General features: G+C 43.9%; 5 protein-coding genes and 1 pseudogene across 7 annotated transcripts; 2 read left to right on the top strand and 4 right to left on the bottom strand.

The window, feature by feature from the left end:
- Positions 1–34,847: 34,847 nt before the first annotated feature.
- On the top strand, positions 34,848–38,255 carry ITPRIP (inositol 1,4,5-trisphosphate receptor interacting protein). Its single transcript, XM_056120687.1, has one exon. It carries the CDS (start codon positions 34,856–34,858, stop codon positions 36,497–36,499), a length of 1,644 nt encoding a protein of 547 aa, XP_055976662.1. The 5' UTR covers positions 34,848–34,855; the 3' UTR covers positions 36,500–38,255.
- Positions 38,256–47,083: 8,828 nt separating this feature from the next.
- On the bottom strand, positions 47,084–77,882 carry LOC130029849 (glutathione S-transferase omega-2-like). Of its 2 annotated transcripts, XM_056120922.1 has the most exons (6): positions 77,769–77,882; positions 77,466–77,574; positions 75,757–75,979; positions 74,573–74,674; positions 47,601–47,707; positions 47,084–47,240 (listed from the first exon to the last, which is right to left on the bottom strand). In XM_056120922.1, exons 1-6 carry the CDS (start codon positions 77,794–77,796, stop codon positions 47,084–47,086), a joined length of 726 nt encoding a protein of 241 aa, XP_055976897.1. In that variant the 5' UTR covers positions 77,797–77,882. The 2 variants fall into 2 exon arrangements, with proteins under 2 accessions (XP_055976897.1, XP_055976898.1); XM_056120923.1 differs by lacking the exon at positions 74,573–74,674.
- A 7,917-nt stretch (positions 77,883–85,799) lies between these two features.
- GSTO1 (glutathione S-transferase omega 1) lies at positions 85,800–95,175 on the bottom strand. The gene is made up of 6 exons (XM_056120644.1): positions 95,078–95,175; positions 94,809–94,917; positions 89,864–90,086; positions 89,265–89,363; positions 87,406–87,512; positions 85,800–86,318 (listed from the first exon to the last, which is right to left on the bottom strand). Exons 1-6 carry the CDS (start codon positions 95,109–95,111, stop codon positions 86,165–86,167), a joined length of 726 nt encoding a protein of 241 aa, XP_055976619.1. The 5' UTR covers positions 95,112–95,175; the 3' UTR covers positions 85,800–86,164.
- Positions 95,176–95,555: 380 nt separating this feature from the next.
- On the bottom strand, positions 95,556–96,248 carry LOC130029891 (39S ribosomal protein L42, mitochondrial-like; annotated as a pseudogene).
- Positions 96,249–108,554: 12,306 nt separating this feature from the next.
- CFAP43 (cilia and flagella associated protein 43) lies at positions 108,555–214,418 on the top strand. The gene is made up of 38 exons (XM_056120838.1): positions 108,555–108,619; positions 110,468–110,721; positions 114,942–115,038; positions 119,040–119,207; positions 121,524–121,674; positions 128,548–128,693; positions 129,485–129,566; positions 131,903–132,034; positions 134,948–135,061; positions 142,372–142,452; positions 146,639–146,787; positions 153,603–153,706; positions 156,715–156,852; positions 157,620–157,792; positions 159,883–160,032; positions 160,855–160,985; positions 169,340–169,498; positions 171,405–171,486; positions 171,667–171,744; positions 174,115–174,240; positions 181,499–181,603; positions 182,596–182,712; positions 184,540–184,767; positions 188,679–188,885; positions 190,203–190,292; positions 190,568–190,648; positions 191,277–191,402; positions 196,696–196,815; positions 199,312–199,419; positions 201,154–201,240; positions 203,160–203,248; positions 205,248–205,461; positions 206,687–206,799; positions 207,780–207,939; positions 209,642–209,806; positions 212,497–212,577; positions 213,848–214,001; positions 214,183–214,418. Exons 1-38 carry the CDS (start codon positions 108,555–108,557, stop codon positions 214,347–214,349), a joined length of 4,992 nt encoding a protein of 1,663 aa, XP_055976813.1. The 3' UTR covers positions 214,350–214,418.
- Positions 214,419–221,231: 6,813 nt separating this feature from the next.
- SFR1 (SWI5 dependent homologous recombination repair protein 1) lies at positions 221,232–224,911 on the bottom strand. Of its 2 annotated transcripts, none has more exons than XM_056120970.1 (4): positions 224,702–224,911; positions 224,127–224,218; positions 223,224–223,631; positions 221,232–221,487 (listed from the first exon to the last, which is right to left on the bottom strand). In XM_056120970.1, exons 2-4 carry the CDS (start codon positions 224,190–224,192, stop codon positions 221,296–221,298), a joined length of 666 nt encoding a protein of 221 aa, XP_055976945.1. In that variant the 5' UTR covers positions 224,193–224,218; positions 224,702–224,911; the 3' UTR covers positions 221,232–221,295. The 2 variants fall into 2 exon arrangements, with proteins under 2 accessions (XP_055976945.1, XP_055976942.1); XM_056120967.1 differs by having other exon boundaries at positions 224,792–224,895.
- Between the last annotated feature and the right edge of the window lie 26,614 nt (positions 224,912–251,525).

The raw sequence follows: 251,525 nt of genomic DNA, 5'->3' as shown, positions 1-251,525 counted from the left end.
GGGTCGAGACGCTCGCCACCCATGAAGGAAGACTCCAAGAGACTTTCTCATGCAACACGCACAGGGTTTATTGTCCAAGCATGCTGGGGCTCACTACATGTCCCGAAAACAGGACAGAGGCAGAGAGCCCCGAGCCAAAGTACAGTGGGTTTTTATAACCAAGAATAAACAAAGAAATCTTACAGTACAGCAATCTGCAGCTTTACCAAGAACAGCACGACACTTGCACAAGATTAACTTCTTCGGAACATCTGAGCACAAGTCCCCATATCTGGCCCAACCACAAGGTCATAGCAGGGTGTAGGTGGGAGCTACATTATAACTCTTTCAAGCCAGTTTTCGCAACTCTAGCTTTCACAGCTTTTACAGTTTTCTGGTTAACTCTTTCCTACCACTTAACTCTTTCATGACTATTACCCCGGGCGGCCCTTACATTTCTATCTCCTGCCTTACAATATTGCCCTATTTTTAACTTCTTAGAAAAATTTCATTCTGTTTTCCAGAATGGTTGCGCCAATTTCCATCCCCATATATCAGTACGATTTAGGGAATCCTTCTCAATCCCAAGGTCAGAAAAATATTATATCTCTTCCTTTAGCTTTTAGTTTGGTGGGGTTTTTTTGGGAGGGGGGTGTTATTTTTGTCTTTTTGTTTTTGTTTTTTTTTTTACATTTTTTACATTTACATTTTTACATTTACGTACACTAAGCCATCTAGAGTTCAATTCTATACATGATGCAAGATAAAGATCTGATTTTCTTTTTCTTTATGGAAGGAGCCAGTTTCTCAATATCTTTTATTGACCCATTCTTTCCAAAATAGTTTGAGGTTTCCAAATCTACTTGGGTCTGCTCTGAACATTCTGGTCTGGTCTTGGGTTTATACCACAAGGTTTTATTACTATGGTTTGGTAGCCAGTCATCATGGTTGAAGGGCAAGTACCTCAGCCCTGCTTGTCTGTCAAATTTGCACTATTTATTTGTCATTCTGTAGAATTGTCAATGTTTCAAATTGCCTATTAGAATTTTCTATTAGAACACCAGCCATCACCTTAGGAGTTCATTTGGGGGAAATTAACATTTCTACAATGATATCTCAGTCATGAACCAAACTAACATGGTGGATAAAGAAGACAAAATATGAGTGAGGCATAATATGCATGCAGAGTGCAAGAGGTGGCAGCTGAAGCTGAAGAAGCAGGTGGCACCAATTTAAATGGTGTCGTAGATATGGAGAGAGGATGGAGCAGGTTACATGACTTAAGCTGCTTGTTTATACACATTGGGAATATCTATACTAGGACAACCATGCTGCTAACGAGTCTCATTAGCCTTCCTGAATAAACACAGCCTAGAAGGCTCTGGTCCCCCATATTTGTACTAGCGGCAGCTATGAGCTATTGACCATTTCCCAAGAATCTCCTAAAGGTCACTTCAATCCCCAAAACTGCTTTTTCAAAGAATTTTCTTTTTTAACAACAGGCAGGTGCCACATTGGCCAGAGGAACCAAGAGGTGACTAAATGTCTTCACAGTCTGACATCGGGGGGAAAACAGAGATAAAAATACACAATTCTTGGGGCTAGAGCGATAGCACAGAGGGTAGAGCATTTGCCTTGCATGCGGCCAACCCAGGTTTGATTCCCAGCATCCCATATGGTCTGTTGAGCACCGCCAGGGGTAATTCCTGAGTGCAGAGCCAGGAGCAACCCCTGTGCATCGCCAGGTGTGACCCAAAAAGCAAAAAAAAAAAAAATACACAATTCTGACTTAATTTGATGTCAACAGGGCAGAAGATGCCTGTAGACAGAGAGCACTGTGGAGACTCAGAAATCTAAATGTCTGAGAGCATTTCTTAGGTGAGAACAGAAAAACGTGGACACGAAAACCCAGGAAGCCACAAGAAATGGGATGAAAACCCAGGAAGCCACAAGGGATGGAACATGTTCAACTCACAGGAAAGAGGGGCGGGTGGACATCAACATGAATGGTTGAACACCTGAGAGGATGGGTGGTGGATCAAGTTGACTTATGCACTCAAGGAAATGCTTCCTTTCTAATCTTCCAGTTTACAAAGACAATGAACTCACCAACTCCCCCTTAGTTGTTGTAATAAAATAGAGCACTAGGTGGCATCATGCTACCAAAAGTCCTTCCCTCTTCAGCGGTATTAGAAGAAAAACTCAAGACTGGGTCAACCCTTAAGTTAAGGAAGCAAGAGTGCTTCTATCAACCTCATTTCTCATCACATTCACTTAGTTTATTTCTTAAGCACCTGCTGTATACACTGTCTTATGCTGTTCCTTGTGGTGACTATACAGGAATCAAAGAAAGGATCATTTCCTTAAAGGAGCATAAGGAGAAGTAAAACATGCATGCCACCCTTCTCACACATCGTACATTTCAAAACAGACCAAGGCAGAATGTACTAAACATTGAAATGAAGATGCCAGTACACAATACCCTGTGTGATATGACCCCTTTGACTTTCTGGTATCTTCTATTTATACAGGAGCGTCAGCTGTGTGGCCCGGTAGGAAGGAGTGAATGTACGAATGGTTTCTTTTCACTACTTGTCTGGGCTGGAGCGATAGCACAGCGGTAGGGCATTTGCCTTGCACGCAGCCAACGTGGCCGACCCAAGTTCGATTCCTCCGCCCCTCTCGGAGAGCCCGGCAAGCTACCAAGAGTATCTTGCAAGCTACCCGTGGCATATCCGATATGCCAAACACAGTAACAACAAAAGTCTCCAATGGAGACAGTACTGGGCCCGTTCTGGGCCCGCTCGAGCAAATCGATGAACAACAGGACAGACTTGTCTGTACTGAGTTCTTTACCACTACTGGGAATTTACAAATCGTTACTGCTGTCTGTCGTACTCAAGCCTTCCTCTTATCTAGCTGTCTCTATCCGTCATTTTTTCAGATATCTTTCTGGGGGGACACCTTTCTTGACCATCCCCTCCAACCTCCAGGCTACCCTTTCAAGTCAGATGCATTCTGCTTCTTGAGCCGACACAGTGATGGTTAATTATGCATTCACTCAATAGGTCGTTTAATATCTGTCTTCCTTACCAGGCTGACACAAGAAGACATGGATCATATTTGTCTTCTTCAACCCTGTCTCCATCAGTGTTATGAGCTGAATAATCTCCCCCTAAAATTCAAATGTTAAAACCTTAACCCACCCATCACAGCCCCTCAGAAGAGACGATATTTGGAGACAGAGCCTTTAAAGATGTGACTAAGTGAAAAAAATGAGACCATTCAGGTGGGCTTTCACCCAATCTGTCCTTATAAGAAGAGGAAATTTCCATATTCAAACACTCACTGGGGAAGCCTACACACAGTGCAGAACAGAGACAAGAAGATTGTCCTCGAGCCAACAGAGGTCATGGGAGAAACCAAACCTGCTGACACATACTTGACTTCTAGCTTCCAGAACTGTAAGTAAATACATTTATGTTGCTTAAGTTCATTGTATGTTATGATGGCGGTCCCAGCAGATGAATATAAATGCCCATCACTCTTCTCAGAATAAAACTGTGAAGCAAATGACTAGTGAATGAGCTCTAAAATAAGGAAGAGCGATGAAAGCATATTAGGGAAAGCATGACAGACATAGCTCTTGAACTTGACCTTAAATGATACACATGAGATATAAGCATGGAGGGTTACAGTATGGAAAATGGCATTGGGCAGAAACCAAGACAAGACTGGAATAGGGAGGGTGGGCCAGTGGGCACTAACGTTGACAGGAGGGTGTGGGTGAATGATGGAGCCTTGGAAGAAGAGCAGAGAAGTGGCTGCAATTTCAAAGAACAGGGACAGTCAAGGACATAACTCATCAGCTCTGCCAGAGAACTCAGCTGTGTGAGTTCCTTATGAACTAAAATATCCCTACAAATTTCCTTGCCTACACCTCGCTCTAAGAGCCTCCTACCACACACACCTAGTTACCCTAAACTGTCCCATGGCTCTCCTAAGGGTCCATCCCTGCAACAAGCATCCCCTGAGGATATCAAGAAAAAATCCAGAGAAGCAGAAAGACACACAAACAAGCAGTCCCACATGTAAATTCTCAGTGTGTGAAGCAATAAGAGCCCACATGAAATCTGCCCCTCTATTGAAACAGAAGGCACTGAGAAGGAATTCCAGGGCCGTCTTTGAGATTAATAACTCCTACCCAGAAGAATGTTCCTCCGCAAAGCCAAAATGTTCATAATGGTCCTACCAAACTCCCCGAGGTCACTCGTGAAAGACCCAGGGGTGGCACAAGAAATTGCTTTCATTCTTCTTCCTGGGGATTTATGGGACTGAGCTGGAAGCTACTTATTGCTGGGTTCTGGAACTGAGTAGGTGAGTTCTAGGAGAGGCCAATAAAGAAAGGCTGTACAGATTGAAGAATAAGGCAAATGAGAAGGGGGATGTCAGGAGGATGGGGGAGCAAGGCCTTCCCTGAGTCTCCCGGCCTCCTGAGGTCACGGGCCCTGGTTATCAAGTGCGGGGAGAGAAGGTCCCGCAGCCTCTGCTCTCTGGCTTCTGCTAGATTCTCTTCCTCCACCTATCAAAATCACTTTATTTGTTGAAGCTAGATAAAGTGATTTTCATTCTTCTTCCACCACCATCCAGTAAAAAAAAAAAATCCTAGATAACAAATCCCGTTTGCGTTGCTGCATTTAATATGGGTAAAATCTAAACTCTGCATTTGGGGCTGTAAATGACAGTAAGACGTGCTCTGGTCTTGTGTCCAGTGTGTTTCCCCAGACTGTTGGGAAGATTAAAAGCCCACATGTTGCAGAAAATTGTTACCATTTATCAGTCGACCCTAGGCTCACCTTCCATGACAGAGCGGGGTCCCAGCTGGCTGGTGCTCTCCCAAACTGCTCGGGCCATCTTTTATTCCTTTAATCTGCCCCTTTCCCAGCCAGCTGCAAACCAAACTAAACAGAGCATTTGTTGAACATCTCACATCAGCTCCCAGAAGGGCTCCATGCAAACTCCCCTCTTGATACCAGAGCAGGCAGCCAGGCTCTGGCAGATTTATTAGCAAGATTAAAGGGTCGAGATGAGGTGGAAGAAGGGGCTGACCCATCACTGCAGGGGATCATTTTTACCCAGGAAATGAAATGACAGGTCTCCTCCCTGCCTTGAATTTCATTGGCTCAGCAGCAACTGCACACACCTCTCAGGCAACTGATTTAGGGGCGTGATTGGTTTGACTCCCAGGCTTGGCTGGTGATTCTTCCCCAGGAGGCTAAGACTGCAATTTGGTATTCAACGCAGAACCAGTCTGAATTTAGACACACCAGCCAGCTTACCAGGTCGGTTAAAGCTTGAGTCACTCTACCTGTTCCTAGTATTCATAATTAGAGTCAACAAAATGCATAAGTAAATAAATACAATTTTTGAAAATCAAAGCAGGAAACTTTCCAAGGCTGGGTTAAGGCTTTTATGTCTAGTATCGCCATAAGAAAACATTTTTTCAAGCATTCTCAACTTTTCATATACACGTCCCTTATCTAGAATATCCTAAGACCAGTGCTTTGTTTGATTGACTTTATTCAGTGTCATCTCCTCCAGGAAGGCTTCTGGTTAGGCAATCTTTCTCTTTACTCCTAGGAATCCTGATTGCCCATCTGTCTGTTGTACAATTCTGTGTTTATTTCTGTTTCTCATATACCACATTAGAAGGACCCAGTTTTTCTTTTATATATATGTACATCTGTGGTGTTGACACATGAGAAATGGTCAAAATACAAATGGGACAGAAGGAAGGAAGGAAGGAAGGAAGGAAGGAAGGAAAGAAGGAAGGGAGGGAGGCAGGGAGGGAGGAGGGAGGATGGAAATGAGATATGGAAGGAGAAAAATAATTAGCTTATGCATTCAGGCACACAGCAATTGCTCTTGAGAGTGATTCGTGATGGAGGGAAGCAAACAACTATTGGAACACAGATATTTAAGAATCTAAGGTAGTTAAATGAAAGCATTTCCAACCACAGCAGTTCTGTCATACACAAGAGAAGGAATAGCATAATGTCTCTCCTTTCTCTTCCCATGCTTGATCCAAGTGCCAAAGAAACATGTGCTTTTTACACCCCTCGGGCAGGTGCACAGCAGGTACTCAATGTAAGTTGACGACTGGTTTTTCATAGCAGCCAATATAGGCATCTATAAAGAAAAACTCTTTGCTGTTATAAGGGAATAACTCTCTTTTGCACCCTATAGGTAGTTGCTTTCTTCCCAATATCTGCTGCCAATTCTACCGAATAATTTCAGCTGCAAAAAAATGCCTGCTGAGGATCTTGAGTGAACAGGTGTTCTCGAAGGTAATGCAAGGGAGGCCACTTGCCTTGAGCACATTCCCCCTCTGGCAAGCATCTTAGAAACCAGTTGAGAATAAGCAGGATAATGTAAGCCTCCAGAATGGCAGATCCCAGACTGAATTACCTCTGTATTCTAGAATCTTACACCAGAGCTACAAAGCTTTCTTTCTTTCTTTCTTTCTTTCTTTCTTTCTTTCTTTCTTTCTTAATAATTTGAGGACCAGCAATCAGCAGTTGAGGTTTTGTGGATTTGTCCTGTATAGCCTCGGTCCCTGGGATTTCCAAAAAAGAGGAAAAAATTCCAAAGAAACTAGTTAGCATCCAGGTTACATGGCCTCTATAGCAGCTACTCAACTGTGTAGCACAAAAGCAGCCATAGATAATACACAAATGAATGAGCAGGGCTGCCGTCCAGTGAAACCTTATTTACTCAAGCAGATGGTGCTTGGCAGTTGGCTGTTGTTTGCCATATCCTGGTTTACTATAAAAGGAGTAGGTGCTCAAATATTTATTGAAGAAATGAATGGATGGAGAAATGAATGAAGGGGTTAATAAAAGCTCTCCTGCTCTTATGGCCTGGTGGCTTACTTTCAAGCCCCATTGCACCATCTTTATAACTGTCTTTCCCACTCCAAAGGGGAAGCAGATGTAAATTTAACATATAAACCATAACATCTTTCGTGACAGAGAGGTATGCTAGAAAGAGTAGGGGTTTTTTGTTGTTATTGTTCCTGCTTTGGTGGGGGGGGGGGGGGCGGCACTCAATAGTGCTCAAGACTTACTTCTGGCTCTGAGTTCAGGAATCATTCCTAGTGGTGCTTGGGTGACCAAATGAGGTGCTGGGTGCCGGGTTGCCACACACTAGGCAAGCATCCTACCTGCTTGGTGGTGCCAAACTACAGTTAGTGATTCATAAGTAAGTTGCAGCCATTTAAAAAAATAAAAAAAAAACAAAGGGTGAGAGATAGGAAGAGAACGAAATGGAAAAGGAAAATGCTGGGGAATGACTTGGTAACAAAATTACTTGCATTACAAGCCCAAGGCCACAAGTTTGATCCCTGGAGGTCCCCACATGCACCGAATGTGGTCCTGGCAGCTCCACAGCATAACAGAGAGGGAGATCTGGACAGGCAGTGGGAAAGGGACGTGACCCCTGGCGGGTAGAGATGTGACCCCTGGTGAGCATGACTGTCAGCACTGCAGTGATGAGCACTGCAACTAAAAGCATGAGATCCCCAGCCACCCCACCCCCAGCCCAGCACCCCCTTCCCTGCTATTGCCACAACAAAAGGAAGGAAGGATTCAAGAAAATAAAGAGGAAAATGCTGGAGCATATCACATATGGTGCGCATAAGGACCGCTTCCAGGGAAGCTCTTTTACTATAATGCACTGGTATGCATGTGTATGTTAGTTCCAAAAACATTTTTTTAAAGTTTTAAAATACTCAACTATTAGAATCTCAATCTTGGGGGGAATTCAGTGTGGTTATACGTTTGAAAGGGATTTACTTTGAATGAAAAAGGGAGGGTGCTTGCTTTGCACGTGGCAGACCTCGATTGGATCCTCAGTACCCCATATGGTTCCCAGAGCCCCGCTAGGAGTAATCCCTGAGTGCAGAGCCAGGTGTATGCCCTAAGTATAGCCAGGTGTGCACCCCTCTTCCGCCTTGAAAAAAAGAAAGAAAAGAAATCTGAACAGTTACAGGAAAGACTCCAAAGCCAATGTTTTTCCTTCAAACTATGGTTTAACTACTTATTAGCTACTTAACCCCAAGTCAGTTGCTTAGTCTTTCTGGTTTCCATTTCTTCTTCTGTTAAATGGGTATGTTTGTAACCCCTACACACACATTTGGCCTCTAAAAGAGAATCTCTGTCTCCCTATATCTTTTTTGTTTTCCTTTTTTTAAAAAAAATATGTAGTTTTTAAATGACTTGTAGTGAGATACACGGTTACAAAGATACACAGATACAAAGATACACAGTTACAAAGTTGTTCATGATTGGGCTTCAGTCATATAATGTTCCAACACACATCCCTTCATCAGCATGCATTTCCCACCATCAGTGTCCCCAGTTTCCCTCACCCCCCACCCCCATTATGAGAACTAAATGAGTCATCATATGGAAAGTGCTCAGAGCAATGTCTAGGATGTATTGCTGCACTGTCACTAACCAAGTAGATGCACTTGGCTGTGTGACTGAGCTTCCTGGACTTCCTTTTGTTGGTAAATAATCTGCACAGAACCTACCGCCCCCACTATTCCTGGAAGAGGGGGTTTCCGAAAACAGACCTTGAAGAAAGAAATAGCCAAAAGTCAGTGAACCGATACCATTGCAGTGAATTCAGCAAAGCAGTTTGTCCCTCTGAAATGCCTGCAGGTCAACAAAATATTCTCTCCTGAAACTGCACCCAAGGGCGACATCAGGAGGGTGACAAATTGAGAAAAATGCTCCTCTCCCCCACATCTCTCAGACCCTTCATGACTAGCATTGACTTCCTGTCTTTCCCATTGTATTGTATTTAATTCCAGATACTGGGATAACCACAGTGGGGCGTGGGGGCGGAAATCTGTGCCTATATTCGCTTGTTGTTGATTTCCAGTCTTCCTGATAGTGCAGCCCACTGTGAGTCACAAGGCCCCTGTCACTGTAGAACTGATGCTATACCTCACACCATAGTCATAGTCATTTTTTTAAAAAAAAAATCCCATTTACACACACACACACACACACACAGACAGAACAAATCAACAGAGAATAAAGGTGAAGTTGTTGAGGTTCACACTCTATATATAATAAGTAAAATGGATTGGTAATGTTGCTCCCACTAGGTTTCCCTCCTAATTTAAGTGCAGGACACTGAGGTGCCAAAAAGGATGTAGGGACACAGCCATTAGGAAAACTGAAGTCATGAAATTTGCTTATAAATGGATGGACATGCTGAGTGAGATGAGTCAGAAGGAGAGGACCAAATGTAATATGAGACTAGTATCCAAGGCCAGGGAAAACAGGGGTCAGGAGGATTGGTGGATGGTTAGAAGATTGCCACAAGTGTGGAGGAGAGAAGGGCACTTAGGATAGAGAAGGAACTAGTGTTGATGTAGGCAGGTAGACAGGGAAGGCCCCCTCCCGAAACAATGACAAAAGCCAGCCCTGCAGAAAATAGGAAAACAGGAACTAAGGCTTAATAAGACCCTCACCTGGCTCCAGCATCAGACCCAAAGAAGCTCCTGCAGGAACAAAAGACCAGGAAAGGAATTTCAAAGAAGACCATCACCACTCCCATCCTCCCTGGTAACCTCCTTAGCAAGGCACTTTTACCTGGGAAGAAGCCCCACGTGGGGGCAGGTTGGAGAAACCCTATAAAGGCCACCTTGAACAAAGGAAGCCCGAGCTTATGCTGCCTGAGCCCTTGTGCTGCTTGCGCCCACGTGGCCGAGCACACGTGGGCTGAGCACATGTGTCGCCCGCATCTCCCCTCTTGAGATGTGTACTTTCATGCTTTCGTGTCTAATGCTAGGATGTGTGTAGGGGCTCTCTCTGCCCTTGGAGAAGCCCGTGTTCTCTCTTGAGTACGTTACTCTCTCGTTCTCTTCCTCTCCAAAACCCCCAAATAAAATCTATTTACTTCACTGCTTGTCTACTCCTGAAATTCCTTTCTGTGAGGTGAGACAAGAACCCAGTAACCCTGGTCCCAGGTGGCAGAGGCGGGTGTGGAGAAAGTGACCGTCATTCTCCTCCCCACTTCACATAAGTCACCCGTGGGGCCCACTGACATCAGTATGACAATAATAGTTGGAAATGATCTCTTTGGACAGGACCTGAATGTTGGAAGTACGTAAAGGGATACACTTTATAACCTTTAGTATCTGTATTGCAAACCCTAGTGCCCAAAATGAGAGAGAGAGAGAGAGAGAGAAAGGGAGGGAAAGAGAGAGAGTGAGAGGGAGGGAGGGAGGGAGGGAAAGATAGAGAGGGAGAGAGAGAGAGTAAGAGAGAGGGGTGCCTGCTATGGTGGGTAGGGGAAGCTGAGGACATTGGTGATGGGAAATGTACACTGGTGAAGGGATGGGTGTTGAAACTGAAAGAATCCATATTAGGGCAACCAATTTTTGTGTGCTTCAGCTAACATTGCTTTCTGTAAAACTGCTTGGCTGCTTTGCACCTGGGGGAGAGGGGACTTGGAAAGTGAACAGGGCATAACTTCTTTCTAAACCAAGTGTGACAGGATTCAGGTGTATTTACTGTTCCTAAAATGTATTGTCTCAGTAAAGCACCCTGCAGATTTGGGTAAAGGATAACTCAGGATGCGGGTGGTTGGGGGAAATTTCCCTTTCCTGGAATGTATTGTCTCACTAAAGCACCCTGCAGACTTGGGTAACTCAAAACGAGAATGGTCAAGGGAGATTACCTAAGGCTTAATGATTCCGGCTATAACCTTGCTTGTGCTGACAATCGATGTATGTAAATGCTGATCTTTGAATCTATAGGCTAAGGAGTGAGGTAATTTTAAATGGATTGGTTAAGAAAGTATATGTTGTTACAAATCTATTGGCTATGAAATGCGCGGGCTTTGCTGTAACGGCCAGTGAAGGCCTATATAAGATCCCCTTTGAAGAAGTTCGGGGCTCTCAGCCACTGCCCGTTTTTGGGGTATGCTGCGGAGCCCCAGCATGCTGGTCTAAATAAACCCCGTTTTCACTCCTGCAGGAATTGTGTCTATCTGGTCTCTCCGCGCCTCCCAGGGCTAGGGAACTCCCGATCCCAACAAAACATATGACTGAAACCCAATCATGAACAACTTTGTAACTGTGTACCTCACTGTGATTCAATTAAAAAACAAATTTTTAAAAAGGAAAATAAAGATGTAAGGAGACAAAGATTCTCATTCTTTCTTGGTGAGAGGCTAAACGGGGGGAATACTCGGAGAGCCCAGCAAGCTACCGAGAGTATTCCATATGCCAGACACAGTAACAACAAAGTCTCCAATGGAGACGTTACTGGGCCCGCTCGAGCAAATCGACGATCAACGGGAGGGCCTTTACCTTTACCTTTTACTTCGGAGTACAGTTTTGCTGTACTCAAAACTTCCCCTTTGGCCAGTCCCCAAACTACCAAAGCATTTAACCAAAACAGCTGCCTACATTCAGACCTCTGGTTTGTCTATATAAAAAATTGACCTTGATTTGTTTAGTCCTCAGGGAATCTTAACCACATGGAAATTATAGTCTGGTGTTCTATAACTGACAACCACACACCTTCCTGGTTGACAGTTCTCAATAAACAAGAGATGAAAGAAGACATCTTCATCTCATACTGACTTTAGCATAACGGTTTCTGATCTCTCCCCATTTCCAGTGATACTGGCTTTGGGACTAAATTTTGCTTCATTTTCTTCATGTTATAGAGTGTTTATTTTTACTTGAGTGTTGAGTTCTGTCTTAGTATTTCAGAAACCGGGTTATAAATGTGATTAGCATGTTGCTTTTCTTCATCTTTTTCTTTCCAGTGAGGATTATTTTGTTTGTTTGCTGCTGTTAAGTTTTTGACTGATATTTTCCAGAAAAGAATTCCAATGAGGGGCTTATTTTTCTCATGTAAATTATTACATTTCTTTCCCTTTTTCTTCTTCTTCAATTTTTAAAATTTTCTTTTCTTTTTTTTTGGGGGGGGCACACGTGGTGATGCATGGGGGTTACTTTACTCCTGGCTCTCAGGAATGACTCCTGGAGGAACCATATGGGAAGCTGGGGATCAAACTTAAATTGGCTGCACACAAGACAAGCATCTTACCAGCTGTACTATCGCTCTGGCCCCTGATGACATTTATTTTTACCTGTTGCATTTGTAAAATTTTCATATTAAGCTGTTTTTTCCATAGTGACATGTCTTATCATTTTCTCTGTAATTACTTTGAACATAATTAAATAGTATCTTGCAAATTGCTCTATTGTCTCAAGTTGTTAAGGGATGGATACACCTGTTTACTGCATCTACCAATCCAGTCCCTCAGGTTATTTCCTAGTTGGGCTTATAACTTTTCATCATAAGCTAATCTTCGGTGATGGGAGGGAATCAGGCTGAAGAGTGGGTTTTGCATTCGTTTCTGATGGGACCACAGACATTGTTCACTTTGAAACCAGCGTTATTTATGGCCTCGATTTCAGAAAACCCCAGCACACTGGTGGGTGAGTTGTGCTGTCACATATGTGCAGGTCCATGCAGGCTGGGGGTGTGAATTTCAGCAGCAGATATATATTTTATTCACCACAACTTCTTTGCTGTGGCCATGGCCCAGGATGAGAATGTTCCTCCTCCATCCATCTCCAGAGCATTTCCAGGGGACCAGCTTCAGATACGAGTCTTAAGCCCAGACCTCTGCCTTTCCAGAACCCAAGGCCTGAGTGGGTCCTAGACCACAGGTCTGAGCCACTGGGGCTTATGTTCACCCCAAATACCAGAAGGACCGTTTGGGTGCCTCTCCCTGTCACACAAAAAAAGACCCCTTCTTTCTTTCTTTCTTTCTTTCTTTCTTTCTTTCTCTTTCTTTCTTTCTTTCTTTCTTTTTTCTTTCCTTTCTTCTACCTTCTTTCCCTCTTTCTTTGTTCCTCTTTCTTTCTTTCTTTTCCTTCCTTCCTTCCTTCCTTTCTTTCTTTCTTTCTTTCTTTCTTTTCCTTCCTTCCTTCCTTTCTTTCTTTCTTTCTTTCTTTCTTTCTTTCTTTCTTTCTTCCTTTCTTCCTATTGTTGGTGTTTTCCGATCATTTCCATGTTTAATGACAAACTTCCTGATTGCTTGGCTTCTCCTGTTCTCGGAAGTTGAAGCCATTAGATTTGCCTGTCTTGTTTTGTTTGGGGGCTACCCCTGCATTGCTCAAGGGTTACTCCTGGCTCTGCTGTCAGGAATTAATCCCAGCAGTGCTTCAGTGCTCCGGGGATGGGGCCCTGTGGGGTACTTGGAATTAAACTCTTGGAATTAAGCCACACATAAGATAAGTGCCCTATCCACTATACTATCTCTCCAGCCCCTATGCTCGTGTCTTTCACTTTAACTGCAGACATTACTATCTGTACTATGGTAACCATGCCACCTTGAATACAGTAAGCAAACTTAAGGAAATAAAAACCTTTTCTAGAGTAAGCACAAGAAGCTGTGGAAAGTCCACGGGGGAGGGTGGTTGGGGTGTCTAAACCCCCAATATGGGGGTTCATAGGAGAGAAAACACCTATTCTGGGGCCTAAACACTGATAAGCACAGATTATACAGGCAAAAAAGATATGTGTGTTTGGAGCAATAGCACAGCAGGTAGTGCATTTGCCTTGCACATGGCTGACCCGAGTTCAATTCCCAGCATCCCGTATAGTCCCCTGAGCACACCAGGAGTAATTTCTGAGTGCAGAGCCAGGAATAATCCCTGTGCATAGCCGGGTGTGACCCAAAAAGAAAAAAAAGATATGTGTGTGCATTGGGTATGACAAGTTGGAGAAATTGTTGGGGTGATGAGGGGGGACAGGACACATTCAGAGAAGCCCAAGTTCCAAGAGCTGTGGGGGATTGGTGAGGAGAAAGATATGAGGCTGGTGAGATAAGAGGCAGGGCCACAGCAGGCCTGGGTGCCAGGTTAGACCGTGCTAAGGCTCAGGGCATGCCAATGAAGGCGACCAGCAGGCCAGAGTCAAATGACCAGGTTTGAAAGAAAAGCAAATCCCATCAATGGCCAGCAGGTACAGCACAGAACCAGGGAGGACAATCCAAACAGGTTGGAGCACTGCCCTTGGCAGCCAGCAGACCTGACTGGAATCTTCCCCAGGGAATACAAGGTCGGGCTTTAGTGATTTGTCCCTGTCGCTGTCCCAGCCTTCCAGGAATCCCGGGAGTTGCTTAGGGAAGGAGGGTGAATACGGTCCCTCCACCCCATCAGTCCTGCAGACGTTTTAGAGACTCCAAGATCTTTCATAGCAATTTCTCCAAATCACATTTCCCACCTCCACTCCCAGCCAGACCCCCAAACCGCTGCCATAACTGTTCTGACTGCAAAGGAAAGATCTGTGAGCAGCAGCAGAGGCCAGAAAAGGAAAATGGCCAAGGCGGGGGTGTGTGTGTGTGTGTGTGTGTGTGTGTGTGTGTGTGTGTGTGTGTGTGTGTAAGGAGTTGGGGGTTGGGGGGTGGGGTTGTTGAGGGGAGTGGTGGTGACTATTTTTAGAACTTTTTCTGTTGCCTGTTTATCTTTCCGACTCTGCTTCATGTCTGCCAAGAGAGTGTTAAAGCGATTTGGCTCCGTCCACGAGGATAGACAGAGGACTGAGCTGAAACCCCAACAACAGCAGAAATGGTAACAGTCATTTTGGACTGTGTTCCCCTAACTTGCCCCCACAAGTGCCCTCGCCAGCTCCCCCCGAATTGTGTGGGGTTTATCCAAATCCTCCTCGGCCGCCTCCACTGGTTGTGGAATTTAGGCAGGTCCTGGGGACGAAGAGAGGAGGTGATGGACTTCATCACCCACCGAGCCTGGGCAGGGTCCTGTCCGGGCTTGCAGGGTCTGTCCCAAAAGGAGGTGAAACTTCACCAAAGAAAACAGGCTTTGGGGACGAAAGCGCCCCCTGGAGAAGGGAGCGCTCGGCCACCTCGGTCCTTTGTGCCCAGCAGCCGAGGGTTTCTTTACCCCGCCACCGGCTGGCCTGCGTCCACGCCTGCGAGCCGCGAAGCAGAGAGAGGGGCCGAGCCGTCGGGTCTGGATTTATATTTCCCTCCAGTGGGACAGTCCGGGACGCTCGGAAACCCCGCCGCGCGCCCAGCGCCGGGAAGGCGCGGCCGTCCAGCCGCTTCCAGACGGCGGGCCTGGACCGCTTTTAAGGGCGCGCTCTCCCATTCCGGTGCGTTTCCTCCAGCCGCGTCCCAGGAGCCAGAACCCGCCTCGCCAGGCCCCCCCTGCCGTTGTGCTGCTCCCCTCGAAGGGTTCGGGGGGCGGCTCAGAGGGCAGACCTGGGCGGCTGAGTCCCGGCCGCCTGCCGCTAACTCTCCCGGGCCTCCTTAACGGGCTTCCGCGGCCGAGCGGAGAGGCGGGTGTTTTGTTCTTATTTGGAGGAAAAAGTTTCTGTGACATGCAGGAAATGAGTAACTGCGCCGCGCGCTAGAGCCCCGCCGAGGGGTGCCAGGAGGCGGGAGCGCGCCCGACTCTCGCCGCTCGCTGCTCCTTGATCGTCCCGCCGGACGTTCCCCTGGGGGACCCGCGTGCGGAGCCCGGGTTCGAGCGACTCTTCCCGCCCCCTCCCCACCTCCCCGGAGCGGGGACCCCCCCACCCCCGGAGCAAACGTGAGTCTGCTGCGCGGCGCTGATCCTCCCCGAGCCCCTTAGATGCTGGAAGAAAAAAGCGCGCGATGGGGGTCGTCGGAGTGGTGGGCTTAGTGAGTGGGGGGGGGGGGGAGCAGGGGGGCGCTGTGCCCGATCGGGACAGCTCGGGCTCCCCAGGACCCGAGGACTTTGGAGACCCCTCGACTCCCCGCATCCGTGCCAGGCGGAGAGGAGCATTGTCTCCGGTGGACCCCCGCGTCGCTTAGCTGCAGCCCGGCGCGGCCCGCAGCTCCCCTTCTGGGCGCACTTGGGTCGAGGCTGGCGAGCCTGGGCAACGGCGATGGGACGACTTTGTGCCCGGTGTCCCCCACGCTCCGTTACTTTGGACCGTCTGAGCAGAGGACCAGGGCCTGGGGACTGGCCGGCTGGCCCCGCACGCCCCGCTCTTTGGCCAGCTCTCTTCCCGCCTTCCTTTGGCTCCCGAAGGAGGAGGAACGGGGCTCGTTCCCCGCCCCCCCTTCCCCCCATTGTAAGGTAGTGATGCTTGGGGGCAAGGCACCCCCAGCTTCCTCTTTGGGGGACTTTCTCTTGGGACTGCAGCTGTCTCGGCCAGCTGACCTTGGTGCCCGTTCCTAATAACCCTGGGTGTCCACTTTCTGAGTGCCTAGTCAACAGCTCCTCAAAGCTCCTGCCTGGCTTCTCATCCCAGTTGCTCCTTAAGAGCAAACATGCTGCCCACCTCGAGGAAGGAAATTATTTTACTGAGCCAACCAGCAGGACTCCACTTTGCCTTTTGCTCTCTCTGTGTGGTGTGAGAAGTAAGAACACCGTCTCCCCCCTCCCCTACCCCGCAATACAACAACAACAAACCCAGGCAGAGCACCAGATCCTCCACCCTGGGCTTGCGGCATTTCCCTCAGCTTCAGAGTCCTGTTCTAGTTTTTGTTCCGCTTTTGGGCCCTTCCTTTTTCCAGACCAGTTCTACCTCCCCGGAGGCTGCCAGATAAAGCCGTTCTCTGTGGGTTGCTGTGAACTGGGCCTGACAAAAGAACAGGGAGAACCTGGGCCACCTCCTTGCTGCCCCGCCTGGTTTGCTGGTACCCTGAGCCGCTGGTCTTCATAGTTTCCACTTGTGCATAACCATGAAGCGGTTGTACTGGGTGGATGGGAAGAAGCCTTTGTGTTCACGGACTGTCCTGCAGCACATTCACGTTCAAAGGTGCTGCCGTTTCAAAGCTCTGGATTTCAGAGACAAGCGTCTGAACTTTCAGCCCGATGCTCTCATCCCCAAAGTTGTCATCATACCAGGGATAGATCCCCAATTCAGCAGAACCCTTGGGGGTTGCAAGGGTGACAGCATATGTGGGTGAACTGTTTCTCCAAAGGCGAGAGTAAGGAGGAATTTCTGTGTAGACTGCTGAGGTTTCTGATCTTATTTGACCTACTGCCCCCTTTCTTGGGAGAAAAAAAATTACTCAGTGGCCTTCCTAGAAATCTACCATCTTTAAGTGAAAATGGCACCTGAGGCTCTGACTGCTCCCTGGATGGGTCCAGCATGGGGCGGGGGGAGGGGGAGTGGGGGGGGTGGGGGGTGGGGGGAGAGGGGGGCTGTGTGCAGGTTTTGTGCATCACTCCCTTTAGTGATGCTCTGGGGGCGCAGAGCAATAGTACAGCAGGGAGGGCGCTTGCCTTGTGCAAGGCCAACCTGAGTTCGATCCCTGGCATCCCATATCATCCTCCATGTACCACCAAGGAGTGACCCCTGAGTGCAGAGCCAGGAGTAACCCCCAAGCATCGTCAGTGTGGTCCAAAAACCAAAAAGTATTTTAAAAATTTTTTTAAAACACCTGTGAAAGTATTGTCAGGGAGGCAACTGGGTTTGTAGTTTGCCAATCTTGGACACCCCTGAGTTCAACAAAGAAAGAATTGGCTGGGGGGGCCACATCACTGCGCCTGGTCAGCTTCAGGAGCCTGCAGCACTGTCACTGCCAGATGGCTCCTGTGACCTTCGGCCTCCCTGGTGGAAAAGAAGGGAAACACATCCAGTTTGACCAAGTAAGAGGAGTCCCTGGTGGGAGCCTGCTGCCCTTCCCTGACAGAGAAAGTTCCTTTGGAGACCCAGACTCTGGGACTCCTTGTGGTAGGGCCTGTGGGCCTTGGGAGAGGGCCAGGCTGATGGAGTTATGTCCTGAGGGCAAATGCTTCTGTATGCTGGAAACTGAGGGGGATGAAATACTTGAGGCAATAATTAAGGCTAGGCTGCACACAGGCTTGGTGTGCGGGAGACCCAGTTTCGAACCCTGGTACCGTATGTCCCCAGACCATTGCTCAGAGCAACCCCAGAGGAGAGAGTTGAAAGTAGCCCTTGAAGTGGTCCCCACTTCAAAAAATCAGTCGGTCACTGAGATGAGGCTGGGAAAGTTCTCGCTGGGAGGAGAATATAGCCCTGAGAGTGTGTGAACAACTAATAAACACTGACAGGGGTGCTGAGAGCCTGTTCATCCATTGCATGAATTAGGATAAGGTGTCGAATTAAGAGGAGCTTTTGCATCCCAACAATAGTGTGGCAACTTGGTGCCCTTTAGAAAAAGAAGTCTTAGTCTTATCCGGGTGCACTTTGCCCAGGCCCATACCTGAGTAAGCGGCACATAGACCAACTCACCCCCACTACCTCCCAGCTGAGTGTCTTTGAACAGTGCCCCACTAGCACAACCGTCCACAGCAGCCCAGATCACCAGCAGTTATTGAAGGCTTCACATTTGCCAGGCATTTCCAAAACAAAACAAAACTATGCTGGCAGCACTCTTTTGATCTCACCAATAACCCGTGAGGTTATTTTCCACATCGTGAGGACACATGGATGCAGAGAAGCGTTATATTCAGGAGCCTCGAGACTGAGTCCCAATCATTGATCTTCAGAGAGGCAGAAAGCAGGTTCACCCTCGAAGCTTCATTGGTGGGGGGGTCATTGTATGAACGAGGCAAGAGCAGATGCCTTTATCTTCTGTCAAAGGAAATAGTGGCAGTTCTCTGCTTAGACAGACTGAAGCGTTGGGAAACCTCACATGACAGTGGAGAGGCTGGGAGGGTAAGAAGCAAGGCAGCCAGGAGAGTGGATGGTGAGCCTGGCCTGAGCAGTGAATGGCTTTCCTTCTTGCACACAGAAGGGGCCAGGCATTTGTGAGGTAGCAAATCCAGTTTGAGGCCTGGCAAGGGGTTGATGAGTAAGTGCCACCTGGGTGTGGTGCAGAAGGAAGAGGCCTGTGCTCCATGAGAACACCCCCGGGACTGGAAACAGGTGGGGAGTGTCCGAACAGGCTGTCCCCAGCCCTGTGCAGGTCCTGTCCACCTGCCAAGCTGCCATTCCTGAGCTCCCGCAGGAAGCCCGGCTGCGTATCTCTGATGGGTTCTTTTCCACACTAGACATTCAACACGTCATCAGGCAGGGTGGAAAATCTCACCACCTCCTGCTGATGGCAGTGTTTTAAACACCAGGGGCTTCTGGGCCACAGAGTCAGACTGGCTCTCTCCAGGTGCCACCTGTCCCACGGTTTGGCTCTCAGCTGCGCCCACTCAGAAACACTCTTGTCACTATTTTTAGAGTGTCCTGGACTTGGTCTACTGGGTGACCACAGTAAATCTCCCAGAAGAGGGACTCCAAATCAGAAGGCCGGTTTAGGAGTTTGCCAGGAGTCTTTGCGGCTATCGCAGACTTGATGATGTCTGTTTCCTGGGTCCTGGACATGCTGTATGGGAAAACAGATCAGGTGACTTGTGCTTGGCACAGATGGAGTCGGAGCAGGGCAGCAAGTGATGTTCCAGTCACGTGGGACCCTCCCAGTCATGCCGCCGCGCCCTCCAGGTCGACCAGAACCCCGCTGCACTGGGCCCTCTGCATTTTTTCTCTTGGTCTGTCTAAGCAGAGAGAGAGCTGCTACTGGACCCCTGGAACAGTGTGAACTTGGTGGAGTTGCTCCCTTTCCTTTTGTCAAATGCTTCAGCAGTTCTTAAATTTGATTTAATTGTTGTGCTTCATGTTTTTCTTTAGCATTAGCTCCCAGCTTCAGAGAAGTACATTTGCATAAGTTAAATAACTTCTGTAAATTACGGGTTTGGAGGTCCCAGCCACGGGGGCAAATGCTGTATTCAAATCAGGAGGATGGCCAGGCAGCCCAGCTGGGTCAACAGAAAGCCAAGCACCGAGCAAGCAAAGAGCTGTGGGCCCTCGTCAGCAGGAATGCCTGGAAAGTGGCAGGACAGGCCTGGCTTCCGGAGGAGCCCGCGTGGGCCTCTGGTGCTTCCCAGGCTGCCTCGGGCCACCTGGCCTGCCCAGCTCACCTTTTTTCGTTTTAAAGGGGCCCTCTCTAGTCTTTGCACACTCCCCCTCGCAGGGCCCAGGGTGCCTCAGAGCTGAGCAGGTGTCTGCAGACTTGAGGTGCTGCTGGGTAGCGGGATGCCCTCTGTATGTAGATACGGGCCTTGACTTCCCAGGCTGAGTTTCATCTTGGGTTATCCCCTGCTAGGGCACCCCCAGAAAACCCTGGGTGTGGGGCCTGGCACTGACCTGCAGGCTGACCAGTCTGAGATCTAGCAGGGGCCATGCCAAGTTCTCCTCTCTGTGCCACATTGGGCCCCACTGTCCCACAGTGCCTCTCTCCTGGGCAGAGGGCCGGGCCTCCGGACCCTCCACACCACCCAGCCCTGCTACTGGCCCAGATGGTGGAGCCCACGCTGAGCCTGGGCTCTTGGGAGTCTTGTTCAGAGACGAGGACAAGGTTGAAGGTCCAACATGGAGAGGGAATCCTCAGTCTGAGACCTGCTCTGGTGCACACGTCCTGAAGGGAGGGAAGGAGAGAAGGCTTTCCAGGAGAAAAGATGACTCTCTGGGGGTGCCCCTGAGGTTTACGGGGTCCTCCTCAGCCATCTGGGGCCAGGGATGTTTCCCACGAGAAGCAGATCCCCCTCCCTCCACATGGCCCACCCCGTGACCTCAGCAGAATGGAAGCCCCCGGAGGGTGACATCACCGTCGCCCCAGGCAACACCTCCACCTCCAGGGGCACAGGGAGGACCGAAAACCTCCTCAACTGTAAGACACATGTTGGAGGGGGGCAGCACAGGTGTCTCTGCCCAGGTGTGGACCTTAGGGGTGGGGTTTGGGAAGAGCTGCAAGCCGGAGTCCAGGGGCTGTCGGGTGGGGGGTTTGGCTAGTGGGAAGAGAGCACTGTCTGGCTTAGTTCTCAGGTTGGTGGCCAGAAGCAGAGAGCCTGACTCCTTCCAGGCTTCTGGCAGCTTCCATATCTCCCCTCAGCCTGAATCTAGGGGACAGGAGGGTATGGACGGCGACAGGACAGGAAAAACCAGGTACCCAGCTCTTCTCCTCAGGCATTGGGGAGGAAGAGAGCGTCTTCATTCGAGGGGCATCTTCATTCGAGAGCATGTGGGGCATCCCCTGAAGCAGGGTGTGGAGCTCAGTGACACAGAGGCACAGTGTCCGAATGCACGACCCGAGGGTGGGGTCTGCTCGAAGGCGGTCCTCCCCTTTGACCGCTCTCGCCCTTTCCCCAGGGGTCCCCTCTCACCCACCAGGTTCCCTAGGAGCTTGGAGGTGTTGGAGATGTACCTGAGGTCTGGGGGGTGGTGACTGAGACGAGTGTCAGCTCAGCATGTCCTTAGTATCCAGTGAAACTCCCAGGGCATCAATTTTCTTGGGGTCCTACTGGTTGGGCCGTTGTGATGTGACTTCACGGCTTTGGCTCCAACCCCTAAGGCAGTGTCAGCTCTTCCCCTGGTGGTACTTCCTGAGAGAGGAGCCCAGGAAAGGACGCACTCCCTGCCTAAGGAAAGGGGGTGACCAGGCAGCTGGCTGCAGGACAGCTAGAAAGCTGTGGCGTAATCTCAGGTGTGCAGGGAGCAGGTGTGCTGTTACCCACCTTTTCGCAGAGTGGAACTGAAAATCGAGGGAATTCTGAGCAGAGAAAGTGGTTCAGAGTGTGCTTCTCTTTACCAATCTGACTTTCGAAGCAATATCATCACCTTTTGTTCATAAAAGTAGTAAAGGCTTAAAAAGTTCATTGTAGGGGCTGGAGTACAGTGAGTTAGGCAGTGTCTTGCACCCAGCCAACAAGGGTTCAATCCCCAGCACCCCATATGGCCCCCGAGCACCCCCAGGAGTGATCCCTAAAATGCAGAGCCAAGAGTAATTCCTCCTCTGGGTAAAACCCTGACATAGGGTCTTTGCACATATTCATTTCTGTTCCTCATGACAGCCCTTCACAGTGGGTATTTGTCCAGTTTCCCAGGTGGGAGAATGGTGAGAATGGTGGTAAATGCTGGTGGGCCATTGTGATGTGACCCCACGGCTTTGGCGTCACCCCGCAGAACACCCCCAAATAGTCTGAGAGGCCAAGCAACTTGTCCAGCCACAGAACTAGAAACAGTGGAGGTGGGGTTCACAGCCAGGTCTTTGCCTTGCTGAGCCCCAGACTCTCTGTGCCACCCCAAGTCTCTGCTGGACACCCCGTGAATAAGAAGGTGGCATGCCCTGCAAGAGCTAGTGTCAGACGTAGAGTACGTGAGGCAGACCCCCAGCTCAAGCCCCCTTCCTGGGGCTGATTCTCTCTGTGACATGGGCCAACAGGGTTCAGTGTCCTTGTCTAATCGGAACCATAAGAGCCAGCACTCAACAGTCTCAGGAGCACTTTGCAGCCCTCCAATGGAAGCCCTTAGCACAATTCGAGACCCCGTTGGTCAGGCAACTCTTCTGGTTTACTAGGTGGTGGGACGCGGCCTCTCGTTGGGCGTGCTTGGCTTTGAATCTCTCCTACCCTGCTCCTCCTCTCTCCTGGGCCATCCCTTTAGCGGATGCCAGCGAGTCTCCTGCCATCCCGCCTCTACCCAAAAGGGAGGGCGTTGTCTGCATTCTACTCCTGCTTGTTGGTGCAAAACCAGGCGCTCATGACAAACGGTTCTCATGGGAGCCTGTTTCAATAGCCTTCTAAGAGCAGACAGGGGACCCGCCTGAAGCTCATGAAAAGGTCCTTTGTTTGTGGAGACTTTGTGTCGGAATGTCTGAGGAGGCAGCGTGCCTGGGCTGGAGGGGAAGGGACAGGCTGAAGCACTGCCCCTGGGTGCTGCCCAGAATACCCCCAGTATCTAGGGGTGTCGCCTTGATAGCTCGCCCCACAAACACACTTCCCCAAGTGGCAGAAGACCCAGCTTGCCCAGAGAAGACAGCCCCTTCCTTTTGCCTGAAAAGTGTCTCTCAAAACCTGGATCATCCTCCATATCTGGGTGGCAAGAGTCCCCTAAGCTCTTGAAGGCTGACTCTTGACTTCGTGCCTCAGTTTCACCTGAATGACCCACCTGTCTTTCCCAATACAGTACAGGGATCTGGGCAGAGAGCACAGTGAGAAACATGTCAGTTCGAAGCGCAGAGTCCGAGGTTCCCAACCTGGTTCCAGGGTTCAGCGGCCTCTTTGCTCTGTGCCTTTGTTTCCACAGCTGTAAAATGGGGATGGTGCCCACCTTGGGTTCCTTATGAAGTGGAAACTTGGAAAACGTGTTTCACAATGCTTCGGCCTCCAAAAAAGCCATGCCCTGCTTGCTGTTTTCCAACCCTACCCACGGACTGTGGCGCCATGCCGTTTCTTGTCTGGCATTCTCTTGAAAGGGAAAAGGTGTTTTCATTCTGCCAAGGTTCCTTCTTTGCTCTCTCTTACCTAATCTGCATTGAGCCCCAGAACCTTCTGTTTCTCAGGCAAGGAGGCAGGGGCCAAGCTAGGAGGAGCCAAAGGGCCAGGCGGTTAGAGAGGAGAGACCGGAGACCACATGTTGGGCCTCCTGCTGGGATCATTTTCTCGGTAAATGCTGGTGGTGAGTCAGCCCGCAGAGCAGTGAGAGCTGAGCCACGAGCCACCACGGACGCAAACTGCGGTCTGTCTCCAGGGCTACGTCGGGGAGGGCTTTGCTCACATTTCCCAGGCACTTACCTCCACTAGCTCTTGCCTCTTGGACGGCTGAGTGCCTCCCAGGCAGAAAAGCTCAGAAGTTACTTTATCCAGGACTCAGACTCCGATCCTACTTCAGATCTCTGCTTCCAGGAGGGAAAACAGGGAATACCTTTCCGGTACTTACCTATCCATTCATACATCCATCCTTCCATCCACCCATTCATTCATCCATCCACCTACTTATCTACCCATCCATCCACCCACTCACTCACCCATTCATTTATCCATCCACTCTTCACCCATCCATCTACCCATTCACCCTGCTATCTACACACCCATCCACCCTGCCCCCTATTGGCCTATATATCCACCCATCTACCCACCCCTCCATTTACTCATCCACCCATTTATCTACCCATCCATTTATTTTTTTTCAGCATTCCTTGCACACCAATCTTTCATTCTATGCATCAGAGACCAACCTTGGCTTCTCCTAGGTGCTCAGAAGGAGTGAAAGTGTATCACTCCGCCCCTTTCCCCCAGAGATAGGGGTCACTCCTTTTGTCTCAGATGTCCCTAAGATGCACCGAAGAGGATTCAACGGGTTGTAAGTAATCCTGGGGATGGAGAAATAGTATAGGGGGTAGGGCCATCTTGAACTTGGCTACCCCAGTTCAATCCCCAACACTGCATGGTTCCTGAGCACCACTAGGAACAATCCCTGAGCATAGAGTCAGAACTAAGCCCTGAGCATCATCGAATGTACTCCCACTCAACGGGAGCCATGACCTGTCACCAGTACCACCAGTGCCGTAACTGTCCTTTACAGGAGCTACCATCCACGAGCAGGGACTCCTGTTGTAGCAGGTGGTGGAGCCAGGACACAGTCCCAGACCTCCTACTTCCTGTTTTGGCCCCAGCACTGCTGCCCTCTGTCTCTATAAGTGTGTTGCACTCTATTGAGCCCAAGTGCTTCGGAATGTTTCTGGGGAGGGGCTGGGGACTGGGCAGAAGCCTGCCCATGGACTTGACACTATTGGTGGCCTCTTACTGTCTGATCGGACCTGTGTACCTGTCGTTCATTCCGGGATGCTGCTGTGCCAAGCTCCGCTTTGGGTAGAGGCGGGCATGACTCACTGTCACTCCATCCCTGTGTCTGCATAGTGACACAGACAGCCTATGAGTCTGAGTGTTTCACTTTGTGTAACTGAGAAATGTAGTGTCCTGATTGCTATTCACCAGGTGGTGGCCATGCCACCAATCTCAGGAGTTGAGTGGTTCAGTGGTGGCCATGCCACCAATCTCAGGAATTGTAGTAATTTCCCTAACTGCTCCTCTCCTTCCGGTCTAGGCCCTCTGCCTGTCTGGTGGAGGGACCTCGTTGCCTCTGATGAACCCCTCTAGCCCCACCCACCTTCAGTGTGGGGACACTGAGACCAACTCCAGGTTGCTGAGCAGCCCTGATCTCTGCCGCATGCAGAGCACAAGCCAACAGGCCAACCACAAGCTCTTAACTTTTTTTTTACAGCTGGCTGGGCCTCCTCTCGCCTTTGTGTCTCTTACTGTTCCTCTTTGTGAAGATGAAAGGATTTTTAGATCTTTACAGGCCCAGAGCCTGAGGGCTCGCTCACATATGGTGTGTGTGTGTGTGTGTGTGTGTGTGTGTGTGTGTGTGTGTTTGAGAGAGAGAGAGAGAGGAGAGGAAAAAGAGAATGTGTGTGTCTGTGCTTGATGATGTAAGAGAGTGAGAGTGAGTATGTGGCTGTGTGAGTGTGTGAGAGTGTGTGTATGTCTATCTGGTGTAGGAGAGAGTGTGTGAGTGTTTGAGAGTATATGTGTGTGAGTGTGTGAATATGTGTATGTGAACATGTGTGTGAATGTGTGTGGGTGTATGTGTGAATATGTTTGAGTATGCATGTATGTGAGTGTGTGAATGTGTGCATGAGTGTGTGTGAGAGAGAGTATATGTGAATGTGTGTGAATGTGTCAATGTGCATATGAATGTACGTGTGAACGTGTGTGAGTGTATGTGTGAATGTGTGTGTTAATGTGTGTTGGTGTATGTGTGAGTGTATGTGGATATATGTGTGAATGTGTATGAGTGTGTGTGGGTGTATGTGTTTATGTGTGTGTGAGTGTGGGGGGTATATGTGTGGATGTGTGTGAGTGTATGTGTGTATGTGTGTGAGTGTGTGTGAGTGTGTGGAGGATGTATGTGTGAATGTGTGTATGAGTGTATTTGTGAATGTGTGAGTGTGGGTGTATGTATGTGTGAGTGTGTGGGGTGTGTGTGAATGTGTATGAGTGAATGTGTGTATGAGTGTGTGTGAATGTGTGAGTGTGAGTGGGTGAGAGACAGTACGTGCAGAATTCCCAAGGTCCCTTCTTTTCCACCCCCACTCACCTCCCCGGCACTGTGTTGTGCCCGTAGCCCCAGCCAGCTGCAGGGACCCAGGGTGGGAGATCAACAGAGCTCCTCAGTGTGGGGGCAGTGGGTGCGGGGGGCCATGCTGGGGCTGGGACAGCAGCTGGCCTGCATGTCACCAAGGCAGACTGCGGGCGCCCGCATCCCCGGCGCCACAGAGGCCGGGTTGAGCGCCCCTGCCACCATCCACGCTCCACGGAGCGCACGCAAGCTGCGCCCTGGGAGATTCCATCCACCCCTTCCCCTCCTGGAGCCCCTTTGTTGTGATTTATGCGGACTCCACTTCCTCTGCCAGGTCCTGCCCAGTGAGCTGGGGGCTGCTGTGTGCAGCCCTTCCTACCCCCACAGAGACCCCTTGCCCCCTTGTGATCTGAGGGATGAGAATAATAGGGTAGAGAAAGGTGCTCTGAGGGGGATTGTGTTTCCCCTGCAGGCAGAAGGGCCCTCAGGCTGCTGGGGGGAAACCTGAGAAGTCTCCAGCTGAGGCTGCAACCCAGGGGGTTTTCTCTTGTTCACAGGGCCTGTGGCTTGGAGGTCTGGCCTGGTACCCAGCCCTGCGTCCCCCAAGGCGCATCCCTCTGAGGAATGGGGGCTGGTGGAGGGGGTTGGGAGGTTTTTGTAAAAGTTCTTTTCCGTGGGGTGCCCGTTTTGACCACACGGGTGGGTGTCCCTCAGCAGGGAGCAGGCAGCGCTGGACTTGGAGTTCCGGGAAATGGGAGGATGCACAGGAACCCCCACCCACCCGCCCACCCCGGCCAGCAGAGTAATGAGCTGGAGAACGTGGCTTCACCAGGAGGCTGGGGGGACCCAGGCTGGCCCTGCCTGTGCGCTGGGCAGAGAGGCACGAAGTCCCTGCCCTGGGTGGTCCCCGTCGCCTGCCCGTTCCTGGGCTGGGGTGGGCGAGGGAGGGCCATGGAAGTGGGGTCGGAGACGGGTGCAGTGAGCTCCCCTGGGCAGGAGCGAAGTGGGGAGGAGCAGGGTGGAGGGGTGTGGTGGCAGAGGAGCTCTGCATTGTCTGAAGTGGGCAGGAAGGGAACCCAGGGCTCCCTCGAGGCCGGGTGGGGCAGACTGTGCCCATGGAGATAGGAGCTCTCTGACGTGGGCAGGGAGGCCCCATGCCGGCCTCTCCTCCCTGTGTCTCTGCCCAGCCCTGTGCCCTGGAAGGACGCTGGCTCTTCCGAGCCACCTGAATGATTCCGGATGAGATTTTCTAGAGCCCAGACTGAGTGACTAGCAGAAATGCAGCTTCTGAGGGAAGTTCACAACGGGCCGTACATGACAGGACCAGTGGGATTCCCGGGGCCCTGGGGTTGCAGAAGGGGCTGTGGAGCCCTGGTTGGGGGGGGGCAGCTAGGGGCGGCCCTGGCCCTGTCTCTTTCATCAGCAGGCATCTCCAGGCTGGTCCCCTTAGCCCCTCCCTTCCACAGTCCACCCCCGCTGCCCGGAGGTCCCCAGACTGTGCTTTTCCATGACGTCCTGCGGGTCAGGGCCTCTGTCATTGGGAAGCAGGCGCGGGCCAGGCGGAAGGACGCCTTGTCCTTCCTGGGAGATTGATGGCTTCCCTGCTCACCCCCGAGGACCAGGCCCAGCTGTGGTGACCGGTGACTGACCGAGAACAGGAAGGTGATGGGCTCCCCTCAGAGGCTGCTGTTGCTCTGCCGGGCAGGCTGCATGAGCCCACTGCAGAGAGCAGCTGGCATCCTGATGGCCTGCTGGAAGCCCCTCGCCCTCCAGAGTGGACCTTGAGGACACTCAGTGCCCTGCGGGTGGGAGGGTCTGTAGCAGGTCACCTTTGTTCTGGGCTCTCTCCTCTGCCCTCTCCCCACTGCTCCCAAACCCTGACCCCATCTGAGCGCCGGCCCTGCTCACAGTCTGGGGTCCCCTGGGACGAGGGGATGCTCCGGCTCTCCAATCCCATCTTCCTGGCCCCTCTCTTTGCTTGCAAAAGAAATTCCCCTTTGTGGCAGCCCTCCTGCCGTGCCCTGCACACCCTCAGCCCCTTTAAGTGCCGGGTGGGGGGAGGGCATGGAGGGGGGCGGGTAATTGTAACTGTTCCACAATGATCCTGTAGGACTGTTGCCTTGCACACCGCTGACCCACGTTCGATAACCTGGCATCCCATGTGGTCCCCCAAGCATGGCCAGGAGTGATTTTTGAGTGCAGATCCAGGCGTAAGCTGACTGAGCATCACCAGGTGTGACCCCAAAACAAATAAATAAAAGGTGTTGGATTGGGCATCGGGAGTGTTGCCACAAGTCGACCTGAGACGGGGTACAGGCATTGCTGAGAGGGAAGGGTGGGAAGGCCTTAGGGAGCAAGCGGTAGGGATGGCAGGAAGAGAGGAGGGGTGTGTGTGGGGGGTGTGGGGGGAGTTATAACAAGCAGGTACCCAGGTTCTGAAGTGGCCCACTGACATTTTATTTGACTCTCGTGTTTTGAAACAGCAGTTGGTATTATAACACTGGAGGTGGGAAGGGAGTGATTAAAAAAAAAAAATTTCTGACCTCTCTTGGGACAAAAGAAAATGGTGCACAGGTGGTGGTAAGCCCCTCTGGGGGACAGCCTGTGTGAACCCATCCCCACCATTCATGAATCTCCCCAGGCCCAGCAGCAAGCTCAGGGGGCCACTCCCTCCCCCCAGATGGCCAGCCCCCACCTTAGGAACGTGACATGACGCAAGATGGGATAAGGTGGTGGGGGCGCCCAGAGGCCAGCCAATGGCCCAGTCCCCTGGGAGCGGAAGAGGGAGGGGAGGCGTGGAGGAGGGGACACCTGGGGCCCAGAACCTGCCCTTCCCACCCACTTCCTCAATTTCTCCTTCCTTCCTCTTTCCTCACTTCCTCTCTTGCCGCTCTGCCCTCTCCCGGGGGCCTGCCAGGCCCCTGCTCCCATCAGTTCCCCCAGCCTCTTCCCCCCTCCCCCATATGGGGTGCAGGTGAAGAGAGCCCCCGAGGGAGGTGTCGCCTGGCAGCTCCATATCCAGTCCTGGGGGCGGGGAGTGCCCACCTGCTCTGTGGGGGGTGCAGTCACATCACGGTGGCCACCGGGAGGCTGGTCCAGGTCGAGCAGGGGTCGAGGCCGGCTGGAGCAGGGCCTAGGCCCAGGGAGGTGACTCAGGCGGGGCTGTCACAGCTGTGACTCTTAACGACTTCCGGTGACTGCTCACTGCCTGGACTCCAGACGAGTCTGGGGCGCTCCATATTCCACCCACCCTTCCAGCAGTCCTGCATGGGAACCGACCGAGGTGGTTTGTGGGAGGCCTCGGCCAGGGGAGGTAGCCTGCTCAGTTTCCAATCAGCCCCTGGGAGGGTGAAGAAGAGCAGGGATGACCCAGGGCATGGAGCCCCCATGTCCCGGGCGCCTCTCTGAGCACCGGATGCTGCAGCTGCCCCACTGGTGCACTGGAAATGGCAGGATGGTACATGTGAAGGGTGACACCATTGTGACACCTTCCACTGTTGCCAATGGAGCCTGGTCCTCTCCATCCATCTCGGCCTGGGATCCTGATGAGGGTCCGCAGCTGCTGTCCCCCCAACCTTCCTAGTCAATGGTGTCTCTGCTGTGGGCCTCAGTTTTCTCACCTGCCAAATGGTTGGAGGGTAGGACAAATCTGAATTTGTGGCTTTATTTCTCCCAAATGACTGTGTATGGCTCATTGGCAGGCACAAAGGAGGCATTCGGCCCAAACCTTTGAACTGTTTGGATCTCCATTGGTCACTTCTTCAGAGGGCCCAGAAGCTAAGCCATGGGGAAGGGACCCGTGGAAGCCAGGGGCCAGAACTAGGTAGGGGCTCCCTGCCATCACCGGCTCCTTTATCTTGTTCCACCCTGAGTGTATCAGCCACTCCCTTTGGCTCTGAAGGTGACACCGGGGCTGGGGCTGCATTTGCTGCTGTAATTAGCAGAGCTAATTGCCTCTGACAGGCTGGGCGTGGGCTAAACTCCAGGCGGGCGAACTCCTGGTTGGCGGCAGAAAACCCACCCTCCTCCCTGCCAAGTGCTGCCTGCACTGAGACAGACAAGCTCACCATCTCAGACCCAAGTGGACATTAGAACCCTCTGGAAGTTTTGCAGAAACACAGGGCCTGCCCCCCCCCCCCCCCGGAATCTCTGGTCAGCTGGGTGGTGGGGACTGCATGTGAGCTGGGCGTTTGGGTGCCCCCAGGATCTTTGGGGACATGGTGACCACGAGCCTCTAAGAGGGGGTCTCCCATGCCCCTCAGACTCAGTCAGCCAACCCTGGGCAGGGACGGGAGAAGATGAGCAGAAAGCGTGTTGAGGGTCTTGAGCTGCGTCCAGCCCCCACTGTGTCTGCCCCAGCACCTCGGTCACCCTGCAAGTCTCTGTGGAAGGACAGTGTGCAGGGGGAGGCTGGCCGAGCGGGCCTGAGTCGCTGCTTGTGTGTCCGGCGCTGTGGCTTAGGAGCAGCCTGCCCTGCTCGAGGCCAGAGAGGTGTGGAGCCGGCGGGCAGCTCCGAAGGTTCAGGACACAGTGACCCGAGCCGAGGGGAGGAAGGAGAAACCTTCACAGGGAGTCTGCGCCTACTCTCAGGGCACACAGGGCCGCCTTGTGCCCCCAGTTCCTGCTGCCCGGTGAGCCTGGCCTTCTGCCAGGCTAAATTTAGCCACAACCTGCGTGGCCACCACACGAGGTGGGTGGGTGGAGGAGAGGAACTCAGCAGGTTTCCTGCCGACTTCCTGGCATGCAGACAGACGAAAGCCCTTCGTGTGACCCAGCTCCGTTTCCTTTGGGTGTGTGTTTTGGGGAGAGGGCTCCAGGTGCCTGATGATTCCACACTCAGGCATGGTGATGTGGTTCTAGAGGGCCCCTGAGAGATCAGGGGTCGAACTCAGGGCCTCCTGGCTGCCAGACAGGTGCTCCAGCCCATTGAGCCATCTCCCCAGCCCACTCAAAGCCGGAGCCACCCGCTAGAGAGCTCAGACCACATGCAGGCGGGCAGTCACCTGGGAAAGCGTCAGGCAGGGCTGCAGTCGAGGCCCTGGGCTTCCCCCTGGGGAGGGGTGCATGCGAGAGGTACATGTGAGGGGTGCATGAGAGTGAGTGTCTGATCGCTGTCACCCTCCCTTCATCCTTATATCTGTACCTGGGGCGGGGAGCGTGGCCTGTGATTGGAGAAAAAGCAGAGACTTTGAACTGGGTCCCACTGAATGGGAGTCGAGCCCCCAAGCCCTTGGGTTAGCCCAGTCTGTGCCGAGGGTGACGGCAGCACAGTGACAGTTTGGAGCTCAGCTGAGGGAGGTGCAGCATGACTCCAGGGAGCCCTGGCACCCCAGGGCTGTGCCAGGTGTGGTCAGTGATGGCAACCGTCGGAACTCAGGAGCGTTTTGTGCTTACCCGGCACTTTGCAGCCTGCGCTTTCTCCTACTGCCCAGGGCCCTGGGCGGGCTGCCATGCTGGGCAGGGGAGGAAACAGGTCCTTGGAGATACAGGAAGGACCTGGTACCACGGGGTACCAGGTGCTGGACGTTGCTAGCCCCGCCGTCTCCCCGGGAAAGCCCTGGAACTCTCAAGAGGCCACGGGCTGCCTTTGCCCTCAGCAAGACACCGATTCCAGGCACACACCAGCCGGTCACTGTCTGCTTCCTCGAGTTCCTCCCCTGTTCATGTGTAACACCCTGTGGGTACTGCTGGGATGCCCACCTCTCGCCAGCACCTTGGAGGGGCATCTGCCCCCTACCACCACCACCACCGTTTAGACACAGGAGCAGGCTCTGCAGACTTCGGCAGAAACCTCGCTCAGGGAACATGCAGTTCGCCAAGGATGTTTGAGGTATCACCAGCTTCTGGCTTGACCAACGTAGACACAGCTCTGCCCATTTTGCAAATAGAGACACTGAGGTTCAGAGAGACTGTGGTAGCTCCATGGTCGTATCTCTGTAGAAGCACACGCTGGTCCATCAGCTCCACATCCTTAGAGGCGACCGCTCCAAGGTTGGGAGACTGGGACTGTCCCTGTGCTGGACAGGGCAGCCTTCTGGCCCTGGCCCCTCCGCAGACCCGAGGTTGCTGGGGAGGGGGAAGAGGACTTCCAGGCTTTACAGCTTAGGGGCTGACATCACCCCCACCAGGGCAAATCCTATCCCGGTTGGCCTAGAAACCCACCTCTGGGCTGGGAGTTGCCAAGGATTATTACTGACTTGTCGGGGCCTGCCCGAAGGTGGCTGCCTGCCGAACAAGAGCCCGAAAGACTTCAGAAGCCCAAATACTCTTCAAACCGGGTGCTCCAGCCGAGTTAATACAGCGCCTTTATCTTTAACGCCCAGCCAGCCAGAGTCACCTGGGCCATCGGGGCCAAATTTTCTATGGATGTTTTTCTAATGTAGAAACCAGGGCTCACCTGTTTCTGCCATTAGCCACTAGCTGCTCCCAGACATTTGCCTCCCCCGCTGACTCCAGCCAAGCCCAACTTCCTCCACTTTCTCCTGTCCTCCGTTTCCCCCTCGGGTGAAAGTGCTCAGAGCTCACCTCGCTGGCCTGAACATTCCGCCCCAGCACACCCAATCCTGCTGCTGGCTCCCTGAGGACAGCGCCCTTCAGGTGAAGGGAACTTCCTGCTGGTTGGCTGGCTGTCCCCGCAGAGGAGCCCTTGCCCGGTGACAGACAGTTCTTGGCCTTGGCGCTGCTGTAAGAACCAGAACAGGTGGTTTTCAGGATGCAAATCCAGGTCAGCACTTCGGGTGCAGACCCACCCCAGAAGCTCCCATGGGGGCGTGGCCCGCCCTGCAAGTCTTGTTTGTCCGGCTGAGTGTCCTGCTGGCCGGAAGGAGACAGACAGGGGCCCAATGAGTGATCATTCCCAAGGCTCCTGGCAGGGCACGGGGTGGAGGAAGGTCACATTGCCTCTCTCTCCAGAGCCTCCCTGATTCCCATCTGGGGGTCACTGCAGTACAGATTGGGGGTGATGAGTAAGGGCTAAGCCAAGACACTGCATTTCCTTGGGAGAGTCTGTACAGTTTGAAGAGCAAGAGTTGTATGTTAGACTCGCCTTTTAAATTTTTTTTTTTTGCATTTGAAGTCACATCCAGTGATGCTTAGGGGTTACTTCTGGCTCTGCACCCAGGAATTACTCCTGGTGGTGTTTAGGGGACCATAGGGGATGCCGGGAATTGAACCCTGGTCAGCCCCATGCAAGGCAAACGCCCTCCCCACTGTACTATTGCTCCAGCCCCAACCTTTTCCTTGAAGTCACTGATGGCCTGAACATTCATTCATCATGGAGGAACCCCACATCACCTTTTCCAGCAAAGAGGTTGGCTTTGGAGTCCAGAGGCTTGGCCGGGAGAGGGCCTAGCAGGCCGGAGTCCTCGCTTTGCTTGCGGGATCTGTTCTCTCACACCGCATGGATACGATCCCCCCAGCACTGAGCTGGGAGTGCCCCAAGCACTTACAGATGTGACCTCTAAAATCCAAAAACAAATAAATGAATGAAGGAATAAAGAAAATTCAGATGCCTGGAGAGGTAAAGCACTCACAGTCAAGCTGATTGTCCACAGGAGTGTCTGGGGCCCAGGAAAGAGGAGATGGAAAGAGATCGGAGTTAAGGTTTAGGGTGGGGTTTTCTAGATCAGGAGAGGTTTACAGGAGCGCAAAACTTCACAAAGGGGTGTGCTACATGATTTCTTACTTGGCACACAGTGTCGTGCTGTGACATTTCTCTGTGTGGGTAGGAAGTAGGAGCTCAGGACTCAGAGAGATGAGCTAACAGGCCCATGGTCACACAGCTGCTCTAGACAGATGTGGCTTTGGAGCTCAGCCCTCATATCCTTAACCATTAGCTTTTGCTGCATTGAGGAAAGATACATTCACCAGAAAACATCTGTGCCTGCTGGGGCTGGGGGTTAACAGGGTGATAGGTATGTGGGGAGATGGGAAGGGGACCAAGGGATGTCTTATTCAGAACTGTTCTGACTTCAGAGATTTAAAAAAAAGGGTGAGAGAGAGAGAGAGAGAGAGAGATTACAATGGTTAGGATGTTTGCCTTGCACGTGGCCAACCTGGGTTCGATCCTGAGCACTACTAGAAGTGATTCCTGAGCACAGAGCTGGGAGTAACCCCTGAACACCAGCGGGTATAGCCCAAAAAAACAAAAAGAAAAGAAAAACAGTTCAAATTGACCTCATTTGTATGACTGAATCAGAGGTAACGGCTTCAAGCATGACTGGATCCAGAGGACCTGCTTTCTTCCATGGTGGCCGCTCCCACCACCCCCCCTCGCCCCCAGACTCCACCCTGCAGTCTTTGAGGTAGCAAGACAGCCACCTGTGCAGGTGTAATCCTGTTCCCAAGGCGACCTAATGTCCCAGTGTGTATCACATCCTTATTGGCCAGATTAATCCCTCCTCTCTTTCTCTCTGATTGGCCCTACTGGAGTTATGGGCTCATCTGTGAGCCAGTCACTATGCAGAACATCGCCTTGGCTGATTGTCTTGGGCGAGGACTTTAGGCACAATCCTGGAGCTGGGGTGTGATCCTCACCGAGACCACCAGGACAGAGAGTCAAGAAGGGTGTGAGCCTGGGGAAAGTGAGGTGCTACTTTGGGAAGGAAGGATTCTGACAGACGGAATCCAGGGTCTGCCACATGGTTATGTGGCCAGGATCGTGGCACTTGGTCTTGCAAGGCCAGACTGAAGCCTGGGATGAGATTTGCAGGGTGTGTGTGTGTGTGTGTGTGTGTGTGTGTGTGTGTGTGTGTGTGTGTTGTGGGAAGAGGGAAACTACCAGACATTTACCTATATGGCAGCACTGAGGTGTGGGGGCGGGATGAGGGTCCAGGGAAAGGGTGATGCAGAAGGAAATTTGGTGACCACCTCCCCCCTCTCTCTCCAGCCCCAGGAACACTCCAACCATGGCCCTGGGACTGTTCCGGGTGTGTCTGGTGGTGGTGACAGCCGTCATCAACCACCCTCTGCTGTTCCCGCGGGAGAACACCACGGTGCCAGAGAACGAGGAGGAGATCATCCGCAAGATGCAGGCGCACCAGGAGAGGCTGCAGCTGGAGCGGCTGCGCCTGGAGGAGGAGGTGGCGCAGCTGGCGGCGGAGGAGGCCCCCGAGCAGCGGGGCGCGGAGGAGAGCCAGCAGCAGCAACACGACACCCGCACGGCCTGGGACCTCTGGAGCACCCTGTGCATGATCCTCTTCCTGATGATCGAGGTGTGGCGGCAGGACCACCACCAGGACGAGCCGTCCCCGGAGTGCCTGGCTGCGGACGAAGACGAGCTGCCCGGCCAGGAGGGGGCGCCCCTGCCCGGCCTCACGCTGCCCAGCAAAAGCACCCTGGGCCACTTCTACGAGCGCTGCATCCGGGGCGCCACGGCCGACGCCGCCCGTACCCGGGAGTTCGTGGAAGGCTTCGTGGACGACTTGCTGGAAGCGCTGAGGAGCCTGTGCAACCGGGACGCGGACATGGAGGTGGAGGACTTCATCGGCGTGGACAGCATGTATGAGAACTGGCAGGTGGACAAGCCGCTGCTGTGCCAGCTCCTCGTGCCCTTCACGCCCCCGGAGCCTTACCACTTCCACCCCGAGCTCTGGTGCTCCCGCCGCTCGCAGCCCCTGGACCGCCAGGGCTACGGCCGCATCCAGGTGGCGCGGGCCGACGAGGATGCGCTGGGCTGTGTGTGCGGCAAGACCAAGCTGGGCGAGGACATGCTGTGTCTCCTGCACAGCAAGCCCCGCGGGGAGGCGGCGGGCGAGCTGCTGTGCGCCCCGGACTCGCCCTACCTGGACGCGCTGCTGGTCATGAAGTGGTTCCAGACGGCCCTCACCAGGGCCTGGCACCGCATCGCCCACAAATACGACTTCGACCTGGCCTTTGGCCAGCTGGACACCCCCGGCTCCCTGAAGATCAAGTTCCGCTCCGGCAAGTGCATGCCCTTTAACCTGATCCCCGCCGTCCAGTGCGAGGACTCAGACCTGTACTTTGTCTCCCACCTGGCCAGGGAGCCGCCGTTGGCGTCCGGCACTGACTGGCTCCTGTCCTTCGCCGTGTACGAGCGCCGGTTCCTCCGGATGACGTCCAAGGCGCTGCCCGAGGGGGCCTGCCACCTCAGCTGCCTGCAGATCGCCTCCTTCCTTCTGTCCAAGCAGAGCCGCCTGACGGGCCCCAGCGCGCTGGGCAGCTTCCACCTGAAGACGGCCCTGCTGCACCTGCTGCTGGCTCGCAGGCCGGCCGACTGGAAGGCAGCGCAACTGGACGTACGTCTGCACGAGCTGCTCCGCTTCCTGGAAAAAAGCCTGCTGGAGAAGAAGCTCCATCACTTCTTCATGGGCAACCGCAAGGTGCCGGCCTCCCTGGGGCTGCCCGAGGCCGTGCGCCAGGCCGAGCCCCTCAACCTCTTCCGGCCCTTCGTGCTGCAGCGCAGCCTCTACCGGAAAACCCTGGACTCCTTCTACGAGATGCTCAAGAATGCCCCGGCTCTCATCAGCGAGTACTCCCTCCACGGCTCTGCAGACCCTGCCGGCCCGCCCCACAAAGCCGGCGTCTTGTGAGCATCCAGTACTCAGGCCAGCACACCTCACCCGGGCCCATGCCCGGAGGACCCTGCAGCGGGCTATGAGCACCACCCAGGGAGCCAGGCCCGGGAGCAGGGAGAGGCGGAATTCCAAGATGGGAGCGGTTCACTTTCCTGCCGTTGGGCCCCGCTGGTGAGGGTGTAGGTCCTTGGTGGCTTCTTCCCATGGAAGGCCAAGATGAGGTTGGAGGGTGCCATGGACACTGAGTTCCAGACCGCCCGAGCACTGGGGAGTGAGTGCTGCTACCCAGGGCAGCCTTCAACTCAACATCAGCAAGGCTGGCGGGAAAGGTCACAGGCACCATGTCCCTCTCTCGGTGACCTCTGCCCTGGGCGTGAATCCCCAAAGCACTGAAAGGGACAGATAGATGTGGGACATGGCCCGTCCCCCAACGCCTGCATGCCAGGGGCCCCACTGTGGAGGAAACGCCACAGTGGAGGCTCGAGGCCCGGGGTGGGGGTGGAGGTAGTGGCCGCCACACACTGAGGGTGCCCATGGCAGGGAGGCGTCAGAGTGGCCACAGTTTTCCTCACTGTTCGCTCAGGGTACGCCCCTTCTCTTGGCCCTTCCCATGCACTGACCAAGTCCAAGCTGGGTACCAGCCCAGGGGCCCCTGCCCTGCTTCCGTCCTGCCACAACTGGTCTCGCTGACCAGAGGAGGGCAGGTGCACACCTGGGAAACAGATCCAGGGGGGTCTGAGACAAAGGACAGAGCCTGGCACCCCGGGGTCCGGGGTAGGCTCTCAGTCTGGCTTCTAAACCCCAATTTTGAGTTGTCGAGTGAAAAGCAGCCCTAGTTCTCTCTCCCTCTGGGGATCCCCCACCCCAGAGCGGGGCTGCCTGAAAAATAGCAGCTGCAGGGAGTCTTGGGCACAGCACAGAGCCCCCATTTCAGCCGGCCACACAGGTGACCCAGAGCCCAAGAGCCTGACGAAGCAGGCATAGCCCCCGGCCCTCCAAGGGGACACCTCGCCTCCGTCTCCAGGCTCGATGGTTGGCCGGGAAGCTGCTCATCCAGTGACATCCTCGTCGGCCCTTGTAGGACTCCTCTAGGCCTTGCCTCGGGACCCCCTTGAAGAGGGCAACAGTTGCCAGGACCCCCTTGCAGAGAGCAACAGTTGCGGCTGGCTGTAACGACCCAGCAGATACTTCCACAGGGCATCAGGCTTCCTGGACACCCAAGGAGGAGCGTGTGTCTCCCCCAGGAGCGCCCTCTCCTGACGGGAGAATCCTGAGAGCACAGAAGGGTTTCCTCACAGAGTTCCCAGCACATCTCTGGGCTGTGAAGAGCCTGGGGCTCCAGGAAGACTTCCTGTATAAGCTCCTTGAGGGAGCAGCCAGGAGTCTGCTCAGAGCGCCCACAGAAGCTGCCTGTCCTGGCAGGAACACCGGGAGCCCCCTCCCCCTTTCTGTATTCCCCTTGAGTAGGGAGTGAATTTCCTTATTTATTGTTACCTGTATCTTCCTGGCCTGTCTTCACCCCCTTCTCACTGTGCTCTGAGGAGCCCCCAGCAGCTGAAAAGAACCAGCCCTCAGAAGGCCAGACCAAGCCTGAACCTCCCAGCGCCTCCAGGAGTTCAGGGGAAATGTGCCTGCTGGACTCTTATTTTCCCAGAGACACCAACTCAGCTGAGATGGGACTTATCCCTGAACCCAGGGTCCTGCTGGGCCCCTGGGGCTTCATGCTGCCTTATTTATATGAAAGGAGGGAGTAAAGTCTTGAGAGAAGCTGGTTGTGGCAGTGGTTTTTGCTTCAGGAAATCTGGGAGGTTCCCAGGGCTGGGTGAGAGAGAGAGGAGAGAGAGAAAGACTCTGTGTGTGTGTGTGTGTGTGTGTGTGTGTGTGTGTGTGTGTGTGTGTGTGTGTGGTGGGTGGGGGTGGTCCCTATTGACAGACGGAAGCTTTCACTCCCTTTTTGTTCTGCTGCTTTCAGGAAACGTAAAAATAGCAAATTAGAGCATTTCTTGCCCATCCTTGAGGCAGCCTGCAAAGTTCCAGAAAGGGGCCATTGGAAACCAGCCGGAGGGTGGATTCTAGCAAACGGGAAGGCCTTATCTTCTGAGTTGGATGCATCAAGAAATGCTGGAGCATTGGGTTTTGCAGGAAAGAGAAAGTGCTCTTCTCCTTCAGAGCCCCAGGCCTTGCCACTAAAGTTAGCTCTGCCTTCCTTCTAGAAATTTCTCTCCTAAGGATACCTGACTTTTCCTAAGCATACTTGATTTTTCCAAGTATCTGTTTCCTTGTTCCACAGGCCCAGTGGGGAGGACTACCTCCTGGCCAAGCAGAGTTAAGTTGGGGAGTATCTGGCATCTTCAAAAGCCCCAGCACTTCACTTTGCTGAACTCAGAACCAGTGTATTGGTTCCTAATCAAGAGCCTGTGAACCACTGGAATCACCTGTAGACCTTGGGCAAATGCCCAGATCTACCTTCCCCCCCCCCCCCTCTACCCATTAGCTGTGCTAGATTTTTTCAGAACCATCAGGAATGCAGTAGAGCTGGATTTTCAGTCACTCAGTATTAACCATAAGCAACAGGTTAAAATACACAAATAGTTCAAATGTGCCTGTAATTGGTTAGGGTATTTTAGTTTTCCTTTAAGAAAAGACGAGATCTAGGGGTGTTAGGTATGTGGCTTGTGGGGGGGCGCTTCCGCCCTGCAGGATGAGACTGGGGATCCAGCCCCAATCCCACACGCCTCCCCTGTCAGCCTGACCCTGCCTCCAACCTAACACATCCAGGTAAAGCTCAAGCTTCCCCGAGTGACAAGTGACTGTTGACACCTCTCTCTGAGCAGGGTTTTTCCTTTCCTTTCTCTGCAGAGCTCTTGGGTCATTGAGTCTGTTCTGCCCAGGCTTCCCATGCTGGTGGCCATACTCTCTTAAGACGCCAAGAGCTCTGAGAGTTAAAGTTCACTTCTGCTTTGCTCTTCCCCTCCCCTCTCTTTCCTCTCCTCTCCTCTCCCCTCCCCTCTCCATCCTCCCTCCCCTCCTCTCCCCTGCAGTCTCTTCTCTCCCCTCCTCTCCCATTTTCTCCCCTTCCTTTCTTTTTTCTTTCCTTTCCTTTCTCTTGTTTCCTTCCTTCCCTCCCTCTCCCCTTTTTCTTTTTCTTTCTTCTTCCTTTCTTTCTCTTTTTTTCTTTCTCTTTCTTCTTTCTCTGTCTCCTCTTTCTTTCTTTCTCTTTCTTTCTTTCTTTCTTTCTTTCTGTCTTTCTTTCTTTCTCTCTTTCTTACCCACCACACCTGATATGCTCAGGAACTTCTCCTGGCTCTGTGTGGGTTTGGGGGTGGTGAGGGGAGGGTGGCACTCCTGCTAGTGTGCTCAGGGGGCAATACACGGTGCTGTGGATTGAACTGTGGTCTGCCGCATACAAGGCAGTGCCTTAACCCCTTATCTGTCCAGACAGATAAACGCCCTTTCTAGCAGGTCTATAACTACTCACTCAGTGTCTTCCTGGGGCCTCCCACACACCCCCTTCTGTTCACCTATGCAAAGTGCAACAGGAAAGATAGAAGTGTGCCTCAGGGGTTTAACCAGTTTGTCAGGACCTTTTCTCCAAGTGTAGTTGGCACTGTCCATCCAGGCATCACCTGAGCACTGGTTTCCAGCCTGGCCACGAGACTTCAACAATTTTCAGGAGTGGATACTGGAATCTGCATTTGCCAAGTTCCCAGCAGGTGCTGAAAGTCCACCGATAATTGGGTGATCAAGGATTCTGAGAGATAGGACTCTCTGGAGCAGGAAACACATTGTTGTACTCAACACATTGAGTCCCGGTGAGGGTGGGAGAGCGCCACAGAAGCAGGCAGCATGTAAGGGCAGCTGCTATGTGCCGGGCGCCTTCCAGCACCTTTCCAAGCATTCACTCAATTCCCATGTGGATCCAAGCGTGTGAGTGCTATTATCTTCTCCCTCATCTATGAGAGGAAACAGACTCATCCAAGGTCTTTGCTAGTTCCCTGTATCCGACCTCTTAGTCGGACTTGGAGCCTTGCCTGTGGCTAGCCCCACTCAACATTTCCAACTTCATATGTTCTTGGTTTAGATTAGCACACAGACCAGCCCTGCCTGGTTCAAAGCTCTAAGCCTTGAAGCATTGGGTCACCCTGAACTTCTACTAGTGGCCAAGGGTGGGCCATTGGCAATTCGGGTGCAAGTGAGTAACTTCATTTGCCCTGGTGCTCTGAAGTCCTCCACTCTGACTGACTCTGTGTTGGGAGCTGTGAGGTGAAGTCTGGTGCCCAAAGCAGGGTTGGTGGCATCTGTGGCAGTGGTCAGTGATGTCCTAACTCCAACCCTTCCAAAGGCTGGGATTCAGAACATTCTCAGGCTCGGTGGCCTCTGCCTCATGGGACAGAGCTAGGAGAGTGTTTGGCTTGGCCAGCTGTCCCTGAGCAGAGCCAAGATGCACACACAGAAGGAAATCTGTGTCTCCAACCCACTGCGGAAACTCCCTACCCCCTCCTCAGTCCTGCCCTCACTGCCCGGGCCAGGCTTCTTTCAGAGTTCACTTTTCTCACTGCCATCCAAAGATAGTTTGTTTTTATAAATATTTTTAAAATATAAACAATATAGTCATGATAAAGTTCCAACATAAACATAGACATTCCCATTTTCCCTTTAATATTCCTTTAGAGACCCCTCCCCTCCAAAAAAGTTATTTGGGGGGGCAGAGCAATAGTACAGTACATAGGGCATTTGCCTTGGACACGGCTGACCCAGGTATGATCTCTGGCACCCCACATGATCCCCCAAGCCCAAGAGAAGTGATTATTTTTTAAATTTTTTTAAAATTTGGGGTCACACCTGGTGATGCACAGAGGTTAGTCCTGGCTCAGCACTCAGAAATTACTCCTGGCAGTGCTCAGGGAACCATACGGGATGCTGGGAATCAAAACCAGGTCGGCCGTGTGCAAGGCAAATACCCTACTCGCTGTGCTATCGCTCCAGCCCCCCAGGAGTTATTCTTGAGCAGAGGCAGGAGTAAACCTTGAGCACTGCCAGGTGTGACCCCCCCAAAAATCCCTCAAAATGTTTTAATCAGAAAATAAAATTGTTAACAATTGTCTCCCAGAAAAATGGAACCAAAGATATGCAAAGGTATTTCTCTTTTACTGATGGGAAAAAGCATCTTAAAAGTGTAATGCAGGGTCAGAGAGATTGCTTGAGGGGTAGAGCACATACCTCACCTAGATTCCATCTCCAACAATATGTCACCTCCTGAGCACCAAAAACACCACCAGGCCCAAGCAACGCACCCTGGAGCCCAGGCGTCAAACTAGTAGGCTGAGCATCGTTTCAGGGAAGGACCCCAGCATCCCAGTGTCAGAGTGAGCCCTATTTCAAATGATGCTGACTGCAAGGTGCAGGAAGGGTGGGGAGAAGTTGGTTTTATATGTTCCTTTCAAACTCGCAGATGTGAATCCAGAGAGATCTTACAGGGATTAAGGCACTTGCCTTGCATGCAGCTTGCCCAGGTTTGAATTTCCAGCATCACATACGTTCTCGAGAGCTGGCCCAGGACTGATCTCAGGCTCAGAGTCAGGAGGAAGTTCTGAGCACTGCTGGGTGTGGTCCCAAAGTAAAACAAAAGTATCAGTGATTTCATAGGGTTTTTCCTTCATGCACCTTTATTTAAACTAGAAAAAGACCCACTTCCTGCCACTGTTCACAAGCCCACTTGACTCCACAGTTTGGCCCCAGGAGACTGGCAGAAGTCCTCTCCACATGCATTTCCTTCTTGTGCCACTGTATTTTTCATCCTTACAAGCACTGCTCACAAGCCCACTTGACTCCACAGTTTGGCCCCAGAAGACTGGCAGAAGTCCTCTCCACATGCATTTCCTTCTTGTGCCACTGTATTTTTCATCCTTACAAGCACGGATACCTCTGAAGCTCCATGCCCAGAACAGGCCAAGTAGGGTGTTCCTGACTCAGAGAGAAAACAGGGAACAAGGCAGGTTGAACTAATCTCTGTCCATTCAATGTGAGCCCCCTCTGTGACAAGCCACACAAAGCCCAGTGAGACCACAGACAGGATCTGAACCTGCACTTCTCTGTTAGTTTAAGAGGCATGGCTATAATCGTGATAACATTAATGGTATCAGCGTACATAATTACTGCACCAACACTAAAGCACCTAAGAGACTCCGCCATTGCCACTATATCACCTTCGTTGATCTTCATCCCCTTACCTGTCCCCCCACTACTTGGTAATCTAAACTTTGTAATCCAAGGCCAAGGCTTTGTCATCATTTTACACTGTCTATTCCCTTCCCTTGTCACAGTTGAATTAGATCATCTAGTATTTGTCCTTCTCTTTGACTTATTTCACTTAACATGATGCCCTCCAGTCTCGAGATGGAGCAAACGGTAAGATTTCCTTTCTCGCAGCTGTATCATATTCCATTGTGTGTCTAGGCCTGTCCTTAACCACTTTTCTTTGCACCAAGAATTTTCATCTGAACTTCGTAAAAGTTAGTTGAGAAAGACCAGCAGGCTGCTCTGAGAATGAAGAGAGTGGAAAACTAACATTGGCAAAGGCACGAGAGCCTGGGGCAAACCAGATGTGAGCAAAACATAGCTTTTCACAAACAAATTATCAATTTGGTTTACAACATTAGAGAAGTTTCAGAAGCTTTAGAAATGCTACATGTACAAACCACACATGAGACCAGCCCAGTTCTAGTGCCAGGACCCTCTATCCTAGTCATACCAATCTCTCCCCAAAATGTTTGACAAGATCAAACATCAGGTCTTCCAGTGGCTCACAGGTGAAGACAAAGGCCTGGGAGAAAGCTGAAAGGTCTAGGACACATGCCTAGCATTCTGGGGGCCTGGGTTCAGTCTCCAACATGGCACTGCAAAGTCAGTTGAGACTAAACCCAAGCACTGCTGAGTGTGTCCCCAAAACAAAAGAAATGGGTCTCCTGGCTGGGCACCTTTTTCAAAATCAGTGTTTAAGGAGGGACTTAGCAAACCGAACCAGATTAACATAGCACAAGGGAGCTGTGCTCTGCAGACAGGGCCACATGCTTCTTTCCATAAGGAGTCATGCTTCGGACAAAAGAAATATGGGCCAAGGGAGACACGTGGGTGAGAAGTCAGGGACCCTGTCCACCCCACCATACCCCGGCCTCCAAACTTCAAGGAGCAGGAGCCTCTGGGCCCCAACATTTCTCCCTGGAGCTCACAGTCACATCTGCTGTCTGAGACAGGGACACATGAGCAGGGAGGAATTCCAGGTAAATTTGGGTCTCTGACTCCCACCAAGTCAGCTCAGAAGTGAACTCTAAAGGGAGCCCCCCGGGACCCTCTGGCCGGGGATTCCAACACTACAAGCCCAATGACCAGGAGGTTCCTCTCCACACTGTTTCAATTTTCTCTTTTTACTATCTATAGGGGCTGGAGCAATAGCACAGCTGGTAGGGCATTTGCCTTGCACGCAGCCAACCCGGCCTACCCAAGTTCGATTCTTCCGCCCCTCTCAGAGAGCCTGGCAAGCTACCAAGAGTATCTAGCCCGCATGGCAAAAGCCTGGCAAGCTCCCCGTGACGTATTCGATATGCCAAACACAGTAACAAGTCTCACAGTGTTACTGGGCCCGCTCGAGCAACAACGGGAGGACAGTGCTACCATCTATAGGGCTAAGGGTGGCTCTTATCCAGGTCTCTCCAGTGTGACCCACTTGTTTGAGATACTCACGGATCACTATCTACAGACAGCAGCCTCTGAGGCCCAAGAGGATAGAGAACTCCCTGGAATCCTTTTACCATTCTTTTGTTTTAATCCTGATATATTTTATCTGCCTTCACAAACACATGCCCCCAACCCCCACTAAAACGGGTGTGTGTGTGTGTGTGTGTGTGTGTGTGTGTGTGTTAGTTATCAGGATCAAACTCAGGGCCTCACACATGTGAAGTCTCTCCCATTAGAGTCATTTCCGGACCCTAAGAAATGGTGCTTTATTGTCTTATTGTTGCGGGGGGGGGGGGGGTCACTCATGTGATGCTGAGTGGACCCTGTCATGTTTATACCCCACCTGGCTGTGCTTGGAGAAGAAAGCGGTGCCGGAGCTTGAACCCAGGCCCCCACATGAAAAGCATACTCTCTATCACTTGACCCACATCCTGGGCTCCAAGAAATAGAATTTTAAAAGCTCTTCGGGGCTCATTATTTAACTTGCCAGGCCAGATTCAGTTAGTCCCATCCAGGGGTTGTCCATTCAGATCCCTCTGTGGGTCTGATGGTGACATAAGGCGAGAGGAGGAAGACTGGGAGGGCAGCGCAGGGACTCTGCAACCATGAGAGTGTTCCCTGGAGTAAGCACAGAGGGCAGAAGGGGCTGAGGGCCCCCTTCCCCAGAGGCATATCTCATCCCACTGCCTCCTGCTTCTCTGAGCTGTCAATTCTGTGGAGCCTCAGAGAGAACATCTCCAGGTGGTCTGCCCATCAGCGTCCTTGGCCCATGCCAGCCACATGTTGGCACTGTCTACCTGCAGACCTGGATCTGTCCCCCAGGCCCAGGGGAGGCCTCAGAAGCCAAGCAAAGCTCTCAGGGAAATATGACTCACACACGTTGCTCTGAATTGGTTCTGACTCTATGGCAACAGGCACCCCGTCCTGAGCAGATGGCACAGCAAACTGGCCCGGCCTGTCACGCGGTGCCTACCATGGCGGGCCAGGCTCCCCCAGCTCCCGCCCCGCACAGGCACACGTCTGTCCAGCTGGCACCGAAGCGCAGTAGGAACTATTTACATGACTCAAAACCCACCCAAGGGCAGCAGATGGCCGGGCCAGACTGGGCCGCAAAGAGCAGGAGCCTGGGGAGAAGGCAGGAGAGGGGCGGCTGCTCCTCCTTCGGCAGCGACAAGCCACACCATCACTTCCCGCGGCTGCCTGGTCTCTCAGCTCAGCTGAACATCATCTGAGTTGTCGGTGTGAAGTCAGTTGAGGCCCTGGGGAGCATGGCTAGGGACAGGCCCTTCCAGACTGAGCAACCCACAGGTTCACAGCCAGCCCACCAGACTCTGGCATCAACCATGGTCAGCAGATGCATCCCCAGGGCCAAGCCAGAGTTTCCTGCCTGACCAGAGTTTCCACCAAAGCATAAGGGCTGAAGCTACCACCAAGTTGAGTGGTGGCCTCTGTCCCCCCCACCATGCCCCAGGCTGGGGACACAACAGTCAGAGAGGCATTCACCCAGATGCACGAGGGCTGTGTGTGTGTGTGTGTGTGTGTGTGTGTGTGTGTGTGTGTGTGTGTATGAAGCCATCCCAAGTTCAATCTCTGGCACCAAAAATGGTTCTTCAAGCCTAGCCAGGAAGGATCCCTGAGTGCAGAGCCAGGAGCATTCCCTGAGCATAGTCAATGTGGCCCAAACTCTGCCTACCAAAATCAGATATCCTGAGTGGGTGACTTAGATCCCACAGAGTGGTCTCCCCTGGAGCCAGGTCTGGGGGACATTTGAGAGCTTGTTTTTTTTTGTAAGGGCTGCACACTCAGGGGACACTTAGGGTTTCCTCCTGATGGGGCTCAGAGGACTGTGTGTGGTACGGGAATACGAGGCAAGTGCCCTACCCGCTGTTTTCTCTCTGGCTCCTTGAGAGCTTGTCTGGCGGTTCTAGCCAGGAGCGTAGCCACAAGTGGCCTGGGCAGCAGGACATGCCCTGGTCTCTCCAGGGAAAGCCAGCCCCCTTCCATCAGCTTCAGGCGGGAGGAAGGATGGACCCCTGCCTTGCTTCCACATCAGCCCAGTCAACCCTGGTCTGGCCATCAGTAGAGTGACAATCACCCTCTGGTCCCAGGGTGTGTCCTGAAGACAGGATGTGGGCTCTAGGACACTCTGTGATCTGTGAGTCGTGCCTCAACCCCTGGTGAAGCCTGATGGGGTCAGTCCAGTTGAGTAGGATCATAGTACGTCACTTCCTGCTTTGGAATTTTGTGGCCAGGGGTTCTGTGGGGTCTCAGGGCCTGTGGCCAATGTGGGGAACGGCATGAACCTCAGGAGGCCCCCAGAATACAGCTTTCAATCAGGCTCTTCCTTCTCCAGCTTTCCCCTAGGTTATGGGGCAACATGGTGGGATATACATCAGGGGTGCATGGGCCCGAAACCTCCACTTCTTCAGGATCAGAACCAACTGCCTAGTAGTGAAAAGGGGCTTGGACATCAGCCATGGGCACTCGAGAGTTTAGGACAGGAAGAGTTATGCAAAGACTAACTCCAGGAGTGGGGCTGGAGTTATAGTAGAGAAAGTTAAAGTAGATCAAGAAGATAGGTAAGCCACTTGCCTTGCACGAGGCCAAGTCCAGATTCAATTCCCAGCACTGCCAAGAACAATCCCTGAACACAGAGCCAGGAGGAGGCCCAGAGCACAGCCAGGTGTGGTCTACCAAATCCACAACCACCAAGACGGGAAGATGGGACAGACACTGTTTTCTGTCTCTGTTTATTTGGAACATCAAAGGGAATGAATAGAGATTGATTAACCCAACCAAACAATTCTCAGTGCAGAATCCGGACATACTTGGGAATTCTGGAAGGTGACAGCTGGATTGTGAGGCTCAGCACAGCCCATAGTCAAAGGCATCAGGGTGGTTCTGAAAATAGAGATTCAAGAAGCCCAGGAAAACGTTCTTCTCCATGAAGAGCGCACACACTGTGGGGTCCTGCCTCATGGCCTGGATCCAGAGCTGCAGTGCTGGAGTGTGGTCCACACAGCTGCGGGCGGACAGGAGAGAAGCGTGAGCCCGTCCGTGGTCAGAGGGACAGAGGGGGCCCCCAGAGACCTGTGACTGAGGCCGACAGAGGCTGACTGTGAGGACAGATGCTCTGCAGCCCTTGAGGAGGGGGCCTCTAGACACAGGCTCTGAGCAGCATCCCGGTGGTAGGGGGACAGGGACCCTGGGGAGGGATGGAGAACGCAGATGCAGCTTTAGCCAGGACACCAGGGTGAACACGGATTATGTTTCCTGTGTCGTGGAGAGCCCTGTCCATGGTGGGATCAATGGCCACGGAGCCTTACCATGACTGTTCCCCAGCATGCCCATGAGTTCTTGGCCACGGGGTGCAATGTCTTACTCTGCTATTCCATATGCATCCAGCCGCTCAAACCAGGGCCAAATGAGGTAATCGATCATGGATGTACAGTTTCCACCAAAGAAGATGGTGTTCTGATAGCCAAGAATCTACAAGTTTAAACAGAACAAAGTTAATTGACCTACTGGTTGGCATATTTATACACTCTAATGACAGCGTCGTGGGAGAGAGCACAGCAAGGTGACTCGAATGCAGCGGATCAGGAGGTCCCTATACTAAACAGTAGAGTGGACCAGAGAGATAGTACAGGGTTTAAGGCACCTGCTTTGCATGTCACTGGCCTGGTTTCCATCCCCCACCGCTTATGATTCTCTGAGCTTCCCCAGGAGTGACCCTTGGGCACAGAGTCAGGAGTAATCCCTAAGCACAGTGACCCAAAAACCAAAAAAAAAAAAAAAAAGGCAAAACCAAAAAGACAAAATTAAATTAATTCCCAATAGGGAAAAGCTGAGGCTGGGATTTTCCTTCCTCGGAGCTGAGTCAATGCTGCTCCAATCCCAAGGCCCCCCTCCCTGCCTCTTCCCTTCCCTTCGCAGACAGGAGCCTCTGCCCTCCTTTACCCAGAACGAGGCAGTGCTCTTCTGATGGGGGAATCTGGAAGGGTTCGGGCAGAGGAAACAAACCTCTCTGTAGTCTCCTACAGGTTCCCTGCTGAGCTCAGCTTTCCAGGGGCAAGCTCAGGCCCCACCTCTGTCAGCGAGAATAATCTCAGCCCCTCAGCCCCACATTCGTCAGGTTCAGTTTATCAGTAATGAAAGGGAATCCATACCCCCCAGGGCCCTTCCAGGGCTTTCTTTCCTCATGGATGCAATACTAAGGCTGGAAAGAAGAAGAGGGAAGCTACTTAATTAGGCCTCCTTAGACCCCAACATGCTTTTTCTATCACCTCCTTTCTTTCATTTGAGCTCTTTGAAGTTCACACTTTTTGGTCACAAACCATGATCAATTTTTGACATAAAAAAAGTTCTCATTCCCTGATTAAACAAATCAAGCCAGATAGACTGCAAAGAAAACAGATAAGCTCTTGACATAGGCCAAAGACAAAAAACTAAAAAAAAAAAAAGTATGTGAAAATTTTGAAAAGCAAAAGTGCTTAGCAGAGGTTATTGGTAGGCTATATCTTCTCAAAGACAAAAGTAGGTGCCAATGACCTAGTTAAGTCAAGCAAACAGATGTTTGACCCATATAATTCCTACCAGGTAAATTGTTCCCTAGACACGCCGATCTGTGCTTTATATCCATATCTGTATTCCCAGATTCCAATCCCTGCACTAGGCTTGGGCTGGAGCGATAGCACAGCGGTAGGGCATTTGCCTTGCACACAGCCATCATGGCTGACCCGAGTTCTATTCCTCCACCCCTCTCGGAGAGCCCGGCAAGCTACCGAGAGTATCTCGCCCACAAGGCAAAGCCTGGCAAGCTACCCGTGACGTATTTGATATGCCAAAAACAGTAACAACAAATCTCACAATTTGTTGTGAGATGTTACTGGTGCCCACTCGAGCAAATCGATGAACAATGGGAGGACAGTGCCTCATGACAGTGCACTTGGCTCTTCCTATTCATGCCAGCCTGTGGACTTGGCTATGAGATGTCAGGTTGCAATTCAGAAGGTAAGTTCTGATATGGAAGAGAGAGTTTGTCATCATTCATTACCAGGGAAATATAGCACAGCAGTAGGGCGTTTGCCTTGCACGCAGCCAACATGGCCGACCCGAGTTCGATTTCTCCGCCCCTCTCAGAGAGCCTGGCAAGCTACCGAGAGTATCTCACCCGCACGGCAGAGCCTGGCAAGCTCCCCGTGACGTATTCAATATGCCAAACACAGTAACAACAAAATCTCCAATGGAGACATTACTGGGCCTGCTCGAGCAAATCGATGATCAACAGGAGGGCCTTTATTGATCAAAACAACAATGAGGTCTCATCACATACCAGTGAGATGGCATATACCTAAAATAGCCAGCAGGGGCAGGGAAGTAGTGAGACAGGAACCCCCTTTCATTGTCGGTGGAGATGTCATGCAGTTCAGCCTCTATGAAATAGAGTACGGAGTCATCTCAAAAAAATGTAAGCAAAGAGCTTCATAAAACCCAACAATTCTACTTCTTAGCATCTACCCCCTAAATACAGAAAACACTAATTTGAAAAGATACAAACATTCATACACGTACATTGCAGTGCTTACAATATAACCATAGGAAACAATCCAAGTGCCTAACAACAGATCAATAAATAACATATATATACACAATGGAATACTACAAAACAGTAAGAAAAGATGAAACCATGTGGTTCACTAGCTGGAGAGATAGTGCAGCAAGTAAGGCATTTGTCTTGCACACAGCTGAACCAGGTTCGATCCCCAGTACCCCATACAGTCCTCCAAGCCCCCTTCCCAAGAATGATCCCTGAGCAAAGATCCAGCGGAAAGCCCTGAGCACCACTTGATGTGGCCCCAAAATAAACAACAAAAAGAAATCATTCAGTTTTTATCAAGATGAATGGTACTAGAGTGTATCATGTGAAGCAAAGTAAGTCAGAGAGAGAAGAACATACACCAAGTGACCTCATGCATCTGTGGGGTAGACAGACCCTCCCCCTTTAAAAAAAAAGAAATTTCAAGAGTACTGAAAAATAACAAAGCTTTAGCCTTGGATTATAAAACCTAAACACAATGAAGAGAAGTCTGGGGGAGATCATACTAGAGGTGACATGGGGAGTCTGGTTGGAGGGTCATGGGTATATTGGTGGTGGTGGGTGCAGTAATTTTGTACATTGATACCATGAACTTGAACACTACAATTATAACCTAAGACATCATAGTCACTCTCACTGTCACTGTCTTCCCATTGTTCATCGATTTGCTCCAGCGGGCCCAGCAACGTCTCCATTGTGACACTTGTTACTGTGTTTGGCATATCGAATATGTCACGGGTAGCTTGCCAGGCTTTGCCGTGTGGGCGAGATACTCTCAGTAGCTTGCTGGGCTCTCCGAGAGGGGCGGAGAAATCAAACCTGGGTCGGCCAGGTTGGCAGCGTGCAAGGCAAACGCCCTACCTGCTGTGCTATCGCTCCAGCCCTAGACATCATAGTAACAACAATAAAAGGAAGATGTGCTCTACAGCCCAGGGGTTGGATGTAACTGACAGAGTAATTGACTTCCATGTGTGAAACCGTAAGTTGAATCTATGCACCACAACAAATGTTTGTGATTCCAATAGCAAAAGAAAGAGTAAGGGAGAAAAGGAGAAAAAGTGAGCTCTGAGCCTTGAACCTGGTTCTAAACTGGCTTTGATTTCTGAATTCACTCCTTATGAAAACAAGGGCAATGCACCTACCTCCTCTGCCAAGCCTCAATGTTCTCATCAGTCAGCTCAGAGCTTATGAGCAGGAGGGACAAAACCATGCACAATGCACAAATAGACTGGTACTCTCGTGAGATTACAGAGGCCTCTGAGGACCACAGCGTGAGAAAGCAGGCCCATCTCTGACTCAAGGGACCCTTGGGGCTCCTCCTCAGAAGAAAAAGAAAACTCTCATTTTCACTTTGAAATACTCACTACGGCCCTGTAGGGAGTGAAGGAGTTTTCTGGGAGGCCCAGGTGGCATCACTTGGTTAAAAGAAACCAGGAGGAAGAACCAATGGTACAATTGAAAGAACGTGTAGCAATTGAAACGCGTAGCAATGGTACAATTGAAAGAACGTGTAGAACTCAGAAGTCTGAGTTGGATCCCTGGGACCACATGAGCCCCAGCTCACCCAGACATAGGCCCTGTAAGAAAAATTGCTCTAAAAGTAAAGATCAGAAAGAAACTTAGGATGGAGGTAAAGCAGCAGGGTCTGTTTATAAAAACTCAAAGCAGGTTATTTTCAGTTATGTATAAACAAGACCTGACTGCCAGAAAGAAAAACAAATTGCTCTGTTTTCAGGGATTCTAGAATACCCCCATGCCTTTTTAACTAGCAGGAGATCAAAATGACCTACAATGAGCTGAACTGGAACCATTACTTCCCTCTTAGTACTGACCTTCATGGCATATGTCACATCAGAGCAAACCTGTCAGACTCCAGAACATCCGAGCCCAGAGCAGAGGGACTCCCGGAGGCGTCCTGGTCAGATAAACTCACGTGGAGACATCTAATGGAACCCAGATGGGCCCTTTGGTAAAGTGGTAAGATACTTGTAAATGAATAACTATTTAGGGAGTTGATGCTCACTTTGCAAATATTTCTGAAAGCTTTTCATTAACTCAAACTAGAAGTATGCCTTTAAATATATATAAGATCTTAGAGTTCTCTTTCTATAAACAATAATGAAGTAATTCAAGTTCCATCAAGATATTCAGTACAACATAAAGTTGGTATGAGCAGATGGAGGAAATAAATCAAGTGTCTTCTGCCAGCCTCCCTTGCTCTTGAAATACACACTTGTTCCCTTGCACTTTCTTAAATTCCTGTGTGGCAGGAGCATTCCTTGGAGTTCACGACAAAGCTGTAGATTCTCCAGACTTGCCTCAGAAAAACTTTTCTCCAGAAAATTTATCACGATATACCTATAAAATCCCAGTAAACCTTAGTAATGAACCTAACATAGTGTATACGCATGTTGATTTTGTTTAGTTGTGATTTTTTTGTTTGGGGGTCACCCCAGTGGTGCTCAGGGGTTACTTCAGGCTCAGTGTTCTGGGGTCATATCTGACAGTACTCAGAGGACAGTACATGCGGTGCCATGAACTGAACCCAGACCTTCTGCATGCAAAGCATGCACTCCAGATTACTGAGCGATCTCTCCAGCTCTATATATTGATTTTTAATGGTGCATATCTAAAAACTTATGTTACATAGTGTTGGGAATTCAATTTTTAAAAAATGAGGCAAACAAATGAAAAAATCCCAAGAGAAAAGCTGCTTTCCTTTGAACGAGCCCACAATGCTGACTGCTTCACAGACACATTCCAATGACAAGAGGACAGTGGCCTGGCCAAGCTCCTGGAGCTATGCTGAAAGTCTCAATAGGAACTGCCTTCCAGGGAAACCTTAAAGGGTCCAAATGGGTGAACCAATTTTCCCCATCAAATATCAGAACCCAAAAGATAGCTCAGAGGGCTGAGCACAGGCTTTGCTGAGGAAGCTCAGGTTCAATACCTAGTCCTGCCTGGTACCCCAACAACTACCAGGAATGACCCCTAGCACAAGGCCAAGAACAACCCATGAGCATCACTGGGTTTGCTTTGGTAACCACACACACACACACACACACACACACACGCACGCACACACACGCGCGCGCCAACACATACACACAGAAGTTCAAAACAGGAGGAGCCACCAGAAGTCACCACGTAGGGTGCCCCTCATTACACAAGGAATGAGGCACACAATTCAATCTTAAATGTAAAAAATAATAAGCCACTAAAAGCCAGGAAACTAAGAGTTGGAACAGAAGGTCAAGAGCAGAGTCCTGCAGAGTTCCTGAAATGGAGTTTCGACTCTGGCTTTTCCTGCCAGCAAGAGTCTCACTGCCTTGGGAGCTGAGTTAGTACTAGGGATGCAGAGACTCTGCCTCAGTTGCTACAGCAGAGGCAAAAAAAACCTCCTTGGTTTGCTTTTGTTGTTGTTGTGTTTTTTTTTTTTGGTCATACCCCAGTGGTGCTCAGGGTTTACTCCTGGCTCTTCGCAAAGGAATGGAATCTGGCAGGGCTTGGGGAACTGGGTTGGGTGAGGGGTGCTGGGGATCAAACCTCAGTTGGCTCTAAGCATCTTACCTACAATATTAGCTCTTCAGCCCCCCAAGACTCCCTGTTCTTAATTCTCACACTAGCCCCTGAACTCTGACCACAGGTGGCCAGGGGGCAGCAGGGAGACCTACCAGGGTGTGGAGCAGAAAGATGGCACTTGAGTGGTGGGTGCAGTGTGGTGACATTATTTTGAACAGGTGTGAATATGTACCCCCCAAAACATATACAGTCATTCTAAACTGACATTAAAAAGGTAAAAAGGCCCTCCCGTTGATCGTCGATTTGCTCGAGCGGGCCCAGTAACGTCTCCATTGGAGACTTTGTTGTTACTGTGTCTGGCATATCGAATACTCTCGGTAGCTTGCCGGGCTCTAAACTGACATTACCTCAATAAAAACAAATTCCCTCCTTCCTGTTTAATACTAAGGATAAGGTCTTCAGGGAAATTTCTCAATTAAAAAAAATCTGTTTTGGGAAGTCGGTTGAGGGTGGTAGAGGGTGTGGTACTAGAACAGTGGAGACATCAAACCAGCCCTGTGGTATTTTAAATTAGGGAACCCACTTTTTAAAATTTAATTAATAGAAAGAATATCAGGAGCTTTCAAACCAAAAATCCGAGAAACAAAAAGTATTCAATTCTTTCTGCCTTCCACCTGCCACCTATAATGCCATTGTGCTCTTTGTGTTCTCCTTGGCTTCGGAGAACAAGGCATGATGGCATGCTTAGGGGAGACGCCCTTTCAGGGGCCCCAGACACCCCTCTACAAGGGGGATTTGTGGCCCCTTGATATGGCCAGGGAAGAGGACCACGCTCTCAGGGGTCCCAAAAGTTAGAACAGGGTGTGAACACTTTAGCATTGAATTATTTCAAGAAAAACCATTAAACCATTTGTTTTTTTTTATTTTTATTTTCCAGTGAACTAAAAATTACTTTCGTGCCTTCCCTAGCTTTGGGGTCTGAGAAGGGAGAAAGAGCAAATATGCAAAATGAAGAGGGTAAGTCAAGAGCCACTGCCTCTAGCCTCAGAAGTTGAGGAGTCTAGGTTTTGAAAGGCCTCGGGTTTTTTTTTGTTTGTTTGTTTGTTTGTTTGTTTGTTTTCCTGCAAGGGCCTCCCTCCCTAGGGAGCTGCCAGGGGGATGGAGGTTCGCAGATGAGCAGAGTTGGAAGGAAGGAGTGCGCGGGGCTCCCCCTTGTGGTCGTCTGTGGGAAGATGCACTGTCCACGGCTGTGACTGCAGCAAAATCGCAAACGGGAAATGAATCTCCAAAACTTCTCCAACCAGACATCCGAAAATGCTTCAATCACAGTCCTGGAGTCTAGGGTTCAATTTCAGAAACGTCCAGGGCACCCTTCACTGCCCAACCCTGAAGTTCCTCATGCAGAAGCTTCAGAAAAGTACTCAGCTTTAGGGCACAAGTCTGTTGAGCTCATACCAAGGAGGTTCTCAGCATTTCCGACTTCAGGTTCCTGGCTGTGAGACCGAGTTCATGGCAGTAAACTTACTTCCTGTGAAACCAGCTTAGGGTACAGAAAGAAACGCAGAAAACTGTTTCTCCTTTGCTAAATCTCTGCCCTCCTGCAACTCTTCAACTATCACCGGCATTCCCAGGAAGTCAGGATGCAGATTGTCAGTTCTCTTAACAATCTAGGTCTTTATACATTTATGTTGTGTGACATCAGGGGAAAGCCAGAGAGGTTCTTCGTCCTCTTAGCTATTTCCTTGATGTTCTTGAAGGCGTTCCAAGCCGCTCTCTTCCTCCTGCGCAACTCAGGTGCCAGGTCATTCCCCATGTTGACTTCTCAACCTAGGTACACATAACTGTTGCATTCGAAGATGTTTGTCCCATTGAGAGTGAATGGAGCATCAGGAACGAAACTGTTTCTCATAAACACTGTCTTCGTGAGATTCATTTGTAGTATGACCTTTCCACACTCACGGTTGAAGTTGGCCAGCATTTGTGCCGCTTGGCTAATGTTTCGTGTTATTAGAACAATGTCATCAGCAAAGCAGAGGTGGTGTAGTTACCAACAGTCTATCTTTACTCCCATTTCTTCCCATTCCAGTCATCACATGACATTCTCGAGGGTGGCACTGAAGAGTTTCGGTGAAATGGTATCACCCTGCCAAACCCCTCTCTTGACATCAATGATCATTTCCCTGTAGAATGGTGAGATCCTGGTAGTGAATCCGTAATATAGCTCGTGGAGGATCCTGATGTATTGAGTTTGAACGCCCTGTTTGGCTAGGTCTTTGATGACTGCTTCCGTCTCAACAGAATCAAAGGCCTTCTTTAAATCAATGAACGTTAGACAGAGCAGCATCTTGAACTCCCGAGAAACCTCAAAGAGCTTGGTTATCGTGTGGATATGGTCAATGGTGCTGAATCCTTTGCGGAACCCAGCTTTCTTGCATGGTTGACAATGCTGTCAATAACAACATTGATGAGGAATACAATCGACTGGTTCAGCACCTCCATGATTGTGCGAAAAACACCAAGAGAGAGATAGCCACAAAAAGATGCCTATCTTTGAAAACTCTTGAGCTTATTCGCCAATGTGGCTTGGCGTAAGCCTCAGGCAACTGCAAGTGAACATCCGAGCTTGTAAAACAGTGCAGAGAAGTGATAAAGGAAGACCTCAAAGAGAGAAGAGCAGCAGTCTGGCAGATGTGGCAGAAGCTGGGAAAAGCATTCGCAATGCCCACCTGTCCTTCGCCAACTACAAGATGAAGATGACTGCCCTCTGACATCCTGATGGATCCATCACATCTTCCAGAAGGGCAATGGAGAAGATTATTCATGACTTCTACTCGAATCTCTTCGATAGCCACATCCACTTGCCCACATACCAAATTCTGCAGGATGAATATGTCATTCCCAACATTCTCCCTTCTGAAATCCAACACGCCATTTCGTCAGTAAAGAAGCGAACAGCACCAGGTCCAGACAAGGTCAGACCCGAATACCTGAAGAATTTGCCATCAGTACTCATCAATACACTGGCTCGGCTCTTCACATGCTACCTATCTGAATGCAAGGTTCTGTCACAGTGGAAAACCAGAAGAACTGTACTACTGTACAAGAAGGGAGACATCCACGACATTGGCAACTACCACCCGATCTGCCTATTGTCTGTCATCTACAAGCTGACAGAGAAGGAAGGGAAAGGAAAGTCAAGAAAAGGGACCAGACTAACCATTTCAAAGTAATATCCCTCAGTCTAATACATCTGATCTTTTCTTTCAGATAACTTCAGAAACCCAACCAATTCATTGCCTGAGGCCCATTATAAACTAAGGTAGTCTAAGATTTCCCCCTTTCACAGGCAGGGTCTGTGCCCCTTGTCAGCATGAAGCAGCTTCAGAAGATAGACCACCGACCAATTTCCCCTTAAAGATTTAAGGTGGTGAAATCTCTAGGCGGGATATGATGTAGGCAGGTAGACAGGGAAGGCCCCCTCCCGAAGCAATGACAAAAGCCAGCCCTGCAGAAAATAGGAAAACAGGAACTAAGGCTTAATAAGACCCTCACCTGGTTCCAGCATCAGACCCAAAGAAGCTCCTGCAGGAACAAGAGACCAGGAAAGGAATTTCAAAGAAGACCATCACCACTCCCATCCTCCCTGGTAACCTCCTTAGCAAGGCACTTTTACCTGGGAAGAAGCCCCACGTGGGGGCAGGTTGGAGAAACCCTATAAAGGCCACCTTGAACAAAGGAAGCCCGAGCTTATGCTGCCTGAGCCCATGTGTGCTTATGCCCACGTGGCTGAGCACACGTGGTGTCCAAGCACATGTGTCGCCCACATCTCCCCTCTTGAGATGTGTACTTTCATGCTTTCGTGTCTAACTTTACTCTCTCTCTCTCTCCCTCTCTTTCTCCCCCCCTCCACACCTTAAAAATCCTCCAAATAAAATCTATTTACTTCAAAAAAAAAAAAAAAGAAAAAAGAAAAGGGACCAGAGCAACATAGCACAATGGGGAGGTCCCCCTGAGCATTGCTGGGTATGACCCAAAAAGACAAAAAAATATCCAAAAAACCCAAGAGTTGATGGCGGTGGGGCCGGAGTGATAGCACAGTGGGTAAGGTGCTTTCCTTGCACATAGCTGACCTGGGTTTGATTCCTGGCATCCCATATGGACCCAGAACCAGGAGTAACTCCTGAGCATTACTGGGTATGGCCCAAAAACCAAAAAAAAAAAAATAAATAAGTCTGATGGCAGAGAGAACCTCCTATGAGTAAAAGCAGTGGAAGAAATCACCAAAAAATATATATAATGCGTGTTTGTGTTATATTTCTATAATATATACAAAAGATGAGCTGGATTAAAAATCAAGACAAAAAAAATCTTTGTTTTGTGCCATGTCCTGTAGTGCACAGGGCTTAGTCTTGGCTCTGTGCTCAAGAATCACTCCTGATGGGGCTCAGGAAACCATACATCATGCTGGGAATTGAACCCAGGTCAGTAATAGAAGGCAAGTACCTTTCCCACTGTACTATCTCTCCACGGTCTATTTAAAGCATGCAAATATACTTTTTAAATAAGGGACATTATAAAAGCAATTTTTTTACAAAGCAACAGGGAAAATCAGTAAGACAATAAAGACATGGGCCAAGTACCCCAACAATTTTCACCAGATAAAACATGAGGACAAATTTAACCCAACAAAATATTAGGGGAAATGTTCTTCACTAGCATTCAGAGAAAATGCACATCAAATCAACAATGGAAAACTACAGTTTCTCTCCAAAACAGATAAACATCTTTTTATTTATTGGGGGAGGAGGGTTTCCCCAGCAATTGGAGAGTGAGGGAACCACCAAGACCACATCCTGGCAGTCCTTAGGAGCACAGGCCCCATGCACGCCGGGCAAAACCCCCAGCCCTTCTAGCCATCTTCCTAGCCCCCAAACGACTTTTGAAATGCCATCTTCCAACAGTGCAAATGGGACCATTTTCAGAGAGGAGTCAACAATATAAGTCTTCAGGGGACAATTCAGTGATTCAGTCAAGTCTATGCTATTATATGCTTTGGGCTGTTCCCGTCCCATAATTCATAGCTATAAAGAACTAGAAATAATAGGAACATCCTAGTGAGGGTGCTGGATAGGTAACTATGGCTAATCCACATGTAAATTATACAGGCTTAAAGCCACTGTGCCATGTTTTAAACTTATATGCAGTAGAGAAATACATCCTGATAACTAAAAAAAAGTCCAAACCAGAAAACAATATAAAGGCAAAAACTTTCCCTCCCCCTGTCCTTAACTATTTTTTCCCACCCCAGTGCTCAACCCCTTCCCAGTAGACATTAGAGTTTGATGTGTATATCACTGGACATTTTTCTAGGACTTATTCATGTGAATATACACATGCATAGTTTTGTTTTATTCTATAAAAACAAGATCATACCATCTGTTTTTGCAATGTAATTCACTTAAACATTTCTAGGCAATCTTTCATGTCAATACATATAGACCTACCACATTCGTTTTTAATTGCTCTACAGAATTCTACAAGATGAATACAATTTAACCATTCCCTACATAATGTACATTAAGTTTTACAACTTCATCATTCCAAATAATACTGTTCTAATAAATACCCTTATACATCATTAGTAGAGTTTATAAAATATGGGAAAATACTTAGTTGTTGGAGTACAAGGAGCTTAGGTTTGTCGGGTTGCACCCATCACAGTGCTCCTGAGTCATTACCATTACTACATTTGTCTGAAATGAAAGTGAACATGGCCTACTGGAATACTAATTTCAGAAAAAAAAATCCAGCTCTCCACTAGAAGTCACCCGTCGTTAAGTAGACAAGAAGAAAACCTTTTAGGCTAATACTGACCCCCTAGTTGCTCCAGCACCCTTCACCCCTAAGGGTGCTATTACTCACTTTGGGAAAGGCAGGTCTTAAAAATAACACCTGAGAAAAAGCAAAATGTTAGTAATATTAAAACACATAGGTATTGGAGTATAATAGCGTTTGATTATATGGCTGGAGCGATAGCACAGCGGTAGGGCGTTTACCTTGCACGCAGCCAACATGGCCGATCCAAGTTCGATTCCTCCGCCCCTCTCAGAGAGCCCGGCAAGCTACCGAGAGTATCTCGCCCGCACAGCAGAGCCTGGCAAGCTCCCCGTGAAGTATTCGATATGCCAAACACAGTAACAACAAAGTCTCCAATGGAGAAGTTACTGGGCCCGCTCGAGCAAATCGACGAACAACGGGAGCACAGTGACAGTGACATTTGTCTGCAACCACTTCTATGCTCTCTTCCCCGACCAATTTGTAAGGTCTCATCCTTCTAGGACACTGAACTTGTACTGTAAGTTAATATTGCCTTTCTCCTCTCCTTATGTCTTTTGAATAGTTTACTTTAATGCAGTGTCCTTTTTGTATAGATACAGGAAGACAATTAATATTATGCTTTATAACTTAGGATTTAATTGGCTTTGAATATTATTCACTCCTGGGCATCTGCTTTCTCAACTCAAGCCTCAGTTGCCCTCACTTCTTAGCACCCCAAGGGCAGGATCCTGACATGGGACTGGATGGAACCAGGGCAAGCCAGTAAATTATGTGCTACCCTGGCATCGCAAAGGGCCAGGCCAAGGTGCCACGATTCTTGACTATAGGTTAAGAGTTTGATCATGGGCAAATGCTGTCATGATCCAAAAGTAACGACGAGACTAGGACCCTGATGCTAGAAATAGGAAAGATATCTGGCCTGAGCACTGCAGTCTGAGATCGAGATGGCCCTAGGAGAGCAATTCTATAAGCTTCAAGTATTTCTTACTGTGTCCATACAAAATGATTTATATTATGTATGCTTATATGTTGGTTGGACGAGGAGAGGAGAAACACATCCAGGGAAATCTGTTCTAGGGTGGGTTGATCTGCTAAATGAGAATCTGTCCTAGAAGCAGTTTTCCTGTGCATCCTGACTAGCTTGGATGAGACTGAACTTTCTCCCCTTCAAACTGCCTTCAGTAAATGATTTCAGTATATTGAGGCAGTTTCCCTTATCTCACAGAAACCTAGCTGGTCTTAGGTATGTAGATCCTAGGTGCTAAGCCAGGCCTGATCTTGGGGATGTAGATGCCTGGCTCCAGGCAGGCTGATCTTTGAGATGTAGATTCCAAGCTCTAGCAGACTGGTCATTGATGTGCTAATCCAAGTGCTTGTAGCTTAAAAGGTGAGGCCAAGATTATGGGCCTGTGGATGTAAAGAAACAATGTATGGTTTGCCGCCTCAATGTTCTTTCTGTAACTCCTTTTGATGACATTGATGTAGGCAGGTAGACAGGGAGGGCCCCCTCCCGAGGCAATGATAAGAGCCAGCCCTGCAGAAAATAGCAAAACAGGAACTAAGGCTTGATAAGACCCTCACCTGGCTCCAGCAACAGACCCAAAGAAGCTCCTCTAGGAACAAAAGGCCAGGAAAGGAATTTCAAAGAAGACCATCACCACTCCCATCCTCCCTGGCAACCTCCTTAGCAACGGGACATTTACCTGGGAAGAAGCCCCACAGTGGGCAGGTTGGAGGAACCCTATAAAGGCCACCTTGAACAAAGGAAGCGCGCGCATTTGCTGCCCGAGCCCATGTGCTGCTTGTGCCCACGTGGCCGAGCACATGTGGTGCCCGAGCACATGTGTCGCCCGCATCTCCCCTCTTGAGATGTGTACTTTCATGCTTTCGTGTCTAACTTTACTCTCTCACTCTCTCTCCCTCCCTCCATACCTAAAAATCCTCCAAATAAAATCTATTTACTTCACTGCTTGTCTACTCCTGAAATTCCTTTCTGCGAGGCGAGACAAGAACCCAGCAACCCTGGGTCCCGAGTGGCAGAGGCGGATGGGGAGAAAGTGACTGTCTTTCTCCTCCCCGCTTCATATAAGTCACCCGTGGGGCCCACCGGCATCAGATGGCGACCACGAAGGGACCTGCAGTGAAGAAATCCACGAGGAAGGAGGTAATCTGTGGAAAATCTGCTGTGGAGGTATGCTCCCTTGGAAATCTCTAGGGAGGAAGGGGGAGGAATGTGATAACCTCTGTGTGAATGTGTGTGTGCATGAGCACCCTGATGGTCTCTGCAAAGAGGTACCCCTCCTTTGTTTGTCTTGGGTCATCGTCCACTATGGGAGGAATGGGAGGAAAGCCCAATAGTGTGAAGATTCTGGGAAACTAAAGCAGATCAATTTCCAGACAGGAAATCTCCCCAGTCTAACTAGAAAATCCTTCTCCCCAGCCTAACTAGAAAATCAGCTAGAGGTCATTTGAAATGTTAATGAAGGCAGTCCAGAGGTAAGGCAGAAAGAAAAAAAAGGTGTAAAAGGCAGGTAAGAAGCCTGAGAAAAGCAGCGAGCCAGCAAAAGCAGGGAAGATGTAGCAAGCTGAGAGAAGGCAGAACTTTTTTTTTCAAGGGGAGAGTTTTAAGACCACAGCACTAGGTTAGGCTCGGGCACACAGCTGTGGGTCTGCCCGATGCCAGGTCCGCCCAGGGACGCCTGTGGTGGAAGCAGAGGCCATTGGTGGAGACGGTCCAAATCCAGTGAGCCTCTGACAAGAGGCCAATTTAGTGGGGGGTTTGAGTCCCCTCGGCAGAGGCCAGGGTATACAGGGGGTTAGAGTCCCCTTGGGAGAAGCCAAAGTGAAGGCCAATTTACGGGGGGTTAGAGTCCCCTCGGGAGAGGCCAGAGTAGAGGGGTTCGAGTCCCCTTGGATAGACCTGAAGAAAAGTTTTGCCAAGGAACCATCTTTTTCATAGATTATTGCTTGCAATTAGGATGGGAAATTCTACATCAGTACCTAAACATTCTCCTATGGGTTGCTCCTTAAAACACTGAAAGAGCTTCCAAGTAGGTAGTTTAAATAAGAAATGTCTTGTTGACCTCTGTAACACCACGTGGCCTGAGTATAAGTTAGAATATTGGGAAGGATATACAGTGAATGGCAGTTTGCATTACCAGATCATTTTGCAGTCAGATCTTTGCAGGTAACAAAAGAAATAGGATTATCAAAGCAGAAGAGGCAGGAAAATGCAAGATATGATACTAACTCCCTGCCTCAGAACTAGCTTTGACCAAAATATGGTAACATCTAACATCTGACCACCTTAGGTTTTAACATCTTTGTCATAGTTTATTTTGCCGGCTTATATCAACAAAAAGCGCTTTCTTGACCCATTCTGAACAAACAGGAGACTGACTGGTCAGGCTGGGAAACGGGGAGCACTGTTCCCAATCGGCCGACAGGGCTTCTTTGCCCTGGGGACTGCTTCTTCCTTTCTCAGTCCATCAGTTTTCTCCCTGCCATTTTTGAAGGGTCAGATCGGTCAACTGCAGATATGTGCACATGTATGTGTGGTGTTTTCGTCAGTTCACTGTCTGTGTCCGTCTGTCTGACTGTGTCTGTCTGTCTGTGTGTCTGTGTGGAACACTCGAGTGCTGGAACCAGGTTGAACTCAGAAGTACTAATTCTAGAGAAGTCAGTGAGTGATATGCAACCTAGGGATTTAAGAAGTGTAGTTGTTTCTGGAACTTGCTAGACAAGGTTTAAACGAAGATTTCTTATCAGAAAGTTACCTACAGAGAAAGCAGAATTCTCAATCAAAATTTCTTATTGGAAGAACATCAAAGGTTATTAACAGTTGTAATTCTTTTGAACTTAAGAATCTTGTACTATCTAGAAGAGCTATGGAACTAGAGCCTGAAACTAAAGGGAAATAAGAGTTCAGAGAAAGCAAGAACTCATCTTACAAGCCTCAGCTAACTTTTATGAAAAATTTGTAAGAGGCAGGTCCCTTTTCTCACAGAAACCTAGCAGTTCTTAGATATGCAGATCTAGCCAGGCCTGATCTTTTGGGATGTAGATTCCAAGCTCTAGCAGACTGGTTTTTGGGACGCAAGCCCAAGTGCTCATAGCTTGTGAAAGTGCTTGTGAAAGGTTTCAGTTTGGTTTTGTATCTTCTTTCCCCAGGCCAAAATTACTGGCCTGCAGATGTAAGGAAACAATGTACGTTTTGCTGCCTCAAGGTTCTTTCTGTAACTCCTTTTGATGGCACCACCATATTGCAGAGGTACTATGATCTATATAAGGGAGATTTCAGGGCTCTCTGGGGGACACGTGGGTCAGAGAACTTGGGAAGATGGGGCTGAGGACAAGCTGAGAGAACAAAGGAGCACGTGCTTGAGAGATCCTGGGGCCTCCATGACATACATCACTTCCATGTAATAAACTGCTGCTAAGACCAACCAGCCTGGTCCCCATTTCCTTCCTTCTCCTGCCCATCGCCATCCACCTCCCTGGAGTGGAGGAAACTACCTAACACCGGTGGTGGGAAAGATAGATTGTTGCCATCCTTTTTGTGTTTACACAGCAATTCAAGTATTTTCTTATGCTAATATCAAAGTGTGGTAAAAATCCAAAGGGCTTTTTCTGCGTCTGAAAGCATGTTTGTATTCTTGTGGAATTGTTAAAAGTACCTGTTGTAGAAAGCTCATGATTTTAAATAAGGTACAAGAACTATTGAAATTAAGCCAAAGGTTTTATCATGTTTTATATTAATTGGTGGTTCAAGGGTTTTATGCTGTTATATCAATGTATATATTTGTATCTGCATTGGATTAGAATATTTGACCTAGAATATCTTGTGAGTTGAAATAATGTGGTACATAAAAACAGGTTCATGTTTATTTTAAAATATGAGTTTCTAGAGTTATAAAGTTGGTTGCAAAACTTATCCTACCAGTGTTTGATTTGATCTCTGAGACTCTTGGTAACTAAAATTTCTAGAACTACTAAGAGTTATAAAATGGGTTCACCTCAGATGTCAGCCTTCTGTAATAGTTTCTGAGAATGGAGAATTGCATGGAAAATGTGGGAAATTTTACTAACTATGTTGTTAATCAGCCTGTCTATTGCTTAAAAGTGCATGCTATTATTTTGATAATTTTATTCTATGCCAAGCTTTGTCTCCAGGTATCAACCTAGCCCTGACCGGACCTGAGAACTTTGTACCTAAGTGTGAAATGCTTTCTGTTTCATGATAATCTATGAGTGTTTTAATCTTTTTGTATTTGTGTTTTCCTGTAAATCAGAATTTTAAGATGTCTCCTGGTTAATTTCTCATGTAAAGTGATCTTTTGCCCAGTGGATATACCTTGTAAAAGCTTTAATTGTGAGCATTTTTAAGGCATTTTGAATATCTATGGAACTGATCCAATGCTTTTGAAATAGTGCTGCAGAGTACAGTTTTGTCATGTTAAGTGAGATGGTTGGTAACTTGTGTCTAAATTTGGGAGATCACATTGTACATTGTACTACTATAGATGTATGCCATAAGTCAGAAAGATAATGGATGGAGATATCGTCAGTGGGAAGAAAGGAAAGGAATTCTGTTAAAGTGAAGTTGATTTTTAAATGAATGAAAGTTACAGAATGTATGTAAAGGAATGTGTAGAAGGTTTGAGGTTGTTTTAAGAAAAAGAACTGATCAAATTGTTTTGTTGTAAGAAACTCTTTAAATCACATGCAGAATTGTTCTAGCACCTTTGTGGTAAGATCTATGGAAAAGATGATTGATGGATTGTCTGGACTCCTGTTACAGTGCTCTTAAGATCATTGAATTTTTCAAAAGTTGCAGGAAATCAAGGGTTTTGAAATGGGATTGAAAACATGTTAAATGTATGCTTTATCTTTACAGATTTTAGCTTCTCTGACTAGGACCCACAGCAAACAGGTGTATTACATCTCTGTGAGTAAAGTGAAATGCTTGCTTTTCTCTTCTTTTGTACCTTCAGTATGTTTTTTGATGTTTCATGGCACTATGTTGGTTTGCATAAATCCAGATAAGTCTTTCCTCTCTGTAATAGGGTCTACCCCTTATGCAGACAGGAAAAACCAACTATGGGACCCGAAAGCCCTCTTCCAGGGAACAGTCAGGGGATCTGTCTAAATGACAGGAGCAGGGATTTAATGGGTACTGTTTCAAGTACCCTACAAACCTCAGGGCGACCCTAGAGGCAGGCCGGCTTGAGGAAAGATGTGGAAATCATCACTGCTATGGAGAATGAGGAATCCAGGACTCTGCAATGACTATCTCAGTCTGGGCCTATTCTCGGCGTCAAGGAAAAACCTGGAAATCAGGATTTCTCCCAGCCCTGAAGAAGGAATGGGATGGACTTCTTTCTGCCAGGACATCTCTGTGGAAAATGAGGCCCAAAGCTACATCCAGCTCAACCTGAAGGCTTGAGGCCATCAATCCAGTTCATCGTGGGACATCTTCTGGCCAGGCCTGGGTAGCTCTGACGTGCCAGATAAGATTAATGCCACTATTGGTGTGTCTCCTGTCTTTAGCCAATCCCCAGGACTTCTCAATAAATAATGGGGTATCCCAAATGGAGAGTTCTCTAATCTTACTGTGCTTATGCAAAAGAACAAGCCAGGTTTGTTAAGCTATCTTGCAAAGTTTTAAAATGAAGGTGGAGAGAAAACCATGTTTCTGCAACTTGCTTTTTTGTAAGAATCAGATTCTAATTCTACAGAGGTGATTGAATAAATGTATTTAATCTTGATCTAAAAGGTACCCCTCGTTGGGAAATTTAGATAAAACTTGGTTTACTGACTATAGGTAAACAGCCTAATGTATAAAGGAACTCAATGTTATGCATGCTGTCACTAGTTCGAGCTTTACTAGGGTGAAGCTCATCTCAAAGTGCAGAATTGCTTTCCCCCAGTCTGTGAATTGGCCAAAGTGTCAAGAAAGGGCATCTAAACTGGTTAAGTTAGAATGGATTAATAGCTTGTTCTAAAATACTGTGAATTTTCTTTCTATACTTTTTGTATTGAATCTCATTTTCTGTGAACAGTTGTTTGGAGAGAACAAGGATGTTAACAGCTCTTAATTTTTGTTGCATCATGGGATTAACACCAGAGAATATTTCCTCTAAGCCAGAATGCTCTGCAGAAGAGGAACGATGGACATTAGAGGTTTCCAAAAGGAAGTTGATGGATTTACCCAACAAGGAAAGTTACTAACTCCTGGACCTATGCAGTGGAATATTAAAGGGTCATGCTTTAACACTAGTGAAAACCATCTTCCATGGGAAGGAACTGAACAGGAAGTAAGGCAGATGTAACTCAGACCTGTGCTTTCTGTGCCATTAATGAACCTCCTCTCCTAACACCTGTTCAGCATCAAGGAACTTAGAGGATGATCAGCAGCTTGACCTTATGCAAATGATCAAATGCTCATATGTTCAAGGTATAAATATCTATTGGTTCTTATTGATAGCTTCAGTGTATGGGCAGAAGCTTTTCCAATCTGCACTGAGAAAGCCAGAGAATGGCTTGGTGTTTCTGTGTCCAGTAGAAAAATCTGGACACAGGAAGTCATTTTTCTATCAGCCAAACCTGTGGGTAGAGTTATTCCTTTCCATTATTTTAATGATAGATATGGGTAGATATGGCAGTATGGCATGTTGCTTTGGTTTCTGTTGCTTTAACTCTTGTTTTTTAAGACAGCAAACAACATTGTCTTCACTGGGTCAGAAAGGAACTTCTAATCCTTCAGGGTCTAACCATTTCAAAGTGATATCCCTCAGTCTAATCCATCTGATCTTTTATTTCAGATAACTTCAGGAACCCAACCAATTCATTGCCTGGGGCCCATTATAAACTAAGGTAGTTTGAGATTTCCCCCTTTCACAGGCAGGGTCTGCGCCCCTTGTCAGCATGAAGCAGCTTCAGAAGATAGACCACCGACCAATTTCCCCTTAAAGATTTAAGGTGGTGAAATCTCTAGGGGGGATATGATGTAGGCAGGTAGACAGGGAGGGCCCCCTCCCGAGGCAATGATAAGAGCCAGCCCTGCAGAAAATAGCAAAACAGGAACTAAGGCTTGATAAGACCCTCACCTGGCTCCAGCAACAGACCCAAAGAAGCTCCTCTAGGAACAAAAGGCCAGGAAAGGAATTTCAAAGAAGACCATCACCACTCCCATCCTCCCTGGCAACCTCCTTAGCAACGGGACATTTACCTGGGAAGAAGCCCCACAGTGGGCAGGTTGGAGGAACCCTATAAAGGCCACCTTGAACAAAGGAAGCGCGCGCATTTGCTGCCCGAGCCCATGTGCTGCTTGTGCCCACGTGGCCGAGCACATGTGGTGCCCGAGCACATGTGTCGCCCGCATCTCCCCTCTTGAGATGTGTACTTTCATGCTTTCGTGTCTAACTTTACTCTCTCACTCTCTCTCCCTCCCTCCATACCTAAAAATCCTCCAAATAAAATCTATTTACTTCACTGCTTGTCTACTCCTGAAATTCCTTTCTGCGAGGCGAGACAAGAACCCAGCAACCCTGGGTCCCGAGTGGCAGAGGCGGATGGGGAGAAAGTGACTGTCTTTCTCCTCCCCGCTTCATATAAGTCACCCGTGGGGCCCACCGACATCAGATGGCACCCCAGCTCCCCGCTTCATATAAGTCACCCGTGGGGCCCACCGGCATCAACATCACTATATTGCGCCCTTTAGAGGTACTATGATCTATATAAGGGAGATTTCAGGGCTCTCTGGGGGGACACTTGCGTCAGAGAACCTGGGAAGATGGGGCAGAGGACAGAAGCTGAGAGAACAAAGGTGCTTGGAGATCCTGGGGCCTCCATGACATAGATCTCTTCCATGTAATAAACTGCTGCTAAGACCAACCAGCCTAGCCCTCGTTTCCTTCCTCCACCTGACCACTGCCATCGACCTCCCTGGAGTGGGGAAACGGCCTGAGACTACCGAACGTGGGCAGCAGGAGATACAGGCCGCTGCCATCCTTAGCCTGTCCTTTTTTGTGTGTTTACACACTTAGTCATAATGATAAGCAATTCTGTATACTGTAAAATTTCAGCTACACATAATATACTTAGCATAAAAGAGGATAAAGTTAAAAAATCTAAAGTAATAACAGTAGTTGTTTTTAGGTAGTAGGATAATTATCCCACTTAGTTAATATATTTTTTTCTGTATTTTCCAAATTTCCATAATAAACATGACTTTGTAATTGGGAAAGAATAAATTTTAGCCAAAATTAATAATGATCCTTCTATTAATTACGTGGTAGGAGAGGGAAGCAGGAAGTTAATTAAAGATAGATAGTATGGAGCTAAACAAATAGCAGTAGGGTTAAGGCACTTGCCTGGCACACAGACAGCCCTAGTTCAAATCCCCAGCACCACATATGGACCCAAGCATACTCAAGAGCTATCCCTTAGTGTAGAACCAGGAGTAGTTCTTGAGCATCACCAAGTGTGGACCCCCACCCCATAAAAAATAAAGAAAAGAAAAAGAAAGATAAGAAAAGAAGGACAGCAGATACTAGTTTACCTAAACATCAGCTATCAAAATTGAGCAGGAAATGAAGTCACCATGCTAGCAATAGCACTAAAAACATTCAACTGGTCTCCGTGACTGGAGAATGACCAACTCCTCAGAGTGAAAGTTATAATTCACATGGCAGGTTAGCAGACAAGCCACAGGAAGAGTAAACCCAGGAAAACTGACAACCTATGTCCAACACAAAACTCTGAACATGAATGTTCACAGTAGCATTACCCAAACAGACAAAAAGTAGAAACAAGCCAAGTGTTCATCAACTGACAAATGGACAAAGAAAAGGTAGTGTTTTGCACGCAAAGGAGATGCTATTTAGCCATAAAAGGGAACAAAAGATGAATGCTGAACATCTCGTGCTAAGTAAAAGCAGCTCACAAAAGACCAACCCTGTTTGATATCATTTCTTTTCTTTTATTTATTCATTTATTTTTGGTTTTTGGATTGCACCTGGCAGTCCTCAGAGCATTTTCCTGACTGCACTCAGGGATCACTCCTGACAATGGTGGGGATTGAACCGGATCGGCCATATACAATGCAAGCGCCTTGCCTACTGAACTGTCTCTCTAGCCCCCAGAAAATAGCAAGCTGAATTGACAACATAATTGGGTGAAAATATATTCTTTTTTTGTAGAGGGAAATCAGACAGGTTAAGATGATGGGCGGACACACACATGAAACTCGGAATCGAGCGGCTTGCTGCAGAGATACCTCCAGGCTTTGCAATAGGCCACTTATACCAGACAACTCCAGACGGGAGCAGGTGCCATCCCTCCAACTGCCCCATTGGAATCTTGGCGGCCGCCATCTTCTAGAACTCAACGAAAGCTCCAGGTACATGGTGGCAGTGGCGGGAAACACCAGGCCTCACAGGACAGGGGAGGAGTCGGCCCTTCTCCTTCCCCTCGCCCGGATGGAACTCTGAGATGACGCCCACAAACTGTCACCAGCTCCTTAAGCTCCCACACGGCCATGATCCAGAGAGACACACACAAATCTTGGAACTGAGCGGCTCCCTGTAGAGACCTCTCCAGACCCTAATTATGAAAATTTTAAATTCCTAGAACGCGCAGCTACAAGAGCGAGATATTTTATCCATAACAAGCAATAGAAAACAAATTGTCTAGCACTGCCTTTTTGGCAGGTTTGAGTGGTGGTAGAACTGGTGTTGAAATATTGAATGTAACCAAATTATAGAGAGACTATTGTGCCAATTGTCTGCCACAAAGGCAGGGAAAGGGGTGGAATGGGGGATGGGGGGATACTGGGGATTTTAGTGGTGAAGAATGTGCACTGGTGAAGGGATGGGTTTTGATGATTGTATGATCAAAGCTCAAACATGAAAGCTTTGTAACTGTATCTTACAGTGAATCAATAAAAAGTGGGGGGGGAAGATGATGGGAAAAATTCTAAATCAGAAAAAATATGCTTGGTAATTGCTGCTGGGTGGGGGCTATGCATAAAAATTAGGCATATTTGACCTCTCCCAAACCACTCCAAATTCTACAAATTTGACCATTTCACATCCCCACATTTCCCCGTGGGAAGTGGTCTGAAATTGATAAGGTCCCCAGGCAGGCAGATTGATGAGTGTCAAGAATTAAAAGCCTCGAATTAAAAGCTGGTGCTGGTGGAGCCAATGAACACGTCAGCCACCAAGCAGGTTCTCACCACCCTCGTTAGTCCAGAGTCATCCATATCATCCTTCATCTCACTCTCCTTTATCAAGTTCTGATGACAACCCAGAAGGACATAAGTAATATAGTCCAAATGCAGAACCCATTCATGCATGCACTGGAACATCAGAACAAAAATCCAAAGCACTGAAGAAAGAAGGCCTACACTCTTTCTTCATCGTACTTGGTCTTGATTAGACTTTACCCATAGTGAAATTACTAAGAATAAAGCCACTGACCTAAAGCAGTCCCTGGAAGATTCTTCCACAGCCAAATTCACAAAGATAAAGATAGAAGCTGGACTCTAGGGATATTTTAAAATGGAAAAGTCAATAACAAACATTAAAAAAAAATAAAGCTAAAACCCATAGCTGCTCAGATTAAGGATTCAGGAAAGGCAGGGAAAACAGTTTGAAGACAAATGTGGTGAGAAAGGGTATCGCTGTTTTAAAACTCGTGAAAATGTTTAGAATGAAAATCCAGCAGGGAGGTTGCTGCTTAGATAATAAAAGCAGCAGTAATGTATCTCAGGGAATTGTAAGACTAGTAAGAAAAGTGGAGTTATAACAGGGCCAGGGAAATGGTACAAAGGGCGGGCATAAAGGCCTGGCATGCACAGGGTCCCGGGTTCTATCCCCAGCACTACATACTCATCTGAGCATCATCAATGACCCAAAGAACAAACAAAATATATATAATAAGCCAAACAAGTCTTTTTTTTTTGCTTTTTGGGTCAAACACAGCAATGCACAGGGGTTACTCCTGGCTCATGAACTCAGGAATTACCCCTGGTGGTGCCCGGGGGACCATATGCGATGCTGGGAATCGAACCTGGGTCGGCCGCATGCAAGGCAAATGCCCTACCCACTGTGCTATCACTCCAACCCCACAAGTCTTTCATTTTGATGAAGCCGTGTTTAGAAAAAGAAAGTCAAAGTATTTTTTTAAGTGCCATAGTTAAAGACTAAAATGTAAATAGAGACTTTTACTTGTTAATATGCCAAGTTAGACACCATTACCTTATCACAGAAAAGTCCATAGGTATTTAATCTATATTCAGCACTATATTCATGCAAAATCTTGATTGTACAAAATCATGTGACATAATCACCCAAGTCAAATAGCCATCTTCTTTAAAATTATCTTGCCTAGTTTCAGGTGCTGGAGCAATATTATAGCAGGCAAAGCACTTGCCTTGAACACGGCAACCTGAGTTCAATCCCCAGCATCCAACCTGGGTTCAATCACCAATATTTATGGTTCCCCAAGGCCACCATCAGTGATTCCTGAACATAAAGCCAGGAATAAGCCCTGAGCACTGCTGTGTGTGCCCCAAGCCCCGCAAAATAATAATAATAATAAAATTATCCTATGAAGTTTTGATTTCAGTAGTAAGACCTAGAGTCAGTATACTGGTATTTAGAGGAAGAGATCAAGTAGCTCAAGTGAATGCCCTGCAGAAGCCCCAAAGCCGCACTCACACCCCAATAGCTGCTGCCACGCCAAGGGCTGGACTCCACCATCGCACAACGGAGCTCCACAGAGAAGCCAAACAGCTGAATTTTTCAGGTACACCAGGGTTTTTTGGTTGAGAACTCAAGGGCCTTCTTGGAGGGTGAGTCAGAAACCTTCCCCCCCCATCCCTATACTTTCAGAAGCCCTGACAGCCATGCCCACACCCCACAACTGCCCCCACATAAACTCACAGTCCAGTTAAATATTCTGGAGTTTCTGGAACATGCATCCACATTGGTGGCTGTGCAACATCTCCAAACTCTACAACACTAACATCCCAGTAAGAGTACACCAAATTAGATGGGACTGTAATGTAAAAACTAAGCTCAACTAACAACAACATTAACACAGAAGGCTCATCAAGCAACAACAGCTTAGTACACCCTCAAATAAGGACTTAATGTCCGTAGGGTGAGTTACAATTTTCACATTTTCTTTTACTAAAGTACTTTTTGATAATTCTATTAGCCACTTAGGTGTAACAAGCAATAGAAAATAAGTTGGGGCCTGCTATGGGGCATGCTTGAGGGGTGATTGGGAAAATTGGAACAATGATGGAAGGAAGGTCACCTTGATGGTAGGATTGGGTTTAGAATACTGAATGCCTGTAACAAGTGCATCATGAACAATTTTGTGAACCATGGTGTTTAAAGTGGAAAAATTTTTAAATCTCTATGTGCAAGAGCTTTCAAAGTAATCTGGAAAGCAGTGGACCCTTCGTTCCCTACCCAAATGAGATGAGGTAATGCCTTTGCTGGGTGGGCACTCTGCAGAACTCAGAGGTTCTGAGAATATAACCCCCCCCCTTGTTCTATAAATGAAATAACCGAAGTCCAAAGGGATCCATAATAATTTCCACATCCTGGAATCCAGTAAAGTCTAGAACCCAAGGCTATACCGTGGTATACTTCCTCTGCAGGGGGACCTATACCACAGTCTGTGGTCTTAGGACCAAAAGTTGACATTTTCTTGCACATAAATAGTCATTAGTCACAAACACTGTAACAGTATAATTCTAAGGTGGGCAACTTGGGTTGTAAATAAATTTAATCTGCTTCCACTTGACAAAGGTCAATTGGAAGAGTATTAATAACCAAGCTTCTCGTAAGTGGATAAAAATAGCATTCTCTGGCTGCCAACAGAGTTTCGACATACCCAGTAAGGGAATGCATCTTTTTCTTGAACAAAGATAATGGGCAGGGGTGGCAGTGGTAGAATCAAAGAAATACCTTCCAGACTCTTCTAGAACAGTGTTTTCAACAATAAGTGATACCATCGCATAGAGGTTGGGACTAGCCTCAGGTACAAATGTGAGGTGCTTTTCATTTGCCCGCTTAATGGAAGACACATTTCAGGGGTGGGATGGCTCTAAGAAATGTTTTTCTTTCTTTTTATTTTTTTCTTTTGGTTCTGGGGCCACACCCAGCAATACTTGGGGTTATTCCTGGCTCTGCGCTCAGAAATTACTCCTGATATGAAATTCTAGGGATGAACCCCAGTCAGCTGCATGCAAGGTGAATGCCCTACCTAATGTACTATCACCTTGGCCCCCCGAGAAATACTTTTCTAATGAGGGGGCAGAAAGTCAAGTTTAATGTTGGGAGTTTCCAACCATTGCGCGAGGACCTTAAGACAATAGTGGAGGGACCATGACACTCTGGTGGGAAGTCTGGTGTTGGAACATTGTATGTACAAAACACTATCATTAACAAATTGTCAATTACAATGTTTCAAATATATATTTTTAAAACTTTTGAACTTCACCTAGAGGGTGACAGCCCTATTACTTCCAGGTTATCCAGATAAGCTGACAGAACCTGTTTCTTTCCCACCCACAACCACTTTACTCCTCTTCCTTAATTTTATAACCTTGCTTTAATTCAGGCTGTTCTCCATTGAAAAAATGTTTCTTCTAGTTTCCTGTCTCATAACAGAGTTAAGATGCTACAACTAGGTCTGGCCAATGAGATTAAGGGCCCATTGAGTAGGGCTTGAAAGCCTTTCAAAGAAAAACAGGCTTGTGCCATTCCCCCCCCCCCCCTTTATGTTCTTCTTTCCACAACCTCGAACTTGGATGTGATGTGATGGCTGCAGTTCCAGCAGCTATCTTGTCATTTTGAGGATGACAGCCTTGCACTAAAGAGGACAGAGCAGAAAGAAAAAGCCTCAGTCCTCTGCAGTTTCATAAAAGAGTATCAAAATTAGCCCTGAACTGCCCTGTCTTTCTTTTTTAATAAGAGAGAAAATATACCCTTACACTATAAATTTACAGTAATAGTTGTCGCTTTTTCTAGAAGCCAAACATAATCCCCAACCAACAAGACCTGGGTCTCACTGGTCAAAGCTACATCAAAGTGTTCCTATGGGATTTGGTAATTCTGGGAAAGGAAAGCATTTCTCACAACCTCTCCCCTACTCCATGCCAGTTTTTCAAGACTAATTCCAAGGCAGGTGAGTGGAGAGGGGTGAGTGGCACCTGCAAGTGAAAATCAGATGTTTAGAAGTTGAACTTAACCAAGTCAGGCAGAGACAATAAGTTAGTGGAATCAAAAGGTGATGGGCCCACCAGATCATCCATGCTGCCTTTCACTGGCCTTTCACTGGATGTGGCCATGAGGGGTTCCTGCAGTATGTACCTCTTCCAGATTGCAGAATTCCTGGCGCAGAGCTAGTTTCAGATCCATGCATTCTCTCCCGTATCTCAGTGCTACCAGACACTCCTTGGTCAAAGATGGGACCTAATCAAGAGGACACATGTTCTTTAGCTGGGAAGTACCAGACAACTCTGTGCTACTGCTCTGCTGAAAAATGCAGTCACAGCTTTTCACTGCACCAATTGACACCCAGGTTCATACTCCCCGGCTCCCTCGGAGGGGGCGTCTGTCCAGTTCCACAAATCCCCACACCATTGCCCCCTGGTTGAACAAGGGACTTTAAAGCAGTGTTCTTCAACCTTTATACACCTGGAGACACCCTCTGTCCTTCATACTGATTCACGGTATGCTAGTTATAACCCAGGTGTAGAATAATGGTGTCCAACCTTTCTCTGTTTGTGGACAGGTACAAGTATACTGACCGGCCACTGAAGACCACTGCTTTAAAGGGGGTTCTCCAGAACTCCTTACTGGCTCAGCTACTTCTAGACTGTAGCAGCTTAGGTGAGGCTTTCTCATAGTCCCAGTGTTCTCATCTGGAAAATGGTTGACTAGTAAGACTCACCAGGAAAGATGGTTCCCCTTTATAAAGGGGGCAGAACTGCACAAGTTTCGTGAGGTTATTCAATAAAACATTCCCACTGTTGGCATCATTATTTATTGTTTTCTCTCCATGAGATCTATTTGAACATAGCTCTGTCATTTCTTCTTCCACCTCCACAGGGTCCCTTTTCCTTTTCCTTATACTCCCCAGACAGAAGGCATTCTTGCTTCCCATAAAGGACCGTGCCTTTCCATGCAAGACGACCTTCATACCCCAATAAGTTTTACCGGCAACTTTAGCATATTGGCAGCCTTTTAGCAGCCCAAGCTTTCACCTCTTTCAGGATTCCTATCTCAAGCCACATGGTTATCACCATGCACTAACCACCCCTCTGGAGACTCTTGGCTGAAATGCTCAAGCATCACTTAAGCCTGGAACTTTTTGTCTCGGGGGCCACACCCCTGATTCTATAGAATAGAATAGTCTGAGTGTTACAGAACAGAATGAGATACTATCATTCCAGATCGACTGTCTTCTTAAGGTGACAAAATGTGAATACCAGTTTGAGACAGATATGCAAAGGCAGATAGAGGTTAAGTGGAAAATATATAATTGCCCATACCTTATCAAAGAGCTCCAATAACATCTTTTGGCGAGCTCGCTCATAAGGGTCATATGGGTACAGCTTCCTCCCTGGATATGCATCATCCAGGTACTCACAGGCAATCACAGACTCGTAGATCAGCTGACATCTGCTGTTTTCTAGGACAGGGACTTGGCCAAAAGGGTGCTTCATATAGTACCAATCAGGCTTGTTTCTCAGGTTAATGTTGACAACTTCGTGTCTTCATAAGCAAAGGGAAAACAAGAAGGACATATAAATCAGAACCCAGCTCAGACAGATCTGACAGCAATTTATCAAATAAAATTTTCAATTCATCATGCAAAAGTTTAAGTTCTGCCCCCTAAAAATATTATAGCACAGCATCATTATCTTTATTCTTTCGGAACAGGTCTGTGAAATGACTTCTCTACTTTTTCCTGGTATTTCCCTTGACAAAGTAAGAAGCCCAAGTCGGAATTAGAGAAGGCACAGAAACTATGCAACACTTCACCTACCAAGAATGGGGTGCAGGACATTGAATCCCCTGAACAGATTTTCTACCCACTAAAAATTGCCACTCTCTAAGAGTCCTGGTCTGGGCTTAGTAAGATGACTGAGTTCATGTGCTTCACCAAGGTTCACCCTTCAATGCAGGGCTCAGGGCATTCTCAAACTTGAAACTAAGAACCTGATATCTGGGGACATTTTTTCAGTTGTTATTCCTAGCAGGAAGGAATATTCTAACAGTAACAGCCAGGATACTTGGTAACTACCCACACACACACACACACACACACACACACACACACACACACAAACGCGCGCGCACGCACGCACACAACCCACGGTAAAGAATATCTGGTTCAGAAGGCTAGGGTAGAGAGTTTTGGCCTAAGGAAACAGGGACATCAGTGCCCCCACCGCCAGTTTATCCCTGTGGATAACATGCAATTTTTTTTTAAAGGCGTCATCCTAGGGCCCACTACAATGAAAGGAGAAGGATAAATTTGGAAATCCCAGATATCTCAGGGTATGAATAGGAGACAAAAATCCTTCCTCTTGGGGCTGGAGCAATAGCACAGTGGGTAGGGCATTTGCCTTGCACGCGGCCGACCCAGGTTCGATTCCCAGAATCCCATATGGTCCCCTGAGCACCGCCAGGAGTTACTGAGTACAGAGCCAGGAGTAACCCCTGTGCATCGCAGGGTGTGACCCAAAAAGCAAAAAAAAAAAAAAATCATTCCTCTCAAGAACTCACATTTTGGAGTTAGGGTTGGAGATGGGGGCAGGATTGGGCATGTTGGAGTGGGGTGTAGAGCTGAGGCAAGACAGGTAACCGTGTAGGTTATGGGGTGTGGTAGCTCAGTGCCTTGGAGAACAGGGTCACCTGTGGTGCATACAGGCAGTGGCATAGGCAGCAGCTATGGACACCCTATCTTAGCTGTGCCAGTCCTTCCCAGCCTGGGGGAGAGAACCAAGTCCCCAGCCCACCATTCCCTTCACTGAATGGACCTGCAAGGCTCAGTATAAACAGGCCATTCCACTTAAGAAGGTGCACCTGCCACTGACTTTGCTGTGGAGCTGGACAGGAAGCCCTTTCTGAAATCTGGGCATCCTGCAAATGCCAGGGATGGAACATAGGCTCCCCCATGCAAAGCCAGCACTCTACCCGCTCTGAGTCGCACCATCTCCCTGACCAAACGGGGAGCAGAGTTCCTGCTTCTCACCTGATGTTTTTGGCCCGGAGGACCAGGCGCGTCCGGTGCGCGTAGGGGCAGAACCTCATGCTGTAGATGCGGATCAAGTCTTCGGGGACCGGATCCGGGGGAGGACTTCCTGCGGGCAGGCGGGGAGCGCAGAGGCGCCTTGGCGGGTGGGAGAGTGGGGAAGGTGCGCTCCGCCTCCCGAGTCCCACTTGAGGACCCTTTTGCAAGTGGCTTTGGTACAGAGGCACCTTCAAGTCCGTGCCCACCGCGTTGGTCTGGTAACAAGGGCCCCCCAAACCATCAGCCGCGATCCAGAAAACTCACCTTTCCCCAACGCCTTAGTCTCTGCCATGGATCCAGGTTTCAGTGCTCTCTACAAAGACTTCAGGTAGACTTTGCCTTTCTTCAAGGTCTCCAGGAGGAACCTGTGCTCTGGAGCGCCCCTCCTGCCCCAGAAGAAGCGTGTAGGTGACTGGGTCCTGGTAGGGCAGAGGGCAAGGGATCTGCGAGAGATGCCAGGATGACATAATCAAAAGAGACATCGCCCTAGAACAGCGTGCTCCGGAGTAGCAGGAGCAGGCAACCACCGGGATGAGACTTGCTTTCTCAAGCCGCAGGACATGCCTGCAATTGGCCATCTCCACTCATAAGTGCATCTTTGTTTTTGTTTTAAATAAGGCTAAACCGGGGCTGGAGCGATAGCACAGTGGGTAGGGTGTTTGCCTTGCATGCGGCCGACCTGTGTTCGATTCCCAGCATCCCATATGGTCCCCTGAGCACGCCAGGGGTAATTCCTGAGTGCATGAGCCAGAAGTAACCCCTGTGCATTGCCGGTTGTGACCCCAAAATAAAAAAAATTTTTAAAAAATAAAGCTAAACCTTCTTACGATTTGGCATGAGATACAGAAGCACCCCTACACTCATCGCAGCATTAATCACAGTACCCCCAGCTGGAAAGAACCTAAGGGTGTAGCTATGGATGAAAGGACACAGAAGATACTGTTTGTAATCACGTTGCTCAACCAGTGAAGGGACATACCCAGGGAGACCCAACAGACCAAATTATACAGTTCAGGTATAGAGTCGGCCTTATGGTCCAGGTGTTTTTTTTTATGACTTATTTATATATTTGGCTTTTTGGGTCACACCCGGTGATGCTCAGGGGTTACTCCCAGCTCTGCACTCAGGAATTACTCCCAGAAGAGTAATTTCTGAGTGCAGAGGGGGACCATATGGAATGCCAGGGATCGAACCCGGGTTGGCCCCTTGCAAGTATACTGTATGGTGATAGACAGTAACTAGATTTTTAGTGATGAATATAATATAGTATATGACGATATTGATACATGACTTGTATACCTGAAACTGGTTTTTAAAACACATATTAAAAAAGTGTAAAAAGTGTAAGACACTTACTCTTTCAGATATTTCACTTCCTTATTCTAGTACAGGCTTAATAGTGAAACTTCACCCAAGCTATAAAACCTTGTATGCCTGAAAGAAAAATACCTACAAAGAAGAAATATGCAAGTTTTCCTCACCCCTCAGAGTCAATTTTAGAGAAGCCCTTTTCTAGTTGCTGAGGTCACTTGCCACAGGTCATCATGTTTCCCTATGGAATAAGAATCTTTGAAAATCTTTAGAAGAATGACAATAACATTTTTTGCTAAGTTATTCAAAGTGAGCTCATGTGAAATATGGCAAGTTGTCACTATATGAGAATTGGGGAATGGCAAAAATGTTTGAATAAATATTCTCTGAAAAGAAAATGCATCAAGAAATCTGGTGTTGTAAAAGACAAATTGATTCTTGACTTGCTCTGCTGTCAGTTTTGCATTTGGGGAGGTAAAGTAATAGAAGCTACTCTTCTGCAGCTGATTTTGATCAAGCAGGACAAATCAAATGGTAAAATGTAAGAAAAGAATATAAACATGACCTGTGAGAGCTTCTGGTAGTCAAAGATATGACTTCTGGGGAGACAAATGTTGCCCTCACCCAGAGGGCAGATTTCAAATAGTTGAGAAAAAATAGATCCATATTCTAAAGCAAAAGGTCATAAGAGAAATATGAAATTCTCAAAATCAAATTATCACTTGGTATTTTATGTGTGCTAACTCAGTTCATCCTAAAAATGTCCTTTAAGAATTATGTAATTATTGCACTTAAAAGAAGAGTAAACTTGGAGCCAGAGAGATAGCACAATGGGTAAGACATTTGCCTTGCATGCAATCAACCAGGGTTCGGTCCCCAGCACTTCCTGTGGTCCCTGTCCGAGTCCTGCCAGGAGTTATTCCCTCAGCACAGCCAAGTGTGGCCCAAAAAACCAACAACACCTTTTTAAATAAAAGAAGAGTAAACTTAGTCTAGAAAGTTAGGAAACTTGTCAAAAGCCTCATCTCTGGACTGGAGAGATAGTGCAGCCTTCTGGGGCATACCCATATTCAACCCCTTGCCACCACATACAATGCCCACCCCCAAGTCCCTCTGGAGTGATCCCTTAGCACAGATCTAGGAGTAAGCACTGAACATTGCTGGGTGTGGCCCTTCTACCTCTAAGAAAGCCTCATCACTAGTAAAAGGCAGGCACAGGATTATGAAGCCAAGAAGTTTGACTTCTTGACTTCATAAGGGGCAATAATCAAATTAAAATCTCAGCCTGGGCAGTGATCCCACAACCACTGCCATGTAAACAATGGCCCAACTTTACAGCTTCATGACTAGTCTCAGAAGAGATGGAAGTCAAATCTTTGAAACACATGGGTACACTGGTCTTAGGGCTGAAAACTCTGGGGCACCCTCTGGAGGGGGATCAAGTCCCCACCCTGCTGAAGCTCCAGCAATTGTACCCACAACCCACAGCCATGCCATGCAAAAGGCACAACTTCACTGCTTCACAACTAAATTCTACAGAGATGCCAAGCAGACAAAACATCCAGAGACATCAGTTATAGGGCTAAAAACTCTGGTATCTTCTCAGAGTGGGGGTGGATGCCCACCCCACCTGGTCATACTGCTGGAAGCTTCACTTTTTCACAACTATTCTAAGCCAAGCTGCTGAAATTCATGGGTACCCTAGTCTTAAGGCTGAAAACTCTGGGATGTCTTCTCAAAGGGGGGCAGACCAAGACCTGTCACAGTCCTACAGGTCCTGGAGCTCCTGGAGCATGCAGTCACTAATGCAGCCACTCAACACTTCCTAAGTTCACAACACTGACAGCCCAGTAGGAGCACACTGAATTGATGGGAAAACAGCATAGAAGCCAACATGCTCAATAAACAATACTAACACAGAAGATTCAATTATCAACAACTCAGTAAACCCTCAGATGGTGACTCTAGTGACTGCACTTATAGAAAAAATTTCACAGATTTTCTTTTAATTAACTATTTTTTGATAATTCCAACAGCCATTTTATTATAAAAAGCTATATAAAATAAATTGTTTTGTGCCTGCTAAGGTGAGTGGGAAACTTGGGACAATAGTAAAGGGAAGGTCACACTGGTGATGGGATTGGTGTTGAAATTGAATGTCCAAAACAATTGAACTATGAACAACTTTGTAAACTATGGTGTTTAAATAAAGTTAAAATTCACTCTATCAGTGAATTTATCACTGTCATCCCATTGTTCATTGATTTATTCAAGCAGGCTCCAGTAATGTCTTCATTTGTACCAGTCCTGAGATTTTAGCAGCGTTTCCTTACTCATCTTTCCCAACGCTGCCATATTGGAGGCTTTTTCAAGGGTCAGGGGAATGAGACCAATTATTGTTACTGTTTTTGACATATTGAATACGCCATTGGTTGCTTGCCAGGCTAAGCCGTGTGGGTGGAATACTCACCGGGCTCTCCAGAGGCATATTTGTTGCCTAGTATTTGAACCCCATCAAATATGGTGTGGTAATTATGAAAAATGGGTAAGGAGTGTCTTATGATGTGGTGCGCGGCTGCTTTCATGGCTGCACGATCCAGGAATATATTCACATGAGGAAGACTCAGCCTGAAAATCTCAGTCTATGCTAGAATTGGAAAAATTACCTTGTCAAGGCTGAGTGGTAAATATTCTAATATTTTTGAGCCATCTGGTCTCAAAAAATTTACTCCACTTTGTCGGTAACAAGAGTCATAAACACGTAAGTTAATGGGTGGGACTGTCTTATTTATGAACACTGAATTTGAATCCTATTCATTTATTAATTTACAACTTTATTTTGTTAAGGGCTGGAGCAATAGCACAGCAGGTAAGGCGTTTGCCTTGCATGTGGCCAATCTGGGTTCAATTCCTCTGGCCCTCTTGGAGAGCCCAGCAAGCTACCAAGAGTATCCTGCCCGTATGGCAGAGCCTGGCAAGCTCCCCATGGCATATTTGATATGCCAAGAACAGTAGCAAGTTTGCAAGGGAGACATTACTGGTGCCAGTTCAAGCAAATTGAAGAACAACTTGAGGACAGTGCTACAGTTGCTGCAATGCTACTTTGTTAAAGAAGTTTTAGGTTCATACAAAAACAGGTCGGAAGATGGAGATTTCCCTTTATCTCTATTCACACTCATGCCTATCTTCCCACATCATCTATATCATGCCCCACTGTTATATTTTTTACAATCCATGAATTTACACTGACATATCCTGGTCACAAAGTCAACAGTAACATGAGATCTCATTCTGGCAAATTTCTTAAAATGTTCTATTATCTTGTTACTGTGTTTGGCATATTGAATACATCACGGGTAGCTTGCCAGGCTTTGCCGTGCGGGCGAGATATTCTCGGTAGCTTGCCGGCTCCCAGAGAGGAGTGGAGGAATCAAACCCAGCTTGGCCGGGATAGCCGCTTGCAAGGCAAACACCCTATGGGCCCACTCGAGCAAATCGATGAGCAACGGGAGGACATTGTTACAGTGCTACAGTTCTATTATCACAAATTACAGTTCATATTTTGATTTCTTTCAGCTACTTAAAAATCAAAGCCATCCTTAGTTCTTAGACGGTACAAAAATCATTAGTAGGTAGATACATTCTTCTGGTCTTAGTTTACTTATTTCCTCATGCTAGACTAACAATAAACTGAATAAATTTATGGCAACCTGAAATTCCATTCATAAAGTAAAAGGATCCTGGATCCACCTTATTACTACAGAAAAGAATGTCTATCTCCACCTTTTCCTCCTATTCCAGCCTTTTTTTTTTCTTTTTGGGTCACACCCAGAAATGCTTAGGGATTACTCCTGACTCTGCACTCAGGAATTACTCCTGTCGGTGCTTGGGGGACTGTATGGGATGCTGGGGATCAAACCCAGGTTGGCCGCATACAAGGCAAACCCCTACCCACTGTACTATCACTTTGGCTCCCTATTCCCACTTTTTAAAGGCAATCAACGAGGTTGAAAATATACCTGTCATGGGAAGTCATATTTTAAAAATGCAACTCTGAATGGTATAGAGGAGACTAGACAGGAATAAAGTCAGTTCCTTCTCTGAAGAAAGGCAAGAGAGAGTCAAGGGTTCCCTCAGCAGTTTATTCAAACTCTGGCTTTGACACTTAAACAACCCTTTGATCTTCATCTTCCTCACTTGTAAAATGAAAACACAAATACCTAATATATTTGTGAGAACTGAATAAAACTGTGCTGATCATCCTCAGTAAAGGACTCAGTGTACTTCAAAGTTAATGACTGATACCAGTGAATAAAAGAGACATTTTTAATAGTATAGTGCATTCTGATTCTATACCCATAAAAAGGAAATACACTGTAATTGAGCTCTGCCAAGCACATTAGACTTAAAATTCAACTCAGAGTTATACTTACATCACCAGTTAGCACTTTAATGCCGATTGAATGGGTTCAATGCTGCAGGCTACACTTCAGTAATGTGGTTTTTAATCTTACCTCTGTACACTATAGTTTCCCTAGAAAGATTTAATTATAGTCTTTAAACTTTTCCCTACTTGCTTTTTAATCCTCTGCAAAATTTCCTTCTATACGATCTTATGTTTACAACTCCATTATGCTGACCGACTCAAGCAAGAAACAGAAATTGAGGCCCTATTAAACTTACTCCAAATCTCCAGCTACCTGAAATACAATCAGCTGTTTTGAAGATATGGTGAACTCCAGTCATGGGTGGTTATGAATTAAGCTGTCAAGGAAAATACGGGCACCACAGAAATGTCTTTACTTACATGAGTTTCTGTTTAGAGGAGAGGAAGTAGACTTTGCATTGCAACTTATCAAAAAAAAAGTAAGTCGAGGTGGGAGGAAATGAGGAGGGGGCTCATATTACTCCCTGAACATTACAATAACTGAAGGAAATTATCTTACTATTTTGAAAGCATAATTTATATATGTTGTTTACCCTCTATTCTAATACTGATCACCATGTTCAGACTTAGTATGAAAAAAAGATTATTCCAAATGGTGCTACATTTGAGACTTCTTGTTTTTTTTTTCCCTTTGGTATGGATTTTTGTTTTCTTATCCTTGTTTCTCTTTTTAATTGAAAAGATTTAAAAAAAGGTAACATTTTTGATATATTATTTTGAACAAGCAAAAGGCACAACTTCAAGATTGAGAATCTAAATCAACATTTGTAAAATCAAATAAAACACGGAGTTTGGAAAAGAACATCATGCTTCTTGTCAAGTCCCAGTAATAATAGCAGTTTGTCCAAAAGGTGGATGTTATCCTCTCTGACTCAACCTCTAAATGTCAAGAGCTGAAGATTAAAAGGAGACTAGAACATGTGAGTGTGAGCAGTAGTTCTCTTAAAAACCGGTTTGAAAAGCTGTAAGTTACGAGTGGATTTCTCCAGTCTCTCCAGCATTTTTGATGATCTTGGGCCAGATCACATCTCTCTAGGTGCTGGTGTTCTCACAAGTCCAGTAAACAGTAAAACACAGATGTGGTTTGGGAGGAAGTAATTCAGGTACTGGATGAGAAGCACTTAATACTCTGCATTTGTCTGTTACCTAGTAAACATTTAACATTAACTATTACTATTTGCACCTAACAAGGAAGCCGCAAAGTTCTCAGACACCATTTCGGGAGCCCCGGGTCCTGGAGCATAGCTAAATTAGTGATGCTAATTAGTACCAAGGCTAAGAACTCAGGGCTGAGAATTAGTAATCTGGGTCCTCTTTAACTTCTTCCCGGACACACTGGAAAAATACTAACAATTTAATAAGGGGTTCTTGTTGTTCTCGAAGTAAAAGGTATTTGCTTTAAAACCCTGTTCTTGATTCTTAGAATATGACCCTGTGTTCTGTTTGATAAAGACAGATCTTTAGGGCAGGGGCTGATCTGTGGGTTGGGGTGCAAGGCATGCATAAAAGTACGGGGGTGGGGGGAGTGCAATCTCGCACAAAGACCCCAAGACACTGAGCCAACGGTGGCACTCCCACCCTCCCCAGGGTGTGTCCACAAAACCAACAAGATCTTTGAATAAACGTGGGTGAAGGTTAAGGAGTTGGTCTTTCTTCGACGGATGGAGCAAAACAACATCAACAAAATGGTCATGCCATTCTGAGCCCAAACATTCAAGAAGGAACCTCCCCAATTCAGAATTGACTTCAAAACCCTCTGCCCTTCAAAGAGGAAGCGCGGGCGAACAGACCCATGAGCGCCGGCGGTGAAAGAAGCCCCAACCCCAGCCGCTCGGCGGACGGAACCGGATGTGGGGCAGCGGCGGCCGGCGCGGGAGGCGGGGCCCGTTCTGAACCCGCCCCTTGGAACGCGAACCTACCCGCTGACTGGCCGCGGCGCTCAGAACTTCGACCAATTCTCAAGGCCCTTGGAATCGTTTGCAAGTTGAGCCAATGGGCGGGCGCGTTACAGGCTGCTGTGAGTTGTGAGTGGCGGGTTCCCGCGAAGGTGTGGCTGGCGGGTGGAAGCTGGAGAGAGCGGCCGGTCGTGGCACCTGCATCCAAGTGGATTCACCCGGCGCTCGACCGGGGCCTGGAGGGTGATATAGGCAGATGCCGGCGCAGAGGGTGCGCCCGTAGCCCGTCGTTGGTGGTGGTTGGTGAGGGTGCGCTGCGGGAAGAGCGTTTGTGAAGTCACTGGTTCGCAGCTGCGCCCCAGAGCGCCTACATCACTGCGGGACGGCGGGGGCTGGGGGGGGGGGGCTCTTTTCCAGGCTGGACCTATCCCCCCCGAATCCGGGTAGGTCCACGGATCGGGTGTCACAGTGACGACAGGTGGGAGGTCTGCTGTTCCAGCTTGGAGTTTGGTAGGGAAGATCTAACGGGGACTTGAGATTGTAGAGACTAGACCCACCTAGTCTCTTGGCTCAGGTGGCTCTTGGGGAGTGAGATGGACCAGTGTGTGAGCGGTGACGGTGGCAATGAGTGACACGAAGGTGCTCATTGGAAGAAAAGAACGTTTATTAACCCTGAACCCAGACTCTAAACTTTTGCACCTGTCCCGTGGAAGACAGGTTATCCACATGGAACTCCCCTCTAAGAGGTTAGAAGTCTCGATCGAAGGCCCATCTCTCTCATTCACAGGGTGTTCACAATGGGCGGTGCAAGACCTCAACCTACAGCATCTGAGATAGGAAGTGTGTACATCCCTGCCGAGAACACTCCACAATTGGTATGAGGTCAAATCAGAGAAAGGGATTCAGTGAGATGTCAGAGCATTTGGCAGAATAAAGATTTTTTTGTTTGTTTAAATAGTACTGAAGGGAAACAGAAGACATGTCTTCATTGCTGACTCCTGCCTCCATCAGAGCCCGTAGTCAAAGGACTGGGGGTCATTCTGCACGTAGAGATTGAAGAACCCACGCAGGGTCTGTGGGTCAATGAGGAGTGCTGATACCACCGGGTCCTCCCTCATGGCTGCCACCCAGAGCTTGAGTTTTGGAGAGTGATCTAAGCACCTGTGGGAGGGGGACAAAATGAAGGCATGAGTTGAGTTGGCCAGGATGGCATTTATTACAAAGTCTCTTGTATATTGTTGGTACTTGGAAGACTATTGGGATCTTTATTGCTCAGATTTTTGTTTAATTTTAAGACTAGAGGGAGGTGATTTAGCATGAAAACCTGTCTGAGCCGAGACTAATAATTGGTATTTTTTTTTTTGGAGGGGGGAGTTGGGTGTGCTCTGGTATGCTCCCAGGTAGTGCTCTAGGAGTGAAACTCAGCCTAGCTACATGGAACTTGACCAGTTCATTGCTGGAGCCTGGTATTGTACTGCTGGGAACCATGGGGGCTACAACTGGTAGTGAGTTTTGCTTTCAACTTGGAGATCTAGCACATACAAAGCATATGCTCCAGCCCTCATAGCTATCTCCCTGTCCCAGATTGCTTTTATAAATGAGAAAGTGAAAACCAAACAAGGATGCAATATATTTAATGTTTTGTGGCCAGATTGTGACTAGGCAACTCTGAATAGCTCAGAGCTCCTAAGAAGTGGGAGTAAACAAAGTAACTCCAAATGTCATGCAGCTTGGAATAGTGTGGGGATCTTGCAGGGAGGGAAGTGGGAGGGAGCATTGGTTAATCAGTGCATCAGGACAGTCATAAAAATGTACATCATGCAGTTATTTAGCCAAAGAAGGAAGAATAAGCTTTTTAAAACAGGCTGGGGAGAGAGTACAAAAGGGCTGGAACATGTGCTCTGTATGCGGAGTTTGATCCCTGGCATCACACAGTTCCCTTAGTACTGCCAGGTGTTGCTGCTGAGCACTATGCTATGAGAATTTCCTCATAAAATCATTTTATTACATGTGATAGAATTTTGCTCTATATCCAGCATGCCAGAGATGAGGAAAAATGGTAAGTGGAAGGGGCTTACAGACTCTGTGTAGTCCAGACTCTCTGATGTCCAGTTGTATGGTATTTTATACAATCTTATTATTTGTATGTACACTGCACATTAAAAATTGCATATGGTTATACAAAATACTGGTTCCCAAAAATATTCCATATGTACTAAAACATGCACACAATATTGAAATGTCTCACTCATTTAGCTCCAGCACTTCCAGTCGTTCAAACCAGGGCCACATGAGGTAATCGATCATAGAAATAGAGCTGCCACCAAAGAAGGTTGTCTTCTTGTTGGTCAGAACCTAAACACAAGACAGAAGAAGACTTATTTGTGTGTCTAGCAATGCCTCATCAAAAACGGTGAAAGCATATTAAGCAGAGCGAACGAGAGCAGCATCTTTTGTTCACCTTTGATAATTCCAAGATGACTTTTAGTCTTATGGGTTTGAGTTTTTAAGATCTGTTAGTGTGGATGAAGTAGTCAACAAAATAAACTAGAATGTAAGGATTAAAGGAGTATATAAGATCTTTGTAAAAAACACATCTATCCAACAAAGGGCCAGTATTTAGAAAGAAGTCCTAGGAGTCAATCAGAAAAAAAGTGAACAACCCACTCGAAAATACAGCAAGATGTGAACTTCACAAAAGTGTTCACCAACACTACTAATCAGGGAAATGCATATTAGAACCAAAATACCACTCACACATCCATCAGTATGGCTAAAAGGAACAAGACAAAGTTAGCAAGGGAATGACAACTTGGCTTTAATTCTTCCTGTACAAGAGCTGAGTGCATACAGGTTTTACAACCCAGTAATTCAATCCCTTGACAATGTGCTATATTCATTAACCAAAAGATATATGTAAGAATATTCACTGTATGGCCACAGCACTTGCCTTGTATCAACCAGGGTTCAATCCCTGGCACCCCATATGGTCCCCCAACACCACCAGAAGAATACCTAAGCACATAGCCAGGAATAAGCCTTGAGCACTGCCGGGTGTTCAACCTAATACATCCCTGGGATCAAACCAAATACGTCATAACACACTAAGAAGACACTGAGGAAAAATATGGTATAATCATGAACATACAAATTCTTTATTCTTTATGAACTGATTATGTATGTAGAAAAACCCACTGAATAAGTGTATTCAATAATTCTAGGGGTAGTTCAACATTTAAAATAACAATTATTCCAGATACATCAGATTAAAGACATATATATACACACATACGTATATATATTCATATATACGTATGTGTATATATACACACACATGTATGTGCAGGGCCAAAGTGATAGTATAATAGATAGGGAATTTGTCTTGCATGCAGCCGACTTGGGTTTTATCCCCAGGACACAATATGGTTCCCTGAGCCTTCCAGGAGTAATCCCTGCATGTGGACCAAGAGTAAGACCTGAGTACCACTGGGTGTGGCCCGAAAATTAAAAATATATATATATATGTCTGATATATATGTGCTCTACATATATATGTATATATGGAAAAGGTTGTAGAAAAATCTCCAACAAATGTCATACTAGTAAAATGTTATGATGTATTCCTTAAGAATGGTGAAGGGTGGGGATCTGAATGTCACACATCACAGACCCAGATAGCAGTTTCTGCTCTGCTCTGGGATGAAGACAGATCTGGGCTTCCCAAGCATACCTGGGAATGCTTACTATATAAAGTGGGGGGGGGGGGGGGAGAACGAACGAATGGTATATAGTTATGTTGCATTTTAAAATTTATGGACAAGGACATAGAAAAATAAGAACAGGTGATGAATCGTAAAAATACAAAATTTTCTTTTTCCTAGTTATTTTAATGCAAGGGTAACAAAATGTTTTAAAAGCAAGTATATGACCAGTTTTTAAGGTACTTCATTTATACAATCTTTTAGGGAAAGCTGCAAATTTCTTACTTGGTATTATTACTAATGCTTTGCTGTGATCTGGGAAGTGAAAAAAGAAAAAATAGAGCAGAGAAAGAAAAGGTGGCTACACTGCATCATTCTGATAAAAAAAAAAAAAGAAACTGATTACCTCCTCTAGCTTGCCAAATTCTTTCTGTAATTCTTCCTTTGGGCCAATGCGATCTTCCTTAGTTTTACTCCGAACAATGCTTCCTATCAAAGGTGGCACCTAGACAGAAAAGAATTTCTTAGTCTGGGAATAATTACACTGCCACCAGCCCCCCTCACAAAAGCACGATAGGATCCCAGAGTCATGTATTCTAGAAACTTCAAAGGAGTCCCAGTCCCTGTGTTCAAAGAAGTCACATACTGATGCTCTCAGAATGGTACTCCCCACTGCCTCTGAGACCCTCGCCACTTAGAAAAAGCTTTGCGGTCTAAAATGATGTATTTATTCACCATCTTGTAAGCTGAAAATAGCAGAACCCATGTTGTTGACTCTGAGTCAAGAATCACCTGAAAGGACATTGAGTGGAAAGCGGAACAAGCAGAAGTGACATTAAGCTGGAACATTCCAAAATGGTGCTCGGGCCTGGCATGAAAAGGAAGCACCCACCACAGCCAGTGATCTGAGGACGCCATTCTCTGATTTGTGTAACCCCCCTCCCACATCCAAGGATAAACAAACTTTTTCTAGAGTCTAATTTCTTAACACACACACAGACACACCTTAGAAAATAGTTCGAAGACCATCTTCTGGCGTGCTTTCTCATACGGGTCATCTGGAAATAGCTTCTTTCCGGGATAGGCCTCGTCCAGGTACTCACACGTGATGGCAGATTCACAGATGAGTTGCCCCTGACTAGTCTCCAGAACTGGGACCAGACCAAAGGGGTTCTTCTCAAAGAACCACTCAGGCTTGTTCTTCAGGTTGATGTTGATGACCTCATGCCTGAAAAACCAACAGTTTTATATTCTGTCTCTGTCTGCATCATCCTCTCATGCCCCACCATCCATTTTGCTGGTTCAGCCACAAATTTAGGAGTCAGCTCAGCCTTCATTCTATCTGCCTCCTCCTCACATTGTATCCCCCACCCCACCATCACTCCTCAAGTCAGACCATCAACAAATCTTGATAGTTCAGTTCCAGGTCAGGTTCTGATTTTATCCACTTCTCAGCATTAACCTCCACTTTGAGCAAAATAAGCGCCATCTGCCACCTGGATCCCTTAACAGTCTCCCAGAGGCCTCTCTGCTTCTTCAGTGGCCTTCCTATGGCTCATTCACTGTTTACCTTTGACTTGGATCAGGCCACCCTCCTCCTTACAAGCCCTTGATACTCCTTGCAAAGCAGGTAGACTAAAGTTCTTCTCAGGAAGATGCCATGAGGATCAGGAATAGAGGATCCAGGGAGCTGGGAAGCACCTTTGCAGGATGCAGTGTTTGACCTGAGAGCAAGTGGAAGAATGGCCAGTGTGGGGGCTTTAGGTGGGGACATATTTGGTAAATTCAGAGAACTGGAACAAGGCCAGTGAGCCAGAGGCAAAGCCACAAGAAGCAGATGTGACAGGTAAACAGGTGTGGCAAAAATAAACCAAAAACAGTACCAAAATAGGTACTCAGCAAATACTAGAGCAATAGCACAGCGGGAGGGCGTTTGCCTTGCACGCAACCAACATGGCCGACCCGAGTTCGATTCCTCTGCCCCTCTCGGAGAGCCCGGCAAGCTACCGAGATATCTTGCCTGCACGGCAGAGCCTGGCAAGCTCCCAGTTACATATTTGATATGCCAAACACAGTAACAACAAGGTCTCCAATGGAGACGTTACTGTTAAATTGAGTAAGTTGCAAATGCATTAAGTCTGCCAACATGGGGCCAGAGAGATAGTACAGCAGGCAGGGTGCTTGCCTTGCATGCAGCCAACCCTGATTTCATTCCCGTCACCTCATGTGGTCACCTGGGCACCGCCAGAAGTGATCTCTCAGCACAAAGGTAAGAGTAAACTCTGAGCACAGCAGGGTTAGCCCCCCCCCCAAAAAAAAAGACTGCAAATATACATGATATTCCATTTGGGGTGTGTGTGAAGGTATATTGTAAATTATCACTTAATCACTTAATCCCCGTTATTCATCGATTTACTCGAGTGGGTGCCAGTAACGTCTCCATTCATCCCGGTTGCATGCTACCGTAGCCCAATGGTATCTGTTCGTTCTAGGAACATGCAGAGCCTCAAACCGATCATTCAGGGTCTTGACGAAGAAGTCTGACCATCTTGTAGGTGGGTGTCCACGTGATCTTTTGATGTCCCGTGGAATCCAATCAGTAATGGCTCTAGTCCAGCGGTTGTCTGTAAACCTCATTACATGTCCAGCCCATCTGATTTTTGATGTCTTGGCAAATGAGACAGCGTCCCTGATTCTTGAGCGTTGACGAAGATCAGAACTCCGGATTCTATCTCTCATTTGAGTGAATCGTGATATTCCAAGCATAGTTCTTTCGATTCCTCTTTGAGAGACCCAAATAGCGTTCTCATCCTGTTTTCGTAGGGTTCAGGTCTCTGAGGCATATGTTAATGCAGGAAGAACAGTGGAATCAAAGAGATGTGCTCGTAGCTGGAGGTTCTTTGTCCTTTTAGTTATTTCTTCAACGTTCTTGAAGGCATTCCATGCCGCTCTCTTCCTCCTGCACAACTCAGGTGCCAGGTCATTCATCATGTTGATTTCTCGACCTAGGTATATATAACTGTTGCATTCAGAGATGGTGGTTCCATTGAGAGCGAATGGAGCGTCAGGAACAAGGCTGTTTCTCATAAACATTGTCTTCTTAAGATTCAGCTGTAGTCCGACCTTTCCACATTCACGGTCAAAGTCATTCAGCATTTGTGCCGCTTGGCTGATGTTTGGTGTTATTAGAACGATGTCATCAGCAAAGCGGAGGTGGTGGAGTTGCCGACCATCTATCTTCACTCCCATGCTTTCCCATTCCAGTCGTCGCATGATGTTCTCGAGGGTGGCACTGAAGAGTTTTGGTGAAATGGTATCACCCTGCCGAACCCCTCTCTTGATATGGATGATTACTTCTTTGTAGAATGGTGAGATCTTGATAGTGAATCCGCAATAGAGCTCACGAAGGATTGTAAATTATATGAGATGTAAATTATTCAATTGTGTCTACTACCCACCACCAGAATCATAGTAAAGTTCAATTCCTTTCATTAACATGAATAAAATAGTCCTGACTTTTTTTTTTATAAGGCTCTAAGGGAATATTAAAAATTTCATGTATGACAGGAACTTCCAGATTAAATATCTCAGTGGTGGTAATTTCTTTAAAACTTGTGTGGACACATCATATAATGTAATCCTAAACAGAAGAAACCTGGGGACATTCGGCCACATCCAAGTTGTAATTAGATCTGACTTGTAAATGGCCTCGGATTATTGAGAACATGAGGAAGGTTTTGTATAACGGTTATATGCTGGATACTTTTTCAACAACAGATTAGTTGTTGAATAATACACACCCACAACTTTGTTTCCTCATCCTGGCCTAGAAAGAGCATTGCTTTTAAGGAATCAAACAAGTAAATCCTCAGAGAAACAAAGGAGCATCCATTTGAATACACACCCACAACTTTGGTTTCTATTTCCTCATCCTGGCCTAGAAAGAGCATTGCTTTTAAGGAATCAAACATGTAAATCCTCAGAGAAACAAAGGAACATCCATTTGAACAGGAGCACGGGGCACATGCCTGCGTGCCTATGCCTGTATCACAAGGTTCATGTCATGACATGAAGTAAACACTCAGCTACACGCCACTGCCTCCTGCCAAGGAGCTCTCAGCATTTCCGAAATTTTACACTGGAAAACCAATAGGCACGCTTTTATAAAGTTTTCATACCATGCCTTTTGGTAACTTGGCCTTGTAAGTGACAAATCGATATACTAGCCACAAATTGGAATATACCCTCCTTAGAGAAAATCCTATTGCTTGTGCCATCTGGCAGTGGACCCCTTCCCCAACTGATCCCTTTTCACTATTCCTTTGGAAAAGTGATGCAGAAAGTAGAACTGTTTCTAGAGTTTCAGAGGGCACATTGCCAGGATTTTGTGTCCCTGCATTCAACTATGCCCTACATCTAGATTGTTTCATTATATGAGCATAAAATGTTTTTCAACAAGAGCTGGAAAGACAGCACAGTGGGTAGGGTGCTTACCTTGTATGGGGCCAACTGGGGTTTGATCCTCAGCACCCAATAAGGTTCCCCCAAGTCCCATAGGGTATGGTCCAAAAACAAGTCTTTCAATATTCCATTCTGAATTGATTTTGTCTTATAGTGGAAGAATTATTATGACCATCACAGATGTTACAGCATTTTTGGATAAAAAGTTTTCTTTTTCATAAACTACATATATCGAATATCTTGTTATGAGTTCAGGATTATAAATTTCATCCAACTGAGTTGCAAATCTCAGTGAAGCAATACTAACCCCCAAATAATGGGTTTATTTTAGAGAGCATATTTCTCTCAGGGACAAGAACTGCTTAATTCTCTCCTTTAGAAGCAAAATTACTTTATAAATTCTAAGCACCCTGAAAGTTTTTTAAGCTTGGGGGGCTTGGTGGGCTATAGGACAGTACAGTTTAGTCACAGCACTTCAGTTTCCATTCCCAGCACCACAAAGTACCCCAAGTACCCCTGGGGACCCCTGGAGTGCAGGCTCCCTTAGCAGTCCCCAGCACTGCTGAATGTGGCTCACTCCCCCAAAAAGAGTGGGGGTTGTGTTTTAACCTTTCATCCCACAGGTACCTAAGTCAGTTCAACAGATCCTGGAGGTGAGCTATGAATGACTTCTATGCACTTTCTAGGGATAACCCACCACCTCATTTCTGTGGCTTTTGGCAAAAGACTGCACTTTTTAGGCCTGGCCACTTTTGATATAACCAACCATGCATACTAAAGGGATAAATTTATGCTACAGAATTTTCCCCAGGGAAGTATTTGGCAAAAAGGTGGAGAAAGGTGCTTGCCTGGCATGCAGCCCACTTGATTTGATCTCCCCTATCACATATGGTCCCTTGGGGATCCCCTGGAGTGATCCCTGAGTACAGCAGAACATGAAAAGCCACACTGGTGGGAGGGACGTCCAAAACAAAACAACAACAACAACAAAATAGGCCAGAAAGTCTCGAAAATGTTGGGGCCAGAGAGATAGTAAAGCAGGTAGGTCGCTTGCCTTGCAGGGGCCTGAACCAGGGTTGATTCCCTGCACCCCATAGGGTCCCCTGAGCTCCACCTGGAGTGATTCTAAGCCCTGAGCACCTGTGGTTACTTAAAATAATAATAATAACAATAAAATCTGAAAATAGCAAACTACTGGATCAACCAGGAGAAAAACTGGGGGTTTTCGAATTTGTTAAATGCTTCATCAACAAAGGGGGGCAGAGACGGTCCTGGACTGATGAAATCCGTAGATTTCTGGGTAAAAGGGTCTATATCTGCGATGCGGCCCCTTTCTCTCAAAAAAAAAAAAAAACAACAACAAACAACCAAGAGCCATTTCCTTAGCAATACAGGCATCTCAGCAGGCCCTCCTGAGCTTTCCACCCCATCACAGCGGCTCCTCGGCGAGAGTCCCCGGCCTCTCCCCGGGGCCCGCCGCGGTCCTTACTCGATCCCCTTGGCCTTCAGGACCAGGAGCGTCCTCTTGGCGAACGGGCAGAACCTCATGCTGTAGACGCGGATCAGGCCCTGGGCGACCGGGCCGGGGGCCGCGCTCCCTGCGGGAGGAGAACCAGGGGAGGGGGTTAGGACTCCGAGAATGCCTGGGACCACCCCCCCCAGCCTCCCCCGGGCCAGGGATGGGGCCTCCTTCCCGGCAGCGCCTGGGATCCCCGCGATCGCCGCCGCCGCCCCCCGCGCCGGGCAGGCCCCGCTCACCCTTCGCCAAGCTCCGCGCTGACCCTCCCGACATTGCGACGCGGCGCTGTCCGAGCTCGCTCTGGGCGTTAGCGGGCGGGCGCTGCAGGAAGTAAGTAGGTGGGTCCTCCCCACCCTCCTCCCCCCCGCCCCCTCGGAGAAGGCGCGGCCGGGGCTAGCGCCAGCTGCGCATCCCCAACCCCGCGCTGCAGATGGCGCCCGGGGCCGCGCGCCTCTCGCCCCCAGGCTGAGCCCCAAGCGGAGCTGCCCCTCCTGGTGGGGTGCAGGGGAAGAGATGAGGCCAGCCCGAGTCACCCCGACGCAGCTGGACACCTTTAGAAGCCTTGAAGGCCCCTCTGGTGTGGTCTCCAGCCGCGCATCCACTCTGCATACTGTGTCATACTGTGTCTGGCCCTCTTTGGGGTGTCTTCTGTCTTTCAGGACCACCTGGCCACCTTTAACTTTTTTTTTTATATGAAGACACTTTATTACATTTTTACTATATAACATAATAGTGAATATACCAGACTACATTTTCTTAAATGGCAAACGAGACAGAATAACATTTCTCTCTGATTCCTCAATTTCATATGTCTTTTGGAGGATCCAGTTTCTTGCGACGTCTACGATACTGCCCGTGAGGGTACCAACGGTGCTTGGTAGTAAAGAACATTTTGCTGAGTTGTTCTATCCTAGGTCCTCGTTCAGTAGGGCGTTCGCCTTACAAGCGGCCAACATGGCCGACCCGAGTTCGATTCCTCTGCCCCTCTCGGAGAGCCCGGCAAGCTACCGAGAGTATTCGATATGCCAGACACAGTAACAACAAAGTCTCCAATGGAGACGTTACTGGGCCCGCTCGAGCAAATCGACGATCAATGGGAGGGCCTTTACCTTACCTTTACCTTTTCCCTCTCAATTTGGTTTTTAGGATTTGATCATGTGTTTTTTTTTTTTTTTTCATTATTTTGCACAGGATCTGGTCGAGGAATAGGCTTTGTGGGTTCTTACGAAATGTCCACAGAAGGGTGGTAGCATACTATAGTCCTCCCATCAGATGTCAAAGCAAGCTCAACTTTGTTTGACTTGGAAGCAAATGTTTCAGGATCGTTCTGCTTGATGTTGCCCGTTTTACTGCTGCGAGTACCATGGTGAATCCAGAAACAATTTTCATCTCTTGACAGCTGCTCACTGCAAACCCGCCATTTTGCCTCAATCCCACCTTTAACTTTTTCTGTCTACACTGGTGAAAGAGGATTCATCCTCCATTTCCTTGGTCACTTGTCAGGAGATATTCCATCTTAAACCACCTGACGAACTCCATCACTCCACTACCTGAAAATGTAGTGCACGCAGCAGAATGTCGTGCACTACTCCTAAGACGTCAGAGAGCAGAGATATTGTCCACCATTCTGCCAAGGCCTAGGCAGGGAAAGAGGCAGCAACCTTTCTCAGCCAGAAAACGGAAACAATCCTGATAGGACAAAGAAGTTAGGGACAGGCCTCCAAGGTCTCTGAACCAGCAGTAGAGCACAACTTCTGAAGGTTTTAAATGATGTCAGATAGCTCCACAGCCAATTGCTAACCAATGAAATGCTAGACACTTCCTTCAAAATCCTATCTAGAGCTGTCCGGGTACCTAAATCCAGCTGGGCAGCTAAGAGGAACAGCATCAAGAGACAGTGGTGGAAGTTAGTGCCACTGTGAAGAGAACCTTCCTATCTTTACTCATAATAAATTCTTCTTTGAAAGTTTGAATCTCCTGACCTGTGGCCAGTTTTTATTTTTTTCTTCTTATATTTATTTATTGAATCACAATAAATAAGTTAAAAAGCTTATTAAAAGCATACAGTTAACTTGGGTTGGATCTCAGGCATCCCATATGGTCCGGGAAGCACCACCAGTAGTTAATTCCTGAATGCAGAGCCAGGAGTAACAGCTGAGAATCATCAGGTGTGACCCAAAAACAAAAACAAACAGGGGTATGGTGCCGCCACCAGGTCAATCTGTACCTGTGAGGTGGGAAAAGTTACAAAGCTTTCAGGTTTAAGTCTCGGTCATACAATGATCACACGCCCTTCCCTTCACCAGTACTCATTTTTCACCACCAAGAACCCAATAACCGCCCCCCAACCCTCCCAATGCCTGTGAGGCAGATGCTTTCTACTTAACTCTTTTCTACATTGATAACATTCATTATTTCGAAGCACCATTATTGTTTAGAATCCCTCCTCCCCCAACAATCAAAATTGCTGAAAAGGCATTGTGAAATACTTTGTTTTCTATAGCTGGTATGAGAATCATATAACGTCATATAATGATTTTGGATTTCTGCAAAGAGCCAGATCATTACGAGATTGGTTGCGTCTGGTGTTATGGCTGTGCCAGAGAGCCGCTCGTGGCGGACAACTTGTGACCTCGGTAGGGCGTGAAGGACGAGCCGGTACTGCCCCCCCCCCTTCCCATGAGACTGCCGTTGCCCCATCACCGCCAGCTCATACTTGGCTTTCCTATAAGCTCTGAGGCAGCGGCCACCTTGTATGCGGTCCAGATGCATTTCTACCAAAAGCCACTGGGTTTCGAGATTTGTTTCTGAGTCTCTGGGATCATGGCCATTAATCAACGTGATCAGGAGCCAGAGAAGCTGCCTGAAGGCGGCGACTTGGGGTCTCTCTGGGATGGGGAGGAAAGGACCGGTTCCACCCCCATCTGGTAAGGCCCTGTGTCTCTCATCACTGCAGGCCCAAACCTGACTGTCCAGTGGCCTCTGGAGGATGGTGGTCACCGGGCCATCAAGGGGAACGGGCCAAGGCACAAAATCTATTCCCACCTGGAGTAGCCCAGCGCCAGTAACCTACTGTAGGAACAGGATGCATTTCTACCAAAAAAGCCTTTGGGTTCCGAGATTTCTGAGTCTCTGTTTCTGAGTCCCTGGGATCATGGCCGTTAAGCAGTTCGATCAGGAACCAGAGAGGGCATGCCTCCAATTATATAGCTGAGCCGAAGGTCGTTTGTGGGTGTGTTTCCCACATACCTAACTTTTGGCCGTTTACTTTATTGGTAAACTTTGCCCCAAGTTTTTGGGGTTAAAAGGCACAGCAGCAGTTTTGGGGTATCTGAAAGTCTGATGGTGCCATCAGGCTGCTGATGCATTTGCCTCACAGGTACAGATTGACCTGGTGGCGGCACCATACGCCCGTTTGTTTTTGTTTTGGGGTCACACCTGATGATTCTCAGCAGTTACTCGTGGCTCTGCACTCAGGAATTAACTACTGGTGGTGCTTACCGGACCATATGGGATGCCTGAGATCCAACCCAGGTTAACTGCATGCAAGGCACACATCCTCCTTGGTGTACTATTGCTGGACCCCAACCTGGGCACATCCAGGATCACTGGACACTGTGCACACTGTCCACACTGCAGAGATATCTGTGCCTGTCTGTATCCGTGACACTGGCTTAATGACTAGCAGGCGGGCCAGTACTGTTACCAGGACACTTCCTCTATGTTGTAACATCCTTTACATGGAAACTACAAACCTGGGTACTAATCATTTCAGAATGATGGTGCTGCCTAAGTTTAATCATTTGGGGAGATGTTGAATTTTGTTAGTGAGAGCCTCATGAAAATGGTCTAGCCATGGGGTAGCCTCTAAATTTAAGAATTAGGAAAAAGGAGTTTCTTCATTTATTTTCAGGGCACAAAGTTTCAATAAGGGAAAGCTTTGCCTAGGTTGGAAATCTGGTCACTCCTGTTTTGACTTTGATTAGCTCTGTAAAGAGAGTGGTAATGAGGTGATAAGCACCAAGATCGTGGTGCCTTTCTGCCTGGCTTTCTAGTGCTCCACCTCTGCTTGGGCTAAGGCTGATATACGCAGGAAGATGGTTGCTGTGGAGGACAAGTGAAGAATGGGAAAGCAAAATGGGAAAATTTCTTTTTAAAGCCAATTAGACGGTGTCATGTGTCTAATGAAAAACAGAGGGAACTCATACAGAAGGGTCTTTAAACTCTAACCCAGACAGCTTTATGGTTATCAACTTCCTGATACAGAGTACTTTAGTTGGTGACATGCTTAAACTAGAACCCTGCCCATATTTCACCTTTCTCCTCACTTAGCTCAAAGTCCATACTAACCTATGTGCCCTCTAGATGCATACTTAGATGGTATTTAGACATGCAATGTTGGAGAAAGCAACTAGTCTTTGTACAACATTGGCATCCCCCCAAATGTGATATTTATGCCCTCCAAACTTAGTAACTTAGTGTGACTTTCTCCCTGTTGAGTTCCCTCAGATGTGTACTGTGTAAAGTTTGCTCAGACCAAGTGGTGATGAGCTCATGAGATAGCAACATTCCAGAAATCAGAGATCACCCTGTTCCCAATGTGAAGACAGAACTTATGGCCCCTCTGGTGACAGGAAAGTCACCAGGCTGCATTCCGTTCTTCCCACATCCATTACCCATAGATAACAGAAGACCAGACCAAGTACACCTGTCTGGCTGGTCTCTGTTCCCTTCCTGCCACCCCCCCCCAGACAAACTTCTCCTGTTTCTCCACTTTATTCATCTCTGTCCCTCTGTCTGCACAGGTGAGGTCTCTGACCTATCATACTGTACCTTTAATAAACCACCCTACAATGGTCTGTACTGACTTGTTCTTAAATTCTTTCACCAAACACAAAGAACCAAAGTACAGGACTGCATTGCCCTCCCTAACCCCCTACTCAGCCCCATCTGGCCACTCATACCAGTGAAAAGACAAAGGTCGAAACCTAGCATGAACCCAGTGCTAGGTTTTAATGATGCACATTCAACAGTACCAGAGGCTGCAGTTAAAGATGAAGTTGCAGGGAGACTGTGTCATGCCTCACCTCTAACTCCTGATGGTTTTCTAGCAATCTCTGGCCTCTCTTGGAGGTAAAGAGAGAGTCCAGCTCCGCCTTCATCTTCACATAGCATTCTCCCAGTGTGCATGTTTCCTTCAGATTTACCCCTTCTGTTTATTTTAATTTTTCTTTACTTTTGGGTTTGGGGGGCCTACCCGGCAGTGCTTGGGGCTTACCCGTGACTCTGAACTCAGGGATCACTCCTGGTGGTGCTCAGGTGACCATATGTGATGCTGGGGATTGAAGGCAGGCCAGCTGCTTGCTCAGCAAGCACCTTTTCCACTGTACTTGTTTCTCCAGCCCCAATTTTTCTCTTTTGGAAATAACACCAGCCGTGGTGGGTCAGGAGCCCACCCTAATACAGTATGACCTCACCTTAATTTAACTAAACTGCCATGAACCCAAGTTGTAAGAAAGGCTAGTGTAAATGTGGTTACAGTGGACCCAGATGGGGAAAGAATCAGAAAACTTGGGCTCCAGTATGCAATGTCTTCCCATTGCAACACTTCACAACTACAACATTCTGATGTTTCCTTAAGCAACTTCTTTTGTGTTTAGACAAGGATTAATCACTGTTGTACTCTGTCCTTTAACTTGCTCACATCAGATCTAAATATAAGATCTCCTATCTTTATTCACTTCCCTATTTTTGGTCCTGTCTCTTTGACCCAGCTATATACAATGCTGGAAAGTTAAACATGTTTTTATTCCAAAAGAGTGAATGTGTTACAGATACTGAACCTTTCAAAAGGTTAAAACAATGAGGTCTGAGGCCCATTGTAATCTAAGACCAGCTGGAATTGAGAAAATCCGAGACGTAGGACTATGACAGACGATAAATGATAGACGATTTCTGGTTTCATGACACATCCATTATAATACCTTTGCATGGTAAAAAAATATCACATCCACCCATGCCATGACAGTGCACAATTGCCACAACAACCCCAGGAAATGTCCCAATAGGGTTAGAATTTGAATGGCATCTTAACTCCAGGAAATCACCACCCCAAAACTGACCTTCTTACCTAAAACACCATGGATATTCCATTGCTTATTAATTTGCCCCATTTCTATATGTTAGAACCTATATATTTGTGTAGAAGTGGCACTACCCTCTCAGGAGCATGCCCACACAAGACTCTTTGTGAGTGTACAATTACTCTTTGTAAACTTTAGAAAGAGATGACCCTACTCACTCTTTGAGTCCCCTGTGTATTATTCCTTTTCTTTGGCAGGGCTGGGGAAGGGTTGGGGCTACACAGCTGATGGTAGGGCTTACTTCTGGCTCTGTGTTCAGGAATGTCTCCAGATATGCTCAAGGAGCCATATGTAGTGCCAAGCATCAAACTGGGGTCAAGTGTGTGCAAAGTAACCTCTACCATCTCTCCAGCTACTAGGAAACAAACTTTTAGCACATGAATCTTAACATATATATTAACCCTGGAGTGGTATTAATTTTGCATATTTTTTGAGCACCTCTCCAACTAGCTCTCAGGAGGCCTAGGGCCCCTCTTTTTGAACACTGAACCATTGACCTGGGCCAACCAAGCCAGTGGTTCAGTAAAAGTCTGAGAACACAGCTGCTTGAGTCCTGTGGTGTCCATGCCTGGGATTATTTGGGTGATCCCTGGTAGTGTTGGTTGCACAGGGAGGGGGCTTTAGGGTGACATCTAGAGATGGATCCCCAGGACTGACCACATGTAAGACATGAACTTTAACCCCTATACTATTGTTCTTGTCCCCTACTCTGTATGCTCAAACTCTTAAAATAAAACTTCTGACTGGTCATTGCTTGGAATGGCTTGTGTGGCTGCAATATTCTTCTCTCACAAAAAGATCAAGGTAGTTAAATGACCTCAGCATATGCTGAGTCTCAGCATTGGCAGAGGTGTGGGTCTAATCCCCAGTACCACATCTGGTCCCCTGAGAACAGCCAGGAGTAGCCCTGAGCACTGTGGAGTTTGGCCTCCAACTTTTTTTTAAGAGTTAAAGGTCCTATGGATAAGAAGTAGTTTCTATGTCCTCTGCACCAGTTATCTTCACTTGTAGGATAACATTTGATTGTCCGTTCTCCCTTGCTGCAGGGAGCTTAGGTTTGTTGGGTTATACCCATCATAGTACTCCTGAGGCACTTCCATTTCTCTGTGTTTATTTTTACCCTGTTCTCTGTGCTCTGCTTCCCCAAATGGCCAATCACCTTTATCCCCAAATCAGACTGTTGATTTGTATTTGTAAGTGAAATACTGCTTTTCTCCTTCCTTATGTCCTTCGCATTGTTTACTTCAGAGCAACATCCTTTTTGTATAGACCAGGAAGGCAGTTAATGCTATGCTTTTGTAATTTGGGACTTAATTGACTCCAAATAATATTCACCCCTGAACATCTGTTTTCTCAATTTAAGCCTCAGTTACCCTTAGTTCCTACCACCCCAAAAACAGGGTCCCAATGAGGGACTGGATGTATCCAGGGCAAGCTATGAGCTACCCTGCATTGAAACTGGCCAGGCCAAGCGCCATAATACTTAACTAGAAGTTAAGAGCACGGTCATGGATAAATTCTGTCAGGACCCAAAGAGTAACAAGTGGATTAGGACCCTGCTAGGGTTAGGAAAGACTAATCTGGCCTGAGCACTGTAGTCTGAGATCTATATTAAGATGTACCCAGGAGAGCCACCCTATAAGCTTAATGTATCTCTTACTGGGTCCATACAAAATGGCTAATATTAAGAAGTAAAATTAAGATGAGTGTTTAAATGGTTATTGGACTAAGAAAAGGAGAAACACAGCCCCAGGTGGTATTTTGTCCTGAGCAGATCTCCTGACTTGCAGGAGATTATAAGGAAGTGCTTTCATATGTTGATTGTGCAACCTGACCTAGGTGTAGTTGCTACCTCCAATGCCTATTAGAGGTGGAGGTCTAGACCAAGGGTGTTGAGACAGAGTGCGAAGATTATCACTGTGGACAGGAGGAGAAAGAAATGAGGGGCAGTGTGAGACTGGAATGGGGTGCTTAGTGAGACTGGAACAGGCGCATGGGGAGATTGAAATAAACAGCAAATGATCATCAACCAGCCTGGTGGCCCTGTTCCCTCCTTCATGCGTCTGCTGGTGGTAGCAGCAGGCCGAGGTGGGGAAGTGGCTCGTGGCCATTGAACGCATGTGATAGGCGAGAGAAACCATGCCACAGCTCACTTATTTTGTGATTACACATGAATGAGTAAGTGAAAGAACAGTAAAACCAAAGTGAGATTAAAATAACAACATTGTAATCCTCACTCACAATAAAAAATATATACAGGAGTAAATGGTCCATAAAGAAAGGAATGTAAATATAAAAAAAAGGGTGGTGGGTTGGAGCAGTGGATATTAAAAGTGCATTGAAAGTAGAATGGATAAATAAATTATGGTTGTGTTAACATAATAAGCAACTCTATAAGTGAAAACATAAACTATAGCTTTCAACATCAATATATCCCCCAACTTTAATATTGAGTCATAAAAACAAGTCATGAAATAAAATATGGGATGATGCTGACTCTACATGTATTAACTTTAAACATATGCAAAGTGAAGCAGAGGGAAGCAAAGGCACATCATATGTGCTAATACTGAAAAGCAAGTAATAAACAGCATTCAGGAGGGATGGGAGTGGCCCGTGGCCACGTTGGTTTAATTCCTTGCATCCCATATGGTACCCCAAGCACCGCCAGGATTGATCCCTGAGCACAGAGACAAAAGCCCTGAGCACATCAGGGCGTAGTCCCCCTCCCCCCTCAACAAATCCTAAACAAACAAACAAAATACAACATTCAGAGGTGTCTACAGAGTAGTGTTTCCCAAAGTGTGTGATGGGGTAGAGACCTGGGTGCAATTGAGCGTCTGAGGTATTTTCTATTTTCTTTGCTAAAAGAAGGTAGATTTCCAGGGAGGTGCTGAGTTATTTCCTCCTGAAGAGGGGCACAGGGTGGGGGCAGAGTACATAGACCAAATAACAGTTCTAGAGGGAGGCAAGAGAAAGAAAAGGAAGGTTTGAGGTAGGGGGAGTGTGGAGTCCTCTAAGGTTAGTCTCTTTTTTTAAAAATTTTATTAGTGAAACACCATGAGGTACAGTTGTCACTGTCACTGTCCTCCCGGTGTTCATCGATTTGCTCGAGCGGGCCCAGTAACGTCTCCATTGGAGACTTTGTTGTTACTGTGTCTGGCATATCGAATACATCACGGGTAGCTTGCCAGGTTCTGCCGTGCGGGTGAGATACTCTGGGTAGCTTGCCAGGCTCTCCGAGAGGGGCGGAGGAATAAACTTACAAATTTTTGTGCTTGGATTTCAATTATACAATGATTACATAACCATCCCTCCCCCAGTGCCCATTTTCCACCACCATGGATCCCAGTATCCCTCCCACCCCATCCCCCCACCCCACCCTGTCTCTGTGGCAGGGCATACCTTTTGTTCTCTCTCTCCTTTTGGGTGCTGTGGTTTTCAAGAGGCATTGAGTGGCAATCATGTTTGGTCTATAGTCTACTTTCAGCATGCTTCTCCCATCCTGGAAGGATCCTCCCAACACCCTTTGTTTGGTGCTCCCTTCGCTATCTGAGCTGCCTTATCCCCTAGCGTGTGCGGCTGGCCTCCAAGCCATGGAGTAAACCTCCTGGTACTTATCTCGGCTATTCTTGGGTGTTTGTCTCCTATTTTGTTTCTTTATGTTCTTCAGATGAATTCAGCCTTTCTATATCTGTCCCTCTCTTTCTGACTCATTTCGCTTAGCATGATAATTTCCATGTAGTACCACTTGTATATAAATCTCATGATTTCATCTTTTCTAACAGCTGAATAGTACACCATTGTGTAGATGTACCAAAGTTTATTTAACCAGTCATCTGTTCTCGGGCACTCAGTTTTTTTCATGTTCTGGCTATTGTAAACTGTGATGCTTCAACTATACTTTTTGCCTGAAATGTGTCACTTCAACTATACTTTTTGCCTCTCTGGGATATATGGATATATTCCCAGGAGTGGTATTGCTGGGTCAAATATGGGAGCTCAATTTCTAATTTTTGGAGAATCGTCCATACTGTTTTCCAAAAGGGCTGAACCAGTCGGCATTCCCACCAGCAGTGAAGGAGGGTCCCTTTCTCTCCATATCTGCGCCAGCACTGGTTGCTTTTGTTCTTTTGGATATGGGCCAGTCTCTGTGGTGTGAGATGATATCTCATTGTGGTTTTGATCTGTATCTCCCAGATGATTCATGATGTAGAGCATTTTCTCATGTGCCTTTTTGCCATTCGGATTTCTTCTTTGAGAAAGTTTCTTTTCATTTCATCGCCCCATTTTTTGATGGGGTTGGATGTTTTCTTCTTGTGGAGTTCAACCAGTACTTTGTATATCCTTGATATCAACCCCTTGTCGAATGTGTATTGGGCGAATATCCTTTCCCATTCTGTAGACTGTGCTTGTATTTTGGTCACTATCTCTTTGGAGGTGCAGAAGCTTCTTAGTTTAAGATAGTCCCATTTGTCTCTAAGGTTAGTCTTGAGCTCTATTTCTCCATCTTTTATTTTTAATTTTTATTAGTGAGACACCATGAGGTACAGTTGTAGACTTACAAATTTTTGTGCTTGGGTTTCAATTATACAATGATCAAATACCCATCCCTCCACCAGTGCCCATTTCCCACCACCACGGATCCCAGTATCCCTCCCACCCCCCATCCCCCCACCCCACCCTGCCTCTGTGGCAGGGCATTCCCTTTTGTTCTCTCTCTCCTATTGAGTGTTGTGGTTTGCAAAAGAGGCAAGGGGTGACAATCATGTTTGGCCTATAGTCTACTTTCAGCATACTTCTCCCATCTGGGAGGATCCTCCCAACACCCTTTATTTGGTGCTCCCTTCTCTAGCTGGGCTCCCTTTTCCCCTAGCATGTGTGGCTGGCCTCCAAGCCATGGAGTAACATTCCTGGTACTAATCTTGGCCGTTCTTGGGTGTTAGTCTCCTATTTTGTTACTTTATGTTCCCCAGATGAATGCAATCTTTCTATGTCTATCCCTTTCTGAGTCATTTCGCTTAACATGATACTTCCCATGTATACCACTTGTATGTAAATTTCATGACTTCATCTTTTCTAACAGCTACATAGTACTCCACTGTGTAAATGTACCAAAATTTCTTTAACCAGTCATCTGTTCTCGGGCACTCAGGTTTTTTCCAGGTTCTGGCTATTGTAAAGAGTGCTGCAATGAACAAACAAGTGCAGATGTCACTTCGACTATACTTTTTTGTCTCTCTGGGATATATTCCCAGGAGTGGTATTGCTGGGTCAAATATGGGAGCTCAATTTCTAATTTTTGGAGAATCGTCCATACTGTTTTCCAAAAGGGCTGAACCAGTCGGCATTCCCACCAGCAGTGAAGGAGGGTCCCTTTCTCTCCATATCTGCGCCAGCACTGGTTGCTTTTGTTCTTTTGGATATGGGCCAGTCTCTGTGGTGTGAGATGATATCTCATTGTGGTTTTGATCTGTATCTCCCAGATGATTCATGATGTAGAGCATATTCTCATGTGCCTTTTTGCCATTCGGATTTCTTCTTTGAGAAAGTTTCCTTTCATTTCATCGCCCCATTTTTTGATGGGGTTGGATGTTTTCTTCTTGTGGAGTTCAACCAGTACTTTGTATATCCTTGATATCAACCCCTTGTCGAATGTGTATTGGGCGAATATCCTTTCCCATTCTGTAGACTGTCTGTGTATTTTGGTCACTATCTCTTTGGAGGTGCAGAAGCTTCTTAGTTTAAGATAGTCCCATTTGTCTCTAATGTTATTCTTGAGCTCTATTTCTCCATCTGGAATAGCTTCTAAATAGTGGGAACAGGCCAAAAGGGATAAAGGGATAAAGGGATAAAGGGATAACCTGTCCAAACTATGTTTTGATTACTTCCAGAAGCTGTCTTTTTCTTCCAAATAATAAATTTACATCTGAAAATTTAATGCAGGAATTAAGGGTTTGGAGCTGTCAATTTAGACTGCACTTAGCTTAGATTCAACTCAATTTTGCAGCCTGGGGAACTTCTCTTATCCTCTTTCCTCATCTGTAAAATAGGGCTCTGCAGGATTTTAAGGATTAAAAAATTATGCTCCATGCCTTAAACAACGTCTATTGGAAAATAACATGGTCAGTCCTCAAAAAAAAACTTGAAACTGAGCTCCCATTTGACCTACCAACACCACTTTTGGGAATATACCTTGGGGGGGGGGGGCCCAAAACACAGCACAGACCATCTGTACTCCTGTGTTCATTTCTGCACTATTTACAGTAGCCACTCACAACCTGAGTGCCCGAGAACAGATGAATGGATAGAGAAACTATGGAATACGACACAGATGTTAGGAGAAATGAAGTCATGAAATTTGACTATAAATGGATGGACATGGAGAGTATCATGTTGTGTGAAGAGAGTCAGAAGGAGTGGGACAGATATAGAATAACACATTCATTTGTGATTAAAAGACTGATGTTCGTGGCCAGGAAAAACGCAGGCTGGGAGGACTTGGACTTGGACTTGGTTGGAATCAACTGCAAGTGTGTGTGGGGGGTGGGGAGTGGAGGGTGGTTAAGATAGAGAAGAGAACAATTTGACAATAATAGCTGGAAATGATCATGCTTGACAAGAACTGGGTGCTAAAAGAAACATAAGGATATTCCTGATAACCTTTTTAGCATCTGTATTGCAAATCATAATGGGGGGGGGAGAGAGCGAGCGAGCGAGAGAGAGAGAGAGAGAGAGAGAGAGAGAGAGAGAGGAGAGAGACAGAGACACAGAGACAGAGACACAAAGACAAAGAGACAGAGAAAGAGAAGAAAATCACCTGCCATAGAGGTAGGCTGGCGAAAGTGAGGGGGTGATGGGAAGAAAACCAGGGACACTAATGCTGGGAAATATACACTTGTTGGGGTTTTGGAACACTGTATGACTGAAACCTAATCATGAACAGTTTTTTAACGGTCTATGCGGTAGGGCGTTGGCCTTGCAGCAGCCAACATGGCCAACCCGAGTTTGATTCCTCCGCCCCTCTCGGAGAGCCTGGCAAGCTGCAGAGAGTATCTCGCCCACACAGAAGAGCCTGGCAAGCTCCCGTATTCGGTATGCCAAACACAGTAACAACAAAGTCTCCAATGGAGACGTTACTGGGCCCGCTGGAGCAAATCGAGGAACAACGTGAGGGCCTTTACCTTACCTTTTATCTCCTAGTGATTAAATAAAAAAAAATTAAAAACAACAACAGCAATAAAACACAAGCCCATCTAGCATGGCTAACCCTCAACTGTGCTTCCGACTCTTCACAGGTCTTCACATTCCAATTACTCGACCCTGCTGGACCGATTCGGCGCGCACCCACGGCCCGCCCTCTCGCTTCACTCGCCAATCGCCCATTGGCCAGCCGGCTGCGCTTCCACCAATCCGCAGTGCTCTGGGGGGAGGCGGAGCCAATTGGCGCCCAGGGCAGAGTCTCCCGGAGACAGACCCAAACAGTGCCCCGGGGCTGCCGGGCTGCCCCGCTGCGGGCTCGGAGCGACGGTTGCAGACCCGCGCGGGGGCCCGGCGGAAAGAAACATCCCGTATGGCTCACGGCAAGGAGCGCGACGAGGCCGCCCCCTCCTCCCCCAGCACTACGCTGTCTGTGAGGTGCGGCGCCCTCGGCCCCGCGGAAAGCCCCTGGGGGTCGCCTTTCTCCGCGCCCTCCTGGACCCGCTCTCCGGGGCGTCGGGCCTCTCCTTCGCCCCCCAAACCCTCCGTCCTCAGACCCCTGCCCTCCGTGTCCCCTTCTCCTCCTGCCCGGCCGCCTTGTGAGGTGACCCCACGCGCGGGTGACTCCCCGGACCCCAGCCGTGTCTCAGGCAGCCCCGTCTCGTCCCTCCGCGCGGCTTGTCTCCAGCCTTCTTCTCGCCTCCCTTTCCTCACCCGCCCCCTCCTCAGTCATCAGTTTCCCCTGACTTTTCTCACGGTGCCCCCCCCCACCCTCACACCCCCACCCTCACCCCCACCCCGACGCCCAGCGCCCATCCCACCCGCGTCGACTTGGGTGATTTCTCCCCAAGCGAGGGGCTGGGATTTCTGTCCCTCCCTTCCCAACTCCTAGCAGTGGACCTTTAGATTTATTAGCATTTGTATTAGACTCTGAGGCTAATATAGCACAACACAGCAGGGATCTGGAATAGTATTCAGGCTTTCCGTCCACATTCTAGAATGTTCCTCCGCGTTCTGTGCCACACTGCCTTGTGCAGCCCGGCCCTGGTGTCTCTCGAGCTTCCTCCTCACCACACCAGTGTGCTTCCTTCCTTTGCCTTCTCCACCGTCTTTCTGCGTGTTTCTACTCTCCTCAGAGCTCAAACGGAACCTTCCTCCTAGTAGACAGCCACCACACTCTCCTTACTTACAAGTATGTTGTGTATGTGTGTGTGCTTTTGTGCTCTTTTGTGTTCTTTGCATTCCTCTTGGCTTAATTCCTTATATTCTTCTGCCTGTATCTATATTTTTTTTCTTTTTGGGTCACACTCTGCAATGCACAGGGGTTACTCCTGGCTCATGCACTCAGGAATTACTCCCTAGCTGTACTCGGTGGACCCTATGGGATGCTGGGAATCGAACCCGGGTCTGCAGCATGCAAGGCAAACGCCCTACCTGATGTGCTATTGCCCCAGTCCCCTCCTATCTGTATTTTTTTTAGATGGAAACTATGGCTGCAATCGCTTCATTCTTTGGAAAGCATCAGTTTTCCCACACCGCTCACCAACTGTAAAGCGTGCTCTCCTAGTCAAAGTTGGTCTCTAAAGTTCATGATCATGATCATCCTGTTGTTCATCGATTGCCTCGAGCAGGCCCCAGTAATGTCTCCTTCGTCCTAGCCTTGAGATTTTAAAAAGTGCCATATTCAGGGCTCTTTCAGGATTAGGAGAATGAGACCCATCATTGTTATTGGTATTTGGCATATTGGGTACGACCCGGGGAGTGTGCCAGACTCTGCTGTGTGGGCAGGTAACATTTGGTAACCTGCCAGGTTGTCCAAAATAAGAATGAGATAATAAGATGTCGCAAGATGTCTCTAAAGTTAGGTTTTTTTTTTTTAATCAAAACTAATCCTAAAAGGGTGGCCCAAGACTATGTCTTGTTTTCTTTTAGGAACCAGTTTTTTTTTTCCTCTGTCATTTTCACTTTTTCCTTCAAGCATACAACACTGCGAAAATCCTTCAGAAATTTTTCTCACGTTTAATCAAATGATTTGCATTCCCAACCAAGTCTCTGGAGAAGGCTCTTGAGACCCAAGGAAATTTTGGTATACATTTAAAATCCTATAGTGCACAGCCTGAAACTGTTTTCGTGGTTGGCCTGCGTTCTTTTACTTCATAGATTGCTTTGGTCAGAGAGGGGGTGAAAAATAGAAGTGTTTCAAAGATTTTGATGACCTTGTATTTATTTATTTTCCTTAAGTATTTGAAATGTACTTTATTGATCTTGTCATATCTTTTTCCAAAGATGGGTACTAGGATTCCCTAAACAGAAAGTCCAGTTTATGAATGACAAAACCATTTGCTATCCTTGTGGAAACTTCATAGTGTTTATTAATATTGAGACCAAGAAAAGGAGTATTCTTCAGTGTATGAATGGAATTGTGGGGGTCATGGCAACGAACATTCCTCATCAAGTTGTGGCTTTTTCTGACCGGAAACTCAAACCTCTCATCTACATATACAACTTTCCAGAATTGACCAGAAAGATGAAATTGAAAGGTATCCTACAAGACCCTTCTTCTGCCCTAACTAGAGGATTTTGTTATAGGATGTGACCAAATATAGTTTTTGGAAATCAAGGGTTGGGGGGAGGGCCTCATTTTTTAAAAAAAATTTTATGATGTGTGTTGTGAAAGGAGTCTGGCTGCTCATAGAGTACTTCATGCAGTGGACCAGAGCCTTGCCATTCTAAGTCTGCACCACTTTCCTACAGTACTTGGACACTGGCTATCCCTGCAGAAACCCTGCTCCCACTGGGACCCACTGAATCAGAATCTACATTTTAACAAGATTTCCCTAGGGTGATTCATAAGCATATTTGACTGAGAAGCAGTGGGGGAGGGAGAAGAATCTACTGCAGCATTAAATGCAGTTAAAAAAAAAACCTTCGGAACTTTTTTTTCCTTCCCTGATGATTGAAACCCAGGGGAACTGATGTTTAATCTTTAAAGATAGTCCCAATTTCCTTTTCTGTGAAGTGAGGGCAATGGTGGTAACTATTACTGAAATTATGGTGGTGATAAGTGACATCTATCATTGTTATCCACCATTTGAATTATTATTGATTCATTTATAGATAACAGCTGACCCAGAATGGGCTGATACTCATCTACTATTATGAGGCTAGAGGAGTCTCAGAATACTAGATGCTAACCCCAACTCATGACTAGATTGAAAACATAATGGACAGAAAGCTCCGAAAAGACTGAAGTTCTCTTATTTTTGTAGCCTATGGGTAAAGAAGTGTTCAATCATACCAGGGAATTTTATTGTAACATAATATTTAATTTGTGTTGAAATTTGGTATTACATTTTTGTTGAAGATGGGAATACAAATTAATATGATCCTTCAGGGAAGTGTTTGTTTCCTCTATTTAACCAACTTAAAACAGTTTTAAGAACTGCAGTTCAATTTTTAGGTTATAATCAGAAATATGATTAAAATATTGGAAATAGTATATATTTCCAGTAACATGAAAATAATTGAGTAAAACGTTCCATAGAAAGGGTATTATATGAACATTAAAATCAACATTTCAAATATCTATTAGAATGTTAAGGTAAAGGTAAAGGTAAAGGCCCTCCCGTTGATCGTCGATTTGCTCGAGCGGGCCCAGTAACATCTCCATTGGAGACTTTTGTTGTTACTGTGTCTGGCATATCGAATACTCTTGGTAGCTTGCCGGGCTCTCCGAGAGGGGCGGAGGAATCGAACTCGGGTCGGCCATGTTGGCCGCTTGTAAGGCGAACGCCCTACCTGCTGTGCTATCACTCCAAAGGTAAATAAAAACTCAGTAGAAATAATGTTATGTGATTCAGTTTTATTTAAAAATTAATTATGTATGGGACTGGAGTGATAGCACAGTGGGTAGGGCATGCAGCCAACCCGGGTTCAATTCTCAGCATCCCATATGGTCCCCTAAGCACCGCCAGGAGTAATTGCTGAGTGCAGAGCCAGGAGTAATTCCTGTACATCACTGGGTGTGATCCCCCCCAAAAATTATGTAGTAATTCATTAATACTATATAACAACAAAATTATATTAGAAGAAATAATATATCTGCAGTTTTACAAGCAAACTTACAAACACTGGTAAGAAATAGACTAAATTTATTAGTCTTATAAAAGATGTTTTTCTTTTTTTCCCTTTTTTTGGGGGGGCCACACCTGGAGATTTTCAGGGGTTACTCCTGGCTCTTCACTCAGGCATTACTCCTGGTGATGCTCAGGAGACCATATAGGATGCTGGGATTGAATCCAGGTTAACTTTATGCAAGGCAAACATTAAAACCACTGTACTATCGTTCCAACCCCTAAAAGATACATTGCTCTTATTATGCTTTCTGAGGGATATTTTCTTCAAAAATGAACATATTTTAAAAATTTAAAACAAGTGTAAAGAAAATATCAAATGAGCCCTCTGGAAAGCAAGGTGGCAGCCGCCTTGGAGCTTTTTGGAAAGCCAGGTATGAACTGGTCGTGACGGGGCGACTGAAACCTCATGGGAAGGGGGGGCGTTCTGACTTGTCCTTCACACCCTACTGAGGTCATGAATTGCCCCCCATGAGCGGCTCTCATCACGGCCATGGCTCCAGAGCCACATAAACCAACCTCATAATTATCTGACTCTCGGCAGAAATACTTCTAGGTTTAATAAGTAAAATACGAATCACGAATCACGTTATAATCCTGTTATTCGTCGATTGCCTCGAGCAGACCCCAGTAATGTCTCCTTCATCTTAGCCCTGAGATTATATTCAAGGCTCTTTAGGAGAATGAGACCCATCATTGTTACTGGTATTTGGCATATTTGGTATGCCATGGGGAGTTTGCCAGACTCTGCTGTGTGGGCAGGCTACATTCAGTAGCCTGCCAGTTTGTCCAAAGTAGGAATAAGATAATAAGATGTCATAATAAGGGAGCTGGTCTTTATAGTCTCTGAGTCTTGGCCGTTGATGGGATTACACGGCGCCAGGGGGGCAGTTGGTGGGTGTGACCCCCGCCTACTGGAATTCGGAGGATCTGGGTGGAGGATGCTCAGCTCTGATCTGAGTAGGCTTGGAGATCTCGGCCCCGGGTCCCACTTGCCTTTGTTCCTCTGCCGGTACCTTCAGGTGTGCGGAGAGTGGTCTCAGCATGGTGGTGGCTGGTCCTGGAGGTCTTTGGCTGCTGGAGCCCTGGTCAGGTCAGGGAGGAAAGCTCAACCTGCTCCCCTCCAATGGGCCCTGGCGAGGACAGCCAGGCGCGGGGGCAGGAGACTGCACTGTTCTCTTCCGGGAGCTGGTTTTTATAGAGACTATAAAAACCAGAATTCAATAAGTGATTAAGTGATTAGGAAGAAGTGCAAGCCACTCACTGGACACAGGGCCACTTGTCTGGCAAAGTAAAATACCAGAAATCTAAAATTGCGCAGCCGCAATAGCAGCTGCGCGACATCATTTAGTTCTTACAATCAGCTGTAGAAAACAAATTATTTCACAATACCTTTTCAGCAGGTCTGATTTGGGAGTGTAAACTCTAAATAATAATGGTGCATCTTTTGTCGAAACAGTGAATCTAATCAAAGTAGATAGAGTGTTAACTAGAATTCATCTGCCTCACAGGCATTGGGAGGGTTGGGGGGGGGGGGGCGGTTATTGGGTTCTTGGTGGTGAAAAATAAGTACTGATGAAGGAAAATGTGTTTGATGATTGCATGACCAAGACTTAAACCTGAAAGTTTTGTAACTTTTCCCACAGTGATTCAATTTAAAAAATAATAAAATTAAAAAAAAGAAAATATCAAATGAATAATCTCTAGTTATAGGGAAAATTCTGTAACGAAAGGGTAGAAAATCATTCTGCTAAGGCTGCTATATTACAGACAAGATAATTTCTGCACCAAATTATCAGTAAATATAGGTTGGTTTCTTTGTTGGGTTATGCTAAATAAATTCCACAGATGTTAAACTTTAGCATTATATTCTAGTTAAAGGGAGAATAAGAGAGAGAGAGAGAGAGAGAGAGAGAGAGAGAGAGAGAGAGAGAGAGAGAGAACTGGAGAAAGTACACAAATTAGCAGAGTAATGAGGGTGAAAAAGAAAGACTTAGGAGCAGGCCGGCTTGCCTGTAGGAAGCACTCTGCAGAGAAACCCAGGAAAGGGGAACCAGGGTTTCTACATAGGGAGCAGAAACTCTCCTTAGCATCCTCTGGTGTGTGCGTGCGCGTTGTGCATGAATGGCCCAAAGCATAGAGAAGTAAATTATTGCAGCTCTCCAAGGTATTTAAGAAACAAATTAAGCTAAGGGTAATATATTTGTATTTGTGTGTGTGTGTGTGTGTGTGTGTGTGTGTGTGTGTCTGCCTGTGTGTGTCCCCAGGCATAAGCAGGTTATTACAGCTCCCCAAGGTATTTCAGTTGTCTTAATAAGTTTTCTAATTGCAGCACGTCATGTATTTGTGTACTTATTCATAGTTCTGGGATTATTTCAAATCAGACACGAGGCCGAGTGATCATTTCTGTACTGAAGTCCAGACATAGTAACCTAATGGTCTTCGTTCACTATCTATTCAAAACAGACTTTCACTTTGCTTGTGGAAAGTTTTCTGTTTATAGCTGGTTATCTTAGTCCAAAAGCAAAATATTTTTGCATTCATGTAAAAATTAGTAGGAAAATAAATGATGAAAAGCTGTAATCTGGATACGATCATTGAATCCTCGGAATGCATTTCTGTTATAGGCAACGTTCTTCTGGACTACACAATACTTTCATTCAGTTACTGTGGCACCTATCTGGCAAGTTATTCCTCTCTCCCAGAATTTGAACTGGCCATTTGGTGAGTTGGTATCTATCTTGCACAATTTTATTTTTTCCCATTGAGTTACAGCTAAACCTTGTCCTTGTAGGTTGTTTCTTTGTTTGTTTTTGTTTTTTATATTTTGGGGGCTACACCTGGCAGTGCTCAGGGGGTACCTCTGGATCTGTGCTCAGAATTACTCCTGGAGGGCTTGGGGACCATATGGAATGCTAGAATTAAATCTGGGTCAGCTACATGCAAGGCAAGTGTCCTAACCACCGCACTGTCACTCTGACTCTTCCTTGCTCTGATAGGTTTTATCAGAGAACATTATGAGAATTCTGAAACAATTTCTTGTTTGTTTCAGAAGAAATAAAAACCCTAAGAATAAAGTTTAATGTAATTGCTACTTCTAAGCATAAAATTTGACAGGGAAAAATCTATGAGAGCTTAATTATCATCTTTATCCTTTTTTTTTTTGGTTTTTACTTCATCTTTATCTTTTTATTAAGGTATTTCATCTGGTAAAACATGCATTTGAAAGTATATACACTTTCATTTTTCCACGTAGTAAATGGTACCTTTGAGTTGTGTATTCTTCACTAGTGTTGAAATTAAGATGCTCTTAGAGCTCAGTTGGACTAATTTTTTTACTTTACCTTTCCTTTCCTATTATTGTTTTTGTGATGTTTAGGGTCATGGGGCTGTTCAGAGATTAAACCCTTGGCCTCTGCTGAAATCGCCTCCCCGCTTCTCTCACTGACCAATGTCCAGGGGTCCCTGATGGATTTTAGAGCTATTAGAACAATTCCATGTTCAAAGAGAGGAAGATCACATCATGTTTGCCAGATGCATAGGAAATGTTTGTGGATAAGGCAAAGCTCTGATCTCTACTGGGCCCCTCTGCCACCTATAGTAGAAATAATAATACAAACCCTGCCGGGTGAAATTTAGGGGAAATGCAAACTGTTCTAGGAATAAGTTTGGATACACCTATACATCAGAATTTTCCATATGAAGGTAATGATCTCATTCAGAGTTTAGATTACACAAATTTTCTTTTATTGAAAAACAGCTTTGTTGAGGGTATAATTGATATCTTATAAACTGCTCATATGTGAATCATGTAATTAGCTAAGTTTTAAATTATGTATACATCCGTATTATAATCAGAATCAAGATAATAAATGTATCTGCATCTATCATGCCCCCCAAATTTTCTTGGGCTCCCTCAGGTGCTTCCCTGTTTGTTAGCCCTGCCACACACACATTTACCCCATCTACATCCCTTGTTCCAACATCTGCTTAGGTCTTTCTGTCATTCTGCATTAGTTTTGCCATTTCTAGCATTTCTTACATAAAGAGTCATACATTATATGCTTTGGATTTTTAAATTTCTTTTGGAGCTACACACAGTGATGTTCAAGGGTTACTCTTGGCTCTATGCTCATAGGTCACTTCTGGAGATGCTCAAGGGACTATGAGGTGATTCCTTCTGATAGTTGATTCATTCTGATTCCATGGTGTGATCATTATCACATTTTGCTTTTTCACTCAAAAATTTTGTTTTTATGGGCTGGAGCAATAGCACAGCGGGTAGGGTGTTTGCCTTGCATGCGGCCAACCTGGTTTCGATTCCCAGCATCCCATATGGTCCCCTGAACACCCCTGAACACTTCCTGATTGAAGAGCCCGGAGGAAGTAACCCCTGTGCATTGCCGGATGTGACCCAAAAGGCAAAAACAAAACAAAACAAATCTGTTTTTTGCTTTTTCTGGGGGGCGGGGGGGGGGTGTCACACCCAGTGATGCTCAGGGATTACTCCTGGCTCTGCACTCAGGAATTACTGTTGGTGGGGGCTGGAGTGATAGCACAGCAGGTAGGGCATTTGCCTTGCTTGAGGCCGACCTGGGCCAACCCTGGTTCTATTCCTCCTACCCTCTCTGAGAGCCTGGCAAGCTACCGAGAGTATCGTGCCCACACAGCGAAGCCTGGCAAGCTACTCATGAAGTATTTGATATGCCAAAAACAGTAACAACAAGTCTCACAATACAGACATTACTGGTGTCCACTCAAACAAATTGATGAACAATGGGAGGACAGTGACAGTGACAGTGACAGTGTGGGGAACCGTATGGGATGCTGGGGATTGAACCCGGATTGGCCATGTGGAAGGCAAACGCCCTGCCCGCTGTACTATCACTCCTGCTTCTTTCACTCACCTGTTGCTGGATATATTTATTTATTACTGCTATTAACAAAGTGCCCAAGTAACCACAAAGCAAACAATTGAAATTTCCTAAGAGGCGAGGTGTTGGGGTTGGATCAATAGTACAACCAGTAGGGTGCTTGCCTTGTATGCAGCTGACTTGGCTTTGGTCCCCAGCATCCCATATGATCTCTTGAGCACTTCTAGGAATGATTCCTGAGTCAGAGCATGAACGTTGCCTTATATAACCCCCACCACAAGCCAGAAAAAATTAGAAGCGAGGTTTCTATGACTGTGTGTCAGAGAAGCTCTGTGAGGGAGCACGTATGAGAACTTTTTTCTTTTTCCTTCAGAAAATATCTTTATTTTCTCATTAGCTCATTTAAAAAAAATTTTATTGAATCACTGTGAGATAGTTACAGGCTCTCATGTTTGGGTTACAATCACACAATGATTAAACACCCATCCCTCCACCAGTGCTTTAGAAGTATATTTACTATATTGGAGTAGGACCATACTAAATAACCACATTTAACCTGGTAAAACCCTTCTTTCCAAAGATGGCCACATTTTGAGGTATTGAATCTAGCAGGGGTTAACAAGTTTTGTCAGGCATCTGAGGCAGAAAAATTAAAAAACAAACAAACAAACAAACAAAAAAGCCACCGAAACCTGGAAAGTAGGCTTTTAGTCTTCAAGCCCATGTTCTCCCTTGAACAAGTATCTCACTTGTCTCTAGGTCTCTCTGCTTGCTTTTTCCACTCTGGAGAAGCTCATGTTATTTCTTGATCATGTGCTTTCTGTGTTTTTCTCCCCTCACATTTTTCTAAATAAGTTTCATTCAGTAAAGTCTATCTTGCTTCACACACATACACAAACACACACACACACACACACACACACGTAGGGAACACCAGGAAATCTCAGCAGAGATTAATGTGGCAAAATGACATTGTGACAGGAACAGGAGCCTGGGGACATGGTGTCTCCTCATCTTTGAGCTTCTCATTCACATGCAGAAAAGGAATCTTGTCTCCTATGTGAGAGCTAAAGCGAATTCTCCCTTCTCCTTCCATGGAGAGCCCCCTCATGGAAAGGACTGAGAACATTCTCTCTAATGGGTGGGTGGATGACCTTGTTTAAAGTGTAGTACTAGAGATTTTTAAATGATTACTGGGAACCACTGTGGTTTTATTTGGCTTTGGGGTCACAGCTAGTGGTGCTCAGACTTATCCCTGACTCTGCTCAGGGATCCCTCTGGGGACCATATGCAAATCTGAGAACCAAACCTGGGTAGACTGTTCAAAGGAAGCACCCTAACCCCTTCCTATCTCTCTGGCCCCAGTGGACACCATTTTGTATAGAATATCTACCCTTCAGAGACACCCCCCCCCACACACACACCAGGGCTTACTCCTGGCTCTATGCTCAGGGATCACTCCTGGCAAGCTCAGAGGACTATATGGGGTGTCAAGGATTAAACCTGGGTCAGCTGTGTGCAAAGCAGTGCCCTACCCATTATACTATCACTCATGAGACATCCTTACTTTATAGAAATTGTTCTCAAGTAATTGAATAAATGTTCTTGAGACATGAAATCCAAGGAGCTAGAAACAGTACAGGGATTAAGGTACTAACCTGACACTTACCTGACATACAGCCAGCCCTAGTCCAAACCCTGGCATCACATATGTTCTCCCAATCACTGTCAGGAGTCACTTCCTCTGATCACTGTTAAGTGTGCCATACTGTCCCCTTGCTTCCTGCTCCTCAAGAATGAAATTCAAATGAGGTTTGGTTTTTTTTTTTAAGTTCCTTTTTTCCTTCTCAGGGACTGGAAAATGAATGTCATTCTGTGCAAGAAGACACAGCCTGGCACAGATGTGAACCAGATGACATTCAACCCCATGAACTGGCGCCAGCTATGCTTGTCAAGCACCAGTGCAGTGACTCTCTGGACCATTGAACGCTGTAACCAGGTTCATCATTTGAAATCGAAGTAAGAGCATTTGTTTCCACACAAAGTTGGTGTTCTTCACTGGTGTTTATGCAAGTGAGCACTTTGGTGAATTAAGGGGTTTTGTGCTTACCGTAAATAATACATTTTCTTTTTTCTTTTTATATTTAATTATTTGTGATTTATATTTTTACTTTTGTTCATTTTTACTACTTTTTTAGTAGATATAGGAAAGATCCTCCTCACCCTGTGAGGACCATTTTATTCTCATTGAATTTTTTCATCACAATATCATAGTTTACAATAGTATTAAAGTCATCATTTTATAGTTGTAGACCCACTATACTACTCCTCCCATCAATGTTTCTTCCTTCTTTACCCACCCAATTTCCAATTCTATTAATCATATTTCAGGGTTTGTTTGCCATGAGGATTGCCTCACCACTTTCATTGTTTCTTTATACTCTGCATATATACACATCTTAATTCAGAATTTTGGCATGTATAATTATGTTGATATTGTTTGCACTTTGGAAAGATTCTCTATTACTTGATTTCCCCATGACTTTCTTCTAAATATTAAGTCTTCCTACAACTTTTTCCAACCATGTTTAATCTCCCAAACTTTGATGTATGTTTGCTTGATTTGCTCGAGCGGGCCCAGTTACTTCTTCAAAATATGCTTAGTATATATAAAGGACTCTTGGCTATAAGTTTAATGCTCTGCTCAAAAAAAGAAAAAGAAATTTTCAGATATGAAAAATATATAAATGTTATCTCTTCAGTATCATTATCTATAATCAAAAAGGGTAGCTCCAGATAGTGGAGTCATGGAAGTTACTTGCTTAAATAGAACTGGATCAAAGAGAAATTATGCTATGAATGGTGATAGAATGTCCATTTATGAAAAAGAATTAAATGACTTAATGCTCTTGGTCTACTCTAAGAAGTACCAGGCTAAAGACAAAGACATTAGACATGTGCTTCCTTGAAACCGCAATTTTTAAAAAACTGCTTTTTTAAGAGAACGATAAAACCAGCCAATAAAGTTTTCTAAATGGAGGGTCCTCAGAAAGGCACTTATTCCTGGCCAATACACTTTATGTTTTCATTTCCTTTTTACAAGCATCATTGAACAGCCTGATCTGTCTCTAGGTAGAGTTGACAGCATAACCTGTTCCTGAACGGAGAGAGGGCTCTCCTTGATCCCTTTGGGGAGGGCAAGTCATCTAGCCCAACTTTCCTTCTCTTCCTTTCCTGGGATATTTTGTTCCAACTGTTGCAGAGTGACTTTTCCATGATAAATCAAGTGGGAGACAAAATAAGTGGGTTGCTGTGGTTTAGAAAGCAAAACAGGCTTCAAAAATACTTGTGTCTGAGTTGGGGTAGCAGGTAATGTTTTTATATCATAATTTTTTCCAAATTATGCTACTCTTTTTGTAGATTGGTAGGACATTTGAAAACGAATCTCCAAGACCGAGTTTTCAAACGAATAACCTCCACACAGGCTTGTTTTAGTCCATAGTATTTTTTATTTGAATTAGTCGCCAATGTGTAAAGTTTGAGATTTTTCTAAATATACAGATTATGGTTGTATCTTTGACTTTTGTGATCAAAAATCTCACTTGTTGGAAAACGCTTTGACTGTGGCTACTGCTCCCTCAAGGGAAAACTGTTACCCATTGGTCACAGTTCCCAGCTGGTGGACATTACCTGCCAGACCCCTATCAGTGTTTAAAGGTCAAATTTCTGCTTTAGACAATAACTTTGGAAATTAAAACAAAAAATACATATTGGCTTAAGGAGCTGAAGAGATAGTAGTGCATTGAGTAGGGTGCTTGCCTTACAAACTTGGGTTCAATCCCCCAGCACCCCAGATGGTCTCCCTAACTCTGCCAGGAATTACCCCTGAGCACAGAGCCAGGAGTAAGTCCTGAGCACCTCTGGATGTAGCCCCTACATAAACAAACAAAAATCCCTATGGGCTTAATTTATAACAGCATGTTACTTGGCCTTTAGTCTCTATTATTTCTTTTTGGGAAGTCCTCCCAAGTTCTCAGGGGTTGGGGGTCATCCCTGGAGATAATTGACCAATGGTGCTGGGAAATTCATCACTCTGTTCTGAGGATAAAGAGTTGCTTGGGTCCTGCAGAACTGGGGGACTCCAGGACCACACCCTTTGTTGCTTGGTGCCCAGGTTCAGACTTGGGTTCTGGCATCTGGAGCAAACACCCAGCCACAGAGTCTATATTTTGGAATCTGCTCCCTGGTTGACTGGCTGTGAGTGACACCAAGTCCCCACCTTGCTTACCACTCACACTTCTTTCTGTCAGTCCGATTATTCTCTTTCTACTCTAGAACAATAAAACTGCCTTTGGAAGATGGGACCTTTGACAATGAGACAGACAATGTTTTCCCCCAGTCGCTGCCCAAGGACCTGATCTATGGTCCGGTGCTCCCACTGTCAGCCATTGCTGGGCTCGTGGACAAAGAGGCAGAAACATTCAAGGTAATCGCCTGGCCCCTTGTTCTGCCTGCTCCTTGGCGCCTCTTGCAACCATCCCTTGAGACCAGCTAGCTTGAGAGCACCGTCCTGGTTTTCAGTGGCTGAGTAATGGACTCTGAGTTTCTAGCCCATGTGAGAGGGAGAACAGGGTATCCAGGTGTGAGTTCAGTTCTGAGAATCCCAACTTTGGGGCACGGGGAAGGCTAGTCTGGTTGGGGTGCTGGATGAGTGATAGTGAAGTGACTTGGTGTTTGGCAGGAGGAGTCCAGGCTGGAGACACGTTGTCTGGGTCGTTACCCAGAGAGGACGGTGGGAGTGCTGGGGCAGGGGTGATGGGCAATGTGTTGGAGAAGAAACAGATGGCCACTTGTGTGAGGGAGGACAGTCGGAGAAGAAGGAGTCACAAAAGGAAGAGCAAATCCAGGAGAGAATGAAACCGAGAAAGAGAGTGGAAAGAAAGCTCATGGGGAGCTTGCCGACAGAATGGCACACTCATTCCCACAGGTATTTCCAGGAATTTGCAGGCTCCTAGGTAGCAGCACTGTTGCATGCGCCACATCCCACTTCCTGAGTTTGCTCAGGGAGACTGAGCAAGAACACAGCAGCAGCACCCAAAGAGAAGATATGTTAGCTCAATGCCAAGTGTGATCATGGAACTATTCTATGGTAATAATGTGGAAGAGAGTAACTTTTGCTGCTCAGGTAAACCCAGGCTACCCAATCTGGGTTTGATCCTGGTACCACATCCCCTGACTGTTGCTGGGGTGGCTCCTGGAATTGCGGTGCCTAAGCAGCAACACATTCTTAGGCCTTTGCACTGAACCACTGGCACAGCTGGCCAAGAATACTGGAAGTGGCTTTCAAGATCGGAAGGAAGGAAGAGAGGCAGGGGAAAGGAAATAAAGGAAAAAGGAAGGAAGGAAGGGAGAGAGACAGGGAAGGTGAGAGAAAAGTAAAGAGAGGAAGGAAGGAAGGAAGGAAGGAAGGAAGGAAGGAAAGGAAGGAAGGAAGGAAGGAAGGAAGGAAGGAAGGAAGGAAGGAAATGAAGGAAGGAAGGAAGGAAGGAAGGGAGGGAGGGAGGGAGGGAGGGAGGGAGGGAGGGAGGGAGACAGGGAAGGTGAGAGAAGGTGAGAGGAAAGTAAAGAGAGGAAGGAAGGAAGGAAGGAAGGAAGGAAGGAAGGAAGGAAGGAAGGAAGGAAGGAAAGAAGGGAGAGAGACAGGGAAGGTGAGAGGAAAGTAAAGAGCGGAAGGAAGGAAGGAAGGAAGGAAGGAAGGAAGGAAGGAAGGAAGGAAGGAAGGAAGGAAGGGAGGGAGGGAGAGAGACAGGGAAGGTGAGAGGAAAGTAAAGAGAGGAAGGAAGGAAGGAAGGAAGGAAGGAAGGAAGGAAGGAAGGAAGGAAGGGAGGGAGAGAGACAGGGAAGGTGAGAGGAAAGTAAAGAGAGGAAGGAAGGAAGGAAGGAAGGAAGGAAAGAAGGGAGAAAGACAGGGAAGGTGAGAGGAAAGTAAAGAGAGGAAGGAAGGAAGGAAGGAAGGAAGGAAGGAAGGAAGGAAGGAAGGGAAAGGAAGGAAGGAAGGTATAAAGAAAAAGAAAAAAGAAAGAAAAAGAAAGAAAGGAAAGAAGAAAGAAAGAAAGATAGGAAGGAAGAGAAAGAAGGAAAGAAGGAAAGAAAAAGAAAGAAAGAAAGAAAGAAAGAAAAGAAGGAAGTAAAGAAGGAAAGAAAGAAAGAAAGAAAGAAGGAAAGAAAGAAAGAAAGAAAGAAAGAAAGAAAGAAAGAAAGAAAGAAAGAAAGAAAGAGAAAGAAATTTGGGAGTGGAATGGTAGGGACAGAGGGAGAAGGGAGAAAGAATCTGGAGAGAAGTTCTGAAGGACAAGGAGGCCTTCATCCTGCCACTAACAGGGTGAAAGGGTACCAGCAGAGGAAACTGTATGTGCAAAGATCATGGGAAGAAATCAGCATATCAGAGGAGCTGGAGGTGAGAAAAGATCAGAGGCTTGAGCACAGTGTATGAAGGGAGATGAGGAAGAAGTGATGTTCAAGAGATGAGCATATGCAGTACCTGTGGTATGAAGGAAATGAGGTTGGTTCTGCTAAACTTCTGTGATCTGCTGTACTGGCCTTTGTATGAAAGTTCCAAGCCATGGATGAAGAGGCAGAGGTTCTCAAATGTGTTTGATCATGACTCTAGATGTTAAAAATAATTCTTATTTGTGGCAAGTACTGTGGTAATAAGCTTGTTTTTAAAAATCTCTGGCATAAGAGACTGTATGCACTTATTCTTTTAAAGTGGCAGTCTCCAATCATCGATCCATGGGCCTATACCAGTTCTCAGTCAAGAAAGGTCAAAAACCACTTGTCTACAGCCCTGGTTATAGCTGTTGGTTCGTGGACTGATATGCAGGATGGGTGCTGGCATGAAGTGCAAGAAGTCTGGAAAATGCCACTTTAAAGGATGATAATTATTCAGTTGCTTAACTACAGAAAACGACTTGTCCCTTTTCATAGCACAGATCTTAGCCATTCTTAGCCACACTGGGGCAGCAGAGTCCAAACATACACATCAGGCTTTAAACTTCAGTTTGAAAAAAATGGCTCTGTGTTTAATGTTTGATGTTCTGGACCTCAATTTTTCAACTATCTCAAATATTTTTTATTTTTCTGCAATAAATTTCCATAGGAGCCCTCATCTTTCACATGCTTATAAATAGAGGGATTTCCTAGGTATCTTGTACTCAGTATATTTTAACCTTATTTTAGAAAAAAAAATTAACATTAAAGTTTGACATCTCTAAATCACACAGAGGCTGGCATTTAAATTAGAAATTTATTTTTTTATGCTATGTTTTCCTCATGGATAAACAAACCAAGGAGAATGACTCAAATTTCTTGATTCTGTTCTTCCCTTTGGATGGCATTTATGTGACCTGGACACCAATGGCAAAGAAATTAGTCACTGTCACTGTCCTCCCATTGTTCATCGATTTTCTCGAGCGGGCCCAGTAACATCTCCATTGTGCGAATTTGTTGTTACTGTGTTTGGCATATCGAATACGCCACGGGTAGCTTGCCAGGCTTTGCTGTGCGGGCGAGACACTCTCAGCAGCCTGCCGGGCAGTAATGACTTGAATTATATATATATCTTAAAAATTACAAACATTCCTGTACCCATGACCACTTGAAGCTAATATTAGAAGAGCACATTATGCAGGCATTAAAATAAGCCTTTGTTGGGGCTCAGAGAGAGAGTGCAGAAGGTAAGGTGATTGCCTCACACAGGGCAAACCTGAGTTTGATTCTTGGCACCCCAAATGGTCTCCTGAGTACAGCCAGAAGTGATCCCTGAGCTATCTGGGTGTGGCTCCCCAAACCAAAAATAAATAAATAGGCCTCTGTCACAGAACACACTTATTTAGGGCAGGATAAACAGCATCCTCTGTGGAAGGGGGAAATCAAAGATGTTACCTGGGAAGAAACTGGATCCCAGGTAATGAATCTCAAGTGTATGGAGTTTCCTTTCTTGCTTCTCCTGCCCCCAACATTTAAAAACAAGTTGCTGAGTATAAATCTCTTTTATGAACTCCTGTTTTCAAGACCTATTCAAGTACTAATGAATTTTTAAGCAACATGAAGGAGTTGTACATGAATTGTTCATGTTTGAATTTCAAGTGACCCAAATGTTTGATTTATGATTTCAGGTAACTGAACAGTGGGGTAGCATTTTCAACAAATATTCTATTACTAATCCCTCTTTCTCTCTCTCTCTCTGTCTCTCTCTCTCTCTCTCTCATAATATCCATGCTCTGCAGGGCCTAGCCTACTGGTGCAAGCCTAAAGTTTGAACCAGTGGTGTTTGGAGACCTCCAAGTCTATCCCCAGAGGTGTTTAGGGGGTCAGGTGATGCCAGGCATCAAACTCAGGGTCTTAGAGTATATCAGGCATGTGCTCTTTCCCCAGAAATATTTCAAAAAATATTTTAAAACTAGATTGGCACCTCTTTTTTAGTGATTCTCAGAATTTTCAGAATTCACATTACTGTTTTTGATTGATTATGCTTCCTTCACCAGAAACCAGTTGCTTTCTCATTGATGTTACCCTCCCATATTTTGTAATTCTGGTATTTTTTGATAATTTTTTCAGTAGGGGTTATCCTACTGAGAAAATTGACCCTTCAATCTTGGCACATTGCCTAGTACATAACCAACAATTGATATCTGTTAAAATTACACAACAGATTTATACAATTGAGAACCTAAAAATTAGAACTAGTTACTTTGGCAATACTACCCCAGGTTTATCTTGTATCTAAAAACCTTCCCTATGTTTTAATGCAGTATTTACTATTTAGATAACTTTGTATTTATTAGAAAGGTGGCATTTTCATACTCTGAAGAACTTTGAATGAAAAATTACAGGTTTCACTGTTCTCCAAATCTGGAGCCAATTCCAGCATTTAATTTTTCTCCATAGCATTTTCAGCCAACATTCTATACATTTAACTTCTTATTTTCACTCTGTTTCTTATTACCACCAAGATGTAAGATCCTTGAAATTCATGATTTTTTGGTTTGTTTTCTTCACTGCTGATTTCCTATGCCTAGAATGTGCCTAAATGTTACGTGTCTACTATTTGTTAGATAAATTGCAAACTGAAAGAATGCAATAAACATGGAACACTCAAGAAATTTAGACTCCTGTTAATTTGACAAATAGCTTATTTAAATTCTTTTGGGGGGTCAGAGAAATAGTATAAGGGTTAAGGAACTTGCACATGACCAAAACTGGTTTGATCTCCCACAGTTTTATATGGTTCTCTGAGCACTGCCAGGGGTCACTCCTAAGCACAGAGCCAGGAGTAAGCCCTGAGCACCACCAAGTGAGACCCAACTTCCCACCAATAAAATGTCTATGGTATGCTAGAAATTCTATAATATTGTAAAATAATGATGGGTGAGTGATAATAAATGGAGGGGAGTGCTTTCTGTTTTAATGGGCAAAGAATAACTAAGGGGTAAAAATAGACATGTAGTTAATGAAATTCTAAACAATAATATACCACATTAGTAGCTCTACATGTTATGGGAGAGGTAAGAGGGAGGGAGGGAGAAAGAGAGAGAAAGGGAGAGATTGTTTAAATAGAAAGAAAGGGATACCATAGTTCTAAAAATGTTAATCAGGGCCAGAGAGATAATACAGTAGGGATGGCGCTTGTCTTGCAAGCAGACCTGGGTTCAAGCCCCTGTACCCCTGTATCCCTGAGCACCGAGCCAAGAGTAAGTCCTGAACACCAGGTATGGTACACAAACCAGGAATTAAATATTAATGCTATGAGGGACACAAGCCCGTAATAGCAGTCACAGCTATCTAAACCTTCAGGAACCAGAGCAAAGTGGTTCTAGGCATCCTCAGAGCCCTGCCCTCTGCAGACAGAAAAGCCTCTCTCTCCCTTGTGGGACACACTGGGGTATTGCCATTGAAGGCAGAGTTTTGTTTTTCTTTTTACTTTGGATGTTTTTGTAATCTTCCTCCTCCTCCTCCTCCTCCTCCTCCTCCTCCTCCTCTTCCTCCTTTCTTCTTCCTCCTTTATATTTCAAGTGTAGTGAAAAAAAGGGAGGGGTGATGGAGTAGGTACCTGTTCTTTTTCATCACCTAGGCCAGCTTTTCTTTTAGACACATTCCATATATTTTGTACGTTCTCTTTGAGTTTTTTATGGAGTCAAAATCAGGTCAGGGTCAGAGTTTTAGTCACTTGTTTTGTGTGCAGCTGACCCCAGTTTGAACCCTGCACTGCAAATATCCCCCAAACACTGCTAGAAGTGATCCCTAAGCATAGAGCCAGACTAAGCCCTGAACACAGCGAGGCCCCCCAGAAAAAGAACAAAATCTAGTCAGATGTTTCCTGAGATTAATGAAAGAAATAGCAAGAAAAGGACAAGAAATCTTCTGTTCATGCTCCATGGAAACTACCCCTGCAGATGAGGGAGGCCAAGGTCTCCACAGCAACAGAAGGAAAACCACATTCATCTCTGCCGAGAGCCGGGAGAGAAATGTTGACAAGTTTTCCCCCAAAGGAATGATTTTAATCAGACAATGACTTTTTTGAGATTAAAATTAATAAAGTCCACCAAGAAAAAGTCTAAACGTTATTACTCATAACTTTCACAAAATTTTGTGACAATAGAACTTGATTTGTGGCAAAAACTTTTTTTTTCTGGCGAATTAGAATGGGGGTGGGCAAGAATAGTAGAAATAAGTACCAGGAGGTTTACTCCACAGCTTTGAAGCCGGCCTTACCTGCTGGGGGAAAAGGCAGCTCAGTTAGAGAAGGGACCACCAAGCAAAGGGTGCTAGGAGGGCCCGCTCGGGATGGGAGATGCATGCTGAAAGTAGACTATAGACTGAACATGATGGCCACTTAATACCTCTATTGCAAACCACAACACCCAAAAGGAGAGAGAGAGAGAGAGAGAGAGAGAGAGAGAGAGAGAGAGAGAGAGGTGTGGAGGGGACGGGGTGGGATGGTGGGAGGGATGCTGGTACCATTGGTGGTAGAAAATGAGCACTGGTGGAAGGATGGATACTTGATCATTGTATGACTGAAACACAAGCGTGAAAGTTTGTAAGTCTGTAACTGTACCTCATGGTGATTCACTAATAAAAAATTTTGAAAAAGAAAATAAAACAAAATGGGGGTGGGGTGGGGAATAAAGAGAGAGGGAGCAAGGAAGTCTCTCCCTTAGTTCTGGGGGATAGCAGGACCCATGAATGTATGTAGGTTGAAATTTATGTGTTTATTTTCAGAAATTATTCTGATAGCTATTTTTCTGGTACTTAAACTATGGTACTGTTGTTAACACAAAATTTTTATCTTTTCCTGAAGCCTAAAGACGATTTGTTTTCTTTAATTCATCCTACTGTGCATTGCTGGACTCCATCAAGCGACCTATATATTGGCTCTGAAGAGGGTCTTATTTTAGTGTTTAATGGAGAAAGCTCACAAGTGACTATCCTCAATATGATAGAAGACTCTCTAAAGAGTAAGAAAAGGCTTTGCTTCATTTGCCCAGAAGTGTAGCCAACATCAACCTGCAGTTGACGATATATTTTTCTCTTAAAGACATATTTATTCCTGGGGCTGGAATGCTAGCACAGCGGGTAGGGCGTTTGCCTTGCACGCGGCCAACCCAGGTTAGATTCCCAGCATCCCATATGGTCCCCTGAGCACTGCCAGGAGTAATTCCTGAGTGCAGAACCAGGAGTAACCCCTGAGCATCACCAGGTGTGACTCAAACAGAAAAAAAAGACATATTTATTCCTCCTTCTCTTTTATTCTCTACTTAGTTGCCTTCTCCTGTGGGTATTCCTTATAGATACTTAATGTTTATTAAGTGTTCTGTGTTCTAGGCATTCTGATATCATTCTAATTGCATGTTTTATGTAATCCTCAAAATAGTCTTATAAGGAGTTAAAGTTTTGGGGAGGTATATGTCAAATTTATTTCATATTACTTACTACTTGCAGCTTGATAATGTAGTTTTAGTTTTATCTGACCTGTTAAAATCTGAATGTTTTCCTAAAAACTAAAAATGCATATGTTATATAATTCCACAATGTTAGTTACGTAGATCTGATGAACTTTTAAAAACTCCTGTGATTTGTATAAGAAGTTTTTATTATTCATTAGTCGGAATACATTACTACCTATATTCTTAAATGAAGATGATTTTTGAAATGGAATGAATATTTCTAGAAAAACAAATGAAATGAATTACTTTGTACTGCATTTTTAATTCCATGGCACCTGTTTTACCTTCACTTTCTTTTCCAAATCTAGATAAAACTCTGATGGCTCCAATGACTATGGTATATCAGAAGGGAGGAATGCTTGCTTCTGGACTTGTAATGTATTTTTAATTCAAAAAATTCTAAATATATATATACATAATTTAATTTGCTACCATATAGAATCATGAGTCTGAGTTTGGAATGTCAAATTCTGCAAATGTATTAATTAAGGTTGTTTTTTGTAGGATGATATGACAAAATTTTTCAACATGAATTTTAAAATATGTAAAAGAATGCTAAAATGAATGTTCATATACTTATTTTTTACAAGTAAATAAAAATAGAATTTTATAAACCTACATGTATCCCTGGGTCTTCAGAGATAGTATAGTAGGTAGGGCTCTTGTCTTGCATGTAGCCAACCTGGATTCAATCCCTGGCTTTCCCAAGCTTTGCCCGGAGTGATTCCTGAGCATAGATACAGGAGTCAGTCCTGAACACTGCTGGGTGTGCCCCCACCTCCCCCCAAAACAATAATAAAGCTCACAAAACAAAGCTAACACCAAATATCCAGTATCTGTCAATCAATAACATGCCTAATTGTACACTTGATATTTGAGTTCAGTCACAAATGGACTTTTTGTCCAGACTTCAGCTTATCCCCTTGTACATGCTCATTTAAGTCAATGTCCTCTATGTTTTAGTGTTTATAGTCTAATTAATATTGATAACCTTCATCTTCTTGTGCGAGGCATCAAGCTTGGTGCTTGGTTTTTACATTCTCATTGGTTCTCCCAAGGATTGTGCTAGTCAGATATTGCGCAGATAAAGGAACCAAGTCTCTCAGTATTTACAGCCAATAAGGAGAGAGGCTAGGACTTGAACTGAGGAGTGTCAAATTCCAAAGTTTTTGCTCAGATTTGTCAGAGCACATGGTTTCAGCAACCAGCAAAAGGGGTCATTCTTTTATTACTTTTCCTTGCTCATGTCATCTATTGTTGCTGAGGTTTGTAGTGAACCAACCAACACCCAGGTCCACTGGCATCTCTCTAGAGACCCCTATTTGCTTTGTCTCTAATGCACATATCACATTTCCAGGACTCTGAGGGATGCCAGGCCATGTATTCAAGGTAAGAGTTGTAGTTCTACCAATGAGAAGCAATCTGGAGTTCATAAACTTATCTCATTATGAACACTAACTCACGCAACCTACAAGTGTCCCATATTGAAACAAACTGCCTTCCCTATTTAATCTGCATTTGTGCTTTTTATGACTCTTGTCCTCTGCGTGGCTATGCTTAGTATTTCATGGTCACGGTTGTTCATCGATTTGCTCGAGCGGGCCCAGTAACGTCTCCATCGTGAGACTTTGTTGTTACTGTGTTTGGCATATCGAGTATGTCACGGGGAGCTTGCCAGGCTCTGCCGTGCGGGCGAGATACTCTCGGTAGCTTGCCGGGCTCTCCGAGAGGGGCGGAGGAATCGAACTCGGGTCGGCCATGTTGGCTGCATGCAAGGCAAATGCCTTTCCGCTGTGCTATCGTAATTTAAAGAAATTTGCATTTACCTGCTCTAGCAAAGAAGGAAAGGTGGTGGTGAGCGTGGCTAAAGTATCTTGAATATACTCTCCTTAATCCTCAAGTCCTAAGTGCCTCAACCATTCTGCAAATACTATTAATTATAATAGGATCTGACTGATCTGTAAATGATGGGTGAATTTGTCCAAACCTTCTTTACAATTTAAAGAAAAAGTGGGACTGGAAATATAGTACAACAGCTTGGGTGTTTGCCTGAGCATAGAGCCAGAAGTAAGCCATGAGCACCATCAGGCGTGGCCCAAGCCCCGCAAACCCAAAATAAATCACATAAAACCCCAACCTGCCCCTCTTCCCCCCCCCACAAAAAAAACACACCTTGAGAATAGTTTCAATCAACTTAAATCTGTATCTGACCACCAACTATCTTGAGCTGATTTTAGCCATGTTTGAGAATAGATAAGGAGAAAACTAAGGAGCAAACATCATAGTCCCTACCTTTGGGTCATCTAAGAAATGCGCATTAAATAACAGGCATTAACTAGAGTCCTTTGAAGTGAGGTGATTGTTCTGAATAAGCCACAATAAACTCTCGCTCTTTTGGTCCACCTTCAGTGTAATGAAGGCTATAGTAAGATAGATGCTAAAGAAGTTCTCAGAGAGGAGAGTTCAATAAAAATTTAGGTACTCCAAAAAACATATTACTAAAGAGATAAAATTGAAACTTTGCTGAATAACATGGTAAAAAGTTACCTAAGAAAGGTAACAGTACAGCACATTCTGGACCATGCAAACATAGATGACAATTCTAAAAACAAACAATAGATAGTGATCAATAAGTTGTAACTTGTCTGATAAGGAAACTATAATATTCTTTGACTGATTTTTTGCATTTATCTCATTTTTTGTCTCTAGGATGGCTTAATATATTCTTGTACTATTAAAGATTTTAATTGTACTGTCAAAGATTTTTTTGAGGTTGAAGAATCTTTGCAATATATGACATTTTCTCCTAATTACAAAATGCTGTTGTTACAGACAAGTAAGGTATGCTAAATAGTGATTCCTTAAAAAAATATAGTGATTTCTTGAGATAATTTTTTCAGTTATTTTATTGTTATTGTTACTAATATAATTTCTTTTTTGTTTTGTTCTGTTTTGGGGCCACACCGAGAAATTCTCAGGGGTTACTCCTGGGTTTCTTTTTAGGAGTTGCTGCTGGCAGTGCCCAGGGGACCACATGGGATACCAGAGCAAGTTCCCTACCCACTGTACTGTCTCTCTGGTCCCTACTATTAGTTTCTGAGGAATGAATTTATGGTGTATACACTCTACTATTAACTGTATCCTTTCCCTCAGACATTGTGACAGATGAAAGTAGAGTGTGTTGCTTGATTCCCTACTATCCAGAACTTGTTAGGGGCTTCATATGAAAATAAATAATCCATTTAAAAGGCTAAATAACAAAGGAATTTTATTTGTTTTGTGCTTGTAATTGATGTACCAGGAAGTTCAATGAAGCCAGGTAGCTACAGTGGGGCCACTTAATTTTCTCTGTCATTTATTGCCTGTCTTTCCTATCTGCTGCCTCCCTTTTCATGCACTCACTCTGTTTGGTATCAGGAGAGACTCCTGAAAACTCCCCAGGCTCTGTCCTTTTAGTGACCTGATGAAAAATGCCTTCTGGGAAATAAGCCCTGGGGTCTAGGCTCATTAGACTAACTTGAAGCACTTCTCTTACTAGTGGGTCAGTTCAAGGAGATTCTAAACCCTGAGTGGATTGAACATAAAGTCACATGCTTACCATTAGATTCTGGGAAGGCTTAAAATACCCAGATACAGGCTGTTATTGGACATATAAAGATACTTGTCGAAGGAAAATACAGTTTCTATAAGAAAGGAAGGGTGGAAGGCGGGTGGGAGGTGGGGGTTGAGATTAGAAATAAATTCAGGATAAAAAATAATGTTCACCTCAATTGTACCATTAGAAAAGCTTCTAATTAATGATATAATCCTCAAAGGTCAAGGTGAGCAGTACTTTATATTGTTAGGTAAAGATTTTAGCTGTCTTGCAAATAAATGTGAATAGTTTTCTACCTAGAGGAATTTTAAGCATGGAAAGATTTCAGTTTCTGATAGTCTGTGCTATGTCTTGATAAATGACAAACTCAAATTATCTATGGGGAGTAGGAAACAATAAAAAACCATAACATTCAAGTAGAAATTTATAGAAAAATGTACTAAATAATAATTAAATAAATATGTTTAACAGAAGAATGGACATAGTTAAAGAATAAATGAGCTAGATAATGCACCAGAAGATGTTTCCAGAATATAGTCCAGAGATACCAAAGGATAGGAAATATAAGTGTGAAAGAGACATGAAAGTTAATGGTGAGGGGCTGGAGCAATAGCACAGCGGGTAAGGTGTTTGCCTTGCAGGCGGCCGACCCGGGTTCGATTCTCAGAGTCCCATATGGTCCCACGAGCACCGCCAGGAGTGATTCCTGAATGTAGAGCCAGGAGTAATCCCTGAGCATTGCTGGGTGAGACCCAAAAAGCAAAAAAAAAAAAAAAAGTTAATAGTGAAAAGATCTAACGTATGTTTGATTTGAACCTCAGAAAGGCAAGAGAGTAGGGCACAGGCAATATTTAAAGCAACATTAGCTGGAATTTTTTTCCATAACTGATTACATGAATCAACAATTTAAGAAGCCTAACAAATTCAAGGAGGGGGGCATAAAAAGATATCTATACTTTAGATTAAACAAAATTAATTTGTTGAAAATTAAAGACAGAGAAGAACATCTTAAAGCAAAGGGATGGCACAAAATAAAAGGTCGTTTAAAGGGACTTTAGACTAGACTAACAAATAACTTCTCTGGTGCAGTAATGCCAAAAAGAGAATGGTCAAATGATAATTTCCAGAGTGGTCATCAAGCAAATTATGGCTTCATGGGTCAGAAACAGTCTGCTGCTTGTTTTTGTAAATAAAGTTTTATTTGAATCACAGTCACACCAATTTTAAATGTATTTTCTATGTATAGTTACGTAGTTGTGACAGAGTTCACATATTCTGCAAAGCTTAGCATATCTGTTAATTTACAGACAACGTTTGCTGACCCCCATGTAGTGAAATAAGAGAACAATCACCTGGACTTATACCTATTGAGAAGTACCTTTTTAAAAATATAAGTATAAGGGGAAAAAAAGAAATTTTTGACTTGGATCTCTTTTGTCCAGATTTTAGAACAATTCCGAACAATAATAAATAAAACATGAAAACCAGCAATTATCTACCAATTTGGAGGTGCCAGGGAGTTATAACTTTTAAGTAAACAAGAGCAAAGCTATTTATATTCAACTCATGAATTGAAGAACTCATGACTGGTCGAAAGCAGACCTCTGATTGCCAGAGCAGTGATCATATCACATAGCATAGTTACTTGGTAGAGATGATAGGATTTTGCCAAATGGGAAATTTAGGATCTGAAAATAATGGTAAGTCAAAAAGTGACAGTCAGTCACATCACAGTTTCCACAGAGATATTAAAAGTTTTCATTTGTGCCCACCATGCTTTAGTAAATGATAGGATTTGGTTAATCTGAACAACTTTCCCAATGTTCTAGATTTTCTACATGAATAGACAATTATTTTTGAAATTCAGAACAGAGTATTTTGTTCAGTTTTGTAAATTAAAAAATACTTAGAGTTGAAAACCAGAAAGTCCTATTTTTTTTCATCGATTTTTAAAAAATGATGAATGACAAGTTAAAATCTAGGTTCTAAGTTCTTTATGGCCAGGATCTTCCAGAATTTATCTTTGATTTAGTGAATATGTAACTACCTACATAATTATATTTTTCTTCTCTTTCTGTCTCTGTCTCTGTCTCTCTGTCTCTCTGTCTCTCTCTGTCTCTCTCTCTCTTTCTTTCTCTCTCTGTCTCTCTCTCTTTCAGGGATGTGTATATATTTGCACTTTGACTGAAGAGCCAGTCCTTGATAAAATCCTAGAATCTTGTGAAGATAAATTTCACTCAGTCGACTTTATCATACCTGGACATGAATTCTTGGTAAGGCATAGACTATCGCTTCACAGAAGGATTTTAAAGTCTACTTTTTTGTTGTTGTTTTGTTTGTTTGGGGCCACGCGTGTTAGTATACAGGGCTTACTTCTGGCTCTGTGCTCAAGTTTCATCAAATTGGATGACTGCATGCGAGGCAAACACCTTAACCCCTGTACTATCACTCTAGTCCTACAGTAGGATTCAAAGATGAAACTTTGTAAGTTTCTCTGCAACCTAATGTAAGTAGGAGACAAATATGATAGAAATGTCTATCACTTCCATTATCAAATCTTACTCTCCAGTTAGTAGAGTCTTCATGTTGTGACTTTATGAAAGTGAGTCTTTGAAAACGGCCAAAATAGTTGAAATTTTAGACACCATCCTGTTTGGTATCCACCATCTAGGCTTTTCAAGTCTGATATTGAAACATTCACCAGAGGACACTTTTTCTGATATTTAATTGTTTGACTTTGGTCAAGCTTAAAAAACCCTTTCACTTTAAAGATTATTAACAAATACATTAAGGTTGGGGGTTGTAGTAAAAAAAATACATAGGCAATAGAACAAATAAAATTTAGGGCTTCTTAGAATATTGAAATCTGACTACATGGTTTTTTCTTTGAGATGTTCACTGATAAGAATTATATATGTTTGGGGAACTGGAGAGATAATACAAGGGATACAGCATACTTATCTTTCATGAAGCCAGCCCTGGTTCAAATACCCAGCTCCTTTTATGGTTCCTCCCAAGCACTTCCAGGGGTCACTCCTTAACACAGATCCAGTAATAGCCTCTGAGCACTGCATGGTTAGCTCACACATCTCCAAAGAATGACTAATTATTAATGATTTTTCAGCTAATAACAAAACACATACAAAAATTTTGTTTAGGATTTAGAGGCTCGATCCTTCTTTCTTCTTCCATAGTATTCAAGAAATAGCACTTAAATAGTATCCCATTGCAGTTACTTTGAACTGAGTTCAGTCTTGATCCTATAAAAGAATAAAAGTTATTTTTAAAAGATAACAATATGAACCATGGATTTCTAGTATGTCAGGTAAGAAGCCTCATAACAGGAAAAAAATCCTGCACACTCTTAAAATCAAAAATCTTAGACTCACCAGAGAATTGAGATTGTAGGGCAAAATACTTTCTACAAAATGTTAGACACGGACAAACTGTCACTGAGGAACGCCATCTCCTATAGCAGATGCCCAGAAATAGGAATTTCTGCTGGACCAGGGGATTATAGCAGAGGGAAACTGCACATCCGAGTCTTTATACAGGTAATCTCAAGGGAAATCTTGTAACAAGAAAGGAAGTAAAATTAAGGACTCCCAGAGGAAATTTTAGCTCTTTACATTAACTGCAATACTAGGCAACACTTAAAGCAAGTAGAAAATTCAATTTTTCAATACGTGTGGGATTTTGTGGGTGAGTAGTGTTTTAAGAGAAATATATGGCATTGAATGCTAGCACACATTGGAAAAGAAGGGACTTTAAAGTCAATGATCTGGGGCCAGAGAGATGGTACAGCATGTAGGGTGCTTGCCCTGCATAAGGCCTGCCAGGGTTCATTCCCTGCATCCCATATTGTCCCCTGATCACTGCCATGAGTAATTCCTGTGTGCAGGAATAAGTGCTGTGCATTGCTGGGTGTGGCCCCCAAACAAACAAATGGAAATCAACGATCTGGGTACCTGAGGATATAGCTTTAGTGAAAGAGCAAATGCCTCGCAGGTGGGAAATGCCAGACTCAGTCTGACACTGCCTGGTTCAGTGGTTCCAGACGTGATTCCCCAGAGCAATGAAATCAGTAGGTTCCTTGCTTCCATTCTTAAAGTAGAAAGAAGAAAAAGTTAAATTCAAATTTCACAGGTGAAAATAAATAATAAAAATCAGAGCAAAAAGAAAATAAAAACGAAAACCAAAAATATAAGAATCAAGAAGTTTCTTTGAAAAGATGATAAAATTGATAAATTTCTAACCAGGTTAATTTGAGGCAGTAAACACAAATTACTAATAATAGAAATGAAACCAACATAATCTTATTTCATAATGGACATTAAAAGGAGAATAAAGAAGTACTCTGGATCATTCTGTTCCCACAAATTTAGTGATATTCAGAAATGAACCAGTTCCTTGAAAGACAATCTTTCAAGACTCATTCAAAAAAGGTAATTTGAAAAAGACTTTATCTGTTAAAGAGAATCAGTAATTAATAGTCACATTTTAAGACAGAAAGCACTAGGCCCAGATGGGTTCTTGGTGAATTCTATCAAACATTTAAAGAGAGAAATTAATCATAAAAAAAGTTGGGTAAAATGCCAACAACTGGCTATTAAACAATATACTGTTAAGTAATTACTGGGTCAAAGGGGAAATCAAAGAAGAAATGAAAAGTTCCTTCAAAATGAACAAGAGTGAAGGTACGAATGAAGTGCAAGCTGTCAGAAACCATGGAACACTGTGGGGCTGAGTGCACAGCAAGGCAGGTTTACACGAAGAAAGGGAAGAAAAGAACTCAAATCAATGAAATAACCTCACAGCTTGAGAAACTAGAATATATATAACAAATAAAACCCAAAGAAAGTAGGAAAGAAAATAATATAAACTGGAACAGAAATTGATGACATATCAATCAGAAAACAATACAAAGGGTTAATAAAATCAGAAGCTTTTTTAAAAAAAAATAGACAATATTGCCAAAAACTTCTCTAGGCTCATGAAGGGGGAAAAAAGAAAAACTGGGTCGAAGGTCACTGTCACTTTGTCACCGTCCTCCCGTCGTTCATCGATTTGCTCGAACGGGCCCAGTAACGTCTCCATTGGAGACTTTGTTGTTACTGTGTTTGGCATATCGAATACATCATGGATAGCTTGCCAGGCTCTGCCATGTGGGCAAGATACTCTCGGTAGCTTGCCGGGCTCTCCGAGAGGGGCGGAGAAATCGAGCTCGGGTCGGCCTTGTTGGCTGCGTGCAAGGCAAACGCCCTACCTGCTGTGCTATTGCTCAGGGGTCAAAGGTAAATGAAGAAAAATGACAACTCAGAAGCAAAATATTATAAGAGGTTTCTAGGAGTCACTTTATGTCTTTAACTTGAAGAACGTAAAAGATATGGATGAATTCCTATAATCATATATCCTACCAAGACTGAGTTGGGAGGCAGTGGAAAACCTGAACAGGTTAATCACAACTAAAGAAATTGAAATAGTAATGAAAATTTTCCCCAAGAACAAAATCCCTGGTTCAAATTAGTGAGTTCTACCAAACCTACAAAGAAGACTTACTACCCATACTCCTTAATCACTTCCAAAATATTTAAGAGACAGGAATCCTTCTTAATAGCTTTTATAAGGCCAACATTACTATAATGCCAAAAGCAAGACAGATATTACTAAAGCAGAAGATTACAGACTAGTATCTCCTTACAAACATTGATGCAATGATCCTCAATAAATTTTAGTGAATCAAGTCCGACATTATAGCAAAGGTTTTATTTATTTATTTTTATTTATAAGTGAAACATCCTGAGGTACAGTTGTAGACTTACAAACTTTCGTGTTTGGTTTTCAGTTATCCAGTGATCAAGTACTCATCCCTCCACCAGTGCCCATTCTCCACCACCCATGATCCCAGTAGCCCTCCCACCCCAACCCCATCCCCCACCCCACTCTGTGGTGGGGCATTCCCTTTTGCTCTCTCTCTCTCCTTCAGGGTGTTGTAGTTTGCAATAGAGGTATTGAGTGGCCATCGTGTTCAGTCTATAGTCTACTTTCAGCACATGTCTCCCATCCCAAGTGAGTCCTCCAAAAAATCCTTTACTTGGTGTTCCCTTCTCTATCTGAGCTGTGTTTTCCCCCAGCATGTGCTGCCGGCTTCCAAGCCGTGGAGCAGACCTCCTGGTACTTAACTATTTTTGGGTGTTTGTCTCCCATTCTGTTACTTTATATTCCCCAGATGAGTAGAGTCTTTCTATGTCTGTCCCTCTCTTTCTGACTCATTTTAATTAGCATGATACTTTCCATGTAGAATCACTTGTTTGCAAATTTCATGACTGCATCCTTTCTAAGTGCTGCATAGTATTCCATTGTGTAGATGTACGAAAGTTTCTTTCTTTTTTTTTTTTTAATTTTTATCAGTGAAACACCATGAGGTACAGTTGTAGATTTACAATTTTTTGTGCTTGTGTTTCGATTATACAATGATCAAATACCCATCCCTCCACCAGTGCCCATTTTCCACCACCATGGATCCCAGTATCCCTCCCACACCCATCCCCCTTATCCTACCCTGCCTCTGTGGCAGGGCATTCCCATTTGTTCTCTCTCTCTCCTTTTGGGTGTTGTGGTCTGCAAAAGAGGCATTGACTGGCATTCATGTTTGGTCTATAGTGTACTTTCAACATGCATCTCCCCTCCTGGGAGGATCCTCCAAACACCCTTTATTTGGTGCTCCCTTCTCTATCTAAGCTGCCCTTTCCCCTAGAATGCCCGGCTGGCTTCTAAGCTATGGAGTAATCCTCCTGGTACTGATCTCGGCTGTTCTTGGGTATTAATCTCCTATTTTGTTACTTTATATCCCCCAGATGAATGCAATCTTTCTATGTCTATCCCTCTCTTTCCTACTCATTTCTCTTAGCCTGATACTTTCCACGTAGTACCACTTGTATGTAAATTTCATGACTTCATCTTTTCTAACAGCTACATAGTACTCCATTGTGTAGATGTACCAAAGTTTCTTTAACCAGTCATCTGTTCTCAGACACTCAGGTTTTTTCCAGATTTTGGCTATTGTGAACAGTGCAGCAATGAACATACAAGTGCAGATGTCATTTCGACTATACTTTTTTGCATCTCCGGGATATATTCCCAGGAGTGGTATTGCTGGGTCAAATGGGAGCTCAATTTCTAATTTTTTGAGAATTGTTCATACTGTTTTCCAAAAGGGCTGAACAAGTCGGCATTCCCACCATCAGTGAAGGAGGGTCCCTTTTGCAAAGGGATTATTATACCATGGCTAATCATTCCAGGAATGCAAGGATAGCTCAATGTATACAAATAAATTGATTTAATGCACCACATCAATAGGCAAGATAAAAATAATATGATCATATCAATAGATGCAGAGAGAAAGCTTTTGACAAGGTTTACCTTACATGATTAAGAAAAAAAATAAGGGTCAGAGAGATAATACAATGGGTAGCCTTGCATGCAGCTGACCCAGGTTCAATTGTTAGCATCCCATACGATCTCCTGAGTCAGCCAGGAGTAAGCCCTGAGAACGGCTGGTGTGGCCTCAAAACAAGCACATTCTCCCTATAAAACCTTCAACACAATAGGGATAGAAGAAAGGTACCTCAAGATAGTAAAGGTCATTTATAATAAACCAACAATGAACATCATGCTCATTGATGAAAAACTGCAGCCTTCCCTCTCAGATAAGGCACAAGACAAGGATTTCATTTCTCCACTACTTTTTAATACAGTTTTGGAAGTCCTTGCAATAGCAACCAGGCAAGATAAATCAAAGGCATCCAAATTGGAAAAGAAGTTGTTAAACTATCACTATCTGCAGCAATAGTGGCTTATCAGTATGCAGCAAATGTACCAAACAAGTAGATGTCATCTACTTGTTTGGGCAAACTGGGTCCAGAATGAACTCAGTGGTGGAGCACCTGTTTTGCATGTATGAGGTTTCGAATTTGATCAGAGGCATAACCATATTCAAGCACCAAGACCATGGATACTGAAAATATTACTCCTGCCAACACCACAAGGCAGGTAGTAGAACAAAGGGAAGGGGAGGGGAGGGAAAAATAATAGGAGACATTGTGAATGTGTATGTGTGTGTGTAAGAGTAGAGCATGTAAAACTCAATTTTTCTATCATCCTAAAACATCTTTAAAACGTCAAGAAATTAAAAATATGGCAGTGTGTAATTTCATATTCCTGGCCTCTGTCACTAGACAGTAATCCCATTGAATTTCCAAGTCACTTTTATCTCCAGTATGTTACCCTGAGAAACTTTTAGCTTTCTAATACTAATTTTTTTATTATGTGTTATTAAACTGTATTAAAAATAATGTTTAAGGGGGTATGATGCCACCAGCAGGTCAATCTGTACCTGCAGAGTGAGTGCACCAGCAGCCTGATGGTGCCTTCAGGCTTCCTGATACCCCGAAATTGCTGCTGTGCCTTTAGCCAGACCCCAGAAACTTGGGGCCAAGTTTACCAAAAATTAAATGGCCAAAAGTTATGGGTATGTGGAAAACATTCCCACAAACCAGCTCAGCTATACAAGCTCATTTACTGGCCTTATTTCAGAGATCCATAAATAAATCCCGAAAGAGATCAAAAGTCGAAGTTAAGCTCAGACCTGCACATGGCTGAACAGTCCGGGGTAAATTGGAGGGGGCCAGGTTAGCCTGTGCCCACCCAATCAGAGTCCCTGGCAGCCGCTAGTTTCTACAATCCAAAATCACCGCCATATCCCCAGCCCAGCTCCACCATCTCAGGACCGACCTCACCAAGACATAATCTGCTGAAAACTTGGGTATGCAGGTTTTGTGACTGAAATCTCCAGGCTTTCTTGAGGGTCAGGATGGGCTACCTCCCCCCACCTCCCTGTTCTTCCAGAAGCCTCAGCAGTCACATCCACACCTCAAAGCAGCCACCCAACTGAAAAGCTACTCCAGCCTTATAGTCCCGATAAAAATACTGCATGCCCTGAACAAACACCATGACATCTTGGCACCTGGATTGCAAACCATAATGTCCAAAAGGAAAAAAGAGAGATAGAGGAGAGAGAGAGAGAGAGAGAGAGAGAGAGAGAGAGAGAGAGAGAGAGAGAGAGAGAAGGAAATTTCCTCCCATAGACAGAGGCTAGGGGTAGGGGTGTTGGGGGATGGTGGCAGGGAAATGGGGGATATTGGTGGTGGGAAATGTACGCTGGTGGAGGGATGGGTGCTGGAGCATTGTATGACTGAAACCCAATTATGAACAGTTTTGTAATGGTCTATCTCACAGATAATTCAATTACAGAATTTTTTAAAAAATTAAAAAAGTAATGTGGAGTTCATGCCCAATTCAATCAGCATAATCAATAGCTGAATAAAAAGCATTACTCCTACATTTAAAAATGTTTATTCAAATCAAAAGTATTGATATCTAAGTTGTGATTATAATCCACATGAGTAAAATAAAAATTTATATTAAACATCATTGTGACTGACATACTTGAAAAGGGGAGTTAAAATATGTTTTCATAACAAAACTTTGTTTTCCAGCTGGAGTTTGTTTTTTTCTTTTACAGACCCTCTCACCTATGGGGGAAGTTTCCGTTTGGAATATAGAAGATGCTTCAAATGTCAGCAGGATTTTTCTAAACACCCCAGTAAGTGTTTTAATAAATAGACTTTATAAAAATACTTAATTCAAGTATAATGACACTGCCCTCACCCCCTTAGTACAGGTAATAGACTGGAAATACTTGTTACAGCTGTCTTATTGCATTTTAATTACCTATATATAGAGTAGCTCTTGTTTATGAAGTCTATTCCACAAAGGTAGAACATAGGTATTTTCCTAGTGTAGAGAACAAGGCACCTTTCTCTGCGGTGGCAGTCATTTCTGAAGTCCTGGTGGTTTCTGTCTTAGTTGGGGCTGTGAGTCCCCTGTGGACAGTCACATGGTCTCTCAGGAGTCAAGCAGATGTCAGTGTTCGCCCCAGAAAGTAGCGCCTCAGCACGTTATCTGGAAGAGACATGGTAGGTCTTGAATTAGTCTTTAAGTGCTTTTACTCAGAAACAAAGCACCCTCTTGACCTTAAAGCCCTCAAACTGCAAGGGGACAAGTTAGAAATGAAAGGAAATCGTCACTTTGACCAACTTGAGCCAAAAAGAGCTTAAATGGGGCTTACTGGCCGAGTCTACTATAGACTACACAGCCTTTCTGGCCTTGGATTTGTTGAATTCAGCAATCTGAATTATATTCCAAGGATCTTGTTTTATTTCTTTGCCTCGGTACTGGGCCTTTCATTTAGGCCTCATTCTGTGGAACCCAAATCCTCACATCAGATGTGTCTGGGAATAAGGCTTCCTGAGGTAGAGAAGTCTTTCTTTACAGAAGACTAAGGAAATGTCTTCTGATGTCTTTTGTTTATTTGGGGCCACACTCAGCAGTGCTGGGGCTATTATTCCCATCTTTGTGCTCAGGGGATTGCTCCAGGCAGTGCTTGTGGGACCATGAGGTGCTGAGGATTGAACCTGGAGCTCCCTCATACTAAGCATGGCCTCCTGGCCTTTGAACTATCTCTCCGGCAGTTCCAATGTCTTAACATCCGTGCATTAATCACAGATGAGAAATGCTAAGTGACTAAAATCTTAGCCCAGGAAATGGGAGTCAAATCCATCCTATTTGGTCCTGAGAGCTAGAGGAGAGATGGTCTTTCACTAGCTATTTAGCTTTCCAGAGGAGGTACCTGGCTCTTGAATGGCAAAGCACAAGAGCCCATAGCCCCTGGTAGTCAGATAAGATTACACACTTGTTTAACTACAAAAGAATCAAGAAACTATACCAACGCTCCTTAAAATATCATTCGATGTGCAACAGGGCTCCTGATGAGACTTGAATCCTGGGAATAGGCAGGGAGGTTACAATCCTGGCCCTTTATGAAATTAAAGTATGTTATACAATAAGACAAATCATCACACTTCACATAAGAGGAGGCAAAAGATGCATAGTTGAATGAGATAGATAAAACATGAAAAGGTTTATACAAACTTTTGCCTTGGAAGTTAAATATTGTGAGCAAAAGATTGAAATAAGAGTGTTCCCATCATCTGCATGACATAAGCGTATGCGTATTCTGGCACTTGTGTCTTGGTACATATAGGTGTATGTGGCACCAGCATGGCAAAGGCTTATGGTACTCCCACTTTTAAGAATTCATGCATGTTAGGTCCTTGTAATTTTACAAATGACATGCATTAGTCCTGTTTTCAGTAACCAAAGAGAATTCATTTGCTATTTACAACCAGAGGTGAAACTGAAGAGGAGGCTCAGTGCCTATTCCAGGTGATTCATAGAACTCATGAGCTCCTTCCTTGAGCTACTTTCTAGAGGCTGGGGTGCTATATAATGTATTGTAGTAGGCTATTTGGGGGTTCTGGCAACAAGTAAAACACACACACGCGCACACACACGTTCGAGCGCATATACCCATGCACAAATGCATGTCCGTATATATACACAAATGCATGCACAGACACCAAGCTCTCAAGGTTTTCAGTTAAAATTAAAAAATAAAAAACAAAAAAACCCTTACCATTTCATTTTCAGTTTTACACTGAGGTACTGCTAGTTCAAACTAGGTAAATTTCAGAAAATAAACTTTTAAAATTAAAATCGAATGCTTTTTAGTTTGGAGATTACATTGTAACAAGGCAGGACACCCGAGTTTGATCCTGTACTCCATCATCAGCCATGCGGTTCTGGGGCCAAAACTTGCTGGACTGTTCTCGGCGTCTACTTTCTATAAAAATCTATTCTGTGAAATGATACTCTGTTAAGATCTTTCTGTTTCTGGGGGCCAGACCAATAGTACAGTTGGTAGGGCATTTGCCTTGCACGCGGCCAACCCAGGTTTGATCTCTGGTACTCCTTATGGTGCCCTGAGCACTGCCAGGAGTAATCCTGAGTGCAGAGCCAAGAGTAATAGCTGAGCATCACCCCGTGTGGTCCAGAAGTCAAAACAAAAACAGAGACCTGTGAGAACAATAATTGTGATAACAGTTACAAAGCCTTCAGGTTAAAGTCTCAGTCGTACAATAATCAAACACCCATCCCTCCACCAGTGCACATTTTCCACCACCAAGAACCCCAGTATACCACCCATCCTACCCTTTCCCTGCTAGTGTGACAGATGATTTCCACTTTACTCTCTCTATTTTGATTACATTCAACTTTTTGACAGAAGATCTACCATAATAATTTGGAATTTCCCCCCAACATTCAGACCTGCCAAGAAGGCATCATTAGATAATTTGTTTTCTATTGCTAATAATGAAGAGCATATGATGTTGCGTGGCCACACAATTTTGGATTTCTGATATTTTAGTAATTAAGTCCAGAGTGATTTCTGCCAGAAGCCACTGGGTTTGTGTGCCTCTGGAATCATGGCCATTCAGGAGCCAGAGGAGCCATTCGTGGATGGCAACTTGGGGTCTCATTGGTGTGGGGAAAAGGACTGGTTCCAGCCCCCATCCCGTGAGGCCCCGCATATCTCATCACTGCAGGCTCGTACCTCTTAGTCCAGTAGACTGAAAGATGGCAGTCACCATGCCATGGAGGGGAAGAAGGCGGAAGGAACAACGCCCCTTCCCCGCCCAGAATAGCACAGGGGCCATAGCTTAATTCACAAGCTGGAGGAGCTGATCATGGGTGGCAACTTGGGGTCTCGTCCAGGTGGGGAGAAGGACCGGTTCCAGCCCCCAGAGATGATCAAGAAACTGTGAGCTCTTTTACTTTTTTAAGGACTGACTCCAGAATCCAATGATAAATTTATTTTTCCTTAAAATTTTTAAATTATATTATAATTTACCAAGTTGTTTATAAAACAGTTGTTTCAGGCATTAAATGTTCCAGCACCAATCCCACCACCAATGTGCTGCCCTTCCCTCTACCAGTTTCTCACCCACCACCTCAGTCTGCTCCCTAACAGGCACCGACAAATTTACTTCATATTTTTGGTCACAACACAAAGGAAAATGGAATTATCAAAACTTAGATCAATAAAGAGTCAATTGACGATCATTGTTACATATCACAGTGGTGTTACTGCAGCCATTGTCTGAGCATCTGTAGTGCTAGTTGAGCCTTCAGTGTTATTGTTCAGGCTATTTGAGCTTGGTGGGCTTTTATGCAACGTCCCATCAGATTTGCTGTGAGCCTACTGGACTGACATTACTAAGAAATTTGGAGAGGTTATGCACCCCCATATGCAGCTGAGTGGTCCAGAAGCTATAGCTCTAGAGCAATTTGGTGGCTTGGCAGTTTAATGGGGTTCGATTTGTGGATCTGGGCTAGTTCTATGTTGGAGGGTATGAGGTATGGCTGCAGGCTGCTTTGCCTTCAGGCAGAGGGGAATCTGCCTGCCCCCATTCCAATTTCTTTATATTCTTATTCTAATTTGAGGATTCAAGAAGTTGATGTGCAATTCTTGTGTTTTCTTAACCGATATATTAGCTTGGGAATGTTGAGTCACTACTTTGTAAGAATTTACACATGAGGGATGGAGAGGGAGCTCAATGGCCTGAACACATGCTTGGCATGTCGGAGACCTGTGTTCAGTCTCCATCACTGTATGGTCCCCTGTGCACCATTGAGAGAACCCTCAAGCATTGAGCCTGGAGTCAACTTGGGCATGGCCCAAAATTTAAAAAAAGAAAAGAAAACGTACAGCATTTGTCACTCTTCCCATTCCTCAGGATTTACAAGTCAACCATAGAAGTCCTCTGTAGGAGAAAAGGTTCTCCTTTCTGGTGCAATGAAGTGAAGGGTCTGCGGGTTTCTTTCCACAGACAAGTGTCCTGGCGTGCTCACCCTCATCTCTCTCAGCAGTTGTAGGGACAGTAACTGGCTTTGTCCAGTTCCTTGACCTCCGTAATACCAGCTCCCTTCGTATCATTCACAAGATATTTCTCTCCAGAGCGCCTGTGGACCACCTCCTGTAAGTACTCTCCTGGAAGCCTTGTTTCCTTGTTGATGTTTGGGACACACCTGGCAGTGTGCTAGGATAGAAACCTGGGTTCCTCTATACAACACATGCGCCCCAGCCCTTTGAAAACTCTGACCTTGATCATCATTTTTTATTTCTTTACTTTTTCTATTTGTAATTTAATTGTTTATATTTACGGCATCATGATTTATAATAATTTTGATGATAGGATTTCTTGCATATAGTGTTCCAACTCTACACTCTCTCCATAGTGTCCATTCCCTCTATCATTATCTCAGTCTCCCTCTGTTTTGTGAGCCTCAGTTCTGTTCACCAATTCTTAGTCTTCCATATTTATCCCCTTGCTATGGTTCTTTATAATCCCACATGTGAGAGAGATCATTCTATATATATCCCTCTCCTTCTGACTCACTTCACTCAGCATGATACTCTCCAAATCATCCAAATTGCATGGATTCATCTTTTCTTATAGCTGAGTAGTAGTACGTTGTTTCTTTATCCAGTCATCTGTTTTTGGACACTCAAATTATTTCCAGATTTTTGCTACTATGAATAGTACTGCAATGAACATAGGAATACAAATGCCTTATGGAAAATTAATTTTTACCTTAGAAACTTGGTTATAGTAGTGAGAACTTTTTTATTTTTTATACAAGATTAATGTATTTTCATGGCCACCAAAGAACCCAAAACCTGCCACCTGTTCTTTTGTCACTCCTAGTCTGCTTTTTTTTCTTTTTTTCCCTCTTATTCCACTACCTGGTCGTTTCAATTTTGTGCTCAAAAGTCAAGGCTTTATTTTTGAAAACCACAGCACCCAAAAGGAGAGAGAGAACAAAAGGGAATGCCTTGCCACAGAGGCAGGGTGGGATGGGGGGGGGGGTTGGAGATGGGAGAGATACTGGGATCATGGTGGTGGAAAATGGGCACTGGTGGAGGGATGGATACTCAAATATTGTATAATTGAAACCCAAGCACAAAAATTTGTAAGTCTACAACTGTACCTCATGATGTTTCGCTAATAAAAGTTAAAAAAAAGTAAAGGCTTGTCTTCTATTCCCTTGTTTTGTTCCTCTACATACCACAAATAAGTGAGATTACTGATTTTTGTCCTCCCTCTGACTTATTCCATTTAACATGATGCCTTCTGGTATCATCTAAGTTTCAATAATTGCAAGATTTTTATCTTATAGCTGCATTATATTCCATTGTGTATGTACACTGCAGCTGCTTTATCTATTCATCTGTCATTGGACATTTAGGTTATTTTTTATACAAGCTATTGTACTTAGTGCTTAGTACATAAACAAGCAAAAAAAGAGAACTCATTCATTTTTATTTATACAATTTGTACAAGCACTTAAGAGTATGGCATGCACTTCTGTTGTATTAACTTGGTGAGCAAGGTACTTCTTGTCTATCACACAGGTGAAAAAGATGAGACATAAAGAATTTAAGTTACTGAGTTACAATCATAGACAGCAAATAGATCAGAATTTGAATCCAGATATCTGGGCTCCAAAGGGATTGCAAAGCAAATAATTTTCTTTATCTCACTCCCTCTCTCTCTCCCTCTCTCTCTCCCTCTCTTCCTTCCTCTATCCCTCTCTCTCTTCCTCTCTCTCTCTCTCTCTCTCTCTCTATCTCTCTCCCCCTACCTCCCCCCTTTAAAATGTGTCTTGGAGAATGTTTTCTGTCCACACTTAGAGTTCTTCAATTTCTACAATTTCATAGTGTATTTCATTCTACAATTTCATAGTGTATTTCATTGTATAATTTCATTCTACAATTTCATAGTGTATTTCACTACCTCCACTACCTAGCCGCCGCCACACTCCAGGACACTTTCCGGACCCGCGCGGCTGCGACACATCATAAGACACTAAATACCCATCTTCCAGAATTGTCGTACCATATTTGACAGGGCTCAAATATGGTAACACCTATGAGGGCGATTAGAGGTCACCCCAAAAGCCTCTATCCCTCTCGGAAAGACTGTCAAGCTACCGAGATTATTCCACCCGCACGGAAGAGCCTGGCAAGCTATCCGTTGTGTATTCGATATGCCAAAACCAGTAACTACAACTGGTCTCATTCACCTGACCCTGAAGGCTTCACCGACATGGCAGCACTGAGAAGGATGAGAAAGGAGAGGCCGATAAAATCTCAAGGCCGAACTAGGCTGCCACAACAAAGGAAGACAAAAATGATCGTCTGTACTTTCAATGCACGTATGCTAGCATCAGATGCATCCATCGAGGACCTGATGGTACAAGCGCAAATGATCAAGTACGACATCATTGGTCTGACCAAGACAAGAAGGCACGAATCTCACCATGCCGTTTTCGACACTGGAGAAGAATTGTTCCTCGGAACATGCGATAAAAGAGGTGTCAGAGGCATCAGTGTCCTTGTCAACACAAACTTGGCCATGAGCATTGATTCATTCAAATGCCTAACAATCCGAATCGGACGTTTACATTTGAATAGATGTGGCTCACTGCCGGCAGTTTCCATCTTCGTTGTCTACGCACCAACATCTCATTATAATGAAAGAGAAATTGAGAAGTTCCACATGGAGCTGGAGAAGTTCTATAAAGAAGACCACACCTTCTACAAGATCATTGTGGGTGATTTTAATGCCAAGATAGGACCGAGAAGATCAGCTGAAGAACTTCACATCGGGACCCATGTGAAGAATGGAACGAACAGGGTGACAGACTGTCTGAGTTCATCATGTCAACCAAGACCATCCATGGTAACTCACAGTTCCAGAAGGCAGAATCTAAACGATGGACATGGGAGTCGCCCGGTGGACGATTCCACAACGAAATAGACCACATCATATTCAGTTGACGGTTTTGCCTGACCAATGTCGCTGTTGTCCCAAAATTCCGAATGGGATCGGACCACCGTCTCCTTCGTGCAAAATTCACAGAGCGGGGAGAAAGGGCTGCAAAGTTTAAAAAGAGAACTCCCAGAATGACCACCAACTGGGAGCTCTTTGGCACTATTGTGGCAACATGGGAAGATGCCATTGTTGACAACATTGACGAGGAATACGATTGACTGTTACAGCACCTCCATGAATGTGCGAGGAACGCCAAGAGAGAGATCACTTAATCACTTAATCACTTAACTTCCTGTTAGTCGTCGATTTGCTCGAGCGGGCGCCAGTAACGTCTCCATTTGTCCCTGTCGCGTGCTAGTGTAGCCCAATGGCATCTGTTCGCTCCGGGAACATGAAGGGCCTCAAACCGATCGTTCATGATCTTGATGAAGAAATCTGACCATCTGGAAGGTGGGCGGCCACGCGGTCTTTTGACATCCCGTGGAATCCTGTCGGTAACAGCTCTAGTCCAGCAGTCGTCTTTAAATCTCATTACGTGACCAGCCCATCTGATTTTGGACACCTTGGCAAATGAGACAGAGTCCCTGATTCTTGATCGTTGACGGATGTCAGAACTCCGGATTCTTTCTCTCATTTCAGTGAAACGTGATATTCCAAGCATAGCTCTTTCTGTTCTTCTTTGGGAGACCCGAATAGCGTTCTCATCTTGTTTGCGTAGGGCCCAGGTCTCTGAGGCATATGTTAATGCAGGAAGAACAGTGGAATCAAAGAGATGTGCCCGGAGCCGGAGGTTCTTCGTCCTCTTAGCTATTTCTTTGACGTTCTTGAAGGCGTTCCAAGCCGCTCTCTTCCTCCTGCGCAGCTCGGGTGCCAGGTCATTTCTCATGTTGACCTCTCGACCTAGGTACAAATAGCTGTTGCATTCGGAGATGGTTGTTCCATTGAGAGCGAATGGGGCGTCAGGAACAAGGCTGTTTCTCATAAACATTGTCTTCGTAAGATTCAGCTGTAGTCCTACCTTTCCACACTCACGGTCAAAGTCGATCAGCATTTGTGCCGCTTGGCTGATGTTTGGTGTTATTAAGAGAGAGATAGCCAAAAAAAACGCCTGTCTTCAAAAACTCTTGAACTAATTCGCCAGCGTGGTTTGGCGCATGCCTCAGGCAACCGTAATCTTAATGTCAGAGCTCACAAAGCAGTGCAGAGATGCGATCAAGGAAGACCTCAAAGAGAGAAGAGTAGAAGTGCTGGTAGAAGTGGCAGAAGCCGGGAAAAGTATTCATAACGCCCGCCTGTCCTTTGCCAACTACAAGACCAAGATGACTGCCCTCTGACGTCCTGATGGATCCAGCACATCTTCCAGAACGGCAATGGAGAAGATTATCCATGACTTCTACTCAAATCTCTTCGATAGCCATGTCCACTTGCCGACATACCAAATTCCACAGGATGGATATGTTGTTCCCAACGTTCTCCCTTCCAAAATCCGACACACCATTTCGTTGGTAAAGAAACGAACAGCACCCAGCCCAGACAAGGTCAGACCTGAACACCTGAAGAACCTGCCGTCAGTACTCATCAATACACTGGCTCGGCTCTTCACACACTACCTATCTGAATGCAAGGTTCCGTCCCAATGGAAAACCAGCAGGACTGTACTACTGTTCAAGAACGGAGACATCCATGACATTGGCAACTATCGCGTGATCTGCCTATTGTCTGTCATCTACAAGTTGTTCACTTGAGTCATCCTAAATAGGATTGGCAGAACACTAGATGAAGAACAACCATGCGAGCAAGCCGGGTTCCGCAAAGGATTCAGCACCATCGACCATATCCACACGGTAACCAAGCTCATTGAGGTTTCTCGGGAGTTCAAGATGCCGCTCTGTTTAACGTTCATTGATTTAAAGAAGGCCTTTGATTCTGTTGAGACAGAAGCGGTCATTGAAGCCCTAGCCAATCAGGGCATTCAAGCCCAATACATCAGGATCCTCCGTGAGCTGTATTGTGGATTCACTACCAGGATCTCACCATTCTACAAAGAAGTGATCGTTGATGTCAAGAGAGGGGTGCGGCAGGGTGATACCATTTCATCAAAACTCTTCAGTGCCACCCTCGAGAACATCATGCGACGACTGGAATGGGAAGGAATGGGAGTGAAGAGATGGTCGGCAACTACACCACCTCCACTTTGCTGATGACATTGTTTTAATAACACCAAACATCAGCCAAGCGGCACAAATGCTGGCCGACTTTGACCAGCATTGTGGAAAGGTAGGACTACAGCTGAATCTTACGAAGACAATGTTTATGAGAAACAACCTTGTTCCTGATGCCCCATTTGCTCTCAATGGAATGACCATCTCCGAATGCAACAGCTATGTGTACCTAGGTCGAGAAGTCAACATGACAAATGACCGGGCACCCGAGCTGCGCAGGAGGAAGAGAGCAGCTTGGAACGCCTTGAAGAACGTCAAAGAAATAGCTAAGAGGACGAAGAACCTCCGGCTCCGGGCACATCTCTTTGATTCCACTGTTCTTCCTACATTAACATATGCCTCAGAGACCTGGGCCTTACGCAAACAGGATGAGAACGCTATTCAGGTCTCTCAAAGAGGAATTGAAAGAGCTATGCTTGGAATATCATGTTTCACTCAAATGAGAGAAAGAATCCGGAGTTCCAACATCCGTCGACGATCAAGAATCAGGGACGCTGTCTCATTTGCCACGGTGTCAAAAATCAGATGGGCTGGTCACGTAATGAGATTTAAAGATGACCGCTGGACTAGAGCTGTTACCGACTGGGTTCCACGGGATGTCAAAAGACCGCGTGGCCGCCCACCTACCAGATGGTCAGACTTCTTCATCAAGATCATGAATGATCGGTTTGAGGCTCTTCATGTTCCCAGAGCAAACAGATGCCATTGGGCTACACTAGCACGCGACAGGGACAAATGGAGACGTTACTGGCACCCGCTAGAGCAAATCGACGACTAACGGGAAGTTAAGTGATTAAGTGATTTCATTGTATGAGCCTATCATCATTTAAAAATACTATATATGGATGGGCACTTTGATTATTTCAGATATTTAGAAATCACATTTTAAAGAAAGCACCACAAAAATCCTAGATTTTAGCCTTGTATTGTTGCCATTAGCGTTCTCCTGTTCATTCATTTTATCATCCTACTAGTACAAGACATTTGTGCCTGCTCTGTAATCTGTGAGGCCATTACATATGAGATCAAATGTAACCCTCATCCCTTCAGTCAGAGGGAATCCTGCTTATGTAAGGCATCTCAAATCAGGGAGTTCAGTTCAGAGAGGTAAGAGGGGTGTCTGTGCATAATGACACAGCTTGCACCTAAAGGGCCAGGTTTCTGCTACTTATGCTGTTTCTGTCAAGCTTACCTCCTGCAGCCCGATGGGGGAGGGCCTTAGAGCCCCCCTTCTTTACACCCTCTACCTGTGGTGCCATATCCTCTATCTCATATTGGCATTTCCACGTTTTCTAATTTGACTCATTTCTCAACAGTATTGAGGACCCCCTGGACTCCTTACTTGGTCCAGGACCACTGGACCATTATTCAAAGGTCCTGGGAGGATAAAGTACTGATACAGAAATTCTCTCTCTTTTCACATGACTCATCCCCGCTTGAAATATGAAACAAACAACACTGCCACATTTCATTCTCCTACAATGAACAATGGCCTGTTTTCACTGAATCTCTTGGCTGTATGCTTGGGGATAATCACATTAGCCTAGAAAGTAATGATCACTTGTAATCATCTGGCTTTAATAAATTTGGTTCATACTAAAATTCACAAGCCATGAGAATGTCCAACTTTGGATGTGTTTCCATGCTGTCCTTCAGTAAATGTGTCAACCATTGACCAGTTTATTAGTGAAATCAGTACAATTTGCTTGTTAAGTTTTTTTTTTCTTTTCTAGGTATGATCAACAAGGAATGTACCTATTTGCTGGAACATCAGAAGGCTATGTCTTTGTTATTGATGCTCATCCTTCCAGCCTCTTTAAGATTCTTGGATTTGTAGGTCTGCATGGAGTGTTTATTTAAATTATTGGTTATTTTATTTCAAAGAATTTAAGGGTATCATAATGGGACCAAAGTGAAGCAAATATTTCCAGCGTATTTTCTAAAGAACAATGTAAAATTACAAATTACTTTTATGTATTTTTTAATTACTTAGACGAATTCCTATAGCATATACAAATGTTTCTGGGTTCATATTTGGTGCTAAATAATTTTTCTTGAGTCAATTTAAGAAAAGGTTAATGATATCTAATACATAGGAACTTGGGTTGTTGCTGAAATAGTTAAGATAATATTTAATTTCTCACAATGGTATCTGAATGAGATTACTTGTATCTTTAATGCTTCTCCTTTATTTTTTAATGCTTCTTTTTTAAACAAAATGATATTTCACCCTATTCAATAATGTGCTTCCAGGGAGAAATGTCCAGGAAATGTCCAGCTGGTACCCAGCTCACGACAGATATAAAGACAATCAAACACTTACATAAAAAGCACTAATACTTTTATGTCTAGCCTTAAGTATCCAATATATAAGTATTTACTCTAAAATATGTATTTAAACCCATTAATTGAATTTTGAATTTAACTGAGAACCTAGTCAGTATAAAATGCTAAATCTAGGCCCTGTCTCCATAGACCAAGGAGATAATTTAGCAGAGGAACAATAGCAGAGAAGGCTCAGAGGAAGAGGTAATTCTACCAGAAATGAGTAGAGAAAGGAAATAGGTGTGGCATCAATAAGGGGTGCAGAGGATTGAGATAGAATATTGTGCATGGTTTAAAGTAGCAGATGAGAAATATTTGAGAGAAATGTTTGCACAAAGGAAAGGTTAGTAGTCTGTATAGATGTATCAGTAAGAGAGTTCACTAGGTGACAGTCACGGCAATGAAATCTGTAGGAGACAAAGTCTTGAATATCATGTCAAGAAATTTTGACTGTGTTCTGAGGCTAATGAGAAATTATCAGAGGTTCTCAGGATGGGACTGCATGATTTGACTTGCTTTTTAGAGAATATCTCCGGCATAGCAAGTAAGAAAGATGGAACAGAACAGGAAAAAAAGAAGATAAAAGATGAATTGGGAAACAGGCAAGAGAAAGGACTGACTATATAACAATGGCTGACATTTTTTTAGGGATTCCTCACTATGATAGTCATTATCTTAAGCACTTGACATGAGTTAATTCATTTCATTCTTACAGACAACTTTTGTAAGGTAGAAGCTATTGTATCCGTTTTGTGGATGAGACAACTGAGGCACAGGGAGGTTGCATGCATGTTCAAAGTCACACCGCTAGGAAGTAGGTAGTGGAGCCTGGACTAAAACTTTGATAGACTGACTCCAGGTTTGACCCAGGATATGCAGACTCACTCAGAATCAGAAGATTTTGTACTCCCTTATCTTTAACAAAGAGGGGTCAGTAGTGACTCCAAAATTTCCAGCCTGGATGGTGAAAGTATATGAAGGTTTATGATAACTGAAAGTAAGAAAGAGCTCAAAAGAAAAGGAAATTGAAAATGGAAAGTGAGAGAGGTAAGCTCTGTAGCCTTAGAGTAAATAAACTCTTCCTAGAGGGAAAATGTGCCATATGTTTGAAGATGTACATTTATTTCTCAAGACTTATGTAGAATTTTGATCTTAAAACCATTGAAACTGATGGCTTAAGTTAAAAAGTACATTCAAAGCCAATTTCTTAGTGAGTCCAAATGGATAATCTAAATGTGTACTTGGATAACAGCAAGTGTGCTTGATCCACATGGATTCAAAGTGACTTCAAGCCCTACCTAACACTCTCATTTTTAAAAACGTGTCTGGTGAGTCAGAGAATAGTGTGGGAAAAACTTGGGTCAAACCCCTTGAGCACATTTAACTGAACTTGAGGACAGAGGAAGATGAGGTAATAAACTAAACTGAGTATGGACAAAAAGGACTAGGAACCGAAAGTTCTCCCACCCTGAAGGAGCTTAGAATGCCAAAGAATGGTAGAGTCTGTGGCCCGAGTATGGGGCTAGGGTGAGCAGCCACTCCTAGATTTATCAATGGGCAGGTGGTCCCTGGGAGGATTCCCTCTTTGGAGAAGGGAGACAAAGATATCCCAAGGGAATGGTTGTCTGTAGATGGAGTCAGTAGACAGTCAGTCCTTTCGGAAGTTTGCAGAGGAGAGCAAAATTGTGGGTAATTGCAGGAGAAAGAAGGATGAAGGAAGCTCATTATTGGGAAATGAGGGAGTCTGAAGAGCTAAAGACACAACAAAATAAAAAGGTAACAGACATAAGAAAATAAAAAGAGTTCACTGATAGCACATGTCCAACAGGTTAGAGGCACTGGCTTAAATCAAGCATTCTGTTCCACACAAAAACATTAGGAAATAAAGAGCTTTGGGAACAAAGAGAAAATACAGGATTTGGGATGAGAAATCTCAGTTTATTTGTGTCAGATGCTCTCCATCTTCCATATTAAGAGGGTGGTCATCCAAAGAACAAATGAGGGGAGGGGCTGACATTGGGGTCTGAGAAGGGGACACAGGCAGCACCCCACCCCTTCACCCCTTCATTCATGAGAATGTGGAAACAAATGATGCCTGGAAGCAGGCAGATTCCCTGCGGTAAGAGGGGCCAACTCATAATGTGATACACTCAAGGGGCAATACCTTACCCTCTGATGCCTAAGTTTATCCTTCATTAGAAGTGGAAAACCAGTCAGGTTGAGTTTCAAGGGGACAAAGCTTGGGGATGCTGCTGAGTAGGGTGGATACAGCAGCTCTGAGGCCTCTCTAGCTTGCAATGAAAGTGAACCTGTCTACCCAGTCCTGTTAACCAGGAGACTTTGCCCTGTGTTCATTAAAATGTCCCCATCACTTGGGTTTAAAAGTAACTTTGACATTTAGTATATGAATTTGGATCAAAAGATTTAGTGAAGGCAGTTCTAGGATGTATCTAACTTGAGAAGCTAAATATTGCTTTGAATTTATCAAAGATCTCTTTGTTGGTCTTCAATTGCTTTCAGAGGTGGCCACAAACATTTTGCAAATATCCACAGTGTCTCTTCTGGAAACAGACATAGTGGAAGTGATGGTGATGTCCGTGCTTCCAAACAAAAGAACCAGATTGGAAACATTTGTTTTGCCCAGAATGTTACCACAAGGTAAAGAAAAATAAGCAACCAATTCTGTCTTGAGTCCAGAGGAGGACCCCTATCCCCCACCTCTGGGATGTACCACCCCCCACTATCCATCCCACCGGATCTTTCCCTCATAACCTCTGTAGAGGTAAAATAACCCATGTGCTAAAACTGTATGAAATATAGACATTATCCCTTATCACTCATGAATATTATTGCTAAAGAAAGAAATAGGGTCAGGAAAAGAAGAAAAACAGGATCAGAAAAACAGAAAATAAACTGACACTTTTGCCAAATTGATTTGCCATTTTATGGCATCGGTAGTTTTGTAGCTTTATGTGTATGTAGATAAATCCAGGTAGGTTTCTGTGTAATTACTATCATGATAAAATTATGAGGAAAACTTTCTGGGTAAAGTAGTCTGATAAAATAGATACCCTTTGTCTTATATAATGAATTATGTAGGTTGGAGTTTTGCAAGTGTATAATTTTAAGGGATGAGTGCTTTTCTGTTTTAGTTAAGAATCCCTAGGTTGCCATGAATTTCTTTTAAGGCTATGCCCCTCCCTAATTGATAAAATGAACCAAGGCCTTACAAAAATATTTTACTTGCATCTTATGCTCAAGTATTTCTTATGAAACCAAGTTTTAAGTTTTTTTTATCATAAGATTGCCTATGTATTGATGGTTTCTTTGTTTTTATTTTGCTTTTTATATTTGTTCATCATGGTTTAAAAAGTGAAAATCTACCTTTGGTGCAAATGATCTCTCTTCTTCTCTGAATGTGATAGTTACTATGGGCTTTGTTGATGAAAGAGGGAGGATGAGAAATGAATTAATTCATACATTCCTGTATGAGATCGAGCACACCCTGTCCTCGGCAGTGCTGGACTACAAAAGTCACCGAGTCTATGGCTTCTGCTCAGACGTGCCGTACATCTGCAGCTATGAGCTCCCAGAAAATGTACGTCAAGTCGTAAGCCTGCTGTTATTTATTTTAGCAGTCAAGAGTGACATTCGACATTAATCACATGTGAGCCATCTTTTAACATTACAGTTAACAAATGGCTTTATTACAGTAACATAATTTTCTTAAAAGGGATAAATATTAATACAACATATTAATCCATCACAAAATACATTTGAACCACCTCACACTGGTACCTCATACATCAGAAATATCAGATAAACACACAGATGGCACAAATAAATAGGCAACTGCGTTTAAAAAATATCTAAAGTTAAAAAATCTATTTCACAAGGTTCAGAAGCTAGCAGAGTTTGTAGTTTCAATGGAACTTATGACTCTGGCATTCCTTTATCACACCCTTTCCACCTTCTCCTATATCATGTCACTTCCTGCTATGTAGATCAGATTATCCATCCACTTCTCTTGACCCTTCAGTAAAAGCCCTTCTCTCCTACAGCAGACAATAGATTAAGATATCACGATCACGATCATCCTGTTGTTCATCAATTGTCTCGAGCAGGCACCAGTAACGTCTCCTTCTACCTAGCCCTGAGATTTTAAAAAGAGCCATTTCAATGCTCTTTTCAGGATTAGGAGGATGAGACCCATCATTGTTACTGGTATTTGGCATATTCAGTATGACACGGGAAGTTTGCCAGTCTCTGCTGTGCGGGCAGGATACTTTTTGTAGCCTGCCAGGTTCTCCAAAGGAAAGATAATAAGATGTTGTGCAGCCACGAATGCGGCCGCACGCTTCGGGAGCTGGGTTTTATAGTCTCTTCGTCTTGGCCATTGATGGGACCAAACTGGTACTGTTGGCAGCTTGTGGGTGTGATGCCTACCTACTGAAGATAGGGGGGTCTGGGTGAAGAAAGCCCAGTCCCAATCCGAGTAGGCTTGGAGACCTCAGCCCCGGGATCTGCATGCCTGGGTTCCTCTGCCAATTCTTTCATGCATGAGGCCTGTCTGCACATGTGGAGAGTGGTCCCAGCATGGCCATGGCTGGCTCTGGAGGTCCTCAACTGCTGGGGCTCTGCTCGGGGCAGGGGGGGAGAGAAAACTCAACCCTCCCCCCTCCAAGGAGCCCTGGTGTGGACAGCCAGGAGCGGGGGCAGAAGACTGCGCTGTTCTCCTCCAGGAGCTGGGTTTTATAGTCTCTGCATCTTGGCCGTTGATGGGACCAACCTGGCACTGTTGGCAGCTGGTGGGTGTGATGCCTACCTACTGGAAGATGGGGGTTCTGGGTGGAGAAAGCCCAGTCCCAATCTGAGTAAGCTTGGAGACCTCAGCCCCGGGACCCGCATGCCTGGGTTCCTCTGCCAGTTCTTTCATGCATGAGGCCCGTCCAGACGTGTGGAGAGTGGTCCCAGCATGGCCATGGCTGGCTCCGGAGGTCCTCAGCTGCTGGGGCTCTCTCGGGGTGGGGGAGGGGAGAGAAAACTCAACCCTCCCCCCTCTAAGGGACCCCGGTGAGGACAGCCAGGCGCGGGGGCAGGAGAATTATCAAGATATAAGACACAGAAATTCAGAAAAGGACAAAATGACTTAGAATAAAGAGACCAGGGAGCATGTCAAGAGAAGCTTCAAGGAGGAAGTAGTATTTCAACTGGACTTTGATGAGTAGGTCAAACTTAGATGAGGAGAAATAATGTATACAGTTTGGAGTTGGGGATGCTTCAGTGGAAGGAAGGGAAGGCATAAGATTAGTGATGGGATGAAAAAAGTACAAAAGTCACAACATGCAGCATGTATAGAAGCAAAGAGGTAGGAACATGAGATCTTAGGGAATATCAACTCATTTGCTTTTTGAAATGAGCATGGGGAGGAAAACTATCAGTGAAAAATAGACAATCAGTATCAGCTAGGATGTTTGATAGTAATGGAGATACAGAGAAGGCATTTCCTACTTGGCCCAAACTTTTATTTGCAACCAAAGAGGGGAAGTGTGATAGGACACAGATGCCCACTTTATTCGTTTATTTTCAATGACCGAGTTTGTGGATTGAACCTGACTATAGAACTGCAAACCTGAAGTTGCAGATCCCTAGACTTTTCTGCAATGTGGTCATTTCTTTGATTGGCAGGAGCATGTTGGTATTCTCATTCTGAAGCCATCCCAAAAACTGCCAAGCCGGCATTATGGATCTGGAACACTCTCTCTGTCTCCACATGGACTGTGGCTCCTCTCAACAGCTAAATGTGGGGTTCTGTCTATCCGAGATATTCAGAATTTGGTAAACTTCTTTTCTTTTAGAAACTTGATTATAGTTTATGTAAGTTGATTACAATCATGTCAAAGTATATGGGATTGATGTAGTAGATCACTGTACTGCCCCACTTGCAGACCTCAGTGCCATCAAGGCTATGAATACACTGACTTCCCAGTTTCTCAGACTGAGGGGGAAGTGAAATCCTTTCATGAAAGGATGGAAGGTGCTTTTTCAGATTCTGAGACAATGTTGTACTTGACATCAAGAACAATGCACTGCAGTCTATGATTATGACTTAGGAACCACCTCCATCTGACACTGCTCTTCCAGAGCCCTGCTCATGTACACAGCATCCCCACTCACCTGAGCAAGAAGTGCAGCTTTGTACATGTGTGCAAAAGGGGCAGTCCCTGACGATGATTTTTCAAATGATGAATCAGCAAGCCCACTTCATGCACAAAGATACTCTTCTTGATTCTTGAAAGCATCAGCATTCACCCCCTTGGCCAGATCCAGGCCATTCCTCCACACCTGAGGTCCACAGGAAATCCATTCACTGCTTCGTATCTGAGTTTCTAACTATAAATTAATGATACCAATTCTCTTTCTTCTATACAGTACAAATGGGAGCGGGAACACCAGTATCAGTGGAGTTATTTTGAATTAGGTGCTATCAGTGCTGTGTTGCGAGGAGGCTACTTCCAGGCCAACTGAATGCTCCTAGCCAGTAGAAAATCATACTCCCAAAGGCATAAAACTTGAATATTTACATGTAACCTGGGTGGGAACACCTCAGGGTTGAATTGCATTTATGATTTTCTGTGCTTTGTTTCTAAAACTATGAAGGAAACCTTTGCTCGGTTTCGGAGTCATTCTCACCAGAGCCGTGGGATCCAGTCAGTGAAAATTTCCGTAGACGGACACACCATTCTGGTGAATGGAAAGAATGATGGCACTCTAGTTAACATAAAATGGAGGTATGTACGACACACAGCAAGCAACTTCCCCTGGCATGGTGTTTTAAAATAGAGGTTCTGCTATAAATTGGGCATAGCAAGACCAATATAAAAGGAGACAACTACCGTTGAAAAGAATTTGTTGTGCTGAGATCCCAAGAGAAGGATTTTACTATGTTCTGGGGAGTGTGTGCATGGGGAAGACAACAGCATGGACAAGGAGACAAAAAGATCAGCTTCCATGGTAGGAAAAGGCAAACTTGGCAGGCGAGTTTGGATCATTATACTGGATTCTGGACACACGGGCTATTTCTCTTTGGATATGGGATGACCTAGGATAAGGAACCAGTGCGTCTGAGTATGAAAATTCAATCGGAGTAGACTGAGGCTAAAGGATATAGGTGAATTGATTTGCACCTGAAAGTAGGGTTAGTTGTGCTCTAGGAATGGCCAATCCTGCAAGTGCCTTTCCTCCAGGGTAAGAAATCAAAGCATCAAACCGATGGATGGTTGCTGGGTGAGAATGGGCTGAAGGAAGAAGGGGAGAGAAAAGAGCAAAATGGAAAAAAGAATGCTCAGCAATTGTAATATGTAGGCGCACACTCTCACCTTATTCCTCTCCTAATGATGAACAGAGCAATTAGCCAGGAGTGATCCCTGAACACACCAGGAATGATCTGTGAGCATAAGCCAGGAATAAGTTCTGACTCAGACGGGTATGACCCAACCTCTTCCCCCTCCCCAAGAGAGAATCCAAGTAGACAGTTACACTTATTAGGACTCAAGAACTCTGAGTAAGTCAGCTTTCTAACCTAACATAAAGAGACAAAGTGTGACATAAGAGCAAAACAAGTATTTGTTTTTATTAAATATATTAGGCATAGGGTACTGTATATAAAATTTATCCTTACCATTTAAAGGAAAAATAAACTGTAGCCCATTACCCAATTTAAAAAAATCACTACCAGTGTCTTTGCGAGTTCTTTTTTTTGCATGAGATCAAGAAATTATTTTATTTATTTTTCTCTTATCTTAGTCACTTTGATTTACACATTGCCAGTGATAGGGAGTCATGCACACAATGTTCCAAAACCACAGACCAAAATGTCCATTTCCTTCCACCATTATCTTGGGTCCCATCTTGCCCACTACCTTCACCTCAATGGTAAGCTCACTTCTGTAGATGAGGTCCCAGATTCTGTTGTTTTAGACCATTTGTTATTCCCTTCCTATGCTACTTTATATCCCACATATGAGAGAGATCATTCTGTATTTTTTATTCCCTTACTTTGGTAAAATAGGTATACGTTTATAATGTTTGCTTTTTTTTCAGACAATATCAGTAGTCATTTTTATATGTTTCTAGAATTTTCTCATTTTTAATGTTGAACATTTTTTTCATACTGTATAACACATTTATTTAATACTGTTTACATCAACAGAACTTTAAAAATATGGAAAATGGAATTATCATAAGATAAATCAACAAAAGTCAATTTATAATGATTAATTGCCATATTATTTTAAGGTAAGGTAAAGGTAAAGGCCCTCCCGTTGATCGTCGATTTACTCGAGCGGGCCCAGTAACGTCTCCATTGGAGACTTTGTTGTTACTGTGTCTGGCATATCCAATAGCACAGCGGGTAGGGCGTTTGCCTTGCACGCAGCCAACATGGCCGACCCGAGTTCGATTCCTCCGCCCCTCTCGGAGAGCCCGGCAAGCTACCGAGAGTATTGGATATTATTTTAACATATGAAAATAAGAAAATTCAAATCCTATACATAGCTAAGTTTTTTTTTTATTAGTGAAACACCATGAGGTACAGTTATAGACTTACAAATTTTTGTGCTTGGGTTTCAGTTATACAATGATCAAGTAGCCATCCCTCCACCAGCACCCATCCTCCACCACTACGGGTCCCAGCATTCCTCCTACCCCCCATTCCCCCCATCCTACCCTGCCTCTGTGGCTGGGCATTCCCTTTTGTTTTCTCTCTCTCTCCTTTTGGGTCCTGTAGTTTGCAAGAGAGGCATTGAGTGGCAATCATGTTTGGTCTATAGTCTATTTTCAGCATGTTTTCCCACCCTGGGAGGATCCTCCCAACACCCTTTATTTGGTGCTCCCTTCTCTCTCTGAGCTTCCTTTTCCCCTGGCACGTGTGGCTGGCCTCCAAGTCATGGAGCAAAATTCCTGGTACTATCTCGGCCACTCCTGGGTGTTAGTCTCCCATTTTGTTGCTTTATGTTCCCCAGATGAATGCAATCTTTCTGTGTCTATCCCACTCTTTCTGACTCGTTTCGCTTAACATGATACTTTCCAGGTAGTACCACTTGTATGTAAATTTCATGACTTCATCTTTTCTAACAGCTACATAGTGCTCCATTGTGTAAATATACCAAAGTTTCTTTAACCAGTCATCTGTTCTTGGGCACTCAAGTTTTTTTCCAGATTCTGGCTATTGTAAAGAGTGCTGCAATGAACAAACAAGTGCAGATGTCACTTCGACTATACTTTTTTGCCTCTCTGGGATATATTCCCAGGAGTGATATTGCTGGGTCAAATGGGAGATCAAATTCTAATTTTTTGAGAATCGTCCATACTGTTTTCCAAAAGGGTTGGACCAGTTGGCATTCCCATCAGCAGTAAAGGAGGGTTCCTTTCTCGCCACATCCGCGCCAGCACCGGTTGCTTTTGTTCTTATGGATGTGGGCCAGTCTCTGTGGTGTGAAATGATATCTCATTGTTGTTTTGATCTGCATCTCCCTGATGATTTCCTTGCCCCATTTTTTGATGGGGTTGGATGTTTTCTTCTTGTGGAGTTCAACCAGTACCTTGTATATCCTTGATATCAACCCCTTCTCAAATGTGTTTTTGGCGAATATCCTTTCCCATTCTGTAGACTGTCTTTGTATTTTGGTCACTGTTTCTTTTGTGGTGCAGAAGCTTCTTAGTTTAAGATAGTTCCATTTGTCTATCTCTGTTTTCACTTGCTTGACCAGTGGTGTGACATCTTTGAAGATACCATTAGCTTCAATATCATGGAAGGTTTTGCCAACTTTGTCTTCAATGAACTTTATGGATTCCGGTCTGATGTTGAGGTCATAAATCCATTTTGATCTTACTTTTGTGCATGGCGTTAGGCAGAAATCTGGGCCCACTTTTTTGCATGTAGCCGTCCAGTTTTGCCAGCACAATTTATTAAAGAGGCTTTCCCTGCTCCATTTCACTTTTCTTGCCCCCTTATTGAAGATTAGATGATCATATGCTTGGGAGGAGATTTCAGTATATTCAATTAATGTTGAACATTTTGTCAAATATCTGAATAAAATTTTTAAAGAACATTCTAGTAGTGAACACCCACGTTAATTAATTATGCTAATAATGCATGTTTATGTTAATTAACTCCAATCCTTTCGGGTGGATAATATTCGTCTACAAACAATACCAAAAGGGAACTGCCTGTTCACAGATGTATTTAAATTTTGTTTTCATTAAGACACTAATTTACAAGGTGGTTCATAATAGTTTTTTAGGCATACAATGTTTCAATACCAGACTCAGCCCCAGTATCACCTTCCCTCTATCAATATCCCCATGTTCCCTCCCACATCCTAGCCTGCCTCCCTAGCAGGCTCTAGTTTTAAGTTTGATTATTATAGTTTGGAACTCATGCTTTCAGTGTTATTGGCTCTGTGGTTTAAATAAATATATAACCCGCACCTCTACACCACCGATACACCTGGACCCCTCACCCCTTCCCCTGTTACCTCCTATCTGCCTCTTCTTATTCCCCGACTTGATGTCTTACCTTCCCTGTCCTCACTTTTGTAATCTAGGTTCAAGGGTAATCAAGGCATTCCCCCTTTGATATACCAAGTATTCCCTTGTCTTATTGTTCTATATACCAAATAAGTGTAATCATCACCCAGAATTTGTCTTTCTTCTGACTTCATGTCACATGATATCCTCCAGTTCAAGCTGCAGCAAACCACATGATTTTATCATTCTTTGCAGCTGCATAATATTTCATTGTATATATATGCCATGCCTTCATTATCTACACATCTGTCCTGAGAAACATGGGTAGATTTTTTAAAATTTTATTTTTATAAAGTTGTTCACAATAATTTGTTACATTTAATATTGCAACACAAATCCCACCACCATTACACCTATGCACACCTTATTTCAAATGTTTCCACCCCAACCCCCAAACCCTGCCCCCAAAGCAGGACCTAAATACTTTATTTTGTATTGCTTGTTAAAAAATAATCCACTAAAGTGGTCCAAAAAATTCCTTAAAGGAAAGTATGTGAAGATTGTTATATTTCATCATGGAGCCATTAAACCCTTGTATAAGAATGAGATGTCATTCAGCCACAAATGCAGTTGTGCACTCCAGGAGTTCTAAAATTTTAAGTATGGTTATACAGTTGAGGTTAATTTAATTTTTTTTTTGCTTTTTTGGGGGTTACACCCGGCGATGCACAGGAGTTACTCCCAGTTCATGCACTCAGGAATCACTACTGGCAGTGCTTGGGGGACCATATGGGATGCTGGGAATAAAACCTGGGTCAGCTGCGTGCAAGGCAAACACCCTATCTGCTGTGCTATTGCTCCAGCCCCTAATTTAATTTTTTAAATTGGATTGTGACTTTGGAGTGGAGAGGCATCTTTATGGTGTATTGTTCTGTGCTCTCTTCTGAGAGATTTATTTCTGAGTCTCTGGATCATGGCCATTAATGAGATTATATGGTGCCAGAGGCAGTTCCTGGGTGTGACTGCCAGGCTACCGTGGCAGTCATATTGTGGGCGGAGGTCACCCATTTCCAGCTCCATGGGAGCCTGGAGATTTTACAAGTAAACCTGGGTGGATTTCATATCCTAGCTGTGTACTAAGTACTACAATGATTAATGATGTGCACAAGTCCTTTTGAATGAATGTTTTGTGTCTTGGGTGTAGGTAACAAGAAGTGAAATTTCTGGGTCATTTTTATTACTTTTCTGAGAAATCTACATACAACTTTGCATATGGGTTGAACAAGACAGCAATGAATGAGGGTTTCCCTTTCATTATATCCCTGCCAACATAGATTCGTTCAGGGATTTTGATATGTACCATTATTATTGCTATGAGATTATATCTCACTGTCATCTTCATTTGAATTTCCCTGATTAAAGTAGAGCCATTTTTCATGTGTCTATTGACCATTCTACTGTTTTCTTCAGAGAAGTATCTGTTCACAACCACTTCCCATTTTTATATAGGGTTTTGGATTTTTTTTGATTACCAATATTTGTGAGTTCTTTATATAATCTTGTATATTAACCCTTTAACTGATGTATTGCGTGTGAATATTTTCTCCCATTCAGTTAGGTGTTTTTCACTTTTAGCCCATGTTTATTTTTCCATTCAGAAAATTTTAAATTTGATGCAGTTCTATTTTCTTGTTTTTGTTTCTGTTGTCATTGCTGATGGAGTCATATCATTAAAAACAATTTTGAGGTTCAAATCTTGGAGTATTCTGCTTATATTTTCCTCAGTGATTATGGATTATGGTCTGATCTTGATGTCTTGATCAACTATGAATTGAATTTTGTGTAAAGTGTGAGATAGAGATCCAGCTTTATTTTTTAATGTGGTTATTCAGTGTTCCCAAAACCATTTGTTGAGTAGCCTATATTTACTTCATTTCATATACCCAGCTCTTTTGTCAAAAATTAATTGACCATCAATCTGGGATCAGTCTTTGGGTGTTAAGACAATGAGCCAATGAACCTAGGAGGTGGTTCATCAAAAGAATATAGAATAGATTAACCTTTGACTATACTCATGAGTGGGAAATTCCTAAATAAAGAGGATTAAAGATGAAAAGAGAGAAATTATAAGAAATTCCTCAGAAATTCAAGATGTTATGAGAGGTTACTATGATCTTAAAATTCTTTTAGTTCTCTGGGTTCACTGGTAAGTTCTATCAAATCTTCAAAAATTTACTACCTTTACTCCTCAAGTTCTCCCAAAATATTGAAGAAACAGGTATCCTTCCAGTAGCTTCTATGAAGCCAACATCACACTAATACCCAAAGCAGATAGTGATACTACTTAAAAAGAGTTTTTCAAACCAATTTCCTTGATGGACATCTACACAGAAATCCTCAACAAAATCTTAGTGAACCAAATCCAATTACATATTAGCAAGATTTTACATCATAGCCAAGTGGGATTCATACCAAGGATGTAAGGATTGTTCAACATATGCAAATAAATTAATGTAATAAGCCATATCAAAAAGCTCACGGTCACGGTCCTCCCGTTGTTCATTGATTTGCTCGAGCAGACCCAGTAACATCTCCATCATGAGACTTGTTGTTACTGTGTTTGGCATATTGAATACGTCTCGGGTAGCTTGCCAGGCTCTGCCGTGTGGGCGAGATACTCTTGGTAGCTTGCCGGGCTCTCCAAGAGGGGCAGAGGAATTGAACTCGGGTCGGCCATGTTGGCCACTTGTAAGGCAAATGCCCTACTGCTGTGCTATTGCTGGGGGCTACATCAAAAAGAGGAAAGATAAAAATCATATGATCATATCAATAAATGTATAGGAAGCTTTTTTAACAAGATCAAAAACCTAGTCGTGGTTAAAAAAAAAAAAACTATCAACTAATGGGATAGGAAAGAACCATCCTTAAGATAGTAATGCCATCTGTAATGAGATCGAGAAATTCTGTAACTTCTCTTTTTTGTTGGGATTGGGGGGGGGGATATCTCACACAGAGGCTCCTCCCAGTGATTCTTGTCACCCCACTCCTTTTTGATTTAAGGAGAAGGCCTGAGTATATGGTGTTGGTCAGTCCTTGTGGTGCAGGGGATTACCAGGGCAGCTCAGAGGTACTTAGGGTCTTGAGAGGTGCATCTAACTATCGTTGAGGGACCATATATAGTGTTGTGCATATATAGCATTGGGGTTATCTGCTTGCAAGGCAAGTGCGTAGTCCCTGAATTATCTCTCTGGCCCCTAAGTGCTCTTTTTTAAAAATTTTTATTAGTGAAAAATCATGAGGTATAGTTGTAGACTTACAAATTTTTGTGCTTGGGTTTTATTTATACAATGAACGAGTAACCATCCCTCTACCAGTGCCCATTCTTCACCACCAATGATTCCAGTATCCCTCCTCCTCATCCCCCCAATCCCACCCTACCTCTGTGGCTGGGCATTCCCTTTTGTTCTCTCTCTCCTTTTGGGTGCTGTGGTTTGCAAAAGAGGCATTGAGTGGCAATCATGTTTGGTCTATAGTCTATTTTCAGCATGCATCTCCCATCCTGGAAGGATCCTCCCAACACCCTTTACTTGGTGCTCCCTTCTCTATCTGAGCTGCCTTTTCCCCTAGAACATGCAGCTGACCTTCAAGCCATAAGTACCACCTCCTGGTACTTATCTCAACTATTCTTGGGTATTAGTCTCATGTTTTGTTACTTTATATTCCACAGATCACAGATCACAGATCATCCTGTTCGATTGCCTCGAGCAGGCCCCAGTAACGTCTCGTTCATCCTAGCCCTGAGATTATATTTAAGGCTCTTTAGGAGAATGAGACCCATCATTGTTACTGGTATTTGGCATATTGGGTACGCCACGGGGAGTTTGCCAGACTCTGTCATGTGGGCAGGCTACATTCGGTAGCCTGCCAGTTTGTCAAAGTAGGAATGAGATGTTATAATAAGATGTTGCGCGGACGCAAATGCGTCCGCGCGGTTCCGGGAGCTGGTTTTTATAGTCTCAGAGTCTTGGCCGCTGACGGGATTACACGGCGCCAGGGGGCCAGTTGGTGGGTGTGACCCCCGCCTACTGGAATTTGGAGGATCTGGGTGGAGGATGCTCGACTCCAATCCGAGTAGGCTTGGAGATCTCGGCCCTGGAACCCACGTGGCTTTGTCCCTCTGCCGGTACCTTCAGGTGTGCGGAGAGTGGTCTCAGCATGGTGTTGGCTGGTCCTGGAGGTCTTCAGCTGCCGGGGCCCTGGCCGGGGCGGGGAGGAAAGCTCAACCCGCTCCCCTCCAAGGGCCCCGGCAAGGAATAGCCAGGCACAGATTAATGAAATCTTTCTATGTCAGCCCCTCTCTTTGTTACTTATTTCACTTAGCATGATACTTTCCATGTAGTACCACTTGTATGTAAATTTCATGACTTCATCTTTTCTAACAGCTGCATAGTACTCCATTGTGTAGATGTACCAAAGTTTCTTTAACCAGTCATCTGTTCTTGGGCATTCGGTTTTTTTTCCAGGTTTTTGGCCCCTAAGTGCTCTTAAGGAGATAAAAACATTAATTGTAATTTTTGTGGTCATTTAAAATTACTATTTTTTAAAATCAATATAGGCGCCTAGGAGGAAGCTTAGCGAGTGAAGCTCTGGACTATGGCAGAAATCTTTTAAATTCTCTGAAGATGAAAATGGAAAAAGAGAATCTTTGTTTAGATATGTCACCAGGAGAGAATGTCAATCCCCTTGAAGAAGTGAGTTTCAATATTTCTCTTTGGTTTGTTTTTTATTCTCTCATTTTTGCTCTTTTTCTCTTTCAACTCAGTTTTCAGTTTGTGGTTTTTCTTTTAGTACATTCAACCAATCATTTAAAAAATATTTGACAGAGGACAAAGAGATACTTAAGGGATTAAGGCATTTGCTTCCTAGCACCGCAGTGGACCTCTGAGCACTGCTAAGAGTAATCCCTGAGCACAGATCCAGGAATAAATCCTGAGTAACACTGGGTATGTCCCAATACCCAGCACCAATAAAAGTTTTTTAAAAATATATCAAAATCCTAGGAAGTGTAGAGGATGGAGACATGAATAAAAAGAAATGTTTAATACCTTCATAGAGTATGCATTGTCATTAGGGAGAGCAAAGAGAGATAAGCAAGAACAAAGAAAGAGAAAAAAATTAGTAACAAGTAAAAGTGCATTGGCTTGAAATGAAAGTGTTGGACTAGAATAGCTGACCCAAGAAAAATATTTTTAGCTGAGATCTGAATTAAAGAGGGTACCAACAAGCAATGGACAAAAGTACTTGAGGGGGAAAGTACTTGGCATGTTTGAGTGCCTAAAAATACAAACAAAAAACTCCTTGTAATAAAGTGAGCAGAAGAGTGGTAGATGGGACTGGGGAAAGACCAGGTACGGGAATTACTCTTGGCGGTAATTACTCTTGCTTGGGTACCATATGGGATGGGATAGAACCTGCATGCAAGATCATCATCCTACCCACTGTAGTATCACTTGAGCCCCTTATTTAAAATTTTAAAATTATGATTTGCTCTATGTAGAGAGTGTTTACTGTAGGAGATTAAGAGTAGAATCAAAGGTATCAGCTGGGTGTCTAAGGCTAGGGCCAAACAGTAAGGCAGGTGGAGAGCATTGTAAAGAGGAAAGAAAAGAAGATTTCCATTAAGTTTCTTCTGTCTTGTTCACTGAACTCACTAATGGCTTGAACATGAAGGGAAAGGCGGACAACTAGATTTTGTATTTGAACAACTATGTTTGTGATGGTATCATTCATGGAACTGAGGAAATAATGGGGAGAGAAGCTGGTGTCTGGAATATGCAGGAAATCTCAAATGAGTATTCCCTGCTAATTTTCAGAGACCAGTCAGACATCCAGGCAGAGATTCCAAGCAGGCCATTTGGTAGGTGGGCCTTGAATTCTGGGCAGAGTTCAATACAGGAGAAATCGATTTGAGAGTCAAATCTTTGGATGGAATTTAAAGCTGTAAAACTATGGGAGGGTCATCGTTGGAAAGCAGATGTCCAGAAACAGCAGAGAGCAGAATAGAGCATTCAGTAGAGAAGAGTCAGGGTGACAAAGGAGGTTATGAAGGCATGGCCAGTATGTTTACAGGGAAGCATGACAGCTAAAAATTCCTGGGGGACATTTTACTAACAGTGAGGGAGCATAGAAGATGGTGGTAGTTAAGGGGATTGTGGTGGTTATTAGAGAGTAGATTTCCTAGAATAGAAGATATTTGGGTGTATTTAGGAAGGATTTATAGTGTTGGGAAAGAGTAGAAGTGAAAAGGAGATGATGCAGATGTACAGTATGAAGGACCAAAAGATTTTGATCCTAAACACAAACGTTGGGACTATGCTGATGGTGCATGTATGTACAGTGAGGGGAAGACAGAACATGATCCTGTGGAGGTAGGACCTGTCCCGCCCATCACTTCTGCTTTCACAGTGAAAAGTGTGACTGATACAAAGATAGACCAGCAGGAATTAATTCAACAAAAACATTACAGCTTGGGGCAGGCTGCTGTGTGGCATTATAAAAAGAAATGCAGTAAGTGCAAAGGGATTCAAAGTTATCATATGAAGCAGGGGCGGAGCAGGACAGAGAACTTGATGGATGTGAACTGTATATCTGTCTTCTAAGGAATCTCCAACCCCACCAAGCACGGACTCATCGCAAGAGGAGGAACCACGCCAGTTTGAAAACATGGAGGAAATTCCCTGGTTAGAAAAAAAAACTCAGAAGGTATGTGTAAAACGTGGGAGAAGCTTGAAATAATTCGTTTTGTGCCAGATTAGTTTCCTATGAAAACTCATTAGAAAGTTGGAAAGCAGGATGAGATACTGCTTGGCAGAGCAAGCATTCCATCTATTCCCTCTTACTTTCTTGCTGGCTTATTTAAGTGATACATTTGTTCCATTTCAGGCCATCCAGAAGGAGGTGAGACTCTTTTCTAGTACAAGAAAAGAGATTAAAAAAGGAATCAAAGCTTTGACTAAAACCGTAAGTGCTCATGATTTTCTAAATTGACCCTCAAGCCAAACACATTTCTCTCCTGGTCCCTCTCTTTGCTGGTGGTTGTGCTGCAGTGTACAAGGTCCCTCACCTAGTTCCAGGGTTCCCTGGCCATGCCCTTGCTGCTCTGGGCTCCAGGCACTGTGTCCAGGGTTTTGGTGTTGGGAACAAGCACCTGTCCTCCTCCTGCACACAAGGCAGGTGACTCAAGGACTGAGCTACAGAGCCAGGCCTCCCAATAACTTTTGGAACGTTATGCTGTTTCGTGCATCCAGGAGGACCTAACTATAACCATTTTTACTTCCGCCTGTAGGCTCGGTTTTCTGGGTCTCCACTACCGCATTATACACCAACAGTGCCTTCTGTCTTTCCCCAAATTCTGTCTCTTTTTAATTTAATGCATTTTCTTTTTTTTCTTTTTTTGATGTTGTAGTTTCTTTTTCTTTTTTTCCCCTTTTATTTTTTTTTATTAGTGAAACACCATGAGGTACAGTTGTAGATTTACAAATTTTTGTGCTTGGGTTTCAATTATACAATGATCAAATACCCATCCCTCCACCAGTGCCCATTTTCCACCACCATGGATCCCAGTATCCCTCCCACACTCATCCCCCACATCCCACCCTGCCTCTGTGGCAGGACATTTCCTTTTGTTCTCTCTCTCCTTTTGGGTGTTAATGCACTTTCTTGACTGAAGGCATACATTGTCACTCGACAAATTCAGTAGTCTGGGGCCACAGAGTTAGTGGTCACATCCCTCAAGCAGCATCTCGGCCTGCACGGATTTCTTCACTAGAATCCGCATGATGGACCAGAGAACTGCTGACAGTTTCCCCTTGGGTCCGCTCCCCTGTCTGGACCTGGGTCTTGATACAGTGTGACTCAGTAGACTAGCGGCACAGCTTGATCGGACGCTGCGGGGACACGGGGGAGGGTTTCTGCCCTCTGATCTCTCCTCTGCCAAGCACCCATCAATCCTTGTCCTGCGGGCACTCCCATTTCAGCCATGTGGGCTGCCATGGCCATGGTTCTGGTTTTCCTTCTCCCTGCTGGATTTTTCTTGAAATTAGTACCGGCTCTTGTTCTGCTATGAAGCCTTTCTATGATAGAAGATGCTTCGCAGTACTGTGGAGAGGCTAAGACTCAGTCTGTTGGTGCAGAGTATAATGTAATAAATCCACTGGCCAGTATTATTTTATCCATATTCTTTGTTCCCCTGTCCAGATTGAAATCAGTCTTGATATCATATTATTTTACCTTCAAATGTATATCACCGAAAGACAAAAATTCAGACATATATTTCCTCATGTACTCACAATATCTTCAGCACGCATAAATATCAATTTCTTGTGCCTTGCACGTGTGGGGGGGGGCAGCCGAGCCAGGTTCAGTTCCTCTGCCCCTCTCAGAGAGCCCCGCAAGCTATGGAGAGTATCTCCCCACCACGGCAAAGCCTGGCAAGCTACCTGTGGCGTATTTGATATGCCAAACACAGTAACAACAAGTCTCACAATGGAGATGTTACTGGGCCCGCTGGAGCAAATGGATGAACAACAGGAGGACAGTGCAGATAGTTCAGTCTTTATTTAATGAAGTGACTAATATATTTTTGCTGGTCTCTAGAGAAATGTGTTTTTCAGAATTAAAAATAACCACAGTAAGCCTGTCACTCAATCATTCCCTAGATGAATTTTTAAAAATTTTAATTAAAAATCAAATAAAATTCCCCACTTGATTTAAACACCATGGTTTACAAAGTTGTTCATATACCGTTGATTTAGGCATTCAATGTTCCAGCACCAATCCCACCACCACTGTCACCTTCCCTCCACCATTGTCTCTATTTTCCCAACTACCCTCCCATAGCCCCCATAGCAGACCCACAATAATTTATTTTGTATTGCTTGTTACCACTAAATGTCTAATGGAATGATCAAAAATTATTTCAGTAAAATAAAATTAATGAAAATTTTTGTATCTCACCATGGGGACATTAAGTCCTTATCTGAGGGTTTACTAAGCTGTTGTTGCTAGTTAAGCCTTCTGTGTTAATGTTTTTGTTAGTGCAGAGTAATTGGCTTCTACATTATATTAACATCCAATATGTGTGCTCCTACTGAGCTATTAGTTCACAACTGTGTTCCAGAAAATCCAGAATATTAACCTGGGTCTCAGCCAGGACCAGGTATCCAATAATTTTTTGCAACTAGTTGATCTTTTTTGATATTTAATTATGAATCTCTTACATCCAATTTTTTAAAAATACATTTTTGACAAGTGTTGAAAGACACTTGGACAATTATCTCTTTCTTGTTTTATTTTGTACTTTTCTCTCCCTTCTTCCCTCTTAAAAATCAGATTCAGGAAATGATGGAAGAGAATGATACACTAGAAAGTATTTCAAAATTAGAGCAACAGGAGTTTGCCTTGGATCTTGAGGAACTAGAGAATCTTCACCATCAAAGTGAGGAAGAAGTGTCAAAGGTATGGACATCCAATGTAAACTTAGGCATAGAGGTCTCATGAAGGAAGTAGAAGGAAATCAGGAAAGGGAACTTTTCCAGATAATTCACATCTCCAGATACTTGGCTCATGCAATGGGAACAGAACTAACTTGTTCTGCAATCATCTTTGAAGATATCTTTAGCTTCAGTGTCATGGAAGGTTCTACCTACATTTCCTTCCATGAGCCTTATGGATTCAGGTCTGATGTTGAGATCTTTAATCCATTTTGAGCTGACTTTTATGCATGGCACTATAAAGAGATCTGAATTCATTCTTTCACATATAGCTGCCCAGTTTTCCCAGCTCCATTTGTTGATTCTTTTCTTATGCAACTTAATACTTCTTACTCCTTCATCAAAGATTAAATGATCATGTGTTTGAGAGTTTGTCACGATGGTTAACTCTATTTCAGTGGCCTGCAAGTCTAACTTTATTCCAATATCATGCTGTTTTGATTATTACCACTTTGTAATACAGTTTGAAGTTGGGAAGGCTGATGCCTCCCATCTTCTTTTTCCCAAGGATTGCTTTGGCTATTTGTAGTAGTTTGCAAAACAATAGAATTAAATAGAGCACTTAGGTGTATTGTAAATAATTAAACATTTATACTAAAAGGAGATGGATTGGGGCTGGAGCACCAAAGGTGTTTACTTTGTACATGACTGACCCCAGTTTGATACCCATCACCACATATGGTTCTCTGAGCACTGTCAGGAGCAGTCTCTGTCCACAAAGCCAGGAGTAAGTTCAAGCACAATCACGTGGCCAAACATCCCCTACCCACAAACTAAAACAAAAGGATGTTGATTATATTGTTGATGTATCTATGAGAAAAATTTCACACCATTCCCTAAGACCCTGCCCTATGAATATTTTTATTTATGCTGGAATAAAGATATGAAAACAGGGTAGATTTGTTAAACTGGTGAATGATGTAAGGCTGAGAATAAAAGGAAATAAATGGGTGATAGAATCAGCTGGACAACTGTTCATTTATTACTTATTCGTTCTGCATTATTTCTAAACCTCTTTTATGTGCCAGACACTGATATAGGTTCTGAAAATAGCTCCCACCCTCATGAATCTATCCAGGTAGAGAAGTCAGACCATGAAAGAAACACCAAAGTGCATGATGGAAACAAAAATAAATAAATGGGACTACATCAAACTAAATGTTTCTGTACTGTAAAAGAAATGGCAGCTAAACACGGAGTCAATGAGAGAAAAAAATTGCATACACCATATAACTGACAAAGGGGTTAATATACAATGGGCTAAGGCACTCATAAAACTCAATAACAGGAGAAAGGTAACCCCTTCAAATATTGTTAGAAGAGAAAATGGAGATTTAGTACATGGGTTGAATCTTTGCTTTGCATGCGGCCCATAGGTGTTCAATCCTTGGCACCACACTTTGTCAAGCCCCACTGGAAGTGATCCCTGAATACAGAGCCAGGAGTAAGCCCTGAGCATAGCTGAATGAAACTACAAAACAAAATTTTAAAATAATATAAATGGGGAACACTAAATAGATACTTCCTCAAAGACATCACACTGATGGCTATCAAGCATATGTAAAATGTCCAAAATCAGTTATCATTGGGAAAATGAAAATCAAATGAATAAGATGTCTGCTCACACCTGGGCTGGAGCGATAGCACAGTGGTAGGGCATTTACCTTGCGTGCACCCAGCCCGGCCGAACCGGGTTTGATTCCTCCGCCCGTCTTGGAGAGCCCGGCAAGCTACCGAGAGTATCTCGCCCGCGTGCCCAAGCCTGGCAAGCTACCTGTGACGTATTCAATATGCCAAACACAGTAACAACAAGTCTCAAAATGGAGACGTTACTGGGCCCGCTCGAGCAAATCAACGAACAACGGGAGGACAGTGTTTGTTTTGTGTTTGTCTGCTCTCACCAAGTGAGAATGGCCATTTTTTCTTTTTTTATTTTAATGTAGGAATATTGATATTTATTCAGCCATTGATTAGGCTGATTGAATTGGGCATGAACTCCACCTTACTTTTTTTTCCTTTTTATAAATTTATTTATTGAATCACTGTGAGAGCAGTTACAAAGTTTCTGGGTTTAAGTCTCGGTCATACAATGATGAAACACCTGTCCAAAGGGTGCCCATTTTCCACCACCAAAGACCCCAGTATACCCCCATCTCAAACCCTCCCCCTATCTGTGGGGCAGATGACTTCCACATTACTCTCTCTCTACTTTCAATATTTTGACATCATACCCACCATTGTTATTTGGGATTTTACCCCAACGCTCAGATCTGCCTAAAAAGCAAATGTAGACAATTTGTTTTATATTGCTGATTATGAATAACATATGATGTCGTGCGGCCGCAGTAGTGGCCGGGCGATTTTGGAATTCCGAAATTTTAACAATTAAATCTGGAGGAATTTCTGCCAAAAACCTGCTGGGTTCCAAGATTTGTTCCTGAGTCTCTGGGATCAGAGAATGGCCTGATTTTTTTTTTTTAGTCCAGAAGTAATCAGTGCTGATGAAAATGTGGTGAAAAGAAATCTTAGATAGTTGGTAAGAATGTTACCTGATTCAGTTTCTGCAGTAAACAGTATAGAGATTCGTCAAAAAAAAATTTTTTAATAAAACTTTCATATCACCCAGTGATTCCACTACTTGCCATATATCTCAAGAACACAAATGCATCAATTTGAAATGATGTATGCATACCTGTGTTCATTTCAGTGCTCAGTACAATAATCAGGATATGGAGGGAATGCCTGCTCCCAGCAGCCCAGTAGACCTCCATTACCTCCACAACCTCCACTACCCAGCCACGGACGCCCTCCAGGATGCTTTCCGGACACTTAGGCCAGGACTCACGCAGGGGTGAAGCCCCAGAGAGCCAGGGAAGCGGAACTCTGTGACCTCGGACTCCAGGCTCACTAGACCCAGGAGCAGAGATCCTCTGCCTGCTCCCAGCAGCCCAGCAGACCTCCATTACCTCCACTACCTCCACTACTCAGCCGCCCACACACTCCAGGATGCTTTCCAGACCGCACAGCTGCAACACATCATAAAATACTTAATACAAGATTACCGCAGCATATTCAGTTGCTTTGAAATATGGTTGGAACATAAGAACACCTGCAAGGACAATTAGAGGTCGCCCTAAAAGACTCTATCACTCTTTGGAGAGCCTGGCAAGCTACTGAGAGTGTTCTGCCCACATGGCAGAGCCTGGCAAGCTATCCGTGGTGTATTCGATATGCCAAAGCCAGTAAATACAATGGGTCTCACTCCCCCGACACTGAAAGAGTCACCAATATGGCAGCGTTAAGAAGGGTGAGGAAGGAGAGGCTGATAAAATCTCAGGGCCGACCTAGGTTGCCAAAATGAAGAAGGACAAAAATGACTGTCTGTACTTCCAATGTACGTATACTGGCATCGGATGCATCCATTGAGGACCTGATGGTACAAGCGCAAAAGATCAAGTACGACATTGGTCTGACTGAGATGAGAAGACACCAATCACATCACGCCATTTTCGACACTGGGGAACAACTGTTCCTCGGAACATGCAACAAAAGAGGCATCGGTGGTGTCGGTGTCCTTGTCAACACGAACTTAGCCATAAACATTGATTCATTTGAATGCCTAACAACCCAAATCGGATTATTACACTTGAATAGATGTGGCTCACTGCCGGCAGTTTCTATCTTTGTTGTCTATGCACCAACATCCAATTATGGTAAAGGTAAAGGCCCTCCCGTTGATCGCCGATTTGCTCGAGCGGGCCCAGTAACGTCTCCATTGGAGACTTTGTTGTTACTGTGTCTGGCATATCGAATACTCTCGGTAGCTTGCCGGGCTCTCCGAGAGGGGCGGAGGAATCGAACTCGGGTCGGCCGTCTTGGCCGCTTGTAAGGCGAACGCCCTACCGCTGTGCTATCGCTCCAGCCCAATTATGATGATGGAGAAATTAAGAAGTTCTACATGGAGCTGGAGAAGTTCTATAAAGAAGACCACACCTTCTACAAGATCATTGTGGGTGATTTTAATGCCAAGATAGGACCAAGAAGATCAGCTGAAGAACTCCACATTGGGACCCATGGCCTAGAATGGAACGAACAGGGTAAGAGACTGTCTGAGTTCATCATGTCAACCAAGACCATCCATGGTAACTTATAATTCCAGAAGACTGAATCTAAACGTTGGACATGGGAGTCTCCTGGTGGATGGTTCCACAATGAAATTGACCACATCATATTCAATCGACAGTCTTGCCTGACCGATATCGCTATTGTACCAAAATTCCAAATGGGATCGGACCACCGTCTCCTTCGTGCAAAATTCTACTTCACAGAGTAGGGAGAAAGGGCTGCAAAGTTTAAGTTTAAGAAGAGAACTCCCAGAATGACCACCAACTGGGATCTCTTTGGCACTATTGTGGCAACATGGGAAGATAACTGTTGTTGACAACATCAACGAGGAATAGGTGGACTGGTTTAGCACCTCCATGATTGTGCGAAGAATGCCGAGAGAGAGAGATAGCCACAAAAAGACGCCTGTCTTCGAAAACTCTCGAGCTCATTTGCCAACATGGCTTGGCACAAGCCTCAGGCAACCGCAAGCGAATGTCCCAGCTTGCAAAGCAGTGCAGAGAAGCAATAAAGAAAGAGTTAAAAGAGAGAAGAGCAGCAGTCTGGCAGATGCGGCAGAAGCTGGGAAACGCATTCACAACACCTGCCTGTCCTTCGCCAGCTATAAGACCAAGATGACTGCCCTCTGACATCCTGATGGATCTATGACATCTTCCAGAAGGGCAATGGAGAAGATTATCCATGACTTCTACTCAGATCTCTTTGATAGCCACATCTACCTGCCCACATACCAAATTCTGCAGGATGGATATGTCATTCCCAAAGTTCTCCCTTCCGAAATCCGACACGCCATTTCATCAGTAAAGAAGTGAACAGCACCCAGCCCAGACAAGGTCAGACCCGAATACCTGAAGAACCTTCTGTCAGTACTCATCAATACACTGGCTAGGCTCTTCACATGCTACCTGTCTGAATGCAAGGTTCTGTCCCAGTGGAAATCCAGCAGGACTGTACTACTATACAAGAAGGGAGACATTCACAACACTGGCAACTATCACCCAATCTTCCTATTTCTGTCATCTACAAGCTGTTCACTCGAGTTGTCCTGAATAAGATTGGCAGAACACTAGATGAAGGACAACCATGTGAGCAAGCTGGTTTTTGAAAAGGATTCAGCATAATCTACCATATCCACATGATAACCAAGCTGATTGAGGTTTCTCGGGAGTTCAAGATGCCGCTCTGTCTAACGTTCATTGATTTAAAGAAGGCCTTTGATTCTGTTGAGATGGAAGCAGTCATCGAGGCCCTAGCCAAACAGGGTGTTCAAAGTCAGTACATCAGGATCCTCCGTGAGCTATATTGCGGATTCACTACCAGGATCTCACCATTCTACAGGGAGGTGATCATTGACATCAAGAGAGGGGTTCGGCAGGGTGATACTGTTTCATCGAAACTCTTCAGTGCCACCCTTGAGAATGTCATGTGACGACTGGAATGGGAAGGAATGGGAGTGAAGTAGACAGTCGGCAACTAAACCACATCCACTTAGCTGATGACATTGTTCTTATGACATCAAACATCAACCAAGTGGCATAAATGCTGGCCGACTTCGACCATGAGTGTGGAAAGGTCAGACTACAGCTGAATCTCACAAAGACAATGTTTGTGAGAAACAGTCTTGTTCCTGACATTCCATTCACTCTCAATGGGACGAACATCTCTGAATGCAACAGTTATGTATACCTAGGTCGAGAAGTCAGCATAATGAATGACCTGGCACCTGAGTTGCACAGGAGGAAGAGACCAGCTTGGAACGCCTTCAAGAACGTCTAAGAAATAGCTAAGAGGACGAAGAACCTCCAGCTCTGGGCACATCTCTTCGATTCCACTATTCTTCCTGCATTAACATACACCTCAGAGACCTGGGCCCTACAAAAACAGGATGAGAACGCTATTCAGGTCTCTCAAAGAGGAATAGAAAGAGCTATCCTTGGAGTATCACGCTTCACTCAAGTGAGAGAAAGAATCCGGAGTTCGGACCTCCGTCGATGGTCAAGAATAATGGATGCTGTCTCGTTTGCCAAGACGTTGAAAATCAGATTGGCTGGACACGTAATGAGATTTGGAGACTACTGCTGGACTAGAGCCATTACTGACTGGATTCCACAGGACGTCAAAAGATCACATGGCCACCCACTTATGAGATGGTCAGACTTCTTTGTCAAGCGGTTTGAGGCTGTTCATGTTCCTAGAATGGGCAGACACCATTGGGTTACATTAGCACGTGACAGGGATGAATGGAGACGTTACTGGTGCCCGCTCAAGTGGATCGATGAGTAACGGGATGTCAAGTGATCAAGTGATGGAGGGAATGCAAATGTTCAATGAGAGATGAGTGGAGGAAGAAGTTTTGGTATAAATACATGTGCCACTGCAAGAAAAGAAAAATCTTGCAGTTTGCTGCAATTTGGATGGAACTGGAAAGCATCATATAAAATGAAATAAGTTAGAGGAAGAAAGATTAATGGTAATGCTGGTGATCTTACTCATCTGCAGTTTGTAGAGAAACAAAGAAAAGGGAAAATACAATGTCCAGTGAAACAAATTTTGAACTTGCCAACATAACTGAGGATCAGGAGAGAAATTGGGGGTATGGAAGGCTGGGATAGAAAACGTGAACTATAAAAAAAAGCTCCAAAACAGAGTTCATGAGTTGGCACTTTAAATGTGCATTGATGGGAATTAAGCCAACATTTAAATAACCAGCAACTTAATAGATACAAACTTGAAATTTCACTTACAAAAATAGGATGGTTTAGCCTAGTGAACTCTGTGATATGTTAGTGACCTGCCCACCATAGCTGGGCAACTGTCCTCAGAGCAACTGGCCCTGCACGGGCATCTCCAGCCCTTAGAGGTGACCATGGGCATGCAAGGGCTCAGTCTTCAGATCAGACAGAAGAAAATGCTCTCAAAATCCGGGCTATGAGGCTGCTCAGAATGGCTGAACTCCATGTGGGACACAGGGAGAGGAGGAAGGTAAAACACCATCACTAAGTGTGCCATCACCCTACTTAATGAATCGATTGTTGAATTTTTCTTTTTAAGGTGGCTGCATTTTCATTCTCCTTTTTCTTTCACCTGTTTTCTTCAAGATACGAAACAATGTAGAAATGAATAACCTCACCAAGAAATATTTGGCTGAACTTATCAAAGAGGAGTGCTGGAATTCCATGGCTGTGAAAGGCCGCTCTCTCAAGGTAGCAGCTCCGGAACAGTGCCGTGGCCCCCAAATAGTCTATTCAAGTCTCAAAGCAGAAAATAAAACTCAATGTTTTAAAAAGACAATCCATACAGCTGTTAGTACAGGATAGCTTAGGGGTGGGGAGCAGGGGCACAGGCCCCAAGTTTGATTCCCAGTACCACAAGACCCCCTGGACTTCATTGGATTTATCCACAGGACTCCCCCCTACTCCAGTCGTGCTGGGTCCAATTGCACTGAGTCATCCAGCCAAACTGTTTCCTAGCACTCCTTATCATTGCCTGGGAAGCCCCCCTCAAAAAAAATCCCTACATAGAAAAGCACTCAAAGTCTACCTTGCTCCTCCCCACACTGAAGGCCACTTTCTTTTTCAATTGAATCACAAGTGAGATACACAGTTACAAAGTTGTTCATAATTGGGTTTCGATCATATAATACTCCAACACTCCTCCATTCACCAGTGTACACTTCCCACCACCAATGTCCCCAGTTTCCTTCCCCCACTCCCTGTCCCACTCACCACTAGCGCCCCCCACCCTGCCTCTGTGGTAGACATTTTTATTCTCTCTCTCTCTCTCTCTCTCTCTCTCTCTCTCTCTCTCTCTCTCTCTCTCTCTCTCTCTCTCTCTCTCCCCAGCCCTCCCTCCCTCCTTTTCCCTTCCTCCCTCTTCCCCTCCCTCCTTTCCCCACCCTTCTCCCTTGTTCCTAAATAAGACTATCTCCAGACCTTGCCAGTGTGCCTGGGTGGGTAAAGTTGTGTGGCAGAAAGCAAAATCACTCGAGACAACTAAGGGAACAATCCTTCACAAAAGCACAGTATTTTCATATAGTTTACACTAATATTAATGGTATACATTATTCTAAAGAAAACTTCATTGTAGATCTCACTCAGGGAACCTATGAATTTTTAGCAGGATAATTACTTCCCGCTCCTCCCCAGGTACACAAGATTATGCTGAAAATGAATTTACTTCATCTTTTTTTTTCTAGTGCTTTCATATCCCCTGTGTGGTTGAGAATTTTCCAATGAAAGCACGCACACAGGAAGAACTGGCAGAATTAAACAGAGTTATAAATCAAAAGAAGGTTGAAAACGAATGTCTTAAGGTATAATTTAAAATACATTGGGCTTGAAATGAGAACAGGTTGTAGGGTCCTTGCTTTGCATGCAATCAAATCCCTACTACCACATATGGTCCCTCAAGCAATGCCAGAGGTCACTACTGAGCACAGACCCAGCTGTGTCCCAAAACATAACATATATATTTTTTTTCTGGAGATTTTATTTTTTTAATTTTTATTAGTGAAATACCATGAGGTACAGTTGTAGACTTACAAATTTTTGTGCTTGGGTTTCAGTTATACAATGATCGAGTACCCATTCCTCCACCAGGGCCCATTCTCCACCACCACTGATCCCACTATTCCTCCCACCCCCCATCCCCCCCATCCCACCCTGCCTTTCTGGCAGGGCATTATTCCCTTTTATAACCAAAATATTTTAAAGTACATTTGTGTGTGTATTTATATAAATGATGTGTATATTTCAGGGCCTTCATAGATATTTGAGGTGGGAATACAATTTAAATGTTTAGATATTGTTTGTTGTATTTTTATTCCTTGTTAATTTGTAGAACAGACTCTAATTGATATAGAAGCTCATTTCCACACACTAAATCAAGAAACCTATCCTCTGTACAATGCTAGCAGCCATATGATATGAGGATATACTTTTTAAAAAAAACTAGATTTGGGGGTTGTTCTTGTCCTTTTTTCCCCCATTTATAATGTTCTTTTTATCTTATAAATAAAGGGCTAATATTTTAGGATAATTTACCAAGGATGAAGTAGACAGTTTAGTAAAATTGAAGGAGAGGGGGAGGTGGAGAGGGGGAAAGAGAGAGGGAGAGGGAGAGAGAGAGTTGTTCCAGAGAGAACGTGGACGTGAACAAAGCCCCAGAGTTTTTTTTTTTTGAAGCATTAATTTCTAGTGTACCACTAAAAAACACTGACTCTTTGATGCTAATTTATTTTGTCCAGAACTTTATTCCCATGTTTTTCTGAAACATAAAATGAAAGTGTACTTCATTCACCTTAAGCTGCATTTCCCCAATCCCATACAAATAAACTCCTTTCTGAATTATAAAGAGAAGATATGCTTTTAATGCTTAAGTACCAAAAAAGACTCAAAATATTTTAATGCAACTGTTAAACTGACAACAATATAAATATTATATATGTATATATATATATATAAGAACTTTGATCCTTTTGATGTAGCCAGAGTTCATCAGCTTCTAATATTTTCATCGCTTCTATATCCATTTCAGGATATACCACTTTTTTTTTCCCTTTATTTTATTTTATTTTTTTTAAAGTTGTAGATTTACAAGTTTTTGTGCTTTGGTTTCAATTATACAATGATCAGATACCCATCCCTCCACCAGTGCCCATTTTCCACCACCATGGATAATATCCCTCCCACCCCCACCCCCCATCCCCCCTGTCTCTGTGGCAGGGCAATCCCCTGTGTTCTCTCTCTCCTTTTGGGTGTTGTGGTCTGCAAAAGAGGCATTGAGTGGCAAACATGTTCAGTCCATAGTCTACTTTCGACATGCATCTCCCCTCCTGGGAGGATCCTCCAAACATCCTTTATTTGGTGCTCCCTTCTCTATCTGAACAGCCCTTTCCTCTAGGATACCCGGCTGGCCTCTAAGTTATGGAGTAATCCTCCTGGTGCTGATCTCAGCTATTCTTGGGTATTAATCTCATACTTTGTTACTTTAGAGGATATACCACTTTTAATTCACTCGCTGACAAGACAAGTTAGTGTCCTAAAATGATTGTTGAGATAAATTAACTTGTCACAAAATTGTCTCTTTAAATAACTTAGATGACTGCAAAACTTCCATGTCATCTTTTTCTATAATTTAGGTCCGGGAGGAAACTATAGAAATCCAGAGTACAGTTGCCATGGTAAAAAAGTTTCATGAGGAGGATGAAGAAGAGGAAGAAGAAAAAGTTAAAATAAGAGATATTAACTTGCCCAATTATCTACTTGGCAGTCTGTGTACTGATTTTGGGATAGACATCTCTTTGTTGTCAAGCCAAATGGAACTTCATGCCAAAGAGGAAAAAATCAATCAAATAATCTTACTGAAAGTAAGCGGATTTTTTAAGTTTATGCTAAAAATATCTCTAAAACTCCCCCTGTGAAATGTCTTGTGAAGGCTCAAATTGAAATCTAATGCCAATTAAATTATTTCTTGTCTTTAAAATATAGAAATAGTGTTCATTTTTCTTGAAACAGCTTATACACAAGAGTTTCTCTCATTTATTTTAACTGAATTTTAAGATACTAATGTTCTAAAACCCTAAATTAACTGACACCTTACACTTCTACTGTTTAGATCTTAAGTAAGCTCAAAGATTAAAGAAATCCTTGAACACCATCTTTTCAGCATCTCAGACAAGATGTTATCTCCTCTTGGGGAGGAAATACAGCTTCCTGCCTGTATTCTGCAGCCCAGGGATAAATGTGGCATCCATCAGGAACTAAGTGTCTAATCCTTACCTTCTACCAAATGAGTCAGTCTCATAAAAGCCTCTGTATTTGTCCACTGAAGCTTTCAGAAGATTGACTGAGGTTGCACCATTACAGATGGTTGGAAATTTTATTTTGGCCACTTCTTTTGGCTTGTGGGGGGCACACCATGTAATACTCAGGCCTTACTTCTAGCTCTGCACTTAGGGATCACTCCTGGTGGGCTCAAAGGGATCAATATGGTTCCAGGAATTAAACCAGATCAGCCACATGCAGGGCAAATGCTCTACCTGCCGTACTATCGCTCTGGCCCCCAACACGGACCATTCTTGTCCCTGCAAACCCTTCAGCTGGGTCTGCGGTTGCAGGTCTAGCCTTCTACCATGTTCCTTTGCTCTCTTCCTAGTATTTCCACTTAACCTCATTCAACCCCTGACATTCCTGTGTATTTATACTCAGCACAGTTTAATCATCCTCAGTTGCTCAGATTCTGCTGACCCTGACCTCAGAGTCTCTCCTTCCTGTTGCTTTTTTAAGACAGTTTCCCAAAGAGAATATATTAGCCTCCTCCCCCAAATTCTAGTGTTATCTGTCATAATCATTTTCTACCCAGTTTTAAGAGTCCTCTGTTCAGTTGGACAAATAGATTGAACTCTGGTGGAAAAATAAAAAGTACTTTAACTTGTTATTCTACTCACTAGTAGAGGTGAAGGTGGCCAACATGAGGCCACTGCCATAGTTCCTCATCAATTTGGGCAGCTTGAATCCTCTTCCTTTCTGAGAATGACCTGTCCTTACAGAGGAAGTGTGGTTCATTGTATTTTTCTGGAGACTCAAAATAATCTCCAGTGGCCATCCTTTCTTTATCATGTTCCTCACCCCTTAAGCTCAAAACAAAACAAAAGAAAATTTCCAAAATTAAATCCCATTTATTTATTTTCAAATAATTTATGAGATGCTTTAAATGAACACATGAAAGAAGAAATAATAGCTGAGGAGCATTCACGTAACCCATCATCAGCTTCTTAGAGCACTTATCAATATACCTGCACTTGGAGTTTCAATTTACATTTGGTGAGATCATTGTTATGCTTCGACCCTGAGACTAGCCATGTTTGGAAGCTATTTTAGATTACTGAAATCAGAAGTGACCTACATAAGGCATGTTTTAGAAAGATTAAATTATTGGTCATTTGCGGCTTCTGGCACAGCCATAGCTCCAGAGGCAAAAGGACTTAATCCAGAACACAGCAGCTTGCGCCAGAAAAGTGAATGGACCATGCGTTAACTACAGTGCCATGCCTCCCCAGGAGGGAAAGGGTGTTGCTCCCTTCTGCCTTTCCCCCCCCCTGGCAACAAGGTGGCCGCCACCTCAGAGCTTATTGGAAAGCCAGGTATGAGTCGGTGGTGAAGGGGCAACTGCAGTCTCATGGGAAGGGGGACAGTACCAACTCATCCTTCACACCCTACCGAGGTCATGAGTTGCCCCCCACAAGTGGCTCTCTGGCATGGCCATGGCTCCAGAGGCAAAAGGACTTAGTCCAGAGCCCAGCAGCTTACAGAAGAAAAGTGAATGGACTATGCGTTAAACTATGGCGCCATGCCTCCCCAGGAGAGAAAGGGTGTTGCTCCCTTCCGCCTTTTTCCCCCCTGGCAGCAAGGTGGCCACCACCTCAGAGCTTATAGGAAAGCCAGGTACGAGCCTATGGTGACTGGGTAACTGCAGTCTCATGGGAAGGGGGGCTATACCAGCACGTCCTTCATGCCCTACGGAGGTCATGAGTTACCCCCCATGAGCGGCTCTCCAGCACGGCCATAACACCAGACACACAGAATCCAATCTCGTAATTATCTGGCTCTTCGCAGAAATTCAAAATCGTGGCCGCATGACATTATATGATTCTCATAACCAACTATAGAAAACAAAATATTTCACAATGCCTTTTCAGCAATTCTGATTGTTTGGGGGGAAATTCTAAACAATAATGGTGCATCATTTGTCGAAATAATAAATGTAATCAATGTAGAGAAGAGTTAAGTAGAAATCATCTGCCTCACAGGCATTTGGAGGGGTGGAGGGGGGGTATACTGGGGTTCTTGGTGGTGAAAAATGAGTACTGGTGAAGGGAAAAGTGTTTGATCATTGTATGACCGAGACTTAAACCTGAAAGCTTAGTAACTTTTCTCACAGTGATTCAATAAATAAATATAAAAAGAAAATAAATAAATAAATTAAGGTGGAGTTCATGCCCGATTCAATCAGCTAATCAGTGGCTGAATAAATAGCAGTACTCCTACAAAAAAAAATTATTTTTGTAGGGCAGTGAAACTGGGGTCATGTTGCCAGTAAGACTACATGGTATTTAGTCAGGAGAGGAATAGACATAGAATGACTGCACTCATTAATGGGATATAAAAAAAATAACATAAAACTAATACATAAGGATAATAGAAACCTAGAGCCAGGAGGATTGCTCCACAGTTAGAAGCCTGCCTTAAGTGCTGGAGGAGAAGGCAGTTGGGATAGAGACGGGACTATTATGACAAAGAGTTGGAAATGACCACTCTGGATAAGAACTGTGTGCTGAAAATAAGTAAAGGAAAAATATAATAACCTTTCAGTGCCTGTATTGCAAACCATAATGCCCAAAAGAGAGAGAGAGAAAGTGAGAGAGAGAAAGAGAGAGAGAAGTGCCTGCCATAGAGACAGGATGGTGGGAGGGTGGTGGGAGGGAAACTAGGAACATTGGTGGTGAGAAATGTACCCTGGTAGAGGTGGAGGGATGGGTGTTGGAAGACTGTATGACTAAAATCCAAACATGTACATTCACACAATGGAGTACTATGTAGCTGTTAGAAAAGATGAAGTCATGAAATTTACATACAAGTGGTACTACATGGAAAGTATCATGTTAAGCGAAATGAGTCAGAAAGAGAGGGATAGACAGATTGCATTCATCTGGGGAACATAAAGTAACAAAATAGGAGACTAACACCCAAGAATAGCCGAGATAAGTACCAGGAGGTTCACTCCATGACTTGGAGGCCAGGCACACATGCTAGGGGAAAAGGGAGCTCAGATAGAGAAGGGAGCACCAAATAAAGGGTGTTGGGAGATCCTCCCAGGATGGGAGAAGCATGCTGAAAGTAGACTATAGACCAAACATGATTGCCACCCAATGCCTCTTTTGCAAACCACAACACCCAAAAGGAGAGAGAGAACAAAAGGAAGTGCCCTGCCACAAGGCAGGGAGGGATGGGGGGGATGGGGGAGTGGGAGGGATGCTGGGACCCGTGGTGGTGGAGGATGGGCGCTGGTGGAGGGATGGGTACTTGATCATTGTATAACTGAAACGCAAGCACAAAAATTTGTAAGTCTACAACTGTACCTCATGGTGTTTCACTAATAAAAATTTAAAAAATAATAATAAAATAAAATCCAACCATGGACAGCTTTGTAACTGTATCTTACTGTGATTCAATAAAAAAAATTGTATGGTGTGTTTTCAGTAACATCTTCTTGTTTCAGGATATTATTTACCAGGTAAAAACTGCTTTCAACAAAGAGTTTGATGCTGCGTATAAACAAAAGGAGTTTGAAATTGCACGTGTGAAGGAAAAAAATATACGGATTCAAGAAATCATTCTTGATCTGGAACTGGACGAATCAGTCTGGACACCCAGGTTTGATGACACTGAGAAGCCAGAGAGAACACTTGTTGTGGATGTTAGTGAGGTACTGGTTACCTGGCTCACCCTTTCCCTTCTTATAACATTTCCTAAGCTTTTCTTCATTCATTTTCTTGTTGAGTCTACCGAAAGCAAAAGCATTAGGTAGCATTCTCCATTTTAAGTTCTAGGAACAGTTCTGTAGTCTCAGCAGTAATGCGGACTTCTTTTTTTTTTTAATTTTTTTCTCTTTTTTTATTAGTGAAAAACCATGAGGTACAGTTATAGGCTTACAAATTTTGTGCTTGGGTTTCAGTTATACAATGATCAAGTGCCCATCCCTCCACCAGTGCCCGTCATCCATCCCCACGGGTCCCAGCATCCCCCCCCCTCAACCTTCATCCCCCCCCCACCCCGTCCCATCCTGCCTCTGTGGCAGGGTATTCCCCCTTGTTCTCTCTCTCTTCTTTTGGGTACTGTGTTTTGCAAGAGAGGCTTTGAGTGGCAATCATGTTTGGTCTATCGACTACTTTTAGCATGCTTCTCCCACCCTGGGAGGGCCCTCACAACACCCTTCATTTGGTACTCTCTTCTCTATCTGAGCTTCATCAACACCATGAGATCCAGGGAAGATGTAGACGCTAAGCCTAGAAAGAAGCAGGAACCAAAGATCAGAGCCTTTCCGGAAGTCCCAAAGTCTCTCTGTCTCTTAGCCTCCTGTTCTCTACATTTCTGTTTCCTTTGGAAACTTTTCCTTTGCATCTCCTACACTCAAACCAGCAGCTGATCTGAACTAGAACTGTTAGTTCCGACTCCTGATTTGCCTGGGGAGTTGTTCCTTAGCCCAGTATGGGCCTAGGCCTGCACTCCTGGAGGTTAGTTCTCCCTGTGAGAGTCAAGCTGATAAAGATCACTACTATCTCGTTAAGATTTTTTTATCTCAGTATGGATCTAGAGTAAAGACCCCTTCTTTAAAGGGGTTTGACTCAGAGGAAGCTGGTTACAAATCACTGTTGAGAGAAAATAAGATAACCATGTTTCATTTCTGAAAAGTGAAAGAATGGTAGAGAATACTCGTGGAGGGCCATTCACCTAGTGGGGTTGTGACTCAGTGCAGGAACTTGCCTCAGAGTGCTGCCACCAGCTGCCTCTACCCCCACTGAGGGAAGACATGCTTGCCTGAAACCATCTTGATTACTTGGGGGGAGGGGGTGAAAGAAAATGGCCTTTCTTAGAGGGAACAGAAAAGGAGTATTAGGCCCCTGTTAGAAGTCAGGCACAGAGAGCCCACCTCAAATCACCTTAATATATTCCCCCAGAGTGGGTAAGGAAAGCAGGTGTGGATTTTGTAAGAGTAGCCGCAGAAAATATTTTCTCTTTGCAGATCACAGCGCACAAGCACATATCCCCATGGCACCGAGCCAAAGCAGATACGTCTACAGTCCAGGAAGCGGAGAACCTGCTTATGAATTCGGTGCGTGGTTTTGCCCCAGCTGTCCCTAAGCCTGGTCTTTAGCGATCTCTGTTCCTTTTCTGGAGAGAGTGTCCTATAAGTGTAGTCCGCAAAGGAAAGGAATCAAGGCAGTTGCTGCGGTCAGAGAACCTCAGAGCCCCACAGCCTCCTCCTTCCTCAAGGCTGCTTGGCCTCCCCATCCAAAAGGCAGCAGTTGTCCATTGTCACAGGGGTGGGAAGAGTCCCTGGGGCCACTGGAGAGTATCCACAGTCTCTCTGACATGGCTCTTGTCCAGGTCGTGGAGTCCAGACGCCGAGCGCTCATGGACATGATGGGAGGTGTCCTGGAGATGAAGAAGGAGGACATTCTGAAAATGGTGAGAGTCCTGGGTCCCTCGGGAAAGAAAGAGGACTGCAATGGAAAGAGTTGCCTCCATGTGTTCGATCCCAAGTGTTAGAAATTCAATAGCAGCAAAGTCTCCCAGTCCCTTAGAAGTATAGTACCACACCAAGCAGCGAAGATATCTGAAAGCCAGGCTTGCCTTTCCACCTGCCTGAGCACAAAGGCCCCAAACAAGTCACCACCTGGTTGCTTTTTTCTGTCCCGAAGGCAGAGGCAATGCGGCAAGTGTGATTCTCCAGCTGCAGCAGGTAATGTGGCCTTCTTGAGCCCTAGTGTAGGTGTTCCTGGGACTGAGTATGACCCTACCTGAAAGATATTTTAACACCTAAGAGTCTGGGTAAATCCCCAGTTGCCCACCTTCATGCAAATCACAAGAAATTAGTGTGTGTATTTGTGTGTGTGTGTGTGTGTGTGTGTGTGTGTTGCCATGGATGGAGTCTAGGACCTCACACTCAACCTCTGAGCTACATCCCTGACCCAAACTATTGCCTTTTAAAATAATTTTTTAAAACCATAATGATAGCTCTGAATTTTTAATGAAAATTTTGCTGCTGCATTTGTGTCAACTAGAGTATGTATGTACTTTCCTTTACATCTTTCAGGTGATTCCTCAACCTGATTTCATGTTGAAACCTGAGGTCTTATGGTCTGAAGAAGAAAGGAAGCAATACAAAGACTATGAGAAAAAAGTCAAGGAGTTAAATGAAGAAAGAGATAAATACAAAAAGGTTAGAAGAGCAAATACTGAATATAAACTACCAAATCCAAGTTTAAAAAAATATTTTTTCAAATTATTTTTTCAGCATGTTTAGTCCTGTAAGAATAGAGTTTCAGCTTCAATTCTCACAAAAATTCAGGCAAGTGGATGAGACAATTTAAAGCATCAAATAGTTTTTTTTCCTACTTTTTGGGTTTTGGATCATACCTGGACAGTGGTTAGGGATCACTCCTGGCAGAACATATAGGTTACCAGAATTGAGCCCTGCTCAACTATGTGTAAGGCAAGCTCTCTATTTGCTATATCTCCAGCCCCCAAATTGTTAGTTAAAAAAAAGAACATATAGCAATTTTTAAAGTTCTTCCTGACTTTAGTATTTCCCATAATGTAGTCATTCATTTGGTCCTTCATTTATTTTTCAAATGTTTAATGCACACCCATTAGGGCATGTTCAAGATACTACTGTATATTGTCTTCATTAATTTGAGTTCAACAATATTTTGCTTGATTTGTTCTCAGTCTCAGGAAAGGATTGCAGAGAAAAATGAGACAATGCAGCATTAGAATAATGTCCAGTTCAAATCCAAGTCCACTATTTTTATCTCCTTCCATCTCAAAGAAATATCCCCACATTAAAATTGTTTGAAATTTTAATAGAGATGTAAAAGATGATGGAATACCACCAAATAAATGTTATTTATTCCTCTGCAATGAAAGTAAAATCATATCATCATTTTAAGCAGGCAGGCAGGAGAAGTTGTCAGTTTTATAGGCCACATCTCATGATCAACCTCCTTGAACCAGTTGTTGACCTGTCCCTGTTTTAATTCCCTGTAGCCCTCTCTCAGGCCCTTACAGTTTATTGAGCACAGTACTGACCAAAGAGGCCAAAATGAGCAACAGTCTTGAATGCAGAAAAGATGCAAAGGAGGAGGGCAAGCTAGAAACCTGCGATGAATAGACTTGACTCCACGATTCTGCTCCATAAAATAGTCTACCTTAAGCCCTGGTCTCCTTGATCCTACATCCCTGTCACCTGGTGAGACCCCACCTTTGATTAGACCCAGTACGAAAATGTAACTGCACCTGTGCCACACAGGTGGTTAAAAGGTGAAAATACTGACAACATCCATAATCTTCATTGCCCTGAAAGGAACTCAGAGCTGTATTCCATTCCTCCTTAGCTGGGTATCTGTTGCCCAGAGCACTGTGTTGAAAACATAGGTTTTCATTCATCCACTGAAGAAAGGGAAGAAGGCGAGAGTCTCCTGACAAGTTTCTAACAAGCCCACACCAATTAAGAGTTTCTAACAAGCCCTCACCCAAGTAGTCAGTGGAGAGCAAACAGCAAGTTCATGCACACTTTCTTCTCATCCCCAAACCTTACCACACCTCCCTACCCCAACTGAGCCCACATTTGCCTTTTTTCCAAGGTGCGGGGAGAGGAAAGGGGACTAGAAGGGATTTTCCTGGCCTTTTGCCTGGCACCAACAACCCTCCTACACAGAATCCAGAGTCCCTCTTTCTTTGCACAAACCCACCAATGATCCAAGGCTGACAGAGCTCTGCATGAGGGTAGAGTTTTCCAAATTTTGAGAACCAGTCAGCCTCCTTCGTGCCCAGAGCACCACAGTTCAGCAAAGACCCTCCTGCCACACTCCTGAGAATCAGACCAAAACTGTACCACCTGAGAGCATACCAGGTCCTGCTGCTTCCTTGGACAGGAGTCAGAGAATACCCTCCAGAAGACAGAAGAACCCTGTCCTTTAGAAGGGCTGTGTTTCCAAGACTCTGCACGAGACCTGGGATAAGAATCCAGAAAGACTTCCTTAAGAAAATGGCATCTGGATTATGCTGGAAGAATGAGAAAGAATGAGTGGGTTGAAGATTGGAAAACAGATGAAAAAGCAAATAAGAAGGTCCTACAGGGAGAAGTAGGCCATCTTAAGAACAAATTATATGGTGTCTTTGAGGACTATGGAGAGAGTGCCGAGGCAGGAGTATATGTTTTACATGCATGGAAACCATTTGATCCCTCCACTGAATGGCATCCACCAGCACTGCCAGGTGTAACTCTGAAGTTCCCTGAGAAAATCCAGGTGTGACCTTTGAGGCAGCGAGCTCTGTGGAGTGCCCCTAGTGGTCTTCAGGTACAGCCTGAACAGTGCTTCCTCTTTAGCTCTAACATTTAGCCCACTAACCCCGTTGATCATGTATTATGAGCGGCACCTGACCCTAGGGCACTGCTTAGGGGAACCCCTTCCTCAAAAGGCTGTATTTTTACATAGATTTTAAAAAAAGTCTTGAAGGCCTCAGAGCCTTAGAAGCCTGGAATCTCTGAAAGAAGGGTGGGTGGAGGACACTTGGACAATGTGGCCAATTGGTTGGCTGAGCTTTGGCTGTTTGCCACATAGTGGTTGCTTATCCAGGAGCATAATCTTGATAACTAGTAGTCAGAGACCACAGTAGGTGGAACTTTTCCATGAGATAATGAGACATGAGGGAGAGTTGCATGCCAGCAAGAATGGTTTATATCAGAGCTCCAGAATTAGTAAGTACTGGCAGGGATGTGGTGATGAACTCTCTTACACTGTTGGTGTAGGATAGTCCCTTTGGAAAACAGTTTAGAGACAGCTCAAAAAATTAAGAGTAGAATATCCATCTGACCCTGTGATCCCATTCTGGTCACCTACACCCCCAAAACAGAAGCATTCATTCAGAAGTACACATGCACCCCTGTGATAAAACCATTGTTTCATATAGCCAAGACCTCCAAACCACCCAAGTGCCCAATATTTGAGTAAAGAAAATGTGGTATATATACTCCATGGAATACTACTCATGACTTAGAGAAATGATGAAATCTTGCCATTTGCTGCAATTTAGATGGAATTGGAGAGTGTTCTACAAAGGAAACCGAGTCCAAAAGAAAATGACATCTGTTAGGTGATCTCACTCATAGGCAGAAGAAAAACTGAAAAAGGGACGAGGCAGTCCCCAATGGATACAAATCCTGCACTAAGGTCAACAGAACAGAATCAAGGAGACTAATGCAGTAGAGAGAGTCCTTTGGGCGAAGGTGGCAGGATTTGGACACTTGTGCTGGGTATGTTATTGTACCGCTGTGAATATCCAACACTGACTTCAGTGCTGCTGTGACCAGAAGAGCTTCACAAAGAATGTTCCAGAAATGGGACCAAGAACAGGCAGCACTGGAGAAGTATGAGAGACACTCTCGTATGCATGTGGACTTGACCTAACTATTGCCCAAAAATGATTGAGTCCCAGGCACATTCACACAGGCCAGGTTTTTTGGTGTTTATTTTTTAAAACATAAGCTGCATTGCCTTTTTTTTGGACTTTTTGGGTCACACCTGGCGATGCACAGGGGTTACTCCTGGCTCTGCACCCAGGAATTACCCCTGGAAGTGCTCAGGGGACCATATGGGTTGCTGGGAATCGAACCCAGGTCGGCCGCGTACAAGGCAAACACCCTACCCGCTGTGCTATTGCTCCAGCCCCAGAAGCTGCGTTGCTTTTGGAGTGGAAACATTTTTCATTTAATATATTCAGTGGTTGGTGCAGTGATTAATATGGTTTGTTTCAGCTTCCATACCAACACTTACTATTGTCTCTGTGGCTTCCTAATTCCTGTTCACACAATCTGATCAGACTTGTTCGCTTTTTCTGTTTTTCAGTTTTTGTTTTTTATGTCATATCCCCAGGTGCTCAGGGCTTACTCCTGGATCTTCACTCAGGGATCTTCACTTAGCCCACTCCTGATGGGCTCAGGGGGCCAAATGGGGTGCTGGGGATCAAACCCAAGTTGGCTGCATATAAGGCAAATGCCCTACCCACTGTACTCTCTGTCCAGCCTCTTATTTTTTGTTCTTGTCATAAATTCATGATTCATCTCTGCTCAGCTCCCAGAATAGGTCACTCAGGGGTCCTGCTCCAGATTTCCCATTCAAAAACAAAAAAATCATACTAGCCTACCCTGAAATATGCTTTGTTTTATATGAATATTTCCTTATTACTTAATTGAGTTGTGTTTCTTCTTATATTTCATACCATTGTGCTTTTTGGTAAACTTTTCCCCATCATCTTGCCAGGGTCTGTCTCCTTTATTTACCAATACAGAAGATCTTTTTTAAAAATCAATTTAAACTAACAGTGATATTTTTGATCATCTAATTAATATCTGATTCATGTAGAAATTCACAATAAGTACTAAAAATGGTGAGTAAAAGTTTGATAAGAAACAAGAATACAGTCTCAGAGCACTTTCTCACAAGTGAACTAAAAATAGAAAAATCCTAGCTCTGTAATAGCTAAATGGGAAGACATTATTCAAGCAAGCGTTGTTCCTGGTAACAACTAATAAGGAAACTAAGCAACATTTGGTCTCCTGGTGTGGTAAAATTGCAAGGTTATTATGTGGTCTATGCAGTATTCCTGCCAGGAATGTGTAAGCATATAATCTGGTATGAACACGAGAAAACATCAAACAGAGCTAAACTGAGTGACAGTTTACAAAACAATTGGCATATATCCAAGTACAACTTATGCACAAACACTGAGAAAAAAAGACAAGGCACCTACCACATATGACCCTCTGAGCCCACCAAGAGTGATCCCTACGCATGAACTGGGAGTAAGCCTGAACCCAGATGGGTGTGACCCTTTGCCCAGCTCCCCCACCCCCCCAGAAAAAAAGAGTGAGAGAGTGAGAGAGGAGGGAAAAAAGAAAAAATGGAAAAAGAATAAGAAAGGCGAGCTACTTTTTAAAAATCATATCAGAGAATGCAGCCTGCCCACAGGGCAGAGTCTGGCAAACTCCCCGTGGCGTACCAAATATGCCAAATACCAGTAATAATGATGGGTCTCATTCTCCTAAATAGCCTTGAATATAATCTCAGGGCTAGGATGAAAGAGACGTTACTGGGGCCTGCTCGAGGCAATCGACGAATAACAGGATGATGAAATGAAAATGAAATGAAATATCAGAGAAAAAGAATTTTCTGGAAAAATTTGCTGTGGTTTGTTTTACTGGGCCTAATTCTGCCAGTATATTGCTAGCCACAGTGAGTGACTTATAGCCTACTTTCCAGCACAATGTCAGACACAAAATCTCTTCAGGAGATCCCACGGAAGGCATCTCTGGCTGAAGGGATAGAGGGCCAGAGCCTCCCAGGGGCAGGGGCAGGGGCCAAGGAGGTGGGACTCTCCTCTCTTGTGTAAAATAGACATCCCAGGAAATTTCATGTTCTTCCCAGTTAACTTGCCTGCTGATTTTCTTTTAGTCTCTAGATGCAGAGCTGAGAAAACTTCAGAACGCTATTCAAGAAAGCACACAGCATTTTGATGAACTCTTGAAAAGACTCTTTGACAGGAGAGTGAAGGCAGAAATGGTTGTGAACCAGGTAAATACATTTCTGTGACTTTATTGTTTTAGGGACCCTCCAGCAACTTCTCATTGTTCTGCAGGTGAAGAGCTGCCTCTGACTGGCACCAGTCCAGCAAGTTCTGACCTTCACTTGCTCTTCGATCTTGCCTGTGTCACCCTCTCCCTCACTTGCTACTCCCCCTCCTCCAGTGCCTGGAACTTACCTGTGTCCACCTCTGTCCAACACTGTTCCCCACTGTCCTGTATTCTCTCAAGTCTCTGGGCACTAAATTCCCCGAAACTAGACTTGAACTTCCATGTATATTCTCTGCTCTTTGACATCATTTTCTGCAACTGAATTTGAATTTATGTGAGTTCACTGTTTAATATTCCCAAGACTTCCAACTCCATGACAATAGGGACAGTATTAGTCTGGTTCATTCCTGTATTTCCAGCAACTAGCATTGAGTTTGGCTCAAACTGTATGTTGAAGGAATGAATAATTTGTATGACCCAAAAGAGCGTTTGATTCAGCAATGATAATATGAATGAAGTACACCGTAACTACAAGTATGAAAACCCAGGAATAAAGTCTTTACATATCAATATAGTGTAAAAAGAAAATTAGGATATTTTGAGAAAGACGGAGTCTTAAAATTTTATGTGCACCCACTCTCAAAGAGACATTGGCAAATGTCTTACCAAAGAAAAAAAGTCAACTGAAATAAGATGGAAAAATTAAGAAACTCTACAGCTGTCTGTAACCTCAGGTTTCCATTGAAGAGATGATTTGAGCATCTCCCCCACCCTCCACTTACTCCCCCCCCCCCCCCAGTTTTTGGGCCATGACTGTAAAACAAAAAATCCTTTAAAGGAGTGAATTTTATAGATTGTGAAGTATACTTCGTAAAGCTCTTTTTGAAAGTTATGTTTGGAAAGTTATGTATGAAAGTTATCTAAGTGGGGCCGGAGCTGTAGTACAGCAGGTAAGGTGTTTGCCTTGCATGCGGCCAACCTGGGTTCAATCCCTGGCATCCCATACGGTTCTCCAAGCACCGCCAGGAGTAACTCCTGAGTGTAGAGCCAGGAGTAGCCCCTGAGCATCACTGGATGTGACCCTCCACCCCCCCAAAAAAAAGAAAGTTAGGTAAGTTATCTTGTCATAGAAGATGATGAGAAACTACTATAAAGACCAGGTATTATCAAGAGAACTCAGTAGCCAGCTAAAGAGGATAATAACCTGTTCATGATCTAAAGACTAATGAACCAGAGTTTATTCTACTTTCTGATGTGAACTGTACCACTAGACAGCCAAATAGTAGATGAGACACTCACCATACAAAATTATTCCAATTAATGAGTAAAAATTGATCATGTAGAATATCGCCATTCTGTAACTCTCAGTGAATTAAGGAACTGGACGTGAATATCTGTAGCTGCTAACATCAGAAAGAGAAAGATTGTACATCTCCTGATCAAAGGACACCTTGTCACCTTGCCAAAGAGATCAAACATGATTTATCTGATTTATAGACCTCTGATCTTCTACAGATTTTCAGAAAAGAGATAGGATGAAGGGCTCCAGTAAAGTGCAACATAAGTACATAGCTAATAAAGCTGAGACTGGATGGAATTACATATAACTCCATAGATCTGTGAGAAAACATAAAAAATAAAAAGGGGCTTGTGGATTATGGAAGACTTTTTTCCCTTATAAACTCTATTTTATATTCTTCTCAAGAACAAAACTGGCTTACTGTTTAGTTTCTGAGCTACACACCTCCTGTATTTTTGTCCCATATTTTCCCATTCAATCTGGGCTGTTATAATCAGTTAGGCAGAAAGCACAAGGACATTTGTTTTTCTCACATCTTTAGTGCAAGTACCTAGAAACATACTAAATATCAATATTTTTCTAAGTACTATAGCATTACTTGTATAAAAATATTAGATGTAGGGGCCAGAGCAATAGTACAGTGGGTAGGGCATTACCTAGCACACAGCCTATCTGGATTTGATCCCTGACTCCCCACATGGTCCCCCCAGCCCTTCCCGGAGTGATTCCTGAGCGCAGAGCCAGAAGTAAGCCCTGAGCACCACCAAATGTGGCCCAAAACCAAAACAAAAAGTACAGATAATAAAACTATGAAGAAACAGAAGGAATTGACCACTGTAGAAGTCCTGACAGTGACTATTTGAAGGGGGAGGGTCAACATGTTGATGGGGACACACATAGGGGGTTTTAGCAGGAGGGAAGTTCTATTTATTGAATTGGTTGATCAAGGCAAGGATGTTTGCCTTTGTCTTAACTCATTAAGCTATACATTTGTGTGTTTTTCTGCATGTGTTTTACAGTGAAAAGATAAGTAGTTTTTGAGATGGTTTATATTTTTTCTCAAAAGAAATTTCACTTGTATGTCATAAACTTGCTTTTGAAACTTGAGTTTCATAAACTTGCCAAGTCTATAATCTGTAACAGAAAATTTTCTCTTGGATATGAATATTGATCCCCTTTTAAAAAATATTTTTACAGGAGGAATTGAAAATAAATAACCTGCTTTTTTCCTTACTGTTGGATGAAGAACTATGCTCCAGAGAAGAATACCTAAATAACTATCTTTCAAGGAAACAGGAGGAGAAAGTAGGTATAAAACCTGATAGTGAGTACAAGCGTTCTTGACAATCTGACACATGTGCTTCTTGTCTGAGAATTCTCTTCCCTAGTTCTAATGCTCCATCTCCCATCCCTGCTCAGTTCTGTGTGTCCCTTATGCCCTCTCTGGGACTTTGCTGCAGGGTCAGGTGAAGCACCGACTCCAATCTTTTGCTAAAGTTATGTGATTCTGCCTCTGAAACCATTTCTTCAAAAGAACCATGGAACTTTCTTGTGACAGCGTTTATAAACTAAAATCATAAAACTTTGTGGCTGAAATAACCTGTTTACCTAACCTTTGATTAACCATCAGACCTTGAGAAAATAACCTTTTAGGCTATTTTTTAAGCTCCTCCTCAAGAATGTGGCTCTCTCTGGACTATCTGGCACTATAAATTTCACTAAACATGTAATAAGTTAGCTTATAGGGAAACAAAAAAGGCTGTTATTTTGTCACTAGAAAAAGAATCTAATAACTGGGAGCTTGGTTAAATGTGTTTTATTGGAGGTCATAACAACAAATGTCAAAAGATTCTATCTTTTATTAGTAATATTAATAAAGTTTGAATGACTTTAAAAGTATTATATATGGGACACACCTTTTTTTCTTTTGGGGGGTTGGGGGTGAGGCCACACCCTGTGTTACTCAGGGCTTACTCCTGGCTCCGTGCTCAGGGAACACTCCAGGATGTGCTCAGGGGACCATATGGGATGCTGTGGATCAAATCTGGGTCAACAGCTTGCAAACAAGTGCCCTACCCAGGCTCTGGCCCCACAACTTTTTTTTTTCCCAAAGTTTTTTAACTAGCATATACAAAGCACCTTCTACATACACCCCTCCTCATATCAGCCCTGTGGAGAATTGAATATTGAGATATGAGATATGATACCCCCTCAGAGAGATTGATAATGTACCTAAGTCACCCAACAGCATGAAAAATAGCAGGAATTAGGCTGCAGAAATAAAGATGCCATCCAGTGAAAACATGTAGACACTATTCAGAACTTGGTGTAGTAAAAAACGGGTCTCTTTGTTGGCGTTTGGAAGACCCCAGACAGCTGGCAGGGGACTGAAAAGTGAATTGGAAGGAGGGCTTTAGTTCTTCCCTAACTGCAAGCTATTTTCGTGGGGAAGCTGGAGACAAAATAATCAGAATCTGGGTGATCTATAGGATTGATTTGTGGAACATATTTGACTGTTTCTGGTTGGTCCTAAGTTGGAAATAGTGGGAAAATTGGGAACTCATACCAAATCAAAAGATCAAACCCTGACAATTTGGGCTGCATTTGTAGGGACAGAGTGGCTTGGCTTCCTGGCTGGTTGCAGCAGTGGTAGTGGCAGAGTTCTGTTACCATGGAAGATCTGGCCATTGCCTTTATCATTTAGTCTCTCAGAACCCAGCTCCCTACAACTCCCAAACCTGTGCATTGTTACCGTCCACACCGCCCTACAAGAAAGTCAGGAGCTTCATAGGCACTAACACAACCAGGCAGAGCTGGCCTAGACTCGGGACAGGTGACCCAGTGAATGCTTATTCCTTCAGTTTGCAACTGGTTTACTTTCTTCTAAAGTGCTCTTATCTGTAACTTGATCCTTCACTAACAATTTATCTTATACTAGGAAACCCCTTGTTCTTTTTTTAGCATCCAGTATTTTGCTTGTTTGTTTATTTACCCTGAATAGTATCCAGTTCCAATTGTTTATTCTTGCTGTTGTTATAGAGCCAGACTTCAGAGGCCATCCTGAAAGCTAAAGAAAACCTCGAAATGTACAAGGAGCAATATGACAACTTAGTGGCAGAGGACAAAGTGAGAGCCATTTTCTTACCTACCCACCAGTGTGACAGTTGCTGCTGCCTGGATTGGGGGAAGATCTGTCATTTCATTTCCTCACAGATTTTTTTTCTATTCTAATTCTTTTATGGATGGATTTGATTATATGTTATGTGTATTTTTTAAAATCACTGTGTAAAATTAATTCTTGTAAATATATCTGGTTTAAGCTTTCTCAAACCATAAAAAAATTAAGAAAGCTCCTAGACTTTAGGACTTTTGAAATTTAAGTTGTTGTTGACCCCATTAGTTATGATATCAATTTAGAAAGTTCTCATCAAGAATAGGCAAGACCTTCAATTCTATCCACTGTAGGGTTGGATCTCTCATTTAGCACCAGCTACAACTCCTTAATCCCTAGAATCAGTAGTGTCAGGACACCCTTTGCGTTTTAGAGTGTGGGACTCGTCTGAAAAGAGGTAGGATGCCTAATAGTTGGAGTTTTGTGAAGATCACCTGGAGAACTTTAATCTGATGGTACCTACAAATTATAAGAGACAGTAAATGGAGTTGTAAACCCCTAAACAATTAAGCATCCTGTCACAGTTCTAGAGATCACTAATAGCATAATAATGGAAATGCTATGCTATTGTAGGGCTGGAGCAATAGCACAGCAGGTAAGGCGTTTGCCTTGCACGCGGCCCAGGTTCGATTCCTCCACCTCTCTCGGAGAGCCCGGCAAACTACCGAGAGTATCTTGCCTGCACGACAAAGCCTGGCAAGCTACCCATGACATATTCGATATGCTAAACACAGTAACAAGTTTCACAATGTTACTGGGCCCGCTCGAGCAAATCTACGAACAATGGGAGGACAGTGCAACAGTGCTACAGTGCTATAGTGCTATGCTACTGTAGGTTTAGACTACTGTTTGTTTTCTTTAGATAAAGGCACTAATGTCAGTGAAACCTAATAACCATAAGTTAATATGCTTGCTTTTGAACTTGATGTCAATGGGTTTATGTTACACATGTTCTTCAGTTTTATTTTTCCTCATGATCATGTTCTTGGAATTTTTTAATATTCCATATTGCACTGTAAAGTAAAGGCCCTCCCGTTGATCGTCGATTTGCTCGAGCGGGCCCAGTAACGTCTCCATTGGAGACTTTGTTGTTACTGTGTCTGGCATATCGAATACTCTCGGTAGCTTGCCGGGCTCTCTGAGAGGGGCAGAGGAATCGAACTCGGGTCGGCCATGTTGGCTGCGTGCAAGGCAAACGCCCTACCGCTGTGCTATCGCTCCATTGCACTGTATAGTCAAAATTTTATTTATCTTCAGTTTTATTTAGTATTTTATTGTTTTTCTTCCCATTAAAAAATTACAAACAACAACAACAATAAAAAGAATAGGCAAGAAAAACAAAGAAGCCTATATGGGTAAGAAATAAATGGAAGGGGGTAGAATGAAATAGTACAGTACCCTAACTATTTTCTAGATAAATGTTGTTTTGAGAATCTTCCATTCTGAATGTTTTTAGTTTTTTTGTTGGTTTTGTCTTGGAACCACACCTATCGATGCTCAAGGCTTATCCTGGTTCTGCACTCAGAGATCATTCTCAGTGTGGCTCTGGTGATGATCCCAGGATTAAACCCAGAACTGCCACATACAAGACAAGTTCCCTACCCTTTGCACTATCTCTTTAATCCCCACTCTGAACCCCTGTTACATGAGATAATACTTTCCTCTAAGGTGCTTCTGATTCAACCTTAAATCTCCAAGAAATGTTCGTACAGTGAGTACTCACCTTCTTAGCAAGTTTACTTTTTGAATCAAGTTTTCACAGATTTACAAAATTAAAGTGTTACTACCGAAGCCTGTATTTTGAAGAGCAGGGCAGAATATAAAAGGTTTCTGAACAAAGTTATAAACCCAGCAATACTATGTTTGTCTTTAGGTTCTGGAACGTAGCTTTAAAAAGGAATTTTCTGAAATTTCTGGTCATCATGTGGAAATGCTCCTCAAACTTTTTAAACGAAGACCAAGGTTTGTTTTGTCTCTATTTCAATATCATGTTTCTGATTTTTATTTCTAGGTAAGATAGTTTTTATTGAACAAAACTTACTTAAAAAGGTGGAAGTGGGGTTGGGGGAAAGAAGGAATACTTGTTTAAGAGAAAACACAAGCTTGAAAGAGCAAGCAAGCGAAGAGAAACCTAGAGACAAAAAAGCAAAGTCTCTGATTTTTTTTAAAGTTTGCAAATGAAGAAGATTGGTATTGGATTTTAGCCTTTTATCCCAATTATGGTGGGAATAATTAATGCAACATTTTTATGTGGAAATATTCAAATGTCTTAATTGTAACTCAGTATTTCTTGTATAGTGCTTTCACATTGCTTACAATAAGCAACAAAGAATAATTTCATTATTGAAAAATAGTTAAGCATGATGCCATAGTTCTATTTTATACATGAAAGTAGTTCCTCTTATGTTATGGGAGGCCCCCCAGTTTACATACACTTTCTCCACAAGATATGACATGGCAAATATGAATCCCTTGCATTGTGACTTTGGAATTACCTGTGAAAGTCTTCCAGTCTAAAATAGTTTGGGGACAATACTGGGCTAAAACAAATTAAAGTTTACTTTTATGGGAAAATATCTCAGAACTTGTCTTGTCCTTCATATCTTCAAGTGTGAGAAACAGTGTTTTTCAAACATATTTGACCACAAATTTCCTCAGAACACACACATCAGTGTGATTGTGTTCAATAATGATGTAAAAAAAATCCATTATCTTGACAACCTTTCAGTATCAATATTGCAAACCACAATGTAAAATGAGAGAGAGAGAGAGCGAAAGAGAGACAGAGATAGAGAGAGAAGAAAAGAACCTGTCATAGAGGCAGGCAGAGGGTAAGGGGTAGAGGGGGGATGGAGGGAATCTGAGGACACTGGTGCTGGGAAATGTACACTGGTGGAGGAATGGGTATTGGAATACTGCATGAATGAAATCCAATCATGAACAGCTTTGTAATGGTCTATCTCACAGTGATTCAATTAAAAAGTTTTAATAATTCATTATCAAGAGAGTTCTAAAATATATGTTTTTAATTGAGGCTGTCATTATAGTTACATTTTTCTAACTTCCAAATATTTACCAGTTGACACAATTTTTTGTCATAGGTGCATAGGCCCATTGGTATCTGAGATGTACACTTGTTCTCTGGCCTTTGATAGGTTTACATACAACCTTGGTGGAAAGATTCAACATAAAACATGCCTCATATTTGGTTTCTTTTGCTTTAAAAGAATAGACTATAATAAACCAAGTGTATGTTTTAGTCCCTTGTGGACTAAAAACAATTGGAAAGACGTCCACATATTGGGAGGTAGCAAGTGGAAAAATCACATGCTTTCCTGTCAGACAGAATTAACTTCAAGTCCTAACTCAAGCATCTGTCAGGCACAAGGTCTCCAACCAAGAGTTCCTCCCCAAAATTCACGTTCATCTAACGAAAACAAATAGCAGTAGTGGCTTCAGGTTTACTGTAAAGCATTTTAATAACAAGCGCCTGGAACAGATCTTTCTTTCCTCCCTTCCCTTGTAAGTCACAGTCCAAGGCAACAAAATGAATCTATTAATGCAGGTAGACACAGGGACTTCTCCTGTTGGAAATGTATCTGAACATATCCCCTTTACCTGCAAAGATGATGCCAAAAGGGGAGGTATGGAACAGGAAGAGTCTCACTCCTTGGGTATTATTAACTTGCCTGCCTAAAATACATGAGAGGTTTTCTAGTAGAGGTAATGCTACCAGTGCTGACAATAATTAGAGATGACTGTATAGTCAGTCATGTTTATGTTAGGGATCTCTAGAATATGGGAATATATCAAAATTGGAATAATGCGTCTCCCAGCCACCTTGTATCAAAGGAACTCTTATCCAATGTCATACTTGTAACTTGTACTAAGGATCTTTTTCTTCGCATTGATTGTGTGTTGTGCAAATATGAAAGTTTGATGGTTTTTATTGGTAATACAGGGTTCACAAATTGAAACCACATCTAGAAGTAATTACTAATAACCCTTTTGGAGATCGACCAGGATCTGGGAAATTGGCTCAGGAAAGCTTTGCCCTGTTAATGAAAGCCATGGATGATTTGGACAATTTTAATAATATGCCAGAAGGCTTGGACTTCGAAGTATGGTCGCATTTTTGCATGGTTCGACGAACAAAAGTGGAAAATGAACAGAAAGTAAACAACATTTCTTTTATTTTACTCATTTAATGTACTAATGTTGAGAATATAGTTTACAGAGGTTATTATTTTTTTAAAAACCAATTATTCAGGTTTTTCTGCTTGCATAGTAGTAAGAAATGCTAATGTTTATGATGATAAAATAAAATATTAATCTTGGTGCTATTGAGAGCTAAATATAAATATAAATGGATAAGCCTAAATTTATACGCGCATGTCTAATATGGTGATTACTAGTCATGTGTATTTAATATTTACTTAAAATAAATGTGTCTGATTCTGAGACGTACTACAAGTAGAAAAGACTCAAATTCAGAAGTAGGGAAGAAGGGTTTGAAAGTGTCTTAATATTTTTTATATTCAATATGGACTAAAATACTTTTATTATACCATATTAAATAAAACTAATTTTATCTCACATTTCATAATGTGACTTCTAGAAAATTTTAAATTAGTTATGCAGCACATTTATGATTTACATTTTATGTCTCCTGGACAGCACTATTATATAAATAACTGTTCTTTTCCTCTGACCTGAACTTGAGTATTCCTGTCTCTTTTTAGATAAGAGCTGTGTTTTACCAGATGCAACTTTTTTGAATTTGCTAGTGTATTCGATTGTAAAGAGGACCCTTCCTGATGCATCGTGCACTCTGCTTCCTCTCCCCACTATTCCTTAAATGTAATGCCATGTGCATCTGGCTAGCATATGCTTACTAAAATTAAGTATTTATGATTATGATGATCTGAATGTATGCATCTTTCTTTGTTTTGCTTTATGGCTGTATCTGTCAGTGCTCTGGGGCTGCTACTGGCTCAGTGCCTGGTGTCGCTCTTAGCAGTGCTAAGGGAGCCATATAATTCTGGAAGGTCAAAAGGCCTCTCCCAGGCAAAACACATGCTCAGCCCATTGAGCATCTTCCCAGTTCATTTCATCTAAGATGATAAAATTTAAAGAACCAATTTAAAAATAAGATAGAGTCCTTTTGGATTGATTGCATATTGAAGACTTTATCAAGAAGCAAGCCTGATAATTTTTTAAATCACTTATGGCAAGTACTGTGTAAAATTTAGACTCACATTGCATAATAGCAGAGGTTATTTTTTTCTTTTTTCTCTCCTAGAAAGAAACACTTGTTAAAGTTTTCTAAACTTAGTTTACTTCATTTCTAAAGTTTCTTTTGCTCTGAGATATTTGTTGATATTTACCTGATTTCTTCAGGTAAAGCAGAAAGCAGCTGGCTTAGTGGAAATGACAGCTTTCCTCCGGAAGAGAACTGAAGAAGATGAGAAAGTGCAACAGGACATTGAGAAAGTGTACCATGAACTCATCCTGTAGTGTGAACCTTCCATGACTATGCATGTAGTACAAGTCTTAGCCAGGGTTTCCTTCTGTGTTGTGATCATGGGAAGGGAGAGGGGACAGAATTTCCATTTGATGTCATGTTTCTGCACAGACTTACTTCTCTCAAGCTTTTTAACTTCCCTTTGTAAAAGTGCATTTTTAAATTTCAGAACTTATTTTGGAGTGTAACTTTGCCCATACTCCACTGCTCTTGATGCAAATGAACTAGCTGGGAGGCCATGGAAATCTTAGTATTTTTTCAACCTGTCCTTTCATATAAGAATTTGTTTCTGCCATTAAGGACTTTGGGGCTTAAGCTACATGTAAGCAAACTCATGTGGAAAGCTAACCAGAGATTCAAGAAATGTTCATATAGACACCTAATGAGCTAATAACCTTCCTTCTTTTTCTTTGGAGGAGCTCATATTGTTTCTGAGTGATTGGGGTACTGCCATTTTAAGTCCCTTTTCCACTTTGGGGCATATTTACTTCCACCATGATCAGTTTTTCCCAAAAATATCACCTTGAAATCTTCATTGGTAGAAGAAATGTGAATCGCCTAAAAATAAATTTGATAAGTAACATACAGATTAAACATTGTTGATATGTTACCACAAGTTAATACATAATAGTCTAAAACTTGAATATTTAGTAGTATCTCTTATTTTCTTCATTTTTAAAATCATAACCAAAATTAACATTTTTAAATCATATAGTAAAAACTTATGAGTGTATTTCTGTGCATATTATTCTTTGAGCAACTCATTTGTTAATTCCATGACAACAAAACAAAGTCTAATTTAAGGGACTTGTAGGGAAGCTCAACATTGGGAAACTTTTCTGCATTAGTTTCTAGCATGCTTTTTCCTTAAGCACAAAGAATATTAAACTTGAATTTTATATTCTCAAATAGTAGGTAAAATTGGAAGTGCAAACTATTATTACTACTTACTCTAATTTTTCATCTTAGATTACAAGAAGAAAAAGTGAAATACCAGTTGAATTTGACGATACAAATTCTCCTTAAGCAAGGACAAATAGAACTGGAGAATTTCCAGTTTCTTATGGAGTATTCTGATGCAATTCTCATCAACAAGAACATAATTGAAGAGTTGAATTCAGTGATTCGGGTAATTATCATTTTTAAGAGGAAATAAACACCTGCTCTACTCAGTATTTTCATGATTCTATTTCTATGATAAATCATTCACATTCAGTTCAATCAATCGATGTTTCTTCACTAATCACACATTGAAATCACACAAGGAACTTTTCAAATGTGTCCAGATCCCAGCCCAAGATTCAGGTACTTTTTTAAATTATAGAAAAGACTGAAAACAAGGAGTTCAGGATTGTGGGATTAAATGTTTGTTCTATTTATTATGCCATCATTTGATACATTCAGTGTACTACTCACCTGATGGTAATCTTAAATAAGCTTAGAGCAGTGATTTTCACACCTCACTTATTTTCTATTATAAACATGTACTGTTATTAATTTCTCTCTAGGTGACAGTTTAGCTGCATGTATACATTTTGATGTATATTCATTTTCATTTTTAAGAGATTTTTATTTTTTCCTGAGTTTACCCCTGGAATGATATCTTGATTTTATAAGAGACTGTCATCTAATAGAAGTCTGTCAGACATTTATGTTAGAGACATAGTGGAGTTATCAATAACAACGAGGTTCATGAAAATATTTCTGAACTTCATGTAGGAGATTTAAAGTGAGGTGCAAAAGATCTAGGTATAAAATTAATCTGTATATTACTTATCAAATTTATTTTATACATTCTTATTCCTTCTAATGTTTAACTATTTCCTTTATTTTCACTCCACAGTCCACACTAACCAATACTAATGAACCTAGCAGCAATATAGTCCTTTATTTATAGCATCAGCAGACAGGACAGTGATTAGGCTACAAATTCATGCAAACTAACAGATCAATCGATGATGGTAAAGGAGTTCCTCCTAGTCACTGACTTATAAAGGAAATTAACCATGCTGTTCAAATGCAGGCGTTATTAGAAGTCAGATTTTGCTCAAGGAACAATTTTTAAATGTTTACCCCCTTATTTTAAAAACATCATAGTTTATTTTGAAAATGATTAGTTATAGTAGCATCAATATTAATATTTTAAACTTACAATACTTTGTACCATACCCACTATCATAAACCCAAATCCCTCTACCACTGTCCCTAATTCCCTTCTTGCTCCACCCCTCCAGCATTTGGTTTTCTTAATTCTATTGGTAGTATCACAGAGTTTATTTTAGTTAACCTCACTTTCTTTCTTTACACTACACATCTGGTACATGTATTTACTCTGATTCACTTCATTTAGCATGACACTTATGTACAGCCTCCACTTATGTACAAGTTACAGTGAAGTGCAAATATTCATCTGTCCTTATGGCTGAGAAGTATTTCGTTGTATAAATACACCACAATCTATCTGCTCATCTATTGCTGGGAACAGGTTGTTTTCAGATCTTGGCTACCATAAACAGTACTTCAATGAATATTTTTATGTTCTTGAAATAGATGCCAAGGAGTATAATTGCTGGGTCACATGGAAGTTTTGTTTGTTATATTTTGAGAAGTCTCCAACTCCTAATACTTTTTTGATACTATAGAGGCTAAACCAGATGACAATCCCACCAATGTAAATAAGGATTCCTTTGTGCATCCCTGTCAAATGTCTGTGACTTTTTAAACAAGAATGTGATTCCAGTGTGGTCTTAGAATAGTGTTCTTCATCAAAAATTTCATATTCTGAATGGAGAACTGTGTTATGCTAATATTGTAAAATACCTTTCTTAAAGACACAAGGACAGAAGAAAGTTGCTAGCATGATGGAAAGTAAAGACTTTCACAAAGGAATATTTCAGATTGAGTGGGAACATAAGAAAATGGAGATGGAAATGGAAGATCTAAATCAGAAGGCTTGGGATATTCAGATGCTATTTTTTTCAAGAGACCGTCAAAAGGTAAATTCTTCCAGCATAACTTATATACTTTTTCCTTCTTTTTTCATGGTTGGTTTATTGAATGAAAGTTGCTTAGAAATTTGTCAGAGGATAGAAAGAGGAGAAATATGTGTTCAAGCGAGAACGTGTGCTTCTCTATAGTGAAAACAAGCAAGCAAAGAAACAGAGACAAGCAAGCAAGATACGTGTTTAAGGGAGAACATGGGCTTGAAGAGCAAGCCCCGAATAGCTTTCAGGAGGAACTTTTATGTAATTATTCCAAACAGATTTATTTTTCTGGAGTACTGCAACATAAGATTTAATCTGGGTATTGTCATAGGAAAGCCTTTCACTGTTGATGGTCTTCTCATAATCTCATCCCAACTCCTAATACTTTCTTTTTTTTTTTTGCTTTTTGGGTCACACCTGGCGGTGCTCAGGGGTTACTCCTGTCTCTGCACTCAGGAATTACTCCTGGCAGTGCACAGGGGACCATATGGGATGCTAGGAATCAAACCCGGGTCGGCTGTGTGCAAGGCAAATGCCCTACCCGCTGTGCTATCACTCCAGCCCCCCAACTCCTAATACTTTTAACTTCATTCACAATGTATTGATCCATTCGTTCAGACTTAATAGAAAGTCCTTGTGATATAAAATATATTATTCAAAACCAGTGGTATCTCATAATGTGTATATAAATTCTTTCTTCCAACAGTTTATGTTTGTACTTTTTAGTTCTTCAGGACCCACTCAATAATACAGATCTTTCCTACAGAACTATAGATTTTCCAGTTGTCAAATCCTGTGGTCCCCTTCTCCAATATCAGATCCTTGAATCCCCTATAGCATTTGAGCATCTTTCTCATTCCTTAGACTTTCATCATTCTGTTTTCTCTTACTTTTCTTATCACATGTTAGACTACCCTTTCACTGCTTTATCTTTTGCTTCTAATTCTTTAATACTGCAATTCTTCAAGATTCTGCCCTCAACTGTTTGTTTCCTTCCGTGCCCTCTCCTTTGATTGACCAATTTTTCTAACATCTAAAAGACTAACCTTTTCGAATCCCAATACGTTTTAGATTCTAATCTAAAGTCTCAGATCTTGACCTCCCTCAGGCTCTATTTTGTATTTCCTGCCTCCCAAAAGATTCTCTTGAGTTGCTTGTTTCTCCTTTTTCCAGCCCCTCATTCAGACTTCAAGGTCTTTGATCTTCCTGTTTCATTTGCTCCCAAGACTTGTGTACCATGTTTGTTTGCTCCCTCATTCTCTAATTTTAATTAATAAAGGAGCTAACCATGCTATCTTTTAGATTAACAAAGGAGCGAACCATGCTATCTTTGTCATGGTTTGCACCTTTATTTTAATAAAGGAGCACCTTTATTTCATCAGCTTGGCATTTCTCTCTAGATTAGTAGTGAACCTGGGCCATTTAACTGGTGGCAGCTGTGGCATATGGGTGTGGCTTCTAGGGCTTCTGGCAGTATTTGGACAGAGCAGGTGAGGGAGACGGCCCCAGAGTTTGCAGCCTAAGTATGAGTCTACCTGGAAATTTTGTCAGCTTCTGAGATAAGTCGTGAGGCAGTAAATGGGGTAATTGTGTAATGGTGGCTGTAGGGTATGGGTGCAGCTGCTGGGACTTTGGCAGGTCACAGACTCCTGAGGAAGTCCCAGAGTTTTCAGCCCAAAGTCTGGTGTATGAGTGAGTTTCATCAACTTGGTTTGGCATCTCTTCAGAGACTAGTCGTGGAGCTGCAAAGAGTGGTCGTTTTCATCTATTCATACACTTTAAACTGCTACTTCATATCTGGAAAATGAATTAAGACCTTAACTGGACATTCATTTCATTTCTAGTATTCTACTCTAGACATCAGTATTTTCAAATCAAACTTTATTATTTTCTAGAATTCTACCTCAGTGTCTTTGTTAACATTGATTCTTCTTTCTGGTTTATCTTTTCTCCTATTTTTCCATATCTCAGAGTCTATTCTTCAAGCTGTAATTTAAATGCACCTCTTCAATAAAGCTTTTTGTTTTTCGCAGTCCAGAGAAACAATGTCTCATCTCAATCATTTGAATTTACATTTCACTTTTTATATCTTTAGGCTGCTAATCACATCTACATGTTCTCCTCTCTTGAAAGTTAGGGTATCTTTTATCTTAGTACCTCCCTCTCTCTCTCTCTTTAACTAGAGTGCTTAATTCAGGGCTCAAATGAAGCAATAAATATCAGGTGAGTTGAATTAATAAATGAGGAAATAAATTCCAGACATCATTTGTGATTATTGGACTGGAGTGATAGCACAGTGGTAGGGTGTTTGCCTTGCATCTGGCTGGCCAGGCGACCCGGGTTGAATTCCTCCGCCCCTCTCGGAGAGTGGGCAAGCTACCGAGAGTATCTCGCCCGCATGGCAAAGCCTGGCAAGCTACCCGTGACGTATTCGATATGCCAAACACAGTAACAACAAGTCTCACAATGAAGACGTTACTGGGCCTGCTTGAGCAAAACGATGAACAATGGGAGGACAGTGCAGTACAGTGTGATTATTAGTGTTTACCATAGTATAGCAAAGGCTAAATATAAGTAAATATATGATGTAACACCAAATCATACTCACTGTGAAGTTTTAAAAGAAATACAATTTAATATTTATATGTTGAGAGAAATAGAGAAAAATATCCTTACTTGTATTGTTTTTTTCTCTCTCTAAGTTCCTAAATGAACCAAACTATGAGTCGCTGATTAACTTTCAGATTGGAATAATGGAGCAGACCATTAATGTTTTAGAAAAGGTAGGCTCACCAGATATTGATCATTATCATTTCAACAGTTGTGAATCATTTGAATGAATAATAGTGTTTCAAATCATGAATTCAAATAGAACCTAATAAAATCTTTATCTCATTGATTCACAAATCGTGATTTGAGGCTCCTGGATAGTGTAACCGTAACGTGTAGTAGACTCAAATGTTTCTTTTAATATTGATGTGCAATTACCATCAAATATCTTATGATCTATATAAGTATGAATTTTCTATTTCACTTTAGGTTGTGATTTATGTAATGAAGCATTGTTAGACTTCCCTTTCCATTATAAAGGCATTATTTTCTCATACCTGTATAATGCTCAGTTTTTATTATATAGCAAATATAAGATGGAATTAAAGTATTCCCAAGCTTTGTGACTTTTTTTTTTAAATTCTCTCATTTGCATTGCACATGGCTGACCTGAGCTTGATCCTTGATACCCCATAGGGTCCCCTGAGTCCCCCCAGGAGTGATTCCTGAGGGCAGACCCAGGAGCACTGAGCCCTGAGCAACACAGGCTGTGGTCCAGAAACAAACAAAAATATTGCTTTCATTTATTTTTTTTGGAGGGGTGGTGCATTGATGCTCTGAGGCTACTCTTAGCAGTATTCTCGCAATTATGTCATGATAGCAGTCAAACCCAGCCCTTTGAGCTATCTCCCCAGCATCTTCTTTCCATTCTAAGAATACTCAAGACTTTTTCTAAAATGTGGCATTAGTATAGAATAGTCCACCTTGTTTGTGGTATTATGCTCCCATATTTGTTATCCAGTCAACCATTGATCAAAAACCTTTATATTAAATATTTTGAGGAGAGAACACATTCATATGACTTTTATTTGAGTATGTTGTTATCATTGTTGTATTTTATTATGTTATTGTTGTATATTGCTGTGCCTCATAAAATTTAATCACAGGTTGCGTATGTGGGTGCAATATTATATGCATACATAGATAGTTATATGAGTCAGTACAATTGTAAACATTCACAGGATCTTGGAACCCAATCCCCAAGAGATAGGGAGATCTATTGCACCATTCTATCCTTCAACAAATAATTTAAGTTTAATTTAATAATTTAAATTAAATTTCTATTATGCAAGGCACTAGAAATATGATATGTTAATAATAATGGTGAATTTGCTTTTTAAGAATGTCTACAGGGGAGTGTCAGGTGAATATATGGAAAAGAAAATAATGTCTATAAAATATCTTAATTGTTTTTGTTGTTTATCATGAAAACAAAAATTTTAGACCCACAAAAAGAACGTGGAAAATTGCAAAAAAATTCTTATGAAACTGGGAAAGTTTAGCAATCAAAAGGACATAGCAAATTATCAGCTAAGCTGCAATTTACGAGAAGAGTTAGTGGCTGTTTCAGAGAGAAAAGACATCTGTAATGCAATGGGTAAGATATTTTTACTTAACCCTAGGGGTTTTTTTTAACACTAATCAATATTGCTAAAAATTTATACAACTGTTCTAAAATTGTCAGCATTATCTCATATGTTCAATTGATTCTGAGTGCTGCACTCTGCATTTCAAAGTATAAATAATCACTGATTCATTTCATTTTTATTTTGAAATAGGGGCTACACTGACTTGTGAAAAGATCGCTAAAGAACGATATGAAAACCTGATTCTACAACAAAAGTTAACACATATTTCAAGAGAACAGGCTGCACAAATTTCTGTACTGGAGGCTGAAGTTGAAAGATTAAGAATGAAAACATTTCCTGCTCTTACGCAAATGTAAAATTGCTGGTGGCAAACACCAGTGTCAATTAATCATTTAAAGAAAATTTCACTTGATTAAGATAATTTTGTTTTCTTTCATATTAAGAAAGTCTCATCTTAGTTCCATATTTTGATAACAAATTATTTTACTTTACTTTAATCATAATAAATGTCCTATGTGAATAAATGTGTAAATATCATGAATTGTTTATATTCAAGAATGAACAAGATCATAACTCAGAATATCTTGAAGATCTTGTTTTATTCATTCAGCCTTAATATGATCAAAAATTACTTTCATGGTAATTCTATAGAAAGTTTTAAGTCTCTCTCTCTATATATATGTTTCTGGTATTTCTAATTTTATAAAATTTCCAGAAGAGCTAATAGATAATGAATGATTTTTACCTTTTATACTTTAATATAGTTCCCAATTTTCTTCAATAAGTTTCCATAATAAGACGTTATCAGAATGTTTAAGATTATTCCCAGTTCTAATAATGAAAACAAAGTGAATTCTTTACTTTTACCAAGCATTAATTAATTTGTTGATCACAACACATTTTCTTCCACATAAGCACAATATGATTTCCTTTATTTCATAGTTTTTGTAACAGAACCTAATTTTATGCCCTACTCAATCAGATTTGACAGGCAACATTTTTATTATGTGTTGTGATTTATAATAATAAATAAATATGTAGACATACTGACATAGTTTTTTTTATTGAATCACAGTGAGCAACTTACAAAGCTTTGATATTTGAGTTTCAGTCATACAGTCATCGAACACCCATCCCTCCACCAGTGTACATTTTCCACCACCAATGTCCCAGTATCCCTCCTTCCCCCACACCCCCTCACCCCGCATCATACCCCTCCCCCTGCTTCTATGGCAGACAGTTCCCTCTTACTCTATCTCTACTTATAGGCATCGTGGTTTGCAATACAGATAATGAGAGGCCATCATGTTTGGTCCTTTATCTACTTTCAGCACACATATCTTATCCCAAGCAATCCCTCCGACCATCATTGACTTAGTGGTTCCTTCTCTATCCCAGTTGCCCTCTCCCCCAGCTCATGAGGCAGGCTTCCAACCATGGAGCAATCTTCTTGGCCCTGTCTCTACTTTCCTTGGATGTCAGTCTAATGATATTTTATATTCCACAAATGAGTGAAGTCATTCTATGTCTGTCCCTCTCTCTCTCTGACTCATTTCTCTTAGCATGATACTCTCCATGACCATTCACTTATAATCAAATTTCATGACTTCATCTTTCCTAGCAGCTGTATAGTATTCCATTGTGTAGATGCAGCAAAGTTTCTTTAAACAGTCTTCTGTTCTCAGGCACTTGGTTTTTTTCCATATTCTGGCTATTATGAACAATGCTGCAATGTACATACGGGTGCAGATGTCACTTCTACTGTGCTTTTTCACACCTTTGGGATATATTCCCGGAAATGATATTTCTAGGTCAAATGGAAGCTCAATTTCTAGTTTTTTAAGGAATACGCATATTGTTTTCCAAAAAGGCTGGACCAGTCAGCATTCCCACCAACAATGAAAGAGAGTCCCTTTCTCCCCACATTCACACCAGCACTGGCTGTTCTTGTTCTTTTTGATGTGTGCCAGTCTCTCTGGTGTGAGATGTATCTCATTGTTGTTTTGATTTGCATCTCCCTGATGATTAGCAATGTAAAGCATTTTTTTTCATGTGTCTTTTGGCCACTGTCACTGTCACTGTCCTGTTGTTCATTGATTTGCTCGAGCGGGCCCAGTAACGTCTCCGTTGTGACACTTGTTACTGTGTTTGGCATATCGAATACGCCACAGGGAGCTAGCCAGTCTTTGCCATGCGGGCGAGATACTCTCGGTAGCTTGCCGGGCTCTCTGAGAGGGGTGGAGGAATTGAACTCGGGTCAGCCATGTTGGTCACTTGCAAGGCAAACGCTCTACCCGCTGTGCTGTTGCTCCAGCCCGTCTTTTGGCCATTTGTATTTATTTTTTGAGGAAGCTTCTGTTCATTTCTGCTCCCCATTTTTTGATGGTGTCAGAGGGTTTTTTTCTTGTACAATTCTACTAGTGTCATATATCCTGGATATTAACCTCTTATCAGATGGGTAAAAGGTAAAGGTAAAGGCCCTCCCGTTGATCGTCGATTTGCTCGAGCGGGCCCAGTAACGTCTCCATTGGAGACTTTGTTGTTACTGTGTCTGGCATATCGAATACTCTCGGTAGCTTGCTGGGCTCTCCGAGAGGGGCGGAGGAATCGAACTCGGGTCGGCCATGTTGGCCGCTTGTAAGGCGAACGCCCTATCCGCTGTGCTATCGCTCCAATCAGATGGGTATTGGGTAAATATATTTTCCCATTCTGTGGGCTCTCTCTGTATTTTGATCACTATTTCTTTTGAGATGCAGAAGCTTCTTAGTTTAATGTAGTTCCATTTGTTTATGTTTGTTTCTACTTGCTTGGTCAGTGGTGTTTCATCCTCAAAGAGGCTTTTAGCTTCATTGTCATGGAGGGTTCTGCTTACCTTTTCTTCCATGTAACTCATGGATTCAGCTGACATAGATTTTTATCTTAATCCCCATTTCAGGCACAAAGAATCTAAAATCCCTGAAATTTCCTTTGATAAAATTGATAGATTTCTTTTGTTAACAATATTTTCTGATTGCAGCTCTGGATGTGGAGATGTCCATATTGTTGCCAGGAGAACCAATTATGTGGTTTAAAGGGTCAGAATTTTGTCTCACCTACCTGACCTCTGGGGAGCAAAGTGGGGCCAGAAAATGAATCTGTTGCCAATAACCAATGAATTAATCAAACAAGCCTATGTAATGAAATCTCCATTAAAATCTAAAAGGACAACACTGAACATTTCCAGGTTAGATTTGTGGAGATTGGAAGAGAATGGTAAGCTTAAAGAAGATTGTGACTACTCCTGTCCTTACTGCAGATCCCTCTTTTCTAGGTGGCTGTTTGCAAGTTAATATTCTTTTATAATGAACTAGTAGTCTGTTATTATGGCATATTTGTTGGAGTGCTGAAAGCATGCTAGCAAATTAACTGAATTTGTCAAACAATTAAAGCAAAGTTTTAGTAACCCATTTTGTATACTTTAAATAAGGGAACAAAATCCATAGATCGGCAAAGTGTAGTACTTCAAATGCAATTTAGTGCCCTTCCTATTGATAATGAGCAAAAGTGAGTTTTATGCTTCATTAGGAGGGGCAATTCAGAATCAAGCCATGATTAGGGTATTTCCTTCTAAAGCTAACAGATCCTGTTTCCTATAACGGTATGTAAAAGCTGTATTGGAGGATATTTGGTATGTGTTAGGTTTCCTCGATAAATGTTAGCTCGAGTCAACTATAGAAATACTAAGATTTCTTGGTGATAAAAAATTTTAGCAACAATATTATCTGCGAGTAGAGTCATAAATTTCACTAAATAATGCTCTGTGGATACCCATATTTTAAACTGAACTATATATGTGACTTTCTGTTTCTTGGTGGTTACTTTGGATGGCTCTGACAATGTACCTTGACTCCTCCACTTTACATCAACTTTCTATAAAGGTTTGTATAAAGTGGAAGTTTGCAGGAAATCTCTTGCCCTCAAGCTGAATAGTAAAGTATAGCAGCACTTTTCAACTGGAGATGGTCTTTCATTTGAGGAGTTGGCAGGTGTTTCTAATGCAGCGGGGTCCCCAGGTGGCTAAAATAAGTGCGGAGAGAGATGGCAGCCTCGAGAAGGGTATCTGCCACTTTCTCCCAGTCCACCTCTGCCACCTTGGGACCAGCTGGGAAGTCTAGGACTGACAAAGTCTGTGATGAGCCCATATACAGCTTGGACCTCAAGTCCTCCTCTCGGTAGCTATCTAGCCACACCTGACATCCACTTGATCTGCACAGCATAGGAATTAATCCCTACCACCCAACTTCTCTGTAAGCCATGGGCTCAGACTGGAATGAGGATTTGTTTGCAAGAAAAGAAAATCAGTCCTAGGTCTTACCCATGCCTTTTGGGTCCTTCACCATTCTCACAGATAAGAATTACATGAGGAGACAAGCAGTGAAGTAAAAACATTTTATCTGGAGGCTTTTGAGGAAGGGAAGGTGAGGGAGAGAGAAATGTGTGCAAGAGAACATGGGCTTCTCCAAAAGTGGAGAGTCCCAATACACATCACAGTATTAGCTATGAAAGTATGAAAAGTACACATCTCGAGGGGAGATGCGTCTGACACATGTGCTTGGGCACCACATATGCTCAGCCACAACACATGGGCACAGGCAGCACCTGGGCTCAGTAGCATGTATGTGCTTTTTTCAAATTGACTTCCTCCAAGCTGCATCATGTGGGGCTTTCTACCTAGGTAAGAGTCTGTTGCTGGGGTGATTGCCAAGTGGGTAGAGCTAAGAGTAGTTGATGGTCTTTGAAATTCCTTTCCCTGGCCTTTTGTTCCTGCTGGAGCTTCTCTAAGAACAGGTACAGCCTTCTCTGGATCTGCTGCTGGTGCAAGATGAAGGTCTTATCAAGCCTTAATTCCTATGCCCACAAGGTGGGTCCTGAGAGCCTTGGGACTATTGGTTTTATTACTTCCCAGGAATTCCATTGCCATGGGGCCCCTTTCCTATCTACCTGCCTGTCTCACTTTGGAAGGGCACAGAGGTCATGCAGCAACCTTCTCAATATTGTCCATGCTGCTAGTTTCTTTCACTTCTGAATAAATAGCAATGAGAAAGATGAGGCCAAATAAGACCTCTCACTGGTCATCTCACAAAAACTCAAAATGTGTTAACTATAGGTTACATTTGGGGAGGGTGGCATATGTGATCTGGTAGTTTTACAAAACCTTGTGTAGGGCATAATCAGAAAGCAGAAAGAGCTAAGAGGCAGGGATAACTTATCTAACTAGTACATGCCCAGGGTCCATAAACCACAGATGACTCAGGTTGGGGGGCAAAGATGGACAGGGAACAGCGTCTCTGCGGGGAGGAGTGGTGATTGGGACCACCCCAGCTGGGCTCAGAGACTCCTCCCATCTCTGCGCTGAGGAACCATATGGTACTAGGGATAGACATGGACCTCCTGCATGCAAAGTATCTGCTCCAGTCTATTCAACTATCTCTCTTGGCCCTGTATTAAAGATGTTATTTAGTGGGTTTTAGTAAATGAATCCCATTAAATGGTAACATTCAACAGAAATCATTTTTAAAATCCACTGCTTCGTGGCCTCCCTATGCTTTTTCCCGTAAACCCCATCCATGTTCTGACTCACCTCCTGTTTGGGGAGTGCCCTTTGTATTGTTGGTTCCTACACCCAGTGAATGCCTTGGAAATTCCCATTACTGACGCACTCATCCTCTCTGTCCAGCTGTTCCAAGCTATAGTTTCCCCAAGTGGACACTGAAGGGTGACTCCAAGGATGGCCTAGTCAGCATTGTAGCTGCAGTCTCAGATCTAGATGGCACCATACATTTACTCACAAGAATGCCAATAACATCACCTGAGAAACTGCTTCCTCTGCCACACATAGTCTGGCTGAGGAAAAGTGATGGAAGTTGACACCCACAAAATAGAGTTCCCCAGTGGTAATCACAGAGGAATGCCAGGACCAGGGAGACCCAGGGAAGGTCTGGGACAGTCCTCTTGGGTTCACATGAGTCTATTAAAATGGAAGTTGCTGTGTAGATTTAGTTTATGCAGAGGAGTTACTGGCATAGGTAATAACAGACATACGCTAGAATATTCTTCATATGCTGAACATCATTGAGAAGGGACTGAGTTGAATATAGAGTACACTTGGGGAATGGTGGACTGCATAGTAGCTATTTACCATTCAGTAAGAAAGTTGGCCTCACCCTTAGCTGACACAAGAGCAGAAAACCAGAAAGTTCTCAAAATCTAGAAACTTAGATCAAGAAACTTTGACTCAATTTTCTGTCCAGCTGTCATCTCTTGCCTTTCACTCTATGAGCACAAGCCACCCTTATCAACAGTTTTGATGATGTGTTTTCTGCTTCCATATTTACATACAACAGCTCCCACAAGAGACCTGAGCCCAATTCCACATTTTCAGGACCTGGGCCAATTTGGATCTTATCTATATCTAGGATGACAGATTATGGTACATGAGAGCCAAATCCAAGTGCACTGAGAGTGGGTTTCTGGGAGAGGAAACATTGTGAATGCAGTTTAAAAATAAATAAAACACCTAAATTTAATGTTTTACAGATAAAACTAGATAGGCAGATATATGTATTTTGTGATGTCGAGAAGATAAGGATGTGGTTTTATAAGAAATAGCCATTTCATGGTTGGAGAGACAGTGCAGGATTAAAGCACTTATCTTACACACAACCAACCCTGGCTCAATCCCTGGCACTGCATATGGTCCCTAGAACATTGCCAAAAGTGACCCTGAGTGTACTGCCTGGAGAGGTCCTTGAGTACCTCATGGCACAAAGTCCCCCTCCACACACACACCCCCCCCCCACCACCAAATGGTCATTTTACTAAATGAGAACTACAAATAACACATCTGAAGAGTCAAGGGCAAATATAATTTTGAAGATGAGTTTAATTACCTGCTGAATCACCTAGATGAAAACAGGTGGTAACAGATGGAAACAAGAATCATAAACTTAGGAGAGGCAGGCATTTTAGAGCAACTTAGGTTTAGACATCACCAGATTTTTTTAACATTTAAAATAAAACTTTTCACAACAGAAGATCAAAACATATTTCCAGAATTACCAAAATTATTTTTTAAAACGTGATTCAAATTTTTTTCACTTTACTCTCTAGTTTCTCACAAATTTATTCCGTACTAAACCTTAATTTTGGATCTTAGTTTGTATTTATATCCAAGCACCCTTAATGCTGGTTCACCAAGGTAAGTTTTCTTTAAAATGTGTTAGAACCAGATGCTAGCAATGATACTCTGGAGATAAAAATGAATTAAACTTCGATAAATTCTTCTTCATTTCTGTTATAGTGTAATAACTTATCATCTAACCCATAGTGGTCTATCAACTGAGTAAGGCTTAGTTTCTTGTTCTCCTCAGACAGAGCCGACTGCAACTCATAGAGCAAGCGCTGGCTACAGCTTCTCCACTTCTTTATTAACAACTGTAACTGAGATAGGTCATTCTGGAATGGGGGGAAAAAACAAATTTATGTCAACAGCTAGCAAACAGTCCATTATAACATACTCATTAAAATTTCTTTAATTAGTCATTGAGTAGGTTTAAAGAGAACATACATGAACAAGAATGGAACTACACAAAAGTAGAATGTGTCAATTATCTAAATTGAGTTTTATGGCTATTTTGTTGTTGGTTCAAGCTCTGAGCCATCTTTACCTTCAGAAAGGGTTCAAATTATCAACTAGGTAAAAAACTTCAGTGAGAAACAATGCAAATTTTTAAAAATAAATTTTTCAAGGACCAGGCAGGTCAGTGGTCAGGAACAAATGCAAAGCTATAATGCATCTTCAAGTCATAGCATTTAACCACCCAGTCCAGTTGGATCAGGAATGGCCCCCAGGCCCCTGAGCACTGATTGGGACCATTTCCCACCACCACCACAAATATATATTTATTTTGGGAGCCAGGTGATGGCTAAAAGTGCTGAATGCATACTTTGCATGTGGGAGCCCCCAATTCAATTTCCAGCACGCATGCCTACCAGGAGCAACCCCCTAACTCCCAGCAAGGTAGCCCCTGAGTATCACTGGGCATGGCCACAACAGAAAAAAAAGGAGGGGGGGGTTAAAAATCCATTTATCACAGCTGTATTTAAAAAAAAAATTAAAATTAAAATTAAAATATTTTCACATTCACTAATAGAACAACTAGTTATGTTTAGAAAAATCCCAAGGATTCGGGAGCAAATAAGAACACTATTCCATCAATTATTTCACAATGCTAGGGAAGAGAGCACATGAATATATATATCTACTTAACATTTATCTTCTTCAAGCATCCACATTCTACTTAATTCAAGCCATCTTGCTTGAAATCTATTTGTGTTCTCAAAAGAAAATAACTGGAAATCTTGAATAATTGTTTTGGCTTTCTGCGTCACACCCAGCAATGCTCAGGGCTTACTCCTGGCTCTGCACTCAGGAATTACTCCTGGCAGTGCTCAGGGACTCTGGTCAGTCTTGTGGAAGGCAAACACCCTACCCTCTGTATTATAGCTTTGGCCCATAATTTGAGGTGAACATAAGACCATTGCTAAAAACAGCTCTTAATTGTATTCACTGCCCACTTTTACCTCTCCTATTCATCTGCTGTCCCTTCTAACTGGTACTTACCACCTAATATTTCATACTTCTAACAGCAATACAGGCTGGAAATGAGAAAAGGAAATGAGAAAAGGGGAGAAAAGTCCAACTACACATTAAATGGAAACTGGGATTTTGCAAATTGTATCTGTAATTTAAAGCAGTTGTCCTCAACCACGGGGAAAAGAGAGGTTGAAAACTTCTAATCTATCTCTTTGGTTCTACTTGCTAGTGTGGGGGCCAATATGCCAGAAAGGTGCCATGGGCAAGTGTAAAAGGTTGAAGAACACTGGTTCATGGAGTTGGAGCAATAGTACAGCGAGCAGGGCACATGCCTAGCATGCAGGAGACCTGGTCTGATTCTCAGCATCCCAATGGTCCCATGAACCCCGTCAGGTGTGCTTCCCTACCAAAATTAAAGAATGTTAGTTTAGAGAACTCTTCTATTAAATCTATGACATACATGACTGAGCTGAAGTTGCTGAAAATTAAGTTTCAGGATCCTTGAATAACTATTTATGATGAAATAAACTATTTAAAATTACTTTTCCATCCTTCTAAACATTAAATTTTGCAATGATTATGAAATTCTTCTCACCTTTGATCTATACATTTTGACTAATTTTAGCCTTCGAAGAAGTTCTTCTTTCTCCTGAATCTGTTTCACCAAATTTGTCTTTTCTTCATTTAATCCTTCTTTATGAAGATTCTCATTCGCAGAGTCATTCTGGAGATCACTGCATGGTCCACTGTCAAATGATTTAGATTCACATGCAGTGGTATTCTTGGAACTACTTTCCAAAAGGACACTTCTTTCAAAGTCGCTGTCTACGTGCTCAAAACGTTCACATTCAGAATGACTCTCCTCTGTTGAAGATGCCGGTCTGTCGGCAAGGTTTGACTCCTCCTCATCATCGTCGACTCGAAGACGTTTAACCACGCAGTGAGAGGAACTGAATGAAGACCTTGTTTTCTGTAACCGTTCCCTCAGTGTCCCAGGCACACGCTGAAAAAAAAAGGGGACAGAACAGTAAAAAACGCGCTAATTAGGAGAAATCACAAGTGATGTCAATAAATCCTGAAATAAGGCCTGTCGCTTCTCAGGCAGACACCACTAGATGGCCGTCTCCACTTATCTCAAGCAATCCAGTCCCATCCTTTAGCAAATCGACCATCCAGCCAAGAACTGGATTGAAAAACGGATACCAGTGATCACAAACCTACTCCCCCTGATAAATCCGATTTAAGAACCAAGGTTAAAGCCTAGATCATGGCCATTGCTCCCTTCTTCGTTTGCACCTTGATTGATATTCAGAGTCCAAAGGAATAGAAGTAACCCAAGGCGAGAATTTGGGTGGGGGTGAGGGGAGTTGCATAACAAAGGTATGTGTGTAAAGTTCAAATAAATACTTGGTTATTCATGCTACACGTTAGTGAGGGGCGACTTTCAGACTTCAAACCATCACTAACACTAGGGCAGTAAAGAACCGAGTTCCCATACTTGGCTACTGGTGCAGGACGGCGAGTTGCAGGGTAAAGCCACAGCTGAAGCGGACGGGCTTTCCATCTTGACCGCGAAATCCCAGCTTAGCTCTAAAACGCACACACAAAAAAACACATGCAACCAACCAATGAGAACCACCTGTCCCGCACCTAGAGCTACTCCTCGAACTGATTTAGAGAATTTGGCAAGAAAAATGCAACAGTCGTCAGTCAGTCCCGTCCTTGGCCATCACTGGGGCTCAGCCTATTGCTCTTTCCTGCAGTTTCCAGTCCCCGAAACAAGGCTCCCGTTTGGTTTCAGTCCACCAGAACACCCTTAACATCTGCAGAACACCCTTGAAATCGGGCGGGAACCGAGGGCAACGGCGGAGTCGGGAGTCGAGTCCATCATGCCCGCTTCACAATAAAAAGAAATATATTCGCAATCTTAACAGGCATCATCAGACTCGTCCTAACCAAAACCCTGTGTGGCTTTAGGAATTAGAAACACAGAAGTGTGGGGGTGGGAGTGGGGGGTGGGGTGACGAAAAATCATGCCAGACCGTTCGGCCGAAAGAGCCCAGAGTCCCTCACAGGGAGTGTCAAAAAGGGTGTGTCAGCCAACAAAGGAAGAAGCCAGAGGGAGGAGTCCTCCCGTCCTCCCCGCCATTGCCGAGAACCCACATGACGCCTCGAGAGAGGAGGCCTGAGGTGGGCTGAAAGAGTCCCTGACAGCAGAAAGGGAACGCGACCCCCGACGAAGTCCTGCTCGCAGACGAGCACTAGCCGCCCAGAACGCCAGCAGGATCCGCCATACCCAGAAGCGAAAAAGCGCGCGCAGCCGAGTCCCGCCCCGGAAGCCCGGCCGCGAGGAGGCAGAAGAGAAGCGCGATTGGTCGGATTAATTGACGCGGGCTGGTCGGCCACGCCCATCTCCGAGCGCGACGGGACTGCGCGCGCGCGGCCGAGAGCTGCTCCCTCCCGCGAAGGGAAGAGAAAGGGCGGGGCCAGACGCGAGGCGACAGAGGAGCGCGATTGGCCAGATGGACGGGCAGTCAGGGTTCTGCTCCGCCCAGCGCGCGGGGGCGCCTGCGCCTGAGCTCCAGGGGGCGGGCTGTTCTTCCGGCTGCGTCTCGGCTCTCTGCCACCAGCTACAGCGTGGTCTTCTGTGGTAGAGACGCTCCGCCTGAGGTCTGGGCTTACCACAGCCAGCGCGAGCCTCATCCACGACGCGCCTCCAAGGCCGCGGAGTCGCCTGTGTGTGGTTCTGGTTACGGATAAGTGGGAACGCGCCCACGCCAGGGCTGCGTCAGGACAGGCCGTGAGGCACCTTTCTGGCCTCTCATCCCAGGATGCCGACCGCATTCAGCCTCAAATTCGAGACTTTCCTGAGCCGGGCCCCGGTACTGAGAGAACCCGAGCCCGGGGGGCCGCGATCACGCCCAGACCGTGTTGTGGGCCCCGAGCTCAGGGAGGGCAGATGTGGCCCCTGCGGCGTTACTGCGGCCGCCGTCGTCTAAGATATTGTTAAACTTGTTTCCTGTGGCGAAAAGTGGCGTTGCCGGGCAACCGCGGAGTTGACGCGGGTGGCGCGCCCGTTTGGGGGACGGGCCCGTTGAGTCATTTCTGAGTCAACCGGGAAGCGGGGATTTGCGAGGGCCGGTGTGTCCAGTCGGGAGAATGGCCTCTAAGCAAGGGCGCTGGGCCAGAGGAACGGTCGGGTGGAAGACCCTGGAGACCCCACAAATGCAGCGACTTGGCACATAAGCGATCGGGTCTCGTCACCTTGGTTCAAATCCAGCCCGTTATTTCCGGGCTCTGTGTGTCCGTTTCCTTGTCCGTGAAATGGGGGTAATAGTTTTCTTCCACGGACTGAGCATCCAAGAAGTCGGGATAGGCTTGGGAAAACAATACATTCCATCTAGGAAATAGTCAACAATTGTTCTTTCCCTGATGCGATTATATTCATCGCCCAAAGGTTTGGGTTTTTTTTTTTTAAGTTTTTAAGATTTGTTCTTATTGAATCACCGTGAATTAGAAAGTTACAAATATATTTGTGATTGAATTTCAGGTATACAGTGTTCCAACGCCAATCCCTTCACCATTGTCCACTACCCTCCACCAGTGTTCCCAGTTTCCCTCCTGTCCCCCAGCTTACCTCTGTGGCAGACATCTGTCCTCGATATTCCTAGTGTTCCTTTCCCCAATTTATTCCGCCACCTCCCTCCCCATCTTCATCCTCTACAGTAGGCATGCTTCCCACTGAAGACCAGATCTCTTGCTCTTTTCTATCGCCTTTGCCAGATGGCAAATGCCATTTGCTATTCCCTTGGGAAGATTCTGCATATCCCACATATGAGAGGAATTATTCCAAGTCTGCACCTTTCCCTCTGACTGATTTCACATTTGAATGTTTTCTTTCTAGATCCTGGCACTGAATGGTCCTGGGAACATTAGCAATGTCCTAAACTCCAGGCTAGGAGTACCTACATGTAACCGGCGTTACTTCCTGAATAATGCATGATGTAGTTCCAAAACAAATTACAGATGAATAAAAAGTTTAATCCAAGAGATACAATCCCAAGTTTAAAGGAATCCACAACAATGCTTTTCCTTCCATCCCCCAAAAGGAGAACAATTTTTTTTAAAGATCCTCAAATCTGTGAAGCACCTTTTGAACCAAAAGTAGCAGCAAATGTAGGATTTCTGCCAATACTATACCCCCTCCCCCAAGGGAGGGAAAAAAAAAAACCTCAGGAAATTTGCAAAATGAGGGAGCAGGTGATTTTGTGATAGAGGTGTTATTCATCTCACAGAGCCAGAGGTCTGCACCAGTACGTTGATTTCTCCCTTTACTCTTCTGGTGGATTTGGTTACTTACCTTGAAAAAAAAAGCAGGATGATTTGTCCTTGCACTCCAAGCACAATGCAGATTCTGCATATTCTCTTCTACCTTGAGGCATAAAGGTTGGGTTGTTTTTACAATTCTCAGAAATCAGCTGCTCCAGATTCCTTTTATCATTACAAACTGAGCTTAGAGCTGTGATTTTGCTAGCTACCTAAAGGAAAACACCATCTTGTCTTGCAAGTGTTCTGACTTGCTTATTATGTAAACTGGTATATTAGAATGAGAGATTGGGCCAGATTTTCAAAGAATTATAGAATGCTCAGAAATCTGTGTTTCTGAGATTTTTGAAAAAAATCTTGTGTTTGCTTTATTGGGGCTAGAGGTTATTGGTTTAGGGGGCCACACCCAGTAGTTGCTCAGGGTCTGTTCTTGATTCCCTGCTGGGGTGGGGCTAAAGACTATACTTTGTGGGAAATCAAAACCCGAACTTGACACCACGGCAAGTTCTTTTGGTTGACCAGCATCTCTGACTTCATGTGTTAGAGTTGGATGATCATACCATACTAGATTTGTGTTTTATTCTATCATAGATCGAAATGGAAAATACACCTTCCACTCTATGTTTAGTGTGAGAAATCTGGGCTATAGCCTCTAGAGACTTTATTTTTAAATAAAGCCTAGCAAATCTTTCTGTCCTAATTAGGTACCTGAACTCTATCTATTGATCTCTATGGAGTTTGATATTTCTCACACAGGACTTGTGTTTATATGAAACTGTTTATATGAAACTGTTCAGGCAGGGAAAATTGCTTCTTGAGAGAGGAAAATTGCTACTTAAGGAAGCTGAAAGACTAGAATTCCTTACTATGCCATAGGGAATAATTTAAGCAATGGGATTTAATGAAAACAGTCATTAATAGCTGCCTAAGGCAGGCTTTCTCTCTTGTCATTAAATTTCTTCAGTACCCAGTTGCTGTTGTTCACCCCTTTGTTATTAATCTGGGAGTGGTATAGTGCTCTTTTTGTCTTTGTTTATTGTTCATGGGATGATGGCATAGATCTAAAACGGTTTATAAGGTAGTAAAAATTTTTAAGGGATGGTGAATATTTTCTTCATACAAACATATGCTTTAAGGCTACACTTGAAAAATTCATTTTAGTAGATTCATGTTTTAAATTTTGGCTTTAACACTTTTAGAATTGTATTTTGTTTGAGGTATGAGGGGGGAACCACAGCTGGTGGTGCTCAGGGGCTACCTAGGGATGGTGCTCAGGAGTAGCTACCATGGTACTAGAAGAGAAATCTGACCAGCATTATCCTGGGGTCTCAGAATGCCAACATTGTGCTCTAGCCCTTTGAGCTATCTTCCCAGTCTCAGTATGTTAACACTCTTCAAAATAAACTCAGCCTTATTAAACTCCATTCTGTCGTCATTTTTAAATTGAAAAATAAAATTATGTAGACATATCTAAAACCCCAAGGAATCCTTTTAAACAATTAAAATATTCATTTTTAAGCCATATTTAAAACCCTGTTTCTAAGACATAGTACAGGGGTTAGGGCACATGCTTTGCATTGTATCTAGTTCAATTCCCCAGTACCATGCATTGTGACCCTGGAGGTGCCCTGGGCACTGCCTTAGTGACCCTAATGATCCTGGGCATGACAGGACCTGACCAGCAGCACATCCTCTGCACTTAGCACTGAACACCTCACTCAGTTGACATTATACCACTGGGAGTGGACCCTGGTACAGAAACCCCCCCCAAAAAAAAACCCACATGGGTGAGGAATTATACAAATCCACATGACTAAAATAATTTATAGTGTCCATTAGGATGAGTAAAATTAAATTTAATATAGATTTATAACACCAGAAAACTATCAACTTAGCTGACTTTTAATATTTCAAAACATCTTCATATAAGTTGAAACTTGCTTTATGTTACCACAAATTCAAGTCTCATCTTGTAGACTTATTCATGATGAAGAATGTGTTTTGGTGCTATCATCTCAAATTTCCCTGGGCAAATGAATGATATTACCTAAACATCTCATGAATTTCTAAGATGTATAATTGATTCAGTTATAGAGGGGTTAAAGACTTTATCAAGAGGTAACCTTTGTGAGTAAATTGTTTAATACTCTTAAATCAAGTTAACCAAGAAAAATTTTCCCTTCAATCTCGAGATGCCTTAACTGTTAGGCATGCCTGAAAGGTTGAAAATTATATAAATGGGGTCTGAAAATTATATAAATGGAGTCATGGCACAGTACTAGGGGTCCAGTCAGTAGAATGGGGAGAGCAGGAATCACAGGAAGGAAACAAAGTCAGAGGGCTATGGTCAGGAAAAACTTGAGAGCCACTGACAGAGCATGGAGATATGGGTAAGGTCCACATTATTAGCATAATAAAACCCTTTCTACCACCAGATAACTAGAAAAGTAATCTGTAGCTAACATTGAAGGTAATAGACAGCACAGGATCCTAAAGAGCTCTTTCTGTCTTGAATTCCTGTTCTTCTGTTATATCAGATTTGGCATTTTGTCAAATCCATTAGAGACTAGAGAAGCAAAAGTGTATGATTCACTGCTATTACTGGGTATGTTCCCATAGAGAAGAATAGAATGATTCAGGTTAGATTAATAACAGTGAGGGAGGGGAGCATATGTTTTGCAGAGGGATGGGTCATGGAAGAGGAGTTGGTTATGAAAAGGTAATGGAAATAAAGGTATTACTCAAGGTCACATCCTTCTCAGATCTTGTATTAACTCAAAAAAGACAAAGGGGAAAAAAAGACATTAGATGTCAGCAAATCCCTAAGCAACATAACATCTTATAATCATCTTTAACCACCCGAAGATAACAACAACCTCCAGGATAATTTACAGTATAGAAATCTTTTTGAAGTGCCGGCGAGTGTTCTACTGTCCTCTCATTATTTCCGTCTCGAAAGTATAAAATGTTTTTTCTTGGAACTTGGAGAGAGTACATTGGTTAAGGCACATGTGTCTGATCCAGGTTCGATCCCCGGCAGCCATTTGTTACCAAAATTTACCAGGGGCAGCCCTGAGCAGCATGACATTCTTAGCCCCTGTCTTGAATTGCCAGCCCAGTTGGCCTAGAATTGCAGGAGGGAGCCCCAGGTCTCCAGAGTATTGCATAGGAGCACCCCACCCCAAATATGATAAAATGTTTCTTCTTGGTGATGGTTTTCAGATGGGAAGTCAAGGGTATAATCAAACAGCACCAGAAGATTAGTTAACATACTGCCAGGTTTTAGGACATAACTTGTCTTTACTGCTTCTGTTCTCCCACCCCTTAGCTAATTGTGGGAAAAATCTGTGAATTAACCAATAAGGAGATTTCTGCCCCAGTTCAGAATCTAAGAACTAGATTTAGTATATAATTCCTTTTCTATCACTCTCAAAGGCAACAGATGTCTTTGAAGTGGGACTGGGGAGATAATACAGTAGGTAATTGCCTACAGCGGACCTGGGTTCCATGCCCAGCAGAACATATGGTTCCCCAACCCCCACCATGAGTGATCCCTGGGCTAAGAACCAGGGGTAAGCCTTGAGCACAACTGGTGTGTCCCCCAAAACAAGTCTGAGATTTTCAAATCTACTGAATGCTGAGTCCCTGACCTCCAGAACATCTGAATCTCTATGGAAGATCCACTAGAGAGAAGCATGATCAAAAAACAGCAGAGGGGAAGCTGGGTTGAACAAAGGTACCCCTTACTGATCCTCTCCTTCCCACTACAATATCGTGCCTAGTGTGTCCATGTTCCCTGCATCATGTGTAAATTATGTCAAAAAAAGGATAATGTTTAATAATTGTACTGATGATTCTCAATAGGCAAATGGTATTTTTATATTTTCCCCTGAAAATATCCTGGAAAACTATCATAGAATACAGCTACATTCACCCTGCCATTGTCCTTCAAAACTTAATTTTGCTTTTAAAATATGTTAACAAAAATTTAAGACCGACAATGCATTCCTTTGAATCATGTACATCTTTAACTTAGATTCTTCACAGCTCTTCCACCTCCCCAACTTTTATCTTATATTCCATTCTGTTACAATAAAAGATATTAAGTTTCATTTATCTTAGTTATTTTTCACTTACTGTGAATGACTTTCATTGAGTCAAATGATCCTTTTCTTGCAAGCACCTTTAAGTATTTTATGTTTTTAATAAAAAAAAAAAGTTAATTATTTTCCAATGCATGGTATTCAGGGATGATGGCTTGGTTTGTTTCCATTGCACTGTTCAGTCTCCTTATGCTCTGTTGTAACTTGTGAATCTATATGCAGTCATGCTGGATATTGAAAACCCAATCTCTGTGTTGTTGAAGAGCTTCTATGAGTAGAATTCAAAACATATAAAGGAAAAGCACTCACCAATGAAGATGGTTTTTGAAAATCTGTCATTCACCACATAGTATCCCACAATACAGAAGAACACATGTTTGGCATTTGGAGGGGAGTCAAATAATCATGACCACATTTGTTAAGCAAAATCCTATGAAATTATAAATTATAAGGTGGCTATAGTTGTTGTTTTTAAATTCTACTACGATTTGGGATTATCTAAAATGCTTTCCTAGCCTGATTCTGAGCCACTGAAATAGGTTATTTTGAACGTGTATGTACAAGTTTAAGATTTTTGTAAAGCTGCCAAGTCTTTAATATAACAGTAATTAGCATAAAGCTTGTGCAATTAAGATGCACTGAAATGAATGAGTTAGGAACTTTGGCAAGATCGTCCTCTTTTTTCAGAATTAGTTTTACTGGCACATATTATTTTCATTCCAAGATATTTTCCCTAGGTTTAGAAGATACCTAAAGCTGACTCTGTTTCATTCCAATCATTTTCTACAGCAATATCAATTTATTTTCAGCCTTTATTTTTCATGATGAATCAACCAACCAGTTTTACTACTAGTATAACCTTGTATGATACATTTTCTATTTCCTTGGTTTGAAAGACTGTGCGGATGTGGTTCAGAAATGGAGCATTTGCCTTGCATGTGTGATTCCCTGGGTTCAATGTCTGGAAGGAGAAGAAGAAGAAATAAGAACAAGAAGAATTGGAGGAGGGGGGCGGGGAGGAAAGAAGACTTACAGTTCCTCTCAACCGAGATAAAAGTCCTCTGAAAAAAAGAACAGGATAAAGCCCCCCAAAGGAACTCAAAGAAGAGATTTCACTTCAGAAAAATAAATGCAATAAGACCAAACAGTAGCTTCAGTGATCCAGGACCTGAAGTGACTTGATTTTCAGAAGTGAAAATTATATTATCGCAGATTTGGAAGATTACAGGTAAGAATTATGTGGCCCAAGGAAGCCTGAAATTAAATATTTGCATACTAATTAGCGGCTCTCAAGGCAATCCTGACAAACCCATCACCTTCAAGTCAGTAATTGCTCAAACTAGGATTATGGGAAGCTTTCCTGGACCAATGCATTCATAACTGAAGTTGCCTTCCGCAGTTCACTGAAAACCCAGACTTTGAGGTCCAAGTAGCGTATCAAACACCATGAATCCTAGACACATTTTATGTGGAATAAATTATAAGAAAGTCATGTTTTCTTCCATATTGAAAAAGACATAGTCCGCATGTTTTAAGACCTTTGGCTATAATTGAATAAAATGATTATGGAAGTTTAAGAATTTTTGATTAATAAAGATGTAAACATACATTATAGATATGTTATATCTTTGGGCTAATATAACAGCCAGCTTTAAGTCTTAAAAGTAGATAAGTCATATTTTACATTCACTGAAATTTTAAGTGAGTAAAGTTGTAAAGCCACAGACCTTACTGGTTTGAATTGTTTGAGTTCCAAACCCTTTCTTTGTTGATTTTTGTTGCTGAATCAGATAAATGGGGAATGAAATGGGCTGTGGTCACAAATTAGGAAGGTGAAGTTGTTTAAATCTGTACTAAACAAGATAATCACTGGTTGTAAGTTTAACTTGAGGGAAATCATTTGGAATTTTTTTGCTTGTCTAAATACAACTTTTGGTGAATACAAATGACACATTGATGTTCACAACTTTTTTCCCTCTGATTCATTCATTCTGGTGGAAACATAGACTTTGTGGAATAAGAGTGAATCTGAGAAACAGTTATTTCCAGCCCTGCCCCACCCCATTCTATTCCCTTTTCTGGTACTATTATTGCAATATTTGGGGTCACACACACAACTCTGGTTATGCAGAGGTTTGTACTCTTTAGCTGTGAGACCTGCATACTTTCAGGTTGTATTTCCAGTTCTTGACATGCCATCAACAACTGACATTCATTGTGACTTTTCCAAGTGCAGTTACGTTCATTGGTTTCATAGTTACATCTGTGAATTGTAAAAAGAAAAAAAAAACTTTATCTGAGTGTCTGTAATTCCACCTTTTAGTGTCCATCAAATTATCAGTTCCTACTCTGCTTCAATGAAGTGTTCAAGTTACTGATCCAATTTCCTATAGAAACAACCATTCTGATGACAGTATGGAAGATATGCTAGATGCTGATGATGGAGAGGTAAATATATTTTTTTTAGGAGTTTACAAAGTCAAAACGAACATGTTCTCAATTATCACATAGAATTAAGCAGGTCAGTTCTGGATAATACTGTTATAGAAAGAATCTTTTTATTCTTCATTGATGTCTCTTCTTTACAGCCTTTCTTCATCACCTGAGTTCATCTCCCAAGCCCAGTCCTTAGGCTAAGTCTTACCACCATCCACTGATTGCTACAGGACACTCTGTTTCCTTTTATTCTCATCTTCTGGAACACATGCCCTTCCCTTTCTATGCATTTGGCAGTTACTAAGGGTATAAAAGATATGTGTTTGAATGGATGGCTTTAAGGATGAATGAATGAGCTAATTATTTAATCCCGAACTCACAAGGTGAGAACCATGAAAGGTGGGAGAGCAAGGGTGCCAACGTAGCAGCCTATAGTTGGGAAAGGGGACATGTTCCCGGCAGGCAGAACTTTCACTGGGACCTTAAATTAGTGTAAAGTCATTACTTAAAAGGTGAAAAAATAAATAAGCACATTATATACAAGCAAAAGGACTCTTTAAGCATAATGAAAGGAGATTAGGGGAAGCAGTCACAAGCTTCTTATGAAAAATCCTTTATTTGGTCGTTTTTATTTTGTTTTGGGTCACACCCAGGAATGATCAGGGGTTACTCCTGGCTCTACATTCAGGAATTATTTCTGACAAGGATCAAGGATTAGTGAACCATATGGGATGCCTGGGATAGAACCTGGGCCGGCTGTGTGCAGGCAAGCATTCTACTAACCAACTCCTACCATCGACCTCTCTGGCCAGAAAAATTCAGAAAGAAACACTTATATTATTGGTGGAAGTATGAAATTTCTATTTTTAAAAAAGTTTATTATCCAAAAGAACAAGAGCAATTAGTCCTGGCGTGAATGTGGGAGAAAAGGGACTCTCCTTCATTTTTGGTGGGAATGCTGACTGGTCCAACCTTTTTGGAAAACAATACGGACATTCCTCAAAAAAAAAAAAAAACCTACAAATTGAGCTCCCATTTGACCCAGAAATGTCACTTCTGGGGATATACCCTGGGGGCCCAAAAACACGTATCACAAACCATTTTTATGCCTATGTTCATTGCAGCACTATTCACAATTTTCAGAATCTGGAAACAAACTGAGTACCTGAGAACAGATGAATAGATAAAGAAACTATGAAACATCTACATAATGGAATACTATGCAGCTGTATGGACAAATGAAGTCATGAAATTTGCCTATAAATGGATGGACATAGAGAGTATCCTACTGAGTGAAATCAGAAGGAGAAAGACAGATATAAAATGACTGCATTCATTTGTGGTATATAAAAATATATAGTAGAAGATGAATATCCATGACCAGGAAAACAGGGACTAGGAGGACTGGCCAGTGGTTGGAATCAATCACAAGTGTGTGGGGTGGAGAGTAGGTAAGATAGAGAAGAGACCAGTATTACAATAATAGCTGGGAATGATAACATTGGACAAGAACTGAGTGTTAAAAGTAGGTAAAGGGATATACCTGCCATTCAGTATCTGTATTGCAAATAACAATGCCAAAAAGAAGAGGGCTATAGAGAGAGAGAGGAGGAGGAGGAGGAGGAAGAGAAGAAGAAGAAGAAGAAGTAGAAGAAGAAGAAGAAGAAGAAGAAGAAGAAGAAGAAGAAGAAGAAGAAGAAGAAGAAGAAGAAGAAGAAGAAGACTGCCATAGAGCATGGGGTAGGGGTCATGGGAGGAAAACTTGGGACACTAGTTGGGACACTAGTGCTGAGACATGTACACTAGTGGAGGAATTGGTGTGACTAAAACCTAATCATGAACAGGAATGATTCAATTAAAAAATTAAATAGATGAATGGATCAAGAAATTGTGGTATATATACACAATGGAATACTATGCAGCTCTAAAAAAGACCAAATTCAATTTTTAAAAAAATAAAGAACTGGAGAAAATTGGAGAGATTATACAGTCAGTAGACACTTCCTTTGCATGCAGCCAACTTGAATTAGATCCCAGGCATCCCATATAGTTCCCGAGCACTGCCAGGAGTAGTTCTCAAGTGCAGAACCAGGTGTGGCTGAGCATCACAGTTCTCACCCACCCCCCTCCACATAAAAGAAAAATTCAGGAAGAAACTCTTTTTAAAAAATTTATCGAATCACCATGAGATACAGTTACAAGGCTTTCATGTTTGAGTTTCAGTCATACAATGATTGAACACCCATCCCTCCACCAGTGAAAAATTTTCCACCAATGTCCCCAGTATCTCCCCCATCCCACCCCTCCCCCTACTTCTATGGCAGACAATTTCCCCCATTCTCTCTCTCTCTCTCTCTCTCTCTCTCTCTCTCTCTCTCTCTCTCTCTCTCTCTCTCTCTCCTTTTGGTCATTATGGTTTGCAATACAGATACTGAGAGGCTATCATGTTTAGTCCTTTATCTACTTTCAGCATGCATCTCCCATCCTGAATGATCCTTCCAACCATCATTGACTTAGTGATCCCTTTTCTATTCCAGCTGCCTTCTCCCGCACCTCATGAGACAGGCTTCCAACCATGGAGCAATCTTCCTGGCCCTTGTCTTTACTGTCCTTGGGTGTCAGTCTTATAGTATGTTATTTTATAGTCCACAAATGAGTGCAGTCATTCTATGTCTGTCCATCTCACCCTCATTTCATTTAACATGATACTCTCCATACCTATTCACTTATAAGCAAATTTCACGGGCTGGAGCGATAGCACAGCGGTAGGGCGTTTGCCTTGCACGCAGCCAACATGGCCGACCCCAGTTCGATTCCTCCGCCCCTCTCGGAGAGCCTGGCAAGCTACCGAGAGTATCTCGCCCGCATGGCAGAGCCTGGCAAGCTCCCCGTGACGTATTCGATATGCAGTAACAACAAAGTAACAACAAAGTCTCCAATGGAGACATTATTGGGCCCACTCGAGAAAATCGATGATCAATGGGAGGGCCTTTACTTTACTTTTACTTTACTTATAAGCAAATTTCATGACTTCATCTTTCCTAACAGCCTCATAGTATTCCATTATCTAAATGTACCAAAGCTTCTTTAACCAGTCTTCTGCTGTCGGACACTCGGGTTGTTTCCAGATTCTGGCTATTGTGAACAGTGCTGCAGTGAATATACAGGTACAGATATCATTTCTACTGTGCTTTTTTGCACCCTTGGGATATATTCCCAGAAGTGGTATTGATGAGTCAAATGGAAGCTGAATTTAAGGAATGCCCATATTGTTTTCCAAAAAGATTGGACCAGTTCGCATTCCCACCAACAATGAAAGTATAGTCCCTTTTTCCCCACATCTATACCAGCACTGGTTGTTCTTATTCTTTTTGATGTGTGCCGGTCTCTGTGGTGTGAGATGATATCTCATTGTTGTTTTGATTTGCATCTCCCTGATGATTAGTGAAGTACAGCATTTTTTCATGTGCCTTTTGGCATTTGTATCAGAAAGAAACTCTTATAGTACAGGTAGGAAGGTAAAATAGTATGTCTACAATGGAAAACAATATGATGGTTCTCAAAAAAACAAAACAAAACAATGAAACATAAAACTAATCTATAGTAAGTTAACTGAACACACACACACACACACACACACACACACACGCACGCACGCGCGCATGTGCGCGCGCATGAACATATGCCCCTGGTTCCTGTCAGAAAGCTCCTGGAACTCATATAATAAGATTGTCAAAAGTACCTCTTGTTCTAGTTCTCAGTTTTCCAACACTGTCACTGATTCATTGCTTCCAAATCCTTGGACTTTTCTGGGCTGTAAGAGTTCTGTCTTCTTTTCTAATGAGGTCACTCTGGGTTGGCTCCCAGGTGATTCTAACATGAGAGCTAGTCACCTAATAGGACAAGTCACGACTAGAAGATGCTTGGAATTTTTAGCCTCATGCCTCTTCCCCTGACACCCTCCCCAGACCCCCCTCCTTCAACACACACACACACACACACACACACATCACTAGAGAAGGAAGAGAGTCTGGATCTAATCATTGATCAAGCCTATGGAGGAAACCTCACAAACTCAAAATGATAGGGAACTGGAGAGTCATTTCAGGTTAGTGACACACCCTATCCCCCTAGGAGAAAGTCCTTCCTAAACTCAGGACTCTCCCAGACTTCCCGCTTAGTATATCTTTTTGTCTACTTTTTCATCTGTATGCTTCAACATACTCCTTAATAAAATTATAGACATACATGCTTTCCTGAGTTCTATTAGTTGCTCAAGCAAATAATTGAATCTAACAGGGAAAATGATAGAAACTTCCAATTTGTAACCAAATGAAACAATCTGTGGGTAACCTGGGTATCTACTATTTGTGATTAATATGAAGTGGTCAATCTCGCAAAGACAATGTTCATGAGAAACAAACTAGTTCCTGATGTTCCATTTACCCTCAATGGAACGAACATCTCTGAATGCAGAAGTTATGTGTACCTAGGTCAAGAACTCAACATGGCAAAAGACCTGGCACCTGAACTGCACAGGAGAAATAGAGCAGTGTGGAACACCTTCAAGAGCGTTGAAGAAGTGGTTAAGAGGATGAAGAACCTCCAGCTCTGGGTACATCTTCTAGACTTCATGGTTCTTCCTGCACTAACATATGCCTCAGAGACCTGGGCCCTACGAAAACAGGATGAGAATGCTATTCAGTTATCCCAAAAAGAAATCGAAAGAGCTATGCTTGAAATATCACATTTCACTCAAGTGAGAGAAGGAATCCGGAGTTCCAACCTCTGTGGACGATCAAGAATCAGCGACGCTGTCTCATTTGCCAAGACATCGAAAATCAGATGGGCCAGACACTAATGCGATTAGAGATGATGGCTGGACTAGAGCTCTTACCGACTGGATTCCATGGGACATCAAAAGATCGCCTGACCACCCTCCTACAAGATGGTCAGACTTTTTCTTCAAAACTCTGAATGAATAGTTTGAGGCTCTTCGTGTTCCTGGAGTGAGCACACACCATTGGGCTACACTAGCACATGACAGGGACTAGTGGAGACATTACTGGTGCTGCTTGAGCAAACCAATGATCAAATCGATGATCAACGGGATGACAAGTGATACAAGTGATAAAGTGGTGGGTAGTGTCATGGAATCAAGCCCTTAATCTATGGAATAGGATGCTGGCTCCAGGTATGTGGTGTCAGAATTGAGCCAAATTGCAGGACACACAGCTGGTGTCTCAAAAGAGTGTCGCGTGTATGACCAGAAGTCTCAGAGGTGTTGTGAATGTGTCCATCCTGTAAAAATAAAGGACACACAGGAGAGGAGAGGGGATTTCCCCCCCTCCAAATACACATATAACCTTTCTAAAACCAGTAATTCCACATTCTGGTAAATTCTCCAAAGAACTGAAAGAAATTCACATGGGTTTTTGGACACTCATGTACATCAATGTGTTTCCAATGATCGAAAAAGTAGAAACCCAAATGAACAAGCAAGTGGTATATACTACAGAGTGTTGTTTAAGCTACAGTCAATCAGGGTGAGCTAACAGCAAACCTTTAAACATTATGCTAAGCGAAATAAATTAGGCACGAAAGGACAGATACCATATGAATCTATTTCTCTCAAGGTACATAGAGAAGACAAGCTCAAAGAAATAGCAATTAGAATAGTGGTAACCAAAAGATGGGGGGACAGGACAATGGAGAGACTTTTTGAAATGGGTACAGGATTTCAGTATGAAGTAATAAAGGTCTAGTGAAGGATGGTGGTGTAGTGACGGATGAACAACCAGTGTTCTTATGCTATGGAACATTACACTCAAAAGTGTTTAAGATGGTAACATTTTTGTATATTTTGCCATCATCTTGTATATTTTACCATCATCTCTGGGAAAAAAAAACTTCAAGGGATACTCTTCTTTGGCATAAGAAAACATTGAATGGAGTTTTGGAGGGGAAAACCGAGCCTCAACTTTCATCTAAACTTTCTGCTGTGTATTTTCTTATTTCTTAATTTCTGCTTTCATTGGGCTGAAGAGACTGCATTCCCTATAGTAGAAATAGGCATGAGGACTGTGTTTACTTTCTAGTTGATGCAAGGGGCCTTTTGAATTGCTTTTTCCACAGGAGACAGGGCATAACAGGTCTGTCTTTTCTGCCCCTTACACAATCCTCTTGTGAGAGGCAGTATAATTTGCAATCTGTGTAACTAGAGAAGAAAAGGCGGAGTGAGGTTCATGGATGTCAACCCACAACTTTAACTTCAGGGTGACAAATTGGATAGTGCAGCAAGAAGTAAATACATATTGGGGGAAAGAATACCAATTTTATAAATCCCACTTCCTGTGGCATATACCAGTCATAAATCTGTGGAAAAGGTCAAGAGATGTGACCCTTCTCAGGGATAATATAAGAAGGTAATAAGTTTAATTAAAAATAATGAGATGATTTTTATTTTGCCATGGATGGAACTGGAGGGGGTCATGCTAAAGCAAATAAGTACAAAGAGGAAGAAATCAGATAAGCTCATCCATAAGTGGGATATGAAGATACAAAGCAGGGTGCAGGCAATGCCCCATTCTCTTTTATTGCCCATCAATGCCTTGTCTCGCACTCTGCAACATCATATTCACCTCCTAAGCTCAAGTCAGATGTCCCCCAGGGCCCCACTGACAGCATCCTGCATGCTAAACTTGGATACCACCCCATTTCTCATGCCCATCCTGTTCTCAACATTGCTGCCAGCACCATCTTTCCCAAGATCTGTAGATCTTCCAGAGATGCCCAACCCTTGTCTGAACAAAGTCCAGACTCCTCCATGAATTACTGAGACATATTTTCCCAGCTTGCTCTTGTGCCATTTCTCAGCACACACCCTGTGCACAAGTCTTCTCAAACTATAAACAGGCAGGTCCTAGAACGGGTCAGGCTCTTATCATCTTGGTTATCTTATCGAGTGGTTCTTCTGCCTAGAAAACACAGCACATATGAGTATGTATGCACAAACATACATAGCTACATCTCCTTAATTCCTCTACTCCCACCTCCAACACGCATACCCCCTAGATGTGGACCAAGGATCAATTTACCCCGCCCTCTCTCTTCTCCCCAGTGGCCTACATGCCTCTTTCACATCCTCACCTCCACCAAGTCTTCTAGCTTGTGTTTGATGCCTTTCCTGCTCCACAGCATGTTTCCATATCAAGAGACTGGCTGGAGCGATAGCACAGCGGTAGGGCGTTCGCCTTACAAGCGGCCAACATGGCCGACCCGAGTTCGATTCCTCCGCCCCTCTCGGAGAGCCTGGCAAGCTACCGAGAGTATTCGATATGCCAGACACAGTAACAACAAAGTCTCCAATGGAGACGTTACTGGGCCCGCTTGAGCAAATCGACGATCAACGGGAGGGCCTTTACTTTTACTTTACTTTATTTGAGAGCAATAAGTGGGTCTTTGACATCTGTAGCCCCATCTATTTGAGGGATTCAGTCAAGTAGATAAAGTGGTCAGGATTCAGGGAAAGTGAGAACATTTCAAGAAGTTTAAATCAAAGTCTTCATTAAAAATAAAAACAGTGTTTTAATTATTACTGCTTTGTAGTAGAGTTTGAAGTTAGGGAGGTTTATTCCTCCCATTTTCTTTTTCCCAAGGGAAAAGGCAGCTCAGATAGAGAAGGAAGCACCAAATTAAAGGGTGTTGGGAGGATCCTCCCAGGATGGGAGAAGCATGCTGAAAGTAGACTATAGACCAAACATGATTGTCACTCAATGCCTCTTTTGCAAACCACAACACCCAAAAGGAGAGAGAGAACAGAGGGGAATGTCCTGCCACAGAGGCAAGGTGGGATGGGGGGAGTGGGAGGTGGGAGGGATAATGGGATCCGTGGTGGTGGGAAATGGGTACTGGTGGAGGGATGGGTATTTGATCATTGTATAATTGAAACCCAAGCACAAAATTTGTAAGTCTACAACTGTACCTCATGGTGTCTCACTAATAAAAATTTAAAAAATAATAATAAAAAATTTTTTAAATTTTAAAAAACTTAAAATAAACAAATAAATAAAAACAGTGATATTTAAGCTGATCTTACAGTCTTTGCGAGAATCCTGATAGGATATCCCATTCGCTCTTAAATCAGCATCATTTCTACAACTAAATCTGTATATTCTACAAGTATTTAAACCTGATTACAGAACATAGATGCCCTCGGTAATATAGATATGTAATTGTGAAGTTGTTGAGCGCTTGATTCAGTGTTGATTGACAGACCTACCTAACGTAATGGGTGCTTGCTTTTTTCACCAGGTTGTTGGATGTTGGGTGCTAAAGGAGAAGGTAAAGAGCAGCAGCTAAGAGACTAGCCAGTAAAGTCAGTCATTTCTGGATTTATGTCTCAGCTGTGACTATATGAACTATATGAATCATAATCTCACTAAGGGCTTCCTCATATATAAGTGGGGTAATACATATGAAATGTAATGGTGCAGCACAAGTGTGTAATAATTCACTTGGCAGATAGTGGCACTCAACAGTAGTAACAGTAGTACTGGGACTGGTGGTAGAGTCGAAGGTGGTCATAAAGCTGTTTAGTGGTGACGGTGGTAAAGGTTGTGATGACGACTGTTCTGGTGAGACTGGTGGTGCATTGTTGCTGGTGATGGTGAAGGTGGTGGTGCTAGTGATTACCTTAAAGCTGAGGGTGGAGGTTAAGTGGCAGATATGGTACAGAGGAACTGCTTGAGGAGAGATGTTTCCACCCCTTCACTTAGCCAAATTTTCTCAAACTATGCTTTAATGAAATAACAATGTTAAATATCTGGAACCAAGGTATTTAATAGGTAAAAAATAAAATATTTTCTAGCTATATGGAGGGAAAACAATAAGAAGCTGGTTGTTTTCTATTATGATTTTTTCCCATTTGTTCTCTTCTTAAAACCTTAGTGACTGCAAATGGATAGCAGATGGCAGAATGAGTAGATAGCAAATGAATATTAAGATCTATTTAAAAATATGTACTAAAAATTCAACACATATTTGTATTATGAAAGTGGTTTTTGTAGATTCTTGTGAACTATAAAAAACTTAAGATGTTTCCTGCTGATATACAAAGAGTATCCCGATTCCCCATGTTCAAGCATTTTCAGAAGAACATGACTTGCTATTGCCAATAGTTCCTGATCTTGAGGCCTTGGTTTTGAGCCTTGGTTTTAGGACACCATTAAGTTTTACTAAAATTTTAGTGGCTATCCGAATGCCTGGTCATTTCTCCTTATTAAATAAACAAGACAATAAAAATATTTTATATTTTCCCTTTTAAAAATGTTTACCTTCCCCCAGATTTCTTAAATTATTGTTTAGGTAGTATGGTTATGGTAGTGCTTAAGTTCATAACACTGATATATAAAATTACTGTACATTATCACCATCAAAGTGCCCAGAACCTTCCACCACTGTTCTTTCATTATCTATGGTCTGATTTTAATTCATTCCCACCCTTCCACTTACTGTTTGTCATTGTTTGGTACTATTGTCTTTTTTGTCTCTATGTTCCACAGCTAAGTAAGATGATCCAGTATTTGTTCCTCTACCACTGATTTATTTCACTTAACATGGTGCCCTCCAGCTTCATACAAGTTGCTGCAAATTTTATGATTTCATTATTCCTTAGAGCAGCATAGTATTCCCTTGAATGTACACCACAACTTCTTCCTCCATTCATCTCTTATTGAACACTTTGGTTGTTTCCATGTTCTGGCTGCTATACAAACATAGGTGTGCTATACAATGAACATAGGTGTGCAAATATCTCTCCAAATTAATATATTTGCTTTTGGGGGTATTATAAATGCCAAGATGTGTATAGAGGAATACTATAATTTAAAAAAATTGTGGTTGCTAAATGTTTCTGGTTTATTTATGATTTATACTCTGAATGATTAAGGATATCATTACCTCTAGAGTCACTGTACATGAGGAGACCTCAAGGGGTGGGAGTAAGAAGAATAGGGAAATATAGGAGAACATGTCCTGCTTTAGTCTGTGCTCACCACCCACCATCCTCCTGAAGAGAATGGAGCGCTATTCACAGACTATGATTGAATAAAGTTGCTATTCAAACTTTGGAAAGCACAAATGATTAAATCCTGAATCATCTTCCTCCCAGAAATCCTGAGGCTCTGAGAAACTTGTCTATTGCTGTTCTGGATAAGTAGGCAAGTCTAGCACATTTCTAGTTGCTGACTGGTCTGGGTGATTTCTGGGAAATGCAGGAAGTCAATCTACTGAGTCGTCGGGAACAACTCTCTTCTTATGGGTGGCTCAGTGTTACTTCATCATTATTTATTCTATAAATATTCTGTGCTTATTCAGAAGCACTGGGGAAAAACATTTGAAAATCTCACTATCCAGACACTAATATAATGGCTCAGAGAACATAGCATGAACTTTTGGAACTTGAGTCTTTACTTGGTGTAGCCTAAGACTGAAGAATGCCTGTATGAATGTTTTATGTGAGTTGTTTTAGTTTTGTGAATAATGCTTCAACTTAAGACCTACTATGATTCTATATTCAATTATTTGTCTTTTTATTAATGCCTATCAAAGGTGCTATTTTTATTGCTAAAAAGTGAATCTGAAATGCTACAAAAATTAGGAATAACAGCACTTTTTCTAAAGTTTCTACACTCAAACTACAATTAGATTTATAAAAAAATTGATGGTTAGCTTTGATTTTAAGTGAGTAGAATTTTTAAAAATAATGATAAGTCAGGAGAGCCCGGCAAGCTACCGAGAGGATCTCGCCCGCACAGCAGAGCCTGGCAAGCTCCCCGTGAGGTATTCGATATGCCAGACACAGTAACAACAAAGTCTCCAATGGAGACGTTACTGGGCCCGCTCGAGCAAATCGATGAACAACGGGAGGGCCTTTTCTTTTACTTACTTAATGATAAGTCAATGAGTATAATTCAGAATTATTTGGAAGCAATTGACAAAGGCCAACATTAATTCAATTAGTTGGCAGCTGTGTGTGTGTTGTGTGTATGTGTGTGTGTTGGATTGATTCTACTTGATTACTTGGAAATGCAAAGGCCAAAAAAACACAAAATGTGTTGAAAAAAAAAGAACAAAGAGAAATGACTTATTCTATTGATTTAGGCAGGTAGACAGGGAAAGGCCCTTAGCAATGAAATTTAGATCAACAAAATTTTGGGAAGGAAACAAGACCTGATCAGCTCTTCAGCAGACTCTGAAGAAATTTGATCCCTCACCAGGAGAGCCATTAGACACATCTGCATCTTTTAATCTTTTAACTTTAAACTTTTGGTGGATCTTTAAATTTTTGGTGGATCAGCCCAGAGAAGATTCAAGAACTTCCGGACCAAGACGACCCCAAGAGCCTATAAAACCCCACCCAAAAGCCATTCAAGGCTCTCTCCATTTCTGGAGAAGCCCTCGTTCTCTCTGAGCGCGATACTCTCTTACTTTCCATTTCCCCACTTATCCGCTTACCCCTTTCTCTTCCTCTCCAAAAAACCTCCAAATAAAACCTGTTACTTCACTGCTTGTCTACTCCTGAAATTCTTTTCTGCAAACAAGACAAGAACCCTAGAAACCCTGGGAAAGGCCTGGGACTGGCCTCTCCTTTCCTGCAAAGAGCAAATCCTCGCCCCAACCTAAGTCCGTGGTTCTTCGAGCAATCGGGTGGCGGGGATCAACTCCCAGGATCAACTCCCGCGCTGAGAAGACCAAGCAAACTTCAGGTGTGGCCTAACAGACACTTTGTGGGGCTGAGGGGGCTCAGGCCCCTGCTGAACAGGGACTCACTGCAGACTTTACCGGTCTAGTCTTCCCAGGGACTCCTGGGTGGCAGAGGGGGAGTGAGAGAGGGTGACTGTCTTTCTCTCCTCCTGACTCTTGTGAGCCACCCATGGGGTCCACCGACATCACTATTAGTACCTTAAAATCTATGCAGTGTGAAACTAAAGCAAGGAGAGATGAATACCAGGGAAACAGCATCCAAAAGCAAGCCCACGTAGTGATGCAGCCTTGATTTATAATAACGATGGCACTATAGAGAAATGGGAGGAAAAAATATCTATTTAATAAATGGTGCTAGGTTAATTAAATGACCAGACACCTTTACCTCACTGTATCACTGTCATCCTGTTGTTCATTGATTTCCTTGAGCAGGCACCAGTAACGTTTCCATTCGTCCTAGCCCTGAGATTTTAGCAAGTGCCACATTGGAGTCTCCTTCAGGGTGAGGGGAATGAGACCCATCATTGTTACTGAGTTTTGGCATATCAAATACGCCACGGGGAGCTTGCCAGACTCTGCCATGCAGGCAGGATATATCGGTAGCCTGTCAGGTTCTCCAAGAGTGAGAACTAGACAATAAAAGGTCGCACAGCCCTGCTCTTCCAGGAGCTGGGTTTTATAGTCCCTGGGTCTTGGCCGTTGATGGGATAACACGGTGCCGGGGGGCAGTTGGTGGGTGTAACGCCTACCTACTGGAAGATGGGGGATCTGGGTGGAGGAGGCCCAGTCCCAATCAGAGCAGGCTTGGAGATCTCAGCCCCTTTACCTCAAATTATATTTTAAATGCAAAAGGTTATAAACCAGAGGAATGGCTCAAAAAACATGCTCGCATCTGGAAGTGATCCTTGAGCACCATGCTAAGAGTATCCACTAAGCAGTAGTGGGTGTAACCCAAAAATAAAACAAAAGACAAGTTAGGATATTTACTGGGGTGTTGAGGGAGATTCCTGGATCAAACTTAGGCCTCACACACAAAAAAGCAAGTGTTCTACCACTGAGTTATGTCCCCAGTCCAGGATAGAACATTTTTATGATCTTGGGAAATTGTTGGAACAGTTTATTAAAATATGAAAAACTAAAGAAAAGCTTGAGTTCATTTATAAAAAGCATTTGAAAGTTGAAATGGATACCAAAGACTTGGAGAAGGTATTAAAAAATATGTATATATCAGATAAAAGAAATAAAATAAAGACAATTTTGGTAGCTCTCTAAAAAAATATAATAAAATAAAATAAAAATGAACAATTTTGTGAAACTTAAACTGGCATGCCACAGAAAGATTATGTCCAAGTAGCTAATAAATATATAAAAGCATAGGAAATCTTAGCAACCAGGAAAATTCAAATTAAAGTCACAATGAGATATGTAGATACTCCACTGTCCAGCAAAGGCACTTTTGGTAAAGCTCCAACAAGGATTTTGTGTATATATTAACCAAAAGATAAGAATGTCTGTAGCACAGTAGTAAAATTTAAAAAAAAAAACACCATTAAAAAAAAAACACTATTAAGTGTAATGTTGAGCAAAAGATGTCAAATCCAAAAGATCACTACTACAACCTATGATATTCTATTGAATTCATTTCAAAAACAGACAAAATTAATTTAGGGAATTAAAAGTTCCTGCAAGATGGACTTTCTGGGGTCCTGGTGATGTTCTATTTCTTGCCCTACATGGGGGGTGACAAACACACATTAACTTTATGACTACAAGGACCAAATTCTTGACAAAGAGAATTTATCAAAATGTTAAGGACAGACTTACTTCCACCTGTCTTTGATAGGAAGAAAGCTGTGTCAACATTCTGCTAAAAGATTCCATTATAATGTTCCAGGGAAGACTTGCCCTGGACCGTTCTACCTCAGCCTCCACACTGGGTGGTTGAGTCACATCCTGAATCAATAGAAGACCCTGGGCAGGATGTACAAGTTCTTCCTCCAGGCACAGTCCTCTTCAAAGAGCCTGAATATGTGAATATGGATGACACTCCACCCAGAGAGGGTCTGCCCTGCAGATTTCTTCTCTACCCCTCCCTCTTCATTCTGCAGGGAAGCACCTCAGAAATGAGTAAGAGTATAACAGGGTGGAAGGTCACTGTATCACCTGCTGGAGTTCACCAAGAAACAGGTAGTAGCAGCTTCCAGTCAGGATTTAGCTCTAAAGGGGAAAACTTAATGACTGCATTTTGTTCTAAGAGTGAACTAAGTTAGATCTTTAACTATGGACACTGGGTTCGAAAGGATCTACTTCTTGGCCATGGGGGAAGAATAGCGTATTGGGGAGTGTTGAATGAATAGCAGAAGAAAAGAAAATAGGGACCGTCAAAAAGACCCCAAAGTTTTTGTATTCAAAAGGAACCCCAAAACTTGTCATGCAAACACAAGCCATAAATATAATTGATGAAATCTAAAGTCTAGAATAACATCTAAGGCAGCACCAAGTTGTCATGAGCTAGATTGGACTCACCAACATTTTAAGCCAAATCATATAGAAATTACCACAATTATGTCCCTCATTCTAAGGCCAAGTTATTAAATCAATACTTTAGAAAAGATTAGACTTTGACCCTCGATTTAATGATTTTTTTTCTTATTGGCAAATGTAAAAATAATGAAGTCATAGGGCTGGAGTGATAGCACAGCGATAGGGCGTTTGTCTTGCGTGCAGCCAGCCTGGCCGAGCCGGGTTCAATTCCTCCGGCCCTCTCGGAGAGCCCGGCTAACTACCAAGAGTATCTCACCTGCATGGCAAAGCCTGGCAAGCTTCCTCGTGACTTATTCAATATGCCAAACAAAGTAACAACAAGTCTCAAAAAATGGAGATGTTACTAAGCCCGCTCGAGCAAATAGATGAACAATGGGAGGACAGTGTTTGTTTTGTTTGACAGGAAATTATTTAAAGCCCAAAGAAAACAAAGTCATGTTTAAATACTTGCTTTAACTATTTGGTTGAGTTTGGTTGCCAGTATTGAGGGTGGGGATCAAATCTATTTGTGCATTTAAAATTCATGATGATATTCACTTATTCCTGATAATAGTGCCTTTGAAAGCTACAACCCAAGAGCTTTATCTGGGTTTGAAGAATTACAAAGCAAGGGGCGGGAGCAAAAAAAGAAAAGAAAAGGAAAGGAAAGGAAAGGAAAGGAAAGGAAAGGAAAGGAAAGGAAAGGAAAGGAAAGGAAAAAAAAAGAAAGGAAAGAAAAAAGAATTACAGAGCAAGAAGTGAATTCTCTATATTATGGCTAAAAAGGTGTCTGAAGGCCAAAGAGCTCAAAGGGCTGGAGCACATGCCTTGCTGTGACACCCACTACTGCTCCGTCCCCAGGGGGAGCAACCCTCCACACCCAGCTGGGAATGTCCACAGGCTTTCCCACGCCGAGCCTGCCCTCCAATCTGTTGCTCAGGAAATGAGTAGGTAAGCAGAGCTGCACAAATGAAAACACTGGTGATGGAATGCAGACTTCACACAGAGCATGCTCTAGCCATTATCCAGACATCAAAAAATGAGTTCCAAAATAAAGAATAAAAATAGCGAAAGTAAGTTGTGTGCTCTTTTCATTTGCTGTGTGGTCAATTATTAAGAAAAACTGTGTTTGGCCGGAGAGATAGTACAGCAGGTAATGTACTTGCCATGCGTCTACCCTACCTGGACTCAATCTCTGGCACCCTCTGAGGTTTCTCAAGACCCTCTAGAAATGATCCTTGAGCACAGATCCAGGAGTAAACCCTGAGCACCACCGGGTGTGCCTCCCAAACAAAAACAAAATAAAAGAAATTGTTAAGTCAGAGAGTTAGCTCAGAAGCTGGCATCACATGGTCCCCCAAGCACCGCTGGAAGAAACCCCAAAACAACAAGCCCTGAGCCAAAAGTAGCCCCGGAGCATTGCTGAGTGCGGTCTAAAACAAAACAAACAAGAAAATTTTGACAACCTTCTTCCTTTCATCTAAATTTTTACCTCTGAACTCCATTTCTGTTTAGAGGCAAGAGTTCACATGAAAGGAAAGAACACAGTCCTCTGTGTAGGGGAGGGGTCCAGCTGCATTGTTCGCACGTGGTAAACGCCATTGTTTTCAAAACAGACTTTGAATTGTCCAGGGATGTCCTAAACCCTGGTCTGTACTGTTTCCTAACTTCCTTGACCTAAAAAAGCAACATGCTGACTTGTGTTTTCATTAGAAACTTCCAGAAAAGTCCATACTCTGTGAATGATTTGTTTCTAGAGTACAAGTATTGTTTTGTTTTAAAAATTGCAAAACAAATTAAAAAAACGACTTCAAGTACTGGGTTTTCAGCTGGAAGAGACAACCCCACACCCCTTCCAGGTGTTGGATTTCACAGTCTACCTGTGTGCTCACTGCCAGGGTGTCATATTTCAGTAAAAAACTTGATTCAGATATGCTCCCCCCGGGGTGCCAGGAATCCCGGATGGATAGCCAGATACTCAGCATGTGAGGACAGCTGCTTTAGGAATAGCAGGTGGTTAACAAACAAACAAACAAAAAAAATCACAGGGGTCTTTGAAGTCTCTTTTTGAAACAAATGTTGAAAAACAACCTTTTCTGGAAAATGCTATTTTCATTTAAGATCTAAGTCCTCTTCAAAACTCCCAGATGTCAGCATGATTTCACCAAGTACCTTCCAATGACGGAATCTTTCTTACACATTTCCCTGTGGGCTCAAAAGAACCTCCCACAAATACAATCAAGGTGTGTCTGCATCTTGTCTTCACCTGAAAATGTCTTGGGGTTACAGTTATGACATGTCACCACTCAGAGATTAGAGCATCAGGCTCAAATAAGCTGGCAACAGAACCCCAAAAGAAAACATACGAACAGCTTTAAGACTGTAGAAACTCCAGGACCAGAAGAAGAACAAGCAAGATCTTGTCCCTTTACCTACCAGAGGCAAAAGAGAGAACCAGTCCCCACTGGGAAAACAGAGGCACCTCCGCCCCAGTCTCCACTTCAGAGCTTCATCTCAAGAACTCTGGGGCTAGGAAGAAGAGGACACCTTTTTAATTTTTGCCTGATCATCCCAAACGAGAACCCTTGTGGCAAACGGCCCAGCGATGTGTGCGAGGATAGCTAGAAAGGTGGAGACATACCCCCAGGTCCCTTCTCTCATCACATTCACAGAACACCGAACACCTAAACCAAATTAGAAGCGGTTGAGAAACACTGCAAGGCAAGTGGAAGAAATTGGAAATACTTGCTAGCTCCTTTTGTGTCCTTGCTAGCTTTGAATGATCTGAAGATTCCCTCTGATTTGGGGAAACTCGTCTCAACGGACCCTCACACCCTCCAAACCAATGATTTCCTCTTCCCTTCATTGTCACCTTCATCTTTGCCTTCCCTCTATTCTGTTTTCGGTGCCGAGGACTAAACTCAGAGCCTCATACACACACATGATCACAAGGCCTGTGGCCTAGTGCTCAGTCACATCCCTGACCTGACTTTTTCTTTACTCTTTACCCCCTCCTTACTTCTTTTCTGTCCTCTTTCCCCACTCCTCTGCTTATTCCACTTTGGAAAAATCTTTTCTGAAAATTTACAGTGAGCCCGATACAGACTAGACCCTACAGGCACACACACTAAGATACAGGGGTAGGAGCAAGAGAGACAACAGGTGTGGTTTTATTTAATTTTTCTTTTATTATTTTGTTTTCAATAGGTGTGGTTTGAAACATGCTGAGTCTGCAGCGACTGCAGAACATGCTGGGAGGGAGACTGGAAAAGTTGGGAGCACGGAAGTTGGGAATCAGAAACTTGGAGAGAAGGAGTTGCATTGAATGCCTGGTATACTAAAGGCTCTGTGTTTGCTAGACAGCACAAGGATGAGACGCTCATTTCTGGGATCCTGGACAGCACGTTCAATGCCTAAGTACCTCCCAGGGCACTGCATGCCCAAGCACCTTGCTCTCCAGAGGAGCAGAAAGCAATTCCAGGAGTGGGCCCAGCCCCTCCCCTCAGCAGCACTCCTTGATAAGGCCCTTGTTCTGTTTCTGAAGTTCCCACTTGGGATATTGGAGGAATAGAGTGTTGGCTGCAGGGGCTTAGAGTGCTAGCCTTGCAACCCCGGAAGAATTATGGTCATAAAATCAAGCTCCTGGTGTCCTATAAGCACTGAGCCCGATCGTCCTGCTGTCTGTGATTCCTGGCTACACACACACACACACACACACACACACACACACACACACACAGCAC

The sequence above is a fragment of the Sorex fumeus genome, unplaced genomic scaffold (genome assembly GCF_029834395.1).
Source record: "Sorex fumeus unplaced genomic scaffold, SorFum_2.1 ptg000043l, whole genome shotgun sequence".
NCBI classification, from domain to species: domain Eukaryota; kingdom Metazoa; phylum Chordata; class Mammalia; order Eulipotyphla; family Soricidae; genus Sorex; species Sorex fumeus.
The sequence above is the reverse complement of the archived record's forward strand: the minus strand, read 5'-3'. Positions and strand labels throughout refer to the sequence as shown.

Coding starts and splice junctions, on each gene's coding strand:
- ITPRIP (XM_056120687.1), top strand. CDS start 34,856: ATGGCCCTGGGACTGTTCCGGGTGTGTCTGGTGGTGGTGACAGCCGTC.
- LOC130029849 (XM_056120922.1), bottom strand. CDS start 77,796: ATGGCAGAGACTAAGGCGTTGGGGAAAG. Junction 77,575..77,768: donor GACTAAGGCGTTGGGGAAAG/GTGAGTTTTCTG, acceptor GCCTGCCCGCAG/GAAGTCCTCCCCCGGATCCG. Junction 75,980..77,465: donor CTCCGGGCCAAAAACATCAG/GTGAGAAGCAGG, acceptor TTGCTTATGAAG/ACACGAAGTTGTCAACATTA.
- GSTO1 (XM_056120644.1), bottom strand. CDS start 95,111: ATGTCGGGAGGGTCAGCGCGGAGCTTGGCGAAGG. Junction 94,918..95,077: donor AGCGCGGAGCTTGGCGAAGG/GTGAGCGGGGCC, acceptor CTCCTCCCGCAG/GGAGCGCGGCCCCCGGCCCG. Junction 87,513..89,264: donor AATTTGGCAAGCTAGAGGAG/GTAATCAGTTTC, acceptor TCTTGTGTTTAG/GTTCTGACCAACAAGAAGAC.
- CFAP43 (XM_056120838.1), top strand. CDS start 108,555: ATGGCTCACGGCAAGGAGCGCGACGAGGCCGCCCCCTCCTCCCCCAGC. Junction 160,986..169,339: donor CTAGTTAACATAAAATGGAG/GTATGTACGACA, acceptor AAATCAATATAG/GCGCCTAGGAGGAAGCTTAG. Junction 201,241..203,159: donor ACTTAGTGGCAGAGGACAAA/GTGAGAGCCATT, acceptor GTTTGTCTTTAG/GTTCTGGAACGTAGCTTTAA.
- SFR1 (XM_056120970.1), bottom strand. CDS start 224,192: ATGGAAAGCCCGTCCGCTTCAGCTGTGGCTTTACCCTGCAACTCGCCG. Junction 223,632..224,126: donor CGTCCTGCACCAGTAGCCAA/GTATGGGAACTC, acceptor TTTTTTTTTCAG/CGTGTGCCTGGGACACTGAG. Junction 221,488..223,223: donor TCAAAATGTATAGATCAAAG/GTGAGAAGAATT, acceptor CCCCCATTCCAG/AATGACCTATCTCAGTTACA.